This window comes from Salvelinus fontinalis, chromosome 39 (genome assembly GCF_029448725.1).
Source record: "Salvelinus fontinalis isolate EN_2023a chromosome 39, ASM2944872v1, whole genome shotgun sequence".
NCBI lineage: Eukaryota > Metazoa > Chordata > Actinopteri > Salmoniformes > Salmonidae > Salvelinus > Salvelinus fontinalis.
The window spans coordinates 23,079,283-23,320,965 of NC_074703.1; the positions used below are offsets into that span (position 1 = coordinate 23,079,283).

Below are 241,683 nucleotides of genomic sequence, written 5' to 3' on the forward strand. Positions count from 1 at the left end.
ACCAGTCATCTAGCTTCTTCAGAGAACTTTTAACGGACAAGTTTTTTAAAGCCTACTCTATACTGTCCTTTAATCCGGCCTTTTCCCAGTCCTTAAGAGCCCTTAATTGGATCAGCACCGTCACTTCCTCATTTTCCCATTCTCTCTGTCTTCTCTCTGTCACCCTGGGTGAAACCCTCATTTTACTCACACCCACCTCTGTTCAGACACAGCTCCCCTGTATGGACCTTCATTCATCAGTTTAGCCTCATAGGTCTTGCCTCTGACTATGTGATAATCAACCTCTCTGTCACTCTTCCTGGTTCATAACTGAAATGCTCCTGTTGGATAGGAAAGAATGAAAGTTAACAGGTCTCCATACTTTTTTTGATCATAGAGTAGGGCGTAATATTACAAATTAGACATGAGAGCTTTTGTGTTGGGTATGTGGTGCGCATGTGTGATTATAATGACAAAACGCCAAGTCTGATTTATTAAAAAAAGGGGTTTATTATATTTTCCCCACCCCCACCAATAGAAAAGAGAGCATGTTAGATAATGTGATGTTTTTTAGGAATACATGGATTAAAACACATATAAATACATACAACATTTTATAAAAATAAATGTAAAGATGAACGAAGGACGTGTTAGGCTTTTTCAGCTAGTATCACTGTTCCATTTTCATTTCTGTTTGGAAGAGGAACCACCAGTAACTAGCTCTAGATAGGGCCCATCAGTGAACCTCAATGGTTTAAAGTCCTTTTATACAATAACAGTAATACTATACCTCTGAAAAGGAAGCAATCCTCTTTTGGCATGTCGCAAAGACACATGATAGGTACAGTGAAGTAGTCTTTATAGTTTACAGTGGTGTTCAACAACCCCAGTGTTCAATGCACTGTGGAGCAGTATCATATGATCAGTATGGACCGATTGTCTTTCTCCCTTTTTCTCATGAGTCTGGTTCTGTCTGCGAGGCAGAGGTGCTGTATGTACTCTCGACCAAAGTTTTTAAAAAGTGGGAGTGCCAGTGGTAACTAACCCTGGTCCTGGAGAGCCACATGGTGTGCAGGCTTCTGCTCCAGCCCAGCACTAACACACCTGCGCCCACGAACCAAGTTCTCAATGATTCGAGCTGGTCAGTGGAATCGAATATGTTGGTGCTGGGCTGGAACAAATCCCTGCACCACTTTGTGAGGGTGACCAACTGCTGTTTGTCCTTTGACCTTTGACACGGGGTCACCGTGGGGTCGCTGAGGGGTCAGGGATCATAGGTCATCGTCGCCATCGTCCGAGCTGAAGCTGCTCCTGTGACTGGAGTCCTTGGAGGCGTCGGGCGAGCCGGCGGAGAGAAGCGGGTCGGTGCCGAAAGGCGAGAGCGGGTTGTCCATGAGGATCTCGTCCAGCCGTTGCTCCTCTTTGAGCGTGGAGCTGAAGAAGTCTGTGAAGTGAGACAGCGGGTCGGAGAAAGTGGTGGAGCCATCAACCACCCCCTGACCCTGGTCTGTAACCCCGGTGACCATGGCTGGCATGGATGTCCTCTGGAGGTACTCCCCGTTCAGTTCTTCCTGGTACAGGGGTGGTTGGAGACCCTGCTGTTGCTGCTGCTGTTTTTGTTTGAGGAGGTGGGAGGAGAGCTCTACAGTACCCAGGGAAGTGGCCATGTTGGGGAGGCCGTGAGCACGGGCCTGGATCTCCAGCTCCTGAAACGCACAGAAAAGGACCAAGGATCAGGACAGTGTTATTCTCAAATACATATGAATGGGAACAGTGTTGAAGAAGAAGACTTTTAATGAAGGAGATTACTTTTCTCAGAATGAGCTCGGTACGAGTTGGCAACCCTTACACACACACACACGCGCACACACACAACACATGGGTGCATACACATTACACACATACACCCCCCCCCCCCCCTCCTCCCCGACACACACGCACACATCCCTCATAGTCTGGTAGATTATTATGGATTGACTTTAGAACTTCTTCGGGATCGGGGACGGTTGAGCTAACGTAGACTAATGCGATTAGAATGAGGTTGTAAGTAACAAGAACATTTCCCAGGACATAGACATATCTAATATGGGCAGAAAGCTTAAGTTCTTGTTAATCGAACTGCACTGTCCAATTTACAGTAGCTATTACAGTGAAAGAATACCATGTTATTGTTTGAGGAGAGTGCACAATTTTGAACATGAAAAGTTATTAATAAACAGATTAGGCACATTTGGGCAGTCTTGATACAACATTTTGAACAGAATTGCAATGGTTCATTGGATCAGTCTAAAACTTTGTACAACACTGATGCCATCTAGTGGCCAAAATCTAAACTTGCCCTGGCCTGAAATAATACATTGGGGCTTTTCTCTTGCATTTCAAAGATGACGGTACAAAAAAATGACAAAAGAACGGTTGTTTTTTCTTTGTAATGTCTCTAACCAGATCTATTGTGTTATATTCCACTACATTCTTTTGACATTTCCATGACCTTCAAAGTGTTTCGTTCCAAATGGTACCAAGAATATGCATATCCTTGCTTCAGGGCCTGAGCTACAGGCAGTTAGATTTGGGTATGTCACTTCAGTCGAAAATTGAAAACAAAAAAAGGGGGTAATCCTTAAGAGGATTCTAATAGCACTCTAATGTAGTGGAGGCCAATCCATTTAATCAACCCCTCGTCTCCAGACCCCCCCCTCTCAGGAAGCCAGGGCCCTTGGGGTTTGTGTCATAAACATGACAGGGAGGAACCAATGACAAAACCTCATCAATCAGCTACCAGCAAAATGGTTCACGCCTCCACATCGACGCTCTACGAGCAGTAACAATATGGATAATAGTCTGTTTGTCAGTCTACCTTGATAACGGTTAACCTAGCATGTCGTTTAGCTAAAAAAAAAACACGGGGGATGAAAAAAAAAGTGTAGAGGAATGCGATGCAAGTTAGAAGCATCACTGTTCCCGCGTTACGTGATGCAAAGTTATAACCGTCCGTTTTTCTCAGTTTAAACATCTTTCTGTAGGATTCCAACAGTACATTTAAGTAAGACTAGCTGTGATGCTTCTGTGGGTGACGCTTGGTGTCGATGCCGTCTTTCTCCTTACGGTGTGTAATCAACTGTCACCAGCACTTATTTGGCTAACACTGTGGAGCTGGCATTCTGTTCGATGCTTTCGTTAGCTCTCTGCACATGAAATGTGTCTTTACGCCTCTTTTTTGAGTTGTATGTGTTTTGTTGGTCTCAACGTGCCTTTAGGATGACACTGTTCCATTGAGAAGTTTAGCTTGACTCGGCGTAAGAGACAGAGCTGTGAATGTGCTGATTCATTCGGTGGTTAATTGCGACGTCTCAGTGGCTGAGGACTTGTGGTAACGTCTCCACTGTCTGCTTGGCTCTGCTCTGCTGCCATGTCAATTATTGTGTCTTGAAGAGGAGAGGTGGAAAAGAGGAGAGGTGATGGGGAACTGCTTGACAAACATCAATACGAGCAGGGCCGGTCTCTGCCAGGGTGTGGGGGTGTAAGGGTATGGGGGTGTAAGGTATAGAGCACTGAGCTAGCTGGGGAAGGGGTGGGGGGGCCTCTATTGAGCATCAGGGCCCCGTGATGGTGCGCATTGGCATGGTGTTAAGGATGAGGAAGTTGCTGGGTTGGGGATCTGTAGTGGTAGGGGGCCGAGTTTTAAGGGTGTCTGTCTTTTTCTCTCTCCATAGTCCATACCTGGATCCTGAGCAGTAGCCTCCTGTTTGCCTGCTCCATCTTCTTCTGCCTGTTCTCCAGCTCTCTGGCGTGCTGCTGCTCCTTCTGCAGCCACTTGATGTACTCCACCGACGCCTTGAGAATGGTGCCTTTGTTCCAGCGCATATCACTACGGCAGAGGGACGTAAAAGATAACCTTTTATTCACCGCCTCAGCGGAATGTTCTGGACAAGAACGTATGCAGGGACCCATTTTTTATATATGAATAAGAAATGGTGATTTACATGGCCAATTATTCATTTCATCGGACATTACATCCAGCCTTTGAATGGGAATTTTAATAGAATAGTTAAGTATAAGTACGTCTAAAGAAAGTCCATTCTGGAACTGCTTGTATGGTAAAATTAATCCTCAAGTAAAAATAGGTATCGGAAGAGAGGGTGGGGAAATGTGACTTTGGAAGAAGCCAAGAGTGCAGGCTCCATTCCCTGATACCATTACTTTTTTAAACCAGGACGCCACTGTAAAATGCACATTTCTTTGGAACAAGACGTTGGTCTGCTCCACAGCCAATAATCTTCTTTATCTTGTCTTAATGGCACGGCGACAGCGGTAACCTTCCATTTAAATTCTATCAAAAGTTCAATTGCGGTTGGGACAGTCGGATTCCAATTCCGGCTTCCGTATTCCACCTTAGTGGGCCAATTGTGCTCAAACTTTGATTCAAACGGGTGGTGGCCCTCTTTGCGTTTGACCCCAATCTTCATCATTGAGCTCTAAGCTGTAGTCTACTGTTAAGAACCCAAAGAAGATTCAGACTCACTACTTTGCAGAGCGTGAAGACTACAATAGCTACTAAGTACACCCTTGAAATAGGAGCGAAATGTGCTCTTGAGTATTAATTTGAATTCAATGAACAACATTTAGCGGGCTGTGCTTAGTTTTTGATATGCTTTACAGCAGCCAGACATGTGTACATTTATTCATGGCAATAGACATGACCGTGGGGAGTTGCTTTGCAATATTGAGTCAGGTAAACTAATGTTTTGAACATAATAAACACTGAGAAAAGTGTAACAAGCGCTAGATCACTTACGGGTCATTCGACTTTGGTATCATTGTTCCAAGTTCTTTGATTCTGTAGTTGATGTTGTACCTTCTTCTTCTTTCAACTAGAGAGAGAGAGAGAGAGAGAGAGAGAGAGAGAGAGAGAGAGAGAGAGAGAGAGAGAGAGAGAGAGAGAGAGAGAGATTTATTACTTTATTACTTACTATTTATTACTTACTATTTATTACTTTAGTGCCCCACACAATGTTTCTTAAGGCAGTCTGTGTTGAGTGGGGCGGCTCGTACTCAAGTTGTGGTTGTCTTTCTTCTGTCGTTCTTTGGCCATCACTCTCGTTTCATGTTCTGTGAAACACAAAAAAGAGCACAGGCTGATAAGAAACACACAGAGCATCAAAGAAGCTCCAGTCAGTTGATACACAGTTCTGGCCTGGATATTTCTGGGGTGGCAGACAGAGTGGAGATCATCTTTGCCACCACAGACACAGAGTCTGAACCTTCCACAGAGCCTGAACCTTCCACAGAGTCTGAACCTTCCACAGAGCCTGAACCTTCCACAGAGCCTGAACCTTCCACAGAGCCTGAACCTTCCACAGAGCCTGAACCTTCCACAGAGCCTGAACCTTCCACAGAGCCTGAACCTTCCACAGAGCCTGAACCTTCCACAGAGCCTGAAGCTTCCACAGAGCCTGAAGCTTCCACAGAGCCGGAAGCTTCCACAGAGCCTGAAGCTTCCACAGAGCCTGAAGCTTCCACAGAGCCTGAAGCTTCCACAGAGCCTGAACCTTCCACAGAGCCTGAACCTTCCACAGAGCCTGAACCTTCCACAGAGCCGGAACCTTCCACAGAGCCTGAACCTTGCACAGAGCCGGAACCTTCCACACAAGCACACTCAAGGACACGATTTATCCCGCTCGCTCCCGGCATACATAGCATCGTCTCTTCTCTTTGGTTCATTGTGAAAAATCTGTGTCCTCTTTTAAGCCACTCAGCCTGGCAATTAAGTCCGCTTAACAAATTTGCTGATCTACCCATGAGGGGAAAGGCATGCTATAGCGTTCATATTCACGTTCACATTTCTCCCAAATGATATAATCAGAACCTGTGATTGGATTTCCCAATTCGTCTCCGTTGATTCAATAAGGTCATTTAGACCTCTGTGCAACTGCCCGTTGTCCAACCGCACACTTATATGAAAAATATACTGATTCACTTATTTTCTCGTCGGAGCTAATTCAATTAGCTTTACTTGATGCATGGCATTCATAAACCGTTTCTCAGAGGTCCTTTGTGTTGGGGACCAGAACACAAAATAAATCCATGATGCGTCCATAGACTATGAACCGAGGCCATTGATAATTAGGGATGTGAGTGATACAACTGTAATCCAAACACTGCACATTTAAGGGAAACATCTGTTTGCTACATGGAAACACATTTGTCCTGTTTTCCTTCAGCTTCCTTGTTCATCGGACTTGACGACGGCTAGACATGGAACTCAAGCTACTACCCATGCACCCTATAGAAGCTATCCTTAACTTATCCAAACAAATCCGTGTTGAATCTCTCCTCCGTTATTACAAGGTGACTGACAAGCTATAGATGCTGTATAGAATACACCGTGGCAATCAGCTGAGAGCAGACAAACGTAATCGAAGGACACCGATATCGAGGAGTTTATTTAGTTAGAAAGGGAATAGTTTGTATAGGATGAATGCTGTGCACATCAGGGCTAAAGAAAGAGGGCTTACCCAGTAGAACATGCTACTCAATAGACCTCTACTGCAGTCTCTCATTGGTCAGTAATAGACTGTGGGAACACCTTATTAGACTGGAAGGCTCGGTTTTGGTTAATCCTGTCACCAGATTTAGGATCTGTGCATTTAGAGCATGCTGCCTACACAGCGTTTTGTCTTCATTTTAGTCAGCCAAAGAAGAGAAATTACTAAATGGATGACTCTTTTTCGTTTCCTGTTGTCGTGCACCTTAAAAAAAAATCCTAAACGTATTCATTCATGAAAGAAAATGAGATGCCAGTGACTGACATGGTTTGTCAGGAATGTGTTTCCTAAAGTGCTGTATTCTTATGCTGCAGTATGCGGGTGAGTTTCGCACTTCTGTCCTGTTGAAATATGTTTGATGTGATCATGCATTGAATATTTTGAGCGCTATGATGTGCGACTTCCCGTTTCTACAGTAGTGAGCATAGTGGGGCGTGAGGTGGGTGTCGTTCGGCTATGTCATACCTGGTTCACCCCCATAGATGTCCAGCATGCTGCTGCTGAGCACCTGGAGAGGAGAGAAGGAGAGGAGGGAGATGTCAGGGAATGGTTGAACACAGACACACAGACACAGAGAGAACGTTTCATTCAGACTCGGCGACCTCAAGTTCACAAAGTCATTGAAACTTTTGGAAGCAGGTTGACTTTGGCTCGGTTGAAAGCTTTGAAAAGGGTAACAGGAATTTGTAAGGTTTCAGATGAGGTTGGGTGTGAGGGCAATCATAGCACTGTTGGCAGTCCTATTGCTTCTCAGCCCTCAGGGTATTGCTTTTGTGTGATCCACCAGGAGGGGCTAGGGGCCTCCATGCCTCCCCAACAGGGGCCTGCCTGACCACAGCCTTGTCTGGGTCCCCTAAGGCCCACTCAGGTCCTTCTCTGGGAGTACGACCTCGCTCCGTGCCCCCATTTACTAGCCTAATAGTACCATTATCAGTGACCACTATGGCTACTGTGCTTGAAAAGGGCCCCAGAACACAGAGGCGTCTGTGTGTTCAAAATAGCACCCCACTGGATGAAAGCCGGGTCATAACCCGCCCAAACAGACACCAAACTGTTTTTCTACGCCGCTTGTCCACTGTGAGAAAATAGGCATATATTTTCCGAACAAGCAGGATAACTACAGTCTCTTTTAGGAATTCTGTTGGATTGCAGAGGGATATATGGGCTTCTGACACACACTGTATGCATGTCTAATCTTAGGGAGCTGTGTATTTCTAGGAATCCTACAAAAGCCGGCATAGATGCCACAAGCTGTGTACAGACAACTTGTCACTGTGCATGTGTGAAATTCAGTTCCTAGGGTAGTGTAGAGAGGGATAAGAATAGAGGTCAAGTTATGGGAGGGAGGGAAGGAGGGAGTGAGAGAAAAAGAAGGAACTGCAGACATTTCAATATTTGCAGTTAGTTTGCTTTCTCTCTCTCATTATCTCTAACAGGGGGGGGGGGTACTTATCAAAATGAAAGATTGCGACAGTCCCCCGACTGCTCACATCGTAATCACTTCAATCCGTTCCCGTCTGTGTTCCTGGGATATGTTGACATGGCAAAACGACGTGATGCATCGTACTGTATGACTAATTAGAATGAATTGATCCATTTAAGTGCGCTATCATGTCAGAACAAGCCCATCGGGAGTGTAGGCATTAACCCAATCCAATGCCTCACTGCCTCACGCTAAATCTCTCCTCCTCTCCCTTTTTTTCTGGTCGCTCTGATCTTCACTTTCTACACCCCCCTCCCCCCTGTCTTGTCTTTTCTCCGCTTTTCTGTCACCCTGTTGTTCCTCTCTGTTTCTACGTGTGTTTATATGCATGCCTGCCCGCTTGCCTCTGTCTGTCTCTCTCTATCTCTCTTCGTCTCTCTCTATCTATCTGTCACATTCAATGCTGTGGGGACACATTCCCCTTAGTACCACATACCTCAGGATTCAGGTGTGCGCTATAATCGTTACTCAAATGAGTCTTTGTCCGAGCATCGGCTCAAAGTTTTACAATTCCACTCCAGATATAATTTGCACTGGGACTATTTGTCTCTGCTGCCATTCGGGGCGTTTTCTTTCTAATGGAATGCCTAGTCCGATTAAGATCTTTTTTGTCGTAGTAGATATCTAGCGTAGTCTCGCCGTTCTCCCCCTGTCTTCTCGACTACCATTCCCAAAATCTCTGGTAGTGACCATGTAGGGCTTTCAGCAAAAAAGAAGAATCACAGATGTAGTGTTTATACTAATTAACACATTGTTCTCACACTGTCATCATTTGCCGCGTAGTTACGTGTAATGGCATCACTTGCGGATTAATCTGTATTGTTCGGCAGCTTGAGAAATGTGAGAAATGCTTTAAGCCTCAACCCTGGTGAAATGAACTTTGACTCATCGGTGGACTTAATCTGACTTCACACAAAGCCAGCTCCTTTTTTCCCAAGCAAGTCAAGCCTGAACGTTCATGTTTGGCAGAGGAAGTAGTTCTCACATCCCCCTTTAAAGAAGTCAGTAAAGCAACTTAACTTTACAGCTGAACTTGACTACTCAATATCTGCTCTTCGTGATCAAGGATCTTCTGGGAATCACTTCTGGATCAAGGAATCATGTCAGCAAGAGCCAATAGACAGAAACACCTGCATGTCGATAGCATCGTTGCATTTCTTCTGTTTTTACCCGTAGCTTTGCAATTCAAATGAATGTTTTTCCCTTTACATTTGCGACTGATATAATAGTTTATATGATTAGTCATACTTACATTGTTTTGCATTATGATGCTGGGATCCATACAATCCAAGCCCCCGTCATTGAAGCCGGACTCCAGGCTAATCAAGTCATCAATAACTTCATCCATTGGAAACTAAAAGAAAACAGTCATATTGTACCAGCCTCAGTTCAATTCAGATACATAACAACAGACAATTAAAAACGCTAGGTGGGCAAATGTGCTCGCTGTAATTCAATGTAAAATTTCTCTTTGCATCATTCGGAGGGAGGGACAGTTCGGATCCTAATCCAATAACAGACATTTCTTCACCACCATGCTGGAAGAGATCAGCCGCCACGGTGGGAACAAAATGTTTGTTATCAAACTAGTTTCCTCCTTAACACAGATTCTCTTTAGGAACTGAATCTCTGAAGTTATTGATGAGCGTTTTAGAGAGAACGGGCGCGTCACTAGAGATAACTGAGTTGTTTACACAGCAGGTATCTCATGTCAAAGAGATTTAGGACTCAAACCTGCATTGTGTTATTAAATCACAAAACTATTTCTGGCATTGTAAGGACCTACTAAACAAAGACACTGAGAAAAAAGAAAGAAAAAAAAGCTGGATCCCAACACTAAATATTAGAGGTGTAATAATAACACAATAAATAAAGGAAAACTTGGCTGTATACACAGGGTACCAGTACTGAGTCCCTGTGCAGGGGTACAAGGTATTTGAGGTAGAAAGGTACAGCTGAAGTCGGAAGTTTACATATACTTAGGTTGGAGTCATTAAAACTCGTTTTTCATCCACCACACATTTCTTGTTAACGAACTATAGTTTTGGCAAGTCGGTTAGGACATCTACTTTGTGCATAACACAAGTCATTTTTACAACAGTTGTTTACAGACAGATTATTTCACTTACAATTCACTGTATCACAATTCCAGTGGGTCAGAAGTGTACATACACTAAGTTGACTGTGCCTTTAAACAGCTTGGAAAATTCCAGAAAATGATGTCATGGCTTTAGAATCTTCTGACAGGCTAATTGACATCATTTGAGTCAATTGGAGGTATACCTGTGGATGTATTTCAAGGCCTACCTTCAAACTCAGCGCCTTTTTGCTTGACATCATGGGAAAATCAAAAGAAATCAGCCAAAAATTGTAGACCTCCACAAGTCGAAATGTTGAAGTCGAATTGTGAAAAACTGAGTTGAAATGTATTTGGCTAAGGTGTATGTAAACTTCCGACTTCAACTGTACACGATGAACACATACTGTTGTTGAAAATCAAAACGCTCACTCACCTCACTGTCATGGTTTGATGCCAGGGTCAGCAGTGTAACAGGGCTGCTGGGGGTGCTGCCATCGCTGAGGGGGGCCATGTGGCCGTTCCTCATCACTGGAACGGTGCCCAGGAGTTGCCCTCCCTGCCCAGTGGGGTGAGGGTGGCCCCCATGTCCCCCGGCCACCTTGGAACCCAGCGTCAGGTACTGCTTGACCTGCTGACTCTGGGCCTGGTGCAGGTGGAACTTAGAGCCCTCCAGGTGGCTCTGGACCTGTTCCATACAGACCTAAGATCAGTTATTGGGTAACACAACAGGCAACGGTTACTATGTAGTCTCAAATAACAGTTTAGTGTTAGTATGCAATCTCAGATAGACATTAAAAAATAAAGGTCACTGCTCAGTGCAGCCTCAGAGAGACCACTGATAGTGTAGCAAGTCATGAGACATGTTTCCTCAAATTGTTCTTAATCATGTTTTACCCCTGAATGCAAGACATATCCTCTTGACTTCTCAAGCAAATCACGAACCAATCAAACTTTAGACAGGAAGTAAGAAGATGATTTTACCGCAAGTGTAAAAAGTTGTAACAGTAAGTAGAGATGATAGCAGACGTCCCAATGTACTACCGTATCCTTCAAAATGTCTATGCCCTAAATGTATACACACACCATACAACTAGAACCAACTTACTAAACAAATTATGAATATCTCAACAAAGTCTCCAAGTCGACTTCATTGGAGTGTGGAGTCTGTTGCTATTGAAACATGAATCCTTACATTGGAAACTCGGGCTCCGTCTCGCATCTTGTAGTAACTACAGTCACGTAAGTGTGGCATTCTCATCAGTCAGAGAGAGAACAACTGTCTTCAGGTCTGGTGTACTAGCTGTAGAGCAGCTCAAAGTAGCAGTAGGATTGTGGCGAAGAGGCTTCTAAGAGGCTATCCGGTGGCTGTCCTGGTGAGTTGACGGGTTGAGGACTGTCCCCTCCTGCCCTCAGCCAGTGTCTTTATAAACTTCTTAATGCTCTGCACTAAATTTGCTAATTAGGCGAGAAGCCGGGCTATCCCTTAGTTTCCCTGCGTGATAATCACTTCAAACAGAGACTCATCAGATTACCCCCGGGTTTGATCCCAACAGGATATCTGCCTATGGCTTTTGCCTATATCTCGACTAATTCAACGGGACCGCCCTGTTTCTGTTTGGGAGTTATCGGCCAATCACGATTGACCCCTAGTCCGGACTATCTACGATCTCCTTCGGGGGGTCTAGTAGTTGACTCTAGTACAATTGGTTCTTTCTTGTTCTTCTTTTTTAAATCATTTTGGACAGCCATTTCTACCATGACCCCTCCGTTGGCCATTCATTGTCTGTCAATTACTCTAAGAATAACCCGAGATGGACTATTCTGGGGGCTAATTTTAGTACTGTAGCTATCGTGACCCTATTTTTATCCTCTTGTCTGAAAATGTTTTACTCTTGTCTATAAAGGGGACCATTGTTGTCCTTTTTTTATTGGTTTACGGTTGCTTAAGTATTTTGAGAAGAATTGGTTGATTGATCATTGGGTTTTATTCTTCTCTACTATCAGTGAATTCCCATGAGATGTTCATGACTTTACCATAAACCATTTGCCATGCTGGTTGAACTCCTGGTCGTAAATGTTTGTCTCCTTTTAGCAATAGTTTCTGGCATCATTCCTCGTTTAATCAATACAGAGAAGAAACAACTCAGGTCAACTTAGGTCTGTACTACAGTTGTAAAGTTGTAATCCTTGTCATCACACAGGAACATTCAGAAATACTTTTTTTTAGCTCCAGACCGCAGCAGACAACAGTAACCACTTGCTCCCCTTTACTCCAACACTAGGAACAACATCTTTAGGTTGTAAAAAAAAAAAAAAGAAGGTCTGTACTACAAAACAAAAGTCCTGGAAGCACCTGATTTGACCACAGACACAGATGCACACTTTGCACATAACGATAGTATAGAAACAGCATTTTTGGTCAACACCAGTGCTGTCGTCTGTCGTCCACATAGCTCACATAGAAGACTGGCCCTGCTCAGAATGGACTCACGCACGACAATACTGAACTTGTCACCAATGAAGAGAGAGCAAGTCTCATCGCTGGCAGCTAAGGGCTAAACAAGATGCCATTTGTTACTCAATCAACATTCTTCAAGAGCGGATGGAAAGACTGCCAGCGTACTACACTCAGCTTGTTGTCTAAAGAGACAGAGGTTGTCCTTGGATTAATAGCCTTCTCTCTACTGTACATGCAGCAGGAGACACGCCTATTAGGTCGTTAGGGGACCTCTAATTAGATTCCACCAAGTAATGTATCTTCTGTCACTAATGCGCGGCACGACAATGACAGGACTGTGCATGAAGACAAGACACACTGCAGTTCACTAGGCACAGAATAAGATATGACTGGAGAATCGGCGATGTAGACGTTTGTAAATTACTTTGACACTCTTGAAAATGGAAGAGTTTGTGTTTATTCTTTTCCACTTGTTGGAACTGATTGTTACGTCCCTTCTTTCATTCATTGGATTGTCGTGATCAGAGCCATATATTTAAAGAGTTAGGCCAACTTTTAGAATTGTGAATATTGTTCTAATTCAAATTGTTTAAATATTCCCCATGTAATGTTAATGGGGAGCTAACATGGCTGCCATAGAATGTTGAAGTGTCTGGTAAATGCATCATCATTTATACAACGGCTGGGTCTAATCCTGGATGCTGATTGGTCAAAATCACATTCCAACCGGTGTCTATTCCACAAGTTTCCACCAGCTAAAGCAATGATGTCGAAATGCCTATTTACTCTGTTCCAGCTCACTGCATAATCCACTGACTCATCAGCCCAGCCAGGCAATTTATAAACTTGATGTCCACTATAAAAAGCATCTAGACATTATCTTCCATTTCTTTTATACTAGCATTTGGTTTTCAACAGCGGAGATTTGTATAAACCTTGCTCATTTTCTCTCCAACATTTGCAACATTGTTTCAATATAATGAACGTGTCAGGAGTCGGGACGAGACAGGCAAACTGTCTGCCTATCTCAGCCAGTCAAAATCATGAATCAGCTGGCATAATTTTTATGGATATATACAATGAAATGTCAATGGAAAACAAAGTGATTGTGCTAGCTGTGTTGTTGGCTAGCTCCTCTGAACCGTGTCCTAACGAGAGAGCACATTTTCTATGCCAGGCGAAATCGTACCTCATTAGCTCATTGTTATGGATGTATCCGAATAAATGTCACTGGAAAAACAGCTTAAACAAATGCAAGTGCAGCTACTTTGCTGTTTGAAGTGACTGTAAGTTAGCCGTAGTTGGCTAGCTAGCAAGCAAGGGATAAGAACGTTGCCAGCCAGTATGGCAATGGAACATTTAGAACGAACGACTGGGTCGCGTCCGTAGATACAGAACAAAAAGACTGAACGACTGGGTCTCGTGCATAGAGACAGAACAAAAAGACTGAACAACTGGGTCGCGTCTCTGGTAACCGAACCAATAGAACGAACGACCAGCCGGCTTGGGTAGCAACCTTAGATTTGTGTCGGGACTATATCTCGTGAAATAGTATGAATAAATTCTTTAAAATATATTTTTTTAAGGAAAATAATGTGTCCATCATTATTTGAATATGTTGGTAACCCGTTGTATTAAAAGTGATAATGCCTGAGAAGCCGGTGTTTGGAGGATATATTGACACGGTTTTCTTCCTCGAGACAAAGTATCGTCCAAATAGTGGCTTCTCGGGCATTATCACTTAAGAAGAAACCGTCCCGACTCTCTAAATATATGGGTCTGGTTGTGATGAATGGAGGACGCACCCACACCCTCTATTGGTTTGGACATCGCTTAGAATGATTTCCTCCTATGTCAAAATGACCCAAAATCATGTTTGTTTGTGCACTCGACCCATGCCGTTATTCTGTCCCACTGTACAAAATATGTAGTTGACTGCTGTCCATGTCATTCCACTAGCATAAACATCATCAAGCAGTATTTCTAACAGACTTTGGCGCTGTAGATGTATGCCTGAGGCAGACATATTGTGTACTCCCAATGCAGTTGGCTTATGATTGAATCAGAGCATGAATTTGTTGTTGTTTCGTTTGTTTTTCTAATGGCCGGTGGAGAGAATATCCATGAGAGCTTTGATTCCTATTAGGACGGCAGCTATGTCCTCTTCGCAACTTTGTTTTCACTGCTTAAGCCACTAAAACGAGGAATGTCTCACAGGCAGAGAAGAGAGAGACAACTCACTGATCTGATCCATGGCTCACTCTAGGAGTGTCTCCTACTTTGATGTATAACCTACCGCATTTCACACGACGTAGCTGTGATGGCACTGACAAAGAAAGTGCATCACGTCTATGACATTTTCTGTCAGTTATGATAAACGAGAGTTAAACACGAATAATGTATGGACAGATTCAGGCATCCCATTGAATTAGCTTTTATGATGAAGACGCTCATAAAAAGTTGGGATAAAGTCATTTTCGAGACGAAACTTGGTGAAAACCATTCACATTCCAACAACATCACGTAAAGACAGCGCAAAAGTCACTAAGAACCGAATGTCCACTTTAAACATCAAGCGACGTTAATTGACGTTTTTAACATATAAAAGTACTCTACGAACTAGACATAATATCCATACTCAAATCTACTTCAAACTGTGACTAAGCTGCGCTGATTTACCTCAGTATGCACTTTCTCCTTGAAGTCAGACGGTGAAGCCCTGAGGTAGCACAGCGATAATGGGTCTTTGATGACACCTCTGCATGTCACAGAGCTCACTCCCAGGTAGCTAGTGTTCACTATTCTAGACGGCCAGCTGTTGTTTAACTCAGTTTCAGTTCTCCAGTTCTTGTTTCACTTCAGACTAATCTGGATTATGAAACACAGGGTTATTATTTCACTTGGACAGGCTTTGGCAATTCTGGACATAACCTTATAACCTCACAACTGTTGGGGATCATTTCTACTATGAATCCCAAACTTTAGTGTTATATTGACCTACTTAACTTAACAAGCATGAAGTATTTTGAAGTAGTACTACTACAGTAATGTTGTGCAGTAATGCTCTTTCTGTGGTGTAGATACAGACAGATATGTTCGCAGACATGGTTGCTGTGGATATGCTGAGCCAGCTAACCAGTTAATAGCTGTGACCACACATCTGAGATTGTATAGAGGGAGGAGAGATAATTCCACACTGAGTAGAATTGCCCTTTTTTGGAATGTCAGTCTTGAAGAGCATGCTCTTAGGAGTTGTGTGTGTGTGTGTGTGTGTGTGTGTGTGTGTGTGTGTGTGTGTGTGTGTGTGTGTGTGTGTGTGTGTGTGTGTGTGTGTGTGTGTTCATGTGTAAGTAGTAAGTGAATATTATATAGGTCACACAGAAAATGCCATTACAATAACCCACCATTCATAGACACCCCATCAACCAAACGATGCACTTACACTTTTATCCAAGCTGCGAGTACCTCCATATACATACAGTATCCTGGGTGAGACTGCAGAGACCCTCCCCCCCCCCCTCTCCACCCTCTCTCTCTTTCCCTATTTATCCCTCTCTTTCCCCATCTCCTTTGCCTGCTGATGTCACCTACCGGCAGTATCTGGATCTCAGTCAGAGTGATCACTTTGACCACACAGGATCGACTCATGGCTCCGAGAGTGACGGCCGCCCCCTACAGACACGACTCAGGCAACAGAAGAAGAAGCGCTACCGTACCGTCTGCCTGTCAGGATCCCAGAAACAGAAAAAGGAGAAGAAGAGAGGTGCTGCCATGTCGTTCCAGGAAAGGAAGGTATGACACATCAGCTTTTTGGAGAGCAGCTCCGCTTCCTTCAACTGTGTGGGCTTGCGTGAGCCAAGCACTCATTGCAAACCCTAACATTGGTTAGGAAAAGGCCTGACTGTGGCAGAAATACAGATGGCAGTTGGTCTGAAGCAGACAGGGGGGGGGGGGGGGGGGGGGGGGGATAGTTCTGTGTTCCTGCCTTCGACTTGCCACACTTTCCTGCCTGAAACACTTTCAGCTCTGATTAGCACATTCCTCCCAGGTTATCTCACTGACACTCACTTCCCCAGCAATCCCTTTACTACACACACAAACAGGTCGCACTGGGTCTCCAAGACACACACACACACACAGGACAGAGGACAGGTCACTGTTCTAACCCACGGACACAGTCCGAGCGAGTTTACTATGGAAGCCCTTGGCAGGTCATTCAGAAGGTATTGTGCTTACCAGAACCTCTCTGTACCAGAAATACTGAGGACAGCAAAGTGGAAGCTTGTGTGACTTAACCTCTTGACCCTGAAGCATCAGATCGTGTCAAAACAATCAGCGAAATGTCCAAGCCAACAAACACCTAGTCTGGGAAATGGATTCTTCCACATTTTAGCAGAAGCATTGGAGGAATGAGACTGATAGTCTTTATTTTTTTTAAATGCTTTCTCTGCCAAATATTCTGCAAAAACATGTTCACTACCTCAGTGATGATTTAACGCCCAAATAACTTTAGACACAGTTAAGTAAACGTATCAGAGCTGGATTTAAGTACAGTGAATGCAATAAGGGTCAAATAACATTACAATGATTACATTTCAAAAGTAGATAGGAAGCACATGGTCTTTTATTTACCTAGACAAGTCAGTTAAGAACAAATTCTTATTTACAATGACAACCTAGGAACAGGGGGAAAACTGCCTTGTTCAGGGGCACAACGACAGATTTTTACCTTGTCATCTCAGGGATTCAATCTAGCAACCTTTCGGTTACTGGCCCAATTCTCTAACCACTAGGCTACTTGCCGCCCCAGGGTGCACGCTGTCTTTAGTGTGCATGCTTAACTTGACACTTAAATGCTCCATTAAAGTCATGTCTCGCAGTGTCGAAAAGACGCATATTGTTGTGAATTCTTTTTCTGGTGGGAGGCTTGTTTGTGACCTAACAAACACACATGTCTCTGGGCCTGAATGGTTCATGATTTTATTATTGTGGGAAATCCTTAAGCTGATACCGTTAGGCTACTGCCCTTAGTGGAGTCATTGTGTTGACTGACTGTTTTACAGTTTTTTCCAACTGCTTACACACAAAATCTTTTCATGTCACACGAATTTTGAAACCTCTCACTCAAAATGCAAAATTACACACCAAATATCCAAAACCATAAGCTATTTCTCAGCCTTTGACTCAGTTGTCAATTGAATAAAATACTTTTTTCAAAACACTACACACAATTCTCTACCTAAAACACAAAAATCTAACAGGAAGTGACTTGCTTTCCTTTTCCAAACACAACCAATCAAAATGCTACACTTATTCACCAGGTCACACACACTCCTCACATGTGCAAACACTAATAGCTTAACTGATCACTAACCAATCACTGCTTTACTGTACTATAGGCCTATAAATAGGTCAAAGGTCAGATTACCTGTTTTGAACAATGGATGCCAACAATGGACAGAGAGCAAGAGGAGTAGGAGGGAGAGGAAGAGGACGAGGGCAAAGAAGAGAAGGAAGGAGAGCCATCTCTGATGAGATTAGGGCAACACTTGTTGATCATGTGATCAACCACGGTTTGATCATGAGAGAGGCTAGACTGAGAGTCCAGCCCAACTTGAGTCGATTTACAGTGGCGTCCATAATTCGAACCTTCAGAAATGAGAACAGGTATGCAACTATCTAATGACTATTTTAGCATTACAGTAATGTACTGTAAAATACGTATGACTGCATAGTATTGCATAAACATTTGTAACTCTAAGCCATCTATTTACTGCACTGCATTGAATGAATGAGGTTGGTTAAAATGCTGTACTACATTTTCTTTGTACATTGTTTACAGTTCCTGTGCTGAACACATACTGTGTTTGAATTCTGTACAGAGTGGAAAGGCAAAGACATCATGGAGGACGAGGACGCTTGTTTACAGATGTACAAGAGACTGCAATTATAAATATGGTTTTGGCCAACAATGCAATTAGGATTCGAGAGATAAGAGAGCATATCCTGAATAATGACACCATATTTAACAACATCAATGCTGTAAGCCTGTCGACCATACAACGCATCCTCCAACAGCACCGAGTGACGATGAAACAACTTTACAAGGTGCCATTTAAGAGAAACTCTGACAGAGTCAAGAATATGCGACATGCCTTTGTAGAGGTATGTATGCAACACTACTTCCAGGACTTCAGACATACCATATTTACTCATCTGTATATCCTTTTGTCTGTTACAGAGAGTATTGGAGCTGGATGCCCATGTAATTCGCCATTAATTTATTTATGTGGATGAGGTTGGCTTCAACCTCACCAAAACCAAGCGCCGCGGAAGAAATGTAATAGGACAGAGGGCAATTACCAATGTCCCTGGACAGCGTGGGGGTAATATAACTGTGTGTTGCAATCACTCAAAACAGGGTCCTCCATCACAAATGCCACACTGGGTCCGTACAACACCGGCCATATGCTCACTTTTCTGGATGCAATTTACACAATGCTTGTCCCTGATCCAGATCAGGAGCCTGATAGATTTGTGGTTTTATGGGACAATGTTAGTTTTCACCGGGCTGTTCTGGTCCAAAACTGGTTTGCCACCCATCCACAATTTGTAGTTTTGTACCTACCCCCATATTCACCTTTTCTAAATCCCATAGAGGAATTCTTCTCAGCCTGGCGCTGGAAAGTGTATGATCGCCAACCCTATGCCCGCATGCCGCTTCTCCAGGCAATGGAGGACGCATGTGGGGACATAGAGGTTGCCTCTGTCCAAGGTTGGATACGCCATGCTAGGAGATACTTCCCTCGATGTTTGGCAAGAGACCCAGGCCGGAGAAGAGATGAAGCGTGGCTTAGCACTGGTGACTGCCCCCCCCCCTACCAATTCGTGGACTGCCCCCCCGGGACCCCACACACACAATTGTGTTCTTTACTGTATTCTAAAGAATATACTTTTGGTTTACATATGTTTATGGTTTTGTTGTATGCTACTGTATACAACAGTAATGTTTGGCCTAATAAATATTTTCTGTTTCTACATTGCATTGGTGTTTACAGTGTACTTGTTACCCCTCTCAGCAGATTACTTTCACTGTAGAACATTGTATTGAAATGTAGATATAAGCCTATGAAAGACCAAAGAGCTTTAGATTTAGAACAACAGTGTTTACATGGTATATCCAAAAATGGACTATTATGAAAGCAGTGTTTGCCATTTGATGCAAATGCTTCATTCTGACATGTGTTTGTGGCATTTTGAATGCAGTGTTACATTTTGAAGGACATGTGAGGCATTTTGCATTTTGTGTGTGCAGTTTTGGGAATTGTGTGTAGAGTTTTGAAAAAAGGAGACAGTTTTGAAAACGTGTGTAAGCAGTTGGAAAAAAACTGTAGTTATCTGAACAAATGAGCAGTCAAATTGAAATGACACTAGTCGATGTTTTAGTGTCATTTTGTTCTTCGTTTAGTGGACACATTTAGTGGACAGGAAGTTCTCAACTGGGAAGGAAGTTGGAGTTCTCAGACAAGTGCTTGTTCAGCTCTCTCTCTCTCTCTCTGTGTGTGTGCGTGTGCGTGTGTGTGTGTGTCCTGGCTGACCATTTTCCATTCATCTTGGGGCCCATCCAGAACGCTCACCTTTGTTAGTCCAACACACCACAGCAGGTATATTTAAAACATGAGCAAGGTACTTCCTGTAAGAGTTGGCCTGCTTCTGAGACAAGACTTCAAAGTCCCACTCCCACATCTAAGGGCTGTTTTATCCTGCTAGAAAAGGAATGCATAATAGCCGCTGCACCTCACTTTAATGATTCATATATAAATTAAATATTACAGCCACTTTAACATCGGTGCTATATATGTGTGCCAGCTGTTACCTTGAGCTTGACGTTGGTATAGGGGTGGTATGTGCCTGTACTGGAAATGTTGACCTTGTATTTGTTTTAAACGATCATACCGTACGTTTCTTTACAATACGCATGTACAGTAGCCTACGGTATATGGGGAACAGAGGGATGTGTACTGTGTAGATGGATATAATGTTGATTGGTTTTAATGAAGACTTGCTTGTCCGTATCTATCACAATATCTACTGTACAACATAAAAAAATCTGACAGCGTGCAATAGATATTGTAAACTCTGATATGAGTGAATTAGGAATATCATTGCATTTCTCTAATCAGTATGAGCATGCCATATAACATTTTAAGTACACAGATTTTTTTACTCAAGATAAACCTATAACTAGCTAATTAGTACCGATCTCTCTGTCCAACGCATATCTTTCAGTTTCTGTTTAAATCATCCCTAGGCTAAAGAGGTCATCAAACACTGAATGGCCATGTGGCCAACTAACAGTACCATCCACACATACAGTGCCAGTCAAAAGTTTGGACACACCTACTCGTTCAAGGGTTTTTTCATTATTTTAACTATTTTCTACATTGTGGAATAATAGTGAAGACATCACAGATTACTGCACCTGTACATAGCCCATCTATAATTTAGCCCAAACAACTACCTCTCCCCTACTGTATTTATTTATTTATTTTGCTCCTTTGCACCCCATTATTTCTATCTCTACTTTGCACATTCTTCGACTGCTAATCTACCCTTCCAGTGTTTTACTTGCTATATTGTATTTACTTCGCCACCATGGCCTTTTTTTTTGCCTTCTCTCACCTCATTTGCTCACATTGTATATAGACTTATTTTTCTACTGTATTATTGACTGTATGTTTGTTTTACTCCATGTGTAACTCTGTGTTGTTGTATGTGTCGAACTGCTTTGCTTTATCTTGGCCAGGTCGCAATTGTAAATGATAACTTGTTCTCAACTTGCCTACCTAGTTAAATAAAGGTGAAATAAATAAATAAATAAACATCAAAACTATTAAATAACACATATGGAATCATGTATTAACCAAAAAAACGTGAAACAAATCTAAATCGATTTTAGATTCTTCAAAGTAGCCACCCTTTGCCTTGATACAGCTTTGCACACTCTTGGCATTCTCTCAACCAGCTTCACTTGGAATGCATTTCCAACAGTCTTGAAGAAGTTCCTCTGCTGTCCAACTCATTCCAATCCATCACTCCATCCCTCCATCACTCTCCTTCTTGGTCAAATAGCCCTTACACAGCCTGGAGGTGTGTTTGGGGTCATTGTCATGTTGAAAAACAAATGATAGTCCCACTAAGCGCAAACCAGATGGGATGGCGTATCGCTGCAGAATGCTGTGGTAGCCATGCTGGTTAAGTTTGCCTTGAATTCTAAATAAATCACTGACAGTGTCACCAGCAAAGCACCCCCACACCATCACACCTCCTCCTCCATGCTTCAAGGTGGGAACCACACATGCGGAGATCATCCGTTCACCTACACAAACGGATGATACACACTTTGTGTCTCACAAAGACATGGCGGTTTGGAACCAAAAATCTCAAATTTGGACTCATCAGACCGAACGACAGATTTCCACCGGTCTAATGTCCATTGCTCGTGTTTCTTGGCCCAAGCAAGTCTCTTCTTATTATTGGTGTCCTTTAGTAGTGGTTTCCTTGCAGCAATTCGACCATGAAGGCCTGATTCACACAGTCTCATCTGAACAGTTGATGTTGAGATGTGTCTGTTACTTGAACTCTGTGAAGCATCTATTTGGGCTGCAATCTGAGGTGCAGTTTACTCTAATGAACTTATCCTCTAGCAGAGGTAACTCTGGGTCATCTTTTCCTGTGGCGGTCCTCGTGAGAGCCAGTTTCATCATTGCAACTGAACTTGAAGAAACTTTCAAAGTTCTTGAAATTTTCTGAATTGACTGACCTTCATGTCTTAAAGTAATGATGGACTGTCATTTCTCTTTGCTTATTTAAACTGTTCTTGCCATAATATGGACTTGGTCTTCTGTTTACCACCCCTACCTTGTCACAACACAACTGATTGGCTCAAACGCATTAAGAAGGAAAGAAATTCCACAAATTAACGTTTAACAATGCACACCTGTTAATTGAAATGCATTCCAGGTGACAACCTCATGAAGCTGGTTGAGAGAATGCCAAGAGTGTGCAAAGCTGTCATCAAGGCAAAGGGTGGCTACTTTGAAGAATCTCAAATATGAAATAGATTTTGATTTGTTGAACACCTTTTTTGGTTACTATGTGATTCCATATGTGTTATTTCATAGTTTTGATGTCTTCACTATCATTCTACAATGTAGAAAATAATAAAAAATAAAGAAAAACCCTGGAATGAGGAGGTGTGTTCAGACTTTTGACTGGTACTGTACACATCCCCCCCCCCCCCCCAACACACACACACACATGCTCATACACACACACATGCTCATACACACACAAACAAATCGAGATTTTTGAATGAGAGAAGCAGCAACGTTAAAAACTATTTCATACACTTCTAATAGGTTCATAGGGTGGAGAGGGGAGATGAATGAGACAGCTCTTCTTTAGTCATTTCGCAGGAGATGCAATTACAGCGAAATGGAGTAATGCGATTTTCGCTCTTAAATCAATTAGCCCAGTCCTTCCCTGTCATGGATGACAAGAGGCTGTTCACAGGGACACCTGGGAGCTGAGGCATCTAAGGTCATCCTCCTCTTTCCCTGCGTCCTTCTCTTTGCTCCTGCTTAAATGCCTGAGATTAGAAGCTAGCAGTGCCAATGAGAGGGATGCCTGTAAGGTTCTCCCTGTGATAGTCCTGTCTTGAACTAGGGTAATGAGCTGCTATAGTAGTGGAGAACCGGGCCGAAAATAACACGACATTTTCTTCCTAATTACTCAGAGATCGATAGAGCTAGAGACACCATATTTAATGACAACTTATGTATGTATATATGTCTTCTACCATTAGCAACTGTAATTTAATTTTTAAGGTAAATGAGTTTAAAATGAAATAGACCGAGAACAGAACAACTGCACCGTTACTTTTGTACCTGCCCGCGGGGCGGGAGTAACACAGCCATGGGACAGATTAACAGCTGGCGAGAAGTGCACAATATCGGTCTTATCTCCATGTTTCTGGTTTGTAATGCTTGTTACTTTCAACAAATGTACCATCAGCTATAATTGCATGTTTATGTCGATTTGAATAATTAATGCTATAGGTTCATAATTTATGAAAATGAACAACGTGTCAATATCGCAATGTTGCGCAACCACAATATTGTTTGTGCCTTCCAATATTAATCTGATTAAAATGTATCCCATCATTCATGTTACCCATAATTTTCTCACTTTAATGGGGATGTAGTAGGAGATGTTTTTCACCATTTTCAATGAATATTCATGCTTAGCCCTACCAATCAGGTGATCTCCAGCTTGTCATGTCTTGATAGAATAAAACATCTTTATTCTCTTGGCAGACAGGCATACAAACAGGCAGACATAAAGACAGACAGACCTGGGTCATACCGTAGTAATGTGCTTAATTACACTGTGTATGGGTTGAATGGGGTTTTCAGGTGTTTTATTCACTGTGTTGTTGAAAATGACGAGATGTTGAGATGCTACTGAAAGGCTAACGACAAGCTGTTAAAAAGCTGCTGATAGTCTACAAATGACCACCTGTAGATGAACTACAGACACGTTCTTATTCAATCAACATGTTACTGATGGTCTTCAGATAGATTGTAGAGTATCTACAGATGGGCTATCCATATAAAGCGTTACTGATTAGAGAAGCATGATCGACGACAACAATACAACTTGAGAGCTCAGAATGTCCCCTCAGTGTCCATCTTACCTTCAGCAGACACTCTTATCCAGCGCAATTAGGGTAAAGTGCCTTGCTCAAGGGCACATCGGCAGATTGTTCACCTAGTCGGCTCAGGGATTCAAACCAGCGCCCTTCTGGTTACTGGCCCTTCGCTCTTAACCACTAGGCTACCATCAAGTGGCCATAGTTGTTCTTGTCATTACACACAAGATTACACAAGCATGAGCAGCTTCAACTTCAGGAAGTAATAGTGTGAAAAATCTGAATCGTAAACCTCCCTGATGGCACTCACAAAACCCTCACCTCCCCCTGAATCACCAAATGGCCATCTCCTGACACATGACTCCTCCATCCTTCCTGACCCTCAGACACAAAGCTGCCCAGCGCCGCAGAGCAGTGGCCTATGGATAAATTGCTGTGACTGTGTCTGCGGTTTTGAAGGGCATCTTTATCCCTAACCATGGCTGACCACTAGGTTGACCACTGGTCTGTGACTAAATGGATCCTCTTTATTGTCATCCTCTGGGTGATGTTAAGAGAAGTGGTATTGCAGGCTACTTTAATCTGTGATTTGGCAGAGAGGGCATAGGAGTACAGAGCTGTCACTTCTGTAACATTGAGGTCCTAAGATATGCACTTAGTAAAGAGATGTCTATACCGTCACTCAAGTAGAGTACAATTTCATAGGACAAATGTACCCAAGTTTTTTTTTCACTTCCAAGAAGATACCAGCCCACAGAGGAGGTAGGTGGGATGAGCTATAGGAGGATGGGTTCATTGTAATGGCTGGAATGAATCCATGGAATGGTATCAAACTGATCAAACACATGCAAACCACATTGACGCCGTTCCATTAATTCCACTCCAGGTATTACAATGAGCCCATCCTCCTATAGCTCCTCCTACCAGCCTCCAATGCTGTATGATATAGTGGATATTTTCTTAACTAGATGTTCCGATAGCAGAGTGGTAGTCTGAAAAGAATGCATGTCAAAAGCAGACTGAATACTATCATTGACTACTGTATACCGAACGCAATGATATTTTCTCTGATGGCCTTTCCATTGGAGAAATCTATTTTCACAAATTGATTGAATTTGAAGGGGTAAAGTGAAATACTATATCTCATTGTAACCACCACCATTTTCTTGCTCTACTTTATTTAATATTTTACCACGCTCAGTGTTCTTATTATCTTATTATTACCTCACACACTAGATTTTTTTTGTCATAAGCATTTTATGCTGTCTTTCTAAATTTTTTATTTAACCTTTATTTAACTAGGCAGGTCAGTTAAGAACAGAATCTTATTTACAATGACGGCCTACCGAGAGGCAAACGGCCTGCTGTGGGGACAGGGCTGGAATAAAAATGTTTTAGGACAAAACACACATCACAACAAGAGAGACACCACAACACTACACAAAGAGAAACCTAAGACAACAACACAGCATGGCAGCAACACATGGCAACAACACGTGGCAGAAGCACAAACATGGTACCAACATTGTCTAATTGATTCTATATAGGCAGTCAATACAGTCGAAGTCGGAAGTTTACATACACCTTAGCCAAATACATTTTGTTTTTGAATTTCACAATTCCTGACATTTAATCCCAGTAAAAATTCCTTGTTAGGTCAGTTAGGATCACCACTTTATTTTAAGAATGTGAATGTCAGAATAATAGTAGAGAGAATTATTTATTTCAGCTTTTATTTCTTTCATCACATTCCCAGTGAGTCAGAAGTTTACATACACTCAATTAGCATTTGGTAGCATTGCCTTTAAATTGTTTAACTAGGGTCAAACGTTTCGGGTAGCCTTCCACAAGTTTCCCACAATAAGTTGGATGAATTTTGACTTTGTTGTCCTCAAGCCATTTTGCCACAACTTTGGAAGTATGCTTGGGGTCATTGTCCATTTGGGAGATCCATTTGTGACCAAGCTTTAACTTCCTGACTGATGTCTTGAGATGTTGCTTCAATATATCCACATAATTTTCCTACCTCATGATGCCATCTATTTTGTGAAGTGCACCAGTCCCTCCTGCAGCAAAGCACCCCCACAATATGATGCTGCCACCCCCGTGCTTCACGGTTGGGATGGTGTTCTTCAGCTTGCAAGCCCCCCCCCCTTTTCCTCCAAACATAACGATGGTCATTATGGCCAAACAGTTCTATTTATGTTTCATCAGACCAGAGGACATTTCTCCAAAAAGTATGATCTTTGTCTCCATGTGCAGTTGCAAACCATAGTCTGGCTTTTTTATGGCGGTTTTGGAGCAGCGGCTTCTTCCTTGCTGAGCGACCTTTCAGGTTATGTCAATATAGGACTCGTTTTACTGTAGATATAGATACTTTTGTATCTGTTTCCTCCAGCATCTTCACAAGGTCCTTTGCTGTTGTTCTGGGATTGATTTGCACTTTTTGCACCAAAGTACGTTCATCTCTAGGAGACAGAACGCGTCTCCTTCCTGAGCGGTATGACGGCAGTGTGGTCCCATGGTGTTTATACTTGCGTACTATTGTTTATACAGATGAACGTGGTACCTTCAGGCATTTGGAAATTGCTCCCAAAGATCAACCAGACTTGTGGAGGTCTACATTTTTTTCTGAGGTCTTGGCTGATTTCTTTTGATTTTCCCATGATGACAAGCAAATAGGCCCTGAGTTTGAAGGTAGGCCTTGAAATACATCCACAGGTACACCTCCAATTGACTTAAATTATGTCAATTAGCCTATCAGAAGCTTCTAAAGCCATGACATAATTTTCTGGAATTTTCCAAGCTGCTTAAAGGCACAGTCAACTTAGTGTATGTAAACTTCTGACCCACTGGAATTGTGATACAGTGAATTGTAAGTGAAATAATCTGTCTGTAAACAACTGTTGTAAAAATGACTTGTGTCATGCACAAAGTAGATGTCCTAACCGACTTGCCAAAATTATAGTTTGTTAACGAGAAATTTGTGGAGTGGTTGAAATATGAGTTTTAATGACTCCAACCTAAGTGTATGTAATCTTCCGACTTCAACTGTATATGATCTTCTCTATGTCTAGAGTCTATAGCCTACATTATATCTTCAGTTTTTACATTGTTACGCTGAGAGTCAGGCTGAACACAATGCAATTACCCTTCACTTTATAGCTCCCTAGACCATACCTACTGTAAACCTCAAACCCTATATTTAATCATTAATGGTTTTAAACCTGATCATCAATAGGTTTTAACCAAGCCTTCTTGGTCTGTCTTATTTCAGGAACATTTAGGAAAACAATGACTGCAGACCATCCTAGCTCCTGCTCAGAGCAGAAAGCGATCCGATAAGAGGTAAGAGAATGGAAAGCAATTGGTCCATTTTGCACCAAATGTCAGGGTAAATGAAATGAGAGGGAACTATTAGCTGGCCTGTCATGGCTGTCTGATTCTGGGAAGCTCACGCTGCTTTCCTATTGTTTTGATTTATAATCTACTCTGTGACTGAGGGAGAAAAGCTGACAGCTCACAAAAAAATGGTTTCATTCCGACCAGGGTGATATTTACTGCGTGTTGTGAATCATCTTTCATTGATTCCTCCTATATCAGAGTTACTAAAAGCAGCCCTGCCTGGCTTATAACGTGCAGACTGGAGATAAAATCTACGCTGGTCGCATCCCTGCCTTACCTCCTCCTCCAGTTGACCTTTTGGATCTCCCTGGAGTAAAATCCACCCCCAAACTATTGAAAGTGCACATTAAGTATACAGTGGGGCAAAAAAGTATTGTCAGCCACCAATTGTGCAAGTTCTCCCACTTAGAAAGATGAGAGAGACCTGTAATTCTCATCATAGGTACACTTCAACTATGACAGACAAAATGAGAAGAAAAAATCCAGAAAATCACATTGTAGGATTTTTAATGAATTTATTTGCAAATTATGGTGGAAAATAAGTCTTTGGTCAATAACAAAAGTTTATCTCAATACTTTGTTATATACCCTTTGTTGGCAATGACAGAGGTCAAACGTTTTCTGTAAGTCTTCACAAGGTTTTCACACACTGTTGCTGGTATTTTGGCCCATTCCTCCATGCAGATCTCTTCTAGAGCAGTGATATTTTGGGGCTGTTGCTGGGTAACATGGACTTTCAACTCCCTCCAAAGATTTTCTATGGGGTTGAGGTCTGGAGACTGGCTAGGCCACTCCAGGACCTTGAAATGCTTCTTACGAAGCCACTCATTCGTTGCCCGGGCGGTGTGTTTGGGATCATTGTCATGCTGAAAGACCCAGCCACGTTTCATCTTCAATGCCCTTGCTGATGGAAGGAGGTTTTCACTCAAAATCTATCTAAAAGCTATCTGCAGGTCATTCACTAGGTCCCCCCCGTGTGGTTCTGGGATTTTTGCTCACCGTTCTTGTGATCATTTTGACCCCACGGGGTGAGATCTTGCGTGGAGCCCCAGATCGAGGGAGATTATCAGTGGTCTTGTATGTCTTCCATTTCCTAATAATTGCTCCCACAGTTGATTTCTTCAAACCAAGCTGCTTACCTATTGCAGATTCAGTCTTCCCAGCCTGGTGCAGGTCTACAATTTTGTTTCTGGTGTTCTTTGACAGCTCTTTGGTCTTGGTCAAGTGGAGTTTGGAGTGTGACTGTTTGAGGTTGTGGACAGGTGTCTTTTATACTGATAACAAGTTCAAACAGGTGCCATTAATACAGGCAACGAGTGGAGGACAGAGGAGCCTCTTAAAGAAGAAGTTACAGGTCTGTGAGAGCCAGAAATCTTGCTTGTTTGTAGGTGACCAAATACTTATTTTCCACCATAATTTGCAAATAAATTCATTAAAAATCCTACAATGTGATTTTCTCATTTTGTCTGTCATAGTTGAAGTGTACCTATGATGAGAATTACAGGCCTCTCTCATCTTTTTAAGTGGGAGAACTTGCACAATTGGTGGCTGACTAAATACTTTTTTGCCCCACTGTATATATGGGCTAAATCTGCAAACCACTGTTCAAAACCTTTCACTCAATATATTCATTACCCCCCCCCACCCCTAATCTGATTGTGGGAAATCAAATAATGCAATAGCTGTTTAATGAGAACTAAGCAGAACATTTGATCAACTTTGACCTTACAGGAACAAATCATATGTGGTTTGTGTGTTTGTCCTGAGAGTCTTTGGTCCCCTGTCGTCGCACAGTTGGATGTTTATATAGGGGGACAGGGGAGAGGGTGACAGAGCGCACGCGCGCAAAGGAGAGGACCTGTGCTACCCAGAGGCGCCCAGGCGGAGGTTAGAACCGACCGTGAGCCTGAGGAGTGAAGGATAAGGGGGAGGAGGTAGAATACTGTCCCCTGTCTGGTTACGAGGTCAGCCTGGTGGTTTCTGTGCTCTGATAATAGAAGCAAGGGGGTAAGTTAACCCACATACAGTGTAAAGCAATTAGGATTTATGAAAAGTGGCCAGATCATAAATTAAAATCATTATTGTGGTTATGCTCACAAGACAGTACCCAGATAATGACAGTACCCAGATAATGACAGTACCCAGATAATGACAGTACCCAGATAATGACAGTACCCAGATAATGTGGAGACGTTATACGTATAAAAGTTCCATAAGTCGTCTTAACAGCTCAACATTCCGACACACACAACAGTACATACATCTCAATGATGGCATTGCATGGCCCAGCAAAAATGTTGTTTACGCATAATCATACATCACAGCCACTTTTATACACTTCTATTAGCCTTGTTAAATCTGATACATGCCATGTGTCAGACAAATACTGTGACAAAAATGTGTCACCCAGGGGAATAATTGTCACTCCCTGACCTTAGAGATCCTTTTTATCTCTCTATTTTGGTTTGGTCAGGGCGTGAGTGTGAGTGTGGGTGGGAATTCTATGTTTTGTGTTCTATGTTTTCTATTTCTGTGTGTTTGGCCGGGTGTGGTTCTCAGTCAGAGGCAGCTGTCTATCCTTGTCTCTGATTGAGAACCATACTTAGGTAGCCTTTTCCTGCCTGTGTTTTGTGGGTAGTTGTTTTCTGTTTTGTGTCTGCTCCAGACAGAACGGTTTCGGTTTCGTTCTTTCTCTTTCTTGTTTTTTGTTATTCAATGTTCAGTTTTATGAATAAATCATGAACACTTACCACGCTGCGCTTTGGTCCACTTCTTCATGCAACGATGGCCGTTACAATAACGACTGGATATAGATTTTACAAGATCATCACAATCCCATTGCTCCAGGGATTTGTTGCTATGGGTCACACTCTTAGTAACCCACATGCATTCAGAAAGGATTCATACCCCTTGACTTTTTCCAACTTTTGTTGTTACAGCCTGAATTTAAAATGGATTACATTTACTTTTTATTTTGTCACTGGTCTACACACAATACTCCACAATGTCAAATTGGAATTATGTTTTTAGAAATGTTTACCAATTAATGAAATATGAAAACCTGAAATGTCTTGAGTTAGTAAGTATTCAATCCCTTTGTTATGGCAAGACTAAATAAGTTCAGGAGTAAAAATGTGCTTAACAAGTCACATAATAAGTTGCATGGACTCTGTGTGCAATGATAGTGTTTAACATGATTATTGAATGACTACCTCATCTCTGTACCCCACACATACAATTATCTGTAAGGTCCCTCAGTAGAGCAGTGATTTTTTTTTTTTTTAATCCAGTTTGAATTGAGGCTGTAACAAAACAAAATGTGGAGTTAAGGGGTATGAATACTTTCTGAAGGCACTGTATTCTGTTTGTTTAACTAGCTTTAATTTTACTTTACTATCTACTAAAGTTCTAAATATACTTACAATTCAGCTTGCCAGCAAAGCAAATTAATTTTTTCCACTGACAACAGACAAAGGGTGTAAAGGCAGTCAATGTTGTTCTCCCCCTTAGACGAGAAGGAGCATGGATAGGACCAAGATGCGGATTGAGGGAAATAAGCCATCTTTTAATGAAAAACAGCAAACAAGACACTACAAACTACAAAACAACAAACGTGACTAACCTTCAACTGTCCTGTGAGGACACAGGAACAAACACCCACAAAACACCAGTGAAACCCTGGCTGCCTTTGTATGACTCTCAATTAGAGACAAACAATACACACCTGTCTCTAATTGAGAATCATACCAGGCCGAACACAAAACCCCACATAGAAATACAAACATAGACAAACCCACCCAACTCACGCCCTGACCAACTAAAATGAATACAAAACAAAGGAAAACAGGTCAGGAACGTGACAAAGGGATGCAATGAACCATGAACTATCTCCAAAGTACTCTAATATAGAGTTCATAACGATACTGTTTTAACTTAATCAAATAGATTTTAATATTCAATCATTTCTTTATAGATTAATACATTAATTGTCCAGGCCAGTCTGCTTTAAATTGGATCAATGGACCCCCCCCCCTCATTTCTTAATTGATTAATCAGCTCAGCCTGAGTTTAATTTGATATTGAAGAAGACGAGGCCCCCAGAGCGGGGAGTACAAAGTACACCACTGTGCCAGCCTCCCTTGGCCGGCCTGTCAAAGAGGGGCCTTGTCTCCCCTTGTCCAGGGGTCTCTGTCCCAGTCCCCCGTCCCAGTCCTGTCTCTTTAGGACCTGGGCCAGGATCGAGCGCCAAGACAGTCACGGAGGAAATGTACGAATCAGCTGTACTCTTAGCCTGTCTGCGTGTGGAGGAGAAGCCTCTCCTCCTTCTAAGTTCTCCTCGCTTCTAAAACCCTCTGATGACCAGCTGATCTACTCTGAGTTGCATGCATATAGTAGCAGGTGTAGACTAGCACACTTTATACCAGGGATGGGCAACTGGTTTCCCGTGGGTCAATTTCCCCCCCAAAAAAACCATGTAAAAACTGTCGGGGGTCTCAATTTAGGGTTGAGAGTTAGAATAGGAGAATACGCAAGATGCAATTTCTAAATGTGGTTTGTGCGTCCGCAGTTTTTCTGTGTCACAGAGAGTCACTCGATTAGCCCATGTCAGCAATTTTTTTTTTAGATTGGTAAATAGTCTACCATCCAACTATCTAAATTTGGTCCAATTATGGTTGAATTACCAAACATTTCTCTCCACCCAATTGCTCTAAAACTGCAAAATCTTCTCTCTGCCCCATGGCCAAATGTGTAGAATTGCAGGAATTTAACTCTAAAACCTTTTCTCCATGGTCAAGAGGGGTCCACTAAAATGTTTTGATCGTAAAGGGGGGAGGGGGGGGTCCCTCAAATGTTTTGGTTAGAGGCACCCAAATGGCAGGGCTGGCACTTACTGCATGTGTGGGTATGGATGGGGGTATGCAGGGTTCTGATTTTTTTTGGGTGGCCCCCACCCCCATCAACGTTGCCCATCCCTGATCTATGCTATAGCTATTGGTCGATAACAAGAACGATCACAGGGATTCCAACCTGCAAAAAACAATCAATTATCAGGGGGTTCTCTTTAATCTTAATCTCAGAAAAGGATAACAGCTTAGATTTTTTTGGACTTCACTCAAACCCACTGAACCCTGAGTACTAACTGCCATGACAGTTCAAACGGTGTTCCGTGTGATGTCAGAGGGGGTCAGCTCAGCAGCAGGCCTCTAAGCCCTTTAAAGGTGTAACATAGCGATCCTTAAAGAGGTCCAACAGTTGTTTCAGCCTGGTTTTTTTAATGTAGCCAGAGAGGGCTAATAATCCCAGTGTTAACTCTAGCACTACCAGAGCAGAGAACATTCCTGAGATGTTTCTCTCTACCTCTCTCCCCCTTTCCTCTCACCTCCCCCCACCCCTCTCCGTCCATCTCTCTCCTCTTTTTTTCAGGCTCAGCATCACTATGATCTGATGCGCAGCGGAGAGAGATGGAAAGAGAGCGAGAGAAAGGGAGAGAAAGGGAGTGAGCACCTGTCTGAGGCTAATGTGACACGACACCAGTCTTTTCATCACAGCGGGGTGCGCTCCAGACCAAAAGACTGACTTTAGACTTATTAGGATATTAATTGCTTGACATGGCACGCCCAGGTAATGGTACTATGGAAACCTTTTAACAGCAATTAAAGCACAATTTAAAATAAAAGAAAGAAGAGTGAGTTGTAAGAGGTTAGATTGGAACCATAACAAGTGCTGAGGTATTTCTATTTTTTTTACAACAGTCACGTGTCTTCCGCTTGAAAACAAGGGTTAAGGCAATTGAGTTAAACTCTCCTACACTCTTCTCTCCGCCATGGTGTGTAGCGTGAGTTGGGCTAATTACACGTAGTCTGATGTTTCAGTTCCTTCTGAATTGTGTCCTTTGACATGGAATGCTCAAAGGACACAGCTCTGTCTGTGATCAGGCAACACAGAGTATCAGTCTCAAGATGTTGTCCTCAGTTTGAATTGATAACAGGCCTATTTCAAATTGTTAAATTTTAGCAGACACTCTTATCCAGAGCAATTCGGGTTAAGTGCCTTGCTCAAGGGCACATCGACAGATTTTTCACCTAGTCTGTTCGGGGTTTTGAACCAGCGACCTTTCGGTTACTGGCCCAACGCTCTTAAAACGTGGCTATCTGCCGCCCCTATCTATGATTCTCTTTGCATGGCATGTCTCAAAAGATTGTCTTTGGACCTCAGTGTAAGGGAGAAAGCTCAGAAAACCTGTTAAATACTCAGGTTGCAGCCTTAACTATAGCTCTCACCTTAAAAAAAAACACAGTTTCGAAATGCCACAACTCTCGTCCCCTTCTACTTGTTCTATGACCATGTGCGTATTACATGGTCATTAGACTATTAGTGTAATAATAATATTACAGTAATCATGTAGCCATAACATTGCTGACGTCACCAGATTTTCCCGTGCACATGCTGTTAATCTCGTAGCCTGTTATCCTAATTCAACTACGCGTCTCACCCTACAGGATACACTACACTGCTGGAGAAGATGAGTGGTCATGATAAGAGTATGCCAGAAATGATTATCTGTAGACCAAGTGGTTGGGCCTTGACAAAGGAATATCTATCTTGTCATCAGAGTTCATGAAACTTTGGTGATCCTTTTCCTGGCCTTGTTGCATCATCTAAAAGTGAATTCAATTGTTACAACTTTGCATGCACATGGTCCATTCGTGTACTCTATTGAAAATGTTATTTGTGAATTGGTAAAATGCTCATAATTCTCAAAGAGTGATGCCATATTATATTATTATATTTGTACCATTTGATAATTATTGTTATTTATTCTACCTTATTTCTAATCTTACTTTGAAATTAGTGACAAAAACAATACACAACTATAAACAGCATTTCCGTTTGACTTACCTGTCCATACCAATTATATTCCAGCATAATGGCTAGCGCTTGATTGTAGCAGTGTGTGTTCCGGTTTAAACTGTTCTTAAAATATGATGACTTTTCGGTTCTGTATCTGTCCAACTCTTTACTTTTCCCTGGACGTTGTTGGCCAGTAATGTCGTCAGGTCTCGGGGGACAAGCTAGCTTAGCACTCACCCATCAACATAGCACTGCCCAGCTCAGCACAGCCTAACCACTACACTGTTGAAAGTTTTGCACTCCCAGAGCTTACGACCTGTTGATAATGAACCTGAACCCATTATTTTGAGTCAATGAATTGAAAGAAATAGGGCAAAGAATGAAAGCCACCGGGCCAATTACCAGCCCGCTTTGATGTATTACGCCGCCCGTGCTCCTCAACCAAACCGCTCCACGTCTTTTGTCTTTATCCCCTCTGTTATTCATTAATTATTCTGACCGGGGTCAAGGGTCGCACGGCTAATTGTGCAGACTGTCTTACTTTGAGGATGGTGGGGATTCTGCCTAGTAACACTGACACTCTCCCTCGCTGTGCCTAGCCACCTTGCATTATGCCAATTAATCCAATTCTTGAATTACTTTTTCTCATGGCCCCCCTTTGTTTCTTTTGGGTTCTCTTTCTTAATCTTTATGGTTCGTACGTTCCACAACACCAACACCCCTCTCCCCCCTCACTTATTTGGGGGTTGTTGGGGTTGGTGATGCTAACGGGGGAATTTACCATTTAGACCAGTGGTGGGCAAACCTTTTAGCCGGATTTTTATGTTTGTCCAAATCAATTTGTAGGACAGAAAAATGGTAATATATAGGTCCATCATCATTTAAAAAAAAATTATGTTACCCCTTTTTCACGGTATCCAATTGGTAGTTACAGTTTTGTCTCATCGCTAAAACTCCCGTACGGACTCAGGAGAGGCGAAGGTTGAGAGCCGTACGTACTCCGAAACACAACCCAACCAAGCCCCACTGCTTCTTGACACAATGCCCACTTAACCCAGAAGCCAGCTGCACCAATGTGTCGGAGGAAACACCGTGCACCTGGCAACCATGTCAGCATGCACTGCGCCCGGCCCGCCACAGGAGTCGCTAGTGCACGATGGGACAAGGACATCACTGCCGGTCAAACCCTCCCCTAACGACGCTGGGCAAATTGTGCGCCGCCCCATGGGTCTCCTGGTCGCGGCCGGCTGCGACAGAGCCTGGACTTGAACCCAGAATCTCTAGTGGCACAACTAACATATCTTTGACAGGAGGGATAAACTCTCTGTGTAATCATTCATGAAAATTTTAGTATTTCAAGAATCTTATCCAAAGTGACTTAGCTTGTTATGTAACATATTCAAACCCACAACTCATGCTTGAACCAGCCATTGAAGACACTCTCTGTCCCTAACCTTGATTCCCACAAGTCAAACCCAGCTAAAACTACACGGCTCTCTTTGTCCCTCCACAGTGGACTTTGCTTGCTCTTTCCATGTAATTCCCAACAGCTGAATGAAGGGTTAACCGCCCTGAGCTCTGTCACAGCTTGAGCCAGTTGAACAGCCTGTTGGAAAGGCCACACTTGATTTACGGTATAGATAGATAGTATAGATAAAGTATAGTCAATCACATTGTTGTCTGTCTTTCTGTCTATCTATCCTACCAAGTAAGACACTAAACCACACAATACATGGGTTGTGCACTTCAGAAGTATGTGGCCCAATAAAGAATGGAACTAGCCTTGTCTCAGATCTGTATGTTAGCCAACTCCTCAAACTCCTCTGTTGCCAGATATAAATCAGACTGGAACCAAGCTAGAATGGAATAGGCCTATACCCAGTGGACTGCAAACACTGAGAGACATTCTTCTTGCTCCCTTTCATTTTAATTGAATTAAACCCTTATTTATACAGGATAGTCTCATTGAGATAACGTCTCTTTTTTTGCTAGAGAGACCACCTCCAACAGAAGCACTGATTCGGCATTGTACTGTAACCGATCATGTTTGGATCCAATGATATGGACTCCCCTTTTACTACTGCAGGGCAAGTCATACACCCTCAACATCACAGAGGATTCCATGTAAATACAAGAAACAAAGGACATATTATCCTAGCGGTGAAGGCCATGGCGGAGGAGAGCGGGCCGTCATCTGTTAAGCAACCCGTGTCAATGTGAGGAAAAAACGGCAACTTATTGTCTGTTGGGTCACTTTATCTCTCCCTCCATCTGAAATGATGAATACGGAGATGTCATGTCCTTGTCTGGAGATGATGGGTGAGGAAAGTCAAGTTTTCATGGACGATTCTATAGATAGATAATGTACTTTTATTTACACGTATAAAATATACAGGACAGCAAGATACTCTACAGTACAGCACCCACCAATGGAATTAGTGTGAGGATTTGAATAAGCTCAGTAATTGCTGTTGTGTTTTGCCTGTAAGCTCTTTAAACACTTAGGGGACTTAAGGGATTGTTCTAAGTAGACTGTAGAAAAGGAGAGTTTTACAGCTCTATATTGGGCCAGTCTTCCATGCTTAGTGAAAGTTCACATTCTTTTTAACCTATTATATTATTTCAGGATGTTGTTAAACCAGCCTTTTTTATATACCTTTATTTAACGAGGCAAGTCAGTTAAGAACAAATTCTTATTTACAATGACAGCATACCCCAGCCAAACCCAGGCGACGCTGGACCAAATTGTGCACCGCCCTATGGGACGCCCAATCACAGGCAGATGTGATACAGCCTGGATTCAAACCAGGGACTATAGTGACACCCCTTGCACTGAGATGCAGTGCCTTAGACCACTGCGCCACTCGGGAGCCCAGTTATTGAGGGATTTTAAAATGGAATTTAGTTGCGTACAATTTAAATATGCATGTATAAGATATTGCATATCTCATACTGCATATCTTATCATTAATTGTATTTTAGGTTTTTATTTCAGTTTATTGCATCTCCGAAACCAAATTAAAATTTGTATTTATTTTCGACGTGTGGCTGTAGTCTTTTTATGCCAGCTAGTCCTCTAAATGCTCCCTTAGTTGTCTAGTGATGGAAATCCCAGATCTAGGGAAAGGGGACACCTAGTCAGTTGCACAACTGAATGCATTCAACCAAAATGTGTCTTCCATATTTAACCCAAACCCTCTGAATCAGAGAGGTGCGCGGGGCTGCCTTAATTCACATCATCGGCGCCCAGGGAGCAGTTATTGTGGGGGTTAACTGCCTTGCTCAACGTACTGGCCCAACGTTCTTAACTGCCAGGCTACCTGCCACCCTGGCAACAGCCTGTCTGCCTAGGGAGACTAATAGGTGTCTCTAGTCTCACCCCTACTGTGTTCATAGTGGTCTAGTTAATGTGACTGTGTATCACTGCTAGCCCGGTCTCCATGGCTGTGCTCTTTAAAGGGAGTCACTGCTAGCCTGGTCTCCATGGCTGTCCTCTTCAAAGGGAGTCACTGCTAGCCTGGTCTCCATGGCTGTCCTCTTCAAAGGGAGTCACTGCTAGCCCGGTCTCCGTGGTTGTGCTCTTCAAAGGGAATCACTGCTAGCCTGGTCTCCGTGGCTGTCCTCTTCAAAGGGAGTCACTGCTAGCCTGGTCTCCATGGCTGTCCTCTTCAAAGGGAGTCACTGCTAGACTGGTCTCCATGGTTGTGCTCTTCAAAGGGAGTCACTGCTAGCCTGGTCTCCATGGCTGTCCTCTTCAAAGGGAGTCACTGCTAGCCTGGTCTCCATGGCTGTCCTCTTCAAAGGGAGTCACTGCTAGACTGGTCTCCATGGTTGTGCTCTTCAAAGGGAGTCACTGCTAGCCTGGTCTCCATGGCTGTCCTCTTCAAAGGGAGTCACTGCTAGCCTGGTCTCCATGGTTGTGCTCTTCAAAGGGAGTACATGCAGCCCAGCACCCCTGGCTAAGACTGGTCTCAGACTGGTCCCTTTCCCCTCTCCAAAGGTTCGTTCCTGACGCCACTGGTAATAGGTGTCCCAGTTTGGCCTAACTTGGTTGCCGGAGAAGGGACATGGGGATGAGGGGATGAGGGGGCTAAGTTACATCAAATTAGGACAGGGCACAGTGGGTCTGTCTGAAGGAGTTGCTTCTTCTCTCGCATCTCATCCTCTTTAGATAGGAGCAGGTCATAGGTGACTAGAAAGGACAAGATAAGATCACACTAGGGTCTTTCATGAGGCCACTGATGCATTTGACCTGGTGGTGTTAACAAATCGAGATCGCGAACGATTAGGAACAATTTGTCTGCTTTGCCGTTTAGAACGTAGGGAAATTATGAAATGTTACGGGCTTTGCTGAAGCAATTCCTATTTCTCTAAAATATGATCAGCATGAAATGGACTCCAGGTTCATATTGTCCATGAGCATGACACAAACAATAGAGCATGTATCCCTTGTGTTGTCCCTTTGATGAGCACAGTGGGATAAGGATCAATCCAATAATCAGACAGGAACGTCACCGTCCACAAACATCCCCCCACCTCAAACCCCTCACTAGTACCATAACCACCTAAACCCACCTCCACACTCTCCCACCACTGAGTCCTGATCCCCCTCTCAGCACCTCTAGCCTCCAGAGACCCCGGCCTCACCCCTCTCTCATTATAAAACAGATCTCAAATCAGCAGGGGGGGGGGGGGGGGGGGGCAGATCTCCTCGGGCCTCCTTGTAACCTGTCTGGCCTCACCGCTCACCGCTCACTGCTCCAGCCACACACCACTGGACTTACTGGTTGCTTATTTTATTTCATGCATTGTACCATTGTAGCTTTTCTTTTGAATCCTATTAGAGGCTGAACTTGGTTTAACGGAAAAAGACTGACGACTTCACTCAATTAGCCGTAATAGGATTAACCGCTGGTATGGGCCGGGAGGTTTAAATAGGAATGGAATTTTGGCAGACACCTGCTACATGCACTGCATTCATCTCATAGCGTCTAGTATGTGGGGGCTGCTTGTTTAATGGGGGCCAGTGAGGCCAGTGTTCCAGTGTGCAGTAGGCCCTGTGTGTATGTGGATGATGGGGCAGGGATCTGAGAGTTGGCACACACACAGAAGGCCGTCCCTGTCCTATCCCAAGCCCCAGCCTAGGCCTGTGAGGCTGCCAAGAATGCCTCAGGACTGGGATTCTGTATATGTATATGTATATGTGTGTGTGTGTGTGTGTGTGTGTGTGTGTGTGTTCGTGTGTGTGTGTTCGTGTGTGTGTGTGTGTTCGTGTGTGTGTGTTCGTGTGTGTGTGTGTGTTCGTGTGTGTGTGTGTGTTCGTGTGTGTGTGTGTGTTCGTGTGTGTGTGTTCGTGTGTGTGTGTTCGTGTGTGTGTGTGTGTGTGTGTGTGTGTGTGTGTGTGTGTGTGTGTGTGTGTGTGTGTGTGTGTGTGTGTGTGTGTGTGTGTGTGTGTGTGTGTGTGTGTGTGTGTGTGTGTGTGTGTGTGTGTGTGTGTGTGTGTGTGTGTGTGTGTGTGTGTGTTCGTGTGTGTGTGTGTATCCATTTGATATATGGAAAGGACATTTTATTTATAAAGAAAAGGTGGGTCACCTGGAAATGGTCTGACATACGGGACTGTCCCGGAATGACGTGGTATTATTAATCTTAACATTTATTTTGACAGGGCGTCAACGCTGAGACCAAGGTCTCTTTTCCAGGTGGGCCCTGTATAGCACCACAATACACATCAAAATACAATAAACACATTCCAACACATGTTATTATACACAACAACACACAAACACTCTTCAGTCGGAAGGTGACTCTATTTCCCCCATGTCGTAAAACACACCATTTAAATGCTTTTACGAATCACATCAGAAAAATTGCCAAACGTCAAACAAGATCATTACTTTAATGCACATATGTCAGAGTCAAGGCCCGCGGGCCACATCCGGCCCGCGAGAAGGTTTTTTACGGCCCCTGGGATGATCTTGATTTATTATTAGAACCGGCCCGCAGACCGCAGCAAGCCGGCAGCCCGCAGATCTTTTACACGCACCAATACTACATTTCCCACAATGCAACGGTGACGCACCGAGCAGTAGGCTGCTTCATTTCAATATTTATTGGCACAGCAGTCGTCAGCATCACAGTAAAATTAACTTTCAGATACCCATCAAAAATGGCAAAACGGAAGGTGGACACTGAGAACCGGGGGTTTCAAACAAGGTGGGAGTCGGAGTATATGTTCACGGAGGTAGCTGGAAAACCTGTGTGTCTTCTGTGTGGAGAAAGTGTGGCGGTACTGAAAGAGTATAATCTGAGACGACATTATGAAACGAAACACGCGGACAAAAACAAGAAAATGGACATGGAACAAAGGCTACAAAAGGCAGAGGAATTAAAACGAGGCCTCAAATCTCGACAGGCTCTGTTCAAAAAAGCCAAATCACAAGGCCAGGCTGCTGTCAAGGCCAGTTTTATTTTGGCAGAAGAGATCGCTAAATCAGCCCGGCCATTTACGGAGGGGGATTTCATCAAAAACTGCATGATTAAAGTTTGTGACGAAGTTTGCCCAGAAAAAAGGCAACTCTTTTTAAATGTGAGTCTGAGCAGAAACACCATTGCCGAGAGAGTAGACCAGTTGTCCATCAATCTAAAAGAGCAGCTTGTGAAAAAGGGAAAAGATTTCATTGCATATTCCTTGGCTGTGGATGAGAGCACCGACATTTCTGACATTGCCCAGTTGTCAATTTTCATCCGCGGAGTGGACTCCAGCCTAAGCGTGACAGAGGAGTTTTTGGCTTTACGTCCTATGCATGGCACAACTACGGGGCATGATTTGTATGAAGAGGTGTCAAGATGTGTAAATGAGATGGAGCTGCCTTGGGAAAAACTCGTGGGTTTGACAACCGACGGAGCACCTGCGATGTGTGGACACAGGAGCGGACTGGTGGCGAAGATACGGGAAAAGATGCAAGAGGAAAACGCGACAGGTGAGCTGACAGCTTATCATTGTATCATACACCAGGAAGCGTTGTGCGGTAAAGCCTTGAAAATGGAGCATGTAATGAGCATCATCACGCGCACAGTTAACTTTATCAGAGCCAAAGGTTTGAATCACCGCCAGTTCAAGGCATTTCTGACAGAGTTAGAAACGGAGCATGGTGATTTGCCTTATCACACAGAGGTGCGATGGCTAAGCCAGGGAAAGGTGCTTCAAAGATGTTTCGAGCTTCGTGAGGAGATTTGTCTGTTCTTGGACAGCAAAGGGAAAGACACAACACAACTCCGAGACGAAATGTTTCTGTGTGAAATGGCTTTTCTGTGTGACATTACGAGTCATCTGAATGCAATGAACTTGCAGCTGCAGGGTCGGGATCATGTCATCTCTGATATGTACAGTACAGTGAAGGCATTTAAAACCAAACTGACTCTGTGGGAGACGCAGATGCGGAAAGAAAATTTGAGCCACTTTCCCAGCTGCCAGACCATGAAAGAGAAGCTCTCTACCAGTGCGTTCCCGAGCGCACAGTTGGCTGATAAAATAGGTATGCTTGCCGCTGACTTTCGACGCCGATTTGCTGACTTTGAAGCACAAAAAAGCAGGTTGGAACTGCTCGGTAACCCATTTGCTGTTGACGTGGAAAGCTCACCACCAAACCTCCAAATGGAGTTGATTGACCTCCAATGCAATGATGCACTGAGGGCAAAATATGCGGCAGTGGGTGCTGCGGAGTTCGCCCGTTTCCTCCCCGACACAATGCCCCAGCTGCGCATCCAGGCTGCTCAAACGTTGTCTATGTTTGGCAGCACATACCTGTGTGAACAACTGTTTTCTTTGATGAACCTGAACAAAACATCACACAGAAGTCGACTTACTGCTGAACACCTCCACTCAATTCTGAGGATTTCCTCAGCTCAGAGCCTTACCCCGAACATTGATGAACTTGTGGAAAAGATGGGACACCACCAAGTATCACCCTCAACCTCAAACAAGTGAACATTACTGTGCAATCACATATTTAGAGTTTTTACTCAGTTCAAGTTTAAAAGTTAAAGTTTAATATTTGTTTTCACTGCATGTTACTTCTCCTTAAACAAAGTGTTGTTTTTGATTAATAGATTTTTGCACTTTATTTTATTGTATTTCAATCCAATTATATTTTAAAAATATTTCAGTTGAGTGGATGATAGAAAATTGCTATTATTGTTTTTTTCTTTGAAGTAAATTTAGCCCACTTTTGCTAAAATAGAAAATATAGGCTACTGATGGTGCCTTGAATACCGGTTTCTTTCATTTAATGTTCATGTTATGGGGATTTTTATATAAAGGAAATTTGTCTTTTGTGTCTGTTGAAAATTAAAGATTACTGACAGAGCCATAAGAAAATATTGCTTTATTTATCTGATCATATTGGAATATATTTGTTAGGTTTTCAGTAGGTTCAATTAGGTTCACTAGACTATATGCGTCATTTAAAAAATTTTCAATGAACATTCGAACAGTCCGGCCCTCGGCTTGTAGCTAAATTTTTTATTTGGCCCTCCGTCCATTTGACTTTGACACCCCTGCTTTAATGTTTTAAATGAGTTTTTTTTAAAAAGTGTATTTCCTTCTTTTAACCATCGGGGAGGAAAGTACAGTATGAGATATACAGTACCAGTCAATAGAAAATATATTTTGATTTGTTTAACACTGTTTTGGTTACTACATGACTCCATATGTGTTATTTCATAGTTTTGATGTCTTCACTATTATTCTACAATGTAGAAAATAGTACAAATAAAGAAAAACCCTTGAATGGGTAGGTGTGCCCAAACGTTTGACTGGTACTGTACGTATTGACCTATCATCACCGTGATGATTTGCGAGGTCATTAACTGACAAGGGCCTTATTTAGTCTCTTCAATACAGTCTGTTTGGCATCCTCGCTGGTATTAATACCTTATTTCCTCCCCGCGATATTACATCTATTCATTTTCATATTTGTTTCTGTCTCTGATACACAGCAAGAAGAACACAGTAGCTAGCCATTAGACACAGTTCAACTGAGGCCATCTTTATCTGGCTAAATGTAGTTAGTGATAAATGTACTATCCCAGAGCTGTCTCGAGCAGGGTGAATGACATACTGTAATTACACTATTAAACCACTAAACTAACCAATCTTATAGTCTTGTCATGGTAAATACACCTAGATGCACATTCAATGGGGGTTAACCCGCACGGGGCAAAGAGCTAAAATATTCAATTAGATGTACAGTTAAGTGATCATGCCAGAGAAGCCGGTGTTTGGAGGATATATTGGCACGGGTGTTGTTCGTATCGAGCCACATACAACAAAGTACATTACATATATTTTAGTTTTCCCTTTATCCACTTAGAGGGATTGGATCAGAATCGTGTGCGCCAGGGGAGGCCACATCTGCTCGACAGTGTTTCTCCATATGGTAGATTAACTGTTTCACTGACGCTGTATTCTGGCCAGAGACAAGAAACCTAAAAAAGCTGAATAGCCTAGGTATAGTTCAAAGACGCTACAGTACTGTATAGTAATTTCAACTGGCCCTCGGGTCTCCCAGGCAGGCTCAGAGTATGTGTAGGCCTACACTATAAAAGCCTCTCTGTTGAACCACAGAGGCCCTGGTTTTATTTAACTAGGCAAGTCAGTTAAGAACAGATTCTTATTTACAATGATGGCCTACACCGGTCAAACCTGGACAAATTGTGCGCCGTCCTATGGGACTCCCAATCACGGCCAGTTGTGACACAGCCTGGATTCAAACCAGGGCGTCTGTAGTGACACCTCAAGCACTGAAATGCAGTGCCTTAGACCGGTGCGCCACTCGGGAGCACACTGGTTGTGTGGCTTTAATACCCTACCTCTGGCTCTGTCTCTGGCTTCATCCCAGCAGAAATGGGGTCTAGACTGGAGTGTGTAGATACATAGATAGAGTCCCTCATGCTGACTGACTGCAGGCCTAGTGGGCCACAACACGACATCCCCCAGGCACTGCGCCAGCCCAGATGGGTGGTCTGGCCCAATCACTGCCTGAATCCCTAGCTATCCCTCCTAACTACATCTCCCCCCTTTCCTACACCCAGCCCCTCAGTGGGGTCCAGCTTTGGGCCCCCCACCAACCCCTCCACCTGCCCTGAGACAGTCAACATCAGGCACCATCAAGCTCAAAGCAGGGGCTGCTTGTACATACACACTCTGGATTCTTATCCATCCATCCATCATGCCCCCGGCAACCTTAGGGGATACCCTGCTTCTGAGAGGATATGCCCTCTTGCTATCTCTTACACACACACAGGCAAACACATGTGTGAGTACAAACACAAATGAATACACAGGTGTATAAACACACACACTCTTTATCGCTCTCTCTCTCGTTCTCTCTCACACACACACACACACTCAATGGCACACACCGGGACACAGGTGAGGCCCTAGCTCCCCTGAACCAGACACACTTTAACACATGAAAGGCCTCCTGCAGACCAGAGAAAACAGAATTGCTGCTTTGAAGTTTCCCTGACTTCTCCCCAACACCGGGTGCAAGTCTGATTCATTTCTTGCTTTGGGTAACCTGTCTGGGCCAACTGCAACTGAGCTGGGAGTTATTGTACTGCATAGACAGAAGCCCCAACATCCCCAAACTGGGAAATATATACTCTCAGTTGCATAGCTAGAAGCCAAGGTAGGAGAGAGAGAGAGGGGGAAAAAATACTCTAAAGAAACTGGATTTACGCCATAGCGTTAGCACAACCAAAATAAACACAGACAAGCACACACAAACACGTTAACCCTGGAAGCTATAATTCCAGTGTAATTCCATGTCTTGGCTCAGTGGTCCATCAGCACTTTGTGAGGAGGACTTATTCTCAGGGACAATACCGGCCAAATCCTGTGGGACAGAATTCCAGAGAAATGACCCTTGAAACACAAAGAGCCTTTTTGGGTGGTTCCTGGCTCAAATGTGCGGACATCGGCATCCGTTTTTAATCACTTCATGAGATTAACTATCAATGGCAGAGCAGAGACAGCCAAAACGCATAGAGAGACACACAACACACTCATCCCATTGCTTTTCTCTCAAAGGTTTGTTTGATATGGTGTGTCTAATCTAATCAAAAGACAGATTCCACCACCACCACCGGGCCAGGGACAGTAACACCAACGGGCCAGGAACAGAGATAGAGATACCCAGCCATATGAGCTCCAGAATGTGACAGGATCATCAACAATGAGCATCATTCACCTTGTTGATTTATGAATTTGGCGTGCCTTCGTTGATACAGTTAAATAAGGGTTAAATAAAATGACAAATTAAAAACACCACAGCCATACTTTACAACAGATCGTAACTGGTCGATCTCCAAGGCATTCCTATCCGATCACCAAACATTCTGGGGGGAAAAACAGCGAAAAATTTACTTTTTTGATTTTGAATTTGTTTTGCTGTTGGCGGTAGGTGCACTCGATTCAGCTGCCCTGCGCGTCGGGTAGGAGAAGTGTTCCTATTTTGAAGCATTTCATGTGTCAGAAGGTACCGTGTTGGCAGCATCATAGCAGGCATAAATAAAAGCTACAGCAAAGTTGATACTGTGAGATTTCTAAACGTTTAAAACCATGACTAGAGAGAGACTGTCAACGAATACAGCAAAGAGCTGCTGTTTTTATGAGTGAGTTCATGTTTAAGTTCTTGTTCAGCACTGTCAACACTTTTACATGCCACAACAAGCACTGTAATGACTGAGTAGGAAAGTGTATCGGTAGACTTGTGTTGTTGTTATTATTAGCGGCTTGGCTATTGTTTGATAGCGAAGAAATGGTGTCCCTTTTTGGTCAGTGTCAACGAAAGAAAGAGAGAGTGGAGGAACGTTGAGAGATGGACCATCACATGCTGACCAGACCGCTCGCGCGCATGTTGATATCGTCCACCTACACCAGACTTGATCTGTACTCGCAGCTTGAAATATCAAAATGAACTCTGAACCAACAATATTCATTTGGGGACAGGTTGAAAAGCATTTATGGTAATTTAGCTAGCTAGCTTGCTGTTGCTAACTCATTTAGCAACAGCAAGCTAGATATATATATATACCCAATATATACATTGGGTTGTTATTTTACCTGAAATGCACAAGGTCCTCTACTCTGACAACTAATTCACAGATAAAAGGGTAAACTGTGTAAGTTTCTAATAATCTCTTCTCCTTCAGGCTTCTTCTTCTTTGGACTTTATATGGCTGTTGGCAACCAACTTTAAGGTGCATGACCACCACCAACTGAACTGGAGTGTGGAACTCAGTTAATCTTTCAATCACCCACATGGGTATATGCTCCTAAAAACCAATGAGGAGATACCACGTGGTTATATACACCTGAAAACCAATGAGGAGATGGGAAAGGAGGGACTTGCAGCCCGTCTAGTGTCACAAATAGGATTCCCAATTGGGGTCACAAGTAGGCTCCCGAGAGGCGCAGCGGTCTAAGGCACTGCATCTCAGTGCTAGAGGTGTCACCACAGACACCCTGGTTCAAATCCAGGCTGTATCACAACAGGCCGTGATTGGGAATCCCATAGGGCAGGGAACAGTTGTCTGGGTTTGACTGGTGTAGGCAGTCATGGTAAATAAGATTTTGTTCTTAACTGACTTGCCTAGTTAAAAAAAGATTGAACTAAAAACCATTTGAACCAAGTTCTATTTCAGTGCCTGGCTACGCAGACGCCCGCGAGCAGTGTGGGTGCAATGATTGAATAACATGTGCGTGTACATTTATTTAGCAATTGGAGCTGTGTGGTCAGCATGTCAGTCTGCTGCTCTCTCCCTCCGCTGAGACTGACCATCAGATGCAGGCACCTGTCAGCCCAGTAAAATACAAATGTAAAGCGAATTCTTTAAATGTATGCTCAGTCAGCTGTGCCTCAGAAGTAATACAACAACTGATCAATCTATTACCGGTGTGATCATATAGCCTACCTTAAATGTTGAAATAGGATTGTAAAAAATGTCCCGAACAACAATGCAACAGTGATCATGTCGTGGGCCTATAGCCTACTGCACAAACCTCATTGCTACAGTACTGTTTTTAATTGGTTAATGTTGCATAGGCTTACGTTTTTTAAAGTCATGTTTTTTTTAAATCTGAACGGTAGATCCCGGCATGCATTTTGACTCAGAAAGCGATCTAGACTCAGAAATAGGTTGGCGACCACTGCTTTACAATGTACAGTAGATTTGCCTCTCGATCACATAGGCTGCACATAAGGAAAGAGTTGTTTATTAACTCCCATGTGAGAAATGAAACAAGAAGGTTGTCCATACCTTCCATGTGTTGTGTGGTTGATACCAGGCTGGAGGCTGCTGCTCTGTGTAGTCGGCCCCCGGGTATGGGTATGGGTATGGAGGGCGGGCAGGCCGGGTTGGACAGGCAGGGTGAGGAGGGTAGGGGTAGGGGTAGGGCCGGTGCTGCTGGGGCCAGGTATGGGGGTGGGGATGTGGTCCTGGTAGGCCCAAGTATTCCTGCTTCACCCCCTCAGGCTGTCCCCTTAGTTGACCCCTCACCAGCTGCACCACAGGCAGGTCGGTCTGGGAATCGAACATGGCTCTCCTCTCCACGGATGGCCTTGTCTGGGTCAAAGAGAAACAGGACAGACGAGGGCCTATACAGTCATTAAGCCACTCTGTAATGTTTGGCTCGTTGAGCTAACAATCTATTGTCTGACTGACTGATCGTTAAGATGGCTGTCATAGACAGTAATGTTATGACTCCCCACAAAAACCCTTCATAAAACATACTACTATACCGTAGGTGCTCACTAATTCTAACCACATGAGATTGCTATTAAAAGATTTTCCAAAGCAACTCCCTCTGAAACCTTTTGTCAGATGACAGCAGCCTGTTGAACAGTTTATTATTGGAATTGGCTCTTACCTGATTAGAACAGGCATTTCCTATATATGTGTTTCATATATATAAGTGCCTCCTACTGGCCTGCCAGCACCACTTCAAGCAGCATCTGTTATCCCATCCAGGGACTGACCAGGACCAACCCTGCTTAGCTTCCAGAGGCAAGCCAGCAGAGGGATGCAGGTTGGTATGCTGCTGGCTGAACATGTATGTCTCTGAAGCTAAGCAGGGCTGGTCCTGGTCCATCACTGGATGGGAGACCAGATGCTGCTGGAAGTGGTGTTCCATGGCACTTATTGTAAGAGTAGGGGTGTTAACCCCGGTTTCCTGGATCAATAACCCAATATGGCCACCAAATCATCCCCAGCTTCCAAATGGCTCATTCCTGTAACTGTTCCCCAGGTTGTGGCTGTAAATGTGTTCTCAGTCACCTTACCTGGTAAAATAAGGGTTATAAAAAAAAAGTACCCAGCAAACATTGGCATGATGTGGATGCAATGATGGACTAAAATATTGTCCTCACAAAAGCTACCCACATTAGGCCGATCCACCTTCGCTCATTGGCCCCAAGAGCAGCTGGAAATAAAGCCCACCCTTTTGGATCGGCTGCCCTTTACATTGTATCAGAACAATAAAGTTGTTACTATCATATATATATATATATATATATATATATATATATATATATATATATATATATATATATATATATATATATATATATATAAACTCAGCAAAAAAATAAACGTTCTCTCACTGTCAACTGCGTTTATTTTCAGCAAACTTAACATGTGTAAATATTTATATGAACATAACAAGATTCAACAACTGAGACATAAACTGAACAAGTTCCACAGACATGTGACTAACAGAAATGGAATCATGTGCCTAAGGCACATTCACGCAGATGAGTAGAGACCCTGGGCATCTTTCTTTTGGTGTTTTTCAGAGTCAGTAGAAAGGCTTCTTTAGTGTCCTATGTTTTCATAACTGTGACCTTAACTGCCTAAGCTGTTGGTGTCTTAACGACAGTTCCACAGGTGCATGTTCATTAATTGTTTATAGTTCATTGAACAAGGATGGGAAACAGTGTTTAAACCCTTTACTATGAAGATCTGTAAAGTTATTTGGATTATCTTTGAAAGACAGGGTCCTGAAACATACATTTAAACCAGATACATTTTTGTCACATGCACTTACCGAAGTCTTTTCACAGACTTCATCATTGGCATTGTACAACATTGACATTGCACAACAGAAAAGTTCCACTGGAACGTCATTCTCAGTAATGGTTACACAAAAATAACTTGTGAACTTAGAGCTGCGGTCCTATCTGAAAAAAAGATGATTCCGAGATAATTGTCTTTAATTTTCCAAACTATCATTAGTTTGAAAAGTATCTTTTGTTATTTAGTTACTTAACAACTTGAATTGGAGTATTTGTAAACCACGCCCCCAAATATTATGATTATCCCTGCCTCTACATTATAAAGTAGCTGGGCTTGGTGTGGGCTAGACTGTGTTGGGTTGGTGTAGGCTAGCCCGTATTGGGCTGGTGTGGGCTACCCCGTGTTGGGCTGGTAGGCTAGCCCGTGTTGGGCAGGTGTGGGCTTTGTGTGGGCTAGCCCCTGCCCACCAAATACCCACATGGGACCAATGGGTTCATGTATGCTGGGTAATGTCCTTGTCTCTTCTAGTAGGAGATAATGACTGTCACTGTAGTAATAGGGAGCATCATGTTCTGGATAAACCATTGACATTACCGCGGCATACTGCATTCAGTTGATACATAAACCAAATCAAGCTGGGCAATTGAATTGGGAAAACAAGTCTGCCAATAAACCAATGTAAATGGCCTAAGTGACATATTGGGGTGAATCCATCCAAATTATGCTTCAGCACAGTGTGGCCTGTCCTTAAACAGTGGAACACATTTAAATGCCATGGTTTACTTTATGTTATATAGTCCCACAGAGAGATTGTACCTCAATAAGTCAATTTGGGGCCTTTCTCAGTAGTCTATTTTACACATGCATCAAAGAATTGTCCGCAACCACTGATACAAGTTGACACTTTTCATCCTCCTTGTGCTTTTGTGCAGATATGGAGTCGAGCAACTTCTGCCTACAGTGTGAATCACCGGTGGCACAAAAGAGGACCCCTTAGCCAGCATCGGCTGCCCTGGCCCATGCCTGTCTGAATGCATGTGTGTCATCCCCATGTGTTCTCCGTTAGAGCTCAGGCAGTGAAGAGATGGCCCCACACACTCAGAGACAGCTTTGAGAAATAAACAGAGCAGAGACTAGAAGGGAAGGGGCCTCTAATAGGGAGGTAAGGAGAGGTGGCAGTGAGGTGGAAGGGAAGGAGAAGTGTGTCGGCCCTAAGCAATGGCCCTTCTCCTCTTCATCCCTTCACATGGAGGGGTAATTAGCAAGGTTCTGGCTGCCTCTCTCTCCCTCTCTTTCTCTCCCCCCCTAACCTCTCTCTCCCTATCCCTCTCTCGGTGCGTAACGCAAACAGTATGTAATTGCCCCTTCTTTTTTCTGTCGCCAGCATTGCAGAACACTGGTGCTAGATAATTGCCCATTCTATCTCAGACAAAGGACAAATGTGTTGGATGAAGTTGGGTGACGGGAAAAATATATGATGTCCACATATCTGCATTCCACGGGTGGTGCCTGTTTTAGCCTGCCCATTTTGAACAAGTGGCCTTGTCTGCACTTGACTTGGGTCTGTGTCAGCAATTGTTTGTGTGTAGGTCCCTCTATTAGGTAGAGGACATTCTGCCCTCTCAGACAAGGAGTCCATTTTGCCAGTGGTAATATACTAATGGGCACTTGTGGGCAAGATAATGTCAATAAACCAGTTTTTTTTCTGCCAGTTACACCCATTACACTACTTAGCCATATTTAGAGGTCAAATGGCCCTAAGTCATTTAGCAGTGACTGTCTTTGTCTATCATTTACTAAACAGTTGACACCTATTTTAGGGGTGGATAGTGTTGAATTGAAAAATAAGGATAACTAAAATGATTTATATATGCATATATACTGAACAAAACTATAAAAGCAACATGCAGTGTTGGTCCAATGTTTCATGAGGTAAAATAAAAGATCCCAGAAATGTTCCATACACACAGAAAGCTTATTTCTCTCAAATGCTGTGCACAGATTTGTTTACATCCCTGTTAGTGAGTATTTCTCCTTTGCCAAGGAGAAATCCATCCACCTGACAGGTGTGGCATATCAAGAAGCTGATTAAACAGCATGATCATTATACAGGTGTATCTTGTGCTGGGAACCATAAAAGGCCACTCTAAAATGTGCAGTTTTGTCACACAACACACTGCCACAGATGTCTCAAATGTTGACGGAGCGTTCAATTAGCATGCTGACTGCAGGAATGTTCACCAGAGCGTTTGTCAGAGAGTCTACCATAAGCTGGCTCCAACATCATGTTAGAGAATTTGTAACCACGCCAGCCCAGGACCTCCACATCTGGCTTCTTTACCTGTGGGATCGTCTGAGACCAGCCAACCGGACAGCTGATGAAACTGAGAAGTATTTCTATCTGTAATAAAGCCCTTTTGTGGGGGGAAACTCATTCTGATTGGCTGGGCCCAAGTGGGTGGGCCTATGCCCTCCTTGCCCACCCATCGCCCCTGCCTAGTTATGTGAAATCCATAGATTAGGGGACTAATGAATTTATTTCAAGTGAATATATTTCAATTGTCTGATTCCCTGATATGAACTGTAACTCAGTAAAATCTTTAAAATTGTTGCATGTTGCGTTTTATATTTTTGTTTAGTATATTTCAATGAGACGGACCCCATACTACATGCATATTCCATATAGAATAGATTCAGGAAAAGATTTTCAGTCTGCCGTAAAATCACGTTTGGAAATGATTGCGTCACAAGGTGACAAAACATGACATGTTAGGAAGCTTAAAAGCTTTAAATCCCCTTGTATTGTGTTCTCTCTTGCCACTTGTTTTTTCACCGCATGGTATGATCACTTAATTCTCCATCAATGGGTCAATCCCAGTTACATTTACATTTAAGTCATTTAGCAGACGCTCTTACATCTTCCTGATTCAACGGGCCTCCAGAAAAAAGTCGGGGTCTTTCTTTTTTTGAGGGCAACATGCAAATGTTATTGTGTCTCGCTCCTTTTAAAACAGACAGCTGTCGTCATTGTCCCTCTGCCCCTCTGCCCAACTCACACACACACAAGTGTTTGTTTGACTATCCTTGTGGTTGACCAAACAATTGATTCCCATTCAAAATCCGATTTTTCCCTAACCCTAAACATAACCTTAACCCCAAAACCCTAAACATAACTCTAACTCTAAACCTAACCTTAACTCCAACTCTAAACCGAACCCCTAACACTAATTGTAACCCTAAACCTAACCCCTAAGCCTAAAATAGCCTTTTTCCTTGTGGGGACCGGCCACATTTTCCTTGTTTTACTATCCTTGTGATGACTTCTGCTCCCCACAAAGATAGTGCAACCACACACACACACACACACGTCCTTCTCAGCCCCAGAGAGAAGAAGTCAGTGCATCGTTTCCTCAGGAGGATGTTTTGTTCTGAGTGTCTGTGTCACAGTCTGACGAGCAAACTCCCCCTTCTCCCTAATACCCCCTTTCACCCACTCTTCCACCCTCCACCTCATTAAAACCCTTCCCATAGACACCACCGCTCTGTGAGGCTCTCTGCTCTCGCGTCACCTCCTATCCCCCACTGCCTCGGTCTTCCTTTGAGCCTCAACCCTTTATTTTCATCAGGCAAGACATGAAGTGAACAAAAAAACATGTTTCTTCTCTCTTCCCTCTCTTGTCTTCAGTGGGCTGCTGGGGCTTTGTGGCTGAGCTTTCAAGTAGCAAGCACCTATTTATTTGCTCTTTTCACCGCTAATTCTCCATCATTGTCCCTCAACACCTCCCGTGGAGCTGTGAACAAGGCAGCCATGAGAGACTGCTTTCTCTCCTTAGGATGTGATTCACTGAGCTGGGATAATGATGAGGCTACGGACACTGGAGAGATGCAGGCCTTATTCACGGCACAGCCCTGCTATTCTGTTCAGCCCAACAGTAAGCACTCTGCTACTCTACAATCACCATGTGTGTTACGTGTGCAAATGAACTCAGATTATTGGTCATCGTTATGAAATTACTCCTTGTCATCACTTGTTCTTTCAACTGCTGGGTAGATGAGGCCTACCGGTCCGTTTTGTGTTCCAAGACGCTACCTGACAATCTGATCATTCTTTGGGCTTGTTGTTTGAGAAAGGCATGTTGACACATAGGCTATTTGTTTTGAGGTAGCAGACAGCTCGTGTCCTTCGTCAAGATATCACACGTGTTGATTGAACTTGACACCGTTAAGTACATTACTGGCAGGAACATCTCGTCACAAATGTGTGCCACCTGTGTTCAGTTATCAGACAGACATGTCTGCCTAGCGATTACAGCATTACCCTACCCATGAGAGAGAAAAAACACTTGTATCTGTCTGACTGTCAGCCTCACAAGTCAATCTGATCACTTTCATTACTTCAAAAGACTTATGCACTCCAGCATAAGAGACAGTGGAGTGGTCTCAGAGGGGGGACATAGATTCCTCGTCTCCATCCTCTATGTCATCTCTGGTTGGTCAGGTCTGGGCGGCAACATATACTTTCACTGAACTCAATGAGACCCCCCCCCCACCCCCCCAATGAGACCCCCCCCCCCCCCCCATCAATGAGACCCCCCCCCCCCAAGGTTAGCATGGTCTCCACTTGGAAGTGAACTGTTAGACCGTACAATGAGACAATGTGTACATTATTTGATCTATTTCTCTCTCTCTCTCTCTCTCTACATCTTGGTCTCTGTATCTCGCGCTCTCTCTCTCTCACTTTCTCTCTGTCTGCATTTCTGTCTGTCTCTCTCCCTCCTGTCTATCTCCATCCCCTATCTCTCGCTTCAAGCCTTCTGTCAGCATTTTAGGTTAGTCTCTGTGGAACAGTGAAGTGTCTACTCTTTTCCCCTCTATAGTAAAGTGAGTGTCTGAAGGGCTCTCCCGTCACCAGACATAGCACTTGATAGAAGAGTAGTGTCATCTCAAACCAAAGCCATCCTTTTCTTAATGAGGCAATGTTGTTTAGTCCACTATCATTAACATTAGTGGGCAAGGTAAGGTATAATATCTGAACTGTATTATATCTGAAGTACTGAACACTAAGATGGTAGTGGTCCAAGATGCTCAACTTGTCTTCATGCTCAACTTGTCTTTCCCCAATGATCCACAAGAGGGCAATGTATACACTATTTCCTACGCTCCTAGTGGTTCCCCTATCTTGCCATCTTACAGCAATGCATTGTTGAATCTCCACACCCAGTAACAAAAAGTACTATTATATGTTTAAGTCCAGCTGGGTTAAATTATATTAAGAAATCCTATTATAGCCTAGGTATAACATGAATCATGAATGAACTTTGACTCATCCAGTAGCCTACTCCCACACAAATGACAACACACTGACAACACACCAACACTTTTCACATAGTGGACACATCACCCATAATGCATAGCATGCATGCAGTGGGCACTGCAATCCTCTCTGTCCTCTAAACATTCTTTTTTGATGTTTTCGCTAAGTCATAGTGACACATTCCGTAATGACTCACGTGCCCCTTTAAATATTAACACTGTGTCCCTCGCCCCCCCCCCCCCCCTCACCAGTGTGTGGTGCAAACTATTGGGTGCAAACCAATACATATCCCGTCTAAACAGGAGGCCCATATAACATGATAAAATCAAATGTCCCATGATGATCGTGACAAATTACAGAAGTCCAAGAGATTTTTCTAAACATATTGAGAATAATATCTGGTGACCAAACAAAAGAGGAAATCCCCAAAAGAGGGGGGGTGTGGAAGGCTTTTCTTGCAATGTCATTGTGTACATTGTTTTTTTGTTTCAGTCAACTTCTACAATCACAGCACATGAGACATGCTGTTCTCGGGGCAGAAGAACAAACACAAACAACTGCAAGGCTGTAGCAACACAACTATCTAAACTCAGTAAAAAAAAAAGAAACGTCCCTTTTTCAGGACCCCGTCTTTCAAAGACAATTCGTAAAAATCCAAATAACTTCACAGATCTTCATTTGTAAAGGGTTTAAACACTGTTTCCCATGCTTGTTCAATGAACCATAAACAATTCATGAACATGCACCTGTGGAACGGTCGTTAAGACACTAACAGCTTACAGACGGTAGGCAATTAAGGTCACAGTTATGAAAACTTAGGACACTAAAGAGGCATTTCTACTGACTCTGAAAAACACCAAAAGATACAAGGGTCCCTGCTTCTCTGCGTGAACGTGCCTTAGGCATGCTTCAAGGAGGCACGAGGACTGCAAATGTGGCCAGGGCAATCAATTACAATGTCCATACTGACTGTGAGACGCCTAAGACAGCGCTACAGGGAGACAGGACAGACAGCTGATCGTCCTCGCAGTGGCAGACCACGTGTAACAACACCTGCACAGGATCGGTACATCCGAACATCACACCTGCGGGACAGGTACAGGATGGCATTAACAACTGCCTGAGTTACACCAGGAACGCACAATCCCTCCATCAGTGCTCAGACTGTCCGCAATAGGCTGAGAGAGGCTGGACTGAGGGCTTGTAGGCCTGTTGTAAGGCAGGTCCTCACCAGACATCACCGGCAACAACGTCGCCTCTGGGCACAAACCCATCGCTGGACCAGACAGGATTGGCAAAAAGTGCTCTTCACTGACGAGTCGTGGTTTTGTCTCACCAGGGGTGATGGTTGGATTCGCGTTTATCATCGAAGGAATGAGCGTTACACCGAAGCCTGTACTCTGGAGCGGGATCGATTTGGAGGTGGAGGGTCCGTCATGGTCTGGGGCGGTGTCACAGTATCATCGGACTGAGCTTGTTGTCATTGCAGACAATCTCAACGCTGTGCGTTATAGGGAAGACATCCTCCTTCCTCATGTGGTATCCTTCCTGCAGGCTCATCCTGACATGACCCTCCAGCATGACAATGCCACCAGCCATACTGCTCGTTCTGTGCGTGATTTCCTGCAAGACAGGAATGTCAGTGTTTTGCCATGGCAAGCGAAGAGCCCGGATCTCAATCCCATTGAGCACATCTGGGACCTGTTGGATCGGCGGGTGAGGGCTAGGGCCATTCCCCCCAGAAATGTCCGGGAACTTGACTTGCTGGAAGAGTGGGGTAATATCTCACAGCAAGAACTGGCAAATCTGGTGCAGTCCATGAGGAGGAGATGCACTGCAGTACTTAATGCAGCTGGTGGCCACACCAGATACTGACTGTTACTTTTGATATTGACCCCCCGTTGCTCAGGGACACATTTTCCATTTCTGTTAGTCACATGTCTGTGGAACTTGTTCAGTTTCTGTCTCAGTTGTTGAATCTTATGTTCATACAAATATTTACACATGTTAAGTTTGCTGAAAATAAACACAGTTGACAGTGAGAGGACGTTTCTTTTTTTGCTGAGTTTACAATGAATACGCAAGGAGGAATTAATAGTGAACTTCCAAAGCAATGCAGTATTTCACATTTGTATTTCCTTTCCTGATACTTCTCAATCACAAAACGAGAAGGATTTTTTTTCTTTGTTTGGAGAAAATCAAATGGCAGTAAACCTCAGCATTACTGCATACATTTTAATGAGGGCATATAAAGACAACCTTTTGAAATGGAACTTATATTGGGGCAGCAGGTAGCCTAGTGGTTAGAGCATTGGGCCAGTACCTGAAAGGTTGTTGGATCGAATCCCCTAACTGACAAGATAAGAATCTGTCGTTTACCCCTGAACTGTTCCCCAGTAGGCTGCCATTTTAAATAAGAATTTGTTCTTAACTGGTTAAATAAAGAAAGCATATAGGGTTATATTAGTTCCCCAACATCACATAGCCAATCAGAACCATCACTTAAAAATACCCAACAAGTGTCAACCGTTTAAATGTTTCCAATGTTTGTAAAGAGCAATCCATCCTGAATAAGATACTTCCTGTTAAGCAGGATGTGGTTCGAGGAGAAGTTAGGGATGGATAGAACCAGAGTAGGTAGAATTTGTATCCAACCACTCGTCTAGGATCAGATACTCCATCCCTCCTTATGCTCAAGGGTAGCATCCTAGATCTGTGTTTTGATGTACCTCCTACTTCAAGCAACACAGACAAGTCTGCAGGGACAGAATTCCATCATCATCCAAAATCATGAAATTCAATTGAAATGAAAATCACACAGGCCTACTGCTACAAAACTTTGCTAGCTACAATGTATAAATCAGAAATATCTGTTTAGATAAATCTGTGATTATTGGTTATTAGTAAGAAACCTGGCCCTATATGGAATTGCCTACCTGTGTTTGGAGTGGGTAGCAAGTCTGGAGGTGAAGTCAATTGAGTCTTATAATTTAGTACTGAAACTTCAGATTTAGATATCAGCCCTGGATGGGCAAGTGAAAGGGCCTTAGATATTTAACCAAACCCCGTTTCCTCTTTTGTGTCTATTGGAGCGGAGTGCAAAGGGAAGTTGATACGTCAAATCCTTGGTTGGGCATATCTTGGACAGAAATAATCACCCACAGATTTTGACAAGTCATCACGCTATGTATACTGTTGAATGTGTGTCACATCACTCACTCCTAACAATGGAAGAGGGTTCCATTGTTTGGACAGAGGAGTTTGAGCCGTTTGGCGGGCTGATCGAAAGTGGTGGAATTTTTTGGAAGAGTTCCAGGTGAATTTTTCAGTTTTTGATGTGTCACCTATTTCCTCAATGAGGGATGTTTGTGAAAATTTTGAACAGAATATTGTTTACAGTAAACGGGGCTATTTGAAGTCCTGAAAGTCAGATACATTACCTACATTCATACTAAAACTCATTTATAGAGACAATTTGATATCATGAAAGAGAATTACTAACAGCAGTTACTTGATATTATTTTGTCATTTTGCACTTTATTTAGACAGTTGGAAACAGACAAGTAGGAGAACAGTAAGAGAAGTGGATGTGGGAATTGAACCAGGATTGGTATATGTGTCCAGCCGTCAGTGTTGCTGCTAGACTGCAGGCTCTGCACAGCTACTTGACTTTCAACTAAGTCTCGACTCCTCAACCCTCAATCATTCTTGAGACAGTCTATCCATGTCTGTCTGTCGAGTGCAGTTCCTCTTCTCAGGAACAAAGAATCACACAGGAGAACGTAATTGCCAACCTTTGTGGAACTCTGACACTCTGTTCCGTCCGGTACAAAGGCAAAGCACTCTTCTATTCCACGTCTGTTGAGCCCATGTCTGACACACGCAGTATAATCTACATAATTAGAAAGACGAACAGCCCATCAGAAGTGATTTGAGGGGAAAGCCTCCAATTCCCTCTCAAAATATATACTATATTGATTATGTTTATTCACACCAGTTAGGGCTGACGAGAGAGGGACATGGAGGGTCACTTGTTTTGATGAAAAATAAACATCTTCAGATTATTCACAGGGAGCAAACAATATTGAACCCCAAAAATTCAAGGCGTCAGAGAAGCACTTCATTACTCTGCTTTCTCCCTGCAGTATTCTGTCTGAGAGGATGAACTAAGTGGTTAATCAAGCTGAAGCCTCTGCCTTGTTTGAGGGGCCAGGAGTGGCCAGGAGAGGCCCGTGGCTGTGGATGATCCACGGACCGTACACAAACACACACACTCCGAACGCACACACACCGCATTACAAACACACAGGGAGGGAGTGGGCAGACGATGGAAGGAGACACTCAGAGGCTCGTGTCTGCCTCAGTGCCCAGCAAAGGTGAAAGGTCGCCCAGCTCTGAGAGGGGCAGCAGGCGTGTGATGGTGAGGTGGATAGTGCAGACTACTTGTTGCATGTCTTTATATGACCTCTCTCCTCTTCTTTCTGAGAAGTCAAGTATCATCATCAAGGTCTGATTGTCCAGCCAGAATTCCATCAAACGCTTAAAGAAAGAGACACGTTTGTATTTCATGAACCGTTGACTTTCTACAATGTTTCTGTTTCTATGTTTCTACATTGTTATGTGTTTTCCCGCAATAACTTTTCTCAGAAGATGATAATCCACTGCTTTAATTTGATTCACATTGATCAGACCCAATTCAATAATAACTGCTTTGTTAGTGTTCATTGTCTATTAACCCAGTTGAGATTGCTAGTATTCCTGGTATTTCCAGTGAAGATCTATACTAAAAGCATGTAGATGATTTGATTTGATTTTGTTTTGATGAAAATCATTTTCCATTGATTCCAGCAGAGATTTTTAATAAAAGCCTGATGACAACATCTCCTATGTTGTGTTGAGTCCGTAGACAGAATGTATGGTATGTGGTTGAACTCAGCAGGAGCTGACACTCAGTATTACCTCTGTGTGGACAGGGATGACCCAGTGCACCCTGGCAGACAGACAGAGTCAGAGAGAGAGAGAGAGGAGGCCCGGCGAGCCGATCACAGAGATACTGTTTGATCTCTCCAGGACAGGTCAGGACTCAAAGATTTAGTGTGTGATCTCTGGTAGGGAGCAGGGAGAAGAAGGGAAGCATGGCCACTGGCCCACAGAGACCCCATTATAACCATACACATCAGGGAGGCCAGACTTGGAGATCAGTAGATCACTAGGGGCATCGGAAAGGAATCCTGGGTCAATAATGTGTGTTGGTCAATAGCCTGTGTGTGTGTGTGTGTGTGTGTGTGTGTGTGTGTGTGTGTGTGTGTGTGTGTGTGTGTGTGTGTGTGTGTGTGTGTGTGTGTGTGTTCTCTGTCCATATTTCTCTTTGTCTATATATGCTTGCCTGTACTTTAACATAGGTAATAGTAGGTATATTGTATTTCATATCAAGCATATAGCCGTATCTTGACATGGATGAGACAGTGACAGTATATATATGTATTTAGTGAATGACTTAAACATGAACTTTAGATGGAAGGTGATGAAAATTCCATCTTAAATTCAAATTCTTCAGAGTGTTCAGACAACTCACTACAAGTGTTGAACTTTTTGTCCAAAAGTTTCCTAGCAACAGTCAGATCAAGATTAACTAATCTCTCTTATCTTCCAAACTGATCAACCTCTTGTCCTTGATTCTGATCGATGCATTGACTCTGTTCTCCAGGAGCCGTGTCATCTCAGCCTAGTCAAGTTACACAAAAGATAAACGTTAAAAAATGAAAATGTTCTGCCTTTTTAGATGGCAATTGTATGTGGCTCCATGTCTGGCTTACCTGTGCCTCTTTGATCATGCCAGAGCATGGAGATGTGATGGCTGGGCGTTTGATTCCAGGGGTACTTTGACAGCTCACAGGCTGGAAAAAGGCTGTCGGATGTCTGCAGGCAGATCAGAGGAGACGGGGTGGAAATCAGAAGTCCAGCTGGGAGAAGATCAGAAGAGACACAAACTTCAGCGAGAGCCATTGTGAGGTACACAGACAGTGGCTCTGATAACTTTTCTGTTTCTTGTTTCTTTTCTTATTTTTCTTTTTTCTTTCAGTACGTCCTTTTCAGAATTTTGAACGGCTCATTTAAATGTCTGTGAGGTTTTGTCTGACTTTGACAAAATTGGTGGGTTGTTTTTTCGTCATTTGGTTGCCTTTTGGGGTTTGGCTTATTCTTCATGGTGGGGAATAACTATTCGATACGTACAGTAGGCTCCACACATTCACATTGCACATGTTTCAAGACAGAGATTTTTAGAAAAATAATGATTACCCCCTTTTTTCAATTTTTGCCTAAAATGACATATCTAACTGCCTGTAGCTCAGGCCCTGATGCAAGGATATGCATATTCTTGGTACCATTTTAAAGGAAACACTTTGAAGGTTATGGAAATGTGAAAGGAATGTAGTAGAAAATAACACAATAGATTTGGTACAATCGGAAGAGACCTAATCTCAGCTGCAATGGCTCGAATGACTGTATTGGCCGTGATGTTCAGAATTTCATTCCGTGCTTTGGGGCCTTTTCATCTGTGAAGAGCACACTTCTCCAGCTTGCCAGTGGCCATCAAAGGTGAGCATTTGCCCACTGAATTCGGTTACGATGCCGAACAGCAGAGAGGTCAAGGCCCTGGTGAGGACGACGAGCACGCAGATGAGCTTCCCTGAAACGGTTTCTGAGAGTTTGTGCAGAAATTCTTCGGTGAAGCAAACTCAGTTTCATCAGCTATCCGGGTGGCTGGTCTCAGACTATCCTGCGGGTGAAGAAGCCGGATGTGGAGGTCCTGGGCTGGCGTGGTTACACGTGGTCTGTGGTTATTAGGCCGGTTGGATGTACTGCCAAATTCTCCAAAATTACGTTGGAGACGGCTGAACATTAAATTCTCTGGCAGTAGCGCAGTCAGCATTTCACTTGCACACTCCCTCAAAACTTGAGACATCTGTGGCATTGTGTTGTGTAACAAAACGGCACGTTTTAGAGTTGTATTTTATTGTCCCCAGCACAAGGTGCACCTGTGTAATGACCATGCTGTTTAATCAGCTTCTTGATATGCCACACCTATCAGACAGATGGAATATCTTGGCAAAGGAGAAATTCTCATTAACAAGAACAAAAGGACAAAAATACATTTGTGCACAACATTTGAGAGAAATAAGATTTTTGTGCATATGGAACATTTTCGGGATCTTTTATTTCAGGTCATGAAACATGGGGCCAACACTTTAGATGTTGCGTTTATATTTGTGTTGAGTGGACTAAAGACTAGTCTATATTATACCCCCTAATCACATGCTTTAGGCTTTTTCTTCTTTTTTAAAATAAGATTATTGATGGCAATGCAATGTTTTTTTCTTTCTTGACCACATCTCTTCCTCACATTTCACACAAATATAAAAATCTTAGTATCAATACCATATAAGAATTTAACCTTTTGACTTCATGCATGTATCACTAAATGCATAATTTCAATTTTTCCTTGGAGAGCTGTATTCCGAGGTGTAGTATCCATAATATGCCAGTTAAAGGTGCAATCTGCAGTTCAAACAATAAGAAAGCGGACCCACAGCCCCTGGATTGGTAAATAGCTTAGGGATTGGGGCTGGAGAAATTTTACCACTCTCAAATTCATAGACAGAGCTATGGATGCAAGGACTGAGTATGCATAAAATCTAAGTGATAGTTTTAACCATGTTTGAGGCATTACAGTGTTTACAAACAAAAGTAAAAACAAGCTTATATTTTGGGTTCTGGTACGGTAAGACAATTTAACTAAGCTCACGAGGCATTTAAGTTATATTATTCAAGAATCAATGGGTATATGCATTTTTAAGTAAAAGAATTCTTAACTTTTGCAATTTCCCCTTTTAGCGTTTGATTGCTAGCTGAACGGTGTGGTAATGTCTCCCTCTAGTGCTTGTTACACATAATGCTTGAGGTGAAGCAAACGTTTTTGATTAAGTTTCAGAAACAAATTGATAAGATGCAAATGTGCAATTCAAGGTGTGTGGGGGGGGGGGGGGGCAATGATTATTCCATTAGTGAAAATGCTGATAAACTATTTTGGTTCTGTTTTACAAAGAACGTATTCGTATTCTGGAAACATTTCAAATCCATCTGCAGGTTTATGCCAAAGTAGTCTGAAGCGACTCATCTGTGCCATTGTAAAATCATTGATAGAGGGTGGCACTGTTGTCAAGGATGTTTAGCTAAATAGAATTCCAGACGTAATATATAACCAATTTGTGCTGGCTGCTGTACCATTCGTAGTCTGAACTTTGCACTGCACTTGAGGTTGGACTAGCACACTCGGGACTAGCACACTCGGCAAATGCAACAAAGTATCTAAAGGTATATTTTGCAACAAAGAGGACGATGGCAACATCCGTGAAATTGAACACCGGTGCAGACATGCCCATTCTCGGTCTCGGGACGTGGAAGGTTCGTTCTAAATTTAGCAAGTAATCCCCTTTACTTGTATTTTGCCAAGAAAGCTAGCTATACTACTAGCTAGCTAGCTAGGTCCAACTTTTTGAGTTCTTGGTCTTTGAGCAACTTTGGAAATTACAGAATGCTATGCATTTATGACATATGAATACGTAGCTTTCTCTCTTCCGTTATGCAATTATAATATCTTTTCAAGTAATGTTACTTATCTCTAACATAAACTCACCCCATTCCGTACAAATGTGCGTAACCACGACATTCAAACGAGGCTACAAAGAAAACTAATGGGACTGTAGCGACTGTGTTGACTTCAAAATCGGGGGTGTGAACTAGGTTTCTATTCAAGCGTTGATCGACATGGTAATGGCTCTATAGTATTGGAGAAAAGTAGAAAAAACTGACCCTCCGTTACATCGTGACGTGTCATGTCGTAACGTACAGCACACATAAAACAATTATTTCGGTTTTACAATTTCTCTCCACCAGGTGTAGCACTTCCCTCATCCTTTAAAAACAAGAAATGGACAGTGACGGGGGTAAGGGGGGATACCTAGTCATTTTTTTCGTCATCATTGCATGCGATCATCATTCTCAAAGCCGCTGTTTACTTGTAAGATCAATTTAGCACCGCCCTAAAAACCCGATTCAAATTTGACACAAACCTTCAAATAGGTATGTAATGACACGTTATATAAACTCTTTATAGTGTTTTATTTACATTTTAGAGGCGATAAGTTGATAAGTTGGACAGATCAAAAAAGCAATTTTCCCACACGACATCTGTCCTTCTCACTATAACGCATTAGTTTCGCTTCCCCACCCGCCATTTTTAAAAAGACCCGAAGGAGCTCATTGCCTTCTTGAATTATGCAGAAACGGGCAGCGTGAAGGTCTCGGCGTGAATTCTGTTGGAAAGGGGAGAAATTGTGCTTTACAATGGTATTGAAATTACAGTTGATCTGGAAGTATTACGTTTTGGGGGCGCTAAAATAAGGTCAATTGTACGGACCAAGGCGATGTACGAGTTTACATGAGTTTACATTACTTATCACGCTCTCGACAATAACATAACCAGGAGCCAGCTGTAATTCTATAAAATGAGCAATGAGATTTGTTCGATTTGAGATTTTTATATAGCCTGCCCTACTGTATTGTCAAAATATTAGCTAGTCAAGATATGTGAACTCTTTTTAGGAATAGGCAATAAACACCATAGTTTCTGTTACAATAAAGATTTTCTTAGCCTTGGTCCTGTGATTTTGTCGTTGAAAGGCTGCACCCATTTCCTCATAGCTGTATAGCTGTAAAAGTCACAAATCCCTTTTGTGCAATATCTTGTGATCAAGTCTGTATATATTTGAATCCACAAGGGACATTTGCAGGTTACTGCATTTTATATATATATATATATATATATATATATATATATATATATATATATATATATATATATATAATGTTGTATTTATTATTTGACCATCCTCCATTCCCTCTTTGGAGGACAAACATAATTGTGTTTTTACTGCTTTTTCTTTTTTTGTTACATGTACAATTTACATACATGGAACTTTTTTTTACACAGTAGTTACATAACTATATTTTGCTATTTGACACATTACATCTGGATACATAGTACTTAAACACATCCGATAGAGATATATACATACATACATACTAGAGGTCTACCGAATAATCGGAATGGCCGTTTAATCGGGGCCGATTTCAAGTTTTCATAACAATCGGAAATCGGTATTTTTGGGCGCCGATTTGACGATTAAAAAAAAAAAAAAAAAATGTACAACTTAATTTAATCTTTATTTAACTAGGCAAGTCAGTTAAGAACACATTCTTATTGTCAATGACGGCCTAGGAAACGAGGCAGAACGACAGATTTTTAACCTTGTCAGCTCGGGGGATCCAATCTTGCATTGATTTCATTGCACTCCACGAGGAGCATGCCTGTTAGCGAACGCTAAATGCTAGCTAGTGTAACAGTATAACTTTAAACCGTCCCCTCGCACCGACCCGGGCGCGAACCAGGGACCCTCTGCACACATCGACAACAGTCACCCACGAAGCAGCGTTACCCATCGCTCCACAAAAGCCACGGCCCTTGCAAAGCAAGGGGCAACACTACTTAAGTCTCAGAGCAAGTGACGTAACTGATTGAAATGCTACTAGCGCGTACCCGCTAACTAGCTAGCCATTTCACATCCGTTACACTCACCCCCCTTTCAACCTCCTCCTTTTCCGCAGCAACCAGTGATCCGGGTCAACAGCATCAATGTAACAGTATAACTTTAAACCGTCCCCTCGCCCCGACACGGGCGCGAACCAGGGACCCTCTGCACACATCAACAACGGTTGCCCACGAAGCACGGTCGTTACCCATCGCTCCACAAAGGCCGAGGCCCTTGCAAAGCAAGGGGCAACACTACTTAAGTCTCAGAGCAAGTGACGTAACGGATTGAAATGCCACTAGCGCGTACCCGCTAACTAGCTAGCCATTTCACATCCGTTACACTAGCATTAAACTTATCTTATAAAAAACAATCAATCAATGACTGTCATTGCTCCAATGTGTACTTAACCATAAACATCAATGCCTTTCTTAAAATCAATACACAAGTATATATTTTTAAACCTGCATATTTAGCTAAAAGAAATCCAGGTTAGAAGGCAATATTAACCAGGTGAAATTGTGTAATTTCTCATGCGTTCATTGCACGCAGAGTCAGGGTATATGCAACAGTTTGGGCCGCCTGGCTCTTTGCGAACTAATTTGCCAGAACTTTACGTAATTATGACAACATTGAAGGTTGTGCAATGTAACAGGAATATTTAGACTCATGGATGCCACCCGTTAGATAAAATACGGAACGGAATAAACGTTTTGTTTTCGAGGTGATAGTTTCCGGATTAGTCAAAGGTATATGGTTTAGAGAGAAATAGTCGACGCGTTATAATTCCTGTAATAACTTGCGGCTGAATTTGAAAGGGGTTCCTTCGTTATTTTACCGTTCATGTCTTCCATAGAGAATGTCTTGATCTACTTCAAATTAGGTCTGTGTTTCGTGCAGGCTTAAACCGCCTCGACGTTTTGATACCCGTGTAAATCTCACTAGGATAAGGTAATGTTTGTCATCATATTTTCATTAATCCACTCTACAATTTTTTTTATCTTTGCTTATATTTAGCCAATATTGATCAGAGTTACCTTGTCCTATGGATATCTACACAGTTATACAATTGGTACAGTGATGTAAGCCTACATGAAACACAGACCTTATTTTAAGTGAATCTAAAAATATCCTATGGAATAAATGAAGGAACCGCTTTTCAGATTTTGCTAGGTGTCATGGGAATTATGACTCGCACTTTAGTTGTCAATTCTTACCATGCCCATTGTTAAAATAGGATTTCCTGCATATAGAAATGAAAGTTTTTGTTTTCAACATTCATCACAGGTAACTTAAACTCTATTTTTATTCAAACAGTTGAGAGTATTTGTCTCCTAAGCAGACTCTTCAGTATCATTGTCACTACAGCTGTGTGCGTGTGTGTATTTATGTATTATATTAAGTTAAAATAAAAGTGTTCATTGTTCATTCAGTATTGTTGCAATTTTCATTATTACAAAAATGTGTGTGTGTGTGTATGATATATATATATTTTAAAAAAATAATAATAATAATTTAAATTAATCGGTATCGGCTTTTTTTGTCCTCCAATAATCGGTATCGGTATCGGCATTGAAAAATCATAATCGGTCGACCTCTAATACATACACACATACACCCACCCACCGCTTGGCTTTTTCCACATTTTGTTACATTAAAGCCTTATTATAAAATAGATTTTAAAAAATTAAATAAAAAAATCCTTATCAATCTACACACAATACCCCATAATGACAAAGCAAAACCAGTTTTTTTTAAACTTTTTTGCTAATTTATATTAAAAAATTAAATATCACATTTACATAAGTATTCAGACCCTTTACTCAGTACTTCGTTGAACCACCTTTGGCAGCAATTACAGCCTTGAGTCTTCTTGGGTATGACGCTATAAGCTTGGCACACCTGTATTTGGGGAGTTTCTCCGACTCTTCTCTGCAGATCCTCTCAAGCTCTGTCAGGATGGATGGGGAGCGTCGCTGCACAGCTCTTTTCAGTTTTCTCCCGAGATGTTTGATCTGGTTCAAGTCCGGGCTTTGGCTGGGCCCCTCAAGAATATTCAGAGACTTGTCCCGAAGCCACTCCTGCGTTGTCTTGGCTGTGTGCTTCAGGTCGTTGTCCTGTTGGAAGGTGAACCTTTGCCCTAGTCTGAGGTCCTGAGTGTTCAGGAGAAGATTTTCATCAAGGAACTCTCTCTACTCTCTGTACTTTGCTCTGTTCAGCTTTCCCTCAATCCTGACTAGTCTCCCAATCCCTGCCACTGAAAAACATCCCCACAGCATGATGCTGCCACCACCACACTTGGCATTCAGGCCAAAGAGATCAATCTTGTTTTCATTAGAACAGAGAATCTTGTTTCTCGTGGTCTGAGTCCTTTAGGTGCCTTTTGGCAAACTCCAAGCAGGCTGTCATGAGCCTTTTACTGAGGAGTGGCTTCCATCTGGCCACTCTACCATAAAGGCCTGATTGGTAGAGTGCTGCAGAGATGGTTGTTCTTCTGGAAGGTTCTCCTATCTCCACAGAGGAACTCAGGAGCTCCGTCAGAGTGACCATCAGGTTCTTAGTCACCTCCGTGGCCAAGGTCCTTCTCTCCCAATTGCTCAGTTTGGCCAGGCAGCCAGCTCTAGGAAGAGTCTTGGTGGTTGCAAACTTCTTCCATTTAAGAATGATGAAGGCCGCTGTGCTCTTAGGGACCTTCAATGCTTTTTTAAAAAAAAATTATGTTTTGGTACCTTTCCCCAGATCTCTGCCTCGACACAATCCTGTCTCGGAGCTCTACAGACCATTCCTTCAACCTCATGGCTTGGTTTTTGCTCTGACATGCACTGTCAACTGTGCGACCTTATATAGACAGGTGTGTGCCTTTCCAAATCATGTCCAATCAATTGAATTTACCACAGGTGGACTCCAATCAAGTTATAGAAACATCTCAAGGATGGCCAATGGAAACAGGATACACCTGAGATCAATTTCGAGTCTCATAGCAAATGGTCTGAATATAAATAAGGTATCTGTTTTAGTTTTTTATACATTTGCAAAAATGTCAAAAAAACTGTTTTAGCTTTGTCATTATGGGGTATTGTGTGTAGATTGATAAGGATTTTTTAATCAATTTTATAATAAGGCTGTAATGTAACAAAATGTGGAAAAGGTCAAGGGGTCTGAATACTTTCTGAATGCACTGTATATAGTATTTTCAGTCACAACATTTATAGATCATGGTATTTTGAACCCACCCCTCAGCTGCTCTCAGCCCATTCCACCTACTGTATCTCTGTAAATCACCCTCTTATGATTTGTCAGCCAGGAGGTAACATTGAGATCCTACTACTACAAAGGGAGGCTTACTGGATATCCTATCTAAAAACGCGTTGATCGACATGGTAATGGCTCTATAGTATTGGAGAAAAGTAGAAAAAACTGACCCTCCGTTACATCTTGACGTGTCATGTCGTAACGTACAGCACGCATAAAGCAACTATTTCGGTTTTACAATCTCTCTCCACCAGGTGTAGCACTTGCCTCATCCTTTATAAACAAGAAATGGACAGAGACGGGGGTAAGGGGGGATACCTAGTCATTTTTTTCGTCATCATTGCATGCGATCATCATTCTCAAAGCCGCTGTTTACTTGTAAGATCAATTTAGCACCGCTCTAAAAACCCGATTCAAATTCGACACAAACCTTCAAATAGGTATGTAATGACACGTTATATAAACTCTTTATAGTTTTTTTATTTATATTTTAGAGGCGATAAGTTGATACGTTGGACAGATGTGATACTGCTACTACTACTACAAAGGGAGGCTTACTGGATATCCTATCTAAAAACTTTGACCCCTAGTGGTCTGAATATTGACTTTGATCTCAGGCATTTCTTATAAACAATCATTTATTTTATGAACAAGTCTTATATATTGATATATTTGTTTTACAGCTTATTAGCATAAACCTAATATGTTCCCCCTGTTGATGATGCTTATTATGCATTAAGGTTGAACCAAAAGATTATATGTAACAAATATGAAATGAAATTGAATTAAACAATAATGTATGTTGATGCAAATATTATGTACAATATTAAATTATGTTTCTATATGATAACAATAGCCTAATATATTTAATATCTCATAAACTATTGTTTTTTTTAACAGTTTCACTAATTCATTCTAAATAACTTAATCATTATGACACACCCATCACTATTGTCATTGGTTGCACTAATTGCACTGTTTGTCTACATAACCTGGTTCAAGTATTCATGACATTACCCTGAAGAAGGCACTGTGATGCCGAACGGTTGTAAATACACAATAAATTACTGGGAGTTTATATATGGACTCTGCGACTCTATTTATTTTGATAGTTAATAGTTTATTTGCCATTAGTCAGCACTTCCACACAAACAACTTTTTTCTGGGTGTGCCACCAGCTCATGTTTTTTACGTTGAAAATTCTAAAATAATTTGCTGCGTTTTTCCATCCAGTTTTCTTTATTTTTGTAATACACTGAGTGTTCAAAACATTAAGAACACCTGCTCTGACCAGGTGAAAGCTATCATCCCTTATTGATGTCACTTGTTAAATCCACTTCAATCAGTGCAGATGAAGGGGAAGAGACAAGTTAAAGGGTTTTTAAGCCTTGAGACATGGATTGTGTATGTCTGCCATTCAGAAGGTGCCTTTGTCACGGTGCCTTTTGAATGGGGTATGGTAGTAGGTGCCAGGCACCCCGGCTTGTGTCAAGAACTGCAATGCTACTAGGTTTTTCACGCTCAACCGTTTCCCGTGTCTATCAAGAATGGTCCACCATTCAAAGGACATTCAGGCAACTTGACATAGCTGTGGGAAACATTCGAGTCAACATGGGCCAGTATCCCTGTGGAACGCTTTCGACACATTATAGAGTCCATCCCCGACGAATTGAGGCTGTTCTGAGATGCAACTCAATATTAGGAAGGTGTTCATAATGTTTAGTATACTCAGTTTATATTACACTTGATTGTTCTTGAGTGAGTTTCTCCAGTTCTTTTTGTTTTTCTTCTAACTTACTCTGTGCTTCTATGGTAGTGTTTTATTTACATTTTTTGTTATTTTTGTACTTTCCCCTTTTTCTTCCCAATTTCAATCATGTCTCATTGCTGCAACTCCCCAACGAGTTCAGGAGGCGAAGGTCAAGTCTATGCATCCTCCGAAACATGACCCACAAAACCACACTTCTTAACACCCGCCCGCTTAACCTGGATGCCAGCCGCACCAATGTGTCGGAGGAAATACTGTTAAACTGATGACCAAGTCAGCTTGCAGGCGCTTGGCCCGCCTCAAGGAGTTGCTAGAGTGCGATCCAATTCTGTCTCCCATCAACACTCTTTAAACTTTTGGTGCCAGCGAGGACACAAGAAAGTAGACGACTAGATTGATTTTAAGCCTCCTCCATGTATATCTCAGTAAGTCATGGTTTTTAAGCCTCCATAAATCCACTAGTTCTAATGTGTCCATGGTTGTCGTGGTCTCCTTAAGTGCATGAGGGTGAACGTTTTTTTGTGATTTCCATTACTGTCCATTGAAGTACTTAAAACTGTGAGATCGATAGATTGTTATAAATAGTTTCTAAGAAGCGTGAATCATCGTTATTTGGACCATAAAGATTAATGAGCCAAATCTGTTTATGGTCCAAAAGCATATATATAAAATTGGGGGGAAAAGGGGGTAAAAAAAAAAAATATATATATATTTTTTTTTTACACCCTTTTCTCCCCAATTTTCGTGGTATCCAATCGCTAGTAATTACTATCTTGTCTCATCGCTACAACTCCTGTACGGGCTCGGGAGAGACGAAGGTCGAAAGCCATGCGTCCTCCGAAGCACAACCCAACCAAGCCGCACTGCTTCTTAACACAGCGCGCCTCCAACCCGGAAGCCAGCCGCATAGCGCGATGCAGTGCCCTAGACCACTGCGCCACCCGGGAGGCCCCAATAGCATATTTAAAAGGATCCAGATCTGTTTGGACAGTGTGTACATTCGGATCGAAATTATTGTTAGTTAATATCATCACCCCCTTTTGAGTTTCTTTGCCCGTGACAGAAACATTTCTTCCTCCCAGTCCCTTTTCCACACAACCTCATCTGTAGTTGTAGAATGAGTTTCCTGTAAACAATATTCCTTATTTTTTAGCCAGGTAAAGACCGATAATGCTTTTTTTCTTTATCTGCTACGCCATTACAATTACAGCTAGCTATACTTATTTCACCATGCACCATAATATATGCCTGTATACTTACTACCAAAAAGTACCATGATGATCAACCTGCTAGACACCCTGAATTTATCCATACTTATTAATACTACCAGAATCAATGACTGACATCTATCCATGTAGCTGTACCATACTATATGCACTGCTAAACACACTGCAGCTGCAACTTACTAAGTAGACCTCCAATTGTCTTTCCAAAATCCCTCCTGGGAACACCTCCCCCATCCCAGAAGGGGCTGTTGTCCCTGATGATTTCATCCCACCGCAGTATCCGTAACGCACCTTTAGCGTCCTAAGCAGGCCTTCAACTGCCGATTGGCTGCTGAAGACCTTGACAATGTTGTATTTGAATCATTTGAAAGAAAGAATCATTCTGTTTCCTGCTCCCTCCGCAGTACCACTCCCACCCAGCTAAAGTAACTGATGCGGTGAGGGCGGCCATAGCTGCAGGCTACAGGCACATCGATGGGGCCTTCATCTACCAGAACGAGACAGAGGTGGGAGAGGGCATTCATGCCATGGTCAAGGAGGGGGTGGTGAAGAGAGAGGAGCTGTTCGTGGTCAGCAAGGTGAGATGCAATGTCACTGTCTTGCAGTACAGTTATCTCTGGTCTCAAGTTTGTACGACTGACATTGCAGTGAGAAGTTGAACCACTCCTTAATATGCTATTTAAAATAACGAACTTGATATCAAGGCTATATAATTGAAGTGATCAAATCTTGGCTAGTGAATCTGTGGTTTAGGTTGGATTGAGGAAATTGGGTGGTAGTTATGCAAGTCAAGCATGTTCTCTTTTCAGCTGTGGTGCACATTCCATGGGAAGTCTATGGTGAAAGAAGGCTGTCAGAAGACTCTCAGTGATCTCAAACTGGACTACCTGGATCTTTATCTGATACACTGGCCCATGGGCTTCCAGGTGAGACTAATACCATTTTAACACTATCTCACGTGTAGCTTTTTTGCTCACGTAGTCTCCATTGGTTCATGGCAGGGTATTCAAATCCACGCCTGGAGGTATGGAGTGCTGCTGTTTTCTGTTCTACCTGATAATGTCCCAGGTCTAAATCAGTCCCCGATAAGAGAGGAAGAATGAGAATCGGCAGTAGAACTGGCTTCAAGGTCCAGATTTGAATTCCCCAGGTTAATGGAGCTATAAGAGTGTCTTGTGATTTTTCTAATTGCTATCGTTGTTGCGCAGCCTGGAGAGGCCCTCTTCCCTACGGACAGCAATGGAAATAATATCGACGATGGGTCCAAGTTCCTGGAGACATGGGAGGTGAGTCAGTGCGAGAGGACGCGTCCTCTAAGACACTATAGGACAGTGTACAGTTCTCTTCAATTGAACATCACTTCAACTGGGTTATATTCATTAGACACCAAACGGACTGAAACAGTGACTACCTGGTCCAATAAGAAATGCTCATTTTTGTTTTCCGTTGTGTGCCCTAATGAATACAACCCTGAGTTTATTGTTATCTATCACATATTGGGGATGCCATATTGACCTGTTGTGCTGTATACTAGGCTATGGAAGAGCTGGTGGATGCTGGACTGGTCAAGGCTATCGGTGTCTCCAACTTTAACAAAGACCAGATTGAATCCATCCTGAACAAGCCAGGCCTCAAGTATAAACCTGCCAACAACCAGGTACTGACTTTCCTTCATTACTGAAGGAGTGTTTACTGATGGCGAGTCACTCAAAAAGCTCACAAGCCTGGGATCAACACAATACATTGTGAAGAACACAATGCTGATCCTATATTCTTATGTGACGTTAATTGTATCTTGTATCCCTCAACCTTCTTCTAAATGAGACTTTTCAGGACACTGAGCACCCAACGCTTGTTTTAAACCCTCCCTCAAAGGGCAGAGGCCTCGTTGTCAACATCCCTGCCCCATTGTCTTATTCACAATGACCGCTCGGTCAGGTAAAGGCCTGTTTAGTGCCTTATAGTCAGCCTCTTTCCCTGATGCAAGGCAGCAATGCTTTGGTGACCTTACATTCCTGCTGTTTTCCAGGCACATCTATCCCAATAGACATCCTGATTAACGGGTACATATCAATCTGATTATTTGAGTGGACGGACCCTCTTGTGCTTTCTATTGTCACCATACTGAACAACTTCCCAGGCTTCCTGAATAAACAGCAACACTTTTTGGGGGCTTATTTGACCGTAATACACAAAGGGTCTTAATTCAAAATAAATAAATTGTTTATTTGTAATCCACCATATCATTTAATTCTGTATCTTTATCAGGGTAAAATACCACCACTAATTCTCTTATAATACAGTACATCCCACGTGTTGTAATAAGAACTGTATGTGAAGTGAATAACCTCACTAATTATTTCTACTGCCAGGTTGAATGTCACCCCTATCTGAACCAGGAGAAGTTGATCAACTACTGTCACTCTAAAGGCATCTCTGTGACTGCCTACAGCCCTCTGGGTGCCCCAGACAGACCATGGTGAGGGCATATACTTCAACTAATAATACCTGAGAGATATGCACTGAGTATACAAAACATTAAGAACACCTGCCCTTTCCATGACACAGACTGACCAGGTGAAAGCTATGATCCCTTGTCACTTGTTAAATCCAATATTTCAACTCGATATTAGGAAGGTGTTCCTAATGTTTGATATAGTCAGTGTACATTCACCTTGTATATGAATTCTGAACATACACAGCCATTTACAGTTGTCCCTGTGAAAAGATTGTAACACTGTGTGTCAATAACAGGTTCAAACCAGGGGACCCTTCGCTGCTGGAGGATCCCAACATCAAGGCCATCGCTGAGAAGCACAAGAAGACCTCTGCCCAGGTACTGTACTCTAATACCCTTTTCACACTATCGAGCCAACCCGAACCGTACTGATATTTTCTTTAACCTGGGATCCCATTTACATGTCCACTTTCCTCTCTGTCATCCTCACTTCAGGTCCTGATCCGCTTCCATATCCAACGGAACACGATTGTGATTCCCAAGTCTATCACCCCCACACGTATCCAGGAGAATTTCAAGGTATTATCTCCCATAAATTCTCCATTATTTGAAGAGGTGTGTCATCTGATTTAGTTCACACGTGTGGCTTTGGGGTAATTGTCTTTTTGAACCATGCAGGTGTTTGACTTTCTGTTGAGCGATGAGGAAATGAAGACCATCCTGGGCTTTAGCAGGAACTGGAGAGTCTGCCCAATGAAAGGGTGAGACCCTACCTGGTTTATTTTGACCCATGTACTGTATTTTATAGTATACACTCTCTCTGCGGAGGCTCAAACTGTTTAAATAAGTATTATGAAGTCAAATTTCACTCGAATCATCATTTTAATGTGATGATGACAGCTATGTTTATTATGCTGTTACTTTTCTTTGAATGCAAATATACTTCATGTTTATTTGATTTCTGAACATGTGAAAAACTGTACTGTCTCTGAATGGTGTTTTGTTTTTCTTTGTCATCCAGGAGCATGAAGCACAAGGACTACCCCTTCAATGCTGAATTTTAAGGAAAGTTACATCTGGTGCTATGACTTGGTTGAGATGTCTGCCCTCTCTGTTGTTTAGATTCATTCTTATTTTTCCCTTTAAGACAATATGCATAAATTGACATCCTTGAGCTAGTTTCTAGCGATTGACTGATTTAGTATCTGTGTATTGCAGTATTGTTTTTCTCATGACATATACACTGACCTATGTTATAGCCTGCTAACCTAGCCTAATGCACAATGGTAATTATTTTTCAACAATCATGGAAACATAATTTGACATAGGATTGATATTAGTGAAGTTTTAAAAAAGCTTGAGAGTTTGGTCACTGGTTTGGTAGGAAATCTGGAGCCTTGGATCTGCTAACGCACAATAGGGTGTTTATGGCTTCTCACATGACCTAGTTTGTTTGTCTCTTTCGATTTGAGTCTCCAATAGTCTCACAAACTTTTTCATCAATGAGCCTCCACATTCAAAGGCCATATAATAACCATATGACTTTAAAGAATTGATGTTAACCATAAGTATTCAAAGTTTAAGCGGAGGAGCTGGGTATGTCATTCCTGGTCTTACTGAAGTAAGTTACAGAAATATCACAGTGGTACATGGACATTGTGTATGTGATGTACAGTATTACATATCAACTGTGAGATTTTTCATTTCAATCTATCTGTTTTTGTTTCAGGGATAAGAACAGCCAAAGAGTGGAAAATTGGCATATAGTAGTATAGACATAGCTTATCCAAACATTTGGTTGAACACTCCTTCCATCAAATTCCTAGTCATAGGAGCCGTTTTCCCTAGAAATAGTCATTCACAATCCTTGCCTTACAGGATAAACCACTTCTACTCATTGACTGACTCATGATGTGGGTTAAGACTGTTGTGAAATTCACAGTTCCCTTTTGTGAAAGTTTAAATAATTTTTTACCAATAAAGCTTTCTTTGCTTCAGTCATTGTGCAGATGATAAAATATGAATATATCAAGGTAGTCAGTTAGCAGTTTATATTGTTTCAAATACAGTATATAGAAATACATGACATCTTAGTGCAGAACATCAAGAAATTCTGGAATCAATCACATTTTACTGTGTAAGTTGTCAATGTTAACATATTGTTTGAGATATATCTCTGAAGAGCTGTCTAAGGACCGATTCATATCATTTCATATTAGAACGAGACGCACAGGGACATCATGATTTGAAAGGCACTTTCCAACATGTAAGTAAACTTACAACTATGCAACATTTATAATAAACGTGTTTGAACAAGTAAAGGCAACTGTAACGGTCGTTTTCCTCCTCGTCTGAAGAGGAGCATGGATCGGCTCAAAACGCAGCGTGGGTTGAATACATATTTGTTTATTTAAGAAAGACGAAGACGGAAAAACTCTTAAACAAACTACAAAACAATAAACGACGTGAACAGACCTGAATATAAAACATGAACGCACGAACAGGAAGGAACACATGAATGAAATAAACGAAACGAACGAAAACAGTCCCGTGTGGCACAAACACAGGAACAATCACCCACAAACAAACAGTGTGAACAGCCTACCTAAATATGGTTCTCAATCAGAGGAAACGTAAAACACCTGCCCCACTATTTGTCACTTACAGTTGAAGTCGGAAGTTTACATACACTTAGGTTGGAGTCATTAACTCGTTTTTCAACCACTCCACAAATGTCTTGTTAACAAACTATACTTTTGGCAAGTCGGTTAGGACACCTATTTTGTGCACGACAAAAGTAACTTTTCAACAATTGTTAACAGACAGATTATTCCACTTATAATTCAATGTATCACAATTCCAGTGGGTCAGAAGTTTACATACACCAAGTTGACTGTGCCTTTAAACAGCTTGGAAAATTCCAGAAAATGATGTCATGGCTATAAAAGATTCTGCTAATTGACATCATTTGAGTGAATTGGAGTTTGACCTGTGGATGTATTTCAAGGCCTACCTTCAAACTCAGTGCCTCTTTGCTTGACATCATGGGAAAATCAAAAGAAATCAGCCAAGACCTCAGGTTTTTTTTTATTTTAATTTCCAAATGTCTGAAGGTACCACGTTCATCTGTACAATCAATAGTACGCAAGTATAAACACAATGGGACCACGCAGCCGTCATCCTGCTCAGGAAGGAGATGCGTTCTGTCTCCTAGAGATGAACGTACTTTGGTGCAAAAAGCGCAAATCAATCCCAGAACAACAGCAAAGGACCTTGTGAAGATGCTGGAGGAAACAGGTACAAAAGTATCTATATCCACAGTAAAACGAGTCCTATATCAACATAACCTGAAAGGCCGCTCAGCAAGGAAGAAGCCACTGCTCCAAAACCGCCATAAAAAAGCCAGACTACGGTTTGCAACTGCACATGGGGACAAAGATCGCACAAATGTTCTCTAGTCTGATGAAACAAAAGTAGAACTGTTTGGCCATAATGACAATTGTTATGTTTGGAGGAAAAAGCAAGCCGAAGAACACCATCCCAACCGTGAAGCACGGGGGTGGCAGCATCATGTTGCGGGGGTGCTTTGCTGCAGGAGGGACTGGTGCACTTCACAAAATAGATGGCATAATGAGGATGGAAAATTATGTGGATATATTGAAGCAACATCTCAAGACATCAGTCAGGAAGTTAAAGCTTGGTCGCAAATGGGTCTTCCAGATGGACAATGACCCCAAGCATACTTCCAAAGTTGTGGCAAAATGGCTTAAGGACAACAAAGTCAAGGTATTGGAGTGGCCATCACAAAGCCCTGACCTCAATCCCATAGATAATTTGTGGGCAGAATTGAACAAGTGTGTGCGAGCAAGGAGGCCTACAAACCTGACTCAGTTAAACCAGCTCTGTCATGAGGAATGAGCCAAAATTCACCCAACTTATTGTGGGAAGCTTGTGGAAGGCTACCCGAAACGTTTGACCTAAGTTAAACAATTTGAAGGCAATGCTACCAAACACTAATTGAGTGTATGTGAACTTCTGACCCACTGGGAAATAAATATAATAATTTTTAAAATGAAATAAATATAAGCTGAAATAAATCATTCTCTCTACTATTATTCTGACATTTCACATTTTTAAAATAAAGTGGTGATCCTAACTGACCTAAGACAGGGAATCTTTACTAGGATTAAATGTCAGGAATTGTGAAAAACTGAGTTGAAATGTATTTGGCTAAGGTGTATGTAAACCTCCGACTTCAACTGTATTACATTACACACTGACATTATCAGTGGACATTCTGTTTGCCTCCTGAACTTTTCTGTCTCTCATGAACAATGTCAAAGTAGTAGTTGAATCTATATACAACTACTGGACTTCTCGCTGTATGTCCCCAGTGTTTTTCACAGACAGGAAGACGGGCATTACAGCATAGGAATGTGGGTGTCAGGTCAGTGTCCTTTCTCTGTCTTTAGCTCCAGTTCCACTGAGGTTTCAGCACTCTGCATACAGAGGGAAGTCTTTGTGCTTGTTGCCCTTGCAGTGAGGATGAGGGTACGTCAGGGAAGAACAGGTTAAGAGGATAGTGGGGTTGAAGTCAGCATCTAGACACTCTGGAACTCTGTGGACTCACCATTCCATAGCGAATCCTTTCCAGTTTCTGTTGAAACCCAGGATGACTGTCATGTCTTCGTCACTCAGCTCGAAGTCAAACATCTGTTTGAAGGTGACAAAATAACAATGTAGAAATGTGAAGGAACCAGTGGCTTGAAACCAAAAGATTGTGGGTTCAAATCTGACATTTTCTCTTTTTGAATACAATTCAACAACTGTCAATGTCAAATATTTGAAGATGTAAAAGTGTGAAGGTCTCAGTGGCTCCCAAGTTAAATCCCTGCCTTGCATGTTGGTTCAAAACAAATCTCTTGTCCGTTGGTGTACACCTCTCAATATGGGGCGAAGGTTAACCTTTCAACAGGACCCTAAGCACACAGCCCAGACAACTCAGGAGTGGCTTCGGGACAAGCCTCTGAATGTCCTTGAGTGGCCCAGCCAGAGCCCGGACTTGAACCTGCCACAACCATTTGTGGAAAGACCTGAAAATAGCTGTGCAGGGACGCTCCCCATCCAACCTGACAGAGCTTGAGAGGATCTGCAGAGAAGAATAGGAGAAACTCCCCAAATACAGGTGTGCCAAGCTTGTAGTGTCATACCCAAGAAGAGTCGAGGCTGTAATTGCTGCCAAAACTGCTTCAACAAAGTACTGAGTAAAGGGTCTGAATACTTATGTAAATGTGATATTTCAGTTATTTTTAGTTATTTATTTGCAAAATAAAATTACAAACCAGTTTTGCTTTGTCATTATGGGGTATTATGTGTAAGTTGATGAGGGGAAAAACTATTTAATACATTTTAGAATAAGGCTTTAACGTAACAAAATGTGGGAAAAGTGAAGGGGTCTGAATACTTTCCAAATGGACTGTAATTTTAAATATAGGCACGTTTTCATTTAAACTAAGTGCCCACTTTTTCCAGTTTTTCTCTTTTCACAGGACGGAGCCCAGGTATTTACCACCATGAGACATTCAATAGCTGAGCCTGGGATCGAACGTACAATCCCGTACATCAGAGGTAAGATTCTTACCAGAGCCAACGGCACTTCCAACCTTAGAACACTACTCTTTGTATATTTGACTTTGAAAGCTGCAGAAAACAGACAAGATATGAACCTAGAACCTCTAGGTTAGGAGGCAGGGATTTAACCTCTGTGCGACCAACTCCATCCAGTTATAATTGTCAAAAAATACCTGAACATTTTCCTTGATCCAGGAGGGCATAGCCGACTTGGGAATGACGATCACATTCCCCTGGATTTGAATGCGGATAAGGACCTGTGGAGATAAGAACAGGGATTGGTCCCTTAACTGGACCCATACAAATCAGCTGGGCTTGACAATCTGGACCCCCTATTTCTGAAACTGTCCGCCGCCATTGTCGCACCCCCTATTACCAGCCTGTTCAACCTCTCCTTCGTATCATCTGAGATCCCCAAGGATTGGAAAGCTGCCGCTGTCATTCCCCTCTTCAAAGGGGGAGACACCCTGGACCCAAACTGTTACAGACCTATATCCATCCTGCCCTGCCTAGCTAAGGTCTTCGAAAGCCAAGTCAACAAACAGATCACTGACCATCTCGAATCCCACCGTACCTTCTCCGCTGTGCAATCCGGTTTCCGAGCCGGTCACGGGTGCACCTCAGCCACGCTCAAGGTACTAAACGATATCATAACCGCCATCGATAAAAGACATTACTGTGCAGCCGTCTTCATCGACCTGGCCAAGGCTTTCGACTCTGTCAATCACCATATTCTTATCGGCAGACTCAATAGCCTCGGTTTTTCTAATGACTGCCTTGCCTGGTTCACCAACTACTTTGCAGACTGAGTTCAGTGTGTCAAATCGGAGGGCATGTTGTCCGGTCCTCTGGCAGTCTCTATGGGGGTACCACAGGGTTCAATTCTCGGGCCGACTCTTTTCTCTGTATACATCAATGATGTTGCTCTTGCTGCGGGCGATTCCCTGATCCACCTCTACGCAGACGACACCATTCTGTATGCTTCCGGCCCTTCCCTGGACACTGTGCTATCTAACCTCCAAATGAGCTTCAATGCCATACAACACTCCTTCCGTGGCCTCCAACTGCTCTTAAATGCTAGTAAAACCAAATGCATGCTTTTCAACCGTTCGCTGCCTGCACCCGCACGCCCGACTAGCATCACCACCCTGGACGGTTCCGACCTAGAATATGTGGACATCTATAAGTACCTAGGTGTCTGGCTAGACTGCAAACTCTCCTTCCAGACTCATATCAAACATCTCCAATCCAAAATCAAATCTAGAGTCGGCTTTCTATTCCGGAACAAAGCCTCCTTCACTCACGCCGCCAAACTTACCCTAGTAAAACTGACTATCCTACCGATCCTCGACTTCGGCGATGTCATCTACAAAATAGCTTCCAACACTCTACTTAGCAAACTGGATGCAGTTTATCACAGTGCCATCCGTTTTGTTACTAAAGCACCTTATACGACCCACCACTGTGACCTGTATGCCCTAGTCGGCTGGCCCTCGCTACATGTTCGTCGTCAGACCCACTGGCTCCAGGTCATCTACAAGGCTACGCTAGGTAAAGTGCCGCCTTATCTCAGTTCACTGGTCACGATGGCTACACCCACCCGTAGCACGCGCTCCAGCAGGTGTATCTCACTGATCATCCCTAAAGCCAAAACCTCATTTGGACGCCTTTCCTTCCAGTTCTCTGCTGCCTGCGACTGGAACGAATTGCAAAAATCTCTGAAGTTGGAGACTTTTATCTCCCTCAACAACTTTAAAAATCTGCTATCCGAGCAGCTAAGCGATCGCTGCAGCTGTACATAGTCCATCTGTAAACTACCCACCCAATTTACCTACCTCACCCCCATACTGCTTTTATTTATTTACTTTTCTGCTCTTTTGCACACCAGTATCTCTTCTTGCACATGATCATCTGATGATTTATCACTCCAGTGTTAATCTGCTAAATTGTAATTATTCGATTTATTGCCTACCTCAAGCCTTTTGCACACATTGTATATAGATTCTCTTTTTCCTACCATGTTATTGACTTGTTTATTGTTTACTCCATGTGTAACTATGTGTTGTTGTCTGTTCACACTGCTATGCTTTATCTTGGCCAGGTCGCAGTTGCAAATGAGAACTTGTTCTCAACTAGCCTACCTGGTTAAATAAAGGTGAAATAAAAAAAATAAAAAACTGGCCCTAGACCAAGACTCCTTTTACCCAGCCAAAGAATGTAACTGTTACCATGTGAGTGTAACGGCGGGTGCGTGTAATGAGTGAGGAGTCAAATGCAGAGAGCGAAATGAACGGGAAAACGCTTTAATGTCCTTCAAAAACGTTACAGGTCCAAACATGGGTGAATGCCCAAAACACTGGCGCTAAACAAACCCCAAACCTCGTTACAAACACTGGACAGCGAAAAACCCAAAACAAGACCAGATACATCACCAAACGTAACAACCAATAAGCCCGCACAAACACTAGCGGGCAAAACGAACCTAAATAGCACCCATCCCAAAACCCCAACAAGGAACAGGTGAAAACAATTAGACAGAAATAAACGAAAAGGAAAAAGGGATCGGTGGCAGCTAGTAGACCGGCGACGACGACCGCCGAGCGCCACCCGAACGGGAAGGGGAGTCACCTTCGGTGGTATTCGTGACAGTCCCCCCCCCTGACGCGCGGCCCCCGCAGCGCGCCGACACTGGCCTCGGGGACGACCCCGGGGGCGAGGTGCAGGGCGATCCGGATGGAAGCGATGGAATTCCCTTAGTATAGTTGGATCCAATATATCCCCCACCGGGACCCAGCACCTCTCCTCCGGCCCGTACCCCTCCCAGTCCACGAGGTACTGCAGGCCCCTCACCCGGCGTCTGGAGTCCAGAATGGACCGTATCGTGTATGCCGGGGACCCCTCGATGTCCAGAGGGGGCGGAGGGACCTCCGGAACCTCACCTTCCTGCATGGGACCAGCTACCACCGGCCTGAGGAGAGACACATGAAACGAGGGGTTAATACGATAATACGAAGGAAGTAACAATCAATAACACACCTCGATTATTCTCCTCGGGACTTTAAATGGCCCTACACACTGCGGACCCAGTTTCCGGCAGGGCAGGCGGAGGGGCAGGTTTCGGGTCGAGAGCCAGATGCGCAAACACGGGGGCCTCACTGCAGTGAGGGTCAGCGCTCCTCTTCTGCCGTCCACTTGCCTGACGCAATGACTCCTGGATGGCTCTCCAGGTCTCCTTAGAGCGCTGCACCCACTCCTCCACCGCAGGAGCCTCGGTCTGGCTCTGATGCCATGGTGCCAGAACTGGCTGGTACCCCAACACACACTCAAATGGTGACATGTTGGTAGAGGAGTAGCTTAGTGAGTTCTGGGCCATCTCTGCCCAGGGGATGTATCTTGCCCACTCCCCTGGCCGGTCCTGGCAATACGACCGCAGAAACCTACCCACCTCCTGGTTCACTCTCTCCACCTGCCCATTACTCTCCGGGTGATAACCCGAGGTCAGGCTGACCGAGACCCCCAGACACTCCATAAACGCCTTCCATACTCTGGACGTGAACTGGGGACCCCGATCAGAAACGATATCCTCGGGCACCCCGTAGTGCCGGAAGACATGGGTGAATAGTGCCTCTGCAGTCTGCAGGGCCGTAGAGAGACCGGGCAACGGGATAAGACGGCAGGACTTAGAGAACCAATCCACAACGACCAGGATCATCGTGTTCCCCTGAGACAAGGGAAGATCAGTAAGAAAATCTTCGGTTTTCCACTCATCTCCCTCCCGAATACGCATCTCCCTCCCGGTCCAATTTCGTGAAGAATCGCGCCCCGTGAAATGATTCCACCGCCGTAGCGATGAGAGGTAGTGGGTAACTAAAACCCACAGTGATGGAATTTAGACCTCGATAATCAATACACGGACACAAACCACCCTCCTTTTTCTTCACAAAAAAGAAACTCGAGGAGTCGGGTGACATGGAGGGCCGAATGTACCCCTGTCCCAGAGCCTCCGTGACATATGTCTCCATAGCCAACGTCTCCTCCTGGGACAACGGATACACGTGACTCCTGGGGAGTGCAGCGTTTACCTGGAGGTTTATCACGCAATCCCCCTGTCGATGGGGTGGTAATAGGGTCGCCTTCCTCTTACTGAAGGCGATAGCCAAATCGGTATACTCAGCAGGAATGCGCAGGGTGGAAACCTGGTCTGAACTCTCCACCGTTGTCGCACCGATGGAAACTCCTAAACACCTGCCTGAACACTCATCAGACCACCCCTGGAGAGCTCCCTGTCTCCACGAAATAGTAGGATTGTGAATAGCCAGTCAGGGAATCTCCAGCACCACCACCGCCGAATGGTGGCCAGGTAGAGATCGAGTTGTAGCAGAAATCCCTGGCACCCTGCCGCTGCTCCATCGTACTCCCTCGGAGGCGTGATGCGCAGGGCGCTGGCACCGGATCCCGCTGGAGGAGATGATAGAGTTGCTGGTGGGAGGGTAGGTGGGGTAGTAGGGAGACCACTCCTCTCCCAACGATCCATCCTCTCCATCATCTGATCCATTGCTGATCCAATGCGATGGAGGTTGGACGAATGATGAAGGACTCTCCCCTCCATCGTGGGGAGAGGGGTGGTCGCTGCTCCTGCTGACTCCATCTGAAGGTGCGGGCTTCTGTAACGGCGTGTGCGTGTAATGAGTGAGGAGTCAAATGCAGAGAGTGAAATGAATGGGAAAACGCTTTAATGTCCTTCGAAAACGTAACAGGTCCAAACATGGGTGAATGCCCAAAACACTGGCGCTAAACAAACCCAAAACCTCGTTACAAACACTGGACAGCGAAAAACCCAAAACAAGACACGATACATCACCAAACGTAACAACCAATAAGCCCGACCAAACACTAGCGGGTAAAACGAACCTAAATAGCACCCATCCCAAAACCCCAACAAGGAACAGGTGAAAACAAATGGTATTTGTGACAGTGAGTGTTGGACCCACGTCGCAATGACATGGTTTCAAAACAATGATTCTTATGTCAGAAGAGACTTGTCTTGGAAAACAGCAGCCAAAACCTTGACAATTGATTGTCCCCATTCTAACCCCTGGCCGTTTTCTTTAAAAGCTTTACACATGCGATCCATAACCAATTTCATACGTAGATTTATATACAATGATTCGCCTATCTGCATATATCATTGTACTGTAAGGTTCTTTGAAGCCGTGTCAACCTCAACTTGAATGGACTTTTGTTGAAAATTGAGAATTTCACGAATCATGACAGGAGTAGGCGTGGTTGAGAACAAGGTTTGTTCTGCCCTTTGTATTCCCTATTCCCTGTGTTTAGTGAAATCATGTGACATGCCTGGATTTTAACCTTTTTTTATATTGTACCCTTTCCTTTTTCTGTCAGATGGTCCACCACCATCCTCAGACAATTCATTTAATTTTTTATGTAATTCAATATTTCTGAATAAGGCTTAAAATGCAGGATCAAATCTTGCTACAGTATGTCACTAAAGGCAGAATTAAACTTCTTATGGCTGCAAGGGGCAGCACTGAGTAACCTGGAAAGAGGTGGCCATTTCAAACGGCCTCCTACTCAATTCTTGCTCGTACAATATGCATATTATCATTTCTATTGGATAGAAAACACTCTCTAGTTTCTTAAACCGTTTGAATTATTTCTCTAAGTGAACCAGAACTCTTTCTGCAGCCCATTTCCTATCCGGAAGTGAGATTTCCAAATGCTAGGTCTTTTTTCAAGAGCTTGTCTATAAAAGGGCATGTCACTTGGGACCATAGAAACACGTCATACGCCTTCCCCTGGGTGTCATGCGGAAGTGAGAGCAGAAAGGACTTGAATATCTCGTTCTGGGATTGAATACAGCCTCTTGGAGTGAGAGGTCCGCCATAATTTCTTTTTCTCGAAGGCGCGAATTTGGACCTTGAATTGCCTCCTGGAAAACCGTCGTTATAGATGAATATAATCTCCGGCTTCGATTTTACTTGATACATGTCACAATATCATCCTAAAGTATGTTTTTTCAATATAGTTTAATTATATTATTGAAATTTATTCGGGACTTTAGACGTGATGCATTGGAAGAATTTTTTCAAGAAGGAGAGGTTAGCGCCGCACGGCCAGTGTGCTTGCTAATTCAAGAGGGAAATAGTTCGTTCTGGATCCAAACAAAGACCGTTCTGGACAATGGACCCCTTTACAACATTCTGATGGAAGATTAACAAAGATAAGGACCCAATTTGGGATGCTAATTCATATATCTGTCGAGCTGTGCTATCGCTACCGATTACTTGGAATCAATGCTGTTGTGTGTTAGCCATTGCAGTAAGCTAATATAACGATATATTGTGTTTTCGCTGTAAAACACTTAAAAAATCGGAAATATTGTCTGTATTCACAAGATCTTTGTCTTTCATTTTGCTATACACCATATATTTTTCTGAAATGTTTTATGATGAGTAATTAGGTAGTTGACGTTGGTGTCTGTATTTACTCTGGCTACTCCCGTGCTATTTCTGACTGTAGCTATGATGGTAGCATCAATGTAAAACTGATTTATAGCTCAAATATGCAAATTTTTCGAACAAAATATAGATTTATTGTGTAACATGTTATAGGACTGTCATCTGAGGAAGTTGTTTCTAGGTTTGTTTGGTTGGATCTTGGTTAGTTAGGTGGGCTTTGTGCATGCTACCTGTGCTGTGAAAAATGTCTGTCCTCTTTTGTATTTGGTGGTGAACTAACATAAATATACGTGGTGTTTTTGCTGTAAAACATTTTAAAAATCGGACACGTTGGCTGGATTAACAAGATGTTTATCTTTCAAATGCTGTATTGGACTTGTTAATGTGTGAAAGTTAAATATTTAAAAAAAAATGATTTTGAATTTCGCGCCCTGCAATAGAGCTGGATGTTGTCATAAGTGTACCGATGTCGGGACAGTCCGCCTAACAGGTTAAGGGAAAGTGTTGTTTCTCTCATTGTGCTGTGGTCTTATTGTGCTTATCAGCGATGGCCTTTACTTTTTGGTCCTCAAGCTGAGATGGCTCTATTTAAGTCTTCCTTATGATGACATGAAGTCAAACACACATCATTTGTAATGGTGGGTGGCGTCTGAAAAAAATTCTGTAAGTAGGGAAAGAATAGGGTCCAACACTGCACACACTCATTGAAACGTTGTCAATAACCAATTACATACCATGAATGTTTTCAATCATTTCAGTGTAATTCTATAACCTCGACTTTATACACATCAGGAAATCAACTCAAAGTTTATTTGTCACGTGCGCCGAATACAACAGGTGTGTAGACCTTACAGTGAAACGCTTACTTACAGGCTCTAACCAATAGTGCAAAAAAGGTGTGTGTGTGTGTGTGTGTGTGTGTGTGTGTGTGTGTGTGTGTGTGTGTGTGTGTGTGTGTGTGTGTGTGTGTGTGTGTGTAAGTAAAGAAAACAACAGTAAAAATACATTTGAAAATAAGAGTAGCAAGGCTATATACAGACACCGGTTAGTCAGGCTTATTGAGGTAGTATGTACATGTAGGTATGGTTAAAGTGACTATGCATTTATGATGAACAGAGAGTAGCAGTAGCGTAAAAAGAGGGGTTGGCGGGTGGTGAGTGGTGGGACTCAATGCAGATAGCTCGGTTAGCCAATGTGCGGGAGCACTGGTTGGTCGAGCCAATTGAGGTAGTATGTACATGAATGTATAGTTAAAAGGACTATGCATGTAAGATAAACAGAGAGTAGCAGCAGCGTAAAAGAGGGTTTGGGGGGGGCACACAATGTAAATAGTCCGGGTAACCATTTGATTACCTGTTCAGGAGTCTTATGGCTTGGGGGTAAAAACTGTTGAGAAGCCTTTTTGTCCTAGACGTGGCACTCCGGTACCGCTTGCCATGCGGTAATAGAGAGAACAGTTTATGACTGGGGTGGCTGGGGTCTTTGACAATTTTTTGGGCCTTCCTCTTACACCGCCTGGTGTAGAGGTCCTGGATGGCAGGCAGCTTTGCCCCAGTGATGTACTGGGCCGTACGCACTACCCTCTGAAGTGCCTTGCGGTCGGAGGCCGAGCAATTGCCGTACCAGGCAGTGATGCAACCAGTCAGGATGCTCTCAATGTTGCAGCTGTAGAACCTTTTGAGGATCTCAGGACCCATGCCAAATCTTTTTAGTTTCCTGAGGGGGAATAGGCTTTGTCGTGCCCTCTTCACGACTGTCTTGTGTGTTTGGACCATTCTAGTTTGTTGTTGATGTGGACACCAAGGAATTTGAAGCTCTCAACCTGCTCCACTACAACCCCATCGATGAAAATGGGGACATGATCGGTGCTCCTTTTTCTGTAGTCCACAATCATCTCCTTAGTCTTGGTTATGTTGAGGGAGAGGTTGTTATTCTGGCACCACCCGGCCAGGTCTCTGACCTCCTCCCTATAGGCTGTCTCATCGTTGTCGGTGATCAGGCCTACCACTGTTGTGTCGTCTGCAAACTTAATGATGGTGTCGGAGTTGTGCCTGGCCATGCAGTTGTGGGTGAACAGGGAGTACAGGAGGTGACTGAGCACGCACCCCTGGGAAGCTCCAGTGTGGAGGATCAGTGTGGCAGATGTGTTGTTACCTACCCTCACCACCTGGGGGCGTCCCGTCAGGAAGTCCAGGATCCAGTTGCAGAGGGAGGTGTTTAGTCCCAGGATCCTTAGCTTAGTGATGAGCTTTGAGGGTACTATGGTGTTGAACACTGAGCTGTAGTCAATGAATAGCATTCTCACATAGGTGTTCCTTTTGTCCAGGTGGAAAATGGCAGTGTGGAGTGCAATAGAGATGGCATCATCTGTGGATCTGTTTGGGCGGTATGCAAATTGGAGTGGGTCTAGGGTTTCTGGGATAATGGTGTTGATGTGAGCCATTAAAGCACTTCATGGCTACGGACGTGAGTGCTACGGGTCTGTAGTCATTTAGGCAGGTTGCCTTTGTGATCTTGGGCATAGGGACAATGGTGGTCTGCTTGAAGCATGTTGGTATTACAGACTCAATCAGGGACATGTTGAAAATGGCGCTGGAGGCGTGTGTGATCTATCTCACAATGGTCCTCAACCAGGTACTGTAGTCTGTATTGATCAAGACAGACAAAACAAGTCAGTACAGTTTGTACCAAGGTATTATTGCCCCACCTCTGTATTACCAACGGCTTTGTTTGTTTTTGTCCCTTCAGAATGAATGCCACCTGTATCTGACTCAGTTGCAGGCAAGTTGGTACTTACCCTGGCTTGTTCTGGATGGATTCAATCTGGTCTTTGTTAAAGTGTTGTAATACAGTAATATTAGACTGCTGCAGTGCATGTTGAAACACAATTTAAATGCCAATATAGCCTATGTGTCACGATCGTCTTGACTTGGAAGAGAGGACCAAAACGCAGTGTGTGAAAAATACATTCTCTTTTATTAGAGAGACGAACAACGAACGAAACAAAACAACAAACTGACGACCGTGAAGCTATATAAACAAATGGTGCTGACACTGACCACTACACAATGACATAGACAATTACCCACAAACGCATAATGCCTATGGCTGCCTTAAATATGGCTCCCAATCAGAGACAAATGAAAGACAGCTGTCTCTGATTGAGAACCACTCAGGCAACCATAGACACACCTAGACACATTCACTAAACACAACCCCGTACACTAAACCCAACACCCCCTTTACCATATAACCACCCAAGACGAGACAAAACACAAACATTCCCCATGTCACACCCTGACCTAACTAAAATAATAAAGAAAACAAAGAATACTAAGGCCAGGGCGTGACAGTACCCCCCCCCCCCCCACAAAGGTGCGACCTTCGGCCGCAAAACCTAACACAGAAGGGGAGGGTCCGGGGTGGGCCTTCCTATGGCGGCGGCTCGGGTGCGGGACGTGACCCCCACTTCACCATTGTCAATACCAGCTTTGGTGTCTCTGGAAGATCATGGCTGACTGGCGGCTCTGGAAGATCGTGGCTGACTGGCGGCTCTGGCTGCTCGTGGCTGGCTGGCGACTCTGGCTGCTCGTGGCTGGCTGGCGACTCTGGCTGCTCGTGGCTGGCTGGCGACTCTGGCTGCTCATGGCTGGCTGGCGACTCTGGCTGCTCATGGCTGGCTGGCGACTCTGGCTGCTCATGGCTGGCTGGCGACTCTGGCTGCTCATGGCTGGCTGGCGACTCTGGCTGCTCATGGCTGGCTGGCGACTCTGGCTGCTCATGGCTGGCTGGCGACTCTGGCTGCTCATGGCTGGCTGGCGACTCTGGCTGCTCATGGCTGGCTGGCGACTCTGGCTGCTCATGGCTGGCTGGCGACTCTGGCTGCTCATGGCTGGCTGGCGACTCTGGCTGCTCATGGCTGGCTGGCGGCTCTGGCTGCTCATGGCTGGCTGGCGGCTCTGGCTGCTCATGGCTGGCTGGCGGCTCTGGCTGCTCATGGCTGGCTGCCGGCTCTGGCTGCTCATGGCTGGCTGGCGGCTCTGGCTGCTCATGACTGGCGGAAGGTTCTGGCTGCTCCTGTCTGCTCCTGTCTGGTTCCTGTCTGTCTCAACCCCATTTTCTATGGGGTTGAGATCTGGAGACTGGCTAGGCCACTCCAGGACCTTGAAATGCTTCTTACGAAGCCACTCCTTCGTTGCCCGGGCAGTGTGTTTGGGATCATTGTCATGCTGAAAGACCCATCCACGTTTCATCTTCAATGCCCTTGTTGATGGAAGGAGGTTTTCACTCAAAATCTCACAATACATGGCTCCATTCATTCTTTCCTTTACACGGATCAGTCGTCCTGGTCCCTTTGCAGAAAAACAGCCCCAAAGCATGATGTTTCCACCCCCATGCTTCCCAGTAGGTATGGTGTTCTTTGGATGCAACTCAGCATTCTTTGTCCTCCAAACACGACGAGTTGAGTTTTTACCAAAAAGTTATATTTTGGTTTCATCTGACCATTTGATATTCTCCCAATCTTCTTCTGGATCATCCAAATGCTCTCTAGCAAACTTCAGACGGGCCTGGACATGTACTGGCTTAAGCAGGGGGACACGTCTGGCACTGCAGGATTTGAGTCCCTGGCGGCGTAGTGTGTTACTGATGGTCGGCTTTGTTACTTTGGTCCCAGCTATCTGCAGGTCATTCACGAGGTCCCCCTCGTGTGGTTCTGGAATTTTTGCTCACCGTTCTTGTGATCATTTTGACCCCACGGGGTGAGATCTTGCGTGGAGCCCCAGATCGAGGGAGATTATCAGTGGTCTTGTATGTCTTCCATTTCCTAATAATTGCTCCCACAGTTGATTTCTTCAAACCAAGCTGCTTACCTATTGTAGATTCAGTCTACCCAGCCTGGTGCAGGTCTACAATTTTGTTTCTGGTGTCCTTTGACAGCTCTTTGGTCTTGGCCATAGTGGAGTTTGGAGTGTGAATGTTTGAGGTTGTGGACAGGTGTCTTTTATACTGATAACAGTTCAAACAGGTGCCATTAATACAGGTAACGAGTGGAGGACAGAGGAGCCTCTTAAAGAAGAAGTTACAGGTCTGTGAGAGCCAGAAATCTTGCTTGTTTGTAGGTGACCAAATACTTATTTTCCACCATAATTTGCAATTAAATTCATTAAAAATCCTACAGTGTGATTTTCTGGATTTTTTTCCCCTCATTTTGTCTGTCATAGTTGAAGTGTACCTATGATGAAAATTACAGGCCTCTCATCTTTTTAAGTGGGAGAACTTGCACAATTGGTGGCTGACTAAATACTTTTTTTGCCCCACTGTATATACTATTGTGAAGGTGTTACTGTGCATACCCCGTACAGAACTTCAAAGATTTTCTGCATTCCCACCTTTACAGCACCTTCTTTTGACTTAAACAAGTCCAATAGTTTTGGTGTATATTCATCCAGCTTCTGGATAAAGGTGGACTCAAGAGAACTAGTTGTAATTCTTCTGAACTCTTCCTTAATCTGAGAGAGCGAGAGAGAAGGGCGAGGAAACATCTACTGAACAGATAAGGACAAAAGATGATCTGAGAGCCAGAATGCTATTGGGGAACGCCTCCCAAAGCATGTGCAGAGTGAGAATGTTCAGACTAATCTTTAATGCATATATAATTGTAGATTAGAATATTAGGTCAAGACAACACAAAATATTTAAATGAATATAAAACATTTTTTACCAACATTGACTATTTTCATTCAGTTGTATTTTGTACCTGAGTGGGCTCAAACAAGGCTGGCCATCTTCTTTGAAATCCTTCACAGGAAGGGCCTGAATGACAAATTGTCTTCAATATGAGAAGGTCTTTGCCATTTTGGCACTCACAATGTTGTGGTTGTCACGTATTTGTACATTAATGCAGCAAAACTGGAGATGTTACATTGCATGTGCCGCCTGATCCCTACGGAATTAAGATAAAATCAATTAATTTGTTGTGTATATATAGGTTTTAACATTATTACTTGTGTAACCTTTATTTAACCAGGTAGGCTATTTGAGAACAAGTTTTAATTTAGAACTGCGACTTGGCCAAGATAAAGCAAAGCAGTGCGACACAAACAACAACACAGAGTTACACATGGAATAAACAAGCATACAGTCAGTAACACAATAGAAAAAAAGAAAGTCTATATAGTGTGTGCAAATGGCGTGAGGTAAGGCAATAAATAGGCCATAGTAGCGAAGTAATTACAATTTATCAAATTAACACTGGAGTGATAGATGTGCAGATGATGTGCAAGTAGAAATACTGGTGTGCAAAAGAACAGAAAAGGTAGGTAGGGGATGTGGTAGGTAGATTGGATGGGCTATTTACAGATGGGCTATGTACAGCAGCAGCGATCAGTTAGCTGCTCTGATAGCTGATGTTTAAAGTTAGTGAGGGAAATATAAGTCTCCAATATCCTGTCCGAGGGGTACCTGTATTCTGTTTACATTTCTGGATTCCGTCTGAGTTTTCCGCAGAGCGGAAATCATGGGGCATTACAAGCCCTTATGTGAGTTACAATGAAAACACAGACATTTGAATATATTGACATACCTTGTCAATGTGTTCTGGAAAATATGGTCTGTCCAGTACTCAGGCACGTCTGAATATCTATACCTAAAGAAGAGAAGTTGTATTCAAATCTATGACAATGTCAGGAAAATAACACTCAAATTACTTCAGCTTTAGATAGCTAGCTAAAAAACGGAAATCCAAGCTGACTTGGAAGAGCTGTTTGTTATCTATCTTACTAGACAGCCCAATTATTTCATTTCGCTAGTTTGGCTGTTAGATATTGACTAGATAACTACTGGACAATGTCAACGTTTGCAGTGCTGCCTTGAACATATTGTGAATACGTGAACAACAAGAAGGTTTCTGCAATGACAGGTGTAGTTAGCTACGTATTGTTCCTACCTGTCTCTTCCTGGGTAGCTTGCCTAGCAGGCAAACATTACCTTGCAGGGGCACATGTGTTCAGTTCTACTGTAATGTTTGCTGACGATGCATTTTTTTGGTAAGCTAGGTAGCTAATATGTTACATAGCTATTTCGGTTAATATAAAACTTACACAAAAATGACAAAAGTTATAAACAGCGCTGAGGCGAGTAAATGCACTGCTAACTTAGCTAGTTGCATGCCCACCACTTAGTTAGCTAACTAACGTTATACAGACATCATGGCCGTTAACTAGCTAGCTTATCAACGTGCAAATATATAAGTACTCTGGCAATATAGCTAGCTAAAGGCTTTTCGTACTTGAAGTATATTATTTAACGAATATTTTTCACATTTTGTTGACAATATGTGTAGAGAGATCCAAACTACATTCCAAGTTATAATTTGGTCCTTACCTGCCACATGGCCATTCAAGCGGAGTAAGATCAAGATGTCCAATGTTCCAAGCACAATTGACGTTCATAACTAGATCTAGCATGTCAATCGAAAACAATAATGATAATTTGAATATCATATTTTTAAGTTGTTGGTTGTTACTTAGAAATATTTGTTCAAATTTAGCAGCATATTACCGTGGATTTTTATTTGCAAATGCCAGTCTTTTTCAACACATTAAGTACTATATTCAAAAATGTAAGTAAAAGCAGAAACCTATTATTTTAAAGTAAAAATCATTTATTTTCTTTTGCAAAATTTACTAAGCCCGTGGGTCATTTTTTACAGTGCATGGTAAAGGGGTGTACTAAGTATTCTGAGAGGTTCAGAGTGGTCCGTTTATGGATAATTTGATAAAGTTAAGGTTCAGCATTATATGACTGGGTAATAGTCTCAAAAAATGGTTTTTGGTGAAGCATGGGAAACTGATTTACCTCACCTAAACGCTTATGGGATTTTCTCCGTCTGGGTACTGCCCATAAGGCCTGACATTTTTATTAAAAAAATTACGCAGTATGAGAGAAGATGCGGAATAAACGTTTTTTTCATATAGTTACAGTGACTTAAGATGGAATCTCGACGTCATTTATAACATAGTATAAAGCCTAACTTGTGTTTTTTTCATCAAACTAATTATCATTGCGGAGTTAATGTGATATAGTAATGTAATTTAAATATGTCGCATGAGAAAACATAATCCGCTTTTATTAAAAGGCGCTAGATCTGGTTTTACGTCAAAAGTTGTCAATTTAAATTGGTTGACTGCTATGATTGTGAATAAATCCCCTTTGCTCATGTGAATATCTTTACAAAGAAACACTTGAACGAACTTTAAGTGTCACGATCGTCTTCATGAGAGAGAGAGGACCAAGGCGCAGCGCGTGAAAAATATATCTTCTTTATTTTGGAAGAGAGAAAAACACGAAACGAACACTATACACAAACGTGAAGCTAAATAACGTAAGTGCACAGACAAGCAACAAACGTTCAACATAGACAACACCCCACAAAAGCCTACTGCCTATGGCTGCCTTAAATATGGCTCCCAATCAGAGACAATGAATGACAGCTGTCTCTGATTGAGAACCAATCTAGGCAGCCATAGACATAACTAGACAACACTACTCTACTCTGCCCCATACACATACAACACCCCTAGACATTACAAAACACATACATTCCCCATGTCACACCCTGACCTAACTAAAAAACATAAAGAAAACAAAGAATACTAAGGCCAGGGCGTGACATTAAGGCTATTTTCTGGTAAATATGTCATTATTGTGCCAATATGTTAGGACTACATACCATTGTAATTGGGCTATTTACTTATTTCAATAGCATTGGGTTTATGTTACTGACTGAAATCTGAGTTTGTGATTGTAATTCACCTCAACTATTGCCATACTTTTCTTATATAGTTATAGCAGCCAGTGTTTGTTTAAGATATAAACTGAACGTTTTAGCAGCTTGCTTGGTTCAAATTGAAAGACTCATTTATTCATCATGAATGGAGGACCCTAGTGAGAATGGTGTTAAATCACTGAATCATGAACTGAATATATGCTTGTCAACAATTGCAAGTGTTCGCTTTATTACCTGTTGTCTACTCAGAAGGGACTGTTACCTATATCTAATGCATTCTAATAATAGCAGATAGGTCATTGCGATAGAGCTGTGACCATGATCATAATTGTTAACTAAACATTGGTATTAATTATTGCATGATAAAACTAGGCTATAATCGAAGTTGCGTGTAGTAAGAGGCTGTAGTACTGTGCCCACCGATATGTGTTTTTCCTTAGGGATTGACTGATGTATTTTATAAATTAGGCGTATAACATGTTCATTGTAAATCTCTGAACACCGTTGAGAGAAGCGCAGAAATAACCATCATAGAAGAGGTAAACTATAGCAAAGCCATAGAGGCACTAAAAGAAGCACATGAGCATTATACCAATTCGGCTCGAATAGGGGTAAAACAAATCTAGTCATGAATAAACTTCGGTAGCATTTCCCTGCTGACAGGTAAATTCAGATCGAATAGAGAATTCAGGGATGCACAATGACATAAAAGAAGAATCATTAACTCAATACATCAGCATATTGGTGTTGGCGTTCTATCAGCGTAACTGCACTAACCATACTATTGTGCAGTAATTTGAGTATGTAGTATGCTTATTGGTCTTATGACACAAATTCTTTGTTTTAACAAATTATGACAAATGTTAAGAAAATTGAGCAATGTTATAAAGTAATTACTTTTCAAATAAAATAGCGTTATACGTAACTTGCTAGTATATTAACTATGTGACCCGATTCAGGAAACTAGGCGTATGTCGCAATTCACTACTTCACAGGAATGGCTGTTTGAACATAACAAATATTTTGGTGGCCACCAGTGCTGGACTTCCTGAGTTTAAGAAAACAAGAGATGTAGACTAGTTTGTTATTATTTTTATTTAACTAGGCAAGTCCTTTGAGAAAAAAATCTTATTTACAATGACGGCCTAGGAACAGTGGGTTAACTGCCTTGTTCAGGGGCAGAAAAGAGCTAAAAGATTAATCAATTCAATGGCCTTGTTGTCAGTCTCTTTGTCAACATGAATTTTAAAATTGCCCAGCACAATGATTTTATCATAGGACAATAGTTCAGAGAAATCAGTAAAGAAAGTGGAGCAGTGCTTTTTGGTGGCCACCAGTGTTGGCTATAACCCTGTATAGCCAGCACTGGGGGCTGACATTTAAACAGCATAGCATGATAAATGAAATGTCCTTACAGCTGAGTGCATTAGTAAAATACCCACCCTTTTTCCTTTGTTTTATAGAGTATGAAAAGCTGTAGTCCGGGGGAGGCTTCGACAAGAGAGTCTGAAGACAGCCATGTTTCAGTGAGAAACATGCAATCAACATTGTGCTCCGTAATGAGGTCATTCCCAAAAAAGGTTTTACTAGCTAGGGCCCTGGGTTTAGTGAAATCATGTGACATGCCTGGATTTTAACCTTTTTTATATTGTACCCTTTCCTTTTTCTGTCAGATGGTTCACCACCATCCTCAGACAATTGCTTTAATTTTTTATGTAATTCAATATTTCTGAATAAGGCTTAAAATACAGGATCAAATCTTGCTACAGTATGTCACTAAAGGCAGAATTAAGGGAAAGTTGTCACGTTCCTGACCTTGTTTTCCCTTTGTATAGTTGTGTTTAGTGGGTCAGGACGTGAGCTGGGTGGGCAGTCTGTGTTTGTTCTATGTTAAGTGTCAGGTTTAATTGACCTTGTATGGCTCTCAATCAGAGGCAGGTGTTTTACGTTTTCCTCTGATTGAGAACCATATATAGGGAGGTTGTTTCACATTGTTTGTTGTGGGTGGTTGTCTCCTGTGTCTGTATATGTTACCACACGGGACTGTATCGTTTGTTTGTAGTCGTGTACCTGTTCGTGCGTTCTTCGTTATATGTAAGTTCACATGTTTTAGGTCAGTCTACGTTCGTTTGTTGTTTTGTAATTTTCCAAGTGTTTTTCGTGTTCGTCTTTGACTTCAGTTAATAAATCATTATGTCATCATACCTCGCTGCACATTGGTCTTCCGATCCCTCTCTCCTCTCCTCGTCCGAGGAGGAAGAGGAGCTAGAGATTTGTTACAGAACCACCCACCAGGCTGTCTCTCCGTCTCCTCCCTACAGGTCTACGAGTCTGCCCGTCTGTCCCGAGCTGTCAGAGCTGCCCGTTTGTCCCGAGCCGTCAGAGCTGGCCGTCTGCCCAGCGGCGCCTGAACTGCCTGTCTGCCCAACGCCGTCTGAACTGCCCGTCTGGACTGAGCCTTCAAAGCCGCCCGTCTGCCATGAGCCTGCAAAGCCGCCCGTCTGCCATGAGCCTTCAGAACAGTCCGCCAGACAGGATCAGCCAGAGCCTTCCGCCAGACAGGATCAGCCAGAGCCTTCCGCGAGACAGGATCAGCCAGAACCTTCCGCCAGACAGGATCAGCCAGAGCCTTCCGTCAGACAGGATCAGCCAGAGCCTTCCGCCAGCCATGACCAGCCAGAGCCTTCCGCCAGCCATGACCAGCCAGAGCCTTCCGCCAGCCATGACCCGCCAGAGCCGTCAGCCAGCCATGACCCGCCAGAGCCGTCAGCCAGCCATGACCACCCAGAGCCGTCAGCCAGCCATGACCCGCCAGAGCCGTCAGCCAGCCATGACCCGCCAGAGCCGTCAGCCAGCCAGGATCCGCCAGAGCCGTCATCCAGCCAGGATCCGCCATCCAGTCCGGTGCTGCCCCTCAGTCCGGTGCTGCCCCTCAGTCCGGTGCTGCCGTCCCTCAGCCCGGAGCTGCCGCCCCTTATCCCGGTGCCGCCCCTTATCCCGGTGCTGCCCCTTATCCCGGTGATGCCCCTAAATTTAGGTGGGTTTAGTTGGAGGGTGGTCATTGGGAGGGGGATACGGAAGCGGGGAGTGACTATGGTGGTGTGGGGACAGCGTCCGGAGCCGGAGCCGCCACCGTGGACAGATGCCCACCCTAACCCTCCCCTTGAGGTTGAGTTTTGCGGCCGGAATCCGCATCTTGGGGGGGGGGGGGGGGGGGGGGATAATGTCACGTTCCTGACCTTGTTTCCCCTTTGCATAGTTGTTTCTCTCATACCTGTGCTGTGGTCTTATTGTGCTTATCAGCAATGGCCTTTACTTTTTGGTCCTCAAGCTGAGATGGCTCTATTTAAGTCTTCCTTATGTTGACATGAAGTCAAACACACATAATTTTTAATGGTGGGTGGGGTTTGAAAACAATTCTGTAAGTAGGGAAAGAATAGGGTCCAACACTGCACACACTCATTGAAACGTTGTCAATAACCAATTACATGCCATGAATGTTTGTAACGGCAGCCTTCCTTCTCTTCAAGAGAAGAGGAGGTGTAGCGGGGATCGGACCAACACGCAGCGTAGCCAGTGCTCAACATGTTTAATTAAACGATAAACAGAGAACACTTACAAATACAAAATAACAAAAAGTGGCAAACCGATACAGTCCTAGCTGGTGCAGAGAAAACACAGAGACAGGAAACAACCACCCACAAAATCCCAACACAAAACAAGCCACCTATATATGATTCCCAATCAGAGACAACACAAAACATCTGCCTCTGATTGAGAACCATATTAGGCCAAACATAGAAACGGACAAACAAGACGCATAACATAGAATGCCCACCCAGCTCACGTCCTGACCAACACTAAAACAAGCACAACACACAAGAACTATGGTCAGAACGTGACAGTACCCCCCTCCTGAGGTGCGGACTCCGAACGCACCCCCTAAAACTCAAGGGGAGGGTCTGGGTGGGCATCTGTCCGCGGTGGCGGCTCCGGCGCAGGACGAGGCCACCACTCCACCATTAACTTTGTCCCCCTCCTTAGCATCCTTTGAGTGGCGACCTTCGCCACCGACCCTGGTCTAGGAACCTTCACCAAGGTCCCCACTAGATTGAGGAGACAGCTCAGGACAGAGAGGTAGCTCAGGACAGAGAGGTAGCTCAGGACAGAGAGGTAGCTCCGGACTGAAGGGCAGCTCCGGACTGAAGGGCAGCTCCGGACAGAGAGGCAGCTCCGGACAGAAGGGCAGCTCCGGACTCAGAGGCAGCTCCGGACTCAGAGGCAGCTCCGGGCTGAGGGGCAGCTCATGACTGAAGGGCAGCTCATGACTGGAGGGCAGCTCATGACTGGAAGGCAGCTCATGACTGGAGGGCAGCTCATGACTGGAGGGCAGATCATGACTGGAGGGCAGCTCATGACTGGAGGGCAGCTCATGACTGGCTGGCGGCTCTGGCGGCTCCCGACTGGCTGGCGGCTCTGGCGGCTCCCGACTGGCTGGCGGCTCTGGCGGCTCCCGACTGGCTGGCGGCTCTGGTGGCTCCCGACTGGCTGGCGGCTCTGGCGGCTCCCGACTGGCTGGCGGCTCCCGACTGGCTGGCGGCTCCCGACTGGCTGGCGGCTCCCGACTGGCTGGCGGCTCCCGACTGACGGACGGCTCTGGCGGCTCCCGACTGACGGACGGCTCTAGCGGCTCCTGACAGACGGGCGGCTCTAATGGCTCGGGACAGACGGGCGGCTCTGGCGGCTCGGGACAGACGGGCGGCTCAGATGGCGCTGGTTAGACGGATGGCTCAGATGGCGCTGGGCAGACGGATGGCTCAGATGGCGCTGGGCAGACGGATGGCTCAGATGGCGCTGGGCAGATGGATGGCTCAAATGGCGCTGGGCAGGCAGGCAGCTCAGATGGCGCTGGGCAGGCAGGCAGCTCAGATGGCGCTGAGCAGGCAGGCAGCTCAGACGGCGCTGGGCAGGCAGGCAGCTCAGACGGCGCTGGGCAGGCAGGCAGCTCAGACGGCGCTGAGCAGGCAGGTAGCTCAGATGGCGCTGGGCAGGCGGCAGCTCAGACGGCGCTGGGCACACGGGCAGCTCTGACCTGCTGAGGTGCACAGTAGGCCTGGTGCGTGGTGCCGGAACTGGTGGTACCGGACTGGAGACGCACCATTAGGCGAGTGCGGGGAGCAGGAACAGGGCACACTGGACTCTCAAGGCACACTATAGGCGTGGTGCGTGGTACCGGCACTGGTGGTACCGGGCTGAGGGCACGCACCTCAGGGCGAGTGCGGGGAGAAGGAACAGTGCGTACAGGGCTTTGGAGACGCACAGGAGGCTTGGTGCGTAGTGCCGGAACTGCTGGTACCGGGCTGGAGACACGCACCCCAGGGAGAGTGCGTGGAGGAACAGAGTTCTGGAGACGCACAGGAAGCCTGGTGCGTGGTGTTGGCACCGATGGCACTGGGCTGAGGGCACGCACCTCAAGGCGAGTGCGGGGTGCTGGAACTGGAGGCCTGGTGCGTGGCGCCGGCACCGGAGAGCTGGTGCATGGAGCTGCCACGGGAGAGCTGGTGCGCTGAGCTGGCACAGGACGTGCAGAGCTAGGAAGGCGCACAGGAGGCCTGGTGCGTGAGGCTGGCACAGTCTTCACCAGACGGCTAGCCCACACCTCAGGACGAGTATGGAGAGCTGACTCAGGTGACATCAAATCCCCGACATGTTCCGTCGGGCGGATGTCGTGCCTCATGCACCAAACCAGCAAATCCCTAATTTCTCTCTCCTCCAATTTCCCCATTAGATCCATCACAGTCTCTACTTCGCTCACCTCCAATACCGCCCTCACTGGCTCTGGTTCCATCCTTGGCTCCTTACGGTAAGCAGGGGGAGTTGGCTCAAGTCTCCTACTTGACCCAGCTACACACCCCTTTAGCCTCCCCCCAATACATTTTTGGGGGAGCCTCTCGGGCTTCCAGCCGCTCTGCTTTGCTAGCGCCTCATAATGCCGCCTCTCTGCTTTTGCTGCCTCCAGCTCTGCTTTAGGGCGGCGACATTCCTCTGGCTCTGCCCAGGGTCCTTTTCCGTCCAGCTCATCCTCCCATGTCCACTCCTGAACTCGCTGCTGCTGCTGGTGTCGCTGCTGCCCGTTGCTACGCTGCTTGGTCCAAGATTGGTGGGTGGTTCTGTAACGGCAGCCTTCCTTCTCTTCAAGAGAAGAGGAGGTGTAGCAGGGATCGGACCAACACGCAGCGTAGCCAGTGCTCAACATGTTTAATTAAACGATAAACAGAGAAAACTTACAAATACAAAATAACAAAAAGTGGCAAATCGATACAGTCCTAGCTGGTGCAGAGAAAACACAGAGACAGGAAACAACCACCCACAAAATCCCAACACAAAACAAGCCACCTATATATGATTCCCAATCAGAGACAACACAAAACATCTGCCTCTGATTGAGAACCATATTAGGCCAAACATAGAAACGGACAAACAAGACACACAACATAGAATGCCCACCTAGCTCACGTCCTGACCAACACTAAAACAAGCACAACACACAAGAACTATGGTCAGAACGTGACAATGTTTTCAATCATTTCAGTGTAATTCTATAACCTCGACTTTATACACATCAGGAAATCAAATCAAAGTTTATTTGTTAGGTGCGCCAAATACAACAGGTGTCTAGGTAGACCTTACAGTGAAATGCTTACTTACAGGCTCTAACCAATAGTGCAAAAAATGTATGTATGTGTGTGTGTGTAGGTAAGTAAAGAAATAAAACAACAGTAAAAAGACATTTGAAAAAAGAGTAGCAATGCTATATACAGACACCTGTTAGTCAGGCTTATTGAGGTAGTATGTACATGTAGGTATGGTTAAAGTGACTATGCATTTATGATGAACAGAGAGTAGCAGTTGCGTAAAAAGAGGGGTTGGCGGGTGGTGGGACACAATGCAGATAGCTCGGTTAGCCAAAGTGCGGGAGCACTGGTTGGTCGAGCCAATTGAGGTAGTATGTACATGAATGTATAGTTAAAATGACTATGCATGTAAGATAAACAGAGAGTAGCAGCAGCGTAAAAGAGGGGTAGGGGGGGGCACACAATGTAAATAGTCCGGGTAACCATTTGATTACCTGTTCAGGAGTTTTATGGCTTGGGGGTAAAAACTGTTGAGAAGCCTTTTTGTCCTAGACTTGGCACTCCGGTACCGCTTGCCATGCGGTAGTAGAGAGAACAGTTTATGACTGGGGTGGCTGGGGTCTTTGACAATTTTTAGGGCCTTACTCTGACACCGCCTGGTGTAGAGGTCCTGGATGACAGGCAGCTTTGCCCCAGTGATGTACTGGGCCTTACGCACTACCTTCTGAAGTGCCTTGCGGTCGGAGGGGCCGAAGAGATGCACCGGAGGCCAGGACCGCTGAGCCTGCACAATCCGTCCTGGCTGAATGCCCACTCTAGCACGGCCACTGCGGGGAGCTTGCACAGAGGTCACCGGGCTGTGGATGCGCACTGAAGGCATAGTGCGCAGAACCGGATAGCACGTGTGGGAGTAAATGGTACATATAGGGACAGATATAAATTTGTACATCAGACCACAGGAGGAGAAGGCGACACATAGGCGCGTAGGACAGCTGGACATACTAATGTTAGAGGGACACATAGTCTGCTGATCCTAATAAGGGCAAACATACCAAAGAGCACACCAAGCTAAACATAAGTACGAAGGCCAAAGACATAGGCCCATAGGATAGATGGACATATATTATTTTTAGGACAAGAAGGGGTCCTGCCACCATTATAACTTACCTGAAAGCAGACTAAGGGAAGGAACTTCATTTGCATGTGGGATGGACTCATTTGATGTATGTGTATAAGAACAGAGCCAGTGCTTATGGAAGTTGGTCTTTTCCGCGGACTGACACGGCTTCTGATATTTTGTAATAAAAGCCTTTATTGAATTCACAAGTTCTTGTGAGGGTTATATTTGTAATGTGATTTTCCACGACACACGGTGCTTGACCGGTCACTCGCTCCCCACGGTAAGCACGAGGAGTTGGCTCAGGTCTGAACCCTGACTCTGCCAAATTCCCCGTGTGCGGGGGGCTGCCTCTCGTTCTTGCTCGTTGTGCCAACTCCTCTTAACGTCGCTGTTCTGCTTTTGCTGCTTCTATCTCCTCCTTCGGACACTGATACTCCCCGGCCTGCGTCCAGGGTTCATTTCCCTCCAGGATCTCCTCCCATGTCCACTCGTCCTTTTGATCACGCTGCTTGGTCCTTCTTTGGTGGGTAGTTCTGTAACGCCTGTCGTCGGACGGAGTGGACCGAAGCGCAGCGTGAGAAGTGTTCATGATTCCTTTATTGTCAAAAAACACTTGAACAAAGTAACAAAACGAAAGCGAACAGTTCTGTCAGGTAACAGAGACTAAACAGAAAATAACTACCCACAAACACAGGTGGGCAAAAGGCTGCCTAAGTATGATTCCCAATCTGAGACAACAATAGACAGCTGCCTCTGATTGGGAACCAACTCGGCCAAAACAAAGAAATAGACAACATAGAATGCCCACCCCAAATCACACCCTGACCTAACCAAATAGAGAAATAAAACGTCTCTCTAAGGTCAGGGCGTGACACAACCAATAGAGGAATTACTAAAAACTCAACCAAAGAAGAAAAATAACGCAACAGTCTTTTGCACTAAGCACACCAAGGGTTCGGAGAAAATTAAAGGAATCCTGAAAAAGCACTGGCATATTCTTCAATCAGACAAAAAATCGCACACCTCTTCAAGGAACCCCCACTGGTGGTCTATAAGCGTGGTCGTAATATTGGAGATAGCTTGGTGAGATCTGACATGACCCCTGAGCCAGCTCAGACACTCTTGACACCCATTCCAAATGGGAACTACAAATGTGGCTAATGCGCACAGTGCAATAGCACTATAAAAACATCTTTCTTCAGACACCCACATACAGGTCGAAAAATCCCTGTTAGTGTTATCATCTCATACAAGACCAAGGGAGTAATCTATCTCATCACCTGTTCATGTGGAAAAGCCTACAAAGGGAGGCTTACTGGATATCCTATCTAAAAACATTGACCCCTAGTGGTCTGACTATTGACTTTGATCTCAGGCCTTTCTTATAAACAATTATTTATTTTATGAAGAAGTATCGTAAATTGATATATTCTTTCTACAGCTTATTAGCATACACCTATGGTTCTATATGATAACAATAGCCTAATATATTTAATATGCCATAAACTATTGTTTTTTTAACAGTTTCATTAATTAATTCTAATTAACTTAAGCATTATGACACACCCATCACTATTGTCATTGGTTGCACTAATTGCACTGTTTGTCTACATAACCCGGTTCAAATATTCATGACATTACCCTGAAGAAGGCACTGTGATGCCGAAACGTTGGTAAATACCCAGTAAATTACTGGGAGTTTATATATATGGAGTCTGCTACTCTATTTATTTTGATAGTTAATAGTTTATTTGCCATTAGTCAGCACTTCCACACAAACAAGTTTTTTTCTGGGTGTGCCCCCAGCTCATGTTTTTTATGTAAAAAATTCTAAAATAATTTGCTGCGTTTTTCCATCCAGTTTTCTTTATTTTTGTAATACACTGAGTGTTCAAAACATTAAGAACACCTGCTCTGACCAGGTGAAAGCTATCATCCCTTATTGATGTCACTTGTTAAATCCACTTCAATCAGTGCAGATGAAGGGTGAGACAAGTTAAAGGGTTTTTAAGCCTTGAGACATGGATTGTGTATGTCTGCCATTCAGAAGGTGAATGGGCAAGACAAAAGATTTAAGTGCCTTTTGAATGGGGTATGGTAGTAGGTGCCAGGCACCCCGGCTTGTGTCAAGAACTTCAAAGCTGCTGGGTTCTTCACGCTCAACAGTTTCCCGTGTCTATCAAGAATGGTCCACCATTCAAAGGACATTCAGGCAACTTGACACAGCTGTGGGAAACATTCGAGTCAACATGGGCCAGTATCCCTGTGGAACGCTTTCGACACGTTATAGAGTCCATCTCCGACGAATTGAGGCTGTTCTGAGATGCAACTCAATATTAGGAAGGGGTACATAATGTTTAGTATACTCAGTTTATATTACACTTGATCGTTCTTGAGTAAGTTTCTCCAGTTCTTTTTGTTTTTCTTCTAACTTACTCTGTGCTTCTATGGTAGTGTTTTATTTACATTTTTTGTTATTTTTGTACTTTCCCCTTTTTCTTCCCAATTTCAATCATGTGTCATTGCGGCAACTCCCCAACGAGTTCAGGAGGCGAAGGTCAAGTCTATGCATCCTCCGAAACATGACCCACAAAACCACACTTCTTAACACCCGCCCGCTTAACCCGGAAGCCAGCCGCACCAATGTGTCGGAGGAAATACTGTTAAACTGACGACCAAGTCAGCTTGCAGGCACTTGGCCCGCCTCAAGGAGTCGCTAGAGTGCGATCCAATTCTGTCTCCCATCAACACTCTTTAAACTTTTGGTGCCAGCGAGGACACAAGAAAGTAGACGACTAGATTGATTTTAAGCCTCCTCCATGTATATCTCAGTAGGTCATGGTTTTTAAGCCTCCATAAATCCACTAGTTCTAATGTGTCCATGGTTGTCGTGGTCTCCTTAAGTGCATGAGGGTGAACGTTTTTTTGTGATTTCCATTACTGTCCATTGAAGTACTTAAAACTGTGAGATCGATAGATTGTTATAAATAGTTTCTAAGAAGCGTGAATCATCGTTATTTGGACCATAAAGATTAATGAGCCAAATCTGTTTATGGTCCAAAAGCATATATATAAAATTGGGGGGAAAAGGGGGTAAAAAAAAAATATATATATATATATATTTTTTTTTTTTACACCCTTTTCTCCCCAATTTTCGTGGTATCCAATCGCTAGTAATTACTATCTTGTCTCATCGCTACAACTCCCGTACGGGCTCGGGAGAGACGAAGGTCGAAAGCCATGCGTCCTCCGAAGCACATCCCAACCAAGCCGCACTGCTTCTTAACACAGCGCGCCTCCAACCCGGAAGCCAGCCGCATAGCACGATGCAGTGCCCTAGACCACTGCGCCACCCGGGAGGCCCCAATAGCATATTTAAAAGGATCCAGATCTGTTTGGACAGTGTGTACATTCGGATCGAAATTATTGTTAGTTAATATCATCACCCCCTTTTGAGTTTCTTTGCCCGTGACAGAAACATTTCTTCCTCCCAGTCCCTTTTCCACACAACCTCATCTGTAGTTGTAGATTGAGTTTCCTGTAAACAATATTCCTTATTTTTTAGCCAGGTAAAGACCGATAATGCTTTTTTTCTTTATCTGCTACGCCATTACAATTACAGCTAGCTATACTTATTTCACCATGCACCATAATATATGCCTGTATACTTACTACCAAAAAGTACCATGATGATCAACCTGCTAGACACCCTGAATTTATCCATACTTATTAATACTACCAGAATCAATGACTGACATCTATCCATGTAGATGTACCATACTATATGCACTGCTAAACACACTGCAGCTGCAACTTACTAAGTAGATCTCCAATTGTCTTTCCAAAATCCCTCCTGGGAACACCTCCCCCATCCCAGAAGGGGCTGTTGTCCCTGATGATTTCATCCCACCACAGTATCCGTAACGCACCTTTAGCGTCCTAAGCAGGCCTTCAACTGCCGATTGGCTGCTGAAGACTTTGACAATGTTGTATTTGAATCATTTGAAAGAAAGAATCATTCTGTTTCCTGCTCCCTCCGCAGTACCACTCCCACCCAGCTAAAGTAACTGATGCGGTGAGGGCGGCCATAGCTGCAGGCTACAGGCACATCGATGGGGCCTTCATCTACCAGAACGAGACAGAGGTGGGAGAGGGCATTCATGCCATGGTCAAGGAGGGGGTGGTGAAGAGAGAGGAGCTGTTCGTGGTCAGCAAGGTGAGATGCAATGTCACTGTCTTGCAGTACAGTTATCTCTGGTCTCAAGTTTGTACCACTGACATTGCAGTGAGAAGTTGAACCACTCCTTAATATGCTATTTAAAATAACGAACTTGATATCAAGGCTATATAATTGAAGTGATCAAATCTTGGCTAGTGAATCTGTGGTTTAGGTTGAATTGAGGAAATTGGGTGGTAGTTACGCAAGTCAAGCATGTTCTCTTTTCAGCTGTGGTGCACATTCCATGGGAAGTCTATGGTGAAAGAAGGATGTCAGAAGACTCTCAGTGATCTCAAACTGGACTACCTGGATCTTTATCTGATACACTGGCCCATGGGCTTCCAGGTGAGACTAATACCATTTTAACACTATCTCACGTGTAGCTTTTTTGCTCACGTAGGCTCCATTGGTTCATGGCAGGGTATTCAAATCCACGCCTGGAGGTATGGAGTGCTGCTGTTTTCTGTTCTACCTGATAATGTCCCAGGTCTAAATCAGTCCCCGATAAGAGAGGAAGAATGAGAATCGGCAGTAGAACTGGCTTCAAGGTCCAGATTTGAATTCCCCAGGTTAATGGAGCTATAAGAGTGTCTTGTGATTTTTCTAATTGCTATCGTTGTTGCGCAGCCTGGAGAGGCCCTCTCCCTACGGACAGCAATGGAAATAATATCGACGATGGGTCCAAGTTCCTGGAGACATGGGAGGTGAGTCAGTGCGAGAGGACGCGTCCTCTAAGACACTATAGGACAGTGTACAGTTCTCTTCAATTGAACATCACTTCAACTGGGTTATATTCATTAGACACCAAACGGACTGAAACAGTGACTACCTGGTCCAATAAGAAATGCTCATTTTTGTTTTCCGTTGTGTGCCCTAATGAATACAACCCTGAGTTTATTGTTATCTATCACATATTGGGGATGCCATATTGACCTGTTGTGCTGTATACTAGGCTATGGAAGAGCTGGTGGATGCTGGACTGGTCAGGGCTATCGGTGTCTCCAACTTTAACAAAGAACAGATTGAATCCATCCTGAACAAGCCAGGCCTCAAGTATAAACCTGCCAACAACCAGGTACTGACTTTCCTTCATTACTGAAGGAGTGTTTACTGATGGCGAGTCACTCAAAAAGCTCACAAGCCTGGGATCAACACAATACATTGTGAAGCACACAATGCTGATCCTATATTCTTATGTGACGTTAATTGTATCTTGTATCCCTCAACCTTCTTCTAAATGAGACTTTTCAGGACACTGAGCACCCAACGCTTGTTTTAAACCCTCCCTCAAAGGGCAGAGGCCTCGTTGTCAATATCCCTGCCCCATTGTCTTATTCACAATGACCGCTCGGTCAGGTAAAGGCCTGATTAGTGCCTTATAGTCAGCCTCTTTCCCTGATGCAAGGCAGCAATGCTTTGGTGACCATACTGCGGTTTTCCAGGCACATCTATCCCAATAGACATCCTGATTAACGGGTACATATCAATCTGATTATTTGAGTGTACAGACCCTCTTGTGCTTTCTATTGTCACCATACTGAACAACTTCCCAGGCTTCCTGAATAAAAAGCAACACTTTTTGGGGGCTTATTTGACCGTAATACACAAAGAGTCTTAATTCAAAATAAATAAATAAATTATTTGTAATCCACCATATCATTTAATTCTGTATCTTTATCAGGATAAAATACCACCACTAATTCTCTTATAATACAGTACATCCCATGTGTTGTAATAAGAACTGTAGGTGAAGTGAATAACCTCACTAATTATTTCTACTGCCAGGTTGAATGCCACCCCTATCTGAACCAGGAGAAGTTGATCAACTACTGTCACTCTAAAGGCATCTCTGTGACCGCCTACAGCCCTCTGGGTGCCCCAGACAGACCATGGTGAGGGCAGATACTTCAACTAATAATACCTGAGAGATATGCACTGAGTATACAAAACATTAAGAACACCTGCCCTTTCCATGACAGACTGACCAGGTGAAAGCAATGATCCCTTGTCACTTGTTAAATTCAATATTTCAACTCGATATTAGGAAGGTGTTCCTAATGTTTGGTATAGTCAGTGTACATTCACCTTGTATATGAATTCTGAACATACACAGCCATTTACAGTTGTCCCTGTGAAAAGATTGTGACACTGTGTGTCAATAACAGGTTCAAACCAGGGGACCCTTCGCTGCTGGAGGATCCCAACATCAAGGCCATCGCTGAGAAGCACAAGAAGACCTCTGCCCAGGTACTGTACTCTAATACCCTTTTCACACTATCGAGCCAACCCGAACCGTACTGATATTTTCTTTAACCTGGGATCCCATTTACATGTCCACTTTCCTCTCTGTCATCCTCACTTCAGGTCCTGATCCGCTTCCATATCCAACGGAACACGATTGTGATTCCCAAGTCTATCACCCCCACACGTATCCAGGAGAATTTCAAGGTATTATCTCCCATAAATTCTCCATTATTTGATGAGGTGTGTCATCGGATTTAGTTCACACGTGTGGCTTTGGGGGTAATTGTCTTTTTGAACCATGCAGGTGTTGGACTTTCTGTTGAGCGATGAGGAAATGAAGACCATTCTGGGCTTTAGCAGGCACTGGAGAGTCTGCCCAATGAAAGGGTGAGACCCTACCTGGTTCATTTTGACCAATGTACTGTATTTTATAGTATACACTCTCTCTGCAGAGGCTCAAACTGTTTAAATAAGTATTATGAAGTCAAATTTCACTCGAATCATCATTTTGATGTGATGATGACAGTTATGTTATGCTGTTACTTTTCTTTGAATTCAAATATACTTCGTGTTAATTTTGATTTCTGAACATGTGAAAAACTGTACTGTCTCTGAATGGTGTTTTGTTTTACTTTGTCACCCAGGAGCATGAAGCACAAGGACTACCCATTCAGTGCTGAATTTGAAGGAAACAGTGGATTCACAAATGTACATCTCTGATGTCTGCCCTCTCTCTGTTCTCGTTCAGATTCATTCTTATTTCTCCCGTTAAGACAATGTGCAGAAATAGCCACCCTTGAGCTAGTTTCTTGCGAATACCCTCTTGTGCTAGCGAATACCCATACATACTGTGATTTTAGTATCTGTGTGTTGCACTATTGTATTTCTCATGAGATATACACTCTGACCTATATTATTGCCTTCTTTCATAGCCTAGTGCACAATGGTCATTATTTTTTCAACAATCATGGAAACATAATTTGACATAGGATCGATATTAATGAAGTATAAAAAAGCTTTTGGTTTCTGGTTTGATACTGTAGCAAATCCAAGGTGCCAGATTTCCTAACGCACAATACAGTGTTTGTGGCTTCTCACATGACCGAGTTTGTTTTACAGGCCATATATAATCGTATGACTTTAAAGAATTGATGTTAGCCATAGGAATTCATAGTTCAACCATAGGAGCTGGGTATGTCATACCTGGTCTTACGGAAGTACGTTTCAGAAATGCCACAGTGGTACATGGACATTGTGTGTGTGTGTGTGTGTGTGTGTGTGTGTGTGTGTGTGTGTGTGTGTGTGTGTGTGTGTGTGTGTGTGTGTGTGTGTGTGTGTGTGTGTGTGTGTGTGTGTGTGTGTGTGTGTGTGTGTGTGTGTGTGATGTACAGTATTACATATCAACTGTGAGATGTTTCATTTTTGTTTCAGAGATAAAAATGGCCAAAGAGTGTTCAACAACATATCTTCATGAACATAGGTCAATGTACTATTAGGATAAGCTATGTTCATGAAGATATGTTGTTGAACACTCTTTCACTCAAATGCTTAGTCCTTTGGCCTAGAATGAGTCATTCACACTCCTTGCCTTACAGGATGAGAAAGCACTTCTCATTGACTTAATACTGTGTTCTTATTATATATGCAGATGATATTCATAGATCAAGGTAGTCAGATAGCAGTTTATATTTCAGGATTAGAATCTTGTTTCAAATATGTAGAAATACATGACATTTGTTACATCACACTGACATTTTCTGTGGACGTTCTGTTCGCCTCCTGAACTTTCCTGTCTCTCATGAACAATGTCAAAGTAGTGGTTGAGTCTATATACAACTACTGGACTTCTCGCTGTATGTCCCCAGTGTTTTTCACAGACAGGAAGACGGGCACTAGGAATGGGTGTCAGGTCAGTGTCCTTTCTCTGTCTTTAGCTCCAGTTCCACTCTGAGGTTTCAGTACTCTGCATGCAGAGGGAAGTCTTTGTGCTTGTTGCCCCTGCAGCGAGGAGGAGGGTACGTCAGGGAAGAACAGGTGAAAGAGAAAGAGTCGAAGTCAGCATCTAGACACTCTGGACTCACCATTCCATAGCGAATCCTCTCCAGTTCCTGTTGAAACCAAGGATGACTTTCATGTCTGCGGGACTTAACTTGAAGTCGAACACCTGTTTGAAGGCGACAAAATAACAATTTAGGAGTGTGAAGGAAACAGTGGCTCTGGGGTTACGTCCCTGCCTTGAAACCAAGAGGTTGTGGGTTCAAATCCCACAATTTCTCTTTTTGCGTGCAACTCTCAATGTGAAATATACAAAAAGAAAAGGTGAAGGTGTCAGTGGCTCCCAGGTTAAATCACTGCCTTGCATGTAGGTTCAAAACTACTCGCCTGTTTGTGTACGACTCTCAATATCATATACACTGAGTGTACAAAACATTAGGAACAGCTCTTTCCATGACAGACTGACCAGGTCATCCCTTATTGATGTCACTTTGTCTTGCCCATTCAAAGGGTGAATGGGCAAGACAATATTTAAGTGCCTTTGAACGGGGTATGGTAATAGGGGCCAGGCGCACTGGTTTGAGTATATCAAGAACTGCAACACTGCTGGGTTTTTCACGCTCAACAGTTTCCCGTGTGTATCAAGAATGGTCCACCACCCAAAAGACATCCAGCCATCTTGACACAACTGTGGGAATCATTGGAGTCAACATGGGCCAGCATCCTTGTGGAACACTTTCGAACACCTTGTAGAGTCCATGCCCCGACGAATTGAGGCTGTTCTGAGGGGGGGTGCAACTCAATTAGGGAGGTGTTCGTAATGTTTCGTACACTGTATACAAAGAAGGGTAATAAGTGTGAAGGGGTCTGTGGCTCTGGTGTAAGGATCTTTCCCCCCAAAGCACAAGGTTGTAAGTTTGAACTCTTGTGCTGGCTCTTGAGCATGGTTGGCTACTAAGGGGAGTGGCTGCCACACATTTGATGCCCGGAGGGCACTGGCATTGGCTGGAAGAGCATGACAAGCGGACGGGCTAAACCACTCCTGGAAAAAGTGTGAACTTTGTTTAAATATAGGCACGTCTTTATTTAAAACTAAGGGCCCACTTTTTCCAGGAGGGGACACCAGGTATTTATCACCATGAGTTCTGACAGCCTTCCAACTATCCCAGAGTGAACGCAACTACATTCAGGAGCTGAGCCTGGGATTGAACCTACAACTCTGTACATCAGAGGTAAGATTCTTACCAGAGCCAACAGCTCTTCCACACTTAGAATACCGCTCTTTGTATATTTGACATTGAAACAGACAAGAGAGGAGATTTGAACCTAGAACCTCTTGGTTGGGAGGCAGGGATTTAACCTCTGGGCGAGCAACTCCTTCGGGATTCTGTGTAAGCACGCCCTTAGAACTTAGTGGTTTCCACATCTCTATCTAGGCAGTTATATTTGAATGGAAAATACACTGCCAAAGTTCAATAAAGTGAAACATTTTATTTGAAGTATAAAATATATATATTTTATTGAATCGATTCCAGTCACAATTGTAATTGTCAAAAAATACCTGGAAATTTTCCTTGATCCGGGAGGGCGTAGCCGACTTGGGAATGACGATCACATTCCTCTGGATTTGAAAGCGGATAAGGACCTGTGGAGATAAGAACAGGGATTGGTCCCTTAACTGGCCCTAGACCAAGAGTCCTTTTACCCAGCCAAAGAATGTAACTGTTACCATGTGAGTGTTGGACCACCACACCCCGACGACGTGGTTTCAAAACAATGATTCTTACGTTAGAAGAGACGTGTCTTGGGAAAACAGCAGACAAAACCATGACAATTGAATGTCCCCATTCTAATCCCTAGCTGTTTTCTGTAAATGCTACACAGAGACCAATATCCCATTTCATACATAGATTTATAAACAATGATTAGCCTATCACCATATATACTTGTACTGTAAGGTTCTTTGAAGAGTGGTATATCAGCCACATTAACCTCAACTTGAATGGACTTTTGTTGAAAATTCAGAACTTCACAGGAGTAAGCATGGTTGAGAATACTGTTTGTTCTGCCCTTCGTATTCCCTATAGCCAGGACCCTGTGTTTGGTGCAGTCATGTGACATGCCTGGATTTGAACCTTTTCATCAAAGTGTCCTCTTTTCTTTTCATATCAGATGGTCCAGCACCATCCTCAGACGATTTCTTTCATTGTTGGTGTAATTCAATATTTCTGGATAAGGCATAAAATACAGGATCAAATCTTGTATGTCACTAAAGGCAGAATTAAGGGAAAGTGTTGTTTCACTCATACCTGTGCTGTGGTCTTATTGTGCTTAACAGCGATGGCCTTTATCTTTGGGTCCTCAAGCAGGGACGGCTCACCAGGTTTCGCCCTGTTGAAAATGTCATTTATTTTGTGTTGACGTGAAGTCAAACACACGTCATTGTTTGTGGTGGGTGGGGCCTGGAAAAAAAATCTAGGGAAAGAGTAGGGTCCGACACTGCACGCACTCATTGAAACGTTGTCAATAACCAATTAAACACAATGCATGTTTTCAATCATTTCAGTGTACAGGTTGAGTGTATTTAATTCTTGAACCTTCTATTTGATCCAAAGTGACTGTATACACATCAGGAATATCTTAAAGTGTGATCTATCTCACCATGGTCTGTCTGGGGAGCCCAGAGGACTGTAGGCTGTCACTGAGATGCCTTTAGAGTGACAGTAGTTGATCAGCTTCTCCTGAGTCAGATAGGGGTGGCATTCAACCTGAAGGGACAAATACAAAGATGAGGTGTTGGGAATACAGAGATGGGGGGCAATAATGCCTTGATACAAACTGTATTGACTGGTTTTGTCTGTCTTGATCACCACAGACTACAGTACCTGTAGGTTGGCAGGTTTATACTTGAGGCCTGGCTTGTTCAGGATGGATTCAATCTGGTCTTTGTTAAAGTTGGAGACACCGATAGCCTTGACCAGTCCAGCATCCACCAGCTCCTCCATAGCCTATTCAATAGGTCAAGATCTAGCTCGGTAAACGGTCAAATATCTTACGGTATAATCTTGTTCGCTGGTGTCGGGGATGTTTGTTTTGAAATACAGTATACCATTTTTGTTTTCCTTACCTCCCAAGTGTCCAGGAAGTTGCTGTCACCTGCGATTACTTGTCCGTCTTCACCAAAAGGAAATAGATTCTCTCCAGGCTGCATTGACAAACAGGTCAGTCACAGGGACAATGGTCTTCTCGCTCTTAACCAGGGACAGTTTTAAAGCTGATAGAGTCATTTTATTGACACAGACACACACAGTACCTGAAAGCACATCGGGGAGTGTATTAGGTAGAGGTCCAGGTAGTCCAGTCTGAGGTCACTCAGGGTCTTCTGACAGGCTCCCTTCACCATAGACTTCTGCTGGAGAGTACACCACAGCTATTTGGGAGAAACAGTTATATTAGACTGCTGCAGTGCATGTTGAAATACAATTTAAATGCCAATATTATCCTATGGACAAATTGAAGTGTCATGGTGACGTGTGGCAGTTGAGTAAGAGTGCACCCAGAACAAATGATAGTACTAGCATGACATTGGTGACTATACAGAGAGCATGTACATGACATGCCTTCAGCCCGTATGGAGCTCTTTGTCTGCCTGGCGTCTAGTGGGAAATCATATGACCAAATCTACAAACATGACTAATGATTCTTGACACGTTTTCCACTTTTTGACACAGTGACCAAGTCGATAATCGTCCTCACCTTACTGACGACGAAAAGCTCCTCTCTCTTCACCACCCCCTGGCCAATCATGGTGTGAATGCCATCCCCGACCTCATCCTCATTCTGGTAATAGTAGGCTCCGTCTATGTGTCTGTAGCCTGCAGAGATGGCCGCTTTCACTGCCTCTGCTACCTTGCCCGCATCTGCCTGCACAGGGATTCAGAGGAATTACAGATTAGGGCTATATATTGTGTTCTATTGTGGTTACCTCACACTTGATTTAAGCCTCTGACAGAAAGGTTACAGAATACTGTAGAAATACTCATCATGATAGATGTATGATTACACTGTATAATATAATCCTCATCATTAATATCACAGAGTTAGGCCATAATTTAGTTACCTATGTTGGTAAATTCAAGTATAGGCTAAACCGCAATTCCAAGTGTGACAGTAAAACATTGGTGCAAAATTAAGATGCTTCATCTTGCTCATCATCATAGTTCATTAAAACTCTCAGGATATATGGCAAATGAGAAGACTGTCATTTATTTGAACATAAACATACCGGTAGCTGCCAAAGGAAAGAAACAGTTAACTGCCTATTGTTGATTCCATGAGTTCAGTTCAACAATGATCAACGCCATCCATGCAAGATGACTAGAAGAAACACAATTTCGCTTGATCTTACCCTCCATGTCCCCAAGCCTACGCTAGGCATGCTGGCCCCGGTGTTGAGAGTTACAGTTGGTGTGGGTGTCATCTTTAAAGATCTGCTGTAGTATCAATCCTAGGATCCTGGGTTGTGAGAGGAGAGGATCCCTGTATTCAGAGTGGAAGGAATAAGGAATCAGTGTTCTCAGTGCAGCACAAAGAGCTGAAACACAGATGTGAGGAGGGTTACGGGGTTTATGTAGAGGGAGAGCGACTGTGTTTGTTTGGTCACGCCTGCCTCCCGCAACCCTACATCTAAAGCAGCGAACGGGGACAGAAAATGGGGAGTGATGGAGTAGCTGAATGAATCAACATGTATACGTGTGTGTACGTGTGCGAAAGAGGGTTTGCTTGTCACAGTGACTAGGCAAACATTGTTTACTTAAATAATTCAGGATGTGATGAAGGAGGCAATTCGTGCTAACGTTGATTGAGTTGAAGAACATATGATATAACAAGGTCAAGTATACAGCTCTGTCGGTGTTGATCAGTATGTGTAGGTTGTCGAGAGCCAAATCCTCTTCCTTATACAAGGTAATAACCTGCTCACAAATAGGCGAGTTTTTAAATACAATATTGGAGTGATTTTTGACCTTGCAATGATTGTGATAAAAAGGACACGTCATGGGGATTTCAGCAGTCAGAGACTCATGGTCCAATGCTTGAGACACTGACTGTTGAAATCAGCATCCTGTGCATACAGTTTTGTATGCAGGTGTGACTAGCATAAAATGTATGAAGGAGGCCTAGCATAAAAACACAATAGATTAAACGCATCAGACCCACAACCACAGACTCCATATTTTATGCAGATCTGCAACACAAGCCTCAAAAGCATAGCTAGTTTACTAAATGTGAACCTTTCAAGGTCAGGCATACTGTTAGCAGTGTGGTTAAGGTTAGGTTTAAAGTCAAATTTTAAGGAGAGAAATTGTAGAAATGGGCGGGGTTTAAGACTTGACAACTACTGACGGCCCTGAAGAGCCTGTCTAGATGCCTCTGGAGCCACAAACTAGCTAGCTAGCGTCTGCAGTGCACACATTGCTTCATGCACGTTTATCTAAACTTGAGAAAAGTGGAAATGTACAAACAAAGGATGAAAGTCTGAGGGTGGGGCTGGTTGTTTCAGGAGTCCCTAAAACATGAACCTCTACGGGATCGGTGTCCTACCCGCGGGACGGTTGAGCTAACATAGGCTAATGTGATTAGCATGAGGTTGTACGTAACAAAAAATAAATCCCAGGACATAGACATATCTGATATGGGCAGAAAGCTTAAATTCTTTTTGATCTAACTGCACTGTCCAATTTACAGTAGCTATTACAGTGAAATACTACCATGCTATTGTTTGAGGAGAGTGCACAATTATGAACTTGAAAATGTATTAATAAACCAATTAGGCACATTTGGGCAGTCGACACAAGATTGAACAGATATGCAATGGTTCATTGGATCAGTCTAAAACTTTGCACATGCACTGCTGCTATCTAGTGGCCAAAATCGAAATTGCGCTTGGGCTGGAATAATTCATTATTGTCACGACTTCTACCGAAGTCGTTGCCTCTCCTTGTTCGGGCGGTGTTCGGCGGTCGACGTCACCGGTCTTCTAGCCATCATCGATCCATTTTTCATTTTCCATTGGTTTTGTCTTGTCTTCCCACACACCTGTTTTCAATCCCATCCATTACCTCTTGTGTATTTAACCCTCTGTTTCCCCTCATGTCTTTGTCAGAGATTATTTCTTGTTAGTATTGTTTTTTATGTGTATAGGTGCGTGACGGGTCTTCGTACCCATATTTGTTTGTTCGTTTCTTATTAGTGTTATGGAGCATGTATTTGGACTTTCATTAAAAGACTCCATTTTACACTCCGTTTGACTCTCCTGCGCCTGACTTCCCTGCCACCTATACACACGACTCTGACAATTATGGCCTTTCTCTTGCATTTCAAAGATGATGGTACAAAAAAATACATTTTTTTTTTTCCATTGTATTATCTTTTACCATATCTAATGTGTTATATTCTCCTACATTAATTTCACATTTCAACAAACTTCAAAGTGTTTCCTTTCAAATGGTATCAAGAATATGCATATCCTTGCTTCAGGTCCTGATCTACAGGCAGTTAGATAGGATACGTCATTTTAGATGACAATTGAAAAAAAGGGTTTGGTCATTAAGAGATTTTTAAACAACCAGAATTACAATGTCATACTCTGTCACGTTCTGACCATAGTTCTTTTGTATTTTCGTTGTTTTAGTGTTGGTCAGGACGTGAGCTGAGTGGGCATTCTATGTTGTGTGTCTAGTTTTCCTGTTTCTATGTTTGGCCTGATATGGTTCTCAATCAGAGGCAGGTGTTAGTCATTGTCTCTGATTGGGAACCATATTTAGGTAGCCTGTTTTGTGTTGGGTTTTGTGGGTGGTTGTTTTCTGTCTTTGTGTCTCTGCACCAGATAGGACTGTTTCGGTTTTCACGTTTTGTTGTTTTTGTATTTTGTAGTGTTCACGTTTATGGTCTTTATTAAACATGATGAACATTTACTACGCTGCGCTTTGGTCCTCTCCTTCGTCCACAGAAGAAAACCGTTACATACTCATGTCACAACGCCCATAAAGGTAACCTGCTATATGGCTTATAATGTTAGCTAGTCAGCTAGCTTGCTAAATAGCCATTTTCGTAAATTAGCTTTGACCAAAAAAATATGCATAATCGTTTGTCTCTACATTAACTAACATATTCCTCACAACTGTATTTTTTTTTGCATGATTCGTTATTTAAGTGATAATGCCCGAGAAGCCGGTGTTTGGAGGATATATTGGCACAGGTGTTGTTAGACCCCAGCTGTTGTCACCCAGGCAGAGGATATTACAGTCGTGGCCAAAAGTTTTGAGAATGACACAAATATACATTTTCAAAGTCTGCTGCCTCAGTTTGTATGATGGCAATTTGCATATACTCCAGAATGTTATGAAGAGGGATCAGATGAATTGCAATTAATTGCAAAGTCCCGATTTGCCATGCAAATGAACTGAATCTCCAAAAAACTTATCCACTGCATTTCAGCCCTGCCACAAAAGGACCAGCTGACATGTCAGTGATTATCTCGTTGACACAGGTGTGAGTGTTGACGAGGACAAGGCTGGAGATCACTCTGTCATGCTGATTGAGTTCGAATAACAGACTGGAAGCTTCAAAAGAAGGGTGGTGCTTGAAATCATTGTTCTTGCTCTGTCAACCATGGTTACCTGCAAGGAAATACGTGCCGTCATCATTGCTTTGCACAAAAAGGGCTTCACAGGCAAGGATATTGCTGCCAGTAAGATTGCACCTAAATCAACCATTTATCGGATCATCAAGAACTTCAAGGAGTGCGGTTCAACTGTTGTGAAGAAGGCCTCATGGCGCCCAAGAAAGTCCAGCAAGCGCCAGGACCATCTCCTAAAGTTGATTCAGCTGTGGGATCGGGGCACCACCAGTACAGATCTTGCTCAGGAATGGCAGCAGGCAGGTGTGAGTGCATCTGCACGCACAGTGAGGCAAAGACTTTTGGAGGATGGCCTGGTGTCAAGAAGGGCAGCAAAGAAGCCACTTCTCTCCAGGCAAAACATCAGGGACAGACTGATATTCTGCAATAGGTACAGGGATTGGACTGCTGAGGACTGGGGTAAAGTAATTTTCTCTGATGAATCCCCTTTCCGTTTGTTTGGGGCATCCGGAAAAAAGCTTGTCCGGAGAAGACAAGGTGAGCGTTACCATCAGTAATCATGTTGTCATGCCAACAGTAAAGCATCCTGAGACCATTCATATGTGGGGTTGCTTCTCAGCCAAGGGAGTGGGCTGACTCACAATTTTGCCTAAGAACACAGCCATGAATAAAGAATGATACCAACACATCCTCCGAGAGCAACTTCTCTCAACCATCCAGGAACAGTTTGGTGATGAACAATGCCTTTTACAGCATGATGGAGCACCTTACCATAAGGCAAAAGTGATAACTAAGTGGCTTGGGGAACAGAAATTTGATATTTTGGGCCGATGGCCAGGAAACTCCCCAGACCTTAATCCCATTGAGAACTTGTGGTCAATCCTCAAGAGACGGGTGGACAAACCAAAACCCACAAATTCTGACAAACTCCAAGTATTGATTATGCAAGAATGGGCTCCCATCAGTCAGGATGTGGCCCAGAAGTTAATTGACAGCACGCCAGGGCGGATTGCAGAGGTCTTGAAAAAGAAGGGTCAACACTGCAAATATTGACTCTTTGCATCAACTTCTTGTAATTGTCAATAAAAGCCTTTGACACTGAAATGCTTGTAATTATACTTCGGTATTCCGCAGTAACATCTGACAAAAATATCTAAAGACACCGAAGCAGCAAACTTTGTGGAAATGAACAGTAGCTATTCCTGTAAATCCACCGTGGTTACTCCCGCTTCCAGTAGTTGATCTAGAAGTGTTGGAGAGACTCCAGAAAGATATGAAGCGTGTTGATCCATCTGATTTGTTTAAGAGATGTCTGGATACTGTGTGTCAAGGTTTTGTGGCCATTTACACAGATGGTTCAAAAGATCCAAGGACAGGACGTGCTGGGCCGGCATTTGTCGTGCCGGAATGTGAGCTGGCAGTCAGGAAAAGTATTACAGATCATCTGTCTGTACATACGGCGGAGCGGATGGCCATACTGTTGGCCTTGCAGTGGGTGCAGGAGTAGTAATTTGTTCTGGTTAATGTGCAGTGTTGATGAGTCTCCAGTCCTTTAGCTCACGTAGCAGACAAGACCTGCTTTATGAGGTACTACAAACCCATGGCAGGATAAAACAGATGGTTATACAGGTAAGATTTACTTGTGTCCCAGCCCATGTGGGGTTGGAGGGGAACGAGGCAGTTGATGTACTGGCTAAACAAGCACTTAGTAGTAGAGATGTTTGATGTTGTAGTTTCAATGAGCACGGCAGAGGTAAAAAGCCTGATATGAACAGTGATGGTGCAGAGATGGCAGGAGCAGTTGAATAGAGATACTAAGGGCAGGCATTCATTTCAAGTACAGAGGAAAGTCGGTGAGGGGAGGACAGCAGGAAGAGAGACTATTTTTACAAGATTAAGGGTGGGACACATCCGGTTGAATAAGACCTTAAAAGTGATTAGAAAGCATTTCGCTACACCCACAATAACATTTGCTAAATATGTGTATGTGACCAATATAATTTCATTTGCAAGCATCCAAACAGGAAAGTGGGATTATTGCCAGGAAACAGAGACCATGGAGCATGTATTGCTACAGCGTGGGCAGTATCAGAGAGAAATAAAGAGGCTGAGATCTAGTATGGGGGAGAAGGGGATACAGGAAATTAGTTTAAAACGTATTGTAACGAACGTCATAAGATAGTCTTACATATTTTTTATTTTTTAAGAGCAACGGAGCTGGCAGGTAGGATTTAGTGTCTCCCTGTTTCTGGCCCACACTCCAGTACAGTAGGTGGAGGTAATGCACCATAACTTTGGATGCCAACCGCCGATCAACCCCACCGAAGAAGTAGCGTTTTGATCACACAGCACTCGCGTAGATGACAGAAACGTTGCAGACAGGAGTCGTAGCCAATGAAAATGCTTTTTGAAGGCGACATGACATGCGCATTATACACTGTTGATGACTTCGCTAGTTGTTTCGACCGAGCTTTGAAACTGGATCGCTAAAATAGATAAAACATTGTCTCCTTCGTTAGATACGACAATGCTACAGTTTTTGGTGAGTTGATGTCGAAATGAAAACGATGTATTGCAAACTTAGTGCGTCTCTTTGATGTGTTTATTGATGATAGGCTAATTATGTTGTATGCTAGCTAGATAACCAACCATGCATTGTCAGTGCTGCTGACCTAGCTAGTAAAAACAACATGTGTTCCGTCTTGATTAACACTATTTATAATCTTGCAGGCTGGGTTTACCTTGGGAAACGTTGTTGGGATGTACCTCGCTCAAAACTACGAGGTACTAAGAGGGGCAACTATCGCCGCGGACTAAACTCCACTACCAACCGAGCAGAGTAAGGCTTTGGAGTCTTAACTACATCGACAAAGTCAATACTTAAAAAACATATATTATGAAACGTCTACCCTGTACCAGTGTTTGTCCTCTGTAGTTGCGTGCCTGTCTTTTGTTTGCTGAATTCCATACTTTTCCAATGAACGTTAATCAAATACAACCACCCTCTTTCCTTGTTGAGATTCAATTGGCGGCACATGCGCTGAGTTGCCATCTTAGAGCAACAACAATGCGCAAACAGTCTGTGGTTGTAGTGGATTCACTTTGATTTAATTTATTTTTTTAAATATGGTATTCAGCAAAAGAAAAGCATGCAACCAGGACAAGCATAAGTACAAGGTAGGCATTTTATAATTCATTTTTTTCTTCTAGTATTGACATTGGGCAAATCGATGTAGTCCGAGAGAGATTCCAAATAGCCTGGTCTCTGCTCCAATTTCCTTCACGGTGGAGTTAAGTCCGCTAGGAAACAACCCACTATACGTGTCAATGGTTCCCCTGTGTATTTGCCTAACACACAACAGGCCTATGTCATTGAACTCTTTCTTTTTGGCACTCTTCTCTGATCACTCCACTTCTGTTTAAGGTCCCCAACATTTCCAAAAAGATAGAAGCTTTCAAAAAGGACGTGGAGGCAAAGAAGAAACCTCCGGCAGAGTAAAGAAGAGATTGCTCAACAACATGGATAGAATGAAACGGGCAGATTGAAGAGATGGGGACTATTGGAACAACAAGATGCACACTGCAGAGGATAGATACCAAATGTTCATCTCGTTTAATATTTAATATCAAAAGCAGTATGTGTACTAAGGTTACACTGGCAGAGGAATAAATTGTAAGAATGTCTTCTCTAAGCAGGGTTTTCACAGTGCCTGGACTGGGCCAGTGCTCTTTTTGTTTGTGTTCTTAAATGAATTAGCTACTTTTCAAGATAATGTTATGATGGTGCTATTTATGAGTGGATATGGAAAGATGACTAACTGCTGTGGGAACCTCTACACTTCAGGAACCTTGGCCTTATCCTTGCAAGCAGCTGGGCAGGGCAGTCCTTAGCATTTCTATCAAGTCTAAACATGGCATTTTTACAATCTACACTTGCCATTTTTGACAACTGAACAGAGTGCAGTTACTGCTTTTGAGTGATGTTATCATATGAATAGAATTGAATTGGGAGGCCTGTTCTATGGATTGTATTTCTGTGGGTGTTACGGTACTGAGAATAAGTAGCTCATGTAAGTTGCATTGTTTGCAATTCTAATCGAAATGCTGCTCTCTAACATCGTAGGCCTCATTCAGATGTGAATACAGTTGCTGAATTTGGTTCTGTTGTCATAAATTGAAAAGAGAAAGGTGTTGCATCACATAAGATAGTGTTGTCTAGCAAGGGACCCCTACTCCAATACTTCATCACCATCTAGTAAAATAGATTGTTTTGTAGGGCAGTTATTCTAACTCGCCATGTGTATTCTTAACATCTATTATCCAGAGAAGCATTCTTTACACGAGTCACAGCAATTTTTCCTGCGAGCATCTGGGTATGGTATGCCGGTATGCCAGTTGGCCAGCAGAGGTCAATGTATTTCCATGTTTTCTTTCCACTGTTCTCTGTAAATAACAACCAATCCACCAGAGGTAACCAGAGTTCTATTTTAAACTTGAACAGACAAGATAAACTAAAATATACATTATAATTAGGGCTCTATTCAATCTGGAAAGCTGAAGCGTTACAGATTCTGCCATAGAAATGTAAAGGTCATTTCTGATTTAGCCAACATAAGCAGCGTTTAGCATGAATGCAGTCTGATAAATCGGGAATAGTGGTGTTTGCTTAGGTCTGGAATGAAGTGTAATGGTTGGAATGGAGTTAATGGATTTGCATCAAACGTGAAACCAGTCCATTCGGCCATTATTATGAGCCGTCCTCCCCTCAGTAGCCTCCACTGATCGGGAACATCGCCTTAACTTTTATATCAAGCTGGAAAGCTGGATTTCCACCATGAGGATTGAATAGAGCCGTACTAAACTGACAGTGTTTGGTTTGGGCTTGGCAAGGTTTGTGGTAGAATCACTTTTTGTTTTTTGTTTTCTTGCCCTTCATTCCTGCTGTTTTCTTTTTAGTTGACTCAGGCCATCCAAAGCCTCGGAACGCCAGACAGTCAACTGCATTGTGGGAAATGTAGTAAACATTCTGCATGGCTGCTGGACTGAGAATGTCCACTTCTGACTTGGTGGCTTTGGCACTGACTGATCTCTTCTTGGATGACCTCCTCTTTCTCTCAGCCTTTTTGACAGGCCTGCCACTAGGTGACCTTGACTTTCTGGATTTTGTTGATTGTGTAGGCTGTGGACAAACCATTTGATAATCACTATAGAATACATGGAAAAGTTCATGTTAAGCAGTATGTTTTAGTAATGTAGGCTACTAGCTCTACACTGCACCCTAGACCAGTGATCAATGTATGCAACAACTGCATCAATGCTTCAAAAACTACATCCAATTTACTGTACCATTGTGTGGACATTCCTCTCCTATTTGATTTGTGAGATCATCATTCATTCTCTGCAAATGTGTCACCAAAGAAACCTGGAAACATCAGGGACATCACACGAATAGGTTACTTTTACTTTTGCCCACATCCCAAACCTTACCAAGTGGCATTTTTCTATTAGGTCCTTGTGAACAAGTGAAAACTATTTTTTTTTACGTCAAATGAAATCACACCACTATTGAAATAGAAATAGTTATGCTTACCAACCTTTCAGTGTAAGCGTCTGGCAGAGAGACGATTTCCCATGTGTTTGTATCCTGTTGTCGTAGAGACTAGGCTTGTTCTTGGTGTTTGAATAGGCAGCAGGCTTTAACAAGGTTGTCCCCCGTCTCTGTGCTGCTGGGCATGGCGTTAGTTGCTGTCTCGCGTGTCCTTTGTCTCCCACAAAGAATGTCTGTTTACATCACCATGGTAATCTGCTGATTATCTCCTGGCATCATGAATATATTACAAAAACACCCATTCCTTATTCACAATCAATAAGCTATTTTGCTTACCGTTAACTTTGGGATGGGAAAAAAACAACACTTTCAGACGAGAAATCATCACGTATTCTCACACTACCTGATCTCCAGGGAAACTGTGTGGAATGCACATAAGTCAGGCAACGCTATCCTGAATAGGTTGTAAAAAGGGCTGGAGTCGAGAGTGTAGACTTCCTAAACATTATCCATAGAAAGATGTATACTAATTAAAACCACGGATCTCTTTATTTAGAAAAGACAGTATATGAAGGACAGAATTATCTTACAAGTTTCAACGCTGATGTCTTTCAACAGAATAATGCCGCTGTACAGGACAGTCATTGCACATACCCCTGAACAAAACCAATATTATTATTATTACCCTGTCCTATAATTATGACAAAAACACACAAACAGCATTATCCAAACACTGCAAAACACATCTAGGAACACATCCTCCAACTGCCGGAACTCATACATACATATACTGTAGAGTATTTCCAGTGATTGTAGGTAGAAAAAGAGATATTGCATTGTTTCAAATGAGAGGTGCTCTGAGTAAGGCATTCATTTCTAATCGAAACTGGCACTCATTACTTTGGCACAAGGTTAGGGTTTCTGAAACAATGTCCGGTGTAACTGCAACAAGTGTAAAGAAATTATCAACATTGTGTTAGGTTACTGCATGTGCCAATCCAAGTGTAGACTACTTTTCAATGCTTAGATTGTGATTATCATGTTATTGCTATTCCACCAGTTCCACTCATACTTACATACTGTATAGGTAGTGAGGAGGAAGCCATAGTTGTTTATCTTTACAATTATTGTACATTCTGAACCTGAGAACCTCAAGATAAGCTGTTATTTTGAAAGCTTTTGCATTCAAGAAAACTCCGAACGTCAAATGACTTTCTTCTTCACCTGTGTGGGACAAACTTGACATGTCTTTTGAGACATACTCCAGAAGCAGACATGGTGCTGACTCAATAGACAAATGTAGGTGCATTTACCAAAACACCCTACATATACCAAATTGTGAGTGAGAGTACATTTTGAATTTGTGTTCTAAAATTGGAATTTCAACAAAAGTCACATTTTGAAATATTGTATAAAATTTCAGAATATAGTTTTAAATATGACATATTCAAACAGAAGTATAAAACTGCAGCCATGCAGACTTAGATTCCACAAAGAAGCGCAATACAGTTACACAATCATCGTTCAATACAAAGATAATACAACAAAGGACATCTCAGGCGCCTACACAAATTCCCCGGAGAGAAACACTAAAGACTACACTAGATTATATGAAAAAGTGACCATGATCATGTCTTGTGTGCTTGTGTCATCAGAGAATGTTCCATAACCTTAAGAGAAATTTACAGAACACTCAAGAGAATACGTAATGGCCTTGACAGCCCAAGGTAGTTCTGCTTTACAATGAAAGAAATTGACTCGACAACAGATGTCATAAAAATCAGCACCATTGTGTGACAACTACTGTGTATTCAGCGAGGGAGATCAGCCTCACAAGGACAGGTGTAGCCCTTCAGCTGTTGTGCTGTTATTCAAGGTTAGCTGCTATGCGGAAGTGGGGAGGTGGACTGAGGGCTGAACCAAGACAGCCATGACACCTTTGGGAGGACAGAGAGTGAAGCACACAGGACTCTTGGGGTTCCCAGAGGGAGTCAGCCTTCCCACGTTGGGCCGATGAACCCCCTCAAGCCTCCCGATCCCTGGTCAAACCCTTCAGATCAGCCTCAAAAAAGGTTTTCCTGTGTCCTTATCCTTTCTTTTCTCTCCATCTGGCCAAAGGCTTCACAGACCTTTATAAACATAAATTAACTACCACATATTACTTACAGCAAGGTTCCCCAACTGGCGGGCCGGGGGCCGAATTTGGCCCGCGGGTGATTTTATCTCATTTTTTCCTCATTGTTGGACATAAAAAAATATTTATTTAAACTTAAAACACCAGGAAATCAGCTCCATGTGATTTTAATTTTGGAAATCTGTTCCCAAGTATTCCCACGCATAATAGAGAGACGTGATCGCATCCAAATGTAAGCAATTTTGGAAGTTATTATCTTTTGTCAAATACTATATCTGTTTGGGTTTTTTGCAGTTAATTTTATGTATACAAATTATTTGTAATTATGTTGTTTCAGCCCCCTTGACCATCCACTCAAGAAAAAAACCCATCCCGCAGTAGGATCTAGTTGATAATCAATGACTTATAGGAATATCTGTTAGTGATTACATAAATTAAAATACTATTAACCTAGAAAGGGTTCATGTTGTTAAATTCTCCCTTAATTCTCCCCAACACTTTGAGGTTGGAATAATACTGTGAAATTGTGAAAATGATGATAATGCCCTTTAAATGTAAGAGCTGTTTCTTCCCGTTTCTTTGGGATGGAGTTTTGGTCTGCCTGGTGACATCTGCAGGCGGGGTAAATTAGTTAATAGACTGATAAAAGAGTTCAAAACCTGTCTGACAATAACAGCTAGTTTTCCCCTCCCTACTCAGACCACTCCCAGATTATGTAGGAGTAAGTGACATATGTAGGTAGATATCACACCAATTAAACAATAGATAGGAGTATACTAGAAAATAGTATAAGAAGGCAGATGTGAGTGCATTTACCATTCTGGTAAATACAGGAAACCAAAGATTAGCAGATGGTGTAGTAGTAACATAAGATACATGGATAACATATAAATATAAAAGATAGCTGAACATTAAAGTAACAAACCACATGGTAACATAGATCATGAGACCGTGGTAATGGAAATCTACTAAGGGACGTTCTGACCCTCTGACCCTTGTATATTCTCCATTGTGCTGACAGATTGACCAGACAAAGCGCTTACTAGGCGCTTTGACACACTAGATTTATAGTCTATTCATTCCACTAAAGAAAAACATACATACCAGAGAAATATGCCTATAAGCAATTGGATACCCTAGGGATAGCGGGGACAGAACAAAGAGTGCATTGATTTAGTGGTGAGGGGAAGGACACAGAGTATGTTGACACTAAGATAGAGGGTCTGACCACTATTGTAATTTAACTGAAAGCAGATGATGAGCGTTAGTATGTGTGAACAAGCAGGAAGCCTGAACTAAAAAGATAATGATGGCACAAAGAATAGGGGAAGTATGCTTATTTGCATATGGGGTGGACTCATATGCTATTTGGGTATAAAGAGCGAACTAGTGCTCTGGGAGAGAGGGGGTTCGGTGGGACATTCGAGATGGTTATAATATTGTAAATAAAAGCATGTTTTGATTTCACAAGTTCTGATAAAGCGTTATATTTCTGAGATGATTTTCCACGACAACAGTCCAAGCAAAATTCTTGCTAGAGAAATTGCTCTTGGCTAAGAAGCTATTTTTGTATATGTTTTACTATTTTAATTGAAAACAATCAATCAATTGTTAGTCTGTTAATACAGAGTACTATCTTTCCAAAAATGCCTTTTTTCTAGAAATATATAAATCAACCACAATATCATCTGCAGCTATGAGATTTACGAACTAAAACATAATGGCTGTGACCATAAATAAATACACATGTAACAACATAAACTAAAAACAGTGTCGGTACTTAAAATGTACATCTTCATTAAAAAAAGTACATGCCATGGTTTTAAAATGAATTATTCCACAAAGCACAGAAGCGAACCAAATTGAGTGAGAAAAAATGAACTGGTGGTTTGGACATAGTGGTTGGATTGGTTGTTGTGACTGACAGAATAGTGACACTATTCCACTTAGCTTGTACTGTAAGAGCCTGCTCCTACCAAGTTGCCATGACATCGTTATTAGTGTCTATATCATTACTGTACAATTTCTGCATGGATACAGGTGATTACAAACAGATGTTCTATTTTTGCCACATATTTACACGAAGATCACAGTAGTCGTAGGCTTGTGTCCCTGGTATGTGTGTCCTCCCCGCTCATTGGGCCTGTTGTAGTAGACCCTCCCATTGGATAGGCTGTGAAAACACCTCTCTCTCCAGCCACATTTCATAGCTGTAGTGGAAGTCCTCCGGCAGCTCAACACGCTGGCCCAGAACGCTTTGCAGGCAGTTGTCCACCGGGGCAAACTCGCCGTTCTGGTTCTTGTCGTAGCGACGGCTGTTGAACTTCTCGATGCTCTCCCTCAAGGCGCACTCCTCCGCCTGGAAGTCCCACGGCCGTGCGTCGATATCTGGAGGACAAAAAAGCAACAGAGTTTCATTCGCAGGTCTATTAACTTGATGAACAGCACCACATAACCCTATCCATTGTCTCTGTCGAATTTCTGTTTGGAAAATGCGTTATACTGTTGTTAAAGGACAATAGACCTCAATAATCAATCAATACAGAGAAAACAGTGAATTCTGGGATTTAAATTACAGCACAGGGACATGCTCTCGATTGATGCACAATCAAGAGGATCCTGTCGTTCTGTATCACAGCCTGGTACGGCAACTGCACCGCCCTCAACCGCAAGGCTCTCCAGAGGGTGGTGCGGTCTGCACAACGCATCACCGGGGGCAAACTACCTGCCATCCATGACGCCTACAGCACCCGATGTCACAGGAAGGCCAAAAAGATCATCAAGGACATCAACCACCCGAGCCACGGCCTGTTCACGCCACTACCATCCAGAAGGCGAGGTCAGTACAGGTGCATCAAAGCTGGGACTGAGAGACTGAAAAACAGCTTCTATCTCTAAACAGCAATAACTAACTTAGAGAGGCTCTTGCCTACATTTTAAAATGTATTTTACCTTTATTTAACTAGGCAAGTCAGTTAAGAACAAATTCTGATTTTCAATGACGGCCTAGGAACAGTGGGTTAACTGCGTTGTTCAGGTGCAGAACGACAGATTTCTAGCTTGTCAGTTCAGCGATTCGATCTTACAACCTTCCGGTTCCTAGTCCAATGATCTAACCACTAGGCTACCTGCCACCCCATTGAGACCCAATCACTGGCAACGTTAATAAATGGATCACTAGACACTTTATACAAAGTTACTCTAAATAATGCCACTTTAAATAATGTTTACATATCTTACATTACTCATATCACATGTACAGTTGAAGTCGGAAGTTTACATACACCTTAGCCAAATACATTTAAACTCAGTTTTTCACAATTCCTGACATTTAATCCTAGTAAAATTTCCCTGTCTTAGGTCAGTTAGGATCACCACTTTATTTTAAGAATGTAAAATGTCAGAAAAATTGTAAAGAGAATGATTTATTTCAGCTTTAATTTCTTTCATCACATTCCCAGTGGGCCAGAAGTTTACATACACTCAATTAGCATTTGGTAGCATTGCCTTTAAATTGTTTAACTTGGGTCAAATGTTTTGGGTAGCCTTCCACAAGCTTCTCACAATAAGTTGGGTGAATTTTGGCCCATTTCTCCTGACAGAGCTGGTGTAACTGGGTCAGGTTTGTAGGCCTCTTTGCTCGCACATGCTTTTTCAGTTTTGTCCACAAATGTTCTATGGGATTGAGGTCAGGGCTTTGTGATGGCCACTCCAATACCTTGACTTTGTTGTCCTTAACTTGCGACCAAGATTTAACTTCCTGACTAATGACTTGAGATGTTGCTTCAATATATCCACATCATTTTCCTCCTCATGATGCCATCTATTTTGTGAAGTGCACCAGTCCCTCCTGCAGCAAAGCACCCCCACAACATGATGCTGCCACCCCCGTGCTTCACGGTTGGGATGGTGTTCTTCAGCTTGCAAGCCTCCCCCTTTTTCCTCCAAACATAACGATGGTCATTATGGCCAAACAGTTCTATTAATGTTTCATCAGACCTGGGGACATTTCTCCAAAAAGTATTATCTTTGTCCCCATATGCAGTTGCAAACCATAGTCTGGCTTTTTTATGGCGGGTTTGGAGCAGTGGCTTATTCCTTGCTGAGTGGCCTTTCAGGTTATATAGGTCGATATAGGACTCGTTTTACTGTGGATATAGATTCTTTTGTACCCGTTTCCTCCAGCATCTTCACAAGGTCCTTTGCTGTTGTTCTGGGATTGCACCAAAGTACGTTCATCAATAGGGGACAGAACGCGTCTTCTTCCTGAGCGGTATGACAGCTGCGTGGTCCCATGGTGTCTATACTTGTATACTATTGTTTGTACAGATGAACGTGGTACCTTCCAGCGTTTGTAAATTACTCCTTAGGATGAACCAGACTTGTGGAGGTCTACAAAAAAAATTCTGACGTCTTAGCTGATTTCTTTTGATTTTCCCATGATGTCAACCAAAGAGGCACTGAGTTTGAAGGTAGGCCTTGAAATACATCCACAGGTACACCTCCAATTGACTCAAATGATGTAAATTTGCCTATCAGAAGCTTCTAAAGCCATGACATAATTTGGGGGAATTCTCCAAGCTTTTTAAAGGCACAGTCAACTTAGTGTATGTAAACTTCTGGCCCACTGGAATTGTGATACAGTGAATTATATGTGAAATAATCTGTCCGTAAACAATTGTTGGAAAAATTACTTGTTTCATACAGATGTCCTAGATGTCCTAACCGACTTGCCAAAACTATAGTTTGTTAACAAGAAATTTGTGGAGTGGTTGAAAAACAAGTTTTAATGACTCCAACCTAAGTGTATGTAAACTTCTGACTTCAACCGTATATACTGTATTTTATACCATCTATTGCACCTTGCCTATGCCGCTCATCCATATACTTACACGTACATATTCTCATTCACCCCTTTAGATTTGTGTGTATTAGGTAGTTGTTGGGGAATTGTTAGATTACTTGTTAGATATTACTGCACTGTCGGAACTAAAAGTACAAGCATTTTAATACACTAGCATTAACATCTGCTAACCAGGTGTACGTGACCAATAACATTTGATTCGAAGAACCAGTGGAGCTCTCTCCTCTCTTTCCCTCTGTCTATCTGGTCCATTGAGAATAGAACCTGAGACATGTGATGACAGACAGTCGTCTCTTTTCCTCTGAGGGCCTCTCACCCCTAGCTGGCCCCTGGCTTGGTTGCCATGGCAACACCTCCTTAGTTACCGGCCTTCATCTTACAGCAGTTGGCTGATTGGACGTTCAGTTACGGAGATCAATAATCAAAGGCACATAGTATGTACCTGCCACATTACATTTCACATTCATCATCAAATTCTGATTCGTTGCATGGCTTTCACATCTCCTACACACCAGTGAATTAAGAGTTGACTTCAGGTATGCGTTCAAAAGTTGATTTCCTCTGCGTCTTACCGTTGCCATAGGCCCAGTCGTCATTGAGCCTGTGTCGTACTTTCTGGTAGATGGCTGACATGGTCTTCATGTTGCTCTTCCTCCACTGGCGGCCCAGGTACTTGGTCTGTATCTTGAGCAGCTTGAGGACATACAGCTGCATCATGGCCTGTTTGACCTTCAGCGCCCTCTTCAGGATGGGAGCAGACTTGAACACCACCAGCATCTGAGAGAGGAGGAGGTGGAAGAGAAGGACACGGTGGATCTCAAAAGTGTCCCGTCACAAATCTTTGAATTGCAAACTGTCTTCTAGCCTGTACACCCTCGGCACTCTTGTAGATCTGAAAGGATCTGATAGGTTCTACAAGTGGGTACTGAATAAGGGACATATGATCATAAAGAGAGGCAACACCAGGTCTCTCTCACCATGGTCCTGGAGTGTTTCCATTTAGTCAGCTTGTTGAGGATCCTCAGCAGGTTGATGCAGGAGAAGAGATTACGCCAGCAGAACTGATTACTGTCTCCAGCTTCCTACAAATCGCAGGCAACAACAGGGTGAGGAGAATTGAAACGCCCATAAAAGAACACATATATAACGGCCTAGTATTTAGGATGGGTAGCCGGACACGGCCAGTGTCTAATCACAGCCAACAGATAAACCAAACCCATAGCCAGGTCTTTAACATTTGAACAGTCTGATGTAAACACATGGGTTTGTGATCTGGACTCACCAAGCTCTCAGCCGTGAGCTCAGGCATCTCGTGGACCACACAGTGAGGGAAGTCCAGCACACATATACTACAATGAGAGCACAAACGAGATTATTACATCCCATCTTCGTGTCAACAGTGGTGTTACACCTGTCATTGAGGTGAGAGAGACACATTTGCCATCCACACCTGAAACCCCCCTGTGTTTTGGCACCTCCACCCTGCAGCCGCCGGTGTCTTTTATGAGCAGGAAACAAATACCTGGCAGACGGAAGTCATGCCTTTATGTGGGTGCAGATGCACCTCTGGCACTGTGGCGGAATCTAAGTGGTAGTCAGTTGTAGTCAGTTGAGTCCTACCTGTTTTTGGCACTGATGTAAGACATGATGTTCTGGTTGAAGAACTTGAGGATGAGTGGGATGCAGTTAGCAAACACCAGGTGTTGAGAGACAATCTCAAACTGAAAAGAGAGAGAGAGAGAGAGAGAGAGAGAGAGAGAGAGAGAGAGAGAGAGAGAGAGAGAGAGAGAGTGAGAGAGAGAGAGAGAGAGAGAGAAGAGAGAGAGAGAGAGAGAGAGAGAGAGAGAGAGAGAGAGAGAGAGAGAGAGAGAGAGAGAGAGAGAGAGAGAGAGAGAGAGAGAGAGAGAGAGAGAGAGAGAGAGAGAGAGAGAGAGTTAGAGAGAGTTAGAGAGAGTTAGAGAGAGTTAGAGAGACACACACACAGGAAGTACAAGGTCACTGCAAAGTCACTGACTGTCTTTAGTGCACAGGAACCATGGAGGTCCAGATAAAGCACTAAGGCCCACTAGCCCTTTAACTCCTAATAATAAAAATTCCGAGCTATTAAATAATAAAATATTAATCCTCCAACCCCCAGTCTTTCTATATTTTATGAGCAGCCTGCAGAGTTCAGGAACAGACCGATTTCTCCTCGTTTATACATTCTATGCAATCGTTTACTATCATCAAAAGAACGTTCAAGACCACTTTTTGTCCGATTTTTGGGGTGTAAAAGACACTCTGAAATGACAACCCCTTTACATTCTCACGATGGGAATGAGGGGTGTTCCAATAAGAGGATTTAGCCAATTTGCTCTCCCTAGAAGTACTCAGCTCTGCGCCACGGCCGTCTAAGAGCCAGCAGGATAGGAGCCATAGGCAGACTCATTTAACCCTTTCACTGAGCTGGGTTCTGCAGTTGCAATAATACATCTTTGTAACAAGCTTCATTTGGCAGTTGGTAGTGGCAAATAAGAGTGAACGTAATCATTTTGGGCAGTAGATGGCGCTACTATAATTTTACATCCAGCTATGTTCATCTTTCATCCTATTGAATGGGGAACTAGCTCCTTTTTCATTTAGGATTTGACAGAACAGTCCTGACATGCTGCCAGGTATGGGATGCAGCCAGGTATAAGCACACTATTGTCAAAAGAGCAGATTCTCCATTTCTCTCTGAAGACGATTCACTACCTATCAATAGTTGTTGCGTGCCAAAAAGTAAACCTTGAACCAATCCCTTTTAAAGGTACATGGTTTCGTGTGCTGAAGAGAGACACTCTCATCTCAGGGATAAGCAGCAGTAGGACGACGATACATGAAGCTAATCGCCCCAAAATAGCAATTATAATCCTCCTTTACAAGAGCAGATTTTGGAGGGAGCCCAGCTTTGCATTTTGGAAAATGGATGGTGCAGCTATGTACCCATTTCTTGTCTGATGGTACTTCTCCAACCCTCCTCCTCCTCCTGCCTCCCTCTATCATGCCTCCCTCTATCCTGCCTCCCTCTTTGTGTGCAGGGAGATGTATGAACCTTTGACTGTGTGCCTATCATTCCAGTGCAGGATCTGTGTTATCGGCTCCCAGGAGCCAAATGGGTGGGGGCTGTGAGAGGAGATGAAGACAGAAAGAGAGAGAAATGTGGTGGTGAATGTGGAAGGCAGGGAGATGAGAGAGAGTGGAGGCTGACTAAGTGTGTGAGGGTGGGAAAGGTGTGGGGGGGTTAAGGGGGGGGATGTAGTGGTTAAAAAAAAAATGTTGGGTAAACTGTTCGCCGGCTGTGGTGAAAAAAGTAACGCTTCCTATATTTTCAATGCATTTTTTCTGCAAAAGTGGTTAAACTGCGTTTACTTGCGTTCACCCTACACTACACCACTGGAAGAGATGAGAGCGAGAGAGCAGCGGCAGACCTGAGGGGGTGGGGGAGAGAAAGGGATGGCGAGCAAGAGATAGTGGCTGACCTGGTGTGTGAGGGGGGAAAGGTGGGAAACAGAGAGAGAGAGAGAGAGAGAGAGAGAGAGAGAGAGAGAGAGAGAGAGAGAGAGAGAGAGAGAGAGAGAGAGAGACAGTGGTGGTAGGTGGCTTACTTGGTAGATGTGATTGAGTTTCAGGTGCTTGAGTAGCAGCAACAGAAGGGCAGAGATGGCCTTGACAATGATCTCCTTGTGTCTGTTCACGTCAATACCCAGCTTCATGCTCTGGAGGACCGTGATTCTGCCATCACACACACACACACACACACCTTTTATGTGATTCATAGCAACAACTTCCCTTGACATGACAAATCTATAGTCACTGACTTTATTTATGAACAAACTAAATTAAATGTCCTCCTTATTGCCATCACTCAACTTAAGCATGAACAGCAAAGATGACCGTGAGGGAACAAGGAGAGGCAGAAGGCTATTACACTCACGGCATCTCCTCTGGCAGCACATCAGCCAGTATATTGATGGAGTCCGTCTTGGCCTTGGAGGTAGGTGCTGCAGCCAGCAGCAGCTTCAGAAGGGCAATCTGATAAATACAACGTGGGTTTTAGCTTTCGACCTCTCAGCTCTGAAACATGACAGGTCTAGACAGCAAATACTTAGTAAAAATCTATGATGTTTGAGATGCAAAGTAAGATGATGCCATGTGAAGTGTCTTGGTAGAGCAGAATATAATGGTAGATGTCCTCACCACATACTGAGACAGGTTAGGAAGCATTCCCAGATACAGGATCTCTGTTGGGTTCTCATCCACATCCTCTTCTCCCTGACACAACACAACACCACACAATATGAGTTGCACACGGTCTATAGTCATCTTGTTTCCATTCACAGAGCCCTGTTCCAAACACTTAGAAAATGAAAGATCATATTTTTATTTGACCAGGTTAGACTCATTGAAATTGAGAATCTATTTTAGAAGAGAGACCTGGCAAAAATAGAATCAAAATGTAATTACAAAGACACATTTACAACATAAAACACAATGCTCTACAGTTTAAAAATATACACATTTTGACATTGAGCAGACATTATCCTTTTGGGAGGTGTGGTGCAACGAGGTGTCAAAACATTGACAGCCCCCCCACTTCATTTTCCAGTATAGTTTTAGCCTAGCATTACACTCATTCGAATAGAGGAGTTCCTGTAATTTCATATAAAGCAAACAGTGAGAAGAGTCACTGACCAGGGTCATGGGGCACTGTTGAAGCTCCTCTTCCCTCTTGATCTGCATCTCGGCTATAGAGACATATTTGTGCTGGTGTGAAAAGAGAGCAGGGTGTTGGATATGGTGAGTTAGCCACAATACACAATACCATATAAAGCACGACGAGAACCAGCGCAAAGCACTTCATCACCACAATCCATTCCATATTCTATTTCACTTCACACCTTTTCAATGAGACTTCACCATGGCGATATACTATAGTATTCTGACATTATCTCGTCAGGCAGCGCCCGATGCGTAAACAGAAGCGGCTTTTAACGGGCGTTCATTAGTATTCACAGATTGACACACAGAATGGCATTCCTCAGTGTAAAGGTGTTTCACAGTCAGTTCAAAACACACAATTGATTTCTAAGTGGGATGTCAACGTCCAGGGATATTGACTAGCTGGTCAAATAAACGTCAATACTTCATCACCAGTGTAACACTCGGTCCTGGTGGAGAGAGAGGGATGGAGGGATTAAGAGGAGAGGGGGAAAGGATAGAAGAGGAAGGACAAGAGTGATTTCTCTCCTGCTTACCTGTTTAAGGGTCTTGACACTCTCGTGTATGGGCCTAGGAAGACCGACCAGTGTCTCTGTGTCACTAGAAAAACAAACACAGCAGCCGAGAGAGAACATTCACTGGCACTGCGATAACTAGGACCACACACGGCAGTGTACTACAGGGAGCGAGCCTTTCAGACAACACAGTGAACGCGACACTCACTTTCCCAGAGTGAAGCCGATGAACTTGTTCCTGCTGGTCTCCAGGAAGTGCTCGATGTCTTTCTCTCTGTGGAGACAGAGCGATAGATTCGATAGAAGCCTGCTGCCCCTCACTAACCCCCAGTCTGAGATCCACCTTCTCACTGATCACACTACTAGACCTACTGTGCTTCCTGGTCTGGTTTCCCGGGCTTGTAGCGACACTATCCAAACAGACCGACCAAAGACGTACGGCTGCTAACCAGATGATGCATCTCCTCTCCCACAGACATCCACCTTAGAGTGTTTGCACACACACACTTTAGGGTACCGTGTTGGCTGCTTAAAGCCTCATCAGTCACACCCGATGCTGCCTCTGTACTCTGTGTGACATTGGGATCTGGAACTCCACCTCATGTGCTAAATTATTATTCATGTCGCCAAGTCCACCCCCACACACACACACACACAGGAGAGATAGGCCACTTTCACTAATGTGTAGACAGAGGCCATCTTGCGAGGGGGCGCTGGCTGTTACTGTATGAGTGACTGAGGTGGGTTACTTTGAGTCCTCCTAAACAGAGGGGGCACTATCAGCAGCACGAGTGTGCAGAATAACAAAACTAGAACCCAGTGTACATTTTATTTTGTATGTTATCACTTGAGTTTGCAGATCTGAGGTAAGCAATAAGGTGATCGATCCACCCTGCCTTCTGGTGGTTTTTGGGGAGCTTCAGCTATATTACACCTATCCAATCCCTTCAGATCTGCAAACACAGAAGGTTTAAGAGTTATGGCGAGGGGCGAGAGGTTTGTTTGGAACTGGGCGTTCCAGCCTTACCTGACTTTGGGGGCCCAGGGCAGACCCTTGGGGAGGGACGCTCTCTCAGTGGGGGGTCTGAGCGGGGGCGGTGGGGGTGGCGGCTGGATGATGACATCACGGTCCAGGGGGTCCACCTCGCCCTCGATGCCACTGTCGGCTTCCTCGCCATCCTCCTCCTCGTCGCGTGCGTCGTCGTTCTTAAAGGGGTCTCGCTCGTTGTACGTGTCTAGGCTGTCCTGCTTTACCAGGGGCTGGAAACCAGAACAACCAGCAGGGGGCATGAAAGAGGCCGTCCCCTCACACACACACAGGGTTAGGCCCTGGCTTCCCACTTCAACCCCAAGCAATACTCAAAACTTACCCACCATAAGGCTGCACTCCAAAACAAAAAGGTTACAGAAACTCCCAGTAAAAAACCAGAGGAACGTTTGGGCCCAACTCCATATTCAAGTATTAAACATTCCACTTACAACCATAATCAGTCATACAAACACAAACCCAATCCTCTCAAACCACTTCCATAGTTTTAATGAATGACTGAGGCATCATCAATGCAACAAGCTTCAGGCAAGGGGGTTGCATTTAATTGCAGCGGAGCGCCAGTGCAGTGTAACGTATGGCGGTGTGGTGCTAGCAAGTAGTCGCCAGGTAGACTGTGTGCTGGTGAGGAGAGCAACAGAGGTAACGGAAGCAGTGTGACCAGCATAGACCTATATGACTCATATCCCATGGAGAACAAGCCATTCAGCTGCGTGGTGGGAAAGAAGCTGCAGTGAACTGTTGTCTACAGCGATACGGTGGCGGCTTAACAACCCAGTGGAGATGGAGACTAGAGGAAAGCTCCCGTCATGTCCGCAGGGACCTCGACCACAGCCAGCCCCGTCTCTGTACCCACCCATACAGTGCAGAACGCAGTGAAGGAGGAGAAAAAAGGAAGGAGGAAGAGGAGGAGGACAAGGAATAAGAGGAAGAGGAGAAAGAAGAGGAAAAGAAAGGGGTGGAGGAATAGAAGGTGCAAGAACCAGCCCGAGGCAGGGAAAATGCAGAGGGAAAGTGGGTAAAGACCTGCTTCTTGGGAAAGGGACTGTCTCCTTCCAAGCTATCAACAAAGGCACTCTGTAGGGACACAAGGAAGAGGAGGGCGGTTGAGAGCCTGGTGAAGTCCGAGCCCTAGTCTAACAACAGCTAGGAGGATTAGAGGAGGATTAGGATTAGAGGAAGAAGTTAAAAGAGCAAACGTGTCAGGGGGAATACAGTACACTGATGGTGTGCACATAGTTCCTATTCACATTCTCTACTGCTATAGTCAGGCTGAGCAATCCATGTTTGTTAGAGGGCATGGCGCGTGAGGCTGTGACTGCACGGGTTTAGTTAGGCTCGCTGTTAGAACACATCAGGTGTGTATTCAGTCAAGTGAGTCTAGCGCACAGGTGTGTGTGTGTGTGTGTGTATGTGAAAAGCTCCAGGAACAGTGTGTGCATGATATAATGGTTGTAGGATACGTACCCTGCGGCTGCGGCGTCCTCTCTTGGCCTGCTGTTGCTGTTCTATGAGCTCCATTGCCGAGGCTGGAGGAGAGGCTGCTCTCATGCTCCGGACCACCTTGATGCTGTCCTCAGGTAGGGGAGGCAAGCTCAGCCTCTCTCTGCCTCGAACCTTCATCTCCTGGAGCTCCTCGAATCCCCCCATCGTGAACTGTAACACACACAGAGACAGATGGGCACAGAAAGCCATAGAGATGTACATGAACACACGGACAGAGCTCTATGCAGATATTGGCAAACCGAATTGTACAAACCCATCGATTCCATTGTGGGAGCTAGTCTTGCCTGATACGACGTTAGCATTCTACCGTCATTCTAACAAGTTTTTTGAATTGACAATAGTGGTGGATGAAATACCTCTGTTGCGAAGCGGCTAGCCTACTAAAGGGACAGGTGATGGTGTCTGTGCTGTGGCTTACTGACCAGGATAGTCTTCCAGAGCAGCAGCAGGACCTTCTTCATGGGAAAGTGTGGAGCGTTCATACTGCAGAACTTGGTCACCATGGTGAAGAGCAACAGGGCAAATGGCTCTCCGTTGTACAGAGGAGAACCTGAGGTTAGAGGAAAGGGTCAACAGCCAGCACCCACATACAGTGTACACACTAAAACATTTCCTGTATAATTTACAGTAACTTACTGACAGCAATTGGCCAGTAAGTCAATGTACTTTATTTTACAGTACAGCTACTGTAATCCATTTTACGGTACCAAAAATGGTACTGTAATCTAATTTACACTACCAAGTCAGTTACTGTAATCTAAATTACAGTACCAATTACAATTACAGTATATTTCTGTAATTACCCAGTGTTATTTGCAAGTTTTCATTTTTACATTTGAGTCATTTAGCAGGCACTCTTGTCATTAGCAACTTACAGTCGGTGCATTCAACCAAAGTTGAGAAAAAAAAAACACATATCAAAGTCATAGCATGTGAAAAGTTTCTGTAACCGTGATTGAAAATATTGTTGTGGTTAAGGATACATTGGTCTTCAAAGTAATTGTTATTACAACAAGATTTCTTGATGATATATCTCTGACTATCTCTGGATAGTGCCAATACATTACTGAGATATTCACGGTAGCTTGACGCCACCTTCCTGTAAATGACTATAATGTCAAAGAAATGAAACCCAGTCCAATACAGTAAAGGTGACTAATAGACTGTAAGAAAGTAATTATTGCAGTATTTTACTGTGATTACAAGGGATTGGAGCAAGAAGGTTGGCTGCTAGGTATTTGTATATTACAGCATATTTATGAGCATTTGGTGTTTTATATCACTTGCACTTCTAGAGGCCTAAACAAAGGCTTCCAAACTGGCCGTGATTACAGGGCGAAACAAATCAAATGGACATGGTTAAATATTCAACCATTAAAGGTTTAAGACCCACTGCCACTCTGATCTAGTCTGGCAGACACCAGGTCTCGAGCTGTGTCAGCCAGGCTAAATCTGATCTGTTCCCTATATACATTTCATTGTTAGGGAACTACTATATATCAGTTAAATTCATACAGCATTCTCACTAATATAGCCTCTTAAAAGACAACAATACCATGCACCCACTACTGCTCAAAAAGGTTTTAAGCACTCCAAAAATGCAGTTTAGTACTCTGAATTACAGTCAATTACTGCCAGCAATTGTCAGTAAGTTACTGTAGATTTTCAGGACAAGGTTTGTAGAATTCCTAAAATACAGTATACTACTGTATTCTGGGTGGGTACAGCATTCTCACTCACGGTTGCAACAAATATAGCCTCTTACAAGGCGCACATTAGCATACAGTATGTTAATGAGCAACACGCTTTCCCCGCTCACAACATTAACCCACAATGCACCATAATTAATTCTGTAAAACACATTTAAGGTATTTTACTGTGCATTTCACAGTGTTTTACTGTTGAAATTAAAGTCTTAGTGTGCTGTAAAACACATTTATGGTATTTTACTGCATTCTACAGTGTTTTACTGTTGAAATTACAGAAACTTCTTACAGTGCACACATACACACACACACAAACACAAACCCAGTTCAGTCTTGAAGGCCTCTCTGGCAGTTCTCCACTCAGGCCTGTCGTCCTCTGTCTGCAGACGGATGGTCTCCACCATCAGGTACATGATGCTTAGCAAGACCCTAGTGGAATACAAGAGGTCAGATGTCAGAATGAACAGGTGTGTGCATGCATGCATCAAGACAAATAGTCTGTAAGCTACTGAGGTAGAAAAGCTGTGTTTGTGCATACATTATGTCTGCCTATGTGTAGTTGGTATATGTGTGAATCTGTAAATGTGTGTGTGTGCATACTTAATGCTCTTGTACACGTTCCCACATGCACTTGCCTAGCTAATGCATCAGCCTAAATCACCCTACAGTAATTATACAACGTTAGCGAGGCAGTGTCCTGTGCATTAACGCCTTGATTCAGATGGAAAACAAGCCATAATGGCCTCCATTTTCTACAAGCTATTAGGACGTGTTATTTAGTTCCCCACCTTACTGTCCATAGAATTTCTAAGCAAACAGCTGGAGGCAGGGCTTTCTCCTATTGAGCTCCATTTTTATGGAATGGTCTGCCTGTTCATGTGAGAGACGCAGAGTCGGTCTCAACCTTTAAGTCATTACTGAAGACTCATCACTTCAGTAGGTCCCATGATTGAGTGTAGTCTGGCCCAGGGATGCAAAGGTGAACGGCAAGGCACTGGAGTAACGAACCTCCCTTGCTGTCTCTGCCTGGCCGGCTCCCCTCTCTCCACTGGGATTCTCTGCCTCTGACCCTATTACAGGGGTTGAGTCACTGGCTTACTAGTGCTCTTCCAAGCCGTCCCTAGGAGGAGTTTGTCACTTGAGTAGGTTGAGTCACAGATGTGATCTTCCTGTCGGGTTTTGTGCCCCCTCGGGCTTGTGCAGGTAGAGGAGATCTTCGTGGGCTATACTCAGCCTTGTCTAAGGGTAGTAAGTTTGTGGTCTGTTGATATCCCTCTAGTGGGGTGGGGTTATATCTTGCCTGGTTGGCCCTGTCCGGGGGTATCGTTGGACAGGACCACAGTGTCCCCCGACCCACCCCTGTCTCAGTCTCCAGTATCTATGCTGCAATAGTCTATGTGCCGGGGGGCTAGGGTCAGTCTGTAATATCTAGTGGATAGGGTCAGTCTGTTATATCTGGTGTAATACTCCTGTCTTATCTGGTGTCCTGTGCGAATTTAAGTATGCTCCCTCTAATTCTTTGTCTCTCCCTCTCCTCCCGGACGACCTGAGCTCTAGGATCTTGCCTCAGGACTACCTGGCCTGATGACTTCTGGCTCTCCCCAGTCCACCTGGTCGTGCTGCTGCTCCAGTTTCAACTGTTCTGCCTGCGGCTAGGGAACGCTGATCTGTTCACCAGACGTGCTACCTTGTCACGAACCTGCTGTTTTTGTTTTGGCTCTCTCTACCTCTCAATACCTCTCTCTACCTCTGAATGTTTGGCTATGAAAAGGCAACTGACATTTACTCCTGAAGTACTGACCTGTTGTACCCTCTACAACCACTGATTATTATTTGACCCTGCTGGCCATCCTTGAACATTTGAACATCTTGAAGAACAATCTGGCCTTAAATGGCCATGTACTCTTATAATTTCCACCCGGCACATCCAGAAGAGGACTGACCAGGTTCCTGCCTTTCTAGGGAGTTTTTCCAAGCCACAATGCTTCTACATCTGCATTGCTTTCTGTTTGGGGTTTTGGGCTGGGGTTGAAGACCTTGGCTTGGCTGATTGGGGGACTGGTGTAAAAATCAGTGAGGTGGAAGGATGCTCACCTGAGTTCTGTGCTGTCCGCCAGAGAGATGGCAGGTTTCCTCACTGCACTGCTGCAGGCTTGGTTGTTACTGCAGAGTCAAACACAGAAGTAGTTTAGCATGCATACAGTATAAATCATACCACAAGACAGCTCAACACAACAGACCAGAGATATCGCTCATGTCTAGGCCCTGGTCAGGTCATGGGGTCAGGAAGTTCTCATTTCATATAATTAAAGTGACAAAGACTAGAATAGCAATGGAATGTATAGCGGGCGTTTTATGAGCTGATCCCTCCCCCCAAATAAATTGTACATAGATGTTTTCCCCAATCGTTTCCTATGACCGAAAAGAGCTTCTGGACATCAGAACAGCGATATAGAGGCCGACGTGCGGGCACCCTGATGAAACTACGGCTACGAGTAAATAAACCACCTCTGTTCTATTGAATGTACAATCACGGGAGAACAAACTGGATGAGCTCCGCTCGAGACTATCCCATCGACGGGATCTGAAGAATTGTAATATCCTATGTTTCTCGGAAACTTGGCTGAACAAGGACATAGATAATATACATCTAGCTGGCTTTTCTATGCATCAGCAGGACAGAACGGCAGTATCAGTTAAGCTCAAGGGGGGTGGCGTGTGTCTCTTACTTAACAACAGCTAGTGCGCAATCTCTAATATTAAAGGAAGTCTTGAGGTTCTGCTCGCCTGAGTTAGAATACCTCATGATAAACTGTAGACCATACTATTTACCAAGTTTTCATCTATATTTTTCGTAGATGTCTATTTACCACCACAAACCAATGCTGGCACTAAAACCACACTCAACGAGCTGTATAGATCCATTAGCCAACAAGTAAATGCTCATCCAGAGGCAGCGCTCCTAGTGGCCGGTGATTTTAATGCAGTAAAACTTATCTAATTTCTACCAGCATGTCACCTGTGCAACTAGAGGAGAAACAGCTCTAGATCACCTTTACTCCACACACAGAGACACATACAAAGCTCTCCCTCACCCTCCATTTTGCAATTATGATCATAACTCTATCCTCCTGATTCCTGCTTACAAGCTAAAACTCAAACAGGAAGTACCAGTGACGGACGTGGTCCGATGAAGTGAATGCTAAGCTAAAGAACTGTTTCGCTAGCACAAACTGGAATTTGTTTCGGGAATCATCCTATGGCATTTTCAGAGTTTACCACATCAGTCACCAGCTCCATTAATAAGTGCGTTGACGACGTTGTCCCCACATTGACCGTTGACATACCTTTCCCAACCAGAAGCCACGGGTTACAGGCAACATCTACATTGAACTAAAGCTGCCACTTTCAAGGAGCAGGACACTAACCCGAACGGTTATAAGAAATCCCACTACACCCTCGAAGAACCATCAAACAGGCAAAGGACTAAGATCGAATCCTATTACACTGGCTCAGACGCTCGTCAGATGTGGCAAGGCTTGCAAATTATCATGGATTACAAAGGGAAACTCAGCCACGAGCTGACCAGTGACGTGACACTACCAGACACGCTTAATGCCTTATATGCTTGCTATGAGGCAACATAGAACCATGCGTGAGAGCACCAACTGTTCTAGACGACTGAGTTATCACCCTCTCCGTAGCCGATGTGAGGAAAACCTTTAACCAGGTTAGCATTCACAAGGCCGCAGGGCCAGACGGATTACCAGGACACGTACTCAGAGCATGCGCTGACCAGCTGGCCAGTTTATTCACTGACATTTTAAACTTCTTCCCGACCCAGTCTGTAATACCGACATGCTTTAAGCAGACCACCATAGTTCCTGTGCTCAAGAACGCCAAAGGTAACCTGTCTAAATGACTATCGCCTCGTAACACTCACATCTGCAGCCAAGAAACGCTTTGAAAGGCTGGTCATGGCTCACATCAACACCATCCTCCCAGACACCCTGGACCCACTTCAATTCGCATACCGCACCAACAGATCCACAGATGATGTAATCTCTATTGCATTCCACACTGCCCTTTCCCACAAGGAGCACCTACATGAGAATGAGGTTCATTGACACCATAGTGCCCTCCAAGCTCATCATTTTTTACATTTCCCTGTTTTGTCATTGAGCAGACACTCTTTTCCAGAGTGCGTACATCTTCGCACTGGTCCGCCGTGGGAATCGAACCCACAACTCTGGTGTCGCAAGCGCCATGCTCTACCAACTGAGCCACACTGGACTGACCATCACTAAGCTAAGGACCCTGGAGGGTTGTGGGTTAGTGTGTACGGCCCATTACATCACTGGGACCAAGCTTCCTGCCATCAAGGACCTCTATACCAGGCGGTGTCAGAGGATGGCCCTAAAAATTGTCAGACTCCAGCCACCCAAGTCTGGAACCAAAAGGACCCTGAAAAGCTTCTACCGCCAAGCCATAAGACTGCTAAATAGTTAAATAGTTAATCAAATAGCATTGACCCTTTTTGCATTCATCTTTCTGACTCATCACATACGCTGCTGCTACTACTGTCTGTCACTTTGTTCCTAGTTCTAGGTACTTATCTACCTATATTACTTCGTACCCCTTCACATCGACTCGGTACCGGTACCCCTTGTATATAGCCAAGTTATCGTTACTCATTGTGTATCTATTATTAAGTGTTTGACTTTTCTATTATTTCTCTATTTTCTTTCTCTCTGCATTGTTGGGAAGGGCCCATAAGCATTTCACTGTTAGTCCACACCTGTTATTTACGAAGCGTGTGACAAACTAGTATTTGATTTGAAGTGAAAAAAAACCCCAGCGTAAATCACAACTGAGAATGAACACCAGTGCAGGCAGGTTAAATGGCCGAGGAGAAATACAGACAGAGATCATTCCGTGTGTTGGCTCTGCAGCTTGACAGGTGCTACGAATTAATAGGAGGCGGCTGCTTGCCTGCTAAGGCTAAGCTGTAGAGTCAGAGGTCAATAAGAGACGAGGACAGAGGAGCACATAGACTAAAGGAAGGAAACAACGCCTTGAAGGCTCTGCCGCCTCGCCAGTGAGCGGTGAAATGTGAATCACAGAGGCCAGTGCTCCGTCTCCCTCTCTGTCTGCTCTCAACCTGTTCTCGCTGCTCTTGTCCCCCTCACTAAGAGCCAGTAGGTGCCTCATATCCTAGCTGAAGCGAAGAGGGATGGATGTGGGAGGTAGGAAGGAAAAGAGAAAGAGAGAATGGTGTATTCATGAATTTACTGGTTAATGTGTGTGTGTGCGTCTCTCTGCCGGTCTGTGAATGTGCGTGTGCATGTACGTGCCGTTTAACTCCGCACTATCCAGGGTCCTTCAGCAACACTCAGCAGGGATTAGCCTGGCGGTAACTCTCTCATTAAAGAGGAGCCAAGGGGATGGACAGAAATACCCAACAGAAGAAACAGAACAGGAAGCCATTCCTGGACACTGAGTCATGATCGAGCTGTCTGTCTCCTCTCCACACACACATAGACCATGGCCTGTACCACCTCCCACCTCCCCTAGTCACTCCCACCAGGAGAATAATTAAAAATAGATGTTCAATTCCCTACACACACACACACACTCCACCTAGCCAACCAGCTATTATCAGCACCATCTCTACCAGCCTCTACCTACGGCATTCCTATTAGGCAGATTAGTCAATGGCTAAGGTTGGTAGAGACCCAAAAGACTGAGGCAGCAGTAGATCTTCACTTAGGGAGAGGAAGAATCTCAGGCAGGAAGGTGACAGAGGAATTGACTCAGTGGGGACATGTAATATACCTACTTATTGATTCAGTGTTATGCTTATGTGATGCCCTTTAAGTGTAAGCGCTGTTTGAAAAGACCACCTGAAATTGTACAGTGTACAAAACATTAACTTCTTGTGAATAGGGGGCGCTGTTTTCACTTTGGTAAAAAATCGTGCCCAATTTAAACGGCCTCGTACTCTATTCTAGATCGTACAATATGCATATTATTATTGGATAGAAAACACTCAAGTTTCTAAAACTGTTTGAATTATATCTGTTAGTAAAACAGAACTCATTTTGCAGCAAACTTCCAGACAGGAAGGGAAAAATCTGAAAACGATGCTCTGTTCCAGGGCCTGCCTATTCAATTGCCTAATATTTATGGATATGCATGCACTGCATACGCCTTCCACTAGATGTCAACAGGAGGCAGTGGAAGGTGGAATGGGGTGTCTAGCTTGATCTGAGGTCGAACAAGAGCTCTTGGAATGACGTGACCAGAATTTCCTTTCTCTACCTAGGCGCGGGAAGTGCCTCCATGTTGTCTTATGATAAGTGTTCGGTATACACGGCTAATATCTCCGGCTCTCTTTTTATTTGATAGATATTAGAAAAACATCATAAAGTAAGTTTTTTCAACCGAGTTTCATCAGTTTATTCAACGTTTAATGGGACTTGGAGTGTTCCGTTCTCTGCGCCGAGAGAAATTGGGAACGTCATCAGCATTGGCTAGCCTTGGAGCGAATTCGACAGGAGAGAAGGACATTCTAAAACCAAACAACGATTTATTCTGGACATAGGACTCCTTGTACAGGATTCTGATGGAAGCTCAGCAAAAGTAAGAACAATTTATGATGTTATTTCGTATTTCTGTGGAAAATGTTGAGTCCTATTATTCGCCCTTTTTGCGGGCGCTGTCTCGCTATAACGTAAGCTGTTTGTTATGGTAAAGTTATTTTTAAAAATCTAACACGGCGGTTGCATTAATAACTAGTGTATCTTTCATTTGCTGTCCAACATGTATTTTTTAGTAAAGTTTATGATGAGTTCTTTGGTCAGATTATGTGAGTGTCCAAAATATCTCCGGACAATTTGGTGAATTGATGCTACATATTCACAATGTATAACCACGGTTTGCAGCTCTAAATATGCACATTTTCGAACAAAACATAAGTGTATTGTATAACCTGATGTTATAAGACTGTCATCTGATGAAGTTGGTCAAGGTTAGTGATTAATTTGATATATTTTGCTGGTTTTTGCGAATGCTATCTATGCGGTGAATAAATGCGGTTGTGTGTTTGGCTATTGTGGTAAGCTAATATAATGCTATATTGTGTTTTCGCTGTAAAACACTTTAAAAAAATCGGAAATATTGGCTGGATTCACAAGATGTTTATTTTTCATTTGCTGTACACCATGTATTTTTCATAAATGTTTTATGATGAGTATTTAGCTATTTCACGTTGCTCTCTGTAATTATTCTGGCTGCTTTGGTGATATTTTTGATGGTAGCTGCAATGTAAAACTATGATATATACCTCAAATATGCACATTTTCGAACAAAACATACATTTATTGTATAACATGTTATAAGACTGTCATCTGATGAAGTTGTTTCTTGGTTAGTGACTAATTATATCTCTATTTGGTCGGTTTTGTGATAGCTACCTATGCAGTAGAAAAATTGTGAAAATATGCGGTTGAGTCTTTTGCTATTGTGGTTAGCTAATAGAAATACATAGTGTTTTCGCTGTAAAACATTTTAAAAATCGGAAATGATGGCTGGATTCACAAGATTATCTTTCATTTGCTGTATTGGACTTGTGATTTCATGAAAATTATATTATATGATATCCCTGTCCCGTTAGGCTAGGCTAGGCTATGCTCGTCAGCTTTTTTGATGAGGAGGATCCCGGATCCGGGAGAGAGAAGCGGTAGAGGTTTTAAGAACTGACCTGATGAATCCAGGTGAAAGCTATGATCCCTTATTGATGTCACTTGTTAAATCCACTTTAAAATCAGTGTAGACGAAGGGGAGGAGACAGGTTAAAGAAGGATTTTTAAACCTTGAGACAATTGAGACATGGATTGTGTATGAGTACCATTCACAGAGTGAAAAATATTTATGTGCCTTCGAACCGGGTATGGTAGGTAGTAAGTGCCAGGCGCACCTATTTTTGTCAACTGCAACGTCGCAGGTTTTTTTCATGCGGAACAGTTTCCTGTGCGTATGAAGAATGGTCTACCACCCAAAGGACATCCAGCCAACTTGACACAACTGTGGGAAGCATTGAAGTCAACAAGGGCCAGTATCACTGTAGAATGCTTTCGACACCTTGTAGAGCCCATGCCCCGTTGAATTGAGGCTGTTCTGAGGCCAAAAGGGTGCTGCAACTCAATATTAGGACGACTGTTCTTAATGTTTTATGCACTCAGTGTATAGTATTTGACTTGTTGATGAGTCACTTTGAAATATCCTTGTTTTTGAAAGAAAAGCACATTTTTCGATCATTAAAATTAAATAGATCAGAAATACAGTGTAGACATTGATAATGTTGTAAATGACTATCGTAGTTGGAAACGGCTGATTTTTTTATGAAATCAGCAACCATCACTCCTGTGTTCCAATGGCACATTGTGCTAGCTAATCCAAGTTTATAATTTTAAAAGGCTAATTGATCATTAGAAAACCCTTTTGCAATTATGTTAGTACAGCTGAAAACTGTTATTCTGATTAAAGAAGCTGGCCTTCTTTAGACTAGTTGAGTATCTGGAGCATCAACATCTGTGGGTTCGATTACAGGCTCAAAATGGCCAGAAACTAAGAACTTTCTTCTGAAACTCTATTCTTGTTCTGGGAAATGAAGGCTTTTCCATGCAAGAAATTGCCAAGAAACTGAAGATCTCGTACAACGCTGTCTACTACTCCCTTCACAGAACAGCGCAAACTGGCCCTAACCAGAATAGAAAGAGGAGTGGGAGGCCCCGGTGCACAACTGAGCAAGAGGACAAGTACTTTAGAGTGTCTTGTTTGAGAAACAGACACCTCACAAGTCCTCAACCGGCAGCTTCATTAAATAGTACCCGCAATACACCAGTCTCAACGTCAACAGTGAAAAGGCGACTTCGGGATGCTGGCCTTCTAGGCAGAGTTGCAAAGAAAAAGCCATATCTCAGACTGGCCAATAAAAATAAAAGTTTAAGATGGGCAAAAGAACACAGATAGTGGACAGAGGAAGATTGGAAAAAAGTGTTATGGACAGATGAATCTAAGTTCGGATCACAAAGAAGAACATTCGTGAGACGCAGATTTATTTATTTTTAATGCTGGAGGAGTGCTTGACGCCATCTTTCAAGTAGTGGAGAAGGTGTAAAGTTAAGTTCCTTGGCGTACACATCACAGACAAACTTAAATGGTCCACCCACACAGACATCGTGGTGAAGAAGGCACAGCAGCCTCAGGAGGCTGAAGAAATTCGCCTTGTCACCAAAAACATTCACACACTTTTACAGATGCACAATCGAGAGCATCCTGTCGGGCTGTATCACCGCCTGCTACGGCAACTGCTCCGCCCACAACCGTAAGGCTCTCCAGAGGGTAGTGAGGTCTGCACAACGCATCACTGGGGGCAAACTACCTGCCCTCCAGGACACCTACACCACCCGATGTCACAGGAAGGCCAAAAAGATAATCAAGGACAACAACCACCCGAGCCACTGCCTGTTCACCCCGCTATCGTCCAGAAGGCGAGGTCAGTACAGGTGCATCAAAGTGGGGACCGAGAGACTGAAAAACAGCTTCTATCTCAAGGCCATCAGAATGTTAAACCACCATCACTAACATTGAGTGGCTGCTGCCAACATACTAACTCAAATCTCTAGCCACTTTAATAATAAAAAATTGGATGTAATAAATGTATCACTAGTCACTTTAAACTACGCCCCTTTATATAATGTTTACATACCCTACACTACTCATCTCATATGTATATACTGTACTCTATACCATCTACTGCATCTTGCCTATGCCGTTCTGCCATCGCTCATCCATATATTTATATGTACATATTCATTCCTTTACACTTGTGTGTATAAGGTAGTTGTTGTGAAATTGTTAGATTACTTGTTAGATATTACTGCACGGTCGGAACTAGAAGCACAAGCATTTCGCCAAGCTCGCATTAACATCTGCTAACCATGTGTATGTGACAAATAACATTTAATTTGATTTAATTTGGTGGAGGCAATGTGATGGTCTGGGGGTACTTTGGTGGTGGTAAAGTGGGAGATTTGTACAGGGTTAAAGGGATCTTGAAGAAGGAAGGCTATCACTCCATTTTGCAACGCCATGCCATACCCTGTGCATGGCACTTAATTGGAGACAAATTCCTCCTACAACAGGACAATGACCCAAAGTACAGCTCCAAACTATGCAAGAACTATTTAGGGATGAAGCAGTCAGCTGGTATTCTGTCTATAATGGAGTGGCCAGCAGTCACCGGATCACAACCCTATTGAGCTGTTGTGGGAGCAGCTTGACCGTATGGTACGTAAGAAGTGCCCATCAAGCCAATCCAACTTGTGGGGGTGCTTCAGGAAGCATGGGGTGAAATCTCTTCAGATTACCTCAACAAATTGACAACTAGAATGCCAAAAGGTCTGCAAGGTTGTGATTGCTGCAAATGGAGGATTCTTTGACGAAAGCAAAGTTTGAAGGACACAATTATTATTTCGATTAAAAATAATTATTTATAACCTTGTCAATGTCTGCTTATATTTCCTATTCATTTTGCAATGCATTATATGTATGTTTCTGAAAATGTAGCTACTAAGATGTTCTAATAAGCCTAAACCTACAGAGCAGTACATTCCTTTACTGATTTCCCCTATTGTCCCTTTCCCCCACCGTGTCCCTTTCCCCCACTCCAGCGAACAACTAGTGAGAGAGAATGCTACTGTGTACCATCTCTGTAGCATTAAAGGCCCAGTGCAGTCAAACACATGATTTTCCTGTGTTTTCTTCACATTTCCAACCTATGAGGTTGGAATAATACTGTGAAAAAAATAATAATAATGATGTCCTTTTAGTGTAGGAGTTGTTTGAAAAGGCCACCTGAAGTTTCAGCTTGTTTTGGTGGGATGGAGTTATGGTCTGCCTGGTGACATCACCAAACGGTAAATTCGTTAATAGACCAATAAGAAACAGTTACAAACATCTCTGCCAACAACAGCTAGTTTTCAGTTTTCCCCTCCCCACTCAGACCACTCCCAGACAGTCCTAGCAAAATTCTTGCTTGAGAAATTGTACTTTGCTAAGAAACACATTTTGTTTATTTTTGACCATTTTAAATCGAAAACAATAACAGTAAGGTACATAATTGTTACCCTGTAAATTATTTGATATTGAAATAAAAACAGCTGCTTTGGACCATTAATCAAGGCTTATCACCAACTTTAAACATCAGCTATCTGAGCAGCTAACCGATCGGTACATAGTCCATCTGTAAATCGCCCACCCGATCTACCTACCTCATCCCCATACTGTTTTTTATTTACTTTTCTGCTCTTTTGCACACCAGTATCTCTACTTGCACACCATCATCTGCTCATTTATCACTCCAGTGTTAATCTGCTAAATTGTCATTTTTTCGCTACTATGGCCTATTTATTGCCTACATCCTCATGCCTTTTGCACACACTGTATATAGACTTTCTTTTTTTCCTACTGTGTCATTGACTTGTTTATTGTGTTATTGGCATGTTTATTGTTTATTCCATGTTATTCCATGTGTAACTCTGTGTTGTTGTCTGTGTCACACTGCTTTGCTTTATCTTGGCCAGGTCACAGTTGTAAATGAGAACTTGTTCTCAACTAGCCTACCTGGTTAAATAAAGGCGAAATCCAAAAAATGTAAAAGGAGGAAGTAAGCGCTAACCACCGTGGTGCTAACACTTGTTGAGAAACATAATAACACAGTAACTACGAGACATTGTAGTGATGTTGTGGTGCGGTTGTAGTAATGTTGTGGTGCGGTTGTAGTAATGTTGTGGTGCGGTTGTAGTAATGTTGTGGTGCGGTTGTAGTAATGTTGTGGTGCGGTTGTAGTAATGTTGTGGTGCGGTTGTAGTAATGTTGTGGTGCGGTTGTAGTAATGTTGTGGTGCGGTTGTAGTAATGTTGTGGTGCGGTTGTAGTAATGTTGTGGTGCGGTTGTAGTAATGTTGTGGTGCGGTTGTAGTGATGTTGTGGTGCGGTTGTAGTGATGTTGTGGTGCGGTTGTAATAATGTTGTGGTGCGGTTGTAGTAATGTTGTGGTGCGGTTGTAGTAATGTTGTGGTGCGGTTGTAGTAATGTTGTGGTGCGGTTGTAGTAATGTTGTGGTGCGGTTGTAGTAATGTTGTGGTGCGGTTGTAGTAATGTTGTGGTGCGGTTGTAGTAATGTTGTGGTGCGGTTGTAGTAATGTTGTGGTGCGGTTGTAGTAATGTTGTCCTACTCACTCGATCTCCATGCTCAGCAGCTCCAGGAGAGCGGTGAAGATGCCCATGTCATACAGCAGGAACACGTTGTGGCGAGACCAGTGGATCACGTCCGCGTCCGTGTCGCACTCATCAAACACCCCTGGGGAACGCCACACAACAGACACACATAGGCTTCAACAGATGCTCACTCCCCACACAACACTCTCCCCCCGCTTCTCCTTCACCCAAATACAGACAGCTGATGTCCTAAAAGAGCTGCAGAATCTGGATCCCTACAAATCAGCTGGGCTAGACAATCTGGAACCTCTCTTTCTAAAATGATCCGCCGCCATTGTCGAAACCCTTATTACTAGTCTGTTCAACCTCTCTTTCGTATCGTCTGAGATTCCTAAAGATTGGAAAGCGGCCGCTGTCATCCCCCTCTTCAAAGGGGGAGACACTCTAGACCCAAACTGTTACAGACCTATATCCATTCTGCCCTGCCTTTCTAAGTCTTCGAAAGCCAAGTTAACAAACAGATCACCGACCATCTCGAATCCCACCGTACCTTCTCCGCTATGCAATCCGGTTTCCGAGCTGGTCACGGGTGCACCTCAGCCCCGCTCAAGGTCCTAAACAATATCATAACCACAATCGATAAAAAAAGACAGTACTGTGCTGCCGTCTTCATTGACCTGGCCAAAGCTTTCGACTCTGTCAATCACCGTATTCTTATTGGCTCAATCTTTAGGAATCTCAGACGATACGAAAGAGAGGTTGAACAGGCTAGTAATAGGGGTTTGCAACAATTTTGGCTGATAATTTTAGAAAGAGAGGGTCCAGATTGTCTAGCCCGGCTGATTTGTAGGGGTCCAGATTTTGCAGCTCTTTCAGAACATCAGCTATCTGGATTTGGGTGAAGGAGAAAGGGTGGGGGCTTTGGCGGGTTGCTGTGGGGGGTCCCGGGCAGTTGACCGGGGTAGACGTAGCCAGGTGGAAAGCATGGCCAGTCGTAGAGAAATGCTTATTGAAATTCTCATTTATAGTGGATTTATCGGTGGTAACAGTGTTTCCTAGCCTCAGAGCAGTGGGCAGCTGGGAGGAGGTGCTCTTATTCTCCACAGACTTTACAGTGTGCCAGAACTTTTTTGAGTTTGTACTACAGGATGCAAATTTCTGTTTGAAAAAGCTAGCCTTAGCTTTCCTAACTGCCTGTGTATATTTGTTCCTAACTTCCCTGAAAAGTTGCATATCACGGGGGCTATTCGATGCTAACGCCACAAGATGTTTTTGTGCTGGTCAAGGGCAGACAGGTCTGGAGTGAACCAAGGACTATATCTATTACTAGTTCTACATTTTTTGAATGGGACATGCTTATTTAAGATGGTGAGCAAGGCACTTTTAAAGAATAACCAGGCATCCTCTACTGACGGGATGAGGACAATGTCATTCCAGGATACCCCGGCCAGGTCGATTAGAAAGGCCTCCTCGCAGAAGTGTTTTAGGGAGCGTTTGACACTGATGAGGGGTGGTCGTTTGGTCGCAGACCCATTACGGATGCAGGCAATGAGGCAGTGATCGCTGAGATCTTGATTGAAAACAGCAGAGGTGTACTTGGAGAGCGAGTTAGTTAGGATGATATCTATGAGGGTGCCCGTGTTTACGGATTTGGGGTTGTACCTGGTAGGTTCATTGATAATTTGTGTGAGATTGAGGGCATCAAGCTTAGATTGTAGGATTGGCGGGTGGGTTAAGCATGTCCCAGTTTAGGTCACCTAGTAGCACGAGCTCAGAAGATAGATGGGGAGGCAATCTATTGGGGGCAGAGGGTGGTCTATAGCAAGCAGCAACAGTATGATGATGATGATGATTACCCTGTGCCAGGTAGAGGATGGCCCGGGCCACCTTCAGCCTCTTGTCCCGGTCAGTGACCTCCAAAGCATCTAGTAGTCTCATCACATAGGCCCTCTGCTGCTCCTGACCCAGCTCAATCCACCTCCTCCCCCGCACTGCAGAGAGACAGGGACAGGGTGAAAGAAACCAGGTGAGTCATGTCACTTTGTAGGACTGTGTGACCTTGTGACTCTGAGTTTGGACGTCTGTCGCTCTCTTATTCTATTCACTTCTTTCTCCCATTCCCTCACTTTTTATTTTCTTCGTCCATTTCTCTCCCCCTCGCTCTCTCTCTCCCCCACTCCCTCCCTGCCCTTTTCACACGTGAAAAAGATTAGCAGGGATCAGGTCTGGTCATTAAACTCACACTGACCCAGGAGCAGCTAGCGGTCTCAGAGTCAAAGTGTCCTGGCACCCATGTGACGACCCTCCCACTCTGTCTGCCGTATTCTCTCTTTGTTCTTGTTTCCTTATTAGGATGCCGGTGGGCGGAGTTGAGAGGGTCGTCAGCTACATGGGAAACACCTGAGCCCAGTGTGTCCCAGGATAAATACACCACTTCCCCATTCGTGGAGGAGACTCTCTCCATGCAGACACCTTGATAGATTTGGTTGTGTTTCTTGGAGTTTTTTTGGTTGGTTGCTTTAGCATCTTTCAACACCCTGCATTATCACATTCATGCATGCAAAACACTATATATATAGTAATAAAGTAACTAGGTATAATATACAATGATGTGTGTAATCAGTAATCAGTAGTGTAAGTGAGTGTTTTGCATGCATGAATGTGATAATGCAGGGTGTTGAAAGATGCTAAAGCAACCAACCAAAAAAACACTGTAACTGTCACCATTGGCCTCATGGTGAAATCCCTGAGCAGTGTCCTTCCTCTCCAGCAACTGAGTAATCTTTGTAGTGACTGGGTGTATTGATACACCATCCAAAGTGTAATTAATAACGTCACCATTTTATTTATTTTTATTTTATTTTACCGTTATTTTACCAGGTAAGTAGACTGAGAACACGTTCTCATTTGCAGCAACGACCTGGGGAATAGTTACAGGGGAGAGGAGGGGGATGAATGAGCCAATTGTAAACTGGGGATTATTAGGTGACCATGATGGTTTGAGGGCCAGATTGGGAATTTAGCCAGGACACCGGGGTTAACACCCCTACTCTTACGATAAGTGCCATGGGATCTTTAATGACCTCAGAGAGTCAGGACACCCGTTTAACGTCCCATCCGAAAGACGGCACCCTACACAGGGCAGTGTCCCCAATCACTGCCCTGGGGCATTGGGATATTTTTTTTTAGACCAGAGGAAAGAGTGCCTCCTACTGGCCCTCCAACACCACTTCCAGCAGCATCTGGTCTCCCATCCAGGGCCTGACCAGGACCAACCCTGCTTAGCTTCAGAAGCAAGCCAGTAGTGGTATGCAGGGTGGTATGCTGCTGGGTTTAACTCACCATGCTCAAAGAGATAATCAATGTCTGCTTTATTTTCTTTTTTTTACCCATCTACCAATTGGTGCCCTTCTTTGTGATGCATTGGAAAACCTCCCTAGTCTTTGTGCTTGAATCTGTGTTTGAAATTTTAAGCAAATTTTTACCCCTGAACGTATTTAGGCTTGCCTTAATAAAGAGGTTGAATACTTATTGACTCAAGACATTTCAGCTTTTCATTTTTAATTAATTTGTAAAAATGTCTAAAAACATAACTCCACTTTGAAAATATGGACCATTGTGTGTAGGCCTGTGACACAAAATCTTAATTTAGGCGGTAACACAACAAAATGTGTTAAAAGTCAATGGGTGTGAATACTTGCTGAAAGCACTAACTCTCTGACAAAACTTCACTGTATAAAGTTCATCCCATGTAACTTTTAATGCGCAGCTCTGATAAGTGCTCTGATAATGTCATTATGGTAAAAGTGCTTGGAGAGTAGTGACGCAGAGGACATGGGTGCATACCAGATATAGCAGTGATGGAGAGTGGCAGTCTGGCAGATGTGTTAAAACATTGATGAGGGCCCCGTCACCGTTTGACATATTTAAAACCCAGATACAGGGAGACAGCACATCTCCTATCTCTCGCCGCAGCACAGACAGACAGCCAAGCTTTCCACGGATCCATCTATTCATTCCTATTGGCTTTATGGGAAACAGAGTGGGAAGAACAAGACCTAGCCTAGCTCTCTTAATTTATGTAATATGCTGCAGCTGCAACAGAATTGCCCTTTGGGGACAATAAAGCTCTGTGAAATTGAATGCCTGGCGCTACACATGTATTGTTCCTCATTATGAACCTTCCTTTAACTCAGTAAGCTGGGTAGGAATAAAACCACATTTAGAGCACAGAAACGAACTGGGCTAGAGTTTGAAAGAACGTGAGAGGGGTCGAATGGATGTGGAGATTAGACCAGGAAAATGGACACCGTCCAATTCATCCGGTCAAAAAGGATTCACATTAGGAGATAAAACGTAAATCGACCAGCTGTTTAATAACAATGCTCATGATATAGAACAGTTGGTCACGGTAGTGGGCTATGGCGGTTGTCTATTCGCGGCAAAACCACAGCTACGGTAGCTCTGTTTGTCATGGCGCTAAGAGAGGCAACGGCTACAGAGCAGAGTTTGGCGTGTTCCTGTATGTATGTATGTACATTTACATTACATTTGAGTCATTTAGCAGACGCTCTTATCCAGAGCGACTTACAGTAGAGTGCATACATTTTATTACATTTTTACATACTGAGACAAGGGTATCCCTACCGGCCAAACCCTCCCTAACGACGCTATGCCAATTGTGCGTCGCCCCACGGACCTCCCGGTTGCGGCCAGCTGCGACAGAGCCTGGGCGTGAACCCAGAGACTCTGGTGGCGCAGCTAGCACTGCGATGCAGTGCCCTAGACCACTGCGCCACCCGGGAGTGGCGCAGTTCAATGTACAGTTGAAGTTGGAGGTTTACATACACCTTGGCCCAATACATTTAAACTCAGTTTTCACAATTCCTGACATTTAAAAATTCCCCGTTTTAGGTCAGTTAGGATCACCACTTTATTCTAAGAATGTGAAATGTCAGAATAATAGTAGGGAGAATGATTTATTTCAGCTTTTATTTCTTTCATCACATTTATTTGGGAGCATTGCCTTTATATTGTTTAACTTGGGTCAAACGTTTCTTGTAGCCTTCCACAAGCTTCCCACAATAAGTTGGGTGAATTTTGGCCCATTCCTCCTGACAGAGCTGGTGTAACTGAGTCAGGTTTGTAGTCCTCCTTGCTCGCACATGCTTTTTCAGTTCTGCCCACAAATTGTCTATAGGATTGAGGTCAGGTGCTTTGTGATGTCCACTCCAATACCTTGACTTTGTTGTCCTTAAGCCATTTTGCCACAATTTGGAAGTATGCTTGGGGTCATTGTCCATTTGGAAGACCCATTTGCAACCAAGCTTTAACTTCTTGACTGATGTCTTGAGATGTTGCTTCAATATTTAATGTTTAAAGGCACTGTCAACTTAGTATATGTAAACTTCTGACCCACTGGAATTGTGATACAGTGAATTATAAGTGAAACAAATCTGTCTGTAAACAATTGTTGGAAAAATGACTTGTGTCATGCACACAGTAGGTGTCCTGTCCTAACTGACTTGCCAAAACAATAGTGTGTTAATTGACAAGAAATTTGTGGAGTGGTTGAAAAAGGATTTTAATGACTCCAACCTAAGTGTATGTAAACTTCTGACTTCAACTGTATGTGTGACCTTCTCCCAAAACCTCCTGCTGAAAGTGTCAGGTTAGAGCAAGCAATCAGACACACACACACACACACACACACACACACACACACACACACACACACACACACACACACACACACACACACACACACACACACACACACACACACACACACACACACACACACACACACACCACTGAGTTCACTTGTATACTCTCCCTCCTTCTCTCCATTTGAACCACTTACAGAAAAAGGGAAATGTTACACCTGGGAGCGGTCAATTAATCAGCTCCCTCGACCCTCTCTCCCTTTCCCTCTGTCCATCTCTCTCTTTCACCCCCTCTCTCTATCAGACTTTCTCTCTCCAGATGATTACCATGGCGAGAATCCACTCCATTACACTTCTACATACTCTCTCTCCGTAAACGCTAGAATAACAGGCAAACACATTAGAGGGTATGCAAACAAACAGCGTGTTCAAGGTGAGTCAGAAAGCCTTTTGGCACATTCACTGCTTTAGAAAAAAAAACATGCGCGTGTATGCACAAGAACACGCACGCACGCACGCACGCACGCACGCACGCACGCACGCACGCACGCACGCACGCACGCACGCACGCACGCACGCACGCACGCACGCACGCACGCACGCACGCACGCACGCACGCACGCACGCACGCACGCACGCACGCACGCACGCACGCACGCACGCACGCACGCACGCACGCACGCACGCACGCACGCACGCACGCACGCACGCACGCACGCACGCACGCACGCACGCACGCACGCACGCACGCACGCACGCACGCACGCACGCACGCACGCACGCACGCACGCACGCACGCACGCACGCACGCACGCACGCACGCACGCACGCACGCACGCACGCACGCACGCACGCACGCACGCACGCACGCACGCACGCACGCACGCACGCACGCACGCACGCACGCACGCACACACACACACACACACACACACACACACAGTTGGCTGGAAAGACAAATCCGCCACTGACAGGCAAGAAGGTAACAGTACCATGGCTCCTGAAATCCTCCTCAAAGTAGTCCCTGTTGAGGGCGAACTCGGGCTCCTCCGTGTAACTGTATATCTCTGTGGACAAACAGGAGAGACAGGGGAACCATCAGACAGACAGGATGACATACAGTACAGCACTGAAGGATTCAACAGAGGTAATGTCATGAAAGACATCACGGGGTATACTGTAGTGGAAGCTCTGTATGGCTCAGTTGGTAAAGCATGGGATTTACAGCGCCAGGATTGTGGGGTTGATTCCTGGGGCCGCACATTTGTCAAATTTATGGAAGTCGCTTTGAATAAAAGTATCTGCTAAATTGCATATATTATAAGCCAACTGTCCCACTAAGTCCCTTTCATTAAGAATCTATTTTGGCTCCCAGTTATCCTTTCTGTAGAGTGTTTTTGTTAGACTCATGACATCGTTGACTAATCCTTCTTCAGCGAGTACACAGTAGTTAAAGTCCAACTGTCACTCCAGCCTGAGGAACAGTCACAAGAGAGCAACTGTAGTGTGCGTTTGTGTCAGCTAATGCCTCAGGGGGACTAGCTACCTAACCAATGCAGCTGCATTCAACAAGGGAAAACTATGATCTTGCGTTGACTCAATCCCATGTAGCTGCTGACAGCGCAGCACTGTACAACAGTGATCACCAAAGCTACAGGGGTTACCTTGCATGATTTTGTTCCAGCAACTGCTTCAACTAATCAATAAGGTGCTTGAATAAGGTGCTTTGTGGTTGGAACAAAAGCCTGCCCAATAGCTGCCCAGGTCTAGGGTTGGTGACTGCTGGGTTAGGGTTTAAAGACCGTACCTGAGAGTTCAGCAGTCAGGCTGTCTGTGTCCCCATACTCAAACTCCAGGTTAGGGGACTCCATGGAGCTCTGAAAACAGAAAACAACATTGAAGTCTAGGCAGAACTGCAAAGGGAAATGAAGGCACATGACACACACACACACCCCCCTGAATTCCTTTATAACTATTGCTTGGCTATGCAAATACAGGCAACAATCAGAGTGGAAAAACTGAATGAGCGGTGCGCAGGAGTCAACATGCCCTGCATTTCAGAATGGGTTAACGGACGTATCCAGTTAAGGATCTTTGATGCCGCTCTGACATTAGCCTTACCCCATGCCCTCTGGGCATTTTACTGCAGGACACCATAGTACACACACACGCGCACACGCACACACACACAAACGGCGAGAATAAGGACAGAGACAGAGCCCACCTCTGTTTGCCGTCATAGCCTCTAAAAACATTATTTTCCCAGGTTGAGACAGACTGATAAAGTATGCATGATCTCACCAGTTATCAAAGCACCACAGAACAACAACATTCTCATACTGCCAGCCAACACAAAAGATTGTAGCACTTGGACAGAGACAGACTAGACTTTGAAATAGGTTGAGACCTGCCGTTAGTCAGCCTTGGGAGAGTGTCTCAGCAGCAATTTAGTGACAAAGAAAATGACAGCCAATTACGGTCCTTAAATGGCATGTGTCAGTGCCTGAGCCTTTGCTGAAGTGTGAGGACTGTCTGTCGTTGTTTTTCCATGCATCCTACCAGAGAAGGGCAGCAATAGCCAGGGATAGGCGAACATCTGTAATTCACTGGAACCTGAAGAACCCAAAGCCTCAGAGCCAGGAACAGTCTGTCAGATTAGGTTGAGATTCAATAGGAGGGATTGAAAATGTAAGAGTTGTTTGGCCTCATGATTTGTTCATTCCAAATGCAGTTGCCACAGATCCCACTCCAGATGCAGACGTGTTGTGTCTCATGAGGTGGTTTTCAGTTACAATCTGAGAGCTAAGACGTTCTGAGTCGGTGGAACGAGTCCAAATAAGTCATTCTGGTACCCCTCAGGATTGTTTGGCTGCTATTTTTCTACACTACACTCTGTCCATTCCTCTGCATCCAGGTTAGACGCTTGGGCTGGACTCAGAATGACCCACACACACACACACTGTGCATCTCAGATGGCTGAGAGAGCAGGAGTCACAGCAGGCTGAGGAGAGAAGATGATGGCGTACCCTCTGACAGGGAGAATGACACATTCCCAGAGGATGAGCCTGGGGTTCAGGGGCCGACAGTCTCACGGTGTGACAGGGAGACAATGGAGGTAAGCTTCGGAGGGAAATAACTAGGGAAGATATTTTGGTCCACAGAGAAAATGGACCAGTCATGGTATGACGTGCTACATCGAAAATGTGCTCTACTTAGGTGTTCAAACTGTAGGTTAATCACACACTAAACCACTGGTCCCAGGGATCTGCAGGGCGGAGGCTTTCGTTCCAGCCCAGCACAGTATCATCACCACTAGAGAAAAAATATTAATCGGTATCATATTTCTAATACCACTGACACCGATGTCACTGTGCTGACTGTACTGACCGTGAGACTCATTGCCTTGAGTGCAGATTGTGATGTTTCTCAGAGATAAACCTTCAACCCCATTCAAATTTCAGCGCACGATTGTTTGATTGGGATTATAATAAAACACAGGCCTCAATCCTAGTGTCTGATTGGCTTAGTCCCCCCCCCCCCCCCCCCACCCCCACCCCCACCCCCAGAGGAGATGAGAGGATGCCAGAAGGTTGTGTCTGTTGCACTGGGGAAAAAAACGAAAGGTTTTTATTGTTATTGCTCTCAATAGAGCTCTTTCATGTGTCTGAAGGAGAGTGGGGAATTTGGTGTCTCTCACTCAGCTGCCCATGGGCATCAACAATTCCCCCCCCCCCCCCCCCCCCCCCCCCCCCCCCCAACCAGCTTGCTATAAACGCTACCCTTCCTTCCACACTGGCACTGTGAACCCTGCGCTCCACCGTCACTGTGCGCAAACACTGGGCATCACGTCAAAATACCCACCAGCCCCCAATCAACCCTCCACTCATATGAGCGTATGTTAAAAATAACCTATGACCAAAGCCAGCCAGCCAAGCCAATGGGCCAACGCAATAATAAACGTGAACACAGATCACATGAGGAATAGCCTGGACAAAGAGAGATAATTAAGTGGTTTGATCATATCTCATATCGGCAATGATGACTTAGGCGTACATTGTGTGGCTTGCGCACTGAATCTAGTCTTAGATATTTGACTACACCAGGATTTGGCCGGGGTAGGCCGTCTTCGTAAATAAGAATTTGTTCTTAACTGACTTGCCTAGTTAAATATAGGTTACATAAAAAAATGAAGCTCTAGGCTGCCTACCACCACAGTTCACCCACTAGCAGGGCTAGTCTGGGTCTGGGTTGCACTGCCAAGACATGAATCCAAAATGCAATTGATTTGTTTTCGTTTTTAATGGCTGAATGAATTAGTTATTAGAAAACAATGTGCTGTATCATAGTAGTATGGAACATAATGTCAAGCGTGTTTACTTGAATGGAACTACAGGCCATTGAGGTACAATATAATTACGGAAACATTTTGAAAACCTATTAGTGTGTCTTTGTATTTGTTAAATATCCAGTTAGCAAGGACCTCTTAATATGTAATAATTAGGATACTAGCTAATAGCCTATGCCTTATTCTATCAATTTCAAATCCACTCTTCTGCACTGACAAAAAAATGCAATTCAAAAATAATATTGAGTCACACACTGACATAACTACAGATAGGCTGCTGCCCGAGCATATGGGACAAATAAGCACACACCGAATTATTATTTATAATTATATGCCGAACATCAATACTGTGTATATAAACCTACTGTATATTTGCCAATCTGACACCGGTCTACGATGTTGTGCACACATTCACAAGCGGCGGGTGCAAGATAAGATTCGACCACAAAACGTCCTGGACATTGACAGTCACATTAGCTACCTGTATTTGCCACGTTCAGAATTAACCATAAGCTTACGGTATTTATAGCATCCACTTGCTCTGTCACCAAAATAACATCCCGGGCTGCATGCTTTCAAACGCGGCTCTGTAGCAAAAGGGCATTTAAAGATCCCCAGCAACAACACACCACACGGACACCGACCCCTCTATACCGGCTCAACGATTAGCTACAAACTGGCTTTACCTCCCAATCCTTCAGCAGATTCTTGAGCACATCTCTCCCATTCGGCAGAGGCCTTTGTTTGTTGCAGTTATTGTTAATGTTATTAATGATAGGTACCTCCATTTCGTCTGCCTGCATCGGTTCGTTCACTCTCTCTGCAGCTCATGCATTCCGGTAGGGTTCTCGAGCCTGTCAAATTGTAACAGATTTCAGTATTCCAAGTTCAGAAAATCCGTCCCCGTCGATGTGATTGGTTGACTGGACGCCAGAGAGGGCGGGGTTAACTTCTACTGTAAATGGTGACTGGCGGGTTGGTCTTGCCCACGAGTGAATCAGTAGGGTAGAGGATGCGAGTGATCTAATGCGGTCAATGAATTGGTGCTGATGCTGAGCGTTCCATAATGGCACCTACATTAGGAACATACATTAGGAACACCGTTTCTGTGGATTCAATGAAACATTCGCTATTATAATTTAGTACTGATAGGCTATTCACTTACATCTATTGCTTGAATGTAACCACACCGTGTTCACACAGCTGTGTAATCCATCTTGATCTGTCAGAATGACTGGATATTGTAATGAAACAGGCAAGGAGCAGGTCTCGAACCCTCGATCTTCTAGCCCGAGGTCCGGCGCGCTATCGACTGTACCGCAGAAGCATGCTCGAGCGGTAGAGTAGATTTCCGCGTTTATAAACGTCGTTACACTACTCCCTCCTTTCAAAGAGCGCGTCCTCGCGCTAGCTTGCGACTCTACGTCTTACAGGAACGCGCTGACCGGCCAAGCACACGCACTGTCGTGGATGCAAGGTCCGATCACTTCTGACACCAGTGTAATGAAACAGCAGGGGGCAGGTCTTGAACCCTCGACCTTCTAGCCCGAGGTCCGGCGCGCTATCGACTGTGCCGCAAAAGCATGCTCAAGTGGCAGAGTCGATTTCCGCGCTTATAAACCCAGGGTCGTTACTATACGTTATCTGTCATATCGTGATATCCTTCACACCTTAGTCAGAGCGGGTATTTCAATCAATCCAAGACATGAGACAAGACACAAAACTTATGAATCAATAAAATTATTTCACACCAACCTTGTAACAAAGCAGCTTAAACTAATCAAGAGCTTGATGACTATTTCGTCAAATCAGGTATGTTACTGCTGGGCCAGAACAAAAGCCTGCTCACCCTGTCAGGGCTTCCAGGATCATGATTGAAGAACACTGCTCTAGAGGGAATTTAATATTCCCCCAAAACATCCATCCCTTGAGGCAAGCTGTCACATTGAGTGGTGGTAATGTAGGGATCGATAGACCTGACCTAGACCACTCAACGGTCACTCTCATCCCACCACCGCCACAGTGAATTATTGATTAGTGACTGTAGCAGGAGGCTGCTTGGTGTAGCTCGCCTGGCCCACTCTCAGCCACCGCAACAACCCCTGGCTGAGAAAAGCACTTGACATGATCTGATTGGAGTGTACAGTTTAATGAAAGCGCAAAGGTCATATCTGTTTCACGTACGTGAACTTGACACATGGTGGCTGGTTGGGTGCGAGGGTGTTTATACTGGACGCAGGGATTTATGGATGAAGAACACAGGTCAAAACAAACATGATTATGGTGTGAAGCACCTGTGTTCATGTCATTCTGTTAATAAGGCCACCTTAATGGTGTTACTATTTGCTTATTTTTCTTATTTTTTATTTTTCTTTCTTACTATTTGCTTTTTTAAATCAGCGTTGTTGGGAAAGAGCTCATAAGTAAGCATTTCACTGTAAAGTCTACACCTTTTTTTATTCGGCGCATGTGACAAATACATTTGATTTCATACGGTTAATATTGGTGGCTGTTATGAACAAAAACAACAGTTTAATAATGAATTCTTTAACTTGCGTTTTTGCCTTTGAGGGACAAATCTTTCACATGAACTGAATGAAATCGGTGTGTGTGTGTGTGTGTGTGTAGCATGAACGGGATAATAGGCAGTCAGCATCTGATTGTGCGTGTGCCTCAGGGTGTCTGTAGCAGAGTGGGTGCACTCATTGGGTCACTCACTACGACTGAGTGGCGACAACAGCTGCTTTCGACTGCTCGAGACACACCCAGTGTCACCCCCTATCACGGTGTCATGCGGCAACACAGTAATCAATTGCATCTGAACGCAGAGCCCAGTTATAAACCCCATGACTGAATAAGTATCCAAACGTATACGAGAGTTCTGAGAACATAATTAAAATGGACACAGAATATATCGCTTGTTGAGTCAATGAATAACCCGTGTTAACGTTAGAAGCATAGCGTGTTCTTTCACAATTTAACTGCAGTCATACGTCTTATAAGACACATGGCTTGTTAATACGATTGAGGCAACATAACCTAAAGCCATCCTGTAAAACTTGGCCAAACACTGGTACCAACGCCTAGTGATCAAATCATCCAAGCGGTAGTGAAACGCCCTAGTTCACAATGATAATACTTTGTTTCTAGCACCTCACATAACACCCCCTCTTCCTCGCTCAAGTGGTCATTATTGATGTCCGTCATGCTTTGAACTCCCAGCAGCAGATCAGCCGAAGTCAAGAAATGCCCTCCTCAAGGCCATGGGAAATCAGTTTACACAGGCAGCCCAACACTTTGTCCAATAATTGACAAAAGACCTGATCAGTTAAAATCATTTAGTGGCAAAAGATCACAATTAAGCTGCCTGTGTAAACGCAGCCATAGATGCCTAATAGGCATTGGTAGCAATCTTTATATCTAAATGTAGGTATATTCAATAAAATACATGAAAATGAATACAAATACAGCACATAGACGACAAAGGTTGATACAATATTTTACATTTTTATTCTTTCAGATTACAGACTTATTATTGCTCATCTATCATTATCACTTGCAATATTTAAACATCGTTTCGACAACTTAAAAATTTGAGAAGAATTTTCCATTTGTACTGACTGAGGATTTACAACAATAAATACAAGAGTTGATATGCTGTAATTCCTATACTTTTGAGTTAACCATACAAGATGCTGGCGTTAACCCTGCCCACGTGATGCAGCTATTGGACCGACGAATGTTCTTTCACCCCCGGGCTATGATCCTGAGACAACGGCATCGAAGCAACCATGTCCTAACAACAAATGACCCTAACACACACACGGGTAATGTTCTAAAAGTCAGACATATGGGTAGTATGGATGGTCACACAGACGGGGTCTCTGACTTAGATGGTTATTATGGAGGCAGGGGGGGGGGGGGGGGGGGGGGGCATAAATGCACAAATGGTAGCTCACGAGTATGACATGAACACAGTGACATTTTAGAATGTAGGATTGGGAGCATATGGGTGTATATTCTCATGGATTTAGTTAATTCTATGCAATATAGAAATAAATAAAAGCTGGATACTCCGCGCTGGCTTGTACTATGGGCTTTTGGTTCAGGAGAAAAACTTTGTTAGAATCCCAGCTGTTAAAGTTATCTAAAATGTTGAGGAAATTAAGTCGGACTAATAATCGTACCAGAGGAGTTTGGCCCTCAACAGAAAAACAGGTCAAACTAACGATGACACCAAATCTTGGACATTTATAAAAGGTGACTATTACCTTTTATCATTGATACATAAGAAATTGGAACAACGAGGTAAACTGAAGTCTGAAGTGGTGACATTTTTTAAAATTTTATTTTTTAGAACGTGTGAAATGTCGGCCCCCAACTAATTACAAGCATATGTAATGATCCAGTCATCAAGCTATAGCCTCACTGCAGTTAAACACAACTAACCCCTGACAACAGCTATGTGTACCAATTGGTTTCAGAGCTGTAAGTACTATACAGATTTGCTTACTATTGAGGACCCGGCCAAAGAAACAAGTACCAGCCTGGCTGTACATTTTGTATCTCACTGAAATAGTCTGTCACAGCATTCAAAAAAATCATCCAGAACATTTATTACATTTATCATATAACATTTAATTGCTTATCTTTATAATTACAGATGTTTAATTTCAAAAGGTAAGATATTAGATGGGTGGCGGAAAGATAGAAAAATCGACCTTTCTACATAAATATCTAAATATATCCCCTTGTAATGATCTCCCATACCTGTCATGCCTCTAATTAAGCAATACAGCTCCAGGGGGTTTGTGGTATATGGCCAATATATCACTGCTAAGGGCTGTTATGTACGACGATGTGGTTTATTTACCATATAGCACAAACCCCGGAGGTGCCTTATTGCTGTTATAAACTGGCTACCAACGTAATTAGAACAGTAAAAATAGATGTTTTGTCATGGTGGTATAAGGTCTAATATACCACGGCTTTCAGCCAATCAGCATTCAGGGCTCGAACTACCCAGTTTATAATTCAGTATAATGCTTTGAAAGGAGAATCTAGCTCCGGACATCATAAACTCTGGTTGGCGGAATACTTTTCATATAACTTCAACACTAGCATCATCATGAGAGCAGTTTGGGAGCTGAGGAACACCGTTTATTATTGAGTGACTGTTGGACAGGCAGCTGAGATGGATTCCCTGTGTTTGAGTGATTGGTTGAGACCTCACTCTCCCACCTATCGCAGGGAAAGAACCCAGCCCCAAGCCTGTCTCTGTCCAGTTTGATTGAGGGAATAGAACAACCAACGCATTAAAACATACCGAAAAACAAGACAACGAATAAATCTGAATCAAACGATCAAATGAAAGACAGGATATGATTGGACCCCCCCTCCCACCTCTTCATCTAATCCCTTTCAATTTATCTTTGAAAACAAAACACAAATCAAGAGTAGGAAAAGACAGACAACAGGACATGAACCACACGTCCATCACTAAATCTTCAGAGGTCATCGTTCAGATTTTTTGTGTACATTTGAGTTTTTTTGTTTTTCTTCATCAATAGTTTTTCCATCTTTAGTTTTTAAACGAACAATAAAGAGATCTCGTTAATGGAGTTTTTACGTACGACTGACTGACACACAAGTAGCTAAGAGAAAAACGAAAAATGGTGGAAACTCCAGGAGACGCTTGCTAAGGGGCGCAAAATGGCAGGAGCAGCTCAAAAAGGTTAGAGTTACACTATTCTAGCGTAAATAAATAAACACTGCCAAAGCGCAGGTAAAGCCACGCCCCCCACTCTGAGCAATAAGCACAGAGCTCCTCCTCTCTCCTTTCTTCTGGGTTCTGTACGATTTATGGAGCCTTGGTATTTTCTTCATTTCAGAGTTGGTTTAATACCTTGGGGAGAAAAATAATAGTCAAATCATGTTGTTACAGTTATGTAACATGGGAAGAATGGAACAATCTTGCAATGTGGATATCTCTCTACCAGCATATCTCTCTAGCAGCATAGCAGTCTCACAGTGCCTCTACACCTGCGTTGCTTGCTGTTTGGGGTTTTAGGCTGGGTTTCCGTATAAGCACTTTGTGACATCGGCTGATGTAAAAAGGGCTTTATAAATACATTTGATTGATTCATTGATTTCTCATTATAACTGATATAAATACAGTGTAACATCACACCTTTGTAATATAATGCCACGAAACATACACACTGAGTAGACAAAACATTAAGAACACCTGCTCTTTCCATGACATATACTGACCAGGTGAATCCAGGTGAAAGTTATGATCCCTTATGGACGCCACTTGTTAAATCCACTTCAACCAGTGTAGATGAAGGGGAGGAGACAGGTTGAAGAAGGATGTTTAAGCCTTGAGACAACAGACATGGATTGTGTATGTCTGCCATTCAGAGGGAGAATGGGCAAGACAAAAGATTTGAGTGCCATTGAACAGGGTATGGTAGTAGGTGCCAGGCGCACCGGGTGCGTGTCAAGAACTGCAAAGCTGCTGGGTTTTTCACGCTCAACAGTTTCCCGTGTGTATCAAGAATGGCCCACCACCCAAAGGACATCCAGCCAACTTTTTTTTTTTTTTTTTTTTTTTTTACCTTTATTTAACTAGGCAAGTCAGTTAAGAACAAATTCTTATTTTCAATGACGGCCTAGGAACAGTGGGTTAACTGCCTGTTCAGGGGCAGAACGACAGATTTGTACCTTGTCAGCTCGGGGATTTGAACTTGCAACCTTCCGGTTACTAGTCCAACGCTCTAACCACTAGGCTACCCTGCCGCCTTGACACAGCTGTGGGAAGCATTGAGTCAACATGGGCCAGCATCCCTGTGGAACGCTTTCAACACCTTGTGGAGTCCATGCCCCGATGAATTAAGGCTGTTCTGACGGCGGGGGGGGGGGGGGGGGGGGGGGGGCTGCAACTCAATATTAGCACGGTGTTCATAATGTTTGGTATAGCCAGTGTATGTGACATACTACACTACTCAAAAAAATAAAGGGAACACTAAAATAACACATCCTAGATCTGAATGAATGACATATTTTTATTAAATACTTTTTTCTTTACATAGTTGAATGTGCTGACAACAAAATCACACAAAAATGATCAATGGAAATCAAATTTATCAACCCATGGAGGTCTGGATTTGGAGTCACACTCAAAACTAAAGTGGAAAACCACACTACAACCTGATCCAACTTTGATGTAATGTCCTTAGAACAAGTCAAAATGAGGCTCAAGTAGTGTGTGTGGCTTCCACGTGCCTGTATGACCTCCCTACAACGCCTGGGCATGCTCCTGATGAGGTGGCGAATGGTCTCCTGAGGGATCTCCTCCCAGACCTGGACTAAAGCATACGCCAACTCCTGGACAGTCTGTGGTGCAACGTGGCGTTGGTGGATGGAGCGAGACATGACGTCCCAGATGTGCTCAATTGGATTCAGGTCTGGGGAACGGGCGGGCCAGTCCATAGCATCAATGCCTTCCTCTTGCAGGAACTGCTGACACACTCCAGCCACATGAGGTCTAGCATTGTCTTGCATTAGGAGGAACCCAGGGCCAACCGCACCAGCATATGGTCTCACAAGGGGTCTGATGATCTCATCTCGGTACCTAATGGCAGTCAGGCTACCTCTGGCGAGCACATGGAGGGCTGTGCGCCCCCCCAAAGAAATGCCACTCCACACCATGACTGACCCACCGCCAAACCGGTCATGCTGGAGGATGTTGCAGGCAGCAGAACGTTCTCCACGGCGTCTCCAGACTCTGTCACATGTGCGTGTGAACCTGCTTTCATCTGTGAAGCACAGGACGCCAGTGGCGAATTTGCCAATCTTGGTGTTCTCTGGCAAATGCCAAACGTCCTGCACGGTGTTGGGCTGTAAGCACAACCCCCACCTGTGGACGTCGGGCCCTCATACCACCCTCATGGAGTCTGTTTCTGACCGTTTGAGCAGACACATGCACATTTGTGGCCTGCTGGAGGTCACTTTGCAGGGCTCTGGCAGTACACCTCCTTGCACAAAGGCGGAGGTAGCGGTCCTGCTGCTGGGTTGTTGCCCTCCTACGGCCTCCTCCACGTCTCCTGATGTACTGGCCTGTCTCCTGGTAGCGCCTCCATGCTCTGGACACTACGCTGACAGACACAGCAAACCTTCTTGCCACAGCTCGCATTGATGTGCCATCCTGGATGAGCTGCACTACCTGAGCCACTTGTGTGGGTTGTAGACTCCGTCTCATGCTACCACAAGAGTGAAAGCACCGCCAGCATTCAAAAGTGACCAAAACATCAGCCAGGAAGCATAGGAACTGAGAAGTGGTCTGTGGTCACCACCTGCAGAACCACTCCTTTATTGGGGGTGTCTTGCTATTTGCCTATAATTTCCACCTTTTGTCTATTCCATTAGCACAACAGCATGTGCAATTTATTGCAATCAGTGTTGCTTCCTAAGTGGACAGTTTAATTTCACAGAAGTGTGATTGACTTGGAGGTACATTGTGTTGTTTAAGTGTTCCCTTTATTTTTTTGAGCGGCGTATATTAGCAGACAATCGAAGCATTCGGGCGTTAATGTTTACCTGTAGTAGTTTGGCTTGAAGGGCCCGTTCTTGTTCAAGCCCAGGTACTTGGCCTGCTCGTCACTCAGCTCTGTGAGGTGGGCATCGAACGTAGGCAGGTGAAGACTGGCCACATACTCATCTGGAATAATACAGAGGAAGGGAGTGGGGGAGCGAGAGAGAGAAAAAAGAGCAAGAGAAAGAGAAAGAGAAAGAGTGAGAGCGCTAAGTTACTCTCGCTAGCAGGGACACAGGGCTGGTGGTTATTTACTAATGTATTTGTTTGTGATGAGCACATTGGCGCTGCTTCTCCCGTCTCGGTCTCTCCCTCCCTCCGTCTCTCTCTGTCAGTGATGGTGCAGTGAGCTTAGCAGCAGGCTCTGACAGGCTGACCTATATTGAGCCTCCCTGCCAGTCTGCCTCTCGTCCTCCCTGTTTTTACTCTATAGGCTGGGGGGGGGGGGGGGGGGCAGAGACCCGGCTACGCTGTCAGCTGCAGTCACACACAACAACGCATGCAGAGATGTACTCTACTGTGAATGAAGCACACCCAGACACACACACACACACACACCCAGACACACACACACACACCCCTTCTCTCTAAATAGAAAGCATTCTACCATGAATTACATATTTTCCTAGTCCGCGCAATGGCTGTAAATGAATATGACAAATGACTAAACACCACATACACAAACACCCCGTGATTGTTTCGTATCATGACATAGAACATCTATAACCCAATCCAAGACATGGCTGCAGGGGAAGAGTTCATACTATCTTCATCCCCATCCTGGATATCTAGTGCTTCTCTTTGCTGAGTTGAGTCTTTGTTGTGCATTCTGGCTGATCCCCTTTCAACTCAATGTTTTCTCCTAAAAGGGTTTTGTCAGAGGTTCAGACAGGCGGACGGGTCCTGTCAGGTCACTACCGGCTGCCTCGGCTGAGACCTGAGCGAATAAGGATTAGGGAGTGTGTATGCGCGCGAGACCGAGGACAGAGGAGGGATGAAGGGGTATGTATGTATGTACGTGTGTATGTATGTGTGTGTGTGTGTGTGGACATAGAGCACGGTCTCTTACCCATCTTCTTGGGCAGCAGGTAGACATCCTGTTTGTAGCGTCCCTCCGGGGCGTTGTACAGCTCTATCAGAGCCAAGGCCTGGGGTATGAGACAATCTCTACGATTACTGTACGAAGTGGCGCACACACACAGACACACGCTGATCCACCCCACTAAACGCACACGGGCACACACAGTACCTGGGTTGTGGCGGTGATGGACAGGACAAAGGTGGGGACCGTAGAGCAGCTGAGGTTCAGCAGACGACCCTGAGGACAGATGGAGACACATTGGGTTAACGACCAGTTAACAGCACACAGAATCAGAGATTCTACACCTCCATGTCAATGATAAGATACTGTGTGTGTGTGTTTCACATTGACATCAAATATCAGAAAAAAGTGTTGCCGAGTCCAAGGTCAGAATAACAGAAGTTGTCTGAGATGTGGTGCAGACAGACATGTAAACAGAGAGAGAAAAAGGGACTGGTACTGTTCCTGAGCTCAGACTGCTAACGAGGCAGCGTTCACAAAGCAGGAGGAACTGATCTGCATTGACTACCGCTATCATACCCTCCTTAGTGACACAGAAAGCCCGCAACAATGTTCTCGTTTCCCAGAGAGCTGCAACGTGTCGTGTTAGTGTGTAGAAATTAAGCTTTGGTGGTGCAGCTTCCGTTTCAACTCCCTGTTCGCTGCGAGTACCAGTGACAGTATAACAGGGCGTACCGTTACTTTATGCAGTATGCACACACTGCCTGGTGGAACTGAGTCAGCCCACACTTCCCTGTTCCGTAGAGAGTGGAGTGCGTCAGCAGAACAGAACACAGACTACAGATAAGCTCTGCAGAACCAAACTAACAAAACAGACACTTCTCTTGGAGAAAGCCTCTCAGATCGAGACAGCAGAGGAGAAGTGAGAGAGTCCAGGAGTGAAGATAGAGAGAATAGAGTCAAAGAGGAAGGAGTGAGAGTCCAGGAGTGAAGATGGAGAGAATAGAGCCAAAGAGGGAGGAGTGAGAGAGCAAACAAACAGCAGATTAAAGCCTGGAGGAGATCAAACAGACAGGCACACTGAAGCACCTGGCCAGCCTGTCCTTCTACCTGGCTCGCTCTCAGCGGTTTCATTCTGGCAAGAGACTGCTGCACAGACCGACAGAGTGCCTCTCTTTGCTATGAGAGAGGGAGTGCTGTACACACACACAGAGAGAGAGGGAGCCTCTCTTTGCTATGTGAGAGAGAGACAGAGAGAGAGAGAGAGAGAGAGAGACAGACAGGGAGACAGAGCCTATGGATCATTTGGATCTATTCTGCCCAGTTATTCAGAAGTTGAGAGGATTTATAGATCTGATCATTGACACGTGTGACTGAGCAGTGATTTGAGGCAGTTGTCATGGAGAGCCTTGTACTAATGTGATGAGGGTGATAATAGATCACCTCAGCCAGCAACACTATCCTCTTGCCGTCGGGCCAGATGACGTGGTCCACCTGTGACCTCACTCTCTCCCAGGTCAGCTCCGGGGTCCGCAGGCTAGCCTGGAGGAGAGGACAACAAACGGACAGGAAACAGTTACCATGCGAACAGCTTCAATAGGTCGATTTTGGTATTGGTGGGTAAGATGTCCATTTCACCAGCCACGTCGGCGGGTGGTCAGAGCCCCACGAGCATTTCACTCCCATTTGCGAATAAAAATGATGTTAGTAGTCTAGTATGAGCTCATGTATAGCTAAACAAATGTTGCAGTGGCTGTTTGCAAAGTATTTCTGTCATTTTGTTTCATAGCTGGTAGCTAATCACACAAAGAACTACAAATCCTATAATAATATCCCACCTGGCGAAATGTGCAGGAACACCGCCTGGCTGGGGAGCTGTGTGCACGGTGCTGAAGACTCATTTTAGAACCGGTGCAACAAGTATAAAAGGTGGTCTAATTGTAATTTTTTTTATAATGTTAACCCTTTTTCGCCCCAATTTCGTGCATTCCAAATTGGTAGTTACAGTCTTGTCTCATTGCTGCAACTCCCCTACGGACTCGGGAGAGGCGAAGGTCGAGAGCCGTGCGTCCTCCAAAACACAACCCTGCCAAGCCGTGCACTGCTTCTTGACACAATGTCGCTTAACCCAAAAGCCAGCCGCACCAATGTGTTCGGAGGAAACACCGTCCAAGCGGGTCGACTGAGGTCAGCTTGCAGGCGCCCGGCACGCCACAAGGAGTCGCTAGAGCGCGATGGGACAAGGAAATCCCGGCCGGTCAAACCCTCTAACCCAGATAATGCTGAGCCACTCGGGAAGCCAAAGTTGGTCTAATTTACTTGAAAGTATAAAGTGAGAGATTGTCCTTGTGTTTCTTGGCTATTTACATTGTTTTGTTCACAAGCGAGGTTGTTTTTCAATGTTTGAGTTCGCTTCAACTGCTAGCAAAGACATCGGCTACTAGTCAGATTCTCTATATCACAGGAAAGCTGTCACTGACGACTCCAGAGGCGCAGTACCCTCATTGCCACGGTAACCTCCCGCCCTTAAAGGGGCAGCTGAACATTTTTATCTCATCTGAGATATTTTGGTTAAAAGTGAAATAACATTGAGTGATACACCACTTAATTTCTTACTAGTAATACATGTATTGTTTTGGAAACATTACAAAAAACATGCTCATCCGTTTTGAAAAAATTATTATGGTGAAAAAATATTTTGTCTGGTAAAAAATCCGAGTGTCTGGTAGATTTTTATATCAAGAAAAGGTGGACCAAAAAGTTAGTTTCAGGCCCTGATGACAACAGTCTCTAAAATGTTTTCATTATGACCCTGGGATGTCACCGTAACAGTGATAACTGACAGGCATAGGCCACAGCAAGCAAGTAACTATGACAACGTCAGGTCAGGGAGCATTGTTGTATCACAGCTTCCCCCACAGTGACAATAATGTGACAAGCATTGGTGACAGCAGTGTCTTCCGCCCACACGATCAGTTAAGCTGTCACAGTCACAATAACACACCCACGTACATACAACCCCCCCCCACCAATATGCACACACGCTCACACACACACGCTCGACTCACCACGTCGATCTCGGTGTTTGAGTGTCCCATGTTACAGACGATACAGCCGTTCTTCATACGGTCCAAGTACTCTCTCACCACCACGTTCTTATTTCCTGGAGGAGAGGGAACGTCGTAAACATACCATCAATATGACCCTCATCATGTTCACTACTGTACACTGAAACGTCAGAGAAATTCACAAGTGGGCAGAGGAGAGCGGTGAACACTACCAATAACTCTTGCTGGGTCGATACATGCCGAATGATGTTTAATTCACTTCAAAAAGGAATTATGTTGCTGTATACGCTACACAAATTATGCTTGGAATAAATCTCCTGTGCTAGATTTAAAAAATCTATATATTTATATTGAAAAAAAATCTATATAAAAAAATCTACTCACAATGCACCATAGAGCTCCACATCCACTCTCCACATAGACCTACTGTATGAATAAGTGTCTAAATTGCATTGTATACCACTAAGTCTGAGTGTGCACGTGCATGTCTTGTGTGCACACTCATGCACATTCGCGTGAGTGATTAACGCCGCCTGTCCCTTTTCAATTAACGCGGATGAGCACCGCAGCTTGTCAATACGCTTCGTGCTTAATTGACTAGGGAGGCATGCAGTTTGTCTCAATGAACTCTCCACTCAATCTGAGTGTGGAGCACTAACGGACTGGCTGCACGCATGGCTGCCAGGTCGGACTGATTGAGACGACTTCTGTAATGTCTACACCGGTGGTCACCAACCTCTTCTGAGTCCAAGATCACTTTCTGAGTCAAAACGCAAGCAAGTATTATAGTTTTTTTCAAATTTAAAATATGACTTCAAAATGTAAGCCTACGCAACATTAACCAATTAAAAACAGTTCTGTAGTAATGAGGTCTGCGGAGTAGGTTATAGGCCGAATGTATTATCACCGCATATTGGCAAATCGTGAATTGCCCTGCCAATGCGGTTCTTCTCAGAACATTTTGAAATGATATTTACAAATTGTAGGTGCATGGCCACACTGGTAATAGATCATTTGTTATACTAGTTAGGAACAGAACTGGACTGATGGCCTGCGTGCATCTGATGGTCAGTCTGAGGGGAGGGAGCAGCGGCGAGGCTGCCTCTCACCCGATTCCACCCGATTCCCCATCCCTCCTCTTTCCCTCCTCTGAGAAAAGGGGACAGCCGACGACACAACTCAAGTCGCACTGCATTATATCTGCCTCGTGCACCAATTCATGTTGTTACTCCTATGACCAGAGAAAGTGAAATATTCCTCCATATTAAAAAGAGTCACAAGCCGCTAATAACAACAACGCAAGCTTATCGGAACACTTTGCTACTCGTTTATTAAAGCTGCAGTGCTGGTTGCAGCGTGAGTGGAAGTAGGAAGAACGTAAACTTTTATAATCCATAAAATGGGCAAAGTGTTGACGGGGTTGAATAACATCTTAAAACATACAGCTCTTTGCTGTATTCGTTGAGTCGCTCTCCAGTCATGGTTGAAACGTTTCGAAAGGCTTCTTTTTACAGTCTATGGCTCCAGGAAACTGCACAGATAAGGTGATCTGAGCCATCTGATTGCACCTATAGGCCTACCGCTGGCTATTTGATTTGCTCTCTGGGCCTGCCGGGTAGGCAGAGTTCTACTTTCAGACACATGAAATGGTTCAGAATGGGAACAATTTTGCCTTCCCGGCACTAGGTCTGCTGAATCAAATGCACCTACCACCAACAGCTCAAAATGAAAAATAGGAATGCTAGGATTTCTCATAGTTTTTTTTACAGAAATGTTTGGTGACTAGAAATGCCTTGGAGATGGCGATGGACCGGTTGTTATTTTACCCCTTTTTTCTCCCCAATTTCGTCGTATCCAAATGGTAGTAGTTACAGTCTTGTCTCATCGCTGGCTGCAACTCCCGTACGGACTCGGGAGAGGCAAAGGTCGAGAGCCATGCGTCCTCCGAAACACAACCCAACCAAGCCGCACTGCTTCTTGACACAGCGCGCATCCAACCCGGAAGCCAGCCGCACCAATGTGTCGGAGAAAACACTGTACACCTAGCGACCTGGTCAGCGTGCACTGCGCACGGCCCGCCACAGGAGTCGCTAGTGCGCGATGAGTCAAGGATATCCCTACCGGCCAAACCCTCCCTAACCCGGACGACGCTGGGCCAATTGTACGCCGCCCCATGGGCCTCCCGGTCGCGGCCGGCTGCGAGAGAGCCTGGGCTCGAACCCAGAATCTCTGGTGGCACAGCTACTTAGACCACTGCGCCACCCGGGAGGCCATGATGGACCGGTTGTTGATCACTGGTCAATACCCTACTACCTAGTCACCCTCTAGGCTGCTGGGTGTGTGTGTGTGTGTGTGTGTGTGTGTGTGAGAATAGAGTGGCGCAGGCTGAATCAGTCGAGCGGTAAAGCAGTAGGGAGAAGGTGGTTGTTGTTGCTATGCCCATGCTGGAAAGGATGGGAGTATAGTGGTTCTCAACCACAAATGCGATTTTACAAAAAAAAAATCGAAACTCTAACCCTGACTTAAATGCCAAACAGCTCAGGTACTTGCACCTGGTTGGTAATTTTGACACCGGTTCCACTTATCTGTTCTAACGTGGCCATCTAGTGCTGACTGAGGGGACAAGGGAGAGGTGTTCACCTGTGCAGGTGATGACAATGTCCACTTGTCTGATCACTTCATTCAGCTTCACCAGTCTGAAGCCATCCATGCTGAACAGGGACGGGAAACAAATGCGTTAGTTCCTCGTTCACCCTGCTGACATTGGCCGATCAGTTCATGTGCCAGGCTCTGATTGGCTGAACTTACCAGGCCTGCAAGGCACAGATGGGGTCGATCTCAGTGACGTAGACGATGGAGCCCATGGCCTTGAGAGCAGCACAGCAGCCCTTCCCCACCTATGGATACACAAATAAAAAACACACATGGGTATAGGACTGATGGAGGCTCTACTATAGACTTGGAAGGTAAATAGTTTCTTCTGGTGGTCCATTTTGATATAATAAGGTGTTCAGATCGCCAGCAGCATCCCATCCTGCATCCCACTGCCGGCTTTCCTCTGAAGCTAAGCAGGATTGGACCTGGTCGGTCCCTGGATGGTCCTGGTCGGTCCCTGGATGGGAGACCAGATGCTGTCGGAAGTGGTGCTGAAGGGCCAGTAGAATGCATTGGGGACATTTCCCTGTGTAGGGACCCGTCTTCCGGATGGGACGTTAAACGGGCGTCCTGACTCTCTGTGGTCACTAAACATCCCGTGGCACTTATCGTAAGAGTAGGGGTGTTAACCGTGGTGTCCTGGATAAAATTCTCAATCTGGCCCTCATACCATCACGGCCACCTAATCATCCCCAGCTTCCGTTTGGCTCATTCATCCCCTTCCTCTCCCCTGTAACTATTTCCCAGGTCGTTGCTGTAAATGAGAACGTGTTCTCAGTCAACGTACCTGGTAAAATAAGGGTTCAAATATGACAAGTGTACCACATACAGTAGGGCTGGGAATTGCCAGGGACCTCATGATACAACGTTAACACGATACGTAGGTGCCGATTCTATACGTATTACGATTTGATGTTCCGAACATATTGCTCCCCAAATGTCTGCTGCAGAGAGACGAGAGAGCACGAGAAAGCTGGTTTTGATCAGTCAGGGTAAGAAACGTGCTGAAAACACGTTGGCTCCATTAAAAAAGGAGAAAAACAGCAGAGATTTGGTACATGTACAGCTAATGCTACCTGCAGTAGCAAAAACATTATTGTATTATTATTTTAGCGATACTTAGGATTCAAATATCAATATAATATCGTCCACAAATAATATAGCGGTATGCAACTATAGATGTCCCTCCCCCCCATCACTAATTCACAGTAGGTAAGACAGACTTACCTCTCCATATCCACACACCACCACCTGCTTGCCCCCAAACATTACATCAGTGGTCCTCTTCAGACTGGAGGGAGAGCGAAGAAACACAAATCACGAGCACTTAGCATGACAAATGTTTAAATCACCCCACAACAACGAAGCAATCTTCCTCGCTCTTTCTGCTTTGAACCGGGCATGCCGGAGTTGACCTACCCGTCCAGGATGGATTCCCTGCAGCAGTAGAGGTTGTCAAACTTCTGCTTGGTCACAGAGTCGTTGACATTCATGGCCGGGACACACAGCTTCCCCGCCTTGGACAGCTGGTACAACCTACACAGAGAGCAGCAACAAGAGGGGGGGGCATCATTATAAAGCAGTAAAACCTGACATTACCCATTATGGCCACTAGATGGAGACATGGCCATAGAAGATAGACCACCCACCTCGAAACAAACCCCTGACAAGGGGAAGCTTACTGGCAAAAATACTGGTTTTCTCAGTCTAGACAATGAGTCAACGTATAATGAAGTTGCGTGTGAGCAGTGATCCACCCACCGGTGTACTCCAGTGACGCTCTCCTCCACGATTCCCTTGATCTTCTTGAACATGTTGGGGTATTTCTTATAGATCCAGTGGGTCAGGTCTCCGCCGTCATCCAGGATCTGGAACGGGACACACAGCGCGCGTCTTTCTGACTGATCGGGATAAAGGACGACGCCACTCACACCGCAACACAAAGTCCGCTACTGAGAGATGCCGTTTGACCGGGGGGACAGACACGTACCATGTTGGGCTGCCAGCCCTCCAGGTTGACGCAGCGGTCGATGCACCACCAGAAGTCGTCCTCCGACTCGCCCTTCCACGCGAACACAGAGAACCCTGAGAGAGATATGATGGGCACTGAGAGAGCCAGGGGTCGTGAAAAGAGAAAGACGCTCAAATGAAGCGGCCCGGTTCACACTCACCTCCCTCGGCCAGAGCCGCTGCCACCTCATTCTGAGTGGAGTAGATGTTACAGGCAGCCCACCTGCACTGAGCCCCCAGGGCAGTCAGCGTCTCCATCAACACCTGCGCGACACACACAGACCAGACCGCGCGCTCAGTTAAGGACACAGACAACGGAGACGTTCGTGTTCAAAGCAAAGTCCTGCCGCTGAAAGAAGCGTAAAGCTGGCTTAAGACTAGTAACAGTCAGTATGAATGAATCTGTGAGTCGTGGTTTTCTGAGCAGAAGCGGCAGATTCACAGTGGACTGAGCGGTGGATGGTGGTGTGTGTGTGTGTGTGTGTAACTCACGGCTGTCTGAGCTGTGATGTGGGTGCAGCCCACTACTTTGGCTCCAGCCAGAGGCTTCTCTCCCTGGGCTCTCTTCCTCAGGGCCATGAGGGCTGGCATCTCTGTGAGGAGACAACGCAACCGACAAGTTATTTTAGACCCAACGTTACAACAACATTACTACAAAACCATCGGTCCTGTTTCAAAACTTCAAGGCATCCTTCTCCGTATAATCTTTAAATATGTCAAATAAAAATCTTTATCAAAAAATGTAATTCAAGTGGTTAAACGTGGGTAAATCAAAGTTAGCTGGCCAACGTGCTTTGGGAACCCTCCCAGACGGTGGAATCTTTCCCCTCTGGCTTCTGTTGCCCTGTCACCTAGACGTACAGAGCTCGGGCCGTGTGTGATACGGCCTACCGAGCCAGGGCTGAGAGGTCAGCTGTATAGCGACTTATAAAAGTTCAAAGTGTTGTAGCCCGCAGTACAGACTGCGTTAGGGCTATCTGGGGTCAGCTGTACAGACAGAGTCGGAGCTATGCAGCTCTGGCTATGGTCTGTCTGTAGTAACATAATTGGGAGCTACGCGGGGTCAGCTGTACAGACAGCGCTGGGGTTGTGTGTTGAGTAGTGGACAAGGCAATGTATGATAAGCAGTACAGACACATGGGACTGTGAGTGGTCAGTGGTGCAGTACAGACACGTGGGACTGTGAGTGGTCAGTGGTGTGTCCTGTTGGGTTTCAGCAGAGGATGGCGTGTCCCATCACGGTGTGCTCGATTGGGTATTAGTGGGAGAGGCAGGCACCCCCCCCCCTGCTGTTTATCTCACAGGCTGGGAACATACGGCCACTGAGCACACAGCCCTGGAGGAGATGGGCTGTCAGCATGGCACACACACATCCAACACAATCACACCATCCGAGAATCAGTCTCTCTCGCTCGGTCTCTCACACACTTGTATGCACACACCTCGTCCCTAGCCCTAGCCCACCTTGCTCCGCGATCTCGATCTCCCTGCGCCCGAAGTCGGCCTGCTTGATGTTCTTGATGCAGAAGTCTCCGTTGCCCTTGGAGTTCTTCTGCTGCTTGTCCCGGGGAGAGGTCTCGTCGTCAGAGCTGTCCGTGTACGACGCAGCTGAAAGAGAGAGCAGGGCAGAGAGAGGAGTCAGAGGACAGGACACGCGCAACAACACGTCTACGCACACTCATCAGCAGCACACGAGCTGCACGCCCACCCACATATTATACTGCACATTCACCAGGTCCTCAGGATATAGACGTTAAACTAAAAAACACACGTGACAGGACCACACACTAGGCCACAATCTACTCTGACGTCCAAAACAACTACATAGCTCACATTATGAGCTATATCTCGGGACTGAGCCCCAGGGCAGAATACACCTGCTCAGCATGGGCGTCTACATACTAGGTTCGGTTTGATCCTAGTAGAACTTGGCTAGGTGAAGTGAACATCTGTGGCTCGCATTACTCCCTTAAAAAGACCTTGGCTTGAAAAACAAGAAAAACAAAGCGGCAATAGTACTGTTTGTCCGTCTTGAGACGCCATAGCCAGTGTACACTTCCTCAAAATAGTCTGAATTCGTTTAAGATAATTCAAGACATCTGTCGTTCATTTTGACGTTTTTGCCGAGGAGATCTTAGTCACGCAGGTTGACATTAACTTTTGGTTAGATGCAGTATTTCTCAAGCGAAAAAATGTGCATGAAAACGAGTCGTATCTCGTCGAATGACAACAAACACTCAATTGAAGAATCCCTGCGGTCGACCAATCACCGACGTCGTGCGCTTGAACAAACGAAAAGAAGAAGAAAAAAAAACTATGCTGAAGACCAATACAAAACAAAATGTCATCATAATATATCTACGAACTGTTTCGGATGGGAAGCATTCGCCTTAAGTCGAATTACAGCTCTCCCGCAGTGTGTGTGCGCTCAAGCCCCAGGGCTGGGACAATGAGGCTGGGATAGAGAGCACGTGAGAGAGGGAGAGAGAAAGAGAGGGGAAAAGAGAGAGAGAAGGGTCAGGGGGGACAGTCGGGACTCTGACTCTGTTCACTCTTTCTTTCTGTGGGAATAATTACAGCAACCACAGAGCTGAGGGTTACAGTACAGGGGATCAGGAAAGAGAGGGAGAGAGGAAGAGAAAGGGTTGAGAGTGGGGGGGGGACAGAATGCAATGAGGTACAGTGAGAGGACAAACAAGAAAGGAGGGAGAGAGGACCTTTGAGGCATTTGGGCGAAGCGGCCGGTGAGTGTCTGTGCGTGACATTCAAAAAGACGAGGGACAGCCAGGTAGGTTGAGTGACATCTCTTCACAAGTGGCAGAATGAGAGGCCAGAGTCACACCAGGGACGTGGCATTTCACACTTCTCTCCTGACAAACATGTCTCCCTACCAGATTAACTCTGGTTGTAAAGCAAGGGTCACACCCTTTTTATGACACGCAGGGCTGACAGGCCCCTCCTCGTCCTACTACAGAGCCATTCCCAACGCTTCAGTGGAAATGTCACCTCTCCTCTCTCTCCCTTCCCTTTTTTTCTCCCTCTCTCTTGAAAAGGGGCCTCTAGGAGCCCTGGGAACAACCAGGAGTGTGACAACCAGGTGACCAGTACTACTAGTATAGTGGGAACGTTGCCTCTCCTCTACCTTTCTCTCACCCTTTGACTTTCTCTCCCCCCCCCCCCTCTTGTATGGACCCCAACCGTATTCTTATTTTTTTACACTGGCCTGCCTGCCTGAAGAAAAAAAATACTGATCTCAAATTTCACAAGGACATTGGTGTGTGTGTGTCTGCAAGTTATTATTCACTGGAACACAGCGTTAGAAACTAGAGAGAACACTAGCGGCTCTCTGTGGCCTGTATCGTCTCATCTTAATCCAGTTACACGTTACGGAGAACAGCCCTGCTCCCCACGTGTCTGGGAATAGACTCTTGCCGTGTGATACTGGACACTGTACCTGGGCTGTGATTAGAGTTAGGCACAGGGGGTGTCGGGGGGCTCGTGAGTGTGTCAGGTGTGTGTGTGTGTGTGTGTGTGTATTCTCGGTACCTGAGCCGTAGCTGTCTGTGGAGGACTGGGAGATGGATCGGGACAGAGAGCGGCGGCCGATTTTGGTGGGACGTTTGTTGAACTCTTGTTTCTGGTCCGCAAACTGGATCTGCTGACAGAGAGGGAGGAATGAGACCACAACGCCCACACAGGCACCAATGTCCAACCTCCAACACCCAGTCCAAAACAAAAACTCCTTCCCTGATAAGACTTTTTCCCTTCTTGGGCCCCTTGTACATCTTAAAAGGAAGTATCAGATGGGTATATCCTAAGCAATGAGATGATCGTAGCGCTCAAGGCTATGCAGAGTTTCCACATCAGGTTCTGTAAGATCTATAAAGGGGTGTGGGGGCATCGAGTGTCCATGGGTTAGGGCCTAGTGATTGATTTAGCACAACAGTTCATCCCTAAGGTGAAATGAGCCTAGTCAGCTCACCACGAGACTCTATTTACAGTGAACAACCACTGGTTAAAAATCTCAATTTATCTGCAGTAGCATTATGTAAGACCTACATGGCCAGAGCCAGGGAGGGAGCTTTGGTTAGGATGGGAATACGCTGCTGGTAATATTGATGGATTGCTTACTGGTGCCATATAACAGGCAACAAGGACACAACTTAAATGGGAAAATAAAATGATGTGACCGTGATAAAAACGGATGTAAAAAAAAGTATGAATCTCCGTGGCGTAGAGCGGTATTATTGAATGATCATTTAACGCTGTACAAATGTTCAAAATCACTACAAATATGATCCCGGGACATTTCAAGATAAAAAATAGCCATTTTGCAGCACCAAAATAATTGAAAATCTTAACTACATTAACAGAAAAAAAAATCTTTAATCATATCCGGTTTTTCAACCACCTGGACTACACTGCAATGCGTGCAAACACTCAGCTTCTCATTCCAGAGTGCAAAGCAAAGCGTAAACAGTCGAATGAGTGTGTGCACGCACAAAACGCTGACACAGGACACAGTCACGCCGAAATAAGCCCACGGAGTGTCTGACGCACGTCCAGAGAACGAGACGCGTCTGTTCACCTCTCTATACAGGAACTACGGCGTGACTACTGGAAGAGAGAGAGGGGAGTGGGAGTGACTCATGGTTGTGCAATCTGAAATTTCACACCACCAACCAGACAGATTGATTCTGAGTCACGGGGTAGACAAAGGTTTTGCATACTCACGATAGAGAGTCATTTTTTTCTTCTTCAAAGTATCCACTTGGTTCGCTCATCATGGATTCCTTCCCCTTCACTCAGAGGGAGAAGCATGGCTGGTGCTAATGCTTTTTAATTGGATCCCCATTAGCTGTTACAGAAGCAGCAGATACTCTTCCTGGATCCACACGTGGCATTTATTCCATTCTCATTACAACCATGCAGGGTACTGACCCAATGTATATACACAGTCCTCAAACATCTCTCTCTCTCTCCTTCTCCCTTACACACCCACAATACAGTGCTTGGACACAAGTCTGTGTCTGCCAACCAAATAAATGCAGAACGAGTGGGAAAAGTCACCTGCAATGAGGCCCAAGACAATGAGAACCACAAATGCCTGTACACATACATACGTAGATTGAATTTCATTCTTCTACCGAAGCCTGTCAAGTCCCAGCCTAATCCATCCTCCTCCTCCCGTCTTACCTTTCTCCTACTGGGTTCACCTCCACTGTCTTCATCCTTCTTCTTCGACAACATGACTCGGTGTACTGCTGTGAGGTGAGAAACTGTGTTTGGACTAGAGGGGGTGGGTCTGGAAAACTAGCAGTTGTGGGCCTGGTCCATTTATACCCTCTCTTTACCCATGCGGCTTTACCCCCCCGATCCAGCCCTAACTGGTCCGGACTGTCACCCATGTGCTGTGCCTCAGAAACAATGCAGAATTGTTCCCCACTTTTGTTTTTCCTCTCCTCTCTCTACTTGTTTAATTGTTAATTGTTCACAGGCTGGATTGGATTGGGGATTCTTTATCACGGCCAACAACTCTGTGACCCTGAATGGCTCTTGGCTGGAGGACTATTGAGGTCATCCGTAGTAGACCGGTGGACCCAGGGAGAAATGGTAGGAAGGAGGTTTGCAGAGCTGTATTTTGAGGCGGTGTTACCTCAGAATCAGGGGGATCAGGACAGTGGGTTCTGCCAAGGAGAGACCATGGGCTGCCACCACTGGGACAGACAATAGAGACGTTGTGTAAGTGATTAGGCCCATTCTGTTTGTGTGAGACCAAGGCTGCTGAACTAGAAAATATTGTAGACTAGAAGAAATAGACGCACAGGATCTCTATGGTGGCAGTTTACAACAACCAACGCCCACTTGCCTAGCAGTGAGAGATCACAATAACAAAGGTTTGGCTTCATTTCTTACAAATTCTTTTCATCTGTTACATGTTTTAATCAAAGTTCAAACCAAAAGGTCAACGAGGAGCATCAGGAAACTGATTTCAAACTTGGCCGTCCGACTTAGTCCTAACGCCGGATCTTCATGCTAGTGCGTGACGGACACGGACTGCTTGGACATGTGCCTCCTGACCTTACGAGTGTCCGGAGCAAACTTCTCTGCGACAGCCGACACACACGACCATGGCATCTGGGTCTAAGAGGTTTCATAGGGCAGGAGGAGAGGACCCAGGGTCAGTAAACAAGGCATTGATCCAACAGTCTTAAATCAAGGCTTTAGCCCTGTGCGATCAGACACACTGGCTGACTGATGACACATTCCAGGAGAGTAACTAACTGTGTTGGTTATCAATAGGAGATAGAATGCCAAGAACGAAGAACGCGGCAATTGATCATTTCCATTTCGTAATATGGTGTTAGACAAGGTCAGCACCAGAATAAAAAGGGAGGCTGACATGCATGATCACTGTTCGTACATTCAATGAATCCATGAGCAACCACAGGATTATGAATGAGTTCCATTCAGAATGCTGACGTCCATCCACCACTACATTGAGGAGAATGTTATTGCAGAGAACGTGAACGGATGTTACGCTCCGCAAATCAACTCGTTTCCTCAAATGACCATATGTCGCTCTAAAAGCCTATTCACGCTTGATCCGAAAATTTGGTTGGCGGCTTCGTACGGAGGGTGTGATGTAATTGCGGAGCCTCCGGACGCACGCAGAGGCCAAATCAATCTCCGTACCGCGTCGCCGCCCGCCTCTCAAAATGTTGGAACAACGCGGAGGCCTTCGTATAGCTCCGCAATGACATGATTGGTTGGCGGTAGGTGGGGGCGGTACGCCCTGTGTGAACACAGCGGTACGCCCTTCCTTGACAACTACCTCCACAATAGCTCTGCTCTGCTCAACTAAGCACGAGAAGTATGAAAGCCCTGACGTCTGCAGAGGCTGCGTCGCAGTAAATGTTGTATGGCCACTTCAGATGACGGCTTGACCACGCAGAGCCATTAAAAGGCAGGCCTGCGTGCACAGTGCTCACAGCTGCATGCATAGCATTAGCTAACATGTGAGTGAGAGATGACGGTTATGCAAGAAAGACAGGGAGGGAGAACCACAGATTTCTAGCAGGGTACAGGGTAAACTGCCTGCCCTATAGCAGCATTCTGGCCCGGCACTAGGATTACCTAACCTGGTTAAACCAGACTGAACGCTGTGCCCACCATTGTAGTGAACAGGGGAACGCAGGGAAAACAGTTTGGATGCCAGGCTAAGGATTATCAGCAAAGCATGATGAATGAGCTACCGTTCTAGAAAACTGGTTAGCCAACATTTCCTGCCGAACAGTAACACACACGGATCACAGAGCAGAGGGAGGAGATGTTTAAACAGATTACAGGAAAATAGTATTGACCGTAGTCAGGAAGACCATTCATCTTGATCACGGACAAGAGAGCAACCGTGTGGATCTCTCTCCAATGCGGCTAAGGCAATGCCTCATAGCCAGGCCTAATTGTCCACATTAGTGCATGAAATGAATACATCGGATTCATCCTTTTCTATACCACCAGTAATGACTGAAGCAGGATTGGGCTGGGCCAATCCCGCATCCGGGGTGAGACAGAGATCAAAGCCTTGTGGCGCACCACCAATGCTGCATAGTAGTGAATACTAGCCTTCTCTCTCCCTGCATCCCACTGCAGTCTGCATTAACGGTATTAACCTTGCCGCACTGCACCCCAGCACATAATATAGACATTATTATGCATGTTCAGTGATTGCGAGGCTAATGAGATGTAAATAATAGATGCTAACCCAACACACTGTCACCTCTCAATGGAGCTGGGCATGGCTAGTTGACTGTAGCCTAGAGAGGAAGCAGGTCAATGTTGGCCAGCCAGCCAGGCAGAATCACAGGCAAACCCATGGCCCAAACGACCATCCCGTGCCACATTTACAGTGTCTGGGGAGGACAGGTGCCCCCTCAGCCCAGACAGAGGTATTTGCAGTGGCAAGGTCAGGTGGCAGTGTATTCGCTTGGCAAGGCGGGCTTTTGGTAGTTGTGTAACATGACTGACTGGCCAAAACCACCAAAGGTGAGGTCTCATTATGCAATAAGGCCCGGGGAAGTGTGCTATATGGCTATGGGCTGTTCCTATGCATGAAGCAACGCAGAGTGCCTGGATACAGCCCTTAGCCGGGGTATATTGGCCATATACGTTAAACCCCCAAGGTGCCTTATTGCTATTATAAACTGGTTACCAACGTAATTAGAGCAGTAAAAATACATGTTTTCATACCCATGGTATACGGTCTGATATACCACGGCTTTCAGCCAATAAGCATTCAGGGCTGGAACCACCCGGTTTATAATTGTGGATAAATACTTTATTATTATTATTATTGTGCTCTAGTCATATATATATATATATATATATTCAGTGGCCAGTTTATCAGATACACCCATCTAGTACTGGTTGGATGCACCTGGTCAGCAACAATGTTCAGATATGCTGTGGCTTTCAAACGTTGCTCAATTGGTATCAAGGGACCTAACTTGTGCAAGGGGAAAAAAACTCCCCACACCATTACACCACCACCACTAGCCTGAACCGTTGACACCAGGCAGGATGGGGCCATGGACTCATGCTGCTTACGTCAAATCTTGCCGTCACCATGACGTCACAGGAACAGGGATTCGTCAGACCAGGCAATGTTTCTCCACTCCTCAGTTGTCCAGTGTTGGAGATCGCGTGCCCACTGGAGACACTTCTTGTTTTTAGCTGATAGGAGTGGAACCCGGTGTGGTCGTCTGCTGCAAGAGCCCATCCATGACAAGGATTGACGCGTTGTGCGTTCTGAGATGCCGTTCTGCCCACCGCTGTTGTACTGCGCCATTATTTGTTTGTTTGCAGGTTACCGGTTAGCCTGCACGATTCTTACCATTCTCCTTCGACCTCTCTCATCAACGAGCTGTTTTCGCCATCAGGACTGCCGCTGACTGGATGGTTTTTGTTTGTAGCACCATTCTCGGTAAACCCTGGACACTGTCGTGTGTGAAAAGCCTAGTAGGCCGGCGGTTTCTGAGATACTGGAACCGGCGCGCCTGGCACCGACGATCATACCTCGCTCAAAGTAGCTCAGGTCACTTGTTTTGCCCATTCTAATGTTCAATCGAACAGTAACCGAATGCCTCGATGCCTGTTTTATATAGCAAGCTACGGCCACGTGACTGTCTGTAGGAGCGAACCATTTGTGAATGGTGTACCTAATAAATTGGCCACTTAGTGTATATTAGTCATATTACTGTAGAAGTATCCTGAGGCCGGCATGTGTGTTGCTCCAGGCCCAGCCCCACTAGGGTCGGCTGCATGGTAAGCTGTTCCAGGGCGAAGCCACAGAGCTGAGTGATACCCACTGAGCAACCAGCCACAATGGGGTCAATCTCTGGAAAGAGTTCCAGGAGAACAGCGAGGAGAGGCTTCAAACAGCACAAAGCAATAGGCTACAGTCATGAGGAAAATAAACAGGCACAGATGTGATCGGATCTGATACTGTGGAATCGCACCAGGCAGAGTCCATGGTTCAACAGAGAGAATGAAAACAAGACAGGGAGGGAGGTGCCGGAGACACATGGGACCAGTACAGGCCTGGGAGGATGATAAAGTGGGTGGGGGTTATATCCTGCCTGCTTGGCCCTGTCCGGGGGTATCATTGAATGGGGCCACAGTGTCTCCTGACCCCTCCTGTCTCAGCCTCCAGTATTTATGCTGCAGTAATTTGTGTGTCGGGGGGCCAGGGTCAGCCTGTTATACCTGGGGTATTTCTCCTGTCTTATCTGGTGTCCTGTGTGAATTTAAGTATGCTCTCTCTAATTCTTTCTTTCTCTCTCGGAGGACCTGAGCCCTAGGACCATTCCTCAAGGCTACCTGGCATGATGACTCCTTGCTGTCCCGAGTGCACATGGCCGTGCTGCTGCTCAAGCTTCAACTGTTCTGCCTGCGGCTATGGAACCCTGACCTGTTCACCGGACGTGCTACCTGTCGCAGACCTGCTGTTTTCAACTCTCTAGAGACAGCAGGAGTGGTAGAGATACTCTGAATGATCGGCTATGAAAAGCCAACTGACATTTACTCCTGAGGTGCTGACCTGTTGCACCCTCGACAACTACTGTGATTATTATTTTTTTGACCATGCTAGTCATTTATGAACATTTGAACATCTTGGCCATGTTCTGTTATTATCTCCACCCGGCACAGCCAGAAGAGGACTGGCCATCCCTCATAGCCTGGTTCCTCTCTAGGTTTCTTCCTGGGTTCTGGTCTTTCTAGGGAGTTTTTCCTAGCCACCGTGCTTCTACATCTGCATTGCTTGCTGTTTGGGGTTTTAGGCTGGGTTTCTGTATAGTACTTTGAGATATCAGCTGATGTAAGAAGGGCTACATAAATTAATTTGATTGATTGATTATTGGGTGGGTTGGAGGACTATGAGAAAGGGGAGAGGGAGGGATGTGACAGAACGAGGAAGAATGAAGGCCAGACAGGAAGAGGAATGAACCGTTTGAGGGGGAGGGAAAGGAGGTGAGTGAGAAAGTGAAAAAGAAAAGAAATAGGGGAGGTAGAGAAAGAGTGAGTCCAGGATAAATGTACTATAAGAATACGTATTACGACACCAGCCTGTTGAAACACTCTGTATATGCAGTTGGAGGATGTGTGTGAGAGGCGTTGGAACTCTGGGCACTCTTTGTACTGCCAACACTAGCTACAGACTGCGCTCTACTCTGGCTGGAGGGCTCATAGCTGGATGGGGAGAAGAAGAGTCTCAGACATGACTGCACATCAGCTGGATCAGACCAGGAAAGAGACACAAACCCCTTGAAGCAATAAAGGGAGGCCAGGACATGTTGAGGGGAAATATTTACACAATGTTAAGAAATTCCTTGTATTGACACATTCATTGATTTGTTTTTCCACTATTGAATTGGTGCCTCTAGGGCAATTCAACAAGGCTGATTGAGTACCTTTTTACTGATGTGAAAGCATGACTCACTGTCAAAATATAAAAAAACTACACATTCTGTTTCTGGTTCCCACCAATACCTAGGTATTATCTATAGACAATTCAGGTTAGCCTACCTTGTCTTTACTACACATTGCATCAGCCCTTTTTCATTCGAGAAAATGTTTTTCCTCAAGATAGGAAGGAGATGCAAGATACCGTTTGGCCAAATCCCCAGACTATCCCACCTGCGTGTGGAATCGCTCTGTCTCCGTTCTCGCTCTCCTCTTTCCCAGTCCACAGACTTTCCTCACGGCGTCTTCTCCACAACGAAGGACTGTATTCAGTGGGCAAACACTAGTCCGACTAAGTTCACTTCCGGTCTCCTTTACTCATCCACAACCAGAACTAACTATGCATTCAGAAGCATCGACATCAATAATGCACCAATCATTTTGGGCGGATGACAATAAGCCTGCATGTGGAGCCCATACTGGCATGACATGCAATATGATTGAGTCAGTACAACGTGATGCCCTGAAGGAAGTTTGAATGCTGAGGAGCAGGCCGTAGTAACAGGAGCCTGGGAACTAGCCTACCCCACATTGGCAGACATGAGATGGGCTGGCTGCTCACTGCTTGGACACTGATCTGCAGTGTGTGTTGGGGCCTGGAGATTTATAATAGAACAGATTCATTCACATCGCTTTTCAAAACACTTTTGAGAAGAGTTGCCTACAATGTAATGATTGATCCTAAGATGCTGTCATTTAGCTATTAGAGGGAGTGAAGCATTTAAAATATATATCTCCCAACATCCTCTGCCAATATCATGTTGCCAAGCTTAACAAACACGGGAAGACAAAAACCCAGAGTATTTTTTGGTCAGTTACCACCCTCTGTGAAGAAGTTTGATCTTTCAAACATTGAGGCAATGAAAATGACCAGAATAGAGCGCGGGATCGAACTGAACTGAGTGAGTTTTGACGTGGTGGGGGTTTTCCGCTACGGAGACGCGAAGACGTTAAGTCAGGTGACGAGCTAAAAGGGAAGGGAAAACTCCCTAACAGAGTGTTTCGTAAACAGAGGATACTCCAATGGGCCGCCGCGGACGGTGACACGTCTGTGAGAGAGATGACATGGATTGATCGGTCTCTGACATGGCACTGCCAGGGCTGTCAGGCCTTGGGCCATGCCAACAGGAGCAGACAGGCCATTCCTCAGAGTACTTATCCTCTCAGAGAGCTCACAGATCAGTTCGTTACAGCAGAGGAACATTCATGGAAGATACAGTAGAGGGGAGTGAGAGAGAGACAGAGAGAAGGCTTATTGGCTTTGATTCGAGGGGAGGGAGGATAGCCCTGTGTGTGTGCACTCAGCAGTAGCGACAGAGGTCGGAGCCTGGACTGCTACAATGTGGATGGTGGGGGAATGGTAGCTTCAACAAATAAACCAGACCCAGTCTTAACTGGGCTATAAGAGGAAGTATGGGATTGAGCTGTGCTTTGGTTTTAAGAGATTCCAAAATCGGTCTTTAGGACATGGGTTAACCTAGATCTTTAGTGCGTGTAAAATCAGACTGCGAAAGGTAACGAAGGGTGAGATAATTAGGCCTACTGAGAAGAGATTATCGACACCATAAGTCTCTCTGGCACAGTTGAGGAGAGTCTTGGCAGGGTGGGCTGAGGACAGCCTGGCATGAGTGTCCCATTGTTCTCATCAGAACAGTCTTCAAACGAGTCAGCCAATCTGCCTCTTACTGCCCATTTAAGCTGATACTGGTCAAAACTAACCATAATGCTACATCCCCTTCAAGAGACCCATGGTTCATGAAACCTACCATTGTCATCCACCCACTAAGTCAGTCAGTGCAAAAGAGACATGCAAACTGTTGCAAGGTTGTCAGTAGTCAGCCAGAGGAAGGATGGAAGTGTCTCTATAGGGGAGCGACTACAGGCTGTTAATCCTCTCAGACCTCACTCCGACTCTCCTCACAGGGGAGCTGGCTACCCACAGGCAAACAAGTTCTTGGAACAGACTGTCCAGGAGTCCGTTGCTTTGCTGTTTGCCGAGATTTAAAAAAAATAATTAAAAAACATTTTTTTAATATTATTTTTTTTAAATCAGGTCACTGTGACATGGTGGTGGCAGCCTTCGACAGCAGAGATTGAAGGTCCATTTTACGAATTCTGGTTCTAAATGCTTAACAAAAACAAATGGACTGGCGAAAGATCAGGGTCAGGGATATAAAATGGAGAAAAGATTAATGGTGGTCAGAAAATCCTGATTGTTCAGAGAGAAGAAGAAAAAAGCACATCTCATGTGTCGACTGCAGCGGTGAGGTCTGACAGTAATGAATGTTATGACTCCAATTATAACACACACACTCCACTTTGTGTCAACATCTCATGTTCCCGTCCGCCACGCCACATCACTGGCAAGACAGGGCAGGCACCAAACCAATCACTGGCTGGCAACATTTGTGACAGCGAGGTTAATGTCTGTCAGCAAACAAGGGCAAACAGAGGAACAAGGCACCAGACTACTCCATAGAGACCTGGTATTGAATAGCCTACTCAGCCATCCTGAAAAGACAACTTCCTAGAAGCTAGTCTAGGCTTAACAGGACAAGAGCAGAGCACAGGCCATGTCAACAACTTAGTCTCCGACCGGAGTCCTTTTTAGGAGTGTAATTGAGGGAGAAACAAAGCTCCCCTTTGGGACCCGCTGGCCAGGGTGACAGGGCAGAGAACACCCACACACTGCCTGCTCCCCCTCCTCGCAGGAAGGGAACACACTGCTTAACCCTTACAAGAGGAAGTTCTTAGAATGGGACACTGTTCTAACAATATGGATCTCCAACGGGTAATAAGAGCCTAGAAATCTGAGTCTGCGGGGTAAGCAGCAACTATTCACAGATCGCTGAGTGGAGGAACACGTCCTATATTGAATTTTTATTTTAGTCGCAATAATACGTTGAGGTTCAAGGATACTGCTTACCCAAAGTGCTTTGCGTTTCCACTTACGTCATTCCCTGGTGCTTACCTAAAAGCAGCAGCACTCCTTTGCTCTACAGGACCTTCAGAGCAATTGAAGAGGCCGTTCTTGGAGCTCGCCCACTAACACGGCCTCATATACACTCCTTCACACACACACACACACCTTTCCCTCATTCACTCGCTTCCGCCAGCCACGTCTCGCCTAACACAACAGACGAGCGAGAGGCCAGGCCACGCAGCGGTCTACCCATTTTATCCAGCATCCCCGGCCCTGCTGTCGCGGAACAGCACTCCATTAGAGGAGGACTGGATCAAAACAGACCCAGATAATGCAGGACAAAGTGCCCCCCGATTATACTGAGACGAGATACAAAATGACAACAACAAACGTACATAGTGCGCTATTTAGAGAGACTAAATGTGGGGCTGAGTGAACAGATTTGTTAACAGAAAAATTAAAGCATAGTAGGCCTAGCTTTGAAAACAAATGTTTTGAGTGGAAAATCCTCACAAGAAAACAAGATATGCTTGCAGCTACAAAATGAAACTTTGTACTTTATTTTACATTTAAGATATGGTTCTCACCTCAAATTTAAAAAAAGACTAAAATACATTGCTTACTACAATTGACATTTGCAGGCCGAACACTATTTAGACTTTGGATTGGGGGGGGGGGGGGGGGGTGAGTTTGGAGGTTCAGGGAAGACCCAACGGAGTGTCTACTATGGGCTGATTTTGGCGTTTGGGACAGCTGGTCAGGAGGTTCTGGGTTTCTGCACTTATCAGCATATCAGACACCCACACAGTTAATCATTCTATTTCTTCTGTGAGCAGGACAGAGACACCGACTGGGACAGTGAGGAAAAATAAAGTTAACGTTGAAATCCGGACAGACAGCCAGAGGCTCACCCTGCTCAGCTACCATTTAGGGACAGCCAGCATTGCCAGTCAGGACCCAGGGTCGGAATCAGCGTGGGCTGGATTGCCCTCAGTATTCCTGGACACTAAAAACCCCCCTTTACCCCGAGAGAGCCGCCATCTCCTTCTCCCCACCCACTCCTCACAGATCCAATAGAAGAAACCCACACAATGACCATGCCATACAACCCCAAATGGAAAAAAAGACCACAAATTCACAAGATTGGAACAGAGAAGTGTTCTATTAACAGTATCTTTGGGGTCCTAAATGGTGGGAGACTTCTCTGGCCTCCACGCCATTGAACGTAGGGGGCTTGTCCACGGCTAGGCAGATGAGTATACGAGATGGATAAGCCAATCGTCTGGCACTGCGGCACCAGTACATTTAAGTTCACTCTGATTTCTGAAGTTCCGCGCTGCTCGAACCCTCCATGCCAATGTCAACTTGGTTTGCGCTGCTGCTTGGGCTGTGTGTGAGCAGAGCAGCACACAGTTGGAAATGGGTGCCTCCAGTTTTGACCTCGAGGCCATTTTCAAAGCAGGAAGAGCAGAGCGATGAGCTAAAAGGCTTTCGTGTCCTTCCCGCGCATTTCATGACGTAGGTTCCGGGGGAAAATCACTGGCCACATTTCATCCATTCACCAAACTCGGAGCAATAATCCATTGGATGAATGGTGGAAAACGAGAGATCCAACAGGATCATCCCCGTCAATGGCAGATAAGAAGAGGGTAAGTCTATGCACACTGAACCATGCACACACACACACACAGTGATGATGCAGAGAGAACTCTCCAAAGAGGACTGCTCCGTCCAATCGCTGCTCGGAAGTGTCTCGTGCGCTCTTCCAACGGCTGCTGAGGAGGCTGGCGACGTGAGTCAGAGGAGAGGAGAGTGCAGCGCCGCGTGGCTGCCCTCGGGGGTGTGACGTAACAAAAACAAAGCGGTGCCCAGCTGATTTATACGCACAGACAAGTGTTCCCATAAATAACGACAACTAAGACACGCGTTCAGGAATACATCCTTAAGCACATAAAACTGCTCTATCACCAGCAGTTGGCTTGGCTTCGAGAATGGACTTGGTGACACTGAAAATAAGCATCTAAGTCACTGTAAAACCAAGCAGGGAAAGCCAAGGCAGGGATTAAGCGTGGCTGCCTGCTACCTACCTGCACATTCAGGAGCAGATATATGTTTGAGTCAGACTCGATCACTGCAAAAGGGGGCTTTCCCATAGCCGCACGCATATTGATAACGCTCTAAAAGCGGCCGCTGAAAAGTCTATCAATTGATATAATACAAAACATCATGAGAACAATGTTCCAACTCAACTGTTGGAGGGTCTGCGCCACTTAGACAAAGGCCACTGTCCCAATCCCTCAGGGTCGTTTTGAGAATCCAATCAGTCTAACCAAACATCCATTGACAGCGATACCACCAACCAATCTCAATGACTATTGATAATGGGATCTAGTGCTCTTCAATCATTTCCCTGGTCAGAGAAACACGATCAACATACTAGATTGCCCCATTCCCCAAATCCCAGCCACACACTCATTGCTGTTGCCTCTCCCTTCATTAGCCGAGTGTCTATAAATGCAGCAGGATTAATACTGCAGCAGTTCTTCCATTTATGCTTTTTTGTGAATAAAGCTTTTAAGGATTTAGGTGTTTTAGCTTTAAAAAATTAAATAAAAAAACAATACTCAAGGTCTAAGGGTCAGTGACATTTGCAGAAAAAGTAACAGACGGCTAGGCCTGTATCTAGCCTAAACCTGAGTGACAGAAAACAACATATACAGACAGGGGGAAATTTAGAGATTAGTACTCCCACAACAAAGCAAGGGGGGGGGGGGGGGGGGGAATTATATGTTTGTAAGAAGTGTTCTGAAAATAGTATTGTCTCAATGGAAATGTACAATTACATAAAACACACTGAGGGCGGTTTAGTCATGTTTAGGGTCATACTATTCTGAGTCTGCCCAGTTTAACTGCGACCGTGGAAGGAATCCAACCATCTGTGAGCTCTGAAAAAAATTACAAAATGTCTGCTCGCGCATTTGTCAGCCTGACCGTAATGTAGCATCCCACGCAAAAGTCGGTGGTTGTGTAATCTGGGCCGGGAAAAAAACAGGCGGTGTCAGTGGAAGCAGGCGGTGTCAGAGGAAGGCCCTAAAAACTGCCGAAGAATCCAGCCACTGACTGTTCTCTCTGCTAGCACGGAATAAGTGGTACCATGCATCAAGTCTGGAACCAACAGGACCCTAAACAGCTTCTACCCTCAAGCCATAAGACTGCTAAATAGTTAACCAAACGGTGTATTATCAGTGTATTATCTATCCTGTTGCCTAGTCACTTTACCCCTACCTAGGCTATACTTACATATCTACTTGCACATGAACTTGGACTTTAGTCTACACCGGTTGTTTATGAAGGGGGACATCTAGTCTGTTGCACAACTGAATGCATTCAACCCGAATTGTGTTTTCCACATTTAACCCAACCCCTCTGAATCAAAGAGGTGCGGGGGGGGCTGCCTTAAAATCGACGGCAATGTCCCAGGGAGCATTTTTTGTTGGGGAGTTAACTGCCTTGCTCAAGGGCAGAATGGTAGATTTTCCACCTTGCCGGCTCAGGATTCGAACCAGCGACCATTTGGTTACTGGCCCAACACTCTTAACCGCTAGGATACCTGCCACAACAGCTGTGAGGCGTCAGGATCCATGCATTACAAGCCAACAGATGCCAATAGTCAAAGCCAGTGCAACAGAGGCTGCAGGTTGAACGCAATGCAACAGAGCCGATTGTAGAGTCTCATAGGAGTACTCTACCCCTTCGCCACGGGAATGGTCTTTCCCAGTGCTGGATTAGCCTACCGCTGCTCGTGCCTTTTTAGCTCTGGCGGGGAGGAAACCGGGCAGACAGAACAGTGCTTTTTCCTTTGTGAGGTGGCCTTTTGTGATGCCACACTTTTTGAATACAATGCTGGCTCTTTGTACAGGGGCCTGGTGTCAGAGTCTGAACGGAATTCCTTCCCTGTGGGGAGGCCTTTGTCAGAGAGATGTACTGTCTGGGGTCTTTCCGATGAGCACTCAGCACTCTGACTCCACCTATCCCCCTTTACTGGTTCTTCATCTTCCTAATATTCCTACTCTTCAACTTCATCATTCAAAATGTTTACCTTCTTCAGCTAACGGTTAGCTAACGTATAAAACTGTCAGAATATTCTCAGTACAGTTACCGAGGCTGTGGAAACCAGTTCTGACGACTTCAGAAGCGCCATCGGTTACATTTCTACCTGGGACGCTCTGAACGTTTCACCTGACGGAACACACCCGCCGGGACTATAGTACAAAGTGACGACAGGAAGGGAGAGGGTCTAAAGGTGGAACCCCAGACGCTGATGGCCACACACGCACCTGACAGCCATGTGAGCACGTGTGCCTGGCTGCAGCACAGAGATATCCCAGGCCAGATCAAGCTGTAATGTGCTCTAAAAATCCTCTGTCCTTTTGTGTGTCCGGGACTAATTTGGAGTGGCTAGTCTACATTTTTCACTTCCAAAGCTTATTTGTGTGAGAAAAATGACAAACACGTGAGCCGAGTCCATTCAGGGTCTGGAGTCTAGCAGAGAGATTATTATCTAGCCGTGGTGCGAACAGCCAATTTCCCTGGTAATAAATCACAACACAGATGAAGGCGACGGAAGGTGCAGCAGCACTCCAGTATTGTGCTGTAATCACATTGTAAGGGAGAGTGAATTAACACCTTTCCAGAACACAATGACTATCAACCCACGGGAAGCGCGATAAGTCAGCAGAAACGTCTTTGTTTGGTTCGGTTCACGCTATTGTTTGCCTACAGCAGAACACTGGAGGTAACGAGAGAGTGGGGTGATTTCAGGTGAAAATAGCGTGAGAGAACGAGTGCGTGAGAGAATTTGCCCCCCAAGGCCATTAACAACCACTGCGATAATCAGTCGGAGACTCGAGTGCACTGATTGGGCACCATGCCAAAAACACACTCACACCCCTACTGAGTGTCCAAGGCAGGCTGAGAAACACGAACGCTCGACATTCATATCGTTATGATATCTATTTTGGTAAATATATCTGCACTGGTGAACAAATTCGAGGTGTCCTACTGCGTGTGGCAGACAAAAGATAATGTGTTTGGTCAGAAACTGGTGCTTGCCAGCTCTTAACACAAAGGGCAGAATAGAAAAGCCCTCGAGTGATGTCTTTCCTAGTGGTTTGACAAATCCAAGGCTTAAAAACAAATAGGTGTCCATGTATGCCAATGACTCAAGTGTTGTATTAAGTCCGCAAGCTAGATCCCTGCAATGTCTCATTGAAGATCAAGCTAACTTTTCTGGACTAAAACCTACTTGTGATAAGTGTACAATATTACGCAGTGAATCTTTAAAAAAAATAACAACTTTTACATTACCCTGCGGTTTACTTATAAAATGTGCTGATGGTGAACTAGACATGCTTGGTATATCATATCACAAAATATATAAAATAAGCTCTCCACAATGAATTTCAATAGAAAACTTGTAAAAATAGACAATATCCTGCAACCATGGAGAGGTAAATACATGTCTATTTATGGAAAAATCGCCCTGATTAAATCCTTAGTCATTTCACAGTTTACACACTTATGGAGCTGCCTACTCCTGATGATTCGTTTTTCAAATCATATGAGCAAAACATATTTGGCTTTATCTGGGATGCTAAACCAGACAACATAAGGAGTGTCTATCTACAGTTGAAGTTGGAAGTTTACATACACTTAGGTTGGAGTCATTAGAACTTGTTCTTCAACCACTCCACAAATGTCTTGTCCTAACTGACTTGCCAAAACTATAGTTTGTTAACATCTACTTTGAGCATGACAAGTAATTCTTCCAACAATTGTTTACAGACAGATTATTTCACTGTATCACAATTCCAGTGGGTCAGAAGTTTACATACACTAAGTTAATTGTGCCTTTAAACAGCTTGGAAAATTCCAGAAATTATGTCATGGCTTTAGAAGCTTCTGATTGGCTAATTGACATCATTTGAGTCAATTGGAGGTTGACCTGTGGATGTATTTCAAGGCCTACCTTCAAACTCAGTGCCTCTTTGCTTGACATCATGGGAAAATCAAAAGAAATCAGCGAAGACCTAAGAAAAAAAATTGCAGACCCCCAGTAGTCTGGTTCATCCTTGGGAGCAATTTCCAAAAGCCTGAAGGTACCACGTTCATCTGTACAAACAATAGTACGCCAGTATAAACACCATGGGACCACGCAGCCGTCATACCGCTCAGGAAGGAGATGCGCTCTGTCTCCTAGAGATGAACGTACTTTGGTGCGAAAAGTGCAAATCAATTCCAGAACAGCAGCAAAGGACCTTGTGAAGATGCTGGAGGAAACAGGTACAAAAGTACCTATATCCACAGAAAAACGAGTCCTATATCGACATAACCTGAAAGGTCGCTCAGCAAGGAAGAAGCCACTGCTCCAAAACCGCCATAAAAAAGCCAGACTACTGCCCCAACTGCACATGGGGACAAAGATCATACTTTTTGGAGAAATGTCCTCTGATCTGATGAATCAAAAATAGAAGTGTTTGGCCATAATGACCATCATTATGTTTGGAGGAAAAAGGGGGAGGCTTGCAAGCTGAAGAACACCATCCCAACCGTGAAGCACAGGGGTGGCAGCATCATGTTGTGGGAGTGCTTTGCTGCAGGAGGGACTGTTGTACTTCACAAAACAGATGGCATCATGAGGAAGGAAAATTGTGTGGATATATTGAAGCAACATCAAGACATCAGTCAGGAAGTTAAAGCTGGGAAAGAAATAAAATCTGAAATATATCATTCTCTCTTCTATTATTCTGACATTTCACATTCTTAAAATAAAGTGGTGATCCTAACTGACATAAAACAGGGAATTCTTACTAGGATTAAATGTCAGGAATTGTGAAAAACTGAGATTAAATGTATTTAGCGAAGGTGTACGGAAAATTCCAACTTCAACTGTACATAATGAATATGAGTTGGGTGGGTTGAGACTATGAAATATAAAAGCACTAAACCTCTAAAAGGTTCACTTAAAAAGTTTTACTTGAACCCTAAATGGTTCTTCAGTAGATTACTAAGAAAACCTCATCCATTGTTTAAAAATGGCCTTTTTGCAGATTGCCATGTCTCATTTCAGATGAATTGCAAACGCTACTTTTTCCCCAGTGCATCTCCTTTTTCCAAACAAGCATTGCAGAGCTGGCTACAATTTCAATTTCATCCACCTGAAAATATGTAATATTTGTTCTAACAATGATTATGGTTGAACTCAAATGTGCTGGTTGATAAAATACCTGTATTTATGGGAAAGATGTTTGAAAAAGGGTATTCCGTTTTTAAATGATATTGTAAATTGGAATGGTAGAGTTATGTCTTTCATGGAGTTATCAGAATTGTATGGGAAGGTCTGCTCAATTCAAGAGTACAACCAATTGATTACAGCATTACCCCAAAAATGGAGGAGGCAGGTGGCAGAGAGAGGAGGTAGGGAACTGGTCTGTCTGCCCAATATAAAGGATCAAAACTGGCGGAGGAATGAGAATAGCATAAATAGGAAAGTATACCAGTTTCATGAGGACCAGGATGTTGACAACTGTGCCATACAGATTGCAAAATAGTTGGGAAGAGATTTTTGATCAAAAATCTCTTGGTCCCCAATCTCTTGGTCCCTCTTGGTCCCCAGTTTTTGAGTTGATATATAAAATGACAAGATTCAAGACTTCATGCTTTTCAGCTAAAAGGATTATATAGCATTCTTGCCAACAACAAAATGTTGACCCTAGAAATAGTACTGCTAGGAGATTGAGAGACCAGATCAGTCAAATACTAATACTCTTAGTAAAAGTATTTATCTGTGGATTCCATTCGATAGATTGAAATTGTACGTTAAACATCACAGCATAGTTGAAAGCTGTGCTAACTATTAGCCTTTTAAAATGATCAACCTGGATTAGCTAACACAACGTGCCATTGGAACACAGGAGTGATGGTTGTTGATAACGGGCCTCTACACCTATGTAGATATTCCATAAAAATAATTTGCCGTTTCCAGGTACAATAGTCATTTACAACATTAACAATGTCTACACTGTATTTGTGATCAATTTTATGTATTTTTTTTAATTGACTTTTTTTTTGTTTGCTTTTCTTTCAAAAACAAGGACATTTCTAAGTGACCTCAAACTTTTGAACGGTAGTGTATGTTGCGTAGAAATCCAAAGACGGTGGGCAGCAGAGATAGGTGGGATGGGTTGAGGGAAGCTCAGGGTTGGGATGTGGAATTGGAGACAAGTGTAGAGTGGAGTTGCTGTGCGGGAAATAGAATGATGGTCAAAGATAAGTCAAAATAAAACATAATCAAAAGTATGTTTGAGTGACACTGAGGGGCAGCGTTTTTACAGCTAATGCCGGGTTCGCCTGAGGCTGATGCCGCGCAGGTGTTTGTACACATTCAAATACACGCATACAGACACACACACACACGTAATAGTGCCAGACATGCACTCAAACATATACGGTTAGCATTGCTGTTATGATTTTAGTTGTCCTTGATATCCTTTGTTTGCTGTTTTCTTCTGTCTTATAATTTTTTCTCTTTAGTTAATTTTCTTGGTTGTTGGTGCATGGCGAATGGAATTAATTGTATATTTATTTATTTTTTATTCTTGGGGGTGGACTGTGGGAGGGGTCTCAAATGGTTGAGGGACAGCTATTGGGGAACTGTGTGGGGGATCTTGGAGGGTTCAGGTTCACTTTGTTGGCCTGGTGGGAGATCTGTCAACGTGCCCTTGAGCAGGGCATTGACCCTGGATGCTTCTGTGTGTTGCTCTGATTGGGAATCTGTCGTGGTGTAGTTGTTGAGCGGCTTCACTGCAAGTATAATTGTGCGTTTCGGATATTCAATAAATTCAAAAAGAAAAGAAAAAGTTCCAGGAGCTCCTGTACACCGGCCTGGAGTGAGGCAGTACGGCCCAGGCACAGAGGGGTCTTTCCAGCTCAGAGGGCTGACGTGAGCACTACACCAACAGATCTAGTCCCCATCCCCCACCATTCAGCTTCCTCCTCCAACCATCCTCCGTGTTAATGAACACCTCATCACATGCACGGCTCTCCTTGAAGCCCCACTGGTGCGTGTCTTTCTCAACTGGGCCCTCTCTTGTTGACACAGGCCTCGATCTCTGGTTTCTGGGGGCGGCCCTGGCCAAAGACCTTTGCTGGATGTTCAAACTTATTCACAATCTTTAGCCAACAGTTAATGGCTAATGTGGTACCAAGCACAAGTGATTTTTCTACAACCCCTTTTCCACTAGAATGGCCAGGACAAGGCCTGATTTAGTGTGCGAGACAAAGAGATAGACTTACTTATGCCTCCAATCCATCCTAGTTTATGACTTTACTGTCAAGTGGACACCCCTGAGTAGGAGAGGCCCCTCAGTAGGAGGCCCCTTCGTTGCGAAGTAACATCTTAACAGAAAGGTGAAAAAAGACAGAAGCAGTCTCATGAGGCATGCCATGCGAGTCAGCTTCAAACTTCACACTATCGTGCTACCAAAGACAGTCCAGCATGATGGGCAGAAACAGCTTCTCCAATAGAAATCCCCAATCAGGCTTGCAGGCGTTGTCATGGCAATGTTGGCTAGCTAAGGTAATGCACAGGAATCTAACAGTAGTCTTGCGACGAACTGAGCAGGACCTCAAATCAAAAAGGCACTCCGGGAAAAACAGCCTCTCCCTAAACAAGACAGAGGAGCTGATCGTGGACTACAGGAAACGGAGGGCCGAGCACGCCCCCCATCCACATTGACGGGGCTGTAGTGGAGCAGGTCGAAAGCGTCCAAGTTTCTCAGTGTCTACATCACTAAGGAATTATCATGGTCCACACACACCAAAACAGTCGTGAAGAGGCCATGACAACGCCTCTTCCCCCTCGGAAGGCTGAAAAGATTTGGCAGGAGCCCTCAGATACCGCTGCACCACTGAGAGCATCTTGATTGGCTGCATCACCGCCTGGTACGGCAACTGCTTGGCATCCGACTGCAAGGCACTAAAGAAGGTAGCGCGTAAGGCCCAGTACATCATGTGCCGAGCGTCCTGCCATCCAAGACCTCTTTTCTAGGCGGTGTCAGAGGAAGGACCCAAACAATTGTAAAATGCTCCAGCCACCCAAGTCATAGACTGTTCCCTCTGCTACCGCACGGCGAGTGGTACCGAAGTCTGTAACCAACAGGACCATGAACAGCTTCTATACCAAAGCCAGAAGAATGATAAATAGTTTGTTAAACAATTAACCAATAGCTACTGAGACCCTTACTGCACTAAATCTTGAATCAAATAAAATTCTATTGGTCACATACACATAATTAGCAGATGTTAACGTGACCGTAGCGAAATGCTTGTGCTTCTAGTTCCGACCGTGCAGTAATATCTAACAAGTAATCTAAACAATTTCACAATAACTAACTTATACATACACACACGTGTAAATGAAAAAATATGAATATGTACATATAAATATATGGATGAGCGATGGCCGTGCAGCATAGACAAGATGCAGTAGATGGTATAGAGTACACACTATGGTGATCCTAACTGACCAATGACAGGGTCAGTTAGGATCACCATAATCCTAACATATGCTGCTGTTACTGTTTATCTATCCTGTCACCTAGTCACTTTATCACTACCTAAATGTACAGCTGAAGTCAGAAGTTTACATACACCGTAGGCAAGTACATTTAAACTGTTTTTCAATTCCTGACATTTAATCCCAGTAAAAATTCCCTGTCATAGGTCAGTTAGATCACCACTTTATTTTAAGAATGTGAAATGTCAGAATAATAGTAGAGAGAATTATCTATTTCAGCTTTTATATCTTTCATCACATTCCCAGTGGGTCAGAAGTTTACATACACTCTATTAGTATTTGGTAGCATTACCATTAAATTGTTTAACTTGGGTCAAATGTTTTAGGTAGCCTTCCACAAGCTTCCCACAATAAGGTGGGTGAATTTTGGCCCATTCCTCCTGACAGAGCTGGTGTAACTGGGTCAGGTTTGCAGGCCTCCTTGCTCGCACACGCTTTCAGTTCTTCCCGCAAATTTTCTAAAGGATTGAGGTCAGGGCTTAGTGATAGCCACTCCAATACCTTGACTTTGATGTCCTTACGCCATTTTGCCACAACTTTGCTTGGGGTCATTGTCCATTTGAAAGACCCATTTGCAAACAAGCTTTAACTTCCTGACTGATGTCTTAAGATGTTGCTTCAATATATCCACATAATTTTCCTCCTTCACGATGCCATCAATTTTGTGAAGTGCACCAGTCCCTCATGCAGCAAAGCAACCCCACAACATGATGCTGCCACCCCCGTGCTTCACGGTTGGGATGGTGTTCTTCAGCTTGCAAGCCCCCCCCCCCCTTTTTTCTCCAAACATAACAAGGGTCATCATGGCCAAACAGCTCTATTTTTGTTTCATCAGACCGGAGAACATTTCTCCAAGAAGTACGATCTTTGTCCCCATGTGCAGTCTGGCTTTTTATGGCGGTTTTGGAGCAGTGGCTTCTTCCTTGCTGGGCGGCCTTTCAGGTTATGTCAATATAGGTCTCGTTCACTGTGGATATAGATACTTGTATACCAGTTTCCTCCAGCATCTTCACAAAGGTCCTTTGCTGTTGTTCTGAGATTGATTTGCACTTTTCGCACCAAAGTACATTCATCTCTAGGAGACAGAACGAGTCTCCTTCCTGAGCGGTATGATGGCTGTGTGGTACCATGGTGTTTATACTTGCGTACTATTGTTTGTACAGATGGACGTGTTACCTTCAGGCATTTGGAAATTGCTCCCAAGGATGAACCAGACAAGTGGAGGTCTACAATTTATTTTCTGAGGTCTTGGCTGATTTCTTTTGATTTTCCCATGATGTCAAGCAAAGAGGCACTGAGTTTGAAGGTAGGCCTTGAAATACATCCACAGGTACACCTCAAATGGACTCAAATGATGTCAATTAGCCTATCAGAAGCTTCTAAAGCCATGACATAATTTTCTGGAATTTTCCAAGCTGTTTAAAGGCACAGTCAACTTAGTGTATGTAAACTTCTGACCCACTGGAATTGTGATACAGTGAAATAATAAGTGAAATAAGTGAAATAATCTGTCTGTAAACAATTGTTGGAAAAATGACGTGTGTCATGCACAAAGTAGATGTCCTAACCGACTTGCCAAAACTATAGTTTGTTAACAAGATATGTGTGGAGTGGTTGAAAAACAAGCTTTAATGACTTCAACCTAAGAGTATGTAAACTTCCGACTTCAACTGTACATGTCTACCTGAAATACCTTGTACCCCTGTACAGGGACTCAGTACTGGTACCCTGTGTATACAGCCAAGTTATCCTTTATTTATTGTGTTATTATTTGTCTTTCTGCATTGTTGGGAAGAGCCTGTAAGTAAGCATTTCACTGTTATTCTAAACCTGTTGTTTACAAAGCACGTGACAAATCAAATTTGAAGTTGCTTTTGACGAAAATGTAAAATGTCAGTGTCACTTTAACGAGGTTGGAGTAATAACATGCTCATCTCCTTGGCTTGAGGTCCAGGTCGTGCCTTTAGATTGAGAAATTGAACTACTAAAAAGGAAGACTTTTACACTTCTCTCATTGACTTCTTGCTTCGCGAGCGTTCCCAGAAGTCTCGCGATGTTGCGCCTCTGGGTTTAGAAACTCCGTGGTGCTACATTCTCCCCATCACAGGCCCCAGCTCTCAGGTGATAATCTCAGCAGCGTCACGCTAGGGAATGAAATCTTCATGGACCCAGAGTAGAACACAGTGGCTGATTGAACACAGATCAATGGATCTCCTAGTCCTTGGGCAAGGAGAAAAACAAGAGCCAGGCCTACCCATATTACAGCTAAAATAGGCTACAGTACAAATGGTATATAGATCCAGAGTCCTGCTTGTTGTAGGCTACATTTGGAAATAGTGGTCAAATAACTGGGCAAAGTCAAAAAAGTAATTGAAGTACTGGAGCCTGCTAGCCTTTTATGTAAGCATAATAAAGCATCTGCCAAGATATCTGCATTTTTATGACACAGGAGTGTTTACCCTGTCGGCTGCTGCCCTTTCAAGGGCATTGTGATAATCCTCATTCTGGTTGTTCCTCCTGAATCACTAGCTATATCATTGGAGCAGGTTGGGCTCTTCTCGTAGGGACCAGGCACTCAGGCTGTTAATCTGATGGAAGCGACGCTGGTGTCATAGAGCCTGTCTCAGATGAGGAAGGATCCCCGGTGCGGCTGCCAATGACCAGCACTGTCGGGGCCATGTCACGGCAGCCATGCCCAAAACTCATCTTCCTGACAGCAGAGGATAGACGAGCAACAAGAGCAGGGAAAACGCACTTCCCCGGTTACTTATTTGAATAGCTCGGTAGAGACAGTATTAGGTTTCCTTCTCCTACACTTTGGAACAGCAAGATGTAGTAGGCTACAGGTCGTAATCCACAGGGCTAGAGAGAATCCTCTCCACTCCAACTCTCCCGGAGTAAGGGCCATGCCCCTTTGGATGTTACAGCTTCAAAGGGTCAAAGGGCTTGACCTAGATCAATACCGAACCTCGGGTAATCAGGTTCCTCAGCCCAAAAAAATATCAGAGCATGTCTCCAAGACATTAGATTTTCCTTGTTACCGGTGTTCCAACACAATTCAAGGCACCAACTGCCCATAAACTAGGACGCTTTGCAATGAGTTTTCTTTAGGAACTAGAACAGAACCATTTCTATACAGATCTGGCTGCAAGCCATTTAACCTACAGGTCTTGCCCAGCCCACAGTAAGCTAGTGACTCCTGCTAGGACCTCCATTTAAATAAAACCATCTTATTATACTGGGGGACCTTTTCCTTGGTTCAGAGAGTAGGGCAGCGGATGACCAGGGAGATTGTCCATGTAACCGTGGCAGTCGTCAGCACCCACCCGTGGCAGTCATCAGCATCTGTAGCTGGGTAGTGCTTATGCGTGTGTGGCGACGAGGATGGGTAAATTCATCAGCAGCAGTCTTAGCCACACCGAAACCTGGCGCCGAAACTAGAAACCTACCGCTGCTAATCCGTTCTTCCTGGCAGGGGCTCCTTCCAGAAACATCATGATAGGATGGCAGAGTCCGTCGGGAAGGGAAGGCTAACGTCTGCGCACCTAGAGTGGGAGGCAAGCCGCTTAATCCCCCATGTGGTGACATGGATTACAACCAGCCGTCCACGCCACATACCATCAGCTCTACTGCTGCTCTCCATCTCACTGCCCTTTCTGCACTGAGGGATTCAACCGACGCAGCCTATATACACAATGCACAGCACACACATGCATTCAGCCTATAAATAGGCCTAAAACTTTGCATGCACGTTCCTGCTCCAATGCATGGCGACTTAGATGATTGTGACGCGAGAGGACACAAAACAAGTTTATTGGCCGGTATAAATATGTTTTCCCCTTCAGAAAATTATTGTGATGTTCAAAATTCAGTCTAAGTAGCTCACTTCATGTATAAAACAGAATACGGAATCTGTGCCATGGCGGATAGCACTAAATCGTCACATAAAAGGTATTGCTGGTGGTCCCTTTAAGGACAAGTCACCACAACGAGCCAGATGCCATGCAGCAGCAGCCTCCTCTCCCTGCTGCTCATAGGGTTCCTGGTCCTGCTGTTCTTATCGGACACAGAGAGCTGATGGACCATCTGTCATAAGCCAGTCCACTTTCACGCCCTCGCTCGCTGTGTGACCGCTATTTTCCAGTCCTGTGTTCATAGTCACTGGCAGAATAGTGGGAGGGTGTTTTGTCAGAGCTGTTGCCTATTTGGGGACAAGGAATTACATCATGGCTAGAAACCAATCTATGTTTTAGGGAGAAACTTGCATGCACAAACTTGGACACAAAAAAAGTATGCATATTATGTAATGTTGTATACCCAGGTATGACCCTACTTTATATCCTGAAGAGAATACATCCTTTAATTGCCGCCCCGCAAATGAACCACCTTACACAACATGTATTTGAACACCTTTGATTAATAGCTTTATGACAGTGAGCACGGGCCATAAATCCTAAACAACCATTTATCATCAGACTTCTTAGGCCTAGTCGACACCAGTCTTTTCAAGGAACTACTTATCAGAGAAGTTTCACTTTTCCTTGAACCTTGATCCCATTATTCTCTTCAGATCAGAACTTTCCATGACGCTGACGAGATAAGATTAATTGACTAGTGAGCTGAGAGCTTTGCCAACCCCGTCCTGAGGAAGAGGTGTTGAGACAGGGAACACACACAGGCCTAAATCTTCTGGTGAGGTATAGCCACATGAGAGCCTAGCAGAGTAAGCCTGAATGATGGAAACTCCCTTGGGTAGTCTATGTGATCTATTGCCAGGCTGAACAAGACAAGAAATGGGTGACAAAGGTGTGACAGACCAGTCAGGAGTCTGCTACTGTTGTGGCGAGGTTAAACTGGAGCAGTGGCAAAAATAGTAATTGATAAAGTGATGTAGCCTAGCTACCCTTCAAAGCTGCTTCTTTCCTGATCAGACACACCACTGCTGTGCTCTACAGCTGAGAACCCCATGCAAATTCAGATCTCACAACAGCATTTAAATCACTTCTTACAACAGTCTTGGTTGAATGTATTTGACTACCATGACCACGATTTGACTAATGCTATTTTAGTTGTATTGTCATGGTCGTAAATGTGTGCCAAATGTCCATTAGCTACAATAAGGTTACAAAACCAACATTTTGATGAACATGTGTGGACATCACATTATTACGTTGTCAGGACAAAATTGTGATATCGGCGCGAGTCTTGAAACGCTTTAACAAAACCTTCATTTAACGTTAGAATGCAGATGCCATTAAACTTCAATCAGGACCAGCCACTTTGTTCACAGCTTCATTGCTAGTTTAGCTACACGTAGTTGTCCCAACATTGGCATCTCACAGCGCCACGACAGCGCATCGTTAAATGATAGCTGACGTTAGTGGGTAAGTTTAGACAGCAATATGCTAGTGTCCGCGCCCATAAACACAATATCCTTAAAAATATGATATAACTAACGTTGCCGTTACGTGCTGACAAGATTTGATAAAAACGACTTGTCTGACTAGCGACCAAGACTTCTCAGGTAACAGCAAAAGTGCTTTTTATTGCTAGCTTAAGCTAAAGCCATCATCACACAATGCCATATTTCTAGCTTGCTGGCTAGCTAGTTAGCATTGCAAACAAAACAAAAACCTTGCATCTGCCTGGAGCAGAATACCATAATAAATGCCAACATCCCATTTACGTTCGCCCTCACCTTTTTCAATCTTGGGGCCTCTGCCACCGTACCGTCGCGATTTACGAAAGCTTCTCCACCGTTTTGTTGGGGATCTGTCCGTTTCATCGCGGACGCCTGCGGCATCTTAGTGTTCGGGGTGAGAAAACCAGGGCTCGTGTCCCCGGTTTTTACGATAGGCTCCATCGTTGGGGTAGTAGCCGAAGTAGCTTTTGGTTCGTTTTCAACCACCCCTTTGTCATCTGCCTTTGGTGTCAGAGGCGATTCGGGTGTTAATTCTTTGCCGGGGACGTCTTTTAATTCGACCTCGGCCATTTTCGCTGCCAAAACCTGGACTGACATCGCTGCTATTTCGCGAAGTCCTTTTCCCAACACATAACAAGGCGACGGATTGTGAGCGGCGGAGTACTGATTAAAAGCAAGGCATTGTGGTCTTCGTCGTTTTCAAGAGTCTCAATAAACATTTAGTGGAAATATTAAAATGATCAATGACAGACAAGCACTATTAATGATACTATCAAAATAAAAAAAGGAAATAGACTAGCTACATAAAATGACTAAACCCGAGCCTTACCAAATAATTTGACAGAAAACACTACAGAACTACATCTCCCAGTAAGTATTACATTTTCAAATGCATTATGGTAGATTACGTTTGTATTTAACGAGGACTATACAGTGCAGTACTACAAAACAGTTACTCATGCGAGGGAGGACATTTCATATTTGATTCAAGTCTTGTATCCAAACCACATTGAATATATCTGAAAAAAAAAAGAGTATGATCATTCATAAAGAAATGTGAAATTGTCTCACATGTAGTCCTCTAAGCAAGAATACAAAGCAAACGCACCAGTGACATAAATCCTGATTTATATTATTTTAATGTATTTAACCTTTATTTTAACTATTTACAATGATGCTGTATTCTGATATGAACGCAGTGCAAATGTGTGTAAATTGAAGCCTTTCAGTTCTGCATCGCATGGCACAATGCCATCTGAAAAACATTAATATTTCATTAGTGGAAAACTTGGAAATGGTTGCTTACATCCTTTCATTTGAGAACCCCTCTGCACATTTGTATATAGCCATATTGCTAATTTGTGTGACTTATTCTTTTAGTTTATTTCGTGAATATTTTCTTAACTCTATTTTATTAAATGCATTGTTGGTTAAGGGCCTGTAAGTAAGCGTTTCACGGTAAGGTAGGTAATACCTGTTGTATTAGGCGCATGAGACAAATACAATTTGATTTGACACTTCATTAGGTCAATCTAGAGAAAATGGGTTCTGGGAACAAAGAAATACTGCCACCATGGGGTGGGTTCTGGTAATGTAATTTAGAGCTCTTGCACCTAAATCTATTTGCATTGATAACAGAGTAAGGACTAAAGAGCAATTCTAATAAAAATATATGGAAACATAAATATGTTTTCAACCATAGACAGATGAATTCAATCAATGATGTTTATTTCCATGTCTCAATTGAAAACCACATCACTACAAACAATTCAAATTTGATTGAATGAGGGGGGTTGGAGTACATTGCAGTTGCCCCATGAAGTCCATGAAGCCCGTTACCGTCTTTAAAAAAAAAAAATCTAAATGAATGACATTCACACAACCTATCATAAAAGACACCTCTTTGACCAGTATACATCATAATTCTCCAAGTAAAGACTTTGGTAATAAAAATAACAGCAATTTACTTGGAACCTTCCATAATATAGAAATTCTAAAAGGCATACCATATGCATGGCTTTGTAGCTATCAAGCATTTGAACCGTGGAACAAACGTCTTGTTAGAATAGATATAATATGCATGCCAATGCAAGTAACTGCAGCCCTAGTAAACAAAGCCATGCATTCGTATGCAGGTAACTTTCTACCACTCCAAACCCTGTCATTCAACAAAAAGGAAGAACTCAAGCACCCTAGCTGCAATATTCAAGCTCTCTCAAACAATTCATACAAAAAGAAAAACTCACTGACATCCATTCAAGCCAGGAGGGTTCAACCCAATGGCATACTATTTACAAGGACACTATCCTGATACATTCACAGAATATTTCAAATAAATCAAGTAAATTGTGGATGTCCCGGGTTAAAATACAGTACTGTTGTTTTTGATGCAACATAATATAAAACTAAATGTCATGGTCTTTGTAATAATTTGATTTAAAAATGTCACAAATGACAATAGCTACTTTCAAATGAAATAAAACAGAGAAAACGTGGTCTGCCGTTTCTAAGAAAAATGACTCAACAAATGTACGACAAAATGTTACTCATAAGTGCTTCCTTATGAACCTGGATCTGAGGACAGTTATGGTAACTAACATCTACAGAATATTTGTGTTATCAGAAGCTATGATGTATTGTTTCACAAACAAACGTTGAGGTGACAAAATATTTCAGGGAAGTATCTGCCCTCTAACCTCCTCTGATACTGCTGTGAAATGCTCAAGAGAGAGATTGCATCAGTCCCCAAATATCCACAGGATGTTCACGCCTGAAAGGCCCAGATTTACTCTCCTGTAAAAAGACAGACGGGGACAACTTATGTGCAATTACATAGAGATTGATTACCAATGTGGTCTTGACAAGTTTACTTTACTAAAGTGGCATAGCAGCACATTTTTATCACAGTGCCCATCTGGAGTCAGTGATGGCACCCTGGACTGGGAAGTTTAAATACAGATTTTTTATTTAACTAGGCAAGTCAGTTAAGAACAAATTCTTATTTACAACGACTGCCTTGTTCAGGGGCAGAACGACAGATTCTTACCTTGTCAGCTCGGGGATTCGATCTAGCAACCTTTCGGTCACTGGCCCAACGCTCTAACCACGAGGCTACCTGCCGCCCCATGTTAGTTATACAGTGGAATAGTTGGGAGTACTCACCCCAGCATCCCAGACTCCTTGGTTTTGATGATGAAGAGGAACATGAGAACAGTGTGGAACAAGTTGTTCCTTCCCTGGGAGCACAATTAGAGGGGACTCAAATGAATGGAGCACATGTGGTTTTTGACATCTCACTCACTAAGGCATGTCCAAAAAGGCCATAGGGACAAAAGAGGCAGAGATTGGTTCTTACCTTGGGCAGGCTGTAGACATGGCCCTGGTAGATAAGTTGGTAGTACGGGGGATTGGTGCTACTTTGGTGAACGCAGAAAAGGTTTTCATTCGTCACGTCTACTTAAGAAACAAGAACAGGGTGTCAGTAAAGAATAGGAGAAGAACGATGTCCATTCTGTGTGTGTCGTGCTGCTCGGCCTTACCGGGTTTGTCTGGCGTCTGGGTGAAGTGCTGCGAGGTGAAGGTCTTTCCGTCGGGGTACTTGGGGTGAGGCGGGAGTCGGGAGTCCAGGTATGTGCACAGCACATGTATGAGGATCTAATAGACAGAAAACACGTATTTGAAATTCAATCATGTAGTAGATGACTACTTTTTGTGGTCTAGACTAGGGGTGATGGATGAGACTCACAGCACAGTCTGAAGGGAGGTCTGTGTCCCACTTCCTGGCTTTGAGATCCCCGCCCCTGTTCCAGCGGAAAGAACTCATGCAGCCACTATGGGCCAGCTCTGACGAGGGGAAACAAACACATTGTCAATAATGGTATGTCAATCTCCGCTTTCATCAAGTCTTACGACCTTTGACTCAAATCTCTCTAAAATCTTAGCTGCTTTGGCTCTAATTGGACCCTCAGTTGTGGACACGTATAGTATATGACAGGAATATAGCACAGTCAATAAGCAAGGAGTCAAAACGTAACCTCTCATAGGCCTACCTTTGATCCTCTCCACTAGATACTCTTGGTTAGGGGTGATGTCCAGGTACTGCACAATAGCAGGCATGGTGGGGATAACTGAGGCCTTCAAAACAGCAGCCTGTTTTAGACTGGCTATACTGGCTTCTGTTGAATAGGGCGACAGACTGGGTAAGTATAATTGGGTCGGCGTAAACTACATTTCACATTTTGCCCCATTGCATACAGACAGTAAATACCTCCAATCTGGAGCTCAGAGCAGCCCATTCTCCTAAGCTGGCCATTTACTGAGTCCATCTCCTTCACAAGTGGCACTAGAATGGTGTCATTTATCCACTGAAAGAAAGAAAAACTACACACGTATCAACCACTTTTTCCAACTACATTTCAGATTTTTACCAGGCTTCAATGTTACTTCTAAGCTTGTTATATCGTCTTACATTTCTGAGCTTGGCCGTCCAGCTGTCTATGCTGTCCACCACGAGACGACTGGTTGTGATTCTGGCCCAAACCTGCAGATCAAAAAGAACAGCTACAGGAGAATGTGTATTCATGATTGGAAAACCAATTCCCCTTTGGTATAATAAAGAATAGTTATTTTATTGATGAATTGATTGATCCATCGAACCTCCTCTGCAGCCTGTTTGGAGCCCAGGTCCGTCTCGTCCTTGCTGGCTGAGGGGGCCTGGGAGCGGCAGGCCGGCTGGTACTGGAACTTCCTCAGGCTCTGGGCATAATCTCCCACCGAGCGGCTATAGTTCCAGAACGTCGGGCTGTGGGAGGGCGACACCGACTCTGGGCTCCCTGAGAAACAGTCAAAGGATGCATACAGGATATTACAATAATGCTCTTCACAGTTGAGACACAAAAGCTCAGTTGGAGATCATTATTATTTGTTATCCTTTATTTAACCAAGAAAGTCACATTGAGATTGACAGCTCTTCAAGTGAGCCATGGTCAGCCCCCCCCCCCCCCCCCCCCCCCCCCCAGAAGACTTTCACTAGTAGTAATGCATAGGGAAAATGGTAATAAGGCCAGGCCTAAGCTACATCGTCACACTCATACCTAACTGACTGCGGTGGCTCTTCTCCTCCTCGGTGCGGAGGAACCTGTCCAGGGTCTTCAGGGACTCCATGTAGTCCTCCTTGCCCCCGGGGGAGTTGAACACGGAGGGAGAGGTGCGGTAGCGTGCCCTCAGGCTGGTGCCATCCACTGGGCCAATGCTGCTGGGGTAGGATGAGGGGGGGCTGAAGTTCAACTGAAATCAACAGAAAGCTGTTACAAATGGGAAAGCATGATCTCCCTGGCTTCATGCCAGTAGATTTCAGACATGACAAGGAAAACCAAAAAGTGATAGCCACAACACAGGAAACTTGAAAGGATAAATGGTAGCTAGATACTGCCTTGGTTACAGTAGATTCATTGACAGACACCCAACACAAATGCATCAGATTGATAGCTAGATAATGGAGAGCATTTTGAGTCTGACAGACCTTTCCAAAGACCAGGGAGGGGATGAAGTGTCCCACGCTGCCCGGGGTGGACGGACTGCTCAAAAGGGGGCTGTATCCGGGAACACAGCTGGGGGAGAACTTGGGGCTGGTGCTGGCCGGCCTGGAGGGACTGAAGCTGAGCACACTCTGACCCTGGAGGGGTGACGACTGAGCCGGGGCTTGAGCCTCCTGCTTTTCTTGCTTCAGCGGGGGTGACGCCTGGATACCTGAGTAGAGATGAAGACCAACATAGTATTCATTGATTTGGGCAGTTTAAAAAGACAAATGTACAAGAGGGATAGACATTTGGGGTTCATAGATAATACATCAAAACATGTACAACACCATCACCTTAAAACCACTTTGCAGCCAATGACTCACCTGAGTTTCTGAGGCCAAGAAGACAGTGCTGTTCAGGGGTAACAGTGATGGTAGAGGGGGCCATGGTGTATTTGAAGTACTTCCAGAAGTCAAACAGGGCGTTGAGGCTGAAGACTGAGGCGAAGGCCAGCTCTGTGGGAAAGGAAAAGGAAGGAGATAATATGAATTTGACAGGTTACGGCTCATCTGTAACCAGTTTGCATCAGTGCCACACCTGGGCATTCCATTCCAAAACAATGTTTAACTTCTCTCCACAGAAACCAGAGCACTCACCTATGTACCAGATAGGCCAGTAAGAGATGCTGAAGTACAGGCTCAGCAGTTTACCTGACCTGAGAGGACAATGTACATACTACTGTGAGAGGCATTGGCACCACTTGCTTCTAGTTAGGCATCTGCAACTGACTACTAATCATGCGAGTCAGTCGTTGACAAGGAAACACAACCTACATCTCTGTGTAGATCATGCCAGCTAGCGACACATTGAGGACTGCCCAGGCGAGGACCACTTGGCGTGCCTGCTCCTCCCTCCTCATCCTCATCGTCCTGTCGATGAGAGTAGACATGCCCTCCTGTTTCATCGGAGTCATGTCCACATGACGTTATCACACTGTCGGCTGCTTAATTCAGACAGAACGGTTAGCTAGTTTCTAAATAAACCAGTGTGTCTGACACTCAACATTCCGACCCTACCTTTACACTTTCTTGCACTGAGCGGCAATGGGGTCGGCACGCAATCACGGTTAGTTTCATTAAGACACCGTGGCGCCGGCACAAGGTATGGGTCGGAAAACTTACCTCAACGCAGGAATAGGATATGCCACTGTTCACCAAATTTGACCTTTATCCACACTGCTCCATTGAGAAGATTGAAATACTATTTTCGTCCTCAGGCTAGTTAGCAGTAGCCATTATGGAATGGCACATGTTGAACAACACAAGGAGCTAATTGACTGAAAATGGCTTCTATCGATAGATACTGCTAGCTGGCATGAAGCCAGGAAAATAGCAGTGGTTCAATCTTCTCAATGTATCATTGCGGATAATAGTAACATTTGGAGTAGTGTCACTGGCATATCCCATCCCTTCATCGAGGTACGTTTTCGGAACAATATCTCACGCCGGCTCCAAGGTGTCTTAAATGTAACCATTAATGCTTTCCGACCCCAGTGCAGCTCAGTGTAAACAAGCATAACGGTAGGGTCAGTATCTTCTGGCAATCAGTTGGCTGGCTGGCTAGCATAGCATGCGAACGTCAACAGTTAGTTAGCTAATATAAACACTGAATCACTGGTAAAGTATGACTTTTGTTTTACCAACTCTTTTAACTTGCTTTTACTTAGTCATTCATACCACCAATAAGTGTAATTGAATAGAGTAAATACTAAATGTAAGTACATTTCATACATACCCCGTTAGCTCCAACGGCGCTGCACAAATTTTGTATTTCAACCGGAAGTGTAATGTCCTAGAGCAGTCTAACTACTTCCGTTCTGTACACCCGCCCCTTTTCAAAACATGCTGCTGAGATGTGGATTGGGTAATAAATACCTTGTTACAGATGAGATGTGGAATGTCATTTGTTGTTACATTATCACAATCAATAAGGAATTCAGACGTCTTACATGATTCATATATTTGTACATACATACAAAAAGTGGCCGACACATCACAATACCTCTTCAACATTCAACCAGCAGCAGAGCCAGCATCTAGCTAGCCGTCAGCATCCAGAGAGACTCAAACTCAGTATCTATTCCATAAAGAGATGACCACTGTTAAAAAAAATACCTATTGTGTGTTAAAGGCCATGGCTTTTGAGTTAAAACATAACTTTTTCTAGGATAATTATAGCCTGGCTACCCAGCCACATCACTCCGGCCAAATGGCACACCAACTACCGTTTCTTCTCTATGAGTCTGAATTTGTTTTCCTCCCCGACTCTTTAAGACCGCAAACACATTCTGATTGGTCCCAGTAACCGATGAGTTGGGCCAAAGCCAGCCCACATGAATCACGTCATTTTGATGTCGGCACAAACGACTTCTAGTTTCATACTGATGCATGGAGCGATGATAGAGCAGCGGAATACAATTCAGGATGAGCCGTTAGGCAAGGAAAATGTACCTGAAGAAATATAACATGAAGCCTAAGCACATACAGTACCTCTACATCAAAATCTGGATTATCCTGGTTTGATTGTGCCCAATGTTAAACTGATATTTGAAAATAAACCTTAACCTGACACAACAAATGAGATTTTGGCAAAACAAACTAACAGTTAAAAATAAGTAAATAAATTAGCATATCTAGTAATGGCACAGTGAAGTCACAGTCAATCGTGTGGGGACAGCGGTTTCTCAGAATCATATCCCTCTAACCCACAGTCCTCTCTGCTATCTGGATCTATCAGTCTCTCTACTTCCTCTCCTTCCTCTTCATCATCATCCTCTTCATCATCATCCTCTTCCTCCTCTTCCTGGGCCCCTCGGTCAGTTTTGGGGCCTTTGCAGATCTTGAGGTGTCTGGTGAGGTGGTATTTGGTGAGGAAGCCCTTCTCACACTTCTCACAGACGTAGTCCCGGCGGCCCTCGTGGGAGTTCATGTGCTTCTTCAGGTGGTTAGTTCTCAAGAAATGTTTGTCACACTTGGGGCAGTGGATCTGACGCTCTCTGTGCGTTAGGAATGATGATGGGAGAGGGGTGGAGAAAAGAGTGCAGAGGGATAGAAGGGGAAATGGTGATAAAAACAGAGGAAAAGAAACTGATGGAAATCCAGACACGTTATAAATTGTGTTTACCAATATGTCTTTTGTCCAGGAGTTTTCCCTGGCCATGTGACCCGAGCAGAAACTTTGGACCCTGGTTACAGGCTATTGACTAGAACCAATACTTTTCCCGTACTACTCGTGTCAATAGCTTGGTTAAGTTTAAACTTACTGTGTATGTGTGAACATGTGCTGCTTGAGGTCCTGCTTCCTGATGAACATCCTGTCACACAGGTCACACTTGAAGTTCTTGGCCCCCGTGTGAATCACCATATGAGACGCCATGTGGGCCTTCTGAGTGAACGACTTCTCACACACATTACACCTGTAGTTCTTCTGACCTGTGGGAGCACCTGAGGTTAGACTGAGTAAAACCAATACGAGAAGCATATGTAGACCATATAATCAATCACCTTATACAGTACCAGTCAAGTTTGGACACACCTACTCATTCAAGGGTTTTTCTTATTTTTTTTTTACTATTTTCTACATTGTAGAATAATAGTGATGACATCGAAACTATGAAATAACACATATGGAATCGTGTAGTAACCCAAAAAAGTGTTCTACAAATCGAAATATATTTTATATTTGAGATTCTTCAAATATCTAAAAACAAACATTTATTAGAAAATGTGCATTTTTAAAACATTTCATTCATAAAAAAATATTAATTTGCTGACATTCTCAAGACTCTTTGCCTTGATGACAGCTTTGCACACTCTTGGCATTCTCTCAACCAGATTCATGAGGTAGTCACCTGGAATTGCATTTCAATTAACAGGTGTGGCTTGTTAAAAGTTAATTTGTGAAATTTCTTTCCTTCTTCATGCGTTTGAGCCAATCAGTTGTGTTGTGACAAGGTACGGGTGGTATACAGAAGATAGCCTTATTTGGTAAAAAACCAAGTCCATATTATGGCAAGAACAGCTCAAATAAGTAAGAGAAGAGAAACGACAGTCCCTCATTACTTTAAGACACGAAGGTCAGTCAATGAGGAAAATTTCAAAACGTTTCTTCAAGTGCAGTCGCAAAAACCATCAAGCGCTATGTTGAAACTGGCTTTCATGAGGACCGCCACAGGAATGGAAGACCCAGTTACCTCTCCTGCAGAGGATAAGTTCATTAGAGTTACCAGCCTCAGATTGGAGCCCAAATAAATGCTTCACAGAGTTCAAGTAACAGACACATCTCAACAACTGTTCAGAGGAGACTGAGTGAATCAGGCTTTCATGGTCGAATTGCTGCAAAGTAACCACTACTAAAGGACACCAATAAGAACAAGAGACGTGCTTGGGCCAAGAAACACGAGCAATGGACATTAGACTGGTCAAAATCTGTCCTTTGGTCTGATGAGCCCAAATTTGAGATTTTTGGTTCCAACCGCCGTGTCTTTGTGAGACGCAGAGTAGGTGAACGGATGATCTCTGCATGTGTGGTTCCCACCGTGAAGCATGAAGGAGGAGGTGCTTTGCTGGTGACACTGTGATTTATTTAGAATTCAAGGCACACTTAACCAGCATGACTACCACAACATTCTGTAGTGATACGCCATCCCATCTGGTTTGCGCCTAGTCGGACTATCACTATCGTTTTTCAAAAGGACAATTACCCAACACACCTCCAGGCTGTGTAAGGGCTATTTAACCAAGGACAGTGAACGAGAGCTGCATCAGATGACCTGGCCTCTACAATCACCCGACCTCAACCCAATTGAGATGGTTTGGGATGAGTTGGACCGCAGAGTGAAGGAAAAGCAGCCAACAAGTGCTCAGCATATGTGGGAACTCCTTCAAGACTGTTGGAAAAGCATTCCGGATGAAGCTGGTCGAGAGAATGCCAAGAGTGCGCAAAGCTGTCATCAAGACAAAGGGTGGCTACTTTGAAGAATAAAAAATACATTTTGATTTGTTTAACACTTCTTTGGTTACTACATGATTCCATGTGTGTTATTTCATAGTTTTGATGTCTTCACTATTATTCTACAATGTAGAAAATAGTTCAAATAAAGAAAAACCCTTGAATGAGTAGGTGTCCAAATTTTTGACTGGTACTGTATACAATAGAACCATCATGTGTTTTAAAACGACTTCAATAATATCTTAACTAATCTAAAAACACCCCTAACACTGACACAGAAAATGCTAAGCTGCTATGTTGCAAGGTCCCATGTCAATGTGTATGTGTGTATGTGTGCACGTGTGAGTGTAGGCCACGCCACCCATCCCCTACCTATAGGCCACGCCACCCATCCCCTACCTGTAGGCCACGCCACCCATCCCCTACCTGTAGGCCACGCCACCCATCCCCTACCTGTAGGCCACGCCACCCATCCCCTACCTGTAGGCCACGCCACCCATCCCCTACCTGTAGGCCACGCCACCCATCCCCTACCTGTAGGCCACGCCACCCATCCCCTACCTATAGGCCACGCCACCCATCCCCTACCTATAGGCCACGCCACCCATCCCCTACCTGTAGGCCACGCCACCCATCCCCTACCTGTAGGCCACGCCACCCATCCCCTACCTGTAGGCCACGCCACCCATCCCCTACCTATAGGCCACGCCACCCATCCCCTACCTGTAGGCCACGCCACCCATCCCCTACCTGTAGGCCACGCCACCCATCCCCTACCTATAGGCCACGCCACCCATCCCCTACCTGTAGGCCACGCCACCCATCCCCTACCTGTAGGCCACGCTACCCATCCCCTACCTGTAGGCCACGCTACCCATCCCCTACCTGTAGGCCACGCCACCCATCCCCTACCTGTAGGCCACGCCACCCATCCCCTACCTGTAGGCCACGCCACCCATCCCCTACCTGTAGGCCACGCCACCCATCCCCTACCTGTAGGCCACGCCACCCATCCCCTACCTGTAGGCCACGCCACCCATCCCCTACCTGTAGGCCACGCCACCCATCCCCTACCTGTAGGCCACGCCACCCATCCCCTACCTGTAGGCCACGCCACCCATCCCCTACCTGTAGGCCACGCCACCCATCCCCTACCTGTAGGCCACGCCACCCATCCCCTACCTGTAGGCCACGCCACCCATCCCCTACCTGTAGGCCACGCCACCCATCCCCTACCTGTAGGCCACGCCACCCATCCCCTACCTGTAGACCACGCCACCCATCCCTACCTGTAGGCCACGCCACCCATCCCCTACCTATAGGCCACGCCACCCTACCTGTGTGTATCTTGAGGTGCATCCTCAGGTTGCTCGGATCACTGAAGGCCTTGCTGCAGTATTCACACTTGTGCGGCTTCATCCCCACGTGTCCCATGAAGTGCACGTTGAGCTTAGTGGACGTGGTGAACGCCCGCGAGCACATACTGCACTTGTACTTCCTCTCAAGCGAGTGTCTGTGCGTGTTGGAGCCAGAGTTGTTAGTGTTATTAGAGAGGCTGCTGTTGTGGGAGTGGCAGGCCCAGGGGGATGAGGAGGAGATGGAGGTACCACTGGGCAGCTTGCCCTCCTGGTGGTGGTCCTGGTGGTGGTCCTGGCTGGGGCTGTGGGAATGGCCGTGGTTGTTGTGGCTGCTCAGGTGGGACTTGAGCTCGGCGAAGGAATGGCACTCTTTGCCGCACTGGCACACCTGGCCCTCTGGGACCTGAGGGACCCCCATCTGCCTGCAGTAGTCCCTGGTGTAGTAGAAGAGCAGCTCCTGGTCTGGGAGGATCTCAGTGGACGTGCAGAAGAACAGCTTCCCATTGTCGGGGTAGGCCACCAGGTTCTGCTCCTCTCTGGTCCTGCTCACAGAGACACCACAGATCTGAGTGGAAGCCATTTTGGATCAAATGATAATAACATTGAGCCGAACGCATGAGATTGCTTCACTAAGTGATAGTTACCTTGCCTTGCGGACAAACATCATCCAGTTGCATTCATTCTCATCTGTGGTCACGATACAGAACTCCAGCACGTTGTTGTGGAACATCTGAAACAACACCGCCATCTACTGGTCAGAATGGTGCCTCCCTTCATCCACATAACTGACATAGCATTTCATTGACTCACATGCAATTCATTAGTAAGGCATATAGTAAGCTATATGGTCATCTGAAATCTAAATGAGGAGATGTGGACAGTGTAAGCCACTGACCTTCCATATCTGAGGGGTGTCTTTGTCTGGCCAGTCTTGCAGGTCTACGTTGCTACAGTGCTGACCCACCATGGGCCCAAAGCAGGTCCTAGGAGGTATGATGTCCCGGGCAAACACTCCTTAGAGACACACACATATAGAGATATTAATGACGGGCAAACAAGCTATAAGTTGTTTTTGAGTGGACAGATCTCATAGATGGGCAATTCCACAGTAACGGAATAGAGTAACGCTGAGACTCAGTTGTTTCACTTAAAATGTATGGCAAACACAGTAGAGTACATTACAGCACAGTAGAGCTCAGAGTACAGCACAGTAGAGCTCAGAGTACAGCACAGTAGAGTACATTACAGCACAGTAGAGCTCGGAGTACAGTAGAGTACATTACAGCACAGTAGAGCTCCGAGTACAGCACAGTAGAGCTCAGAGTACAGTAGAGTACATTACAGCACAGTAGAGCTAGGAGTACAGTAGAGTACATTACAGCACAGTAGAGCTCAGAGTACAGCACAGTAGAGCTCAGAGTACAGCACAGTAGAGTACATTACAGCACAGTAGAGCTCAGAGTACAGTACAGCACAGTAGAGCTCGGAGTACAGTAGAGTACAGCACAGTAGAGCTCAGAGTACAGCACAGTAGAGCTCAGAGTACAGTAGAGTACATTACAGCACAGTAGAGCTCAGAGTACAGCACAGTAGAGCTCAGAGTACAGCACAGTAGAGTACATTACAGCACAGCAGAGCTCAGAGTACAGCACAGTAGAGCTCAGAGTACAGTACAATAGAGCTCAGAGTACAGTACAGTAGAGCTCAGAGTACAGCACAGTAGAGCTCAGAGTACAGCACAGTAGAGCTCAGAGTACAGCACAGTAGAGCTCAGAGTACAGTAGAGTACATTACAGCACAGTAGAGCTCAGAGTACAGCACAGTAGAGTACATTACAGCACAGCAGAGCTCAGAGTACAGCACAGTAGAGCTCAGAGTACAGTACAGTAGAGCTCAGAGTACAGCACAGTAGAGCGCAGAGTACAGTAGAGTACATTACAGTACAGTACAGCACAGTAGAGCTCAGAGTACAGTACAGCACAGTAGAGCTCGGAGTACAGTACAGTAGAGCTCAGAGTACAGCACAGTAGAGCTCAGAGTACAGCACAGTAGAGCTCAGAGTACAGTAGAGTACATTACAGCACAGGAGAGCTCAGAGTACAGCACAGTAGAGTACATTACAGCACAGCAGAGCTCAGAGTACAGCACAGTAGAGCTCAGAGTACAGTACAGTAGAGCTCAGAGTACAGTAGAGCTCAGAGTACAGCACAGTAGAGCTCAGAGTACAGCACAGTAGAGCTCAGAGTACAGTAGAGTACATTACAGCACAGTAGAGCTCAGAGTACAGCACAGTAGAGTACATTACAGCACAGCAGAGCTCAGAGTACAGCACAGTAGAGCTCAGAGTACAGTACAGTAGAGCTCAGAGTACAGCACAGTAGAGCGCAGAGTACAGTAGAGTACATTACAGTACAGTACAGCACAGTAGAGCTCAGAGTACAGTGCAGCACAGTAGAGCTCAGAGTACAGTAGAGTACAGTAGAGCTCAGAGTACAGTACAGCACAGTAGAGCTCGGAGTACAGTACAGCACAGTAGAGCTCGGAGTACAGTAGAGTACAGTACAGCACAGTAGAGCTCAGAGTACAGTAGAGTACATTAGAGCACAGTAGAGCTCAGAGTACAGTACAGCACAGTAGAGCTCGGAGTACAGTAGAGTACAGTACAACACAGTAGAGCTCGGAGTACAGTAGAGTACATTACAGCACAGTAGAGCTCAGAGTACAGTAGAGTACAGCACAGCAGAGCTCAGAGTACAGTAGAGTACAGCACAGTAGAGCTCGGAGTGCAGTACAGCACGGAGTACAGCACAGTAGAGCTCAGAGTACAGCACAGTAGAGCTCGGAGTACAGTAGAGTACAGCACAGTAGAGCTCAGAGTACAGTAGAGTACATTACAGCACAGGAGAGGTCAGAGTACAGTACATTACAGCACAGTAGAGCTCGGAGTACAGCACAGTAGAGCTCGGAGTACAGCACAGTAGAGCTCAGAGTACAGCACAGTAGAGCTCAGAGTACATTACAGCAGAGCTCAGAGTACAGTACAGTAGAGCTCAGAGTACATTACAGCAGAGCTCAGAGTACATTACAGCACAGTAGAGTACATTAAAGCACAGTAGAGCTCAGAGTACAGCACAGCAGAGCTCAGAGTACATTACAGCACAGTAGAGCTCAGAGTACAGTACAGTAGAGCTCAGAGTACAGCACAGTAGAGCTCAGAGTACAGCACAGTAGAGCTCAGAGTACATTACAGCAGAGCTCAGAGTACATTACAGCACAGTAGAGTACATTACAGAACAGTAGAGTACATTAAAGCACAGTAGAGCTCAGAGTACAGCACAGTAAAGCTCAGAGTACAGTAGAGCTCAGAGTACATTATAGCACAGTAGAGTACATTACAGCACAGTAGAGCTCAGAACAGTAGAGCTCAGAGTACAGTACAGTAGAGCTCAGAGTACAGCACAGTAGAGTACATTACAGCACAGTAGAGCTCAGAGTACAGTAGAGTACATTACAGTACAGTAGAGTACAGCACAGAGCTCAGAGTACAGTGCAGCACAGTAGAGCTCGGAGTACAGTAGAGTACATTACAGCACAGTAGAGCTCAGAGTACATTACAGCACAGTAGAGCTCAGAGTACAGTACAGCACAGTAGAGCTCAGAGTACAGTACAGCACAGTAGAGCTCCGAGGACAGTAGAGTACATTACAGCACAGTAGAGCTCAGAGTACAGTACAGTAGAGCTCAGAGTACAGCACAGTAGAGTACATTACAGAACAGTAGAGCTCAGATTACAGTACAGCACAGTAGAGCTCGGAGTACAGTAGAGTACAGCAGAGTAGAGCTCGGAGTACAGTAGAGTACATTACAGCACAGTAGAGCTCAGAGTACAGTACAGCACAGTAGAGCTCAGAGTACAGCACAGCACAGTAGAGCTCAGAGTACAGTACAGCACAGTAGAGCTCAGAGTACAGTACAGCAAAGTAGAGCTCAGAGTACAGCACAGCACAGTAGAGCTCAGAGTACAGTACAGCACAGTAGAGCTCAGAGTACAGTACAGCAAAGTAGAGCTCAGAGTACAGCACAGTAGAGCTCGGAGTACAGTAGACTACATTACAGCACAGTAGAGCTCAGAGTACAGTACAGCACAGTAGAGCTCGGAGTACAGTAGAGTACAGCACAGTAGAGCTCGGGGGAACAGTACAGTAGAGCTCAGAGTACAGTACCTTCACAGTAGAGCTCGGAGTACAGTAGAGTACAGCACAGTAGAGCTCGGAGTACAGTAGAGTACAGCACAGTAGAGCTCGGAGTACAGTAGAGTACATTACAGCACAGTAGAGCCCAGAGTACAGTACAGCACAGTAGAGCTCGGAGTAGAGTAGAGTACAGCACAGTAGAGCTCAGAGTACAGTAGAGTACATTACAGCACAGGAGAGGTCAGAGTACAGTACATTACAGCACAGTAGAGCTCAGAGTACAGTAGAGCTCAGAGTACAGTAGAGTACAGCACAGTAGAGCTCGGAGTACATTACAGCACTGTAGAGCTCGGAGTACAGTAGAGTACAGCACAGTAGAGCTCGGAGCACAGTATAGTACAGCACAGTAGAGCTCAGAGTACAGCACAGTAGAGCTCAGAGTACAGTACAGTACATTACAGTACAGTAGAGCTCAGAGTAGAGTACATTACAGTAGAGCTCGGAGTACAGTAGAGCACAGTACAGTAGAGTTCAATACAGAGTTCAGTAAAGTATAGTATAGTTCAGTACATTAGTGTACTCAAATCTAGTGTGCTCTACTGTTCACTGTACTATACTTTCCTGTACTGTACTTTTCTTTACTGTACTGTCCAATCTTGTGAACCCAACTGTGGTTTGTGACTACCATGATTTCCCATTGTAGCCAATTCAATTGCAGAAATTACCGATTTGGTAATTGTGCTTTAATCAATGAATAATTCCTGAACAAAATATCAGTAAAAACACTAACTAATTGATAGGTCTACCTTTTTCATTATCATCCCTCCTCATTAGGGAGAGAAATTAGAAAATATTGTAAAAGAGGCGGGTTTTTGGTAACGTAATTTCAAGGCACAAAATGTTTTTTAAACTTACAGAAGGCAGGAAAAAGTCTCCAAAACTAAATATGTGTTGATATTAGTTGGCAGGGGTCTTCAACATTATTGTATTTTTATCTTTTTATAATAGCTATTAAGACTTTTTCCTGGTAGAGGTTTTCTGAGACCTATTTTCCATCTGTTTGACCAGAAATCAAAGCTTTTGCTTAATCAACAATTTTAGGAGGGAACATGGTTGAAAAATGTATATATGCATTAACGTAAAAAAACAATATGGACTCTTGGCTTTCATTTGACACCCAATTTTAAATGCTTCTATGAACTTCACGTTGGTGCTTATGGGTTCTTTTACATGGAAATGTCCAAATCAATATACACTGAGTAGACAAAACATTAAGAACACCTGCTCTTTCCATGACATAGACTGACCAGGTGAATCCAGGTGAAAGCTATGATCCCTAATTGACACCACTTGTTAAATCCACTTCAACCAGTGTAGATGAAGAGGGTGAGACAGGTTAATGAAGAAGTTTTAAGCCTTGAGACAATCGAGACATGGATTGTGTGTGTGTGCCAGTCAGAGGGCGAATAGGCAATATAAAAGATGTCTGCCTTTGAACAGGGTATGGTAGTAGGTGCCAGGCGCACCAGTTTGTGTCTACAACCGCAACGCTACTGGGTCTTTCACGCTCAACAGTTTAACGTATGAATAATGGTCCACCACACAAAGGACATCCAGCCAACTTGAAACAACTGTGGGAAGCATTGGAGTCAACAAGGGCCAGCATCCCTGAGGAACACTTGACACCTGGTAGAGTCCATGCCCAGATGAATAGAGGCTGTTCTAATCACTCAATATCAGGAAGGTGTTCTCAGGAAGCGAACTTGCATCTCCGCAGCGGTTTCCATACCTAAAGGCTCATCAGCTACAGAGATGCGGAGGCAGAGCGGGCGAGGCAGAGACAGACGGGCTCTGCTCTGGATGGGCGTGTCAGGGATAAAGGTGACTGGGCCGTGCTCTGGGCAGTCGGAGGGATACGAGCGCTCGCACAGCGTACACCCTGTTCACAAACGCAATATAACAACAAATTAAGAAAGATATACAGATCAGAAGTTCAAAGACTTCCAATGGATGACAAGAACAGAACAGTAAGCTAGTATAGCTTTATACATTACCAAGCTCAAATTTTCCTTACAGACCAAAAATGAGCCATCGTGCTCAGCAATAACTCAGCACAAGTAAACACAAAACAAAAATGTCTGCCATTCTTCCCTCTTACTCACAGATGGTGAAGGCAGTGACCATGTTCTCCTTGTTGGAGGTGGAGTCCTCCAGCTGCAGGGTGGAGTTGACCAGCAACAGGCTGTTCTCTGGCCCCATGGACACCTCCGCCGTGATGGGGGACACGTTCACCGGCTCTAGGCCCATGCCCGAATGACCATGGAGGGACACAGGCTCCAGCTGGGACTGGGTGAGCACCACACTCACCACCCCAGAGTTCAGCTCCCCTGAGCTGTGCAAAGACTCCCCCAGACCGCCTCCCCCTGAGTTCCCCACCCGACCCCCTAGGTGCTCTGGCTCCATCCCCACAGGAAGCTCCAGGCCAGGCCCGTGCAGAGGCATCACGCCCCCAGAGGACTCAACTCTTCCCAGGCCCTCGTGGTTCTGGCCTCTCCCTCCCAGCTGCTGCTGGTTCTCAGCCCCCACCACCCCCTCCATGTTGGCCAGGTCCTCTCCCATCCTGTCTGGGGACATGGGGCTGCTGACCCGGGTCTCCATGTTCAGCCCTGTGGAGTCCAGCTGCACCTCGTGGCCCCCACCCTGGTGGAGGTCTCCCTGGCCACTGACCTGGCGGGAGTCCAGGGACACCAGGCCCTGTTCCAGAGGCCCTCCAGGGCCACTGTAAGGGTCCAGCCCTGAGGGGTTCTGGCTGGACACAGAGAGAGTCCCGTCCATGTTCAGACTGCTGGGGTGAATGTACTGAGGGGGAGGCCGGTCTGCCAGGTAAGACAGGATACCTTGATAGAGAGAAAGAGAAATCATATCCAATCCATGTACATATAGACCAGCTAACATGTCATGGTGTAATATCATGAATCCTTAAGATATCCATGAGAGATACAATGGAGATGACAGACCGTGGTGAAGAGAAATGCTTAGCCCTACCTGGCAGTATGTGTCTGAAGTAGCTACTCTCCAGGTGTGGGTAGGGGGGAGGAGGTAATGAGTAGTTCCTCTCTGGAAGGCCACACATGACCCCTCGGTCACCAAGAGGACCCATTGGCAGCATGAGCGACAGAGCAGAGGGCAGAGACCCAAGAGAGGGCCCCAAGCTGGGTATAGCCACAGACATGCCTGAAGTAAAGGGGGACAAAACGAATGTATCGGCCATTGTATCAACAACTATAATTGCCATAAATATGTAAACAAATGAAGATAGTATAGTTTCACCAGATAAGTGAATGTGTTTTACCCTGTGTAGTGATGGAGTTGTGTGTTGGGGAGGTGGGTAGACCCAGATGACTGGCACTCACAGCGGGCACACTTAACTGGTCCATCCCAACTGGGCTGAGGTTCATGTCATTCATTCTAGAGAGGAATCAAAAAAAAAAGTCTATGGTGTTAGAAAACGCTGTGTAATATCCCATTTGTGGCTGACAAAAAATTTCTTTTTTAAATGTGTGTGGAAAGTCTATCACAGTGGTTGGTTACCTGACTTCGGCAGTGTGTGCTCATCCAAGATAGTGTGAAATGTGTGCATTCTGCCGGCTGGAGAGGATAGACACAGATATCAATCATCAGTTTGCTTCATGTCACATTCACTAAAACAAGTAGCAAAATATGACACAATGCATGAGTTAGCTAGCTAATAACAAGAGATCTCTTTCATAGAACATGTTACAGTCCCAAATCAGAGCCACTGCACTGAGACCCTATCAACCAAGTAAGCAATAACTTTTTGGGGGACCTGACCAATTTCACATACAGTAGCTGCAAAATGTAACTTTTTGGGCGACCAGACCAAATTCACATAGAAATGTGACTTATAGATCTGTCACTCATTGAAAGCAAGTCAAACAGCAGAAAGTACAATATTTCTGGTTTAATTAAAATATATTTCACAGCGATTTACATGGGGGAAAAAATCTCTACACTATCCATTGTTTGTTTTGTCACAAACTTAAATTAGACAAACTATTAGGTAAAGGCGGAACGATTCCTGCATATTGCACTTTTTCGCTACACATGAATACCATTGGTAATGTAGTTAGCTCGATATCTAGCTAGCATGCTAAGAATAGCGTTAACGAGAATCAAGAGAAACTAACAATTTGATCTAACAAACGTTACGATCCCTATTTGAGCGTATGGCTCACGTTGACGATTCAAAGACAATGCTGCGATGTTGTATATTCATGCAATATATACAAATGTAGCATACAGTAAGTTAAAATTGTAAGAAAACAAAAGCTAAAATACCAAAAGGCTTCCTCTCCGGGTCCATGACAGCGTGACACACTGAGCATGCGCAAGCAGAAAGCTGCGCTGCAGGACGAACATCTGAGCTAAGGTCATTTGCCAAAGCCTCTCTGTTTTTTATTTAATCACGGACCCTAACAAAAAGGGTTTCAGGCTGCACAGGTCCACAACTTTGTAAATGTAACTTAAATTAAATGACTTAGATGCTTATTCGATATGCAAATTGACTTGGCTTTTGTTTGACAGTTATATCTCCCATTTGCCCCACTGTCCCTATCCTTTTGCTGTCAAAAGTAAATCCCCAATTATTTTTCAGTAATACATGTCTACTCATATACATAGCATACTGTAGTTTTGTCTCGAGAGAAAGGGTTGCATATCTCTCTCTCCCTCCCCGCCCAGTTTAAGATCACTCCCACCTGGCATGATAACCAACACAAACTAGAGATTGTCACAGACAGAGGGAATGGGGATGTGACAACTTGTTCTCTAACAGGTTACAATTTCACCTGCATACTTCAATAGACAAACATACACGGGGAAAGGAGATAACGCACGAGGAGAGATGATTGTGAAGACTCTGTGACGAGGTAAACTCAGGTCATGAATTCAATTGTGGAATTAATGGGAATGTGCTAGCCTGTGCCATGAATTTGACACTGTAATTTCGAAGGCCTTTGGCTGTTTGGAAAATTAAGATGCACGAAAGTTAGAAATAGCCTATAATTACTAATAAAAACATGTGTGGGATGAGTTTCATAGTTTTCATGATGATAGGCTAACCTAAGAGTTTTGTGTTATAATGAGTAGCCTATATCACCAGCATAAATCAACCCTAAATTATTTTTTTTCTTTGCAGAGAGATGTCGGACCACAAGAAGGGATTATTTGAGCGCATGCCATATGTCAGACCCATAGCGCTCGGCCTCTCCATGGATCACCAGATAGCGCATTACAAGGACACGCGTGGACTGCCCTTTCCCCTGGACACAACAACCTACCTGGATCCTGTGTACGGTCAGAGATTCGCAGGGAGTCTCTCGTATTTCCCATTCCACAGGCACATCGATGTATATGACTATTCATTCGAACCAGCGTTCATTCGAAAAAGGAACGAAAGGGAACGGCAGCGGGTGCGCTGCGTAAACGAGGGTTACGCACGGCTCCGGGAGCATCTTCCCCAAGAGTTCGAGGACAAAAGACTCAGCAAAGTGGAGACACTTCGTGCTGCAATATACTACATTAAACACTTGCAGAGTCTGTTAGATGTCAACGTGTCCAGTGGTGGTGGGATAGTTGAAATGTCAGCTGGAGAGATGCGCAGCCGTGCGCCCGTTCCAAAGATGACAGAATGCTACAGCGACGGCGAGTCAAAGAACAGCGACAGTGGAGAGTTGCGTTTCTAGAACTGTGTAAAACTAATAAATTGTATTTCCTTTCACTTTACTCCATCTTTGTTGAGGTTTGTTCCAAAAAAAATGACTTGAAAGTTTAATCCATGAGCTGTGTACTCTCTAACATTCATTTCAATGAACATGTTGATCACTTGATTTTGACAAAAAGCCACAAGACACCGTGGACTCTGTAAAGCCTGATATCAGATGCTAAATCAGGTTAAAAGTTGCACAATGTTTCTCTCGTGGAGATAGTGCATCCCAGGCCAGCCCCAGGGATGAAGGTATTGTTGTTTGCCTTTGTAAACCAGTGTGAGGCGTAGAATGACCTTAACCCAAATATCTTTTGCATAGGTACAGTATGTGGTTTGCAATGCATTGCGCATATACAGTGTCATCTCATCACTCCCAGGTCGAAAACAGGTCACTAGTGATATCATTGTGTAGGTCTACATTCCCGTTGACACGTTCCGTTGTGTCAGTGTCTCAGTGTGCCAGTAAAACAAAAAAGTACAACTTTTCTGGTTGAGAGAATTAAGAATGTTTAATCCTTAGCTATTTGACACTGATGTGATGGACTGAAAGCAAGTGGATTTGAGTCAGCCATCCTTTTAGCATTTGAACTCAGTCCAGGGGAGAGTGGGCCTGAACATCAATGCCTTGAGGACAGGAGAGCCTGGAGTGATGTATCCATTGTAAGTGTGCATCTCATGTCTGTTTACACCATACACTCTGACTAATAGGTTAACATCTATCACACTTTATTATGTGTGGATGATTGACACTTTTAAATTCATTTTAGCATAATCTTTGGCAGCGATGAAAGTTGACACTTATTTTCTTTGTATGGTGCCCTTTTGGGACACCATATTACAACAAGTATTAAAATAGGATGTACAGTATGTTCAGTATCGTTTTGTTAATGAAACGGACACCATTATCCAGTTGTCACAAACAAACACATCCATTATCTGATATTGCCAGGCAGCCAAGAAAAGAAAATACACAGGACTTAGTTGATGCAAACACAACACTACAGTTTTACTGTAATACATCTTGGAGATAAAAAACATCTTGGAGATGTTATAGATTAATTTAGACCCCCAGTGAAGTATATTAGACTTCCTGAGTACTTCAAAGCTAGTGACCATCTGAGAGTGACCATCTGAGGGTGTGTAGGAAGTTCTCCATCCTAATAGTCTGTGGAATGCATTAAAAACCCTCAGCACCTGAGAGAAAGCCATCCATTATCTGTTTACATTTCACACCTCCACAGACCTGGAGGGAAGTAGGTGCACGTATATCCTTATTCTCCTTAAGAGGAAAACCATAGATTAAAATCAATACATCTCTAGGAAAACCACAGAATAAGAAAATAAATCCCAACAGGTACAGGATAGATTAAGTGGTGGACCAGCAGAGTTGATAGTCAATGAACCATGCTGGCAAGGAAGAAGGATTGTCAGTGTCAGAGAAGCGTGACATCCTCAATAAAAGGTTGTTTGGCTCTGCAGTGTGAATTAGAACCGATAATTAGCAGAGTGCTGGTACCCAGGGCCTTGATGGTTCAGTGGCAGTCTGTGGAGAGGGAACAGGAGATACTTATATGAAAGCACGTTCCATAACGGATGTTTTCTTTTTTTCACAGAGATTTTAATCACAGTCAAACACATTCCTTGGTTGCCCAGAGATGTGCAATTCATTTTTTTCTTGTTGTTACAAAAGGTTTGGATGTGGTTGTATTTATGAATGCAATCCAATGCAAAACAGATTGTATCAGTGTTGTTTGGCCAAAGAAATGTACACCTTTGTGAAATACTGTAGTTGATGTGTTGGTGTGACAGTTCAGCAGCATTCAACTTACCTTGTCCGAGCGGACTGAGCAAGCCTCTTCTCTCAGTCCAATAGCTGCTTGTCAAATGTGAGTTTCAGGCAGTCGTCATAATCTGAAAAATCTGGCCAATGATAGCACATTATATGTACCTTGGTAAACGTGCAGTGCATGGGTATGTCCATCCCAGTGCCCTGCTTCTCTCGCTCTCTTTGTGGGATAACTATAAATCTTTGGTGGGATACGTATAATTCCAAACACAGACAAACAACAGCAACATCACTTCTCTGGGCCAAACAAGTGAGCAGAGACACTGGGCCAGTATCGGTACAGGATAAACACTCGCTGGGGGACAATGACACCGCCATTCTCTCTATCTGAGGATAATCACCCACAACAAGATTATTGGTCCACGTCTCCAGAAGATGGCAAGAACAATGAAAACAGGATTTGGAAGAAAACATAACAGGGAAGTACTAGAACGTTAGATAAATAAGGCTGCTGCCATGTGGTAGACTGCACTAGTATTCACAAAGCAACAATCCCAAAGCTCCTGTTCATGATAGCCCATCAAAGCCAGAAGGGGAATGATATTTAGTCTGATAGTGTTTGTGCAAATAGATGGACTGCAGAGCATGGCTGCCTCAGTGTATTTATCCTCATGAGGTGTGTGTGTGTGTGTGTGTGTGTGTGTGTGTGTGTGTGTGTGTGTGTGTGTGTGTGTGTGTGTGTGTGTGTGTGTGTGTGTGTGTGTGTGTGTGTGGGTGTGTGGGTGTGTGTGTGTCAGTGATAGAGAGGCTAGATAAGTCTTATCAGCTGAGGCAACATCAGTGCGGGACCACCGGTGGAGGAGCGGTAACGTGTATCGACAGAAACCTCACATGCTTGTGGCGTAAATGTGAACTGTGATGAATGGTGACAGAGAGGAGGGGTACAGGGTGATGGCTGGGTACTGGCTACTGCCCAGAGACAAATCTGGTGTATCAGATTGCAGTTGGTGTATCAGATTGCAGTTGGTGTATTAGATTGCAGTGTTCTTGGAGATACAGATGGATTTTGAACTGCAGCATCTGCATAGCTGAGGGTCTACTGCCCCCTTCTGGGAATATTTGGTGTTGCTCTGTGTTTCACAGGTGGTACATGTCCAATAGACAGACCTACATAATTAGGCTAAGACCACTTGGCATTTGCATATCAGTTTGGAAGGTGATGATCCTACATGTCAGTCTGGTTATTCAGCAAACCATTCCACAGGACTGAACAAGACAAGACAATAACACACTCATAGTCTTTGTACATACAGTGTATTGAATGATTATTTTTCAAACATATTTACAGTGGTGAGAGACAATGAAATCACGACATTGAAGAACTTTAGTTGAAGAGTCAGGAGGCAGTGCTCAGGCACGTGTGTGTTCATGTGCGATAGCAGTGAAATGGGCTTGATAGCAGTGTACAAACAACTCAGTCAGGATGCCCACTACACTTCTACACCCAGACGCAGACTCAGCTCTTGCAAAAGGCTGTCTCTCTCCCGCTCCAACAGGGAGATTTGAACATTCCTCTCGCTCACCTCCTGCCAAAATAAAAACACGTGAAAAATGACCTCCTCTACCTACCAACCAACACGAATCAAAAGAAGTGAAGTAGGATGCTTTAGTGGTAGGCTGTGAAATAAACAAGCCACCACACCCTGTAGCTCCTAGACCAGGGTTGGAAATCAAGGATAAAGATACTAAAGTGGTTCTCTCTCACCTGTACCAGCACCGTGTTCTGCCACCGTAGCTCACTGTCTGATACTTCCACCCCGTCCCTCTTTGGAGAGGAGGGACAGCTGGTTACGTCGGGCTTACTCATCAGACTACCCAAAGATCCATTCACCCTCTGCATCTGAGACCTCAGGAGGCACGATGACGCCCCCTGCACAGAGTGATGAGAAGTGAGATGTTTAATATCAACAGGATGGTTTAACGACCTTTGCATGCTTGTAAAGTCATAGACATGGCTCAGCTTGCCAAGGCATAAAATGCCTAAATCAAATTCTAGTTAGACTACTAATTATTTATTGTTGGTGCCAACATGGAGATCAATTTGCCAAGTTCTGTATCCATGTCTGTCTGTGTAAAACCGTCTCCATCTCGCTGTAGTAACTCACCGCTCCTCCCCACACCTCTCCTCCCCACTCCTTTTCCCTAGCCCCAGCCCTGGTGCACACGTTAGCCTGCCTGGCTCTGTTGTCCTCCAGTATGCGTCGGTACCAGAGCCGGGCTTGCTCCAGAACCTGCAGCCCGGCCCACAGAGAGTCCTTCTGCCTTTCCAAGTCCTTCAGCCTCTTTATCTGAGACAACAAGAAGTGAGATTTAGGGAGCATTCAAATTCAATTTTCCATTTAGGAGATTTGTATTGGAAAGGGAAGTTGGTATGGCTACAAGTATGTTGTGTTGGACATGGAAATAGAGTGTAGATGAGTAGCCTACTACAGTGTGACTGGAATACTATTTTAGGCTTTTGCCAGGAAGCTGTGAGGAGCTGGATTAAACATGTGGGAATTTGTCATCGGGGTGGCTATTGCTGTGGAGTCATGCTGCTCTGCCGTAGAAGACAAAACATGGATCTGTATCCATGAAACTAGAACTACCTCATGAAACAAGGAGTGAATAGAGTCCTTTTAAGCAATGACAAAATGTAATTGTGTAGGCTTATGTGTGTAAATGAAGCTTCAGATGGAAGCTGGGGGCTAATATGGCTGGTATCATCCAATACAAACGCAATGCAATAGCTTGTGTTTACATTTGGAATTGATGACCTCATTGTAACTCCCTGTCTCATTTCATGTTGAACAGACACTGAATATCTACAATCACAACTGCAGTTCTCTACATAATCCTATGTAAAATAAGGCCATGTGAAATGCACACAATAGCATTCCTGTCTCTATACACTCACTTTGGTAATATACAGAATGTACTGTACTGTTCAATTACTAAGTCAGTCAGTCAGTCAGACAGAGACACGTTGTGCACGTCTGTCTCACACACGCGCACGCACGCACAGACACACGCACACGCACACACGCACACGCACAGACACACGCACGCACACACACACACACACACACACACACACACACACACACACACACACACACACACACACACACACACACACACACACACACACACACACACACACACACACACACACACACACACACACACACACACACACACACACACACAGATCTAACCCCCACACAGATCTTACTCACACACAGGTCTCACCCATAGGTAGAAGCGTAGGGCGTCAAGGCTGTAGATGCTGCTCCGGAGAGGGATAATGACCGAGGTGTAGGACCCAGGGGCCGGGCACTGCGGGCAGGCCATGGGAGAGCCCTACCTCTGCCAGCCCAACACAGCCCTCGTGTCCTACACTGCCCTAACAGAGCCCTACACACAGCCCTAGACTGTTCTACGTGGTCATACGTTGTCCTGCTCAATCCTACACAGCTCTACTCCTCCCTTAACAGCAGTACAGCCAGCTAGGGAACACAGCAGGCTTCGTCTGAACAGGACAGGAACAAATAGAGAGGGAGAGAATCCGAGAGAGAGAGAGAGAGAGGGTGTGAACAGGAGTGGAAAAGAGGCATGGGTAGTGAACTACACAGTGCCCTGGGGAAAGGTAATGAAAAATTCCACGAGTCATTGTCCCGGCTGGCTTATTGATAGATCCAGTAGAGGGGACTGAACAAGGCAATGAAAGAAAAAAAAGATGTCAGCAACAGAATACAGAAAACAGGAAATGGAAAAGTGAGGCTGAGGTATTTTTTGACTGGGGGATGACACAGGCATGGAGACAGCAGCCTCTTCCCCTGTTCTACACACTACATCAAAAACATTCCCTCTTGAAACAGAGGAGTGCAGACTGAAATGGGTGTAGCCATGTCGTGAGGAGTTATCCCTGGTTTCAGGCAAACAGTTTCGGGTTCGTTCTGTTCCAACATGTTATGGAATGTGACATCAACTGAGCATAGAGATCACGCAATGCAAAGTACCATAAAGGAGTGTACAGGTGCGTACAGTACGCTTAGGTCATTGACTGCTGTCAAACGAGACTGACAAAAAACTTCAGGCTTCCATGACTCTACACTCCTAGGAAAAAAGGGTGACAAAAGGTCTCTTTGGCTGTCCCCATAGGATAACCTTTTTTGGTTCCAAGTAGAACCATTTTGGGTTTCATGTAGAACCCTCTGTAGAAAGGGTTCTACATTGAACCCAATGGAACCCACAATGGTTCTACTAGGAACCTAAACGGTTCTACCTGGAACCAGAAAAGCTTCTTCAAAGGGTTCTCCTATACGGACAGCCAAAGAACCCTTGTATGTTCGAGATAGCAGTTTGTTTCTAAGAGTGTATACTAGTACACTAGTATACCTGGTTATGTTTTTAATGTGTCAATTTGTTTTTGAGAGTCTGGTAAGCCTGGTTGAAATGGCAAATTGACACGGCACGCAACACTCTGTCACTCCCACAGAGAAGAAAATCAATGATTACCTTGGGGTTTTGCTGGCAAAATGTAACCCTGGTCAAAATGTAACCCTGGATAGATGTAACCCTGGCTAAATGTAACCCTGGTCAAAATGTAACCCTGGTCAAAATGTAACCCTGGTCAAAATGTGACCCTGGCTAAATGTAACCCTGGCTAAATGTAACCCTGGTCAAAATGTGACCCTGGCTAAATGTAACCCTGGTCAACATGTGACCCTGGCTAAATGTAACCCTGGCTAAATGTAACCCTGGTCAAAATGTGACCCTGGCTAAATGTAACCCTGGCTAAATGTAACCCTGGTCAAAATGTAACCCTGGCTAAATGTAACCCTGGTCAAAATGTGACCATAGCACAGAGAGCAGTTTGGCCCCATTTAGTTTTTTTAAGGGTCAAGACAATATAGCCTACTGTAAAATCAAATCCAATCGGATTTGTCACATGCTCCGAATACAACAGGTATTCACCTTACAGTGAAATGCTTCCTTACAAGCCCTTAACCAACAATGCATTTTTAAGAGCATCGCTAAAAAAGTAAGACAAATAATTAAAGAGCAGCAGTAAATAACAATAGCTATATACAGGTGGTACCGGTACAGAGTCAATGTGTCAATGTGCGGGGGCACCGGTGTCGAGGTAATTGAGGTAATTATGTACATGCAGGTAGGGTTATTAAAGTGGCTATGCATAGATAATGACAGAGAGTAGCAGCAGCGTGGGGGGGCAATGCAAATAGTCAGGGTAGCCATTTGATTAGATGTTCAGGAGTCTTAGAAGCCTCTGTCTAGAAGCCTCTTGGACCTAGACTTGGCGCTCTGGTACCACTTGCCGTGCGGTAGCAGAGAGAAAAGTCTATGACTAGGGTGGCTGGAGTCTTTGACAATTTTTAGGGCCTTCCTCTGGCACCGCCTGGTATAGAGGTCCTGGATGGCAGGAAGCTTGGCACCGGTGATGTACTAAAACCACATCAATCTAAATCTCCTCTTAGCATCATTTAAATGATGAGTAGAGAGATTGGCATTTCCATAACAACAGCAAGGGAATGTGTAAACAGGCTAATTCAGACGAGAAATGCTATAGAAAATAGAACTATATGTTCCCAATTTTCTGATGGGTGTGGCACAAAAATTCTGACTTGACACCTGACAGCATCAGGTTCCTCCCTATACCATACATAGAGTCAATGGGCCTCTCCCTATAACATACATAGAGTCAATGGGCCTCTCCCTATAACATACACAGAGTCAATGGGCCACTCCCTATAACATACACAAAGTCAATGGGCCACTCCCTATAACATACACAGAGTCAATGGGCCACTCCCTATAACATACACAGAGTCAATGGGCCACTCCCTATAACATACACAGAGTCAATGGGTCACTCCCTATAACATACACAGAGTCAATGGGTCACTCCCTTCCATTCGCTCATCAGATGTCGGTGGAAAATGCAGTGAAGCATTGTATCCAGCAGATAGAGACAAAGCTACTTGTTGTAACAGTAGTGCCTGTTCACTGCTGTTAGCAGCTGATTCACAGGTTGTGCCCTTTTACAACCACTTGGGGGCAGGATAAGAGTAAAATTCAGTGCAGTCTGGTTCAGTGGGTTCAATGCCAAGATTTTCCAGGATTTAAAAAAAAACGTCTTCAATCACAGAGTATTGCAGCTACATCATGGGAGATTCCTAAATCTATATGACAGGATCTGAGTCAACTCAGGAGGACTTGTTCTGGAGATCTCCGGGACAACTCACATAACATAATCCTAAAACTAAAATCAACCAGAGTCAGTCTAGATCAAAACAACAAGGAATTAGCTGACACGTCGTCGGGCCATGCACTAAAATCTAAAGAGAACCCTTGACTTTGTGTCACGCTACGTGCTGTAGGACTCCAGCAAGATAAACAACATAACTCTGGTCTGCACCATAGAAATCAAATCAAAGTTGAGCGTACACAGATTTGCAGATGTTATCGCAGGTGTAGCGAAAAGCTTGTATGTCTAGCTCCAACAGTGTAGTAATACCTAGCAACACAAGACAACACACACACACAACTAAACAATCTAAAAAAAATATATATATATCAGAATGAGCAATGTCAGAGTCCGGAATATACAGTATATATACAGTACCAGTCAAAAGTTTGGACACACCTACTCATTCAAGGGTTTTTCTTTATTTTTACTATTTTCTACATTGTAGAATAATAGTGAAGACATTAAAACTATGAAATAACACATATGGAATTATGTAGTAACCAAGAAAGTGTTTTAGTTTCTTAAAAGTAGCCACTCTTTGCCTTGATGACAGCTTTGCACACTCTTGGCATTCTCTCAACCAGCTTCATGAGGAATGCTTTTCCAACAGACTTGAAGGAGTTCTCACATATGCTGAGCACTTGTTGGCTGCTTTTCCTTCACTCTGCGGTGCAACTCATCCCAAACCATCTCAATTGGGTTGAGTTCGGGTGATTGTGTAGGCCAGGTCATCTGATGCAGCACCATCACTCTCCTTGGTTAAATAGCCCTTATCCAGCCTGGAGATGTGTTCTGGGTCATTGTCCTGTTGAAAAACAAATGATGGTCGCACTAAGCACAAAACAGATGGGATAGCGTATCACTGCAGAATGCTGTGATAGCCATGCTGGTTACTTGTGCCTTGAAAATAAATCACAGACAGTGTCACCAGCAAAGCACCCCCACCCCATCACACCTCCTCCTCCATGCTTCC

General features: G+C 44.2%; 12 protein-coding genes across 22 annotated transcripts; 4 read left to right on the top strand and 8 right to left on the bottom strand.

Moving 5' to 3' along the window:
* Nucleotides 1–491: 491 nt before the first annotated feature.
* On the bottom strand, nt 492–63,977 carry LOC129838492 (transcription factor EC-like). Its single transcript, XM_055905484.1, has 10 exons — nt 63,606–63,977; nt 60,724–60,870; nt 47,839–48,144; nt 10,521–10,772; nt 9,260–9,361; nt 6,990–7,032; nt 5,032–5,088; nt 4,775–4,850; nt 3,700–3,847; nt 492–1,685 (listed from the first exon to the last, which is right to left on the bottom strand). The coding sequence occupies exons 2-10, from the start codon at nt 60,739–60,741 to the stop codon at nt 1,251–1,253; spliced, it is 1,437 nt and encodes a 478-aa protein (XP_055761459.1). The 5' UTR covers nt 60,742–60,870; nt 63,606–63,977; the 3' UTR covers nt 492–1,250.
* On the top strand, nt 63,181–76,260 carry LOC129838493 (aldo-keto reductase family 1 member B1-like). The gene is made up of 10 exons (XM_055905485.1): nt 63,181–63,373; nt 72,210–72,383; nt 72,615–72,731; nt 73,014–73,091; nt 73,340–73,462; nt 74,178–74,284; nt 74,560–74,641; nt 74,759–74,842; nt 74,942–75,024; nt 75,285–76,260. The coding sequence occupies exons 1-10, from the start codon at nt 63,308–63,310 to the stop codon at nt 75,325–75,327; spliced, it is 957 nt and encodes a 318-aa protein (XP_055761460.1). The 5' UTR covers nt 63,181–63,307; the 3' UTR covers nt 75,328–76,260.
* A 31,815-nt stretch (nt 76,261–108,075) lies between these two features.
* LOC129838806 (aldose reductase-related protein 2-like) lies at nt 108,076–110,476 on the top strand. The gene is made up of 6 exons (XM_055906005.1): nt 108,076–108,210; nt 108,921–109,027; nt 109,301–109,382; nt 109,500–109,583; nt 109,684–109,766; nt 110,024–110,476. Exons 1-6 carry the CDS (start codon nt 108,091–108,093, stop codon nt 110,097–110,099), a joined length of 552 nt encoding a protein of 183 aa, XP_055761980.1. The 5' UTR covers nt 108,076–108,090; the 3' UTR covers nt 110,100–110,476.
* Nucleotides 110,477–111,041: 565 nt separating this feature from the next.
* On the bottom strand, nt 111,042–124,696 carry LOC129838805 (aldo-keto reductase family 1 member B1-like). Its single transcript, XM_055906004.1, has 11 exons — nt 124,608–124,696; nt 115,783–115,913; nt 115,131–115,298; nt 114,688–114,804; nt 114,502–114,579; nt 114,260–114,382; nt 114,036–114,142; nt 113,684–113,765; nt 112,936–113,019; nt 111,461–111,543; nt 111,042–111,377 (listed from the first exon to the last, which is right to left on the bottom strand). The coding sequence occupies exons 2-11, from the start codon at nt 115,852–115,854 to the stop codon at nt 111,335–111,337; spliced, it is 957 nt and encodes a 318-aa protein (XP_055761979.1). The 5' UTR covers nt 115,855–115,913; nt 124,608–124,696; the 3' UTR covers nt 111,042–111,334.
* LOC129838808 (short transmembrane mitochondrial protein 1) lies at nt 121,428–122,705 on the top strand. The gene is made up of 3 exons (XM_055906007.1): nt 121,428–121,555; nt 121,744–121,797; nt 122,438–122,705. Exons 1-3 carry the CDS (start codon nt 121,541–121,543, stop codon nt 122,510–122,512), a joined length of 144 nt encoding a protein of 47 aa, XP_055761982.1. The 5' UTR covers nt 121,428–121,540; the 3' UTR covers nt 122,513–122,705.
* Nucleotides 122,743–124,694, bottom strand: LOC129838807 (small lysine-rich protein 1). The gene is made up of 3 exons (XM_055906006.1): nt 124,608–124,694; nt 124,360–124,435; nt 122,743–124,192 (listed from the first exon to the last, which is right to left on the bottom strand). Exons 2-3 carry the CDS (start codon nt 124,360–124,362, stop codon nt 123,917–123,919), a joined length of 279 nt encoding a protein of 92 aa, XP_055761981.1. The 5' UTR covers nt 124,363–124,435; nt 124,608–124,694; the 3' UTR covers nt 122,743–123,916.
* Nucleotides 124,697–125,091: 395 nt separating the features above from the next.
* LOC129838804 (striatin-interacting protein 1 homolog) lies at nt 125,092–164,773 on the bottom strand. Of its 5 annotated transcripts, none has more exons than XM_055905999.1 (23): nt 164,535–164,773; nt 164,056–164,223; nt 160,832–160,901; nt 160,017–160,091; nt 155,215–155,349; nt 153,380–153,500; nt 143,169–143,237; nt 141,397–141,503; nt 139,791–139,918; nt 139,330–139,518; nt 138,889–138,939; nt 137,842–138,074; nt 137,023–137,088; nt 136,836–136,899; nt 136,273–136,344; nt 135,778–135,852; nt 135,515–135,612; nt 135,186–135,312; nt 133,180–133,280; nt 132,842–132,908; nt 132,537–132,641; nt 132,132–132,336; nt 125,092–129,083 (listed from the first exon to the last, which is right to left on the bottom strand). In XM_055905999.1, exons 2-23 carry the CDS (start codon nt 164,170–164,172, stop codon nt 128,830–128,832), a joined length of 2,529 nt encoding a protein of 842 aa, XP_055761974.1. In that variant the 5' UTR covers nt 164,173–164,223; nt 164,535–164,773; the 3' UTR covers nt 125,092–128,829. The 5 variants fall into 5 exon arrangements, with proteins under 5 accessions (XP_055761974.1, XP_055761973.1, XP_055761978.1 ...); XM_055905998.1 differs by having other exon boundaries at nt 164,056–164,442; XM_055906003.1 differs by having other exon boundaries at nt 164,152–164,223; nt 164,535–164,771.
* A 2,083-nt stretch (nt 164,774–166,856) lies between these two features.
* On the bottom strand, nt 166,857–211,558 carry LOC129838716 (putative adenosylhomocysteinase 3). Of its 3 annotated transcripts, none has more exons than XM_055905863.1 (17): nt 211,020–211,555; nt 184,287–184,395; nt 182,205–182,348; nt 181,233–181,333; nt 180,902–181,004; nt 180,721–180,815; nt 180,492–180,598; nt 180,150–180,266; nt 179,958–180,021; nt 178,884–178,972; nt 178,716–178,786; nt 176,076–176,170; nt 174,451–174,549; nt 173,215–173,283; nt 173,035–173,113; nt 171,971–172,091; nt 166,857–169,274 (listed from the first exon to the last, which is right to left on the bottom strand). In XM_055905863.1, the coding sequence occupies exons 1-17, from the start codon at nt 211,338–211,340 to the stop codon at nt 169,268–169,270; spliced, it is 1,791 nt and encodes a 596-aa protein (XP_055761838.1). In that variant the 5' UTR covers nt 211,341–211,555; the 3' UTR covers nt 166,857–169,267. The 3 variants fall into 3 exon arrangements, with proteins under 3 accessions (XP_055761838.1, XP_055761841.1, XP_055761839.1); XM_055905866.1 differs by lacking the exon at nt 211,020–211,555 and adding an exon at nt 185,937–186,071; XM_055905864.1 differs by lacking the exon at nt 166,857–169,274 and having other exon boundaries at nt 171,967–172,091; nt 211,020–211,558.
* Nucleotides 211,559–212,454: 896 nt separating this feature from the next.
* Nucleotides 212,455–218,136, bottom strand: LOC129838717 (transmembrane protein 209-like). 5 transcript variants are annotated; one of them, XM_055905869.1, is made up of 15 exons: nt 218,057–218,136; nt 217,096–217,262; nt 216,919–216,977; nt 216,646–216,777; nt 216,265–216,491; nt 215,837–216,029; nt 215,400–215,575; nt 215,212–215,283; nt 215,011–215,107; nt 214,793–214,918; nt 214,489–214,586; nt 214,283–214,397; nt 214,099–214,196; nt 213,906–213,979; nt 212,455–213,536 (listed from the first exon to the last, which is right to left on the bottom strand). In XM_055905869.1, the coding sequence occupies exons 2-15, from the start codon at nt 217,233–217,235 to the stop codon at nt 213,482–213,484; spliced, it is 1,662 nt and encodes a 553-aa protein (XP_055761844.1). In that variant the 5' UTR covers nt 217,236–217,262; nt 218,057–218,136; the 3' UTR covers nt 212,455–213,481. The 5 variants fall into 5 exon arrangements, with proteins under 5 accessions (XP_055761844.1, XP_055761842.1, XP_055761843.1 ...); XM_055905867.1 differs by having other exon boundaries at nt 214,099–214,199; XM_055905868.1 differs by having other exon boundaries at nt 214,099–214,199; nt 217,096–217,265; nt 218,057–218,134.
* A 128-nt stretch (nt 218,137–218,264) lies between these two features.
* Nucleotides 218,265–231,257, bottom strand: LOC129838715 (PR domain zinc finger protein 4-like). The gene is made up of 11 exons (XM_055905862.1): nt 231,183–231,257; nt 230,415–230,471; nt 230,176–230,291; nt 229,869–230,057; nt 228,986–229,720; nt 228,613–228,762; nt 223,526–223,644; nt 223,275–223,360; nt 222,610–223,172; nt 219,585–219,753; nt 218,265–219,317 (listed from the first exon to the last, which is right to left on the bottom strand). The coding sequence occupies exons 3-11, from the start codon at nt 230,288–230,290 to the stop codon at nt 218,981–218,983; spliced, it is 2,463 nt and encodes an 820-aa protein (XP_055761837.1). The 5' UTR covers nt 230,291; nt 230,415–230,471; nt 231,183–231,257; the 3' UTR covers nt 218,265–218,980.
* Nucleotides 231,258–231,662: 405 nt separating this feature from the next.
* On the top strand, nt 231,663–232,588 carry LOC129838402 (achaete-scute homolog 4-like). Its single transcript, XM_055905327.1, has 2 exons — nt 231,663–231,772; nt 232,042–232,588. Exon 2 carries the CDS (start codon nt 232,046–232,048, stop codon nt 232,586–232,588), a length of 543 nt encoding a protein of 180 aa, XP_055761302.1. The 5' UTR covers nt 231,663–231,772; nt 232,042–232,045.
* Nucleotides 232,589–235,718: 3,130 nt separating this feature from the next.
* LOC129838882 (suppressor APC domain-containing protein 1-like) lies at nt 235,719–237,948 on the bottom strand. Its single transcript, XM_055906123.1, has 4 exons — nt 237,689–237,948; nt 236,563–236,745; nt 236,163–236,327; nt 235,719–235,983 (listed from the first exon to the last, which is right to left on the bottom strand). The coding sequence occupies exons 1-4, from the start codon at nt 237,788–237,790 to the stop codon at nt 235,888–235,890; spliced, it is 546 nt and encodes a 181-aa protein (XP_055762098.1). The 5' UTR covers nt 237,791–237,948; the 3' UTR covers nt 235,719–235,887.
* Nucleotides 237,949–241,683: the final 3,735 nt, after the last annotated feature.

Coding starts and splice junctions, on each gene's coding strand:
- LOC129838492 (XM_055905484.1), bottom strand. Junction 7,033..9,259: donor GCATCATAATGCAAAACAAT/GTAAGTATGACT, acceptor TCTCCTCTCCAG/GTGCTCAGCAGCAGCATGCT. Junction 1,686..3,699: donor GGCTACTGCTCAGGATCCAG/GTATGGACTATG, acceptor TGTGCGTTTCAG/GAGCTGGAGATCCAGGCCCG.
- LOC129838493 (XM_055905485.1), top strand. CDS start 63,308: ATGGCAACATCCGTGAAATTGAACACCGGTGCAGACATGCCCATTCTC. Junction 73,463..74,177: donor ATAAACCTGCCAACAACCAG/GTACTGACTTTC, acceptor TTCTACTGCCAG/GTTGAATGTCACCCCTATCT. Junction 74,285..74,559: donor GGTGCCCCAGACAGACCATG/GTGAGGGCATAT, acceptor TGTCAATAACAG/GTTCAAACCAGGGGACCCTT.
- LOC129838806 (XM_055906005.1), top strand. CDS start 108,091: ATGGAAGAGCTGGTGGATGCTGGACTGGTCAGGGCTATCGGTGTCTCC. Junction 108,211..108,920: donor ATAAACCTGCCAACAACCAG/GTACTGACTTTC, acceptor TTCTACTGCCAG/GTTGAATGCCACCCCTATCT. Junction 109,028..109,300: donor GGTGCCCCAGACAGACCATG/GTGAGGGCAGAT, acceptor TGTCAATAACAG/GTTCAAACCAGGGGACCCTT.
- LOC129838805 (XM_055906004.1), bottom strand. CDS start 115,854: ATGACACCCACACCAACTGTAACTCTCAACACCGGGGCCAGCATGCCT. Junction 113,020..113,683: donor ACAATAAGACCACAGCACAG/GTATGAGTGAAA, acceptor TTATCTCCACAG/GTCCTTATCCGCTTTCAAAT. Junction 111,378..111,460: donor AGAGGATTCGCTATGGAATG/GTGAGTCCAGAG, acceptor TCCTCGCTGCAG/GGGCAACAAGCACAAAGACT.
- LOC129838808 (XM_055906007.1), top strand. Junction 121,798..122,437: donor ACCTCGCTCAAAACTACGAG/GTACTAAGAGGG, acceptor CTTCTGTTTAAG/GTCCCCAACATTTCCAAAAA.
- LOC129838804 (XM_055905999.1), bottom strand. CDS start 164,172: ATGCAGGCAGACGAAATGGAGGTACCTATCATTAATAACATTAACAAT. Junction 160,092..160,831: donor CCTGACTGCTGAACTCTCAG/GTACGGTCTTTA, acceptor GTTTGTCCACAG/AGATATACAGTTACACGGAG. Junction 138,940..139,329: donor GAGGACGCCGCAGCCGCAGG/GTACGTATCCTA, acceptor GTGTCCCTACAG/AGTGCCTTTGTTGATAGCTT.
- LOC129838716 (XM_055905863.1), bottom strand. CDS start 211,340: ATGTCAGTCCAGGTTTTGGCAGCGAAAATGGCCGAGGTCGAATTAAAA. Junction 181,334..182,204: donor GATCGAGATCGCGGAGCAAG/GTGGGCTAGGGC, acceptor GTCTCCTCACAG/AGATGCCAGCCCTCATGGCC. Junction 174,550..176,075: donor CAAACACCGAGATCGACGTG/GTGAGTCGAGCG, acceptor CCTCTCCTCCAG/GCTAGCCTGCGGACCCCGGA.
- LOC129838717 (XM_055905871.1), bottom strand. CDS start 217,398: ATGAAACTAACCGTGATTGCGTGCCGACCCCATTGCCGCTCAGTGCAA. Junction 216,978..217,095: donor GGCATGATCTACACAGAGAT/GTAGGTTGTGTT, acceptor TTGTCCTCTCAG/GTCAGGTAAACTGCTGAGCC. Junction 213,980..214,098: donor ATGTCTACAGCCTGCCCAAG/GTAAGAACCAAT, acceptor TTGTGCTCCCAG/GGAAGGAACAACTTGTTCCA.
- LOC129838715 (XM_055905862.1), bottom strand. CDS start 230,290: ATGAATGACATGAACCTCAGCCCAGTTGGGATGGACCAGTTAAGTGTG. Junction 229,721..229,868: donor CTTCAGACACATACTGCCAG/GTAGGGCTAAGC, acceptor CTCTCTATCAAG/GTATCCTGTCTTACCTGGCA. Junction 223,173..223,274: donor ATGTTTGTCCGCAAGGCAAG/GTAACTATCACT, acceptor CTCTGTGAGCAG/GACCAGAGAGGAGCAGAACC.
- LOC129838402 (XM_055905327.1), top strand. CDS start 232,046: ATGTCGGACCACAAGAAGGGATTATTTGAGCGCATGCCATATGTCAGA.
- LOC129838882 (XM_055906123.1), bottom strand. CDS start 237,790: ATGGCCTGCCCGCAGTGCCCGGCCCCTGGGTCCTACACCTCGGTCATT. Junction 236,328..236,562: donor GAGAGGTGTGGGGAGGAGCG/GTGAGTTACTAC, acceptor CACTCTGTGCAG/GGGGCGTCATCGTGCCTCCT. Junction 235,984..236,162: donor AGAACACGGTGCTGGTACAG/GTGAGAGAGAAC, acceptor TTATTTTGGCAG/GAGGTGAGCGAGAGGAATGT.